This window comes from Triplophysa dalaica, chromosome 14 (assembly GCF_015846415.1).
Source record: "Triplophysa dalaica isolate WHDGS20190420 chromosome 14, ASM1584641v1, whole genome shotgun sequence".
NCBI lineage: Eukaryota > Metazoa > Chordata > Actinopteri > Cypriniformes > Nemacheilidae > Triplophysa > Triplophysa dalaica.
The window spans coordinates 8,629,505-8,917,862 of NC_079555.1; the positions used below are offsets into that span (position 1 = coordinate 8,629,505).

Consider the following 288,358-nt stretch of genomic DNA (forward strand, 5'->3'; position numbering starts at 1 on the left):
TTTGGTGAATTTGTTGTCAAATATTAAACTTTTTACTTTTTATTTGAACGCACTTTTCTAATGAACGGACTTTTATGTTATAAAAATCAGTCTCTTACCTACCGGCTTGTGTTGCAGTTTGCTTCATTTGCAGTTCATCCCTTCTACTTGTTGTCTACTTGAAGAGAGATGTAACCTTTTAAACATTTATAGTTAATATCCACAAGAGAACAATGAATGATTAGGCAAGTTGTTATTTTAGCCATGTATAATTATGATAATGTTAATATAGACAATCAGAGATTTATACACTATAGTTAACATAAGAATAAAGGATAGGATAGTTATAGTGGTTAGATTAAAGCAATTATTCTGTCTTTTTTCTGAAAGAACAACATTATTTTCTTATACAAGATGGGCAGAACACAAAACACTTCACAGTTCACATAACAAACCTCAAGTGTTATTTAATCTTGCCACAAGATGGTGCTATTCTTCAGGTAATGTCAGACTCCAAATACAAATTCATATGATGTTGCTCCTTTTTTATGTTTACTTGCTGTTCTTTTTGCCCAATCAAAATAATGCCTTTTAAAGACCTGACTTTTAGGAACACATACAATCACGTGTAGCTCTATGAGAAGCTGTCATTTAAAAAGCAATCACTTCACTATTGCTCTAATAGGGCAACATGGTGATATAATCCAGCGTAACATCTAATGCTCAAAGGAAATGCCACTGGATTTGTGTCACTGCGGTAGAGAAAGACTGGAAGAAAGCCATCAGTTATTGGAAAAGGGCACCAAGTATCTAATTCTATTATAGACATACAATAGACAAGCACAGTAGGGAAGTGTTTAAGACATACAGTGCTGTAATAGTTGGTAGAAAAAGAGAAACTGTCCATTTACTGTATTTTACACACGATCTGTATCTAAAACTGTGGAAGTCAGAGGAGGAGAGGAAGATATTGTAAGGTAGTCACACCTGCAGTCTTCTTGCATTGATCTAAACATCCGAGACATTACCTTGCTCACACAATAGATATACAGATTTTTTCATGCATCGTGCATAGTTTTACAGAGTTTTGTTAGCATGTAAAAATTTGTATGCATATGTATGATATGTTTCATACCGCACACAGATATACACACGATTGTCTGTATTCTTTATTACATGCAGTACTTGTACAGTGCTGTACAGTCTCTCACAGATGCCCTCATGTGTAGCATAAAATGATGGAGGTTTACTCATTCACGACAACATTTCACGTGATGCCTCACGGAATGTGGTTATAAATGATGGATAAAGGTTGTATCGCTCTGCTTCCCAGTAAACTGTGACTGATTTCTTCAATGGGAAATTGACTTTGTCACTCTATAATCTATGTTTGTTTTTTAGGTTTTCATAACAATACGCGAGGCAGATCAACAATATCAGCATGATTGATTGCTTGGCCTTCAAGGCTGTTTCTCTCTTATCCCTGCACTAACTCATTATTCATTCACACAGTATCACGTTCTTTCTTTAAATTTCTTCCTTCCCAGTCTCTCTCCCAACTCACTCTCTGTCCAAAAAGGTCAATATCATCTGTTAAATCCAAATATGCTGACTGCTGTGCATTATTTATCAGTATGAAGATAGAAACAGCTCTATTAAAAGCGGCTCTGACTCTTCCTCTCTCTCAATTATTCTTATGATAATCAGTCTTACCCTGTGGTGCTGTCAGGGCCGGAGGGCTTGAACAGGCAATACGGGCACTAAATTGGTCAGTTGTTTGAGTACCAAGTCCTGATTTAATTTGTTCAATAACATTACTTAGTGATAACATTGCATTTGTTCCTCTAGGTGGTAGAGGATTGCGCTGTGGCATCAACATAAATACTGTATCGAATGTATAGCTTGAATGTACTGTAAGTGGCTTTGGATAAAACCGTTTTCCCATTGCATAAATGTAATGAATCTTTTGGAGCTGTGAATGATTTTATGGGCCCACAGGTGCATGGGAGCGACAACCATTGAAGTGAAATTGATGGGACGCCCAGAGCAATAGAGAGTAATGTGACCTGAAATTACTAGCTACAGCCCTGTAAAACAGACACTCATTATTCTTTAACTTCAACTGTTCATTATGCATGAAGATTAGTTATTAATATACCCAAGTATTTAGTGGATTGCAAAAGAACATCAGACCCAGGACTTTTAATCTGACATCTCCAAATACATAGTTAATCCCAAATGATGTGTTTTGTAGGCCAACCCGGAGGTTAGTGCCGCGCTGGTTCCTTCGATGCAATTTTGGATGATCGCAAAATATAAGATCTGTGATTAACAAATGTTTCTAATGTTTATACGTTTTGTCTATCAAGATAATCTTTTCAAATGAACATTTGTTACTTTTGACGTTTAAATCATAGGTTTTAATACAATCGGATGAAGTAAAAAGCTAACATGAGGCTCGATATCAACGTCAGCACCGTTAAAGAGCCATCCCGTAAAATATATTACATTTAAATTCCCGCGAGATTGTGTTGGTTAAACTTTTAATAACAGCAAAGCGAAAGAAAATTTCCTGCATCATCTGTCAAATGAAAGACTTGAAATTCTAGACACATTTTCTTGCAGACTTGCTATTCTTGGTTCACGCTAATATTTCTCAACTTTAAAGGTAGTTCGGGTGGCTCCCCAGACAACAGAATCAAATTGAGATATAGTTGAGCTTTCAGACTTGAAGCATCTTCGGGTAGGAAACCTCTCTGCCCTGGATATGGTATCAGGCACTAATGGGACAAAGTCAAGGAGTTAAAGTGATTCAATAACTGAGTTTCATGGGAGCAAAATCTAATTTCTGAATGTGGCGCTGAAAACCGTGTCGTGTTCAAGGACCTCTGAGTGAAGGGAACGTTTTGTACGAGTTGAGGTATTCGTGGTGGGCAGTTTAAAGTGTGAAGAACAAAAGTTTGGTACATTTGTGCAGACTGGATTATATGAAAAAGAATGAAAAAATGTGAATTCAGAAAATGAATGATTGTAGATATATATGCATTTTCTTGAAAACTTAATTATGAAAAATCTTTAAAAGAAGTATATCTGTGTTTTTTATTGAAGCAAGGTTCTATTTGTTTTACTTGTTTATTTACTGTTATCTTCTGGCCAAATTGCTATGGATTCCATGAGTAACACATTGTCTGAGGCCTTTTTCTCCACTATGCACATCTTATTTCCGACTTATTAAAAGTGAATAATGTCTCAATGGACAGGCCATTAAACATGAAGCATATGTCACCCAAATTCACTATAACCCTTCAAATAGCTAATATCCAACATTCTGGGTGTATTTTTAGAATAGTTATTTGCAGCCCAGCCTCCTATTTCTGTTAATTAATGTAAATCTGGCCATATAAGATATATGAACAATCATCTCAACATCATCATTTGCTCCTTAAACCAGAAAATGTGGCACACGGTGATACCTTAAAGAGATAGTACACCCACAAATGAAAATTCTGTCATGAATTACTCTACCTCACGTTGTCTAAACCTGTATACATTTCTTTGTTGGTTGAACACAAAGAAAGATATTTGGAAGAGTGTTAGCAAGTCCAGAACACCAGAACAGACCGTTTTCTTAAATTCTTCAAAAAAATAAAAACATATACACTAAGTATTTCTGCTATGGTAGTTAATGGTGCCCCAGACATCTCAGTTGCTATGAAAGAAAACAAAAAAGGAAATGTATACAGGTTTGGCACAACGTGGGGCGAGTAATTCATAGCAGAATTTTTATTTTGCGTGAACTATCCCTTTAAATTACGAGGGCTTTGTTTTAAAATGTACATTATGGACACCATATACTGCATAAAAATACTTAGGAACTATAGGAAGTAGGCTAGTACCATTGGGATCATGACTGACTGTGTACTGTACTGTATGTTATCTTACATAACTGGTCATTGTTTGTCCATAATAACTACATGTGTAAAATGCAGGCATCACACTTCAATGTGTGCCAATGGTCTGCGTTTCTTTCCTTCTAACCAGGATCCATTTAACCCATCCCTCCTGCAGTGCCAATAGATTATTCATTACTGTTTTCCTAAGCGCGAAGCAATTGCAAGCACACAACTGCCTCCCGTGATTTCCACCGGGACTCTTCCAGGGACCATTCTTATCTCAGAAGGGAATTAAAATATGGCATGTAGTGAAAAATGAATCACAGCTTTGCAATAGCACAAACACACATAAACAACACACACACATTGAAAGAAAGTAACCCTCATCCTCTTGAAATCAGAGCTCCTCTGAACTATAGGTAACTGGTATGTTAAGACATCCATAAAAGCATAGACATTAACTGATGATATGCACTATGTTTAACATACACAAACTGAAAGCAGCAGGATCTGATCAGGACTGAAAAATTGGCCCGTAGGGAATTGTGGGGCCATCTGTGTTGGCAAGTATTGATTTAGGGTGTATAGTGACACCCAACATCGACCATTGGAAAACATAAAACTGACTTTGCTTTTAAATCATATTTTTTTGTCACAATTGGGTTTTGCGTATTTTGTAAATGCAGTTTTTTGCTGGTACTGCTTAAAATGGAGCAAAAATAATATATATAATATAATCACATAAAATATATATCATATAATTATATATAATTCAATCGTTCTAATGTATATCTATTCAATCTATATCATGCGCCCATGTCCACCCTCTTTATATAGCCTCAACCCATGTTTTCTCACATTTCATTGTATCAACTTCAACACATCAGATTGACCCTCCATTCATTTCAGATGAATCAATCACAGTGAAACGGACAAAGAGAGGGAGAAAGAGCCACAAAATGGAGGAACAGGAGAAAGAGAAACTAATATAATTTTTTTCTCTTTCTAGTTCTCTTCCGCTCGAAGAGAAAGAAATCCAGAAAGTAAACTAGATTTAACCCCTTGGGCAGAGTTTTAATAAGGGAGCGTGTGCTAGTTTTGCAGAGAGCTAGAACAGGCGATTTCAGGATTCCTGTGTGATAAATTACCTTTTTGTCTTCCTGAATTTAATAAGTGAATGTGGAGAAGGATTTTAAGAGCTATTATCTCCCGTGGCACTTTTTGCTAGTTGAGCAAAGAATTGCTGATGTAATATATCTGATTATAATTGAAAGTCATTTTTATTCTAAACATCAGATATGCTGTGCCCACAATTGAAAATGTTAGACAACAAAACCATCCGTCATACTCTATACTGTCAAAAAAGGGTCTTTGAACTTTGTTAATGGCATACATCTTTTAAGTCAAATAGATGAAATCTAAGCTGTCTGGGATATCTAATTATTCGTTTATTGACCACAGGCGCCATTAAGGGGAGAAATGGGAATACTTAATATGCTGCCAGTTACGCTGAGTCTGGTTTTGGGCGACGTCACATTCATATCTAGGTTGACATTAACAAACTGAAACGAAAAAAGCATGAAGCTAAAGATGACATGGAATTCAAAGCATGATCTGAGCAGATTTTAGACCGAGGATTCTTCAGAGGATTCTTAAGGTATCACCTGGCCCTTCCTATTGCAGTAATGTGACAGATCAGTACAGCTGCCAAGCGCAATGGAGACGGGCCGAGAAGTGAAGGGTGGAATGTGATCAAACAGCTCATCCTCCCCGAATCAATCAGACAGGCCTCTGATTAATGCAAGCAGTGTTATAGTCTGGCATAGTCTTAGGAGAGTGTGTGTGCTCGTGTGTGAGTGTAACATCTGCACAGAGGGCAACTGGCCCAGCAGATCTCTTACCTAAATCAAGCACAAACTGTCTGCTGCACTACGGGTGATTAATGTTCAGAGCATCACCACTGAAATGTGAATGTTTCAGGTTTGCTGTAAAATCATGCTGGATGAAATCATAAATATCAATATGCATTTTAATCATACACACTACACTGTAAAAGGTCTAATTTTACAGTTATAATTTTCTAAATACAGAATGTATTTTTAATATACAGTAAATGGGTATAAAATGATTGACATGAAAAACATGTCATTTTGCTTAAAAATTGTTATTTTGGAATATAAGAGAATATTATGAATTGTTTTACAGTGATATGTTTGGGCTCCATTTGTTTATGTGACCTGGTATGGATAAAAATAATAAATGCCCTTAAAATGCGGGTTTATTTCAACTCATGATTGTGTCAAAAACGGACAATTTTCCAGATGATTTTAAACCAGTGGTTGCACATTTTACTCAACCCTTAGTTTGCGTATGCTCCAAAACACTTAACTTTCTGACAGCTAGTTTGTTGCTGATCTTAGATTATTTACCTCCTCACAACATCTAATGAACAGTATTCCTATAATTATTTTATAAACATTTTAATTTCATCAGACAGCTTTCAACATTATAAGCATTTCATGGATTCATCTCAGAGAGCCTGTTAAAACAGACCTAAAGGAAAATGAAAAATAGAAAGCTTTCCTGCAATTAAAACGCCTACGTAAACACAACAAGCAATAAAACCACAGCGCATCCACATTAGTCTTTACACTGTTACTGGATTACTGTCAGAGCATTTATCATCAGCTCACCACAGAGTACACAGACAACATCAATAAGTATTCCAGCTGCCTTATTGCAACACAAACCTGGCCCAGAGTCCCATACATACAAAACGTGCTGCATTGACTTTCAAAAGATATCAGTTCAAGGTTTATGTACAGACTGCATGAATACTAAATAGTTTAATGCATACTTTAAGCACATACGCAGACTAACTAATGCCTTATAGCATAAAAACAATTGGACATGATAAGTTTTTAAAGCACTGCAGCGAGATTCAGTGTTTGGAGGTAATCTCTGTTTTACTAACTGAACGGCGGAGTTGTGTTTTCAAAGGCATCTGTAACCAATGAAATATTTATATCTAAAAGAGGTAGAGAAATGATATGATCACACACATGCAGCTGTAAAATGTAGCTTGCTAGTGAAAACAATGTGGTTTATGGACATAAACCAAGATGAAATCTAGGTGACTGTATTGACCAGCACCTTTTATTTACATTATGCTATATTGGTATTTAGCAAAGTTTTGTAGTCAGTTTCATGATGAGAAAGAAATATTTGGAAACAAAAGGCATTTAAAGCAAATAATGAATATACAGTCAACCATATAAAGACATTGCGAAATGAATTGACTTTATATTTTCTTGTAACTGGTTCTAGTTACAGCGTGAAAATAAGCAAATATATGGGAAAATCTGTGAAAACACACAAAAAAAACATTTTATACATGCGGTTCACATAATGCACATATCAAGCAAATTATAACCGTGTTCATATATAATCAAAGTGTTTAAGATAAGGGAGGCCTTAAATAATAAGCATTCTAGCAAGGATTGACATACACTTTAATCCGTACACATTAGCCCTTACTATGTTATACAGACTTTGACAAGATTCTTCTACATTCATTGGCTTTGACAACAGATTAGTGAGACTTTAAGCACATAAAAACACATGTCAGAACATTGCGAGACTGCCTCTGATGAGTCAGCAACAGCTGTCTGAAACATATTCATAAACAATATCTGATTACCAAATAAAAAGGATTTTGAGACGTACAGTAATAACAAGGTAATTCCCCCTCATTAAAGTTACTTTCCTTCTTTGACTAAATAAATGGCTTTTGCCCTCCCTATCAAGTTTACTGCATTGGTAAACATGATTGATTGCCAATTAAATCTAAAAATGAAACATAAATCACATTGACTTGAGAATCCGCTGAGCCGAGCAGAGCCGGCGTTGAGCGTGTAGATAATGAAAGCTGATCTAGGGAACAACTTCTGTACCCGCACGTTTACTTAACATGTTGTGTTTAGAAAAGTGACGTGCGCTCATATTATGACATCAGTCGTTCAATTTGCTCTCATTAGATGGTAATGAGTTCATGCTCCTAACTCTCATTAAATCGCACTTAAATGACAATAAATCTGGTTTATATATATATATATATATTTACTCCTTTAGATCTATGAAATAAGCTATTCTTTACAGCGTTCGGTCATATTTACAGTATATTAGCATCATTTAGTGATTTGAAGCTAGTAAATGTGTGTCATTACAAATACATATTTAATGAAAAAAAGGTTGCGATTTGGAATGTGTATGTGTAAAATAATAAACATTGTACTTATGGAACATCAAATGAACACCAGTTCCATGCTGATTCTGATAAGTACAAAAACACCTTGGAGCACAATACTGTGCTCTTTGTTAAACTTAATCAATGAACCTGTCATTAAGGTTTAAACCGTCACCCGAAGGCATTCAGACACACCTCTGATGAGCCTTTTCTCAAAAACGGCCTGTAGGTGCGTTGGTTTGCTTAGATTAACTTTTATTTGTAGTAATCCTTAAACATAATCCTCTCAGGGGTCTATAAAAGAAGATTACAGCACAGAGTGAGATAATGACATTTGTTGAGGGCTCTTTACATTGCTTTGTTACTCACGGCTGATGGTACTGCAGTGCACTCATTTATTCGTTCTCAGATGAGTGACAAATGTCTTGCTGTATTTTTTCTGGTCCTTTTTATTTTTGTTTTGAGATTTAAATTGTGCCTTCAAATGAATGTGTGGTTTTAATCTGAACTGACAAATTTAAACAACGGGGTAATATTGTGCACCTAAAACTTCTGAATACATCTGCCAAGCGTCCCCTGCGTGGAATTTACTTTCCTTTTGTTCAGAAGAGTTTGACTTGAAACCAAAAACATAATTATTCATGAAACATGTAAGTCACGTTTTTTCAATGTCCTGTACATTTGAACAGTGACGTGAGTCTTGTTGAGAAAGAAGAAACATGTAATTATATCCATGGCAACAGTAGTATAGATAAACAAAAAAGGGTCAAAAGGTTGAAATAGGGCAAACTATGGCTAGCGTGTCCCTTTAGCGACTCCTGATTGGTCTCATCCGGGCTTTGGGAATCAGAAGCGGATTGGCTACGACTAGAGCACATCTCGTATAGGTTTCCAGAAAACTGCATCTTTTTGGACTCTTGTCTCAGCGACTCCCACACTGCAGCAGCTTCTTCAGGGCAGCCGGCCATGGCCACATTTGCACAGTCATGAAAATCGTCCCAAGACCTGCAACAAATGAAATTTAAGGTTAATGTTCAGAATACCAGGGAGTGAGAATATGTGATTCAAATAAATCTGAAACCTAAATCATCTCTGCAGCCATTGTTTACTATGAACAACCAGTGTCTAGTTGTCTAAATTACATTTATGATAAGTCTAATTTACATACAAAGGATAAGTGATAAGACAAGAACTGCTTTAAAGTATTTAACACGTGGCATTGCAATATTTTAACATTTAACACTTGGTAATACTGGATTGCAGGTGGTTAGTATATAATAAGCATGTTTTTACATGGAAATAATGTAAACAGATGTGGAATAACTGTTTAAGATTTTCCCCTTTCAATTTTATTTTGAAATAAGAAACAACTGAGAATTAAATGCATGACTTGTGCACGGTTTCACAGAGAAGGTTAAGGACTAGTCCCAGACTAAAATGAAAGTTCGAGCTGTCTTAATGAAATATAAATTGCCTTGACATATGTTTAAATATGTAATTACAATTGTCTCAAGATGCACAGCAGTATTGTTTTTATCTATAAGGCATTTTAATCTAAATAATCTAATAATAATAAGCTAAATAATCTAATTTAACTAAGGCATATTGCTTAGGCTAAGTCTTGTCTACGAAACCAGGCCATGGTGTTTAAACCCATTTTAGGCGTGAATACGTGTTTTTCTGTGTCTTTGGTGTGTTATAAGTTGCCCATGCATCTATTACACACGTGAAATTGCAAAAATTAAAGTGTCGATAAAAAATTGCATTCAATCTAAAATCGAATGCTCACCCAGACCTGTCGGAAACGCCTTGTGTAACCACACCCCCACGAATCATTTTGTGGTGTGACTTGACTAAGACCGCCCAAATCTACACGCAAGTAAGGTGGCCGTAATTGTAAATCTCATTGTATCGTCACAGCCGCAGCCATGTCGTGGAGACGCAGTGTGTTTTCCTGCGAAAAGAAAGCATCTTTGTTCCTTTCAAAAGACGAGACAACTAAAAAACGATTGGTTACATTTTATGTACCAGAACAGTACAATCTGAATGTTCAAGTGAGTGCTGCGCATTTCACAGATGATTGCTTCATGAACCTGGGAGAGATCAAGGCCGGCTGTGCATGAAAGCTTTTCTTAAAAAGTGGGGCAGTTCCAACCATTACAACTTCACAACGACAGTCGTGTTTATAATGGGGTTCATTGTCTTTGTTGAGTTGCGACGAGACATGCCGTAACACTGGTTGATCCCTAACGAAAAATCTTTATAATGTAGTATATACAGGGTTAAACAGTAAGCGATAGTTTTTAACTATTTAACATATTATATTTTTTAAAAACCTTACCAATCCTTTACATCCTGCACAAGTTGCACGTTACATTTCCGTCACATGCTTGCAGTATTTAACCAATCACTATGCACTGGTTAACTGGCCAATCATAGCACACCTAGCTTTTCAGCGCGATGAGCTATGTAAAAAATCTGCACATTTCAGAGAGGCGGGGCAAGGAAGAGATAAAATCATACACGGTATGTGGAAAGTACAACGTTTTTTAACAATAAATAGTGTATACACATTGCATTACATCTAAAACAAACGATAATATTTGTTTAAGCCGTGTCATATGACTCCTTTAAAGTAAACTAATGTTAATTTTTTACAGAGCAAGTATTTTAGGATTTCCGATTTGAGGGAATTCCCAAATGTCAAATGAACCCGTCTCAAGTGCTAAAATACTGAGAACTGATATGGGCTGAAATCACATACTGTATCTGACAGCCATAACAAACGCACAGGGGCATTCTGCAAACTGCTAACTGCTAACAATACACTTTTGTGAATTCAAAGAGCACAAATACAAAATATGATGAAAATGTAAAACACAGGAATGGAAATATTTTCTCTTTGAAAAACAGTGCAGTGAAAGATGATGTGAAAATGTCCCAAAACTTACCCTCATGTCATTGCAAACCTATATGACCTTCTTCTACAGAACACAAAATAAGATATTCTGAAGAAAGACATTTCTCAAAATATCTTCATTGGTGTTTTACAAAGGGAAAGTGTCATTCAGGTTAGGAATGACGAGACTGAATAAATAAAAGTTTTTTTATCCCTCTAAATAATGATGCATTGCATGCAGTTCATAGAGCACGTATGTTCTTCAACAACAATGCATATGTTGTTCACAAATTCTTTCCACACAAATAAAACGACTTCAGGAAATGTCACGCCATGCATGATCTTTGCGTGACATCATCAGCCTGGAGGGAGACATCAAAGATCCCCTGACAGAAGATCACACAAACTTCTGGAGAAGCAGCATGTGACTGTGAACATACGTGTGTGCGTGCATACCTGCCTTTACGCATGTGTGTACGTGAGCACTGAGATCAGTGTCACGATTAATTGGTACCTTGAGGAATAGGGAAATATCCATGTTGAAGGAAACGTAGCCGTGTCCTCATTGGCTGAGTGTGTATGGTTTAAATGCTAAAGTGATGCTGTTGTCTTGCTCATGATTCATTCAGCAATTGGTGTAAACAGGTGATGTGTAACTGATCGAGCCTGACTTGAGGATAAACAAGAGGCTGTCCTCTAACAACACCATGCTGCTACACAATGAATACTTAAAGACTTCCTGCAGCTGCTGGCTGTGACAAAATATAAAGTCACATCATAGATGTATGATCTATAGAGTGCCAGACAGGAAGAGACAAATATGGAAAGGGAGAGAGAGAATGAGAGAGCCAGTCTTTAATTAAAATATTCACTCGAGCACAGAGAGGAGAAGAAAGATGAGTGAGAAGAGAACGAAGCGCAGAAAAGGGCAGGAGGGAAAGTCAGTAAATGAGATAAAATGAAACAAAGGAAGATAGGAAATGAATGAGGTGTCATGACAGTGAATTGTTATACTCTATATCACAGTGACATCCTATGACATCACAACAAAGCATGGATGGCAATGACTTTGAGGTGTGAACAATGTGTTTTATGCGAATATGTAGGTGGTGAATATATTGAGAAGTATATACTGTGTCATTCTTCCCATACCTTAAATTAACAAATATCTGCTGTCCTTCTGGAATCTTGAATCTCCAAATTTTAGTATCATTATTATTAATCATTCTTTATGTTTGTAACAGGGTTTTGCAAATATTTAACCAATTAAAAGTATAAACGATATGTGTAAGCGATTTGGACATACAAGATTTCGGAAAGACAATATTTTTGCTGTAATATAAGCAAACATTATATTGGTTTGCTATAAGGGTTTATAATTCAATTCTTTACTCAAATTACCAAAGTAATTTTGACATGTTTAATCATCGATTTACATTTTGATATTATAATATATTATTAAGGGTCAAGGCACGAAGTGGCGTAGACACCTATTGTATCCGTTAGTCTTCTTATTATACTGCTTCATCTTCTTCTGCCATGGACGTCTCTGGCAGCACATAGAACCGTACATGGGAAAGTTGTGAAATTTGGCACACACATAGAGGACAAATATGGATTCTCTTACCCAAACTCCATAGCACCCCCAAAAGTCCAAACTTCCACATATATATGTTTGCCTATATATATTTTCCAAAATTGACTCATGTCGATTCGAATGCACCATATGATGTCATTTTCCATCATTAAATAATCCCAGCCATTTTGAATTTTTTGAAAAAAACTACTTTTTCGAACTCCTCCTAGGCAGTTTTTATTGTATTCGAAGTGCATATCCCTATGTTTTTAAACTTGGTTTTCAAAATCTGATCTAATTGCTGCTTGCAGCTATATTTTTTGTTATGCTAGTTATTAAATCCAACAATGTGAAATGTTTTAGTGTGAGACAAACCAACTAATAACTTAAAGCATGACAGAATTAACAAAACTTCATGCGACAATGTATTGATGTTTCTGCTGCTGTTTTTCCACTTAAGATGGATCGTCCTGCAGGATAATGTCATTAAGAAACTCAGGGATATTACAAAGACTAATAGGATGGAAAGTGAAAGTGAGGACTAAGGAAAATCCAAAATCGATACCAATTAAAAACAATATTTCCATAAAGACACACAAATTGTGCAGGGCTGTGAGACTGGAGTTGAGACTGTTTTATTCTGTGTATTATGAGGACATAAAGACTCTGCATAGTGAAGATGACCTTGTGAATACAGTATACTATACATTCATGCATTTATGTGCCAAGGCTTTTTGTCTTACTTGCAAATGGAGTCAATCTCCTGCGTGTCCCCGTCTCTTTGAGCGCTGACAGTGAGACTGTCCCCCAAAGCAAGCAGACACTGGGCGAACCCTTTATAGATGGAGCTACACTTCCTGGTCGCTGCAGCAGAACATGGACTGGAGAAAAACACTAGAACAAACAGATAAAGAACTGTTGAATATGAAGATGAATAGACATGTGGAAGGAAAAAGATGCATATTTAGCTATTCAAAAATGTCAGACATTGAAAGCATTTCATCTAACCTTCTTTGATTCTTTATGCAAACCAATCAGTATAAAGAATACCAAAGTATTTACATATAACAGAATGTACATACACTCACCTAAAGGATTGTTAGGAACACCATGCTAATACTGTGTTTGTCAACAAGGTGCTGAAAGCATTCTTTAGAAATGTTGGCCCATATTGATAGGATAGCATCTTGCAGTTGATGGAGATTTGTGGGATGCACGAAGCACCCGTTCCACCACATCCCAAAGATGCTCTATTGGGTTGAGATCTGGTGACTGTGGGGGCCTTTTTAGTACAGTGAACTCATTGTCATGTTCAAGACACCAATTTGAAATGATTCGAGCTTTGTGACATGGTGCATTATCCTGCTGGAAATAGCCATCAGAGGATGGGTACATGGTGGTCATAAAGGGATGGACATGGTCAGAAACAATGCTCAGGTAGGCCGTGGCATTTAAACGATGCCCAATTGCTACTAAGGGGCCTAAAGTGGGCCAAGAAAACATCCCCCACACCATTACACCACCACCATAAATGCATTAATGAGAAATTGAACAGGTCTTCCTAGTAATCCTTTAGGTGAGTGTATTTCTGGTACATTACTGTATTTTTGCAAATATTCAGTTTCGTCATTCGTGAAACATCTACAGAAATATTTCAGGTCTTTCTTTTAAGCAAAATGTATTCAAGCTTTCAAATGTTGTATTTGCAGAAATGGTGAATTGGAGCGTAATGCACAAAACAACTTCGGAGATGCAACATAGCTCATTAAATGGAAGCCTTCCAGTCTAATTTATTTATTTCCAAAAGCTCAGATACAAATGATAATTCCCCATTTCACACTGATTTCCCAATCCATTGGCAAGGTTTTCCAGTAATCGAAAAGCAGAGGTGACATTGAATGGCTTTCTCTAAAGACAGCCAACAAAAGGCTTTAGTGTTTCTACAGTTGTGGGTTCTTGGCTATTGATAATGTTATAAAGAGGGTTCTAAGCTTCATTGTTAGAACTGAACCTTGAGAAAATAACAGAAAAAATTAAATAAGATTGAAAACGATAGAATATCTACAGTATAGCGATTCATCTGGTTCTCTTCTCAAGCAGCTGTCTCTCCATCTCCTGTTCTACATAGCTCATACCTATTGACATTAAACCTCAGATGGAAGTTACAGTGAACCCAAGTGAGATATGCAGGGGATCTTAATTGGGTCAGACAGCAAATCACCCGCACTCTCCAAAGTCCCATGAGGAAATGCATGATTAATATTTGATAGGCAAGAGTTTTCTCTCTCTTTCTCTCCCTGCTAGCTTTATTTCCACACTACTGCAAACCTATTGATTTCCAGCTATGTTTGTGCAGCGAGGTCTAAGGATTATTGGCTTCACTCATCGCCATCAACATTTAATGAAGATATGGAGCAGGAAAGAAAACCAAGTGCTTTGGGACACAAAGCATTTTTTCAGGATCACTAAGTCAAGTCAAGTAAAGAGAAATGAAAAAATTGCAAAAACTTTGATGATTGTTAACGGAAACCCTGTTTAACTGTTATTTAATATGGAAACCCCACAGCCTTATAATGATATGACTTATGCACCATTTAATTTAAGATACTGTATTTAAATCAAAGAGTTCATTTTATCATCCAGGGCCAGCATACTTAATTCTTAATAGAAACAAATGTATAGTACACTGCAATGTAAAGGATGAATGTTTTCATCCAAATGGCTTTGGATGAAAGCGTCTGCCAAAATGCATAAATGTAAATGTTAATATAATATAATATAAAGTCAATTTACCTCTTTAAGTAGCTATAAACAGAATAATATCTAAATGCAGTACATTTACGGTATCGCGTTAAGCCCCAATGTTGTAGCTATGTGTAATTTGACAGAAATTATTATGACAGAATTCATTGTTTATTAACAATATATTATTATTATTATTTATTGAAAGAAATACTACAAAATACATCGCTGTGTTCAGAGTTGTATAAAGACCTTACATAGTGAAGTTCTTTATTAGAATGAGCTATTTCTATCTACATTCACTGCAGGTCCCATGTTGTTTCTACAGTAATCCTAAACCTAAACCTAACCTAAACTGCTCTACAGAGTACATTTCATAAATATATTGTCTCCTTTCGGGAAAGAAGCAAAATAGTGACAACATTATAGTCATGTGAGTACCACTGTAGTGCTTCAAAAGGCAGGGTTGGAGTGAGCCATTGGTTGCAATTTGCAACCTTACCTCTAGATGCCACTAAAATCTCCACATTGTTCCTTTGAAGAATCAAGTAATCATGACTGAAAATTTGGGTTTCGGCTTATAAATTAAACCTTTCTTTTGGTTTGTTTACCTACAAAGTCCTACACATTAAAATGAAGTGCAATGAAATTTAAAATGATCAGATATAACGCTGTAAAGAATACCCATAATCCCTTGTGTCTGATTGTTTTGATTATGTATGTTTGGTCATAGAATAAAAACTGCTGGGTTGTTAAAAAAACTGATTTACGGGTGGTGTTTTACACTTAAACGAAAAACTGTGAAGCCACCATTCAGGTGATTTGTTTTTGCATTGATAAACCTGTTCAACATATCATAATTCCCCCATAATAATTAAATGACATGTCATAAATCTTGGATTCTGTATTGAGATTTTCAATATTTTTGGTGTCATAATATCATGAAGTAAATAAAATAAGCACAAAGTAAAGTCAATTTAACCATAAACGTAAATATACAAGTTTTGGGAATGAATTTACTCAATAAACGAAGTATAATTAAGTTTCAGTGCACATACAGACAACAAAAGTGAGCAGACTGAAAGAAGACCAGAAATCAAATCATCTAAAATAGTGATATCCTCTTCAGATGAAAATTTTCTCTAAATTTATAATTCTTGCCTTTCAAAAGAACTGAAGAGCTGTCTGCCTTAGTAATGTTATTACTGATCTATCTGAGTGCTGTCCACCCACATACAGCCTGATCTGGCCCAGCCATTCTGCTCAGCCAGCCGATGTGACCCAGGCTTCAGACACAGGGCTTGTTTGAACAACAGCATTCATTTTTAATCTGTGGTGCCAGATATCCATGGGGAGCCCACAAGGTTCCTTAGTAAATAAATAAATTATATAAAACAGGGGACTTTCTATGAGAGGGACCTGCAAAAAAAGGAAATCCAAAAGAAAGAAAACCCTATTTTCGAGCTTTAAGAAGTTGTTTTAGCACCTGTTCAAATCACTATAGATTTACAAGGCTAGTGTTCTGATGATTACACAATCTATGATGGAGCAATTTTACGTCATCATTCTAAAAAGCAAGTTATGAAACCTTGAAAAACGTCATAATAAATAATGTAGCGTTTTTAAGCCCCATGGACCACTTAGAGCAACACAGCTGCATAATCCCTTGTCTCTAGAGAGGCACAGACACGATAAGGTTTAAAAGGAAATGAAACTGCATGTCTCTCTCTTTTCTGTCTGTCTCTCAGGTTTGTAGGTCTTTGTAATGTATTTTAGTTATTACTGATTGCTTCCTGGCATTAAATCTATGTTAATTCGGACAGACACAGTCAAACTTTAAAGTGATAGTTCACCAAAAATAAAAAAATCTGTCATCATTTACTCACCCTCTTGTCATTTCAAACCTGTATGAATTTCTCTCTTCTGCAGAACAGAAAAGAAGATATTTTGAAGAATGTTGTTAACTGGCACCTATTCACTTGCATTGGTTTGTATCCATAAAATAGAAGTGAATGGGGGTGGCATTGTGCGGAAGAAAGAAAGTCATATAGCTGAGGGACAAGAGGATGAGTAAATGAAGACAGAATTTTTATTTTTGTGTGATGTTACACAATATGACCTCTGAAGCATAAAATGGGCAAGTAATGATGTAGGTGTTGGTCACATGCGTGCCCATTTCCTATTTATGAGAAAGAATAGGTAAGCTTTAGCCAGACCAGTGCAGTGCATTTGCTGCTGAGGTTTGCCACACCATCTCACCGTTTTCCCATGGGAAGCATATCAAAATAATAAAAAAACATTTTTATTTGTCAGTTTCCGGATTTACATAAACAAGCGTAGCGGTGAATATAAATATGTTGTGCAGACATGGAGGCACACTGACAAAGTGAATGTTTGCTAATTTTTGCTTGTTTAGCTAATGTCTAGTGAACTGTTCAAGACATAAAATGACAATATGCTCAATTACGAGATGATCAGCTAAATGAACAAATGGATGTGGCAAACTCAATAGGCAGAGATTGGTTGGTGAAAAACTGATGCGTAGGTTAGCAAGTACATGTTCATGGTTTGGAGTGCCTGAAAATGACTAAAACATTAAAAGGAATTACAAAAAAAGACAAAAAGAGCATTCGGGACCTGATTAAAGCGTCCGTAAAAAGGAAAATGTCTCAAAACATTTGCTGAACTCAGACAAGCCATATCAAGTGAAAGCTCGGGGAGAAACACAACACTGATACTTTGTGTGAATGTTAGACACATTATTGGGCAGAAGTCATTAAAACCACTCAGTGTCTGCAGGGAACAGAGCTCGATCAAAAGCACCAGGAGCATGACTCAAGGGAGAAACTTCATTATATTTATACATTCTGTATATAGCACAAGTGTCATGGCCATTCACTTTCTACACCACTTTTCAGCCATGTGGATAGGAAAAGCAGCGTATAAATCTTATTTTTAATAGCTAAAAATCATATTAAATATTATATTGTGGCTCGGTGGTTAGAGCATGGTGTTAGCAACGTCAAGGTCATGGGTTCAATCCCAGGGATTGTACATACTTAGAAGTAAAATGTATAGCATAATGCAATGCAAGTCGCTTTGGATAAAAGTTTATATTTTAAATGTAAATATAAGGTGCATTAATATTATGGTTTTTAATGATTAAAATATTTTAAGGTCCAGTTTGTCATTTTTTTTGGATGATCTATTGACAGAAATGCAATAACAATATACATAACAGTCTTCAGAGGTATGAATTTTTTTATTACCTAAGTGGCCATACACATTTTGCATCTAAAACCACGCCGGTTTCTGCTTTTTTCCAAAGCGATTGGGAGCTTGCACTCTCCTGGTGTCTGCCGTTGCTAAGCAACCATGGACCACGCTTGCCTTTAAGATGAGGAAGGACATATGCAAAATACCTTGCGATAACTCTGCTACTAGATTTAATTATGCTGTGATCATCTGCGTCTCCATTTTTGCTAAGCCACGTCGCTCTCTATTTGAGAGCTGTTGCAGCATGTCTACCTTTTAAATAAAAAAATTTGCAGGCAAAAAACGCAAAATGTGAATGGCCCCTACAAAGTCACTGGCGTTCCTAGCTTTGGTTGTCCTAGTGATAGTTTGAATTAACCCTCCAATAACTGAAGAGAGACGGATGAAGTGAGCTCCTCTGCTTTACTCCTGTCGGCAGTCGCTCATCATTTGCATAAAGTTGAAAAATTCTCAACTTCTGTCGCTTGACTCCCGTCACTGAACATGCCCACTTCCTGTTGCCGGCTCTCCATTGAAAAGATTGGGGTCACATTGCTCTGCCGCTGCTAGTCGGTGCCGCTCTGAACCGAGAACCAGAATGAACGCCGCAGCTCCCCTTGCAAACTTTATTCCATTCCATTCCATTTTCTACCGCTTATCCGAACTACCTCGGGTCACGGGGAGCCTGCGCCTATCTCAGGAGTCATCGGGCATCAAGGCAGGATACACCCTGGATGGAGTGCCAACCCATCGCAGGGCACACACACTCACTCATTAACTCATTTGCAAACTTTAAAATATATAATATTTTATAATGTATAATAAATATAATATACAGTATATTTAATTGTGGAGTTTTTCAACTCATCCCTACTGAAAAAAATCTTTTGAATAGCATGTTTAATTCATAATCTATAAATCTATTGATAGAAAAGTCTCTGTAATAAAATTTCAGCGGGCCACAAAAATCACATGCCATATGCTGCCCTCTGCAGTACATTCAAAGCTTCTCTCTGAACTCTTACTATGTTTAAAATCAGGGGCAGTGTGCGCATTGCTTCAAATTATTCTTGCACCGCTATGGCAACTTTTCCTATGGTAACTGTGGCCCTTTCTTGCGTAGCATTGTTAAGGGCAACAGGCTTACAAGCCTAGCGGTGACAACATAGCGTGCGAAAGGCAGGAGGCTCTATTCCCCCAGCAGACTCTGAAACAGAGCTACCAGCGAACAGCACAAAAACAAATTCTGATAATAAGCTCATGCCAGCAAAGTCCCCTTTCCGAGTGATTGGTTAACCTCTCCGGTTTTCCATTCACACCTTCCTTCCAGAACGCTGAATGGAGGGAGGATTGCGGGGGATGAGAACAAGCGTGTTCACCAGCTGTTAATTTCTTTTACAAGTTGTGGAAAGACTGTGTGTGATACAGATACGAGTGAACACTGTAAATTGAGACAGTGACATTATATTTAGAGAGCGGAAGGTATCCATTAGAAACTCAGAAGCAGACACAGACAAGAGGACGATATTAATCCTTCTTAATGAGGGAGAAAAATCATGTTCAACTCGACGTGACATAACCGGCAATAGAACTAGAAGGGCTATTCTAGCCCGGGTCGTCCTCCAGGTGAGGACGATTAATTGGAACAAAATAGAACTCACAAGAAAGTGGCAGACGGGTTTCCAGCTTGTTAGTTCAGACGTTTCATCTTATTGTTCAGTAGCTTCGAAAGAGAACAAGATATTTTCACCACCACAGCACCACAGCCAGCGTCATCCTGCGCTTTGTTTGGTTTAAAAGAAGCCGTGCAAACCAGCCGACCGGCATAAAAGAAATAGTTCTGCCTCATCCTTGCATGCTGGGAAAAATATTTATTTTGTATCGCTTAAAGGCCAACGGTGGGAAGAAAGATGTTGAAAGCAACCTTTCTAGGTTAAATTTAGTTTTAACGGATGTTTTTCTCACACACATGCCCTCAAATACTTGCGGAGATGTGAAGTGTGAACACACGAAATTCCCAGAACCCTTTCTGCAGTTTTGAAATCCCAGTGGCATTGGGGTTTCATTTGGAGACTAGACAAAATTGGCGGTGGGGATGAGGAATGCAAGCAGCCGACATATTTTCCCATCCCTAATGTGCTGAGTGCATTACTTTGAAACACTACCACAGCCAGATACCGCAATAACATTCACTCACACGTGCAGCAGTGTATCACTTTAAATGTGGAAGTGAGAGGAGTAACACGAGACCAAATGAGACGAGACATGCTTTTAATTGTAGCTATCTCTTCATTATCTCTCGCTTGGAACGGAGAGGATGAAAGGGTTCATTGGTTACATATGATAAAAATTAGACACTCAGACGCTTACAAGGACTGAAAGAGAGATATCACGGTTCCATTGCCATTCATTTGACAGCTGCTCTCTGTCCAGAACAAGGTCACAGATAAACCTACACAGATGGAGAAGCTCCTTCACTCAGACCTTCAGTTAACTGCTGTTTAAATTACATTCCCGTTTTGGCCTGCTGGATATAGGCTTAGTAGTAAAGAACCAATTAAAAATAATTTCCACGTCAAAAACAACTTTAATCTGTTAAACCATAGAAACTGCATTTAAGTTAACCTGACAAAGAACAGGGTCAGTAATAGAGAGGAAATAGAGAGGAAATTAATCAGTCTTCTTTTCTATCTACCAGGATACTTTACTTAAACAGATCGTGCTGTCCATGTATTTATAGTAAGTATCTTCAATAACTTTTGGGTATATGTTATGTAGTGTCTGTATCAAAGAAATCAGAAGTTTATTTTGTTTATTTAACAAGAGAGAGAGAGAACTAAGAATAATAGATTCATGCTAGATCAAAACCCTTTGACAGCCTTTTCCTTGGTCTCTATTGGGTCTAGTAACTGCACTCAAAAATCCCCCTAAAAGCTGCGACTAAACAATCCGGTAAATTATTTAATATTCCATAATCGAATCTTCTAACAAGAACTCTGGTTGTGATTAAACAAGGACATTTTCAAGCGATCAAAGGAATCTGTGGGGCACTAGGGTGTTGTGCCGTCCAGAAGCGAAACACTATCAGTGTAAAGCTGTTGAAAACATCGATCATGTTTAAATGAATGTTTGATGCTCTCACGCACATTTCAGGCAGATGTTGAAAAATTATGACTGTATTACCGCCGTGATTTGACTCGCCCTGTACTCCCACGTAACCCGTACGAGAAAATGATTACCAAGAGCCTTTTTGATCATATGCAAATGTTGTTTTTAAAACATACTTTCATCTGGCCATGTTCTAGTGAACTCAGCTTTAGTAACACTCAATACAGAAACCTCACTTGCTTTATTAATAAAGAGACTGAAATGCTTAAAGTGAAACACAGCAAAGTTTGCCAACTGTTATTTCTGCGCTGTATACATAGGATTAAAGAAAGCATTAAATAAACACACAGGGGATGATCTGTGAGAAGGGATAAGTGGTTCTCTATTACATTAGAAATAGAGCAGGGTTCCGGAAATAAAGACCCCATTCATTTTCTCTGTAGAGAAATTGATTTTGAACATTAAGGTATAAACGTTTTTAGACATGTCTACAGTATCATACGATTTAAGGTGTATGCCTTTGTATAGATCATAAACCAGTGTGATTTTGACTTAATTAAAACATTCATCTAGTTCGTGAATGAAGAACTAAACGCCCCATTGTCCTAAAGACAGCTCCACACACCAAAGAATGGCTTGTTAACAGAAATCCCATATAAAGAGGACTGATGTAGTAATTATTACACTATACCCTCTAGTTATACTATATCGATTGCTATCCTTCGTCTGTTATTTATTTCAAATGAAATGTTCAAATGGCCCTGCGATGGGTTGGCACTCCATCCAGGGTGTATCCTGCCTTGATGCCCGATGACTCCTGAGATAGGCACAGGCTCCCCGTGACCCGAGGTAGTTCGGATAAGCGGTAGAAAATGGAATGGAATGGAATGTTCAAATGTTGTGACTCCTTTTAGAAATGTTTGGTTATGTTCAAGGTTTACCATTCAGCCTTGCTTACTTGCTAAATCACCATTCAAAATTGTGTTTATATCAAACTTAAATTTCTTATCAAACTTTTTTTACTAGAGAATGTTTTGAAATCTCTATAGAGAAAATAAACAGGATATACACTTGGAATCAAAAAAGCTGAAATGTTACATGATGTGGTCGCATATTGTATATCTACATTCATATCATAACTTTGACCTTATAATTAATGTTCACATTTCATTACCGTAAAACGTTTTGCCTTTTCTATGAACTTTGAATGTTAAAAATAGAAAAGCTGAACTGTAAAAAGAAAAGAAAAACTTTATAAAGAGTGAATTTCAAAATGAGCCTGATAAACAGGGCTTTTAATGCTTGTTCTGAATGAGGTAGCAAGGCTTAGTACCAAAAGCCTGATACAGTCATAATATTTCAATGATATTTACCAGGAAGCAGCCAGGACACATGTTTTATTTTTCATTGAAATGTTATTCTCAGAAATAGGCTACCATTGAAGCTCTTTCAGTGGCCACTTGGCATTGGGATATAATTTGAACAATGGCTGAAAAAGCAATTATGCTATCTATCATCGGTACAATTTATTTTGTAGTGGCCAGTGCAGGATGCTTTTAGGATGATCAAAGAAACGCTTTTTTAGGATGAACAAAGAAAATGATGATAAACAATAAAAAAATGATAAGCATGTCAGAGCCAATAGCCTCGTGGGCAGCACTCTGACACTTTATGCATCTGTGGCTCTGGCACCTGAGTTTGAATCCTGGCTTGCAGTCATGTGCCAATCCCACACCCCTCAAACCACCCTACTCTCACCATTCAAATAAATCTGCACTGTCCTGTCAAATAAAGGCATAAAAGCCCAAAAATGTAACTTTAAATTTTTTTAAGGAAGGACCATTTGAGCTGATGATCAATGTAAATGGCACACCTACCAAAACTGCCAGAAACTGTCTGATGCTTTTCTTGTAGTATTTGAGTGTGATTTTTGTGACATAATATAAACATAGTCAAATCAAATAGTTTTCTTAATAACTACAGTAACTTAAATTTGTGCTAGCAACTGGTCTGATTTTTAAAAAAAATGATGCAGTAATAAGCCACGAGAACCCTGCATTACATTAATATATAGTTCTTTTCAACTGAATTAAAGACAAATCGAATTTGAATTAGACAATTCAATTAAAGCTAAACTAAAACTAAATCTGAAATACACAACTTAGACGGTAAACAAGTTTTGCAGACCTTACGACTTGTGAAAACACAAAAAGATTTGTGTTACATTGTACAGTATGTGCTGGGAGTGGACTAGATTCAGTTCAAGCTATTTTGAAGGGTTCATGCCTACAGAAGACAGAAGCATCTGATAAAATAGCTTTACATTATTTACAGTCAAAACTTAACAAGGGGAATCCGCAGTGCAACACCATGAAAAATTCATAGCATGAAATTTAAAAGGTTACATAAAAAACTGAACAAGTGTGAGTTGGTCTACTGTGTATTCGATCAACATTTGTTACTTTTTGTGGTCCTAACTGACCAGAGAGATTATGTTGTCCAAGTAAAAAAAGAGACCATTTCATAGACTTTTCCCCGAATTTACTAGAAAGGGTTGTGTTTAGATAAAATGGTTATTTATTTTTATTTATTTACTGGAACTACTTACAAGATTCTCCCATATTCAAACAAAAATACAGGTCAAAATAACAGAAAACATGCTCTGTTTTTTCAGACCTCAAATACTGCAACGCAAGAAGTTTGTATTCACTTTCAAGCAATACGGCAGTAATATTTGTACATTTATTTAGGAAAAGTAAAAAAATAATTTTAGGTGATAAACTGGATTTGTAATCACAGTTTTCGTTTGTATTTTCATGCTATCAGTCTCTCACATTGCTGTTGGCTGACTTTGTCACTCCTGACGTTTCATTTGGTTGAAATTCAACAGACACTGGACTTGAATGGCCACAATACATCTAGAAATGCTGATTAAATTTACATTTATGCATTTTGGCAGACGCTTTTATCCTATGCGACTTACATTGCATTTTACTACACATTTGTTACAAAGTATATGAAATCCCTGGGATCGAACCCATGACCTTGGCGTTGCTAACACCATGCTCTCACCACTGAGCTACAGGAAAGTTGAATGAAAAATTTCTAATGGTCTCTTCCTTCTTTCTACGTCTGTATACACCATCATGGTCCAGCATGTGCAAGTCAAGCAACTGGAAGTTAAATGGGAATGCTCTAGTAACCTCCTTGGGTTTCACACACTCTCATCCTGAGCACCGCAAATGGGAAACACTCTGAAGCATTTCAGTCATTTCCTGTAAATTAACATCTGTAAACATGACTGATATGCTTTTCAAATTCAGAACAAAGTGAATTTGGATACAAGATTTCTCAAAAGAGCTTCAACAGATGCTGACTTCCAAGAAGTAGATTTTGCTCTACAACAGTGAGAGAACTGTGCAGCTGAATATTCTGGCAAGGGGCCTATGTTGACCAAAAGCAGCACTCTTCCAAATACGTGGCCGTGAGAACACAGAGCATACCAGAGATGCAGGTTAAGACCCCGTTGAAACCATTTTCCATCCGGCAAATAAATGAGCTTCCTGCTAAGATCAATAGAGGCTCCTCTCAGCCCCCTCTGATGGAGAGTAAATGCGAGATTCATTGCACTGGACACTAACACAGTGACCCAGTCCTGCTCTAATGAGTTTTTATCGACTCCAACATTGAAGTTCCCAGCTGTAACTTATCAGGGTTAGTGCATGCTTCCAGGCATAGAGTTTGGTCCACGGCCAATTGCAGCACTGGGATCTCAAAAGTCTGCAACATCTCCAGTCTGTTTTGTAGTCTTTCCGTATCTTGATTAGTTCTATGGGGCTCCACTCGTGATCATCATGTTATACAAGAAAAAAATGTCAAATCGTGTACCTGTCGCTGCGCAGGTGGTTCAAAAGGTTAGCCATTGAAGGAGCAGTCAGTCAACTGCAATCAAACAGACCTGACAGCCACATCTATCTTTTCCTATGTCCACCTCCACAAGACCAATGAATAAGAAAAAAGAAACCAGAGGACTGCTTTATATCCTTCAAGCTGGATTACTCCATTACCATCAATAAAAAATGACTTTATTTACCAGTTTCATTTTAAAGGCTTCTTTATTGTATAAAGTGCAGAGGATGTGATGATCAAATTTGGCACGTTAGGCTTTAGTGTGCCCTGAGGGACTCGATGAGTCTTTGATGCAGACAGATTCAACCCACAGCATTTATCACCTGGGATATAGACTGCAGTGACCTTGAATATACAGTTAAAATCACCAATACTCCCCATACACTGCAGAATCTGTGTGCAATTCAGCTCGCTTTAATTACTTTGCAATTTGTGTCATTGTCCCACTCTCTGTCTCTCTCTCTCTCTCTCTCTCTCTCACAGAGAGAGAGCGGCACACAAATGCTCACACCAGTGAATCACTCAGGATTCATTAGTGCTTGAGGACACAAGTTCCTGTAACTTCAATAGAAGTAAGTCACTTTTCTCATGAATATTCATTGTCAGTGTCAGAGAGGGGTGGAGAGTCGAGGGAATGTCACGCCTCAGCTGCAGGTTCATTTTAAAGCGCTTATTTGGGAGCTAAAGCCATATATAGTCTATAATATAAGACTAGAGAGTGAGACGACACTCATAATGTCAATTTATGTCCTAATAAAAAATGAATTCTCAGAGAAGTCAAACAAAAATGCTCCTTAGCGGAAGTGTTTGCCCAACGTAAATGAACCATTCAGAAAATGTCACTGTTGCATAAGTAAACATTAACAGATTTGCAAGATGCTCGCCTGATCAACTTGGCAGCAAACATTAGTGGCCTAGTTTTCATTGAGTTTCACTATCCTTCCGTGAAGTCCCATCTACTCTTTTCAATGCGGCAAACCGTCTACAGAGCTCGCTTTAAATTTTCAAACCAAAGACGTCTGAATGTATAAGTGAGGCTGAATGAGAAGAAAAGGAGACAGAGGTTCAGAGGGTTTCTGACTCCAAAAGCGAAAAATTTAATATTCCTATTAAACTAAATCTTAAATTCACACCGCTCAGTGTGAGGTTTGTACACATGCATGAAAAAGGCCTTGTGATTTATATCAAATATATCCTATCAATATGACATTAAACAACAACTTGTTTGTTTTATTATATAGCCAATACATAATAGATGAAGACAGTGGTTTTAATTGTATGAGGTATTTTATCGCTAAAAATGTGATGCAACACAATACGAGCTAAAAGCAATTTGTCTGTCAATCATAGACATGCAACTCCTGCACAAGGTCACAATATTACAGGTTACATTTTTACATGTAGTTTTTCACCACTTCTGACTTGGACTTGCTTTGCTTCTACAATGCACCAAAAAGAGCATATCTGCTATAATTGTATTATGCAGTACTCTGACGTATTTTAACACCCATACACATGTATCTAGTAGTCAATTTTAAGTTTTCCTTAAGGTGGACGTGAACGGCACTCAAAACACAGATCACAAACAGTCTAAACAATACTTAAGTCAAATATTAAAGAAATAACTGTAACTGTACGCTTCTTGCAGGACATGCCAGGCAGAAAGTGATTGGTGCCTCTGATACTTTTTGTTTCTGAAGCAGACAGTATGACTACTGCACCTTGCGGTCTTAACAAAGATAATGGCTGTCCGCCATATAACAGTTGGCTGAAAGTGAAATTTCTTGGATGTTTAAAACGTGAATCATTTTATCATGCAACAAATCATTTCACATCAATATGCATTATAATAAAAGGGTCATATGACACGGCTTAAACGAATACTATCGTTTGTTTTAGATGTAATGCAATGTGTATACACAATTTAAGGTTAAAAAAGGTGAATTTTCCACATACCGTGCATGCTTGTATCTCCTCTTTGCCCCGCATCTCTGAAACACTTGGATTTTTACTAAACTCATCGCTCTGACAAACGAGGTGTGCTATAATTGGCCAGTTAACCAGTGCGTAGTGACTGGTCGTATAAAGCAAGCGTGTGACGGAAATGAAATGCCTCTTACCATATTTGGAACATCATTTTCCAAAGCAATTGTACTGACAGGTACGACCACCTTACTTGCATATACATTTGGGCGGTCTTAGTCAAGTCATACCCCGAAGTGAGGTAGATCTGTGGGGGTGTGGTTACAAGAGGTGTTCCAGCCAGGTCTGGACTAAGCATTCGCTTTTAGATAGAATGCATCTTTTGTTCAGACACTTCAATTTTGCAATTTTACGTGACTAATACTTGCATGGGCAACTTATAACTCACCAAAGACACAGAAAAACACGTATTTGCGCCATTCGACCCTTTTAAGACTGAATGGGCTACATTTATGATGGATGCATGTGCCTTATGAGATTTATTAGGCTACCAATTTTCATTAATGAATTGAATTCATGTTGGATGAATTGTTCACCACAAAACTATTAACATGTCCTTACAAAGTGTATTAAGTTAGTGTCCTAATTTAATGACCTCTATATTCTAGAATTAAAAAAGTCAGAAACCAGCAGTCTCAGTCCATTTCACAGCTAAAGCTTTGAAAAACTGCCTATGCTTTATAGGTCCAGTGTATGAAATTTAGCGGCATCTGGCTGTGAGGTTGTGAATTGCAACCAACGGCTCACTCCACAGCTCACGTTTCCCTTTCCAAGCACTGCTGTTGCTGACAAAGAACTTAGATGTCAATAACTTCTCATATTCCCATCATACTGATAATATGCATTCTGAATGCTTCTCTGGTATGAAACAGGATGTCTATCACTCTCCCCAAGAGCTGATGTGCAATCCTTTGGCTATAATATATCAATTTACATTTATTCCGTTGGAAGATGCTTTTATCCCTAAACAATTTACAGTGCACTCAATGTATACATTTCACAGGAATCGAAGCCGTGACCTTGGCGGGACGAACTCCTGAGAACATGTGAAAACATCTGACTCTCAGACAAAAAGCCACAAGACACTCCTCTTCATGTATATATATAACCATTTCCATGCTTGCTCGATGTCTCATCTCGTCTGCAGCAACTAAGGATGTCCGTGTACAGTAGCATTGTGACAGTAGAGCTAAAAATAGAAGTTCAGTCAGTTTGCAATTTCTACTATAGTCTCTCTAATATTTCACTTTTTGTTTTAAGATATATATTCTTGTAACTCCCAATAAACTATTCTTTTGTTTTATGTCAATTATATGAAGAGGTTTGGTTCCAAAATGAGATAACTCTGTTTTTAAAATGTTTCAAAAATCATGTTTTTTTATTATGTTATCATGTATTTTTTGAGTGAGTATGGCTTTAATCAAAGCAAACCAACTGCAGCTTGATTGATATTAATTTGAATGGACAATAAAAAAAAAAATATTTTGATTTTTGAAAAGAACCAAACTCTTCATATTAACCTAAAATATTGTTATCACAAATTCATTTTGTTACAATGTGTCAATACACTGATTTTATCCAATGTTTATATTTCATAGTTTTAAGAGGAATGATTGATTTTCTCACCATAAAAATAATCCCCACCCTCTGAATATCTTTCTCTACTTTCCACCTAAAGCTGGTGTGTGGTGAGCGCACTGGTACCATTATGCTGTGGCTGCCGTGGCATCATCCAGGTGGATGCTGCACACTGGTGGTGGTTGAGGAGAGACCCCCTCATATGATTTTAAAGCACTTTGGGTGTACAGCAATACAAATTGCTGCAATATAGACAGCCTGCAATATTGAACTTTTCCTACATACGTTTGTGGAGATGTGTTATGTGTGTTATATGTGGTGAGTTAGCTCATATTTTTTGTCATTTCAAATGAATGGGGAGTCTACCACTGGTGCAGTGCGTACAAGCTTGGACGGTATGTGAGTTGATCTGTTGTGATAGACATACATTATCTTAAGGTTTCTTTTGATGCTTTTCTGACAACCAGAATAAAAAAACTCCTGCCAGTCACTCCCTCTCTCTCTCTCTCTCTACAGTACTGTTGAATAAAGGCACTCTTTATCCGTATCCTTGTGTCACTATGAACAAATGCCAAATGATATTGAGGTCCCCAATGCTTACTGATGTTAATATACAGTATATGGATATTATACATAACTAACAAATAAAATAAAAACGATGCTATATAGCTACTTGTTACCCACGCCTATACGATGTGCGCATGCTCAGAAGTAATTTGCTTCATAGAAAATGCTCATCTGCTTTACTATGACCAAAACAAAATACATCAATAATATTTCAGCTTTGTTCAATTAGTTTAATTAACAGATACCAGTTATAATTCATAATTAATGAGTCTTCGGCATATTTGTCGTAATTTGCTCAGTAAACTAGAGTAAAACGGGTTATTCTCAAGAGAGAAAATGTGCGAGAAACAGATGCTTTTATTCATCACGCTCTCTTTCTCTCTCTATCTCACTATCGTTATGTTTGTTGTTTTTTTCGCACAGAGACTAAATCCTCAAGAGAAATAAAGTCACATCCACATTTGCATCGACTCCAGAGATGGAGAAACGTCAGCGGTACCCCGGCAACATCCAGAACTCCTCGAACCCTGAACTCAGCACTTCGGTCACCTCCACACTCACATACGCACAACCGTATCGATTAGTAAGCCAGCAGGTTTAGTTATCCTTCTAGAAAGCAACCATTGCACATTTCACGTGAATAAGCATAATCCGATAAAACAAACCCCCGTCTTTAATATCGCGTATCTCTCATCGCAGTTTTAAGAGAACAGAAAATGCAGCGATTTCACTCAGGTGTGCGTGAGAAACAGCGCAACCGCTTCATATCTACATCCATCCCTCGACGAGGAACGAAAGAAAATCAATTGAAACAATTTAGTAAACGTATTGCATCAACTTACGCAGATGTAAAGCAACAGGCAAGAGGAGACAGGCGTTGCAGATGAGATGTGTCATCCTGAACAGATCCAGACGAGGAGAAACTGAAGATAGTACAGATGTGTGTGTACAGTTAATAGAAAGTCAGTGCATCAGCTCGCATTGCGCTGGAGAGATGAATGATTCACTAGCGCTCGTATCTTGTAGTAAAGGGGGAGGAGGCTGCAGGTCGTGTGATGCTCAACAGAGATTTGTCTGAGGCAACTTTTCAGTATGCTCACACATCACTTACTCTTTCATTAACAAACACTGCACGACTACCATGATTAAATAATGCAAATGAATATTAATAGCATATTAGAATTCACTTATCTACTGTCTACATTTACATTTATGATTTTTGATGCTTAATGACAAGTTCTATTACTTAATATTATACGCTACACTTAACACTTTCAATGAACAATACTCCTACAGCATTTAATAAAGCGATAGTTTGTCGATAAACCTTTAGCCACCTTCATGACAGTTCAAACCTGAATGACACAAAAATCTATTTTTGGACCCCACTGGCTTTCCTAGAATGGACAAAACCACCAAGACATTTCTCAAAATAGCTCATGTTCCACAGAAAAGTCTCATATATTTTAAAGGACATGACAGTGCATACGTTATCTTAATCGTAGTACATTCATTTTATTAGTTTAACAATGAACTAACACTAACAATTGTCTTTGTATTAACTAGCATTATCAGACTAATAAATGTATAGAAATATGTCACTCATTGTTAGATACCAATGTAACTCATGTTATTTAACGAGAAGCTATTGTGTTACCTTTTTAATTTATATGAATGTGTATTATGAAACGATTATATAATATCTTCATTTGAACGGACGCACGCCTGTTGAAAACCAAAACACACAAAGTCTTAACTGAACATTAAACAATGTTTTCCTTTTTATTCCAAAACGTCTATGATGAAAGAAACATGTAAAATATACAACATATTTTGCCAGCATGAGGACCAAAAATTTAAACACAATGGGAAATGACAAACAATCTGAAATACAAACGCCTCGAAGGGAAAAAGGTTGCGTTGTATGTAAGCCTCAGACATTCAAGGCGAGTATTAGAACAGTAACCCTAAGAACTTCAGACGCGTCTAAAACAGCATCAATAACAATTTACCTTGCACTGCAATTAAATCCTTAAAACATTACCCATATTAGAGCTGTTCACATGTGCAAGAGGATGTTAACATTTCACCTGAAATAACATAAAACAACCTAATCAATCATGGGTCATCTTTGTGGGACACCATAGCATAAAAAAACTATAAAGCAGGTTTACAGAGCACTGAGGTCTGAATTTCAACAAACAGTGGGGTGTCGAGTTTGTAAAAAAAGTATTAACTAAGTTTGAATACATGGCTTTCACCAGTAGCATGCAAGCATGCTGAGTTTAATATATCCTTATTAGTGCCTTAGAATTACCATTAATTACACAGCAGGCTCATGTCTGTTACAAAGCATTTCTTACAATTGAGAATAAAGAAAGCTGACACCCTGTAAAAATGTCCTAATGCGCCTCCGAATGGCTATGGATATTTGTACAGAGCTCTAAATATAAAGACAAGAACTAATAATGTGTTCGCACAAACACAATCAACAGGGCCTACATATCGCCTTGAACCTTGAATAAAAGGCTGAAAAATAACACGGACCACTTTAGGTTCACAGCGCTTTTAGCAAATGATTATGTAACAGACATGTCCATTCCTAACTTTTTTACTTTGATTTTAGTGAAAGGAAATGTTAATTGAAAGATTTAGCACACACCAATGTGATTGCAGCCAATCTGGGACAGATTACCAATATCTGATACACAATAGTCTGATAAGGCACTTTTTTGTTCGTTTGCTATGTGAGGGCGTGATCAAATAATATCTCTCTGGGAAATACAGCTCTCTTCTAAACTCAAAAAGACCAGATCATATTTTGGGGGAACCGAGAAAGGAAAACATATTTCTTTATAAAAAGAAATCCGTGTTGCATTCGCCTTAGTGTAATTTCACAAACTGAACATCACAGCAGCAGCAGCATATAAAATTAGAAAGATACATAAATGCCTGCCCTCTGGAGACTTGTGGATGTACTGCAAGATGCAAACAGACAATCTGAAGCTTCTTTTAAAGAAATGCTAAATAATTACGTGAGCATTCCTCTCATTTCAAGTTCTTCAAAATATTTAACAGTTGACTGAAAAACAGTTTATTGAACAACAATCCAGAAGCTGAAATGAGAAGAACAAAAATCTGACTTTGAACTTGTGTATCATGTCCCAGCAGCATTACAATCTCAAACTATGAAAAAAAGAAAATCTCAACAAAAATGTAAGGAGCACTTCATATGCTCCAGTTTGCCAAACGATTACATTTCTTTGAGAAAATTGGCTGGGTGAATAGCCTATATATAACCTCAAGCCATAAAGAACAAGGGTTAATGCTCACAAGGTGATGATAATGTCTGTTTGAAGCATCCAATGGCAATTCAGCACAATAAACAGAAGGGCAGAAAAGACCAGACGATGAGATCATCTATATAACCAAACTTTGAGAATTCACATTCAGTTTTGTCATACTTGCTCCTGATGTTTTTAGGGATAAATGATGATTCATCTGTCAGAAAAAAAGTGGGCCGGGATGGGGAGATGTAGTCAAAACCAACATAAATATATATATATATCACATTTAAGTCCGAGTCTGGACTACAAGTCCCAACAGAGCTTCTGAGAGAGCCAATGAGCGGCAGAGCACAGAAAAGCAAGTGAACAGCTGTGTGGGGTGTGAGGTCATAATGAGAGTCAATGAGACTGCAGAACAGTGACTGAGGGGTTGTGGAGATTTCAGCTGCACCATCCGGAAAAAGTCGGTTCAGCACTGATCTCTATTGATTGACCAGACCCTGAAGCATCATCATGAGGCGACGAGCGCGCTTGCTCAGGGGACAGTTGGGGTCCTGCTGCAGGAACTGGAAGAGCTTCTGTCGTACCTGGGACAGCACTGCAGACATGTGGTCTCTAGTGACTGGATCCCCATGGTCCAGGTTCATCACGGCATCCTCCAGATAGCTACACATGAATGAGAAAGGAAAAAACATTTATGAAAGATTCATGCACCGATCTACGTCACTGTTAAATAACTGCTAACATCATCGCTGCCATCGTACAACCGTTTGCTTCATGATGCTGCATATATTTACATCTCGCATCTTATAGGCAGTTTTCAGATTTTATTAAACCTAAGGCAGAGTTTACATCATTTATGCTATCAAAGCGTTTTTTTAGGAAGACCGAGCATCTTTTAATCTCTCCGTTTTAGATCGGAAGTTTGCTTTGAAGCCAAATCTCATTACTATTGGAAGCACTTTGCGTTAAGGGTGAGAATCAGCAGGGACCAGACGATACGTTACTATATAGATATCTGGGTCATGATATGATGCAAGCACCTTCACACAGAATGATCCTCTCTGAATGATGGTCAATAATCATTTCCTCAAAAGTATTCATTTGAAAAACATGACTGCATCGATAGCAAGGATACTTTTTGTATTGTATTGTGAGGTAATACACTGCAATCCTTTGGAAAACGTATTTTTCGCCACCCCTACTGTGCGCAGAGCCTTATCTCTAACAATGTAATCATTTTAAAATTAAAACAGCATGAAACATGAGATCTTCCAGACATAAAAAGCACCCAATCCCATCTCTGGCCGGAAAACATTTGTTCCAGTCCCGTAACGCGGAGCTGATGTTTTTTGACAGCTGTACTAACAGAACGTGTTTGTTATTTCATTGAACTATTGCAGTGTAAAGCATTTCCATCTTCCCTCCAGGCTGCTTGGGCTTTATAGAGTCCAACGAGGATTAGTAAAACGCCACCTGTCTTGGAAAACTATCTGCGAAATCTCAAGTCTTTAAAACGAATAAGTACTGCGGTACGGTATGATATCACCGGAGACTAGAGCTACGTTCTGGAAAGAGGTCATCTTAATTACCTTACGAGCCATCATTAAATTTAAAGCTCTCGATTAAAATAGGAAGGAAATGTAATACAATGACCTTAATATCCCCAGGACTTTACGCCCTAGTCCTGTCCAGATGGCTAAGCTTTGATGCTTCATATCAGTTCGCTCTATTTCCACATGTGTAGGCCCTGTTCCAATTCACTTAATCCCATACTGCGGTTATCACGACTTTAATCTACCAGCCGTGAGAGACATTTGTTTCTCTTTGCGGGAAATCTTCTGCTCTTTCTTTCACAAATGAGTGAATTATTGAACTTATTCCCCTTAAAGGGACAGTTAAAGGGAATGTCTTTATTCTGATTAACGCAGAGAAAGATATTTGGAAAAATGCTTGTTACCAAACAGGTGTTGGCCACCGTTGACTAACATAGTAGGAAAAATGACAATGATTGTCAAAAGTGCTCCAGAACGGTTTGCTGTCCTACATTCTTCAAAATATCTTCTTTAGTGTTCAACAGAACAAAGAAATGTATAAAGCAATATTTATTCTATGGTTGTCAAGTACGGTTTGGTTACAAGCATTCTTCCAAATTTCTTTCTCTGTGTTCATCAGAAAAAAAAATTATACAGATTGAAACAACTTGAGGGTGAGAAAATAAGGACAGAATTTAAGCATGTGCCTTTCTCCCACCTGAACCCACAGAGGAGACAAAGACGCTTACAGATGGTAATGCATTTGCACATATGGGCAGTTTGAAACACTAGTACTTTAAAGTGTAATTCAGAGACAGGACTGGCAAATAGAGCAGTTTATAGCATTAAAGGGACTTGGCAGCACCCAAGCAGAGCATTCGTCTGTGATTCACGGGAGTTGGTCCCATTTCCCCAGTAGTGAAGTCTAATGCGACCCGCGCTGTAGAGGACTTTATTAACTGCAGCCCAATGCAGCACTGCCACAGAAGCAGGATGTCCCCTTCACACAAGGTCATCCACAGAGAAAGTAAAGACGCCGGCTTAAGTCCTTTGTTCTTTGATATTATACAGCTTTTTGCCCTTGATCAAGTTGTAATGCGGATTATAAATAAATACTTAAATGATCAATCATTTAAAGCGTAACGTGCGTGTGCATACTTATAAAAGCTCCTCGCACTGCGGGATGGGAGGTGGCTAAAGGAACAGCTTGTATGTAAAGGACATACAGATGAGATGATCACAATGAACTCACCTGATTTTAAGCTCCGTGCGCGTGCCCAGGTTAGTGGAGAGCTGCTGGATGAGGGACAGGAGGACAGCCTGATGGAGCGGACAGGGCTGCTGGCCGAACACCTGCTGAGAGTCGACGGTGTCGCACACATACAGCACCAGATTGAGGTCTGCTGCTGACAAAGCCTGTAGGAGAGATCAGAGAAGTGTTACGAGAAGACCTGGAGAGAACACTTCATGACGCAAGTTTCATGCAAGTTAGCGATCACCTGTTGGAAAGCTTCATTGAGTTGGCCCTGTTGCAATAACTGGAGAATGCTGGCCTGCTGGGCCTGGTAGTCCATGTGCGCAGTGGGTACGGGCGTTCCTGCAGCCGAGCGCATGGCCTGCATGATGCTGGAGGTGACTGCTGCCTGCTGTTCCTTCATGGCCTGGCTCACCTCACCTTTCACTATGCGCTGCACCTGAGTCAAGATGGAGTCCTGCAGACTGCAGAGAGGACATATTATTAGTACTCAAACTTGAACTCAAAACTGAATTCTACTTCCTGTGGGGTTGCAACATACGCCTGTTTGTGTATTTCTTAGCTCAAAACTGCTATGCATCAGCAAACACGACTGAATCAGGCTAACTGGGTAAATTAAAAGACAAACTTATTGCAAAATGAATCACCCTGCGGTTTAAACAAAGCAGTTTTGCCGCAGCAACTTTAATAAGTAGGTATAATATTGAATAGGGATGCAACAATACAGCTCACCCAAGGTTCAGTTCTGTTCTGATGGCTCGGCACATTAAACTGTATTTTCATTGTTCTTTGCTTATGTGACAGGAACAGTAAAACGTTGAGGATTGTTTTTCATTTTTTTCCTGCTATGGCGAGGGAAATGACATCGGACCGAATGGCGTCAGACCAGTTATATTAACTTACACTAATAACAGAAGCGTTAGATTTGCCTTGTTAAATTGGACACGAGTTGGATAATAAAACAAACAGATTCACCAGGAGTCATTTGCAAGCAGGACTTCAAAGGACAGTATATTCCACATACACACAATATCAATGTATTACACAGAACAGCTTTCAAAGTCGATGTTAAAGTTGTGGAAGCTGTAATTTGAACGTTGGTATTCTTAAAATGTGTGTAGCTGAAGTCTTAAGTCCAGCTGTAGGACTGTGATGAAAGTAGTTTGGCACGCAGATAACCAAAACACTACTTCAGCGGCTCTTCCTCTTCTCTAAGGAAGGCCTTGCCCCTTTTTTGGCGTATTCCTTTAGGTGGAGGTTATTAAAAGCACTCGGAATAGTGACATCATGTACCCGGGAAGTAGAGTGCTGTAGTCCGAGTCCAGCCCTTCCCTGTAGTCCTTGAAAAGCTAATTCTTTCAAAGACAATATCTCGATTGGCACTAAGCTTTGCGCTTTATTATTTTGCAGGTATTAATTATACTCTAACAGCAACATTACACACTTACTAAAGGATGAAAAATGGGATTGCAGGAAATGGGATCTTTAATACATTTAAAAATACATTTTGGGACTTTTGTGAATCCATTCAGAATGGTCCACATCTGCATCGCGATGCATCAAAGAATCAAAATTTTACCACACCCCTAGTAAAAATACATTCTTAACGTGTCAAATTCAGACTTTTATCTATCTCATCTCACAGACATACATGGCCAGTTCAGAGTGTAATTAATCGCAAAACCGCAATTCACTTACAAATATTGAACAATCGAGGTCGTACCAAACGGTTCAATATTATATTGAGAATTGTGGCATCCCTAATATTGAATTTACAGATTTGAGGGGAAGGGAAACAAAGAAGATTCATTGGCAGAAACTAAACCCAGGATTAAGCTGGGTACTGTGCATGCCGATCTATTTGTGAGGAAATTAATGCAAAGGCAAAATAAAAGCTTGCTCCGCATGAACTCATAGATCAATCGCACTCCATATGCCTGTAAGTTTTCTAAAAGTGAAAGAAAACGTTTGGAGCTTCCACTTTTATCGATTTACAGTAAATTTCAGATAAGCTTCGAGTCTTTTGAGTGGTGGCAAGACTTACTTTCCCACGGTCATGTGGAGCTGACGCTGAACGTCAGAGCACACGCTGGCCGTCACAGTGTTGGCCAGCTTGTCTTGGGAATTTTGGAGTGTGTCAATCATCTGCTGCAGCTGCCCAATCACAGGATCCCGTTGCTTCCTGTTTTTGATGTGGGTTTCCAGCTGCTGGATGTCTGTGGGGAATGCAGAGTAAATGAGATTTAGCCACAGCAACACATTGTAAAACACGGCAACAGAACGGCAGAACTCATTTGGCTTGTTGGACGTTATAAGACCCTTGTGTGCCGTTTGGCTCATCAACATTTGTTAGTTTATCGTGATGCTTCTTACAGTCATTGGTTCCCTGTTTGAAGCTGTCGTTAATTTGCTGAAACATGGACTGACAGCCTCTCTCAAACACAGGCAGGACGATGCTTAGGAAGGTCTCTTTGTAGGCTGCCTGGATAGGGCCCTGCATGGCCTCAGCGGCTGCACGGCCAAGAGCATCTGTAGTGTTCTGTGAACGGAATGACAGAACACAAAGAGTTACAGAAGTAGAGGAGGTGTAAGGAGGTTTTTACCTTTTCTGCGTTTCACAATGAAATATTAAGAAACTGGCACTGCTCTGTTTATATTATGTTTCTTCTAACAGTCTTTCTTTTAAACCTTAAGCCTTTTTGGGAAAACAATATTACATACTTCTGATAACGTTGTCAATAGTTTTAAGGCAAATTTGTTAAAAAATAGTTTATTCGAGCAGCTAGAAACATAAGGCACTGACCTTGGACTTGACAACTTTGGTGACATTTTCTTTCAATGCTCCTTCGACTGCAGTTAATTTGGCAGCAATGGTGCTGTTTAACTGACCAGTCACGGGTTCAAGAGTCTTCGATATGGCTGTATTAAAATGGCAAAATAAACTTGAAACTTAAATCAAGAACTGAAACTTTTTCATAGAAAACAGCAAAATCTTCCATGTTGTCTTTCATAGCTAAAAGAGTAACGTTTGCATGTGCGACACTCACTCAGTGGGATGGTCTTCTTCATTTCTTCCCGCACAACTTTGTCCAGCCGGTTGGTCAGACGTTCCATTCTTTTCTCTATTTCACCAGCTAGTTAAAGCCAACAACACACTGTTTGGGCTTGTTCATTACAATGTTTCATCATTGTTTACTGGTATTTTCAAAAAGATATGTTGCTATTATAAAACTAACAGTTCTGGCTGTTTGATGCTGATTGGTCAATAGATGTGTTTTATAAAAATAAGAATTATCTATAAAATATTACATAAAAATAAATTAGGTGTTATTGTTTTTTTTCATTATAAAACTTCATTGCTTCACTTCCTCATCATATTTAACCTGGCGGCGAGTTTTCCCCTAGTGTCAGGATACGTTCTTGGTCCTGTTGCGCCAGCATGGCATGCTCGATGTGAGCCATTATTGAGCTCTGTACAGCATCCATGTGACCGGTGACCCTCTGCAGCAGATCAAGCTGGTTCCGTCTGAGCTCCGCAATATCCCTCTGCTGGTTCCTCAGCATCTGCAATAGTTCGTCCTGCACCTCCACGCTCATCTGACGACACAACAGTCATCTCTTACTAAAGCTCAACAGGTCATGGGGGTGCTAGACCGACGTCAGCACAGTCTTAGTCAAAACACTGAACCACTGAGCTTGGCATGCTATTCATTGTTTAGATCTCCACCGACTTATGTTTAATACATGTGATGACTTAATATGCATTTGATACTCAGGCTCAGAGCTTTTTCTCCACAGAGGTTTTTATGCATTTTGATGGAGATAAGAAGCACATTCCGACTGTGATGCAAGAGATCAACAAGACTTACCTGGCTGTCAATCTGTCTCGACTGCGAGGATTCGCTGAATGTGGAAAGAACCAAACACGATTTAATCACATTTTGAGGATAAACAGCTTAGCGCACAATCCCACATCAAACATTTCACATATAAATACACATAATCCGAATATTTCTGAAGTTTCTGCATTGTGATCTCACCCCTCATCTTTCTTGCTCTTCCTCTTGAGTTTAGGCGAACTGCGAGGTGATGTCTTCCATTCCTTGACTGGAAGTCTGTGAGAGGCCCGGGTGCCACAGTTGCCAGAGGATGAGGCTAGACTGGCGACCTCATCATCGTGATCGCTGTCAATCAGAGCAGAAAGAGCATGTGTAATAATGGTAGAAAAAAGTGAGACTGTATGCAAAGTGTCTGGTGCAGCTATATGGTTTCAATTCAGTTCTAAAATTTGACAAAAATGTTGTTTCTTTAAGATCAAACCATCCTTTGAGGCTCATTGAAAACTTACTACTAAACCAAAACACATTGCTGAAAATTAAACATGACATAAAGGGGTTTAGAATACAGGTGATCCTTTACATTTTGTCACATACCTCTGTTCTGCACTTGCATCTTGACTGTCGTTCTGTGTCAGGTGATAAGTGTGTCTGTGATAGGGCGAAGAAATATGTCTGTCCTTTATCTCCTCCCTGGAGCTGAAATGAGACGGTCAAACACATAACTGTGACTACTTCTAGCTATAGTTTTAAGTCTAGACTTCTAAATCTGAAGTCATGAAAGGTTTAAAAAAAATCAAGTCGCTAATAAGTCACTGTGAGTCTCTAAATATAATGGTGCGGAATAAATGCCAATAATGTTCAAGATAACATGCTATCTCCTGTATTCTGTTACTCTGTTAAACACACTTAACATGGTCAACTTGTCAAAAAACGAGTTGAAGTATGACGTAGTATTTCTGTGCTCGAATCACTCCGCCATGGATTTCATAACATGGGTTCTTAGTCCCTTATTGGACAATTTTCCCTGAAAGAGCACGCCCGCTTTCGAGTGAAAGAGCATGCACACGCGTCAACAACCAAGTGTGAGAAAGAGCTTGTCAATCATCAATGACGCTTCACTCGGCTGACGGAAGTTTAGCCGTGTTTGTTTGCTCACAGCATTTGATTTATGAATGTTATATAAACTGTGGATATAACGCTGGATTTGGAGATCGTTTGAAACTGATAGATGGAACGGTCCCAGAGCTAAAAGATGCCGGACATGAACCGCACACAATAAGTCAAATTAAGTCATATGTCTGTGTTTTGTTGAAAATCGGCATGTATGTGCATTATGTAAACAACACAAACTTATAGTGAATTAATAAGATGATGTATTGTGTGCTCGTGCTGTAGTTCCACCCCCCTGCAAAGTAGCTCCTCACTGCAGAATGCGACATCCAGTGGGCAAGGTTGGATCGTGATCATAGACTGTATAAAATATTGAAGTAGTGTCAGTGACGTAACCCGTAGGTTTGTGAAGAGTAAAAATGAAGCCTTAAGTAGGCGGAGGCGCTCGTTGTTGCCATCTTGGCATCGTGTCATTGCGCATCACTCCCGGATAATCGAAAATGGGCAAAAAGGCGGGACGCGGTTAGAGCTGAGGCGCCTGGTTTGCTGAAACCACTTCTCACTCTAATTTGCAGAATTTTAAGGATTAATTTAATTAAACGGGTGAGTTATAAAAAAAGTTTTAGGCTGGTCTGGGTGAGCATTCGCTTTAAGATAGAATGCAGCTTTTTTTTCCGACACTTTAATATTTTATGTGTCTAATACATGCTTGGGTAACTTATAACACCCCAAAGACACAGAAAACGAAGTGTTCGTGCCTTATGACCCTTTAAAACGAGATTGGGAGAACCTATGTGTGTTACCTCATCTTTAAAAAGCATGTTTTTTCAAGTGACTCTTAGCTTTTTCAGAGCTTCACTATGAAATGTCATTATATAAGCTAAATGCTGTAAAATAATTTTAAGTTCCACATAAAATTGAACAGTATCAGTATCAGTAATAACAGAATTCTTCAATTTCTTGAACCATAAATGCTAGCTCAGAATACATAAAACCTCTCTACACAGTGCTGAAAGACAAGTAGACTCAAAACTTCCCAGAACAAAAATCAATTCAATCAAAGCTTTACATACATACGGGAACAGACTCTTACCAGTCTCCCAGCCCGTTGTCTCTCAGGCTGTTACGAGTCTCTCGTGTGATATCTGGTGCAGCAGGCCACGAGTGGTTCACAATGCTGTCCAAACAGGATCCTGCGACAGCAGCTGCCGCCGCTGCGTTCTCCTGCGACAGGGCGGTCTCCAACAGCGAAGGAGTGTTGTTGAGTCTTTGCTCTCCATCCATGGCAGCTGCACCCCGCTCTAGTGGACCATGGTCAGCGCCGCTACGGGCTCTCGGAGACAGCAAGTGGAGGACGGATGCAGCCGAGGCCATGCTGTCTGAATGCAGGGAGGGAATGGAGTCGAGCGGGTCAACGGAAGCCCCGGCCAGACCTCTCTGCAGGGTCTCGGAGGCAATCTCGGGGATGTCCTGGGACATGGCCGTAGAGGCCGAAGAGATGACGTCTGGAGACCGAGCTCTGGTCGGAGAGGCCTGGGGCACCACCATGGGATCTATACCCTGAAGGTCCAAGGAGGGGGGATTTGGATGAGAAACCTGTGGAGGGGAGGGGAAATAAGGGAGGGGAAGTATGTGAGAATAAGGAGCGGCTTCGCATAGAAGAGATGCCTCTCGAAGAAAGGATGGAGAGAGAACCAGTGGGGGAGAGATGCTCTAACAGGATTAAAATGGAGGGGTGGATAGAGGGTGCCAGATAAACAGGAATGGTTAAATTTCTTATAAGACTTTATTCACACTGCACTTCAGTTTGATTTGTTGTTTTCTACCAATATTTGGGATTCATTATAGAGACATTTCCCGTGGCATTCAAGGATCAGACACTACATGCAGTTTGCCACTGTATCAGTACCTGGATGTTGTCTGCGAGGCCTGAGATGAGGATGGAATTAGATCTTGGGCTACTTGCACTGGTGTTGAGAGTCAAGATGCTGCCACATTCCACAGACATTTTGGGACTCTGAGTCAGATCATCTCCACCCCTTCAAAAATAGAACAAAAGAGATGCATGAGTAGACACATTTTAAACCAGCACTCATTTCTAATTTCTATTTTACGCTAAACGCAAACTACATTTTTTGAATATTCAAGTCCTAGTCATGTAATAGCTTTTCCTAGCAGACTTCAACAGATGATGTGGTATCCCTCACCTTGGCCCGCTATCTGAACTGCTCATGGCTGAAACTATAGTTAGGCTGCTGGCGCTGCTACCAGGAGAGGTGGGCATCTGTCGTAAAAAAAGATCACGGATAAATTATTATAATTACTGGGAAGGGCAAGAGGCTAAAAGGAAATAGAGTGCAAAAAGCTTACTGAGGTGCTGGGGGTCATGAAGGCGTCCGGGGTCATGAGTTTGGGCATGGCTGATGGGGCCGGACTCATGAAGTCAGCTGGAGTTGGGAGAGGCAGAATCTTAGTCAAGTCATTCTGTGATCCACTATCACCAGACTCCTTATCAGAGCTCATGGCCTCCACATTCAGATCTGCCATGGGGTCGGAGAAACCTGGGACAAACATGGCAGAAATTTAAATATGGAAAAAGCATCATAGAGAAGTAGTAAATATATCATCTGTCTTCTCACCAAAGCCATCCTGAGGTTCAGGCATGTAGAGGGATGATGATGCTTCCTGGTTAGGCTGGAACCAGATCTGGACGTCCTGTAGTGATCTGCGGGCATAAGGGAGTGTTACAAGACACTATAGAATGAAGTGATTCTGAATGACAGTAAATCAAAACTGTGCTTAAAATCTAAATTACTTTGTGTGCACACAGTAGAGTTTAATCTGGATTCCAGATTTGGACTCTGAAGGTCCTTGGCTTCCTTCTGTTAACATAAACACAGTAGTTAAGAAAAAGATATAGAAGTAAACTGTATAACAAGACAACAAAAAAGGTGACGCTAGCATGAAATAAGTAAGGAATACTGACCTGTCGTCATGCTTTCACTTTCCTCATCCGGAGGAAGAACCTCAGTGTGGCGCAGTCGTGTGCGGGTGACATCCTGCACGCCAAAGCTAAGCACCGGGTGTGTAAGCAGAAACTCGGAAACCGCAGTGAAGCTTGCACGACCTTTTTCCTGATCCTGTAGCAGCTCCATTACGTACAACACCTAAATATTAAACACACAAAAGAACAACCAAACAAAAACTCTGTTACTAATACGGAGGTTCTCTAAAAAATAACACCAGCTACACACTGATAACACAGCTTCAACAAAAGCATTTAAAAAACAAAAAGCATGCTCTGCGTGGCATAGAGACTGTAAATTGAAGGATGTTTTGGAAAGACTATAAACCCAGTCTAGTAAATCGTAAATAATGATTCACTCTAGGCCGAACCCCCAACTGTTACTTAATTTGACTATTCTGAATCCATAGCTGTTGTTTCTTGTTATAATAGCACCACTGGCCCGACTTGAGAAAAACAATTTAGCAAAATGTCGGCAAGCCAACAGTGCATTTATTTTTCTGTCTCTTGCATCTTTTCCTGACGGTGGTGTAAAACTTTAGAAGTGAAGTATGAGATTTTGGAACCACACAGTGATTTTTGGAAAAATTTGCCACTGTTCCTGGTCACAAAAGCTCCAGATGAATTACTAAATGAATCTATTAAAGAAAAGGAAAGAAATAATTCTGACATGATTATATTGTAGTCAAGAGATATCAAGGTTGCTTCTCTAAAAGGATTGACAAGCCCTGGTAACTGTGTGTTTTTATTACATTCATTTTATTATTAAAAGGGCAGCAGTTAAAAAACATAAGTGACTGGGGGATCTGACCTTCCTCTGCACATCACTGAGAATGAGAAGCTCTGCAGACAGGTCCAAACTGGCCTTAAGGCTGGGTAGCACACCACTGTTGAATGGATCTGGAGAAAACCTGAAACAAACCAATTAAAAATGTCTATTATAGACACATAGCAACAGTGATAGTGTTATATTAACAATATAATAACAACAAATATGGCAAAAACAAAAACCTATTCCTGTTTTCTGTTTAAATGTACAGACCTGATGGTTTGCAAGCAGGTCCATGAAACTGTGCACCACATCTTCAGCTCCTGATTCTGATCAGCTCCAGTAATGAGGAAGCGCCAGAATGGAATGCTAAACACAACACAAATAAGTTCAAATACATGTCAAAATGGCACATTGACCAAGCTATGTAAATGCATTATAAAGCATTTTTTCACATATCCTATTGAATAAGAATTCTGACAAAAACTGAGCACTGGCTTTATGAAAAGAACCCAATACTCACTCTGGGTCTTGTTTCTTGTGGTTGTCACAAAATAGAAGGCAGGAAAGAGGCCGTCCATTATGTGGTTGCCATTCATGCAGGCATCTACAAGAAATGCAAGGCAAGCAAAAAATGGACTTGTAAGTAAAAATGAAGTAAAATTATTTGCAGAAAGGGAATCTGACTATACACCGTACACCTTAAAATATCTGTCTTCAACATATACCTGGGTTGGTTCTGTCCCTCAATGTAGATCTGCCAAAACTTTACATATCCATCATGACTCGCTGTGGCCAGGACGGTGCCGTCAGGGGACAACGCTCCCTCGCTAATGCGCTGTACAAGAACAACATTAAACATCATACTGCATAACTCAAGATGATTAGATTATAACATCAACTCTATTTCCCATTAAATTTACACAGAATTATGTACAGAAAGAGACTGGATAAAGTAAGGCTGGACTTACTGCTGCGTGTCCTCTGATGGTGATGAAACCCTCTTTCAGGTCTGTGGCATCCACAGGCCACGAGCTGTTATTGGATCTGAGGATTTCAAGATCCCAAACCTCTGCCTGCCGGTACGAAAAAAAATCGGGTTATCGGAATGAAAGGCATCTTATCAAGTAGCAATCTATGAACAATAGTGATAATAAAAATGTCACATTCTACAGAAAACATACTCTGTCTTCATGAAGCAGTGCTAGTGTCTGACACGTGTCCTCTGGGTTCTCATCGTTGTCCTCTGGGATGAAGGGACACCAGATCAGTCTGCGGTTGGAGTTCAGTGGAGTGTCCTCAGGCCTTCGGATGTGAACTATCACTTCATCTCTGAGAGACATCGACGTTAAGGAGAAACATCACAGTACACCTGCTCACTAGTGCATCACTCTACTATACTACACACTGAACCAGACGGAATAAAATATAGAGGGGTCAGACATAAGACCAACCTATAAGATTTTATCACCTAAAAAAGAATGGAATTCGGACAGCCCTTGCCAGTCAGTGTAATCTCAATGTTCTGGCACTGACTGAAACATGGATCTGTGAGTAAAAGCTACTCCATCGGCCCTCTTCACCAACTTCAACCACACTACTCATCCTTCTGAGCGTCAATCATCACTTATCCATCAAAGATACGTTGAGTTATCATCTATCGCCCACCAGGTCAAAAGGGAAACTTCTTAGAAGAGCTTGACACGCTGCTGCCCTCTATCCCTGAAGCCTGCACTCCACTAGCAGTGCTAGGCGACTTCAACAGCAACCTAGACAAACCACAAGCAGCCGACTTCTTAGCTCTCCTCGCCTCGTTTGACCTTCACAGGGCCAACACTCCTCCCACACATAGAGGAGGACAACAGCTAGTCTTGTTCTGAGTTGTTACTGCACTGTTAATACTATTCTAGTTACTACCCTGGATGTCTCTGACCATTTCTTTATGAAGTCCACTGATCTCACCAAGTATCAACATCTTAACTCCTTTGCTGCTGATATATCTGCACCCAAAACCAAGTACTTTCGAAAAAAATCCAAACTGCATCCAACACGTGTCAACTTTTCTCAAACTTCTCCTCTCTTCTCTGTCCCCTTCACATAGTGCAAATACCTTGCTGACTGATGATGACTTTTGCCAACTTCTTCACTAATAAAGTGGAGACCATCAGCAGGCAATTCTCTGCTCAACACATTCCTGATCTCTCCCTTACGTCTTGCTATCATCAACACCTTTCTTTCTCTCCCCTATCGGAGACTGACGTCTCTAATTCTCTATTCCACCCAGCCTACTACCTGTCCCCTCAACCCCAACCTTTCCCACCTCCTACACGCTCTCTCCATCTCTACTGCCTTAACTAGCACACATTAAAAACACCTCCATCACAACTGGTACTGTCCTCACCTCATGTAAACAAGCCCTAGTAACACCTTTACTCAAGAAACCAACACTCGACTCATCAGTGGTCAGAAACTACAGACCCACCTCACTCCGCCTTTCCTTTCCAAGGCCCTTGAATGGGTAGTTCTTAACAAAATTTCTGCCTATCTCTCATTGGACGACCTTCTGGACAGTCATTAATCCGGCTTCAAGAAAGGACATTCTACGGAGACTCCTCTCCTGTCTGTCGTCGAAAACCTAAGGCAGGCAAGGGCTAAATCCTTGTCATCTGTCCTTATTCTGCTTGATTTTAACGCTGCTTTTGACACTGTGAACCACTAGTTCCAGATCCTCCAAACTGGGCATTTCTGGAACTGCACTCAACTGGTTTGACTCTTATCTCACAGGCAGATCACTTAAGGTGTCCTGGAGAGGCGAGACATCCAGATCTCACCAGCTGACAACTGGAGTTCCTCAGGGATCAGTTCTTTCTCCTCTCCTCTTATCTAGATAAACCACCTCCCTGGGTCCAATTATTAAGGCAGATGGGTTCTCATACCATTTTTATGCAGATGATACACAATTTTATTTCTCTGCCAGCCTCCACCCGAACTGCAGCATCCTTCAGTTAAAAAAAACAGCTCAAAACATACCTGTTCCACATTTATTTGACTAACCAATAACTGTCTTTGTCTAGTGTATAAAAAATCTTATTGTTTAATCTCTTCCTTGCTTACTCCAGCTCTGATGAAAAAATAAGCTCTCCTACTTGTAAGTCGCTTTGGATAAAACGTCTTCCAAATGAATCAATGCATGTCAATGTAAGAAATTATAGAATTTTTTTCAAAAACTCATGTAAATTTAAGTTCACTGTTCATCACAATGCTTCAAATATTTTCTAATTTTGTACAAAACATGACAAATCATGCAAAGATTTTTTTTTTAAATTGCTGAAAAAAAGGATGCTCTATTTTGCTGTTGTGCATCGTGAGCTGCCAAATGAACATGTTTCCAGCCTCATCCACGCAGCCCAACAGGTTAGAATCCAGGTGGGCGAAGGCAAGGTCTGTGACTGCCCCAGTAAAGCCTTTGAGCAATAAGCGTTCAGTGGAACCCAGCCGCAGCACACGGATCATAGAATGGTTGTTGGCGCCTGGGATCAATCACAAAATATTTGAGAACACAATTCATTATGAAACTATTTAAATCTAGGGATGGGCATTATTCAATAATTACATATTTGAATATTTGACCTCATAAAAAACATTTGTTTATTTAAATAGTTTCACATCAAGCTTTTAATTATCTTTAAATATTCATAACGCATTAATATTCTATCCTGCATTTAGATTTTTTAATGTCGAAAAAAAATAGCAACGTTGGAAAAAAAGAAAAAATACATAAAAACTACATTTAAAACTATGTTTATTTTGTATTAATTGTTCTTTATTAGAAAGACAAGCATATATGTCTTAAGTTCCTCTGCCAGTTAACAAGCCGACAGCGGAGAAAACTCTCTGCTATTCTAACTCCCAGAAACAAAAGAAGAATATCTGACAAGAATATCTGGGTTTATTGTTAATAACGTTGCTAATAAAGTAAACAGGCTTGATACCTCCATGCCTGCCGTGAAGATCCTAAAAATTACCCTGCAATAAAGACAGTGCCATTGTAGTACTTGTTACCCTGTTTATTACGTGACCGTCATCTGAGGAAGATATTTACTACTCCTGCCAATCAGCACCGCATATAATATTGTTAATATAATATTCACGGTCAGTGTCTGTCTTGTTTAGCTTTGCATTGCACTTGCATCTAAAAATAAGGTATTTATTTCAGCTAAGGTAACTAAGGAATAGCTCGTTTTAAAACAAACCAAAAAAGGATCTGTGCAAATTTATTTACAGGCTGTAATTTGAAGGCAACAGCCCTTTTGAACTTCTTTGAAGGAAAATTCAGGCTTTTAGGTAATGAAAAATGTACCAGTCCTATACTGAGGCCAGATTCATTAGCATCAGTGGCAGTGAAATTTATTCAAGATATTGAAATTAGCATTACTTAATATATTTTTAACAAACAACCGCTTCGAACAAATTGTAGCAAAAACGAATTATTGTTAAACATTTAATACTACGTTGGTATTTTGTAAGTAATGTTAACAAATTCTGTGGCTCACCAGTTTGGAAACTTTTTAATATGGTGATGAGAGCCGAGCAAAACACGTGATCAGGGCATCCAGTGTGTAAACTTAAAATATTCAAACTAGCTTGGGATCTGAGTGTACAAAGATTTAGGAACACATACAAATTAGTTGCTATATATATTCTGTATATTATAAAATCATAACAGATAAATGCGAAGCAGTTTTAAATAAGACGTGACAACTCTAAGGTCTTCTGTAGTGGTACTTTAACCCTGTGGTGACACAGTTTTTATTCTTATAAAAAAATTGTATATTTGAATAGCAACTTTAATTTTCAAATAGTTATTGCGGATCGAATATTCAAACATTTGTGCACATCCCTATTTAAATCCTATCACTAAGTTATTCTACAAGTCAAAGAGAGACAAAAAGCAGATTATAACACATTTTTAACTCACCTCTGATGGCATAAGCCAAGTATGAATTGGACACAGCTATTAAATTGCCATAGTAGTACTTGTGCTCCCAGTCATATTTGGCCACTGGCTGAATTTTAACCTATAACAAACATACAGATAATAATCAGCATCAAAAACAGTTGGATTCCACTTCTTTCAAAATCTCTATTGCTATTCCTGTTTTCAATTACTGGATGAGGGAGCACAATATAATGAAAAATATGGTTTGAATGCATGAATGCATATCGCCATATGAAAAATACAAGATGACTTCTAAAATTCTACAATGTTTGGGGGTGATTTTGTCGGTAGGTGCATCTTCATGGAAAAAGTAATCCAGTGTTTCTTGTGGCTTATTGCTTTTCTACAATGTTTGGGGGTGATTTTGTAGGTAGGTGCATCTTCATGGAAAAGTAATCCATTGCTTCTTGGGGCATTTTGCATTTCTACAATGTTTGAGGGTGATTTTGTAGGTTGGTGCAACTTGATGGAAAAAGTAATCCAGTGCGTCTTGGGGCTTATTGCTTTATTACTTCCCAAAACAAAATTCTTTGATATTTCCAAAAACAATGGAATCCCTGAATCGCAAGAGAGAAAATGTTTTGCTCTTCACACACCTTGTTGCTACCACGTGCCTTACTGTCAATACTGGAATCATGACTGGACACAATTTCCACATTGTTTGCTCTGATGGAGACACAGGTGGACGCATCATCTCCGGAAAGGCAACTAGACAACAAAATAAGACTCAAAATAAGTATTTATTATTTCAAATAACTTATATCATATTTATGTTTAGACCACTTTAGATGTTTAATCATATCTTTTTGAAGACCATGTTCGAAAAATATCTACAACACATGAAATCACACTTTTGCATAACCACTGTCAGGATTGTTTAACTCTTTCTTTGCATAGTCTACAAAAGAATGTCAGTGTTTGGAAGCAGTACAAACATACATGGTCTGTGTGTCCTGTCCATTGAGCTTGTCTGAGTTGTGTGTCGGCTGCTCCCCCAGTGCTGTGTGTCCACTTGTTCCAATATGCTCAGTTCCAAAAACTCCATTCAACTCTCCATTGAAAGATGTTTTCCTCTGGCATATAACCAGAGAGGGCTCTGTAAAATCGTATGACCAATAAAATACAGGAAGCTAAAGCACAAAGAAGAAGTGTATTTGCGTTTGTGTGCTGCGATTTCATATCACACAACTATCTACAAAGCGTGAGACCTGTAAGAATGCTTTTAGAATAGATGTAACGTCATACTGTGTATAAAGAGATTTCTCTCTGTCATATTGACATATCAAATGGCTAAGCTTGTTACAACTTTGTTTTGAGTAAAAACACGCATCACGAACTCTCTCACCAAACCTCCTAAAAGATCACCGTTTGTTTTGTCGTTTTCGAGTCACTGTGACGGAATACATCATTTGGGACTTTTGAATAAGATATTTATTTATGTCGCAAAAATAACTTATACTTTCTATCTGTGCAGTGACATCACTGCTAACGCCAAAAAACGTTTAGCTCTAACATGCTAACGTTACTTTAACCATCAATTTTTCCCCTTTATATTTAACCACAACATTACATTACTACATGATGTATCTGACTAAGAAAATGTAATTTTTGAGCGAGTATGGTCAGGGGGAATTGCAAGTCCTGGCGCTGAAATCAGGCGCTGCGCAACATCATCGCGCCGCGGCCTAGCTGCTATCTTCCCCGGCAACTTACCGGCCGAATTAGCGGGAAGATCCAATTTTAAGATGTCCCTAAGGTGCTGGGTCGCTCCTTCTATGTCCATGTTAGAACTGGAAGCCATAACGTAGGGAAGGGGGATTGAACCTCTGGAAATAGCCTAAATCTCAATAGTTTATTTTATGTGTGAGCTTGCCCGTAAAGAAAAGCTTCCAATCTTCCCTCAACGTCCGTTGTGTTCCGCGCATTTCGTTCCGCCTCCTCCACTGGCAGGAATTCTAACGTTCCGGAACCAACGATTTGAGTTCAATGTTTATATCACAGGGTAACTCTATTGATATTAACTTTCTCTTTAGAGACATATAATACATCTAAAATAATTTTAATTATATTTTGTCTAGCATGTTTTGTCTCGTTCAGTTAGTTTATAAATCAGACAATTTGCCAGGTCATTGAACCAGATTTTGGTACCTTTGGCAGTGTGGGCAGGTGCCAAGTCCTGGTGGAAAAGGAAATCAGCATCTCCATAAAGCTTGAAAGCAGAAGGAAGCATGAAGTGCTCTTAAATGTCCTGGTAGATGGCCGCATTGACTGTGGACTTCAGAAAACACAGTGGACTAACACCAGCAGATGACATGGCAGCCCAAAGCATTACTGACTGTTTGTACACCTTACACCGGACTTCAAGCAACATGGATTCTGTGCCTCTCCACTATTACTCCAGACTCTGGGACCTTGATTTCCAAATGAAAAGTAAATTTCACTTTCATCTGAAAAGAGGACTTTAGTCCACTGTGCTTTCTGAAGGTTTTCATTATCTGTAAGCCATAATCATCAGAATTGTAAGAAATGAAGGCCTGAAATATTTCACTCTATGTGTAATGAATCTATATAATATATGGGTTTCATTTCCTGAAATGAGTGACAAAAATAATTAAACTTCTTCACAATATTTGTTTTTTTTTAGATGTACCAGTATTACCTGACGGCTTCAGCTGGATTCTTTCGGTCACTGCCAAGACGAACTCCATGCTGGCGGGTTGCAAACACTGAAGAAGATGCGCTTGACTTGTCGGAGGTGGGGCTGTGGAAATATTGTGTATTTCCTTCAGAAATGCACCAAATGTATGAATGAATTGTGAACGCGACACAGTTTAAGGGAAAGTAACCACAAAAGCAGCTTGGAGACGTTAAACAGGAGAAGAAGTGGATATACGGCCACTAATATAGATCTTATGAAGTGGGCGCATACCTTCACATTTAGTATTTTCTAGTCCTAAGCACGAAATATTTCTCCTTTAGTTTAAACATCTTGTGAAAACGAAGAGATCATCTCTCAAACTCAACTTTCTAATTTTACAAGCATCTTTGAAGTTACCACTTCTTATACTGATAATGCCAAGAGTTTCAATATATACCATACAGAAGGAAGACTTGTGCCACATTTACTTATAAGCTTCTACAGTTTCTCACATCCTATGAGGGAATTTTCAACGAAAAACATATACATTTTTGTCAATCTAAAACTCTTTTATCTTGTTGAAACTTGCTTTATTGATGTGGTGTCACCAGAGGAACTTTATGCACATATTCTTTTCAACAAGAGCATTAATCGAAAATTCTGCTCATTTTAAAGTTACACTAAACATGACAAGTCGAAAATAACCCTGCTTATTTATACTGCTACTCATAATGTTTGTCAAGCACCGCCCCACTTTTGCAGATGAGCAAACAGGTTTTAGTCAAATACAGCTGCTTTAAGACAAACTCGCTTCTTGCAAAAAGATGGGACTTATTTAGTAGAATCCAATATGAAGTGGTATCATGAACAGGCAAGCACAGAAAAGGCAGACGCACAACCAAACAGGGCGATGAACAAGATGATGACATGGTTAAGAAAATGTCAAAGGTTTTATTTTGTATCGTGGCTTTGAAATTATTGTCACAGATAGCAGTGAGCAGAAAGTGGGAAGCACACTGGTCTGAAGGGAGAAATTAGGGCGGTGTTCTTTGGATCACTAGAGCAACCTGACATCACATCGTATGGAGACTCCAATTTTAAGAGGGTCAAAAAAGACTTGAACTTCAATGAGCATATTCTAAAACCAAGCTGATAACACACTTTGTACTAAAGCAAAGACAGCAAGACGTCTGTTATCTCACAGTCAAAATGAGCAACTAAAATTGAAAATATCAAGGTTAGGCTAATATGTTTTTGTCCTGGTCAGGGCGTCCTCCGATATTCAAGATCCCCATCATCATGCAGGTTGGCGAAGGAAAAGGGTCAGTTTGATGGCCTCTTATCAAAGAAACGTCAGTTCTGTAGTGGAGGCAGTACTGCATATGCCTGTGATTGACTGCTGTAATCCGGTGCTGTTTGTCTTGAGGGCGATGAACGAAGGGCCGATTGGTAGGTTCAGGCATCAACAAGGCAGAACCCCATTCTTCCCCCACTTCCCTCCTGCCAGCCATGGGGTATTCAACTAAAATTGTGCAGCGCTAGACGGAACATGTCATTGGTGCAAACCCACGCATCATTAATGTTCTTCAGAATGAAGCTCTGATGGAATCCCATGATGGGGTCATCATCTGCCTACAAAAAAACACACACAAAGAACAGATTTAGACGAAGGTCCTAAAACCGGTGTGCAATAATCCTCTCATTTCATTACACACATGCCATTTACTGATGTGACTCTTGACTCTCAAAAAAGTACCACTTTATTCAACTTTTTTCTGTGGAGCATGATGCATGCAAGTTTGGGCTAAAGCTGGACACTTGTTATACCCAAGAAAGAGATCTAAGATGCCATTTGATTACTGTACCAGGGTTTCATGTGTTCTGCACAGTAGGATTGGTAAGCATTTTCCCTACTAGTGAACTTTTTCTTATTTTTAACAGCAACACTTTGATCAAAGTAGCTATGTCATGTACATTTACATACACGTACATTACAAGGTAATGGGATAACACTGAACTCAAAACAACAGTATAACATAACAGTTACTAAAGATGAGTCGTCCAAAACTTCAGAATTATACATTTGATAGTTTTAGTCTTTTGTTTATTACTAATATTGTCCCCACAAACAAAGATCCAGACGCCGTCACCCATCCATGCTTCATCGCATCTTCCATGTGCTACAGAAATTTCTAGTATTTTCTGACAGTGACAATTGGAAAATATTGTTTTAAATATGTGTTGTTTATAAAAAAAAAAAATGTATTTGCAATTTACCAATATATCGTAATGATATAAGCTCAAATTTTAATTGAGCCAAGTATAGACTAAAACATTGATTCTACATGAAAATAAATATTAGCACAATAATTAGCGCGGCAGAAAAATATAAAAAATGTGTTACACTGTGTGATCAATGACGATACTGCAAATGTAGTTGTTTATAGGGAAGACAGAGAGTTTAATGTTACAGTAAGTAATTCCACTGTAATATATGTGTGGAAAACAGTAAGGTAAGCGTGAGCCTTCTTGCGCTCAACAGTACAATGACCTAATAGGCACACGCAATTTATATTCAGCCTCACACACCAGGTAAACATGACACATCTGACACATCAAGTTGAATCTGCAAACACAGCTTAAAGCTGTTTGTACTGTGGGCATTCAGTGAGCATGTGAGCCCAAGCGGACTCTGGTCCTTACAAACATTAAGAGAACAAGGAAAGGCCATTTGACCATAAAGAGTCTTTAAACTCAAAGGTTGTGCAGGGCAAGCCTGAAGACTTCATTGGTGCCAACCCAGGCAGTGTTGAAATATTTCAACAGAAAGGTCTGATGGACACCCAGCACCTGGTCATCATCAGCCTGATAGACAAAAACACACACTACAACTTTCAAAACCTGCGCTTAGGAAAACTATTGCTATGCACTACCATCCGATATAAGGTGGAATAAAACGGCAATCATGAACGACTTTAACCTTTCCAGACTCATCAGACTACTACGAATATGCAAAAAGTGTTCACCTCACTGGCAAAATAATATGAAATGATTAGACTGGAAAAATGGGATCAAAATAAAATACTTACTTTTAGTTGGCCTACTACCATACTTAATATGCAGCTATCAGGGGTGGGCTGGTGATCTTGTGCTGTTATGCTGTGGCCTATTTTTGTGAAGGGCAGGCTCTGGGAAAAATAATTTCAGAAACACACAAATACTTTTACTGTTTAAATCATGTAATTTCATGTAATTTACATGCAGTAATTAAACACATGCTTCTGTTTAAGACAGTCAATGAAACAAAAATACACTTGCTGGCAAACCAGTGGCAGCTTACATCATGTCTACATCGGACACGACAGGCGCAACGTGACATGACAACCTGCTTGTTCTTAATGGGTTTGTCGTGTCGCACCGCACCCAATGTGGACAAAATAAAAAAATATTATGGGTTCTAATGCGTTTCTAATGTCTTTTGCCGTGTCAGTCGCTTGTGGTGTAGACACAGTGTTATTTTGCATAATGTATGGTAATGAAAACAGAAATATCAATTAAATGTCTGAATGACTTTGATCATGCAGCACCAGAATTGCAGGCTGTAGAGGACTATTGTCTCTCATTTACTTTTGCATTTATTATTTGCATTTGTCTGTTTGCATGGTCATTTGCATATTTATACCTCAAATAATGCACCTCTTTTATTTAATCAAATATTTTTTTGGGTTTCTACAGGCACTCGACTTTTACACTCAAGTGGCTTTTATTGTCGTTTCAACAATAAACAGTATAGTAAACAGTGGATCGGAACAAGGACCAAGGTGCTATACAAACATATGACAATCACAGACTACATAAAGTGAACATGTGCAAATCTATGCAAGTACAACATTAAGTGTTGAAAAAAAACATACATTTATTGCAAATGAGACACAAATAAACCACAGTACACAAGAGTGCAGATAAGTAGTGAAAAATTGTTAATGTAATAATACTACTGTACATGTAAACAACGTTCAATGAGGAACTAGCAGCATTGAGTGAATAGGGCAGTTATCGGCGCAAATGTGCAAACAGGTTGATACAGTGTATATTTGAATTTATTAATCAGCACACCCCCCCTCTCAAGATTGAATTTGTCAGATGCCATTTTAACGTATACTTACGGAGAGCTTTTCGACAATTGCTGCTTTTCCCTGGAATTGCTGACCCTCCCACGTAAGGCATGACGCATCAATCTAGGAAGAAGGACAGCATGTGACTTAGATGAAATAAAGATGCCAATATCAAGGCACTATAGAAATGCGGCCAGTCTCGACATATCAACAAGATGTATATAAGTCACACCTATCTGTCACATTCACTTCTGGGGAATTATGGCAATTCAGTTATTTAAAGGACCAGAACTGACACATTCACTCTATATTTTAATATATATTTGTTTGATGGATTTCCTCACCAAATATCCCACAGTGTACTAATTTTTTTAGTATTATTTCAAATAAAGCATATTTTCCTCCAACTGTTCCTTTAAAAATTAACAATGTATGAGCACTTCAGGCTCGTTTCTAAAGGTCCAGTATAGAGCCACATTTTCTGGCCTGAAAAGAATCCTCTGTTGAACACACGACAAAACTTGTTTGTTACTGGCCATCTACATGTAGCGTCACTCTGCAAGACATAAACCAGGGAATGGTTTGAACACTAAAATGACGGCAAGAAAGAACTATCCTGAACGAAAGGACTTCACACACTACTCACATATATTGATCCAAGTTGAGTCCTGTCTGTGTCAAACAGATGATAGTAATGTTGCACAAAGCTGGATCCTATTTGTTCCCATATCGGCTTGTCTCCCATTCTGATTCACCCTGCTACAGGCACTGGTAAAAGAGAATGACGCTTAATGTTCATGACAGAATGATGGCTGACAGCCATTGGAAAAGTACACTTAAAACACTTGTAGATAAAATCTGCAGGACATGTAATGTGTGAGCTTTCTGACAGCATATGCAAAGAGTAATATAACAAAGCACAAAGCTAAACGGCAAATAAGGTCGAACCTAGCTAGCAAACTCCTTATATTCTGCTTTGGAACTTGAGGAATCTAACACTCGTGTGCTCCACCCTTTCAAACACCCATATGCATTTGTCAGCAGCTTTGACCAGTTTATATATCGTGGAAAGGATTCTTTCAAACTTTAACACATCATTGCTGTATATTTTACTACGACAAAATACTGTTTCTTGCAGTCATATGAACGACAAGAATAAGTACGACTCATTCAAAGATAAAAAAACAGTGCATCCAATAATAAACTATAAAGTAAATCAGCTAACATGCTAATCATGGTGCCATGGTCTCTTATCCTAGATAGTTTATACGCAAGTCATACATTTATACAAATGAAAACACAGCATTAAGGTTATCGAATTCTGGTATATCATTACCCACAAAATGCAACATTTAAACAAGAAGGAAACTGGTGAAGTGAAGTTAGCATGCTAAGATTACTGGCTAGCTTCCATCGGCCTTGCTTTCTGATAGTGATTCATTTCAGCGTTAGCCGTAGACATGCTATCACTGACATGTCTGTCTACAACGAATTTACCGGCTAAAACCGTTAAGGAAAAGTTGTTGAAATACTTTGAAATATACATATAGATTTTGCGTGTGAATAATGACACCAAAAGCGCTGTCATTCGCTTCTAAAAATATCACAGAGCCATTTGAGCTGCGTGCAGACGCTAGACTCTCGCGCGGCCCGTAACGTTACACGCTCTTGTCCTGTCCTACAACATAGGCGTGTCCTGCTAGCGCTTCAGATTATTCTTAGCTTCTGTCCTCCTTTATTGCATAAAGTGGTTATAAAGTAGTTATATGCAACGGAGAAAGAACGTTAGCGATAATGTGTTATTCGAGGCCAGCGCCTTACCTCCGTGAGCCCTTAACCGAATCCCCGGTTCCAGTTATGGCGATTCCAGCGCGCGGTGAACAGAAGTTGAGCGGCCTCCTCGGAAAGAGCATGCGCAGTGCGTTTACACAAGGGTTTGAATGGTGCTAGTGGAAGTCTTTGACAGTCGTCAACAGATTGTGCGTGTAAACAGCTCCAAATCTAGAAATAGTGCTTCAAGCAGCAGGTGAATCCGAGAATAGTACGCTTCACGTGCTCACAACTATAATCCCACGGAAACGAGTATTTAAGCAATGATTCAGACATTTGCAACCTGTTCGAAATCAACATCAGTGACTACATGCGGTTTTTCAGTTTTATGTGTTATTTCTGTTTTTATTTATTTATTACAACGGGTCCTACAAAAGCAAGCAAGAAGTTTATTTAGTCCGTGTATAATCCGTGTATCATCTGATCATTTGATTATTCCATTTAATTTAACAAATTGAAAAAGAAAAAAATCTGTATGCACAAAAATGTAAAGAAAATAAGTTTTTCTTCTTATTTCAGCTTGAAACAGGAAATCCAATAAATAAATAAACCAAACGAAATAACCCTAATTACTGTTTTTTTAATTTTTGGATAATTTCCCATGGTCTTCTATGAGCGCACGCTTTGCGCATGCGCTTACCGGGATCGAGTGCATAGGAATTTCCGAAGATCTAAAATGAAAATGGACGCATTTGCATATGCTTCGTTTGTACTTTTCATTACTAACAAAAGAGTCACACTGAGAGAGGAGGACATGAGGGTGGAAAATATTTCTAAAATATAATATTGAACATGCCTATATTGTTCACATACAATATTTTCCAGACGTACAGTCGAGGTTTGTTAGTATTATTGCTTATAATATGTGACATTTAAGTGAAAAAATAGCTGGCTTGCTGCAGCAAAGGTGCAAATCTATAAATTACGGTTGTGATTTAGTAGTTAAATCGCTCAACGGAGTTCATCAGGATCCCCCACCTAAAACTACTGTCCTAGAGTCATTCATAAAAGATGTGTTGAAACTGAGATTTTATCAGATCTAGTAATTTGCACTATTACATTACATCAGTTTTAGCTCAATTAGCCAAGTAAACTGCCAAATGAGTGTAGTAATGTGAATATGTCTAGGGAATACATTCCATTGTGCAGATTTTGATATGATACTGATTTTAGGTAACATAATAATGTTGCAGTGTTCCCCAGAGAGCATGGCCTCTTTTCGGACATCTCGGGATATGTCATATTATTTATTAACATTTCATGAATATGAAACATGTACAGCTTGAGTGAAGCCATTGTAACTGATAACTGATCGATCGCGATATTCCTGAAGAGCTCTTGGCTATCAAGAGCTCAGTATCAGAAATCCGTGCGAAATTACAAAAAACATAAAAAACAGTAATTACATTCGTTATTTCGCTTTGGTTTATTTATTTATTGGATTTCCAATAAATTATTTCAAGCAGAAATAATAAGAAACTTTTTTTTTTTTTCCGTTTGTTATATTGAATGGAATAATCAAATGATCAGATGATACACGGACCTTATTTGTATTTACCACACATTGACTTAAAATGTAACATTCATAACCTAATGTCAAAAAACAATAAACGTGACAGATAAATAAATACAAATGTACAATTTATTTATATAAATCATTTTCCAGTAACCTGTAGGTAGACATTACAAATCATTGTAATAAAAAGACTAAGATAAGTGGGTTGTCTTTTCTTAATAAAAAAATCTATTATCTGTTAAAATATTCAAAAGGTTTTTAGTTAGGTTAAAATAATCTATAATCTTATAATGTAATAAAATGTTAGTCTTAATATGTCATTTATGTAATTATATAATGCATAATAGACTGCTATAAATACAACATAGTGTAAGAACATCAGTAGGTGTTTATTTTGTCCCTGCTCTTTTCACATCAGCCACTGAGAGACGCTGTAGCACAACCTCTGTGTTCACATCCAGATCTTGTAATTCCCACATCTTTGTCTGAAAAGCTACACTAAGGTTCCGGTCAAGTGATGCAGAATCCAGAGAGGGATCAATGGTTAAGAATGCAGTCCTTAGGTCCTCTGCATTCACCGTCCTATTTTGATGGCATAAAAAACAGGACAGAATTCAATTACTTTCACAATTGACTTTATAGCACTATAAACGGGATTATTTGAAAAAGTTATATGTAATTACTAGGATTTTGAAAACAGATCATTAACTCACCCTTTTCCCTCTAGATGTATCCTCAGCTCACTGACATATTGGAGTCTTTCATCAGTAGCCTGTTGTTTGAGTAGACTCAGGAATTCTTTATGCTTTCCATCTGTGTCCTGGATTGGGAACAACATCTATGCATCAGTTGGCAATCATTTTGTGTTTTTAGATAAAAATAATGCTGCTTAACTATGCATACTGTTCAATATTTAATGTTTTTTGGCTGAAGTATTCATCCCAAATTTTGGAACTGACCTCTGTAAAAAGTGTCTGATAAGCTATGCGTTCACCATTACTCTCTAGCTCTGAATGAGCCGCTGCCAACAGCTCCTGTATGGCCTGATCTGACTTCAAGGGGCAAGCTTTCCTCACTGCTTCACTAAAAATCAGCATACATTCCACATTAATGACACTTTATCTCAAACCATTATAGTACTACAATTATTGTGAAAGTATTTAAACCAGCGGCATCTCTGACATATTTTGTTTTTGCTCACCTAAATTCTGAAACAGTTAGTAATCCACATTCTTTTATGTCACTGTGAATTACAACCTTGAGCAAGTGAGACAGCAGCTGTGTCTGTCCATGGTAGAGGCTCTCATCCACCTGCCACCAACATTATCAACTATCATCAACAGATATCATACAGCACAATGTAATATAAAGTTAAAATCAAGTGATCTCATTCAAATGAGGTCATAGCTATAAGGCCCTTTTACCTACTGCAGTCCAATTAAATATAAAAAACTTGCAAAATCTAGACTTAGATGCTCAACACTGCTATAAACTTTTTTCACACGAGGCTCCTTTACAGCATTATATTTATATAGATTGGGCACAAACCTTCCCAGTCAGAATGTCATTAAAAAGACAAATGAGATCATCACTGAGATTGTTTTTGATGCTTTCAATTAAGCTGTAAGCCCACTGTCCTGCCTTCTCCTTAAATTGGTCCACAAGGTAGCTGTGCAGAAACACCTTCAGTTCTCGACATTCATCCTTCTACATTGAAGAAGAAAAGAAATATAATTATGAACACCAACGTAAGAATGTATTTTGCTGGCAAATCAAAGAAGATGAAGGTGTGGCATACCTTCTCATTCTCTGCAGTTTTCTCCCTCCAGATATCTTTTATAATATTGACCACATCAGCTTTTTTCAGTTTTAGATCCTTAAACGTCCCCTCGTAACGTAAATAAATGGGGACGTCATTGGAGAAGCCCTACAGAAACAATTGAGTTGAACTTACTAATGTTGATGCTATCTCAACAAGCATAAGGTAAAGCAGTATTTGTAAGTATAAATCATTTAAATGTTTAGACATTTAAATTGTTGTTGATTAAATGTTCTGAACCCTTACTAGTCCACTGAAGAAGTGGTCTGGGATCTGACTATTCAGTTCCTGCAGCAAGATCTCCAACTTCTTTTGGCTGGATTGCCTTTCAAAGAGTTCTGTGTAGCGCTCCTGACCCCCAAGTATGTCTTTAACATATAATATACAATATTACATCTGCTCATCTATGCTAAATAAATAAAAAAAAATGGCAAATGTAAGGTTCTTCAAAAAAAATAAGATACTGATACCTGAACATAGTTCCCAATTTGGTCTGGGAGTTGTAGCAGTGTGATTCTCATTTGAGCCATGTTGCTGCGAGGACTGATTAGAATTTACTGACTGTTGGTTACAAAAATGTTAAATAAACAGATGAATGCAAACCGCCTATTTGAGTTTATTATTATTATACTGTAAACCACCTGTTGGTGAACTTCAAGAAGTGTGTCATATTCTGTCTTCATCAGATCAAAGTCTGCCTGTAAGGTTTCCAGCTGCAATAAAGGTTTATATCAAATATTAATTGTAAGGTCTTTAATGTGTTAGCCTACATAATTAATTAAATGTAGAACAATCTCTCTGGTTATGTTCTTTGGGTAAGTTAAGAAAACTGGGTTTTTAGTGAATGTTGGAAATTGAAGTGAAAATGGAATCATAAAGTTATTTCTTTAACCTTCCTTAGAGTCTCCTCATGGAATCCATTCAGGCTCTCCCAGTCTCGACGAGGGACAACATCACTATATTCTGCTTGCAGTCGGTTAAGCTCAACCTGTGCTTTGGTAAGATCCTCTCTACACACTTGTAAAGCCATCTTCACCATCACAGGATCCTCAGCTTCCATATCTGGAGGAACAAGCAAAGCCTCCATCAAGCAAAGCTTGACTGCCTCAGAGCAAAGAAATGTACTACACCTCTTTTTCCTCACTACTTAACCTTCTCTACTTCCTTACTTTTTTGAGGGAATTCTTCGAAAACAAGGTTTTTGGCCATCAATGAATAATTAATTTTTCCTCTAGAATTATATCCAATGAAATAAATGCAAGACAAAATTCTAAAAAATTCCAACCTTTTCTAACCAGAGAAACTATTCAGGTTGTATTATAGGCCCTAGGTCGCTCTTGTCTTGACTACTGGTACTCGCTTCCAATGTATTAAATCAAACCTCTGCAGAATGCTCTAGTTTTAAACCTCATGTCTCATAATAGATGTTCACATGTTTGTAACTTGAGTAATCTTTGGATTAAAATGTAAATAATGAGGTTAACTTTAACAAATATTTGTTTCCTGTCCACATTTAATTGTTTAATGAATAATCGCTCTACCATTGCTATTCATTACCTTCCTTTTTGTCATCATCTTCAACATCTTGACTAGAGTGTATTGTGCTGATTTGAAGGATCAGCAGCTTTCGTGCATCACGTTCCTCCCTGTATAACTCATACTGGATGGCCAGGTCCTTTTTCAGATGATCAACCTGTTAAATGCATAAGATACAACACCACCTATGTTACACAGATACAAAGCAAGCTAGGCGTATCTGAATATTGCAAGGTAGCCAGATCTCCACAAACTTCAGATACACATTAGATACAATAACAGTAAAATCAGCTCCACCTGAATCTGCAGGGCAGACTGTTGCTCATTCATTCTCTCAATGATGCGCTGTAGACGCTGACACTCCTGCTTTAGAGCTCTAATCTCATCCCTCTCTTGTACCATTAGATCAAGAACCCTCTTCTCACATTGTTCTGAGACAAGCACTAGTTTTTCTCGCAGTGGTAGCAGATCCCTGATTTGTCCACGTTGGCTTGCTGGAGAAGACATTAACACTAATGACGCACGCCTAGTTCTATTTTCATTTGATTTTGTATGCCCTAAATGAGGAACATAACTTTCAATATTTTACTTCTGCAATGGATTATATCAGGGATGGTTTCGAAACATGAAATAAATAGTGAAAATTACAAGCAAAACTGAAACCTGTCTGTTAATGTAGCTACATCGAAAATAGAAGTTATTGTTTAGATGTTAAAGATCGGGGTTGAATGCAAAAAGGTTCCCTCTCACAAAATATATACATACCTAATGTGATGTCATACTCTTTTTTGATGGCAGAGAAAATAGGCTTGTATGTTTTGAACTCATCAACTAAATACCCAAAGACCTCCTGGTAAACCTTTATGACACAAGGAAATAAAGAGGCAGCATTACTTTGATTGTTAAAAAAGATAAGTACTTAACAATATAATAAATCGCAATAAGTGGGTTTGAACCTGAAGTCTGAGCTGTTGGATTTTTGGATCGTGTATGTCTAAACTTTCCAATTCCCTATTGAGATAGCATTCCAGGTGCTCCAAGAAACGAGGCCTGGTAAGAGATCTTAAATATATATTAAATATGCAGTTAGTAGAACCAAGACATATTTGTTCAGATCCAGAACACTTCAATGCTGCTGTATCTGATAATCTTTCATTATCATGACTTCTTATTATCTCAGTTTTTAAGCAAGGTAGCTTACCGTTATACAAATATTGCTAAAATGTTAAAACAGTTTATAAATACATTAGTTATCAATATACTGACTTGTTACTATTGACGTATACCATGTTTGGTTTAAAGGCAGCTAGTTTGGTGCACAGTACAACGTCAATTACAATTTAAAACAAACATATAGCTTGACCTTTCAGAATGTGACTGCGGTGGCATCTTAAATTCTTTGCGTACTGACATTTTGGATGATTTTTGATTGTGGTTATCTAAGCATATAACAGTAAACGTCTCATCGTCTGTTTAACTGAAGCTCGAACAGCATGGTATTGTTGTTGTTTGAGGGGTGGTTGCTATGGTATCATAGGACCCCAGAAAAGACCTCTCGTTTGTAGGTGTCCATAGCGCGCCGTTATGGAAAATAACGTAGCCGGTGGACTTCAAACTAAATATGTCATAAGGAATGGAGTGATATATGTAAATAGATATGAAAGGTATTTCTTAAATATTTTAAGTATTATATATCATAAATTGTTTTGTGGGAATTATCCGTGGTCTTTTTTTCTCTCTCGGCAATAAGTAATTGCCTGCTGCATTACGCCACAGAGGCTCTTGTTTTTCTAAACCCATCTGTTTTTTTAGACAGTAGAAATCCTCAAAGTTGCTCAACAAAAATGAAACAAAGTGTTGTTTAACTTGATCAGGTTAGAAGTGTGTAATTGTAGCCTGGCATCGACGTTGTGTCGCTGCTTATATACTGACATAACACATTTTGTTGAAGTTTTTATGCACGGAAAACAACTGGTTTCATTAAATATTGAATTAAATAACCTAATGTTTTTTCTGTATAGACATAATTGTCCACATGATTATTAAATATAATTGTTTCATAAGGCTTTCATGAAATCCGAGTGAAACAAATATATTTAATTACAACAAACGTGTATTGACGTGATGTTTCAGCACGCGTTTTATCAAATGACTGACTAATAAAAAGATAATTTTGGGATTCAATTGAGATAATAGTCGAAACCAAGCATATAGACTTTTGATCTGTCATAAAAACTACAAATCCTACAGCGCGTTTTAAACCCCTCTGCTCTTTCCGACGGCCTGGAATGTAATTATTTATGGGTCATGTAGTGAATGGCACTTCCCTCATGTCATCAGTGTGCACTGCGCAGGGCTTTGTGCTCAACTACAGTACCCACACGTCACAGTAGAGCGGCTGGTTATCCGGGGATATCTCACCGCTGCTGTTTCTCCTCAGACTAACGTTAGCGCTCTCTCCTTTTTAGCGGATTGGCACAACAGGGTAGGATTACTAGGAGGAATAAAAGCATTACCAAAAATGGCAGAGCTTGGAGCGGGGAGCCTGCTAACCGGAGATCCTGCTTTTAATTATCAAGAGCATGAGCTAAACGAGCGTTTGAAGCGGCTGTACCCGGCCGTGAATGAGGAAGAGACCCCCTTACCCCGATCGTGGAGCCCCAAGGATAAGTACAGCTACATCGGGCTCTCACAGAACAATCTGCGGGTGCATTACAAAGGTATACAGATGTGACACACGCTACATTGCCGAGCTGTCAGCTCCTAGGCCTTGACAATCCCGGTGATAATGGGGGTTGTGGTTAGCAGCACTCCACGATCTAGTTTGAGCTGCTTTTTTTCCGTACCCTTCGCTTTGTTGTTGTGCGGAAAGACGAACGTCCAAACGGCTTGACATTTAGCAAACAATGTCAGAATTCGGCTAGCGAGAATAGCTTAGGGTAAGTTACACGCACGGCTAGTGAGTCCATCGCGTCAGTCCTGCTTTTGGACACCTAACGTTACCTCTGCCTATCGCAATCCCGAGAACACAAATTGTTTTCGCTTTGCCAAGCGAACTCGCGCGAATCGGTGAATTAGTCGAGGCTGGCGGTAGCTAGCCACAGCAGAGCCATAAAGTCCAGCTAACCAGCTAACGTTACACCTTTATATTTCATTGCAAATCGCTTAGTTGACACCGCATTGCATAAGCGTATTTGTTATCCGCTATAGAGCTCGGATAAGGAATTTAGTGGCACGCGTCACACTATAAAGGGTTGGAAATGAACTTTTAATGGGTATTTTTCTTACTCTACGCAGCAACTTGCGTCTCTTCATGATATTTGTGTATTTTACGAATAAAACGCATCGCTCGTCGCACCGAATTCATTATCACAGTAAATCTGAATTCCGAAGCATTCGCTGTGTAAACAATCATGGCGTGACGGCGACCCAGCCAGTTGCGTCAGGGGGACTCTGAAGTAACCCAGCGCAGATACACGTTGTTGAACAACTGTGTACATGCTTGGAGCATGCACAGTAAAGCAGTCTTTTTTAAGAACCATCTCTAAGCACAATCCACATGCGTTCTCTGCAGCTTTTATAACAGTCAGCTCTTGTGAGGCTGTAAAGGCTGTATTGTGTTGTCAGAACAACACAGACCCCGGTTATGTTTCGTTTGGGCTCGCTGGTGAATGGTCACTTTGAAGGCTTATGATTACATTATGTCGTGTGTCCTGTTGTGTAATGCAGTGGGATGGTGACCGTTTGAGGGTCACTGTAGCTTTTTATACTACATCATGTGTTATTCCATCTTGACAGCTGTCAACTAGACAGTATGATTATCTCAGTGCTTATGGGACTTTAACGTTAATAGTGGTAGTTTAGTGAAACTTCGCAATGAACAATAGCACATTATTTGGGAAATGGTGTACAATGCTTTGTGTTGGTGGAAAATTGTACCTCATTTGCAAAGATCTTCTTTCAGGGTATGTTTACCACTGGTTATTGTGGTTGATGCTAGCTACGTGTTTTGTATTGAGAACTGTTTATGTTGGGAGTAAACGTTGAAAGGCTGATGTCATGATATTGTTATTTTCTTTATACGTTTGTGTAAGGAAGTGAGTTTTGTATTATCTTAATGCCATCAATACTAAATGGCTGTGATTAGATCTGGATGAAGGTAATGTTACTGTAATGTTTTCTTCTTTCAACTTTAGTAGAATGAATGTGCACATTTTGTTACAACATATTCAGTTTGTTTCTTCTTAGATCATAATCATTCTCTTATGATGATCCATTTAGTTATTTTTTTACCTCTGCCAAATTCAGTGTAAAGTCATGTTGAGCGATATACAATGTTTATGTCATGTTATCCTACATGTTCCTAAATCATGTCTTGATTTAGGAAGTTCTAGAAAAATTAGTCGGTCTTTGCATGATGAAACAAGGGGAAAATACACCAGAGGCCCATCCTCTGTCTGAGTTTTAAACGTGGACCTCTTTTCCCCTCTATCACTTTGACGGGGCTGTTGGGTCCTCAAAGGGATACTACACCCAAAAATAAGAACTCTTATCATTTATGCACCTGCATGTCATACAAAACTTGTAAGTGACTTCCGTCACACAAGAAGATATTCTGAGAAATGACAATCAGTCAATGGGGTCCGATGTTATTTAGTTGCCAAGGTTCTTCAAAATATCTTCATTTTAGTTTTGCTTAAGAAACTAAGAATTTCAGGTTTTGAATGACGCAAGGTTGAGTATTTTCATTTATACAAGGAAATAATGCAATCAAATAAATAAATGCAAATAGAAATCAGGTAATATTCCAAGATTCTTGCTTTAAAGGTGGTTTGGAGGACTGCTGTCAGTTTCCTGTAGCTGGCCGTTGCTTATACAAGGTTATTGTAAGGTTTGCCTACAAAGGGGTTTGGGCTGTCTGAGGAACCCGTCATGCATGATCACTCGGTGCGATGACCTCACTAGATTCCCCTAGTAGTTCTATGAACGTGTGAATCCTTCAGCATAAGTACGACATTTCCAATCTTCTCTTTCACTTTGTTCTCGCGTATCGTAGATTTGATATTATGGGTCTTAGCTGTAGCTTTGTACTACTGAGATTGTTCCCCTAATATTTTTTGACAAAGACTCTTAAAGTCCCCATGTTCTCAAAAATGACAATGTTTTTGGTGTAAGTAATAATATGTTAGCCCTAATGTGCTTCAAAACATTAGCAAAATTCACATTTTGTGAAGATATTAGTCAAATTTAGAGGCTCTTGCACCAATATGGTTGAGCAATTTTTTTGACATCATTCTGTACTTCAGTTTATCATTGGATTCCGAGGTGTGAAGTACTATCGGCTATTTTAAAAGGTGAAGGGGCCACTCTATATGCCCCACCCAATTTCCTGTTTCAGTGAAAATGACTTTTACCCGATAGCTTTACAATTCTGTGGGCCCAATGTTGTGTGTGATTTGTTATGGAAAAGAAAGAGTGTGTGGATAATGGTCTTTTTTTTCTCATTTCAATTCTTATTTTTGTTAGTAAGTGAAATGTAATGACTACACGAGTTTGACCATTTTGGTAGTAACTCATGAATCGGTCTGGATAACTTTTCCAACTTCAAATGGACAAAAACAGAAATAATGCAATGAAAAATAATATAACTTAGATGTGTATGATGTGTTGAGAACAAATGTATACATGACATCTTTGATGTAATCTTATTTTACCAAAAAAGTTTTGTGGATAAATGAATAGTTTACCCAAATATTTTCTTTGCCATTCCTATATTTTTGCCAAACCTATATATTTTTTTCTTCTGCAAAATACATATGATATTTTGAAGAATGTTTGCAACCAAAGAATATTGTCCCCCAATAATATTGACAGTGAAACCATTTCTCAAAATCTTTTGTGTTTCAAAGAAGAAAGAATCATATACAGTTATTTAACCACATGACGATTAATTAATAACTGTAGAATCTTTTGGGTGAACTTTCCCTATACCCTTAATACTACATAAATACACACGTATACATGGCTGCACAATATGACATACATGCTACCAAAAATTGGTCTGCGCTAACAATAAATTAGACAGTGTAGCATGCGTGCAATACTGTTTGGCAGGTGCATTAGACAGAGCCGCTTGTTTGTGTGAAGTGCGTTTGTCGTTGTGCTTGTTCGTGTATGAGGTTAACAAATGGTGCAGGTGCACCACTATTTATTTTTGCTTTTATTTAGTTTTGCGACTAAGCTACTGTCAAACACACTGTTACTCAAGCGTCTTCACAACAACCCGCCAAATAAAAGTCCACTTAATTTAAACATGATGATAAAACAATTAACTTGTGGTAAATTTATAAACTGTTGCTAATACTTTAATATACTTTAATATTTACTATGTAAGCTTCAGATATACTATAGTTCACAGGAATTTACTGCAGTTTACTCTAGTACATACTATATTATACAGTATTTCTATGGACAAATGTATTTACAACTGAATAGTAATACACTGAAAATACAGAACTCAAAAAAATTTAAAAGGAAAAAAACGAATTTGGGAAAAACTAAAAATGATCTGGCCCTACAATAAATGTCTGTTTTCAGTTACCTGCTTCTATTTATTAAAATGATAACGGACGTATACTTGTGCTACAACTGTTTGGCCTTTAAAACTCTGTAGCACTTGTGCTATGCAAAAAAAGCCCTGCATATACGTCCAGACAGGATAATGTTGCATTATAATTTTTTGCATATGAACATCTTTTAAATATAGGTTTCATATATGCAGTCATGTTTTCTTGACCAGGTGAAACAAGAATTATACATTTATTCACATTTTTAAGAGATTCACTCTGGTGTCACAGGGATAAGAGACGCTTTTATGCCCTAAAGGGTTAACCAAATTATTGGCTAGCCCAACACAAAAACAAGTAAAACACTAATAAATAAAGCTGTGCTATTGCAGAACATACCATGAAATAATGTCGTACACAGGATTACAGCAGCTCTGTATCATGCAGCAGCCCTGTGATTATGCACTGCAGAGGAGGACTGTGTACAAAAGCCATTTGTGTTTTGTGCATTAAGCATGTTCGAGAGAGAGAGAGACAAGGGGCTAAAGAAGACTAGAATCACCCATGCTTTTATCACACTTCTGGGCTCCTAGAATGGCATGGTCATAGCGTGATGTATAAATAGATTTGAGTGTGTGAGCAGGGGGCGGGGAGGACCATGTACACATATGTGCATTTGTGTGTGTATGAGTGAAGAGAGAGTCATGGATTTGCACTTACAGGGTCATCTCGTCTGCCTTTACTTTGGTTGTGTGAGCTGGGGATATAAATAGATCTATAATGTTATTGATTAATTGGCAGGCAAGCATGTTGTGGCTTGGTAGCAGGACTTGGGATGCTATAAATAAATGTGATTTATGTTATTGCTGTTATCTGAGATGATGATGATGAATGCAAATGCTTGTTATTCTTTATGGCTATAGGAATTAGTTAAAACATTTTGGACACAAAACCAATCCAAGTAAAAGAGTCCCGTCACTGTTTGGTTACCAACATTCTTCAAAATATCTTCTATTTGTGTTCTTAGTAAGAAAGAAAGTCATACAGGTTTGAAATGACTAGAGTTTTCATTTTTGGGTTTACTATCACTTTAAAGGCAGAGTTTGCCGGAAAAGGGAAAATAACCCCAAATTTCCTCATATCATCCCAGAACTTCCTTTCTTCATCTTAACAGAATCAGAGATATATTAAATTAAGTTAAATTAAATATTATTTTGGCTTTGTTAAACCATTGAATGGGTCCAAGGTTTTGAAGCTCTTAAAAGCACAACAATCCATCATACAATAAATCTCTGAAACTCGGGTAGGTAAATAAATGTTTTTTGTGCAAATATTATATTTGTGAGGGAAATCTATTAATATTTTAAACTTATTTAGCAACCATTACATATGTCGAATCTGACTGATTCTTGCGTGTCTCATAAACCATTCATCATGACGAAAAACACACACAGCGAGTCACAAGACCACAAAAAGCAATTTAGTTTGACTCTTAGTGTAGTATGTGTAGGTGAATTATGCACACATTGCAGACATCAGTCATGTTTAATTGTCATGTGACCTATATGTTCTTTGACCTATGACCTATCGCCAGAAGTAAAAGCTAACGTAAGGCTATAAACACTAAACAGACCACACCATGGTCACTCGATATCAACGTCACTACCACCAAGACGCTGACAATATTTTTTTTACTTTATTTAAAGCATGTTCCCTGATAAAAAATGACGTCGTAAATGAACCACCATCCATGTTTTTTGAGATTTGTGTAGATTTTTAAGTGTAAGGAGGTTTAACGTCCCAGACAACGTCTGTAGTTGCTTATAGCAACCGTTGTTTTAACCAGAAGTGCTAAAATGCTAAATCACTTTTGGTTTTTGAATACAAAAATATGTCATCCCTGCAGAACTCTATTAAGAGCTGTGAGAGTTCCTCAGGTGCCGTTAAAGGCAGTTTCATCAGACGCACGCGCCTAGCCTGAATTTATCTTCTGGACTGATTATGGGTCTGGCTAATAAGACAATTTATTTATTAATTTGTATAAATTTGAATTAATATTCATATTTCAATGTATGAAAGTCCCCGTGAACCAGAACTTGCGATCATTTTTACTTCCCTACTTTGATGCAATTCCAAGTGAAACGGAATTTTGAATGCAAAAAATAGTGTTTAAAAGTTTGAGCCACATAACATTTATAATAATTGTTGTTTCCGCTGAAACCATCTATAAAACCTAATCTCAATGAGTACATTCATCACTAACACTCGAAAAGAACAGCCCTCTCCACATTTGTACACTATTTTTAATTTATTAACTTCAATTTGGCAGCTCCTCAGTTCTCATACTGAGAAATCTCAGCAGAAGCAGTAGACCATCCGGGTATTTCTCGCGTACTTGCACATTGAGATTTTGGACATACTATGGATACTAATTTGACTAATGCAAGGTATGGAAGTATACGTTTATAGACGGGTTGGTGTCTCCCATCAGGTGGAACCACTGCATGTGTTGCTGCTGATTACTTGTGATCGGATCATCTGAGCTAGATTTTAATAGCAGATGTGAACAGGATATTGCTGCAAGAGAATGTCCCGTGCTTATTACACGCCTCTCTGAAACACTTGTTTCTGATTGGTCAGTCACATTATCCAACGACCCCATCTATTTCTAATATCTCAGAATTAGGTGCTATTCATCTAGACTATATGAGGCTGCTTTACAGGTAATTACGCCAGTGAGAGTTGCTGTTGTAGTGTCTGTACCCAGTCTCAGAGCTTTTATGGAAGCATTCTCCCGAGCCTTCCCCCTACCGTATGACCATATGTCATTGGCTGAACATGGTTGCCATATCTAACATAAATTGGCAGTCAGACACATTGATAACCACTAAGATTTTGGAGTTATCGCTGACAATCCTTTATATGCACCCTTAAAACTTTCCTGAAAACTTGTTATTTATGCAGACAGTCATTCATACCAGAGGCTGTGTTTGGTCAGTGACTCATTTCTCTTACTGTTTCCGTTCTGTTCACAGGCCACGGAAAAAACCATAAGGATGCAGCGTCTGTCCGGGCCACCCATCCCATCCCTGCCGCTTGTGGCATCTACTACTTTGAGGTGAAGATCGTGAGCAAAGGAAGAGATGGGTGAGTGTCGACAGCTTCTAGTTGAACATATATTTTAAACCACAATAAATATATGTAGTTCTTCTACTTGACCTATAGGGAATAAAGAAGACTCCTGTAGATTAAGAGGCTGTTTACACTAGACCGTTTTCAGTTTTTGAAAAAAATGTATGTGTTTTGGCAGCTCATTTACGCGACAACTGCGTTTTTGAGGACTGAAAACGCTAAGTTTGGTCTCAAAGTACAAGTTTTTGGAAACATTACCGTTTCTGTATAAACTCTGAAGGCGGCGTTTTCCAATAACAATGTCTTCATACACATGCATATTACGCGCTCAGTCTGTATTCACCAAACAATAATGGCGGCCTCCATGCTGCATGTTTGTAATGCATGACATTCTTATTATCATTTCTCCAGCAAAAGGTACATTTACTGCACCACTACGATAAGGAGACAAACTATAAACATGCATACACGCCAACAAAGTTTATTAAAAGTACTTTTACCTTAAAACAGGGTATGTGTATGTATGTATGCATGCACATAGCTTTTCTTTATAGCACAACAGCACCATCAACTGGCCTGGCATGCATAATAAAGCGTTTTTATTTTGTTTTCCTAGATCCGTGTAAATGGTACTCTTAAAGAGTTCAAAAAGAGTAAAATTCACCTTTGTTTTTTATCTCTGTGTTTGCAGGTATATGGGAATAGGACTGTCTGCCCAGGGGGTGAACATGAACAGACTGCCCGGTGAGTTTGCAATAGAGCGTTATGTTTGTGCTCGTATGTACACTAGGTGATGAGTTGTCTTCATGGGTCTTTGCATAAAGATGCACTTGTCCGGTTCCCAAACAAGTTCTTTTAAACTGGTTACTTTAGTTGAACTGCTTAAACCAGTACACCAGTTAACTGTCCGAAAAAAAACAATTCGAAAAATAATCTGATTTCCCATTATTACGTACTAGATGCGAACTCAATACTGGCTATTTGTTTTGTCTCATTTAGTTTAGCTCATAGAGTTGATTCAAAAAGGTACATGGAAAAATTAAACCACAGAAAAATCTAGTTCATTTTCTCAGTGATGTTGTCTTGCTAATGAAAAGGAAAGCCTCTTCAGAAAGCACTAGCTATTCCATTTTGATTGAAGATGCAGACAGACATTTATTTTTCTTTATAGTTTGAGCAGATCAATCATGTACAAGAAGACAAATAAATTGTTTATACCTTAATAATGGTATAAACATTACATTTCATTTAGGCTTCGACTGTATTTCTGACTTTAATTGCATTTCTGCATTCTGTTTTGTTGAATTTTTTCATTTCTTATACAATTTACAATCTATCACAGTCAGACTGTAATTGTGGTCTGAAACATGCCTCAACATCTTCTTAAAAGAAGAAAGATGCTGTTCTGTGACCTTGGAAACCCTTGAGACATCTCAAGGTTTTTCTTTCTGTAAATCTCACAAAATAAACATGCAATGTTTTTTTCCTCACAAAATGAAAGAGAGAGAAAGAAGAAGATCTAGACCTCATTCTTTCTCAATGTGTTTTAACTTCCAGAATATTCTGAGATCACAAAGACTTGAATAATTTATAAATGAATGCTAAAATGAATCCGATTTTAGCAGTTACCAGGGAGTGCGAAGCATCTATGGGACCAGATCATTTAAAGGTCCATTCAGTTATTTTATTCTCATTAAAAGGATTTTCCTCAACAACAAAAAAATGAACAGGGCGCACAAGTTCTATTAAGTTAACATTAATAAATTAAGTAAATCTTTGAAGAATATGCAAATTAGATTCAGTAGTGTACTTTCTTTGACATCCAGAAATCTTATGGATTCTATTCCTACAAGTTGAAATGTATAGTCAGACAAGAGCCTTACTGAAGGTCTTGAGTGTGGAAAAGGTATAGAGATCGTTTTGGGCACAGTTTGGGTCATTTCGTCCTCCATAACTTTTCTGACCTATAAAACGCATCCTTATTGTCTTTCTTACTGCACATGAGACTTTTCAAATATTTTGGAGTAATCTAGTGAATTCGGCATGTCCACGCTGACTATACCTTGTGTTCATTGACCCCTGTACTCTGTGCTGAAACCTCTATGTCAGAGTGCTTAGGAAAATAATGGAAATGTGAACTGGCTCATGGTTTTCCTATTGTCTCCGGAACTTGGCTCTTTACTGTTGTAATAGATGGAATATATTTTTGCTCGCATTTAGAAGTTTCCTCTAGAACTAATTCTCATGTATCTTTTAAAGCCCGGTGCTTAAAGTGGTTGGGAAGATGTAGTGCTGTGTTACATAGTAAAACTGTTTCAGTTGAAAGCAAGAACTACTGATCTCTTTTCGCACATTTTGCTAGTAGAGACCTTTGTACTGTGGCCGTAAAGTACCAAACAAAACAACAAATCGCAAAAGAAATAACAAATTTAAAAGCAAAATAAAGTCAGAAAACACTACGACAAATCAGTCAACCGGAAAAGGTATGTCTTTTGTTGGAATGGGATAGCTACTGCTGATTGGACGAAACTCCTGTCAATCAAGATATCCAGGACATAGAAATCATAATTTACTCACCCTCCAGTTGTTCCAAAGTTTTAATGAATTTCTTATTTCTGACGAATAAAAAGTAAGATATTTGGAAGAATGCTTGTAACAGTTCTAGTCAGCACTACTGACTACTATAGTACAAAAAATACAATGTAGTCACAAGTGCTTTCGTAAATTCTTCAAAATATTTTATTTTGTGTTCAACAGAACAAAGTAAGGTTTCTATTGTTGGTTACAAGCATTCTTCCAAATATCTTTCTATGTGTTTATCAGAACAAAGAAATGTATACAGAATTGGAACAACTTGAAAGTGAGTAGACGATGACAGCATTTTCATTTTTGGGTGAACTATCCCTTCAAGGCATGGTAAATAAAGTTTTTTTTAAGGATGTTGTCAACCAAACAACATTGTATAGACACAAAACCACATTTCTCAAAATATGTTATTTTATGTTCCATAGAAGAAAGAGTCATACAGATGTTAAACAACATAAATTATGACATTTTTATTTTAAGGTTAACTGTTTAATGTGACCTTGATATAACTTTATGAAAAGTTTAATAGACCTATGACAAAAGATTACCCTAGTGTACTCCAAATATATTAAGAGACTCTAAATTCTTCTAAATCAATCAAATCAGTTTTACAGACAAATGTGTCATCTATCGAGAATGTGTGATAGTGCTTTTCAAATGAAGCTTGTGTTGTCACGAAGCATGTCCGCATTTGTGTATGCATGCGTGCAATTTAAGTGTAATGGTTTTACGCGCACTGTTGACCTCCATGTCTCTGATCCTATACTGGAGCCATGCCCATTTAATTAGCATGAAGGGAACACTGAGCCTAGCTTAAGCCATAATAACCCTGCCTGCACGGCTCTACAGATTAAGTTTATACCAAACCGCTTCCCACACAACAAACCCCCGCCGCCCACACTTTCTCTTTCGTCACTGTTTGCATCTGTTCAGTTTGTCATTCAGAGAATTCAATTGTTTACTCTCTTTCAAAACCACATGATGACTGAAAAATTATTACAAATACCATTTGTTACCGTGTGCTAATCATATTTGTACTGGGCTGGACAGTGCGACATACAGTATATGTCGCACATGCTATGAAAAAAATCAGTCTGTGCCATGAATAAATTTAAAAGTGCAGTACGCGTGCGATAAAGTTTGCCATGTGCATTAGACAGAGCCGCTTGTTTGTGTGAAGTGCATTTGTCATTGTATGGAGGACAAAAAATGACTTGAGTATAAATAAATAAATGAAAAAATAAATACATGAATAAACGCAGAAATAAATAATTTAATAAATAAATACATGCAAAAAATAAATAGATAAATACATTCAGAAATGTATAAATAATAAATCAATAAATAAATGAATACATAAATGCGTAAAAATCTGTCAAAAATATTAACTTTGTACCAGTTTTGTACTACTAAATTAATTTCTGTATTTCTACATTTATTTAAGAATTTCTACATTTATTTTTGTATTTCTGCATTTATTTATTTATTTCTACATTTGTTTTTTTTCTGTTTCCGTATGTTAATAAGGTAGGCGGTTCATCTCAATGCAGGATATGTTGTTTGTACATAACGTCACGTTCCTGCATTTGAGTAGCGCGAATTGCAGATGGCGGCCATGAATTGTTTTCTTCTCTACATTGGAATTACACAAACTCAAAATGCTTCTTTTGCATTTAAAACGGAAGATAAATAAATATACGTATACTTAAACATCAAGAGGACAGCTGTGTATAACAAAAAAAATCCCATTGGATTGCAGGTCTAGGTTCAGCAACGTTGTGTGACCAAATGAGGTCAGCTGACTACCTGAATATACTGAATGACCAGGTTATTCCATTAATGTGTTTTTTCTTCCCTGATGGCACGGGCATATACCAAGATGACAATGCCAGGATTCATCAGGTTCAAATTGTGAAAGAGGGGTTGAGTGAGCATGAGACATAATTTTTTACCCCATTGAAAATCTTTGAGATGTGCTGGAGAAGACTTTGCGCAGCAGTCAGACTCTCCCATCATCAATACAAGATCTTGAATGCAAATCTGGACGGGAAAACCCCAGATTTTGTGTCTATGAAGCTGAGTCAGATTTGAGGGACGGTCAGTGATGTAGACCGGCTGGATCCTGCTTTTGCTGGTTTGTGGCATTGTGTGGCTTACTGGTGGTTTTAAAATTTACATGTCTCGGCCAGCTGTTCCCAAAGTGAACTACAGGACAGATTTACAATTTTTTGTGTTACCCTTAAAAAACTAAAAATATAATAATTGTGTATGATACGCTCCTTTATAATTTTGTAAATGCTGCAGTTTGTAACTTTTTTTTTGCAGTAAAATATCCCAAAACTGCTATGCCAGTGTTATATAATTTGTTCAGTTGAGTACTTGCAATATCTAAAATGATTCCAACTATTTTTAATTGTGAGGAAATTGTAATTTTAACCAGTGACACAGGCCGTGTCCGGCAGTCGCCTGTCAATGGTGTCATATCCGCGTTACCAAAGACACTAGATGGAAAGCCTGCAACCTTCAGTGGAATAAAGGAAAGGAGACTAGAGGCTGTTATATGATTGGCTGAGGTACCTTACGTGATTCGTGTAAGCCGTTATGCTTTCTCCAGACATAGCATCTTCCCAATAACACAGTCTATGGCGTTACCCTCAGTTTCCGCTTTTACTGCTGTAGAAACCATGAAAACTTAGTCTCGTGGACAAATGTGAAAGCATTAGTGCTAAAAGATGCCGGACATGAACTGCACGCGCTAAATCAAACTTAGTCATACGTCTCGGTTTTGTTGACAATCTGTGTGTACATGCATGATGTATAAAACATGAAGGGATTAAGGTGTTGCTTGCACGTGCTGTAGTTCCATCCCACTCTCCGGACTAGTCCCACCTTTAGCCGCTCGTGTTTTTCCGGAAATAATCTTACAGCTGTATCTCTCTTTTATAAATTTGATCAAACGAAAATATTCTTTGACGATTGGCAGAAACTGCCTGTGAAACGCAGCATGGGTGTCATGTATATATTTACTAGACATGCAGTAATCGTTTTTAGATCTAAATAGTAATCAATAAATTTTATGAATTACGTCTAACGCATCTAAATCATTATAATGAAATAAAATAATGTCATCAAACACAATATATAAAACTTTATTACTTTACATCATCCATAAACAAGATTTCTCATTCCCGTCTGATTGATTATTAGTGGTGGCGTTGAAGACGACAGTTCCCATTACTTCTCTCTCCTTCACAGCATCATCAAGCTACGCCGTTAATGTTGTTTTGAACATATCTGTTTTGAAAATGTGCACTCTTTTTTTTTTATACACACTGCACCTTTAATTCGATCAGTGAATTCACTTGATTTTCTACCACATATTCTTTTTTTGGACGATTGTAAGAATGGTGCTCATAATTTATGTAAAAAGCTTTGTGTTTTATGAGACTGTAGTCCAGATGGCGTATTACCAAACTATCAAATGATTGGGTCTGACTCATCCTGGGAGTAAATCAGTACAGAGGCAGAAACAAGATTGCTTTCCAAATGTCATATACACCCGCTGAAGTCCACAGATTTCTGTGAAATCTCTGTGTCATTCCCTACATTGTACACATCCATATTATATTTGTTTGTGCTGTCATCTATGATGTATAGTTAAAGGGATAGTTCACCCAAAAATACAAGCTTTTTCATCATTTGCTCAGCTTTATGTCATCCCGAACCTGTATGACTTTCGCTCTTCCGCAGAACAAAAAAGAAGATATTTTGAAGAATGTTGGTAACCAAACAACATTGACCCTCATTGACTTCCATTGTATTGACACAAAACCAGAGACATTTCTCAGAATTTTTTTTTTGTATTGAACTGAAGAAAGACTCATATGAGGGTGAATAAATGACCACATTTTTGGGTGAACTTTAACCTTGTTTAAATTCTTTCTTCAGGTTTCCCTTCGTTATCAATGCAGAATAGATTCTGCAGATTCTGTCTGGGAATTCTTTAAAGGAACATTTTCTTACTTAATTACTCTGTGTCTCCCTTTCATGTCAGGTTGGGACAAGCACTCCTATGGTTATCATGGTGACGACGGACACTCCTTTTGCTCCTCAGGGACTGGCCAACCGTATGGGCCAACCTTCACAACGGGTGATGTTATTGGCTGCTGCGTAAACCTTATCAATAACACATGCTTTTACACCAAGAATGGACACAGTTTAGGTAATGGTTATATTACTTTCATATTAGCTTGAGCACTGAATGATCGACTAAGTTTCTTGACTTGTTCTACATTGTAAACCTACTAGTTCTAGCTAATGGAGTTACTAGTACTACATCTCTGAATCATCATTACTAAGCAGCTCTGAATTTTTGTGTTCTTATAGGTGTGGCGTTCACAGATCTCCCGGTAAGTATATTATCTTTACTCTTAAAGAGACAGTGAGGTGCAGAATTCATAGAACACGGATCTAATTTATCTCTCTCTTTGTCCTTTTGTTGGTCTCATTACAGCCTAACCTGTACCCTACAGTAGGGCTACAGACACCAGGAGAGATAGTAGATGCTAATTTCGGCCAACAGCCTTTTGTGTTTGACATTGAAGACTACATGAGTGAATGGAGAGCTAAGATCCACAGCATGATCGCTCGGTTCCCTATCGGAGAAAGACTGGGAGACTGGCAGACAGTCCTACAGAAGTGAGCAGACAGAATTAAATATCGCTTTTACTTTATAATGTTCTTTGGTAAATTCCTGGAAAATAGTCAGGATATTAAATTCTGAAGGTACAATATTGAACAACACATGGACTTCTTGTGTGTGTATGCAATGAGGTTTGCATGCAATATGGGTGGTGCTATTTTTTTTTCTAGTTTCTGCTTTCCATGATAATCTTTGTTTTTGTTGCTGTTTACAGCATGGTGTCCAGCTACCTGGTGCATCATGGGTATTGTGCCACAGCGATGGCCTTTGCCAGAACCACAGAGACCATGATTCAAGAGGACCAAACCTCAATAAAAAACAGACAGAGTAAGACGTCTAGTTTCTTTTGTCTATGTCCCTGGTATTAAACAAAAACATGTTTCTTGAGCTTTGAAGAATTTATATTTAAATAATTGGTTCCTAGGTTCGTTATTTTGTGTTCCTTGAACGGTTATCAACATTGAATATTTAATGTTCACTTTGTCATTACCATAAATATTTTGGACTGGCTACAATGTGTTTGCTAAAGCTTGTTAAAAGCACAATTCATTAGAAGCCCTCAGAGGCATTCAATCTTGTTATATGTATCTTTTTTTCTCACAAAGAAAGGCAAAGCCTATTTGACTGGAAACAGGGTCATAATGTCAGGAATCTCATTTTCTTTGATCTATTAAGAAAAACAGAGTTCAGTGTACTACAAAAACATAATAAAACTTAACTAAAAATGTCCTCCTCAGATCAAAATGATTCATTGAATCAAAACTGCATGGAATTGCCTCGAACGATTGTTAACGCGTATTTCATGAGCATATCACTGTCCATTTTCAAGCAAACTTACCTTTCTTAACGGTTTGAACATCCCGTTTCAGTATGGATTTACATTTTACATTGAGAATTGACATTTTTGTGCAGTATGCGTTGAATGACGCACTTTAAAATAGTATTCAAGTGTACATGAGGTAAATTATACATACAAAGTAAAACATGCCCTCTTCTTAAGAAGTTAAATATTGTTTTGTAGTCTAGGCATTTCATTGGCACATCTCTTCTTTATTTTTCGCAGGAATACAGAAGCTCGTATTGGCAGGACGTGTTGGAGAAGCTATTGAGGCTACACAACAATTGTACCCTGGACTGCTAGAACAAAACCCAAATTTACTCTTCATGTTAAAGTGAGTTTTTTTACAAACATACATTGTATTGAGAGGTCTCAGTACATCACTGTGTGTGCATGTGTGCATGGAGTTTTTTCTACAGTGTGTGTGAAACACAAAAGGAAATGCTTAAAATTTCAGCAAGGTGCAGGTGTGTTCTGTCCCTTGGGCTCACTAAACCACAATGCAACAAAACATTCAGATCTGAGATAGTTTTGAGATTATCTATAGTACCCTTTAGCATTGCTAGATAATATTCTGAGGGAAATAAATACAATTTCATAAAACACATACATTCTATATAGAATACATTATACACCGTATTATTTCAAATCTTCCAAAAGATGTACATTGATGTTAAAGATGTTGCTCGTCTTCCAAAGGATGTTCATTAGCTATCTGTATAAATGATGAGTTTGGTTCCAAAATGAGATCTTACTTGTGCATTCCAATTACTAATCAAACTGCAGTTGGTTTGTTTTGATTTAATCCATAGTAACTAAAAAAACAGCTAACTTACACAATAAATCACAACAAAAACATGATAACATAAATAAAATTGAATTTATCTCATTTTGGAAGAAAACTCTTCAAATAATTGTGTGTAGGTTTTTATTCAGACTTTAGTATTTCATTGCTCTCTTAAAGTGCATATTGCAAGTTTGAGACCCCAGAGAGTAATTGTATTGAAAAATAGCATAGGAATTATATGTTCTTCATTAAAACATACTCATAAATACGCTAATGAGGCTTCTGGGGACGTTTTTTGAGAGAATTTTATTTTCCACATCTGAAAACCGCCAAAACCGGAAGTGACGTAACGATCAGGAATATGGTCGATGTAGACAATAGGAAAACAACGCATCACGTTGACAATGAGAGTTCGGAGAATGTTTATTCACGTTTGTATGATGGACCTCTGCCATACAATTATGAGCCTGCAGTGCGGACAAGAGAGCAGGGACAAAACGGGTAAAACATGTGATCACGATTTCCTGACGGGAAGGAGCAAGCTCTACAAATGCAATCATTTAACATGACGATGAAATTTTTTACTAGTTAACTAGTTAAAACAGACTCACTCACGACCGCTCCTACTGAGTACCAAGACACTCTGCAGTGATCAAAGGCAAAGTGCCGCACTCTTCTCCCTCTCGTGACGTCAAATGACACGATTTTCCCCCTTAAATTTTGAAAAAAATAAATAAATCCGGCATTAACTTTTCATATGGTATTTTTTATACAAGGTTATATATTCATTTAAAAAAAATCTACTTGCAATATGCACTTTAAGTGTGTGTCATTTAATATGACATGTACATGAGCAATCGGCATAAATAATACATAATGAATTCCAGCCCATGATATCTAAGCAACAGCAGTCTGAGGTGTTAAATGTTTATCTTATCACAATATTTGACAAAATAATCACAGTGTGACTCGGCCAAATTGTGCTGCTTTGGTTTCGTCTATCGCTGTGGAAAGAAGTCAGCTAACTCCTCTCTCTCTGTGATGGAGAACAGTTGAATGACAAGCGCACTGTTTAATGGCAATGGCAATGGCAATGGCAATTTATTTATATAGCACTATTTACTACAACCAGAGTTGACCAATGTGCTTTACAATACAATAACTAAAAACAACAGTAACACACAAGAGTAAAACAAGAATACATTTTGACATACACCAAAATAATCATAAACACGCTGTGCTTCAACCAGGATAAAACGCCTTATCGAACAGATAGGTTTTTAGTTTAGACTTAAAAATAGCCACAGATGATGCCATTCTAATAGGCACGGGCAAATCATTCCAGAGTCGTGGCGCAGCTGTAGCAAAAGCGCGATCACCCCTGCACTTCCGCCTCGTCTTGGGAATAAACAAAAGTCTCTGGTTAGAGGACCGAAGAGATCTGTTTACATTATGCTCAATCAATAAGTCAGAGATATATGGAGGAGCCATACCATTTAGTGACTTGTAGACAATAAGTAAAATTTTTATGGATCGCTGAGCCTGCAATGTCAGTCAGGAGGCATAATGGATAACAGAAACCTGGTTGGCAGGCAATTTAATTGATTGGCAGGTCTGAACTTGAGTGTTTATTGGTGAATGTTGGTGTCGGGTATCAGGTCTGAACAGTGATGTTGTTGTCCTCCCTCAGGTGTCGGCAGTTCGTGGAGATGGTGAACGGTACAGACAGTGAGGTACGGTGCTTTAGTGTTCGCTCTCCTAAATCCCAGGACAGCTACCCCGGCTCCCCCAACCTGAGCCCGCGGCACGGAGCTAGTACCAACACTCACTTGCACAACACAGGTAACGCACACTTTAGACACTGTGTAATATTCAAAACCAAATTTAAAACTAATGCAAGTTGTGTAGAACTTTGTGAAACACAGATCCCAAAGAACATCCTCTAAAACTCCGTGGGCTCAGATTTCCTGCTTCAAGAACACACTTGTAATAAGAAGTGAAACAGATGGTTTATTGAATCATTCGAACAGCAGTGGGCTGGATAATGTCGTTTCATAATTTAGCTGATAGACTTTCCACTCATAGCGTCTCTTTATAGTTCTTATGGTTGTCTCTCTCCTCGTGACTCAGGAGCAGACAGTCCCACATGCAGTAACGGGGTCACCCCTCCTAACAAAAATAAGAGTCACAACAAATACACAGGTGTAAGCTCCGCCTCCTCTTCTCCATCCTCCTCCCCGTCCTCCGTCAATTACTCAGAGTCAAACTCCACTGACTCCACCAAGTCGCAGCCCCACAGCGCCACCAGCAACCAGGAGACCAGGTCTGTGTATGTGATGTTGTTTATGTGATAATTATGTTTGTAATAAAACAAATGCAATCATTGAATAGGCTAAACAAAAAGTGTCTATAGAATTCACTTTGTTTCGTATGATGGAGGGCCAACTTTGCTTTTGGCTGTGAATTGACAGTGACAGTGAGATGGAGATTGAGGCAGAACACTACAGCAACGGCGTGGCAGACAGCTCGACTCGAATTATGAATGGAACATATAAACATCAGGAGATCCTGCAGGCGGATGACAGCAGCGTTGGCAATGGAGTAGCAGGTACAGAACTCGCTCGAATGTGATGAGATGTTTGAGAATTCTTCAGAAACTCAAACTGACTTATTTCGTGTTCTTTCTTCATTTTGGTGACTGGTTCCTTCTCTGCCGCTCTTTCATTTCCCCGTGAGAGCTTCTAAATTCAGCTCTTCTAAAATTAAGCCCATTAAATGATTTTTTTTGCTCTTCAAGGTTACAAAAATAGAGGATGATCTTGTCGTTTTTAATAGTAGCCTGACATCCACCGTGGAGTTAACTTGTTATGTTTTATGATTGTTTGGATGTTTGCATGTGTCTTTGTTTTGAAGCCATTCAACTTTGCTCATTTTTATCCATGCTGTTAGATCGAGGAGCTGGCATGACTTTAAATCACAGAATAAACAAACACAAACTCACGCACTCTTGGCAGTATTTATATCCCCAATGACTGTTTCACTGGCTCATTAAACATAACTGCTAATGTATAAAATAGAGCTAGGTGAGTTTAGCCAGCAAAATAAAAGGAAACATTTTTATCACAACATCTATGCGGGCAATTTGACAATGCGAGCATATTTGTGTGTGCTAGATGACGGCTGCAGCTCCAGACAGCTGTGTGGCGGAAACCAGGCAGCCACAGAGAGGATGATCCAGTTTGGCAGAGAACTTCAGGCCCTCAGCGAACAGCTCTGTCGCCAGTACGGCAAGAACGCCACTCACAAAAAGATGCTGCAGGTAGGAGAAGATGAGGGAAAGAAGTGGACCGAGTTCCCATTTGTATGGAAAACCTGAAATTAAATAGACAGTTCACCCAAAAATAAAAATTCTGTCATCATTTACTCACCCTAGAGTTGTTCCAATTCTGTATACATTTATTTGTTCTGATGAACACAAAGAAAGATATTTGGATGTATGCCTGTAACCAAACAGTTCTTGGCCACCATAGACTACCATAGTTATGAAAAATGACAATGGTAGTCAAAAGTGCCACAGAACTGCTTTCCTACATTCTTCAAAATATCTTCTTTTTTTACAATGGTAGTCAATGGTGGCCAAGAACTGGTGGCAAGGATTCTTCCAAATATCTTTCTTTTCTTTTTGGGTTTGTAAATGAAGACAGATTTTTCATTTTTGGCTGAACTGTCCCTTTAAGCTTAAATAACAATGACTATGTTTACATTCACCCTCATAATGGGATTATAATAGGATTTTGGCAATACTGTGATTCCACTTAACGTCATGTAAACGCAATCATTCATTTTGAATTTAAATAATGTGATAAAGCTCATAATCGCAGTAAGCATAATCTAAGTAACATATGTGGCGTACGCCGGCTTTAATAGCAATATGAAGGCACCTTAGAATTGTGAAGAAACAGCGCGAACGCCATGTGCGTACATCCCTGTTGCGGAGACCATTTCCATCACGTTTCTATATTCATCACGGCACCGGATAACCATAAAATAGGCCTACGTCCACATAGCGGTGTTTTGTGTTTGACGCGATTCACGCAAATATATATTAAAACTATAGCAAGTAACACACACCTACTTTACCCAAGAGAATCGGTTGTGCTCTGTATAATAGCATATAATCTAAGACTAAGACTAATAAAACTTCCATGTAAATGGGAGCAATGTCATTTAAACATGTTATTGCGATTAAGTCCTTACTCGGAATATTGGAAATAATCGCATTATTGATGCGTATGTAAATGTAGTCAATGTTAAGGAAACTATTCAGATCAAGTAGTTGACATTTATTTAGCAGAACAACATAATATAGAGAGCCATGTGATAAAGATTGTGACCACTTTCTTTATTAAATATTGCTGAAGTAGTCTGGCTGGACCTAATATTGTGTCTATCAAATGAGCAAACAAACACATCTTTCAACTTTTTGGAGAGTTTGTATTACTCCGACTCCTGTGCTGTGGTACTTTCTCCTGTTTGTCGCTGATGATAATAGACACATTGGAAATGTAAAGGTCATTAGCTCTGCGGGTAGCAGTACACTTGAAGCCTCTGTGCACGCTGGCATCTGTACATGTGTCTCTGTGTGTCTTAGGATGCATTCAGTCTGTTGGCGTATTCAGACCCCTGGAACTGCCCAGTGGGCCAGCAGTTGGACCCCATGCAGAGAGAGGCAATCTGCTCCGCTCTCAACAGTGCTATTCTGGGTAATGTTTTTTAAACACGTACCAAAATCCTGCAAACTTGTTTATCTTGGCATCAAATCTTTATGTGACCATATTAACAGAAGCTGGTAAATGGGGCTAACTAGGATGAAATCAATATTTTGATAATTCCTGTATGTTTAATAGTTGTCTTCTCTTCATTCAGAATCTCAGAATTTGCCCAAGCAGCCTCCTCTCATGCTGGCTCTGGGTCAGGCCACTGAGTGTGTGCAGCTGATGGCCAGGGTCCGCTCTGGGTCCTGCTCCTTCGCCAGAGTTGACAACTTTTTGCACTAGCCCTGGTCCCCAGGTGAGAGCACACTGCTATCTGCTGCTGATCTGACATTGTGTGATCTGTTTTACATTATTTATAGGCTGTCTAGGTCTTAGAAACGTTTAGGATAAAATGCATATACACTAGCGGTCAAACGTTTTAGAACACTTAATTGAAATGTTTCTTATTCGTCTCTTTTTTTGATCTGAACGTCCTTAAATGTCTAAAATTGGTTTTGTATAGGAGAAAGACAATTTTGTTTCAATACTGAATTTACATTTTATTTAATACACAAATGAGAAGATTGGAGTTTGGGTCCCTCGCCACAGGGAAGCGTCGGCTTGCTCACCGGGAGACTGCATTTATTATAGATAGTATTTATTAGAATGATCTTGCTTGTTCTATAGACACCATGCACTGTGCTGTGTTTTACCTTTTCTATGTTTTTCTGTTTTCCCTGGTTTCTCCTGTAAAGCTGCTTTGGAACAATGCACACTGTGAAAAGCGCTATATAAATAAAATTGAATTGAATTATTCGCTGAATATTGAAGGAGCACATAGAATAGATGCATCTCGGGTTGAAACCTCAAGAAGCTGTTTGATATAATGACGAGAAAACATTTCAGCAAATTCTAGGCAAAAGGTGACTACACTAATGATACTAAAATACGAAGGTGATGTATGTAATTTTTGGAGGATCTATTGACAGAAATGCAATATAAAATATAAACATGTTTTCAGAGGTGTATACTATAGACGTTATGTTTTTATTACCTTAGAATGAGCTATTTCTATCGAAATACACAATGTGCCCTTGCATGTTATTCGCCATATTGTTTCTATAGTAACCTTAAATGGACAAAATGCTCAGCAGAGCACGTTTTGTTAAAACATAATATCCTTCGGCAGAGACGTGAAAACGTGACATCATCTTATTGCTGTGTCAGTCACAATAATGCTTTGAAAGAATGGGGTGGAGTGAGCCGTTGGTTGCAATTCGCAACCTCACCACCAGATGCCGCTATTGTTTTTTTGTTTTTGTTTTACAACATACACAGTTCTTTTTGCTTCATTTCATAATTTCTATGAGTTTAGTATTATCGTATTTTTAAATCCGGAAATAAATAAGAAAATAAGTTGGATAGTTTGTCTAACATCAGCACCAATTCTAAAATTATAACTTATTTTATATCTGTCCACTAAAACCCATGCAAAATACAAATGTACCAGAGTACTATTGTAATAATTTAAGAAATCATACATCTTGAATGCTGACTTAACTTAATATTTTCCTCAGGCCATGTTCGGGACAGCTAAGAAGAGGACTTTCCAAGTGGTTGCTATGAGGAGAGCACGCGTTTGAATTGGTGTGTCGCTTGCCGTTTGCCAGAAGCAGCCGAGCAGAACGAATAGAAACATGAGAAGAGAGGCTTCTTTTTAATTTAGTATTATCAAATACAAATTGTGTGACACTATTTAAAGCGAATTAATTATTCTGTTTATCTAGTCATTTTTATTTTAGTTTATATTTTGTCAGTTTGTTGTGCTCATCATGAAACAAATCAACTTCCCAATTATTTTGTCAAGGGTGAATTCAGTGCATAGTATTTCATACCATATCGAGAACACTCATAATGGTAAGTTCCTACTGAATAAGAGCTACATCCTCGGGTTTCTCAGTCAGAGCTCAGGTATTTAAAAGAATGTTTTGTCTTCAAGAGTGCGATATTCGCAGAAACAGATGTTGCTTTACCAGACCATACTGTGGTTTTTAAAGCAGGTCCTTTTCTACGTACAAGCAAATTTAGTTTTGGGTCGACTCAACCGTATCCGCCCCTTTATGAAACTGATACTGCGCATAAGGGAGTTCCTGTGTTTATGTTGAAGGGTTGAGATGATGCATGGCTCCTGGCATCTCGCCTTTTAAGCTTCCTTACTATCTGAGACACCAGCACGAGATTCATTAGACACAATCACACAGTGACTACGCAAACTTGGGTCCAATGTAGGTGAATTATATTTCGAACTTTTCCCAAAATGATCTATTTTACTGATGTTTTATCATCTTTATCGCAGTAAGTATCATGCAAATAGTTTACTTTTTAAGTTATAGGTATATATGAAATTAACGTGATTTTCTGGTTTTTGTGGATGTACCAAATAAAAACAAACGTACATTAAGGTCAGTGGTTTGGTTACCGACATGAGGCTTGCGAGCTATCTTCTTATACTGCTTCTGTAAGTTTTATACCCGTGTGAATAGTTTCACTGTGTTGATAGCCCTGTTAGATTTCTGACCACAGGCTGACACCGTTTCAACATTTGTTATTGGTTGTTTCATTGGCTGTTACATGTTCTAGTTTCATTTCCATTGGATGCACTGTACTTCAAAGAAAGCATGTGGCGCATTACTGTATCCGTCTACCTCTCCTCTTCAGTAATGGAGGGGCAGAAAACTTGCAACATGCAAGAGATTTTGAATGACCTTTGGTTCCTCAGAAAACGCTAACAAAACGTGTATTTATTTAGTAATTAGAACATCTCCTTAAATCACAGTTGTCTTTGACCTACAACTTCACCGCAACCTCATATCAGTGCTGTTTTCTTTCTTGGCCCTTCTAAGTGTGATATTAACAATAGCTCAGGCACTTAATGCTAATTTTTATGTCTTTTTAGCAGCCTGTGTTTTCTTTTGGTTGTGGCGTCACTCCCCTCAACTCTTTTTTTCAAACAAATGGTCCATGAAGGAAGACTGTCCTGACAATCCCACACGTCGACCCAGCATTTCAGTCAGCCAGCGCGCCGTCGTGGTGTTGAATGTAGCTTAGCCGATTTTAGTCTAGTTTTATTTTTCACGTTTTGCTGCTGGCCGTTATGAGATTGTTTGTTACATTCCCTTACCTACACCTGCTTTCGTGAGTTCAGTTATACCTCATTTATTCTTTGGACTGTGCTGTCAAGCTTGTTGTATCATGTCAGGTCTTCAAATAGAAAGTCTGTGCAGTGCAGTAACTATATTGGTTGACCTGATGGTCTGGTAGGTCACAGAGGTCACGAGGTCCCACTTACATGCTCCTCAGTATCTAAAATAAACGCTTTCGTCTTTGGACCTACATTATAAAAATAATGCAAGGTTACAAACACAGACGGAACATTACGCCCCACCATTTATGTCTATTGACACAGCCTGATCCCCAGTATTGTTAGTCGCTGTATTGAAACATTTCACTTAAGTTGATCCAGCTGATCATTAAGTGGTGGTTTCTTGTTGCATGGGGACATCACGTGTACTTTTTCCTGTCGGAGTTTGATACAATATGGCAGAACAGCTCGTACACCTACTGACCTGTAAGTTTTAGATCTTGGGGCGGCTTTTTAATGCCAAATGTTTTGGAACTCGTCTTAGTCTAACTAAAATGTGTGTAATGTCATTTTAAAAATGATCCACCTTTAGAACTTAATACCGGCTTTAAATAGGGACCTGCGTACATATGCGGAAGGGACGAAAGTAGCTAAAATCCTTCTCATCGAGACGCAGTGATATTCCTGTCTCCAGTGACGTGGGGCGGGAGAGATGTAATGGATTACAGCAAGCTGTGCACAGTTTAATTTTATTATGATTTTAAGTTGATTTGAGTTTTATTTTAGCATTTGTGAAATGAGTTACCCTCTACTTAGCATGAACCTTTAAAACAACATAAAAAAGAAAAACAATAAAAATAAGAAAAAAGAGACATACCTATGTACTGGAAACATAATACAGAAATATTGTACTCATTTAATTTTGACAGAATTATTTTTATTAAAATACACATCCATGAGCAAAACGGTGTCTTGTCTTTTGTATCATTTTGGAGTTTTTTCTTTGCCTATCACTAAGTAAATAACACTTAATACAATTCATGGAAAATGCATCTGTGTCCTGCTGCATGTTTTAAAGTATGATACATGCACAGTATATACATTTAGCCGTGTGTGTGTTTATTAAAAAAAATCATTGTCATGTATCATGAAGGTCAAAACTCTATGAAACATAGCCACATTTTTATTATTAATTCAATGTAAAGTAATATTTACAGGAAAATGTTAAAATTAACAAAACAATGAAATGTAAATTATGCATAATTTTAAATAGAATAAGTGCACCGGATTGGTGGGATGAAGCATGTAGGTTATTAGTCTTTGAGGTTGTTTTCTTCAAGCACTGGACTGGATAACCCTGATTTTCTATTGAGCTTTTCTTTACCATGAACTGGTTTGAGAAGTTTGGATACTGAAATGCAGTGCTTAACAAATTTATTAGACCACCAATGTAAGGTTTGTGCCACATCTGACCTTACAGTATTGGTGATTACCAAAATATTTTTTTGTTTCATAATTTACCGTGTCACAAGAAAGGCTGGAAAATAGAAAGCCCTTTATTATTTTTCATTTAGATGCTCACACAACAACAATGCTAGCGAGAATGCAAATTGTTATCAAGTTCAAAAGAGGCCATGCTAAATATTTGTTATTTAATTTTTTAGACTAGTTTATTATTGAACTAAAAATGACCACTTCTTTTTGTTTTAGACATGTTTTAAGCAGGTTCCTAAAACATTTGTTTACTCTTTATTGTGACGGGTGATCTAATACATTCGTCAAGCACCGTACATTAATCTCTACATAGGCCGAACCATCTCTGGATATTCTGGAACAAGAATGTTAATTTAGGCATCATAACAATAACTTCAATAAGAACATCAAACATTTTACATTTAGTGTGTTAAAAATAAATTGTAGAAACAGATTTCAAGCCTTAACAACGAGACAAATAGCTATGCAATGTAACTACTGAAACACACCCTGACATTTTCTTCTGGCCAGGAATAAACATGTTCATGCTGAGGTAGACTGGTATGATATTTCTGTGCTAGCAATATGCTTAGATCTTAAATAGGAAGTTTAATATGCAGTTTGCCTTATTGGGCATAAACAAAATGTCTGAAGCCTGTAATGTCATAAACACAGAGAAAAGCATCTATACCTGAAATGACATGACACGCACCCGACAACAGAGGGCGCCAGTTCTCTATTCACAACGCTGTAAACAGATGCTGCCTTTACTTTAGGCCTTTCCTAGAAACGCTACATCATGTCAGTTATCTTTTAGGCAAAAGTAATAGTTTTGTGACCATACAATATAAGTCAATGGGGTCCAGTGTTGTTGGAACACCAATGTACTTCAAAATATCTTCTTTTGTGTTCTGCAGAAGAAAGTCATACAGGTTTAGAAAGAAATGAAAGTCAGTAAATGATGAAAGAAGTTTCATTTCGGGGAAACTATGCCATTGAAGTTGTGAGTATACCTCGGCAGTAATGACTTTATATTCGATTCATGCATTATGAAATGAAATATGAAACACAATTAGTGTAGTTTTCATAATTACAAAATTCTTTCAAAATTTGTCATTTTGGTTAAGAAACCAGACAAATAATTTTAAATACTTTTATTATCTTTATAGAACATTTTATAATCAGCATATAGCATTCACAGTATTGTACACCTCGACCCATCTGATTATAATAAAAACACGAACTTCTAAAGATTTGTTTTGTCCATGATACAGAGAAATAGAAACCTCCTCTCCAGAATTCTAATATACATACAAAAGTACAAGAATAAGAAAAATACTTTCCATATTTTACACGTATATAAAATGCTCTTTTTTATAAAAGGCCTCCTAGTATACAAAAGTCTCCATCATTTAATATTTCTATTTATACATATACATTGACATACACAAAAAAAATAATGCTCATGTGGTATTATTGGTGCTCCGATCGTGTGCTGTTCTGTGTTTAGATCAAAACATTGTCTGTTTACGTATGAGGGAATATGCATCACTTCACTTTGTCCGGAAGAAATTCCAGACCAGCACATCACTCTAGGTATACTATCACCAAATCAACAATAAAACAGAATTAAATTAAATATCACATCTCTCAAGAAGTCTGCTCATAATAATGTTGCTAAGAGTCGCTTGGTGTCAGTTTTACAGATGTTATGTCTAGACCGGTTTAAATAAACCATCTTGTTTTTTAGACTCAAGGTTACTTTGGCTTTTGCAGTAAAGAAACGCCTCTTTTGCTGATCGAGTTGAACCAGAAGACACATCGGAGCCCTCACCTTCAATCACAACCATCATATGACATGTACAGATTTGCTTCCTGATTATTTTCACTGGCCCCTACCTATTTAAATCTTCTTTAAAACTAAATAAATATATTAGTAACGTATTCACTTCATTTATGCTCAGAAATAGTTTTGCCTCAGCAGATCAGGACAGGACAAGTAAAAACCAAAAACAACGTCCTCCATCTAATGTGCATGGTTTGACAGACAGCCTTTGAAACCCTGGAAGTCCTGAGGCAGGTATCTCCACAGTCTAAACAAGCATTCACCTGGGAAACCTTTGCCTAAAGCAGGTTCTTCCATGCTGAGGTCTGTTAAACATTAAAGAAACAATATTTTGCTCGGAGTCTGACAGTGTCTACCTCAGTGCCATTTCTGTAATATTATACTGTAAAAATATGACTAAACACACACAAAAAAAAAACCCATAAAAGCCTCGCAGCTCAGGAGTGAATTGTGTGAAAAAGGTCCCAATGTGCAGAATTCTGGCCTTTCCAAACATGAAAGGAATTTCCTTTCTTTCTCACAGAAAAACAGAGTGCACACAGGAGAATTGGACAGAATGAGCCTATGAGAGGTCATGTTTCTCTACATTTAAACATATAGATTCCTATTTTTCTGGAGGGGAGCAAAACAAAGCGAGAAACGCATTAAATTAACATAAAAAGAGCTGTTTCTTAAAGGAATGGTTCAACCTTCAAGTCATTATTTACATGCCCTCCTGTCATTAAACCTATGAGATTTTCTCTCTTCTGCTATATTTTGAAGAATGTTGGTAACCAAAAACCGTTGGCCCCCATTGACTTCAATTGTATGGACACAAAGCCAATGCATGTCAATGTGAACCAAGGTTTTTTTTTGTCACCAACATTCTTCAAAATATCTTCTTTTGTGTTCTACGTAAGAAAGAAAGTCACACAGGTTTAAAATGACAACAGGGTGAGTGAATGATGCCAGAATTTTCCTTTTGAAGGAGACCTATTCCTCTAAAGCAGGAATTCAATTGCAACTGTGTGTGCCTTTTATGAAAATATTAGAAATGCAAATATCAAGGATGTGCCAACACGGTACGTACATTGGCATTTGAATAAATGCACCGTGACAGCCGAGAGGGAAATGTGGTTTCTGTGCCAAAGGCAGAGTGGTTTTAATGCTACACTTCATTCACCGTCTCAGGTTCTAGATACGGCCAGACATCAGAGATCAGAATGAATTGTGAGAAGATACCTAATAACACCACTTCAAAATCATTAAGTTGAACTTTGAGGCCTAGAGAAACCAGACTGAGTAGATATCAGTTTGAGGTTATATCAGCATCCATCATCATCACTATTAAAGTGAGAGGAATCAAAAAAGTATTGGTATCACTTTAACCAGGTGATGCCAGCCCCTCCCATCCTCGGAGATGTGCAAACGATAACATCAGGCATCCAGTAGTAGCTAGCGCACTTTATTCGCTGTGTTTGTGAGCAGACGGACATGTCCGTGAAGTCAGTGTGCGAGATGAATACGGTTGTCCGAACAAAGACTAAGGCGAGATAAGTGGAGAGCCGTAAGGCACTTCCATAATGTGAGTCACACAGCGGGATTGTTTTCTTGTTCATGGAGTGTATTATGAACAGTGTGTTTGGTGAAAGCAGTAGCAGAAAATAACTTAATAAAATATACATTTCCTTCATTTTTTTGTCAATGTGCATGAAGTCGCAATAATGCGTCCTACTCCTTCATGAACTCACAACGTAATAAAGTTTCCATCCTCTCGCATGCTTTCCTGGCTGCTGCTCATCTTGGTGGGGCTGCCGTTGTGTGTAGGCGTGGTGAGCGAGCTCAATGATGCCTTGCTGTCTGACAAAGAGCTGCTACTGGGCAAGGAAACACTTTGTGGGAGTGGCCTGTGCGTGAACACTCCTGATGACAGGGCGTTACCGTGGCTTCCGTTGCCATTAGTCAGACGGTGTGGCATGTAGGATCGCACATTGTCATTCTCTAAAATGAGATCGGTATCGTCATCGCTCTCTCCCTCAGCCACGCTGTTGCTGTATTGGCTAGCATTCTGCGAGGCGGGACTGGGGGCGGAGTCGTGGGAGAGGGCGGAGCCTACCGAGCCAACTGAACTGTTGCCCGCCGAGGTTTTACTCGCACGATGCATGATGTTGTTCCGTTGATTGACAGGTTTCACCGTAACTATCAAGTTGTGACTATTGGCGACCATCATGTCGGTGACTTGATCTAGTGATTTCCCTGCCACGTCGATACAGTTTACCTCCAGGATCTCATCGTTTACTCCCAGTAATCCCGTGCTGTCAGCCAGGCCGCCCTTTACGAGGCGTGAAATGAAGACACCTGGAACTTTCTCCACCCCTTGGGGAGTCACACGAATACTGACGCCATCGCGGATGTAGAAGCCAAGAGGTTTGTAGGTGCCTTGTTTGTGCAAACAGACGCGCAGATGAGTCTCAGGCAAGATGTCCACGTCTATGATGGACGAGATCTGACGGAAATCCTGCGGAAGGCCGATGAGCAGGCCCGCTTTGGATTTCGACTGCTGGGAATGACGCAGACCTGCTAAGCCCTTTTTTCTTCGCTGAAGAGAGCCTGTGGGGAAGGGTACGGCGTCATCTTCATCTATATAGGAAAGAGAGAGAGCGAGATGAGGCAACCATGTACATACAAAAACCATACAATTTCCATACAAGAAACTTATAAGTTGTAAGAACTTCTATGAAAATATCTATAAAAGTATATTTTATAAAAGTATATTTTATAAAAAGTATATGTAATATTATATATTCGAACTTATTCAAACTTAAACTATATTTTATATTTTGACTTATTTAAAAACAATCAATAAATATATATTTAATACTATATTATTTAATTTCTATTAAAAATATATAAAAATATATTTTATAAAACTATATTTACTATTGAATATTTTGACATCTATAAAAATTATGATAAATACATTTTAATATACTTTATTTAATAAAAAAACTTCAATTAAAATCTCTAAATATATTTTATAAAAATAAGTTTAATATACAATATTTGAACATTTTACTTTTAAAAAATATTTCTAGAACAATCTATAATTTTTTTACTTCTTTAATACATTTTAACATTTATATAAAAAAATCTATATTATATAATTTAACTTGTTTAAAGATCTATAGATATATTTTAATATAACATATTTTATGAGATAAAAATACTACTATAAAAATATATTTAATATATGTACAGTATATAAATATAATATCTCATAAACTTTTGATAATGTGCCATGTTATAAAATTACTTCTTCTTATAAGTGGTATTAAATATATACACCTCAGTTTGCTTAAACAGTTTTTAAGGTGCTACAGAAACAAAAATGACACTTTAAACCGGCTTTGATCTCCTTCCATCTAATTCCTTCAGTCATAAAAAGTGGACAGTGCCAGCCCCCACAACTCCACACAAACTCACAGTTTGTCCAGCAAATTCAAGGAGAGATTTAGTGCACATACTGCAGTTCACTGGCATAAAATACTGTTGCCCATTACTAAAAATGAATGCAGACTGATCTACAAAGAGCTTCGCTGTCTTCTACCATCTGTCAGTGACCTCATTTACACAACTAAAAATCATTTTTAGATCCATTATTTTCAATGTCCTCTGAACCGATCAGTATGATATTGAAGAATGTTTATACAAAGCATTTAAAATAGAAGAATAAAGGTCAACTGGAGTGGCATAAATGGATGGATGCACAAACAACGGCTATAATAAATCTGTCCAAGGCACTTGGAATAGGTCGAGGGTCACAAGACTGAATCAGATTAAAAGCAGATTTAATCAAAGCCTCTCTGCTAATACCTTATATTCACCGTACAAAACATCCAAAGAATCACAGCGTATGCATTTGATGGCAAAACAAGACTTGTTTTAACCGATAGACAGGAGAAACTGGATCTGAGATACTGGAATGTGGTGGGAGGTAATGTGTCAGTGGTGAAAGTGAATGTTTTTGGTTATTTTTAAACGGCAGCATGGGGTTTCGAGCTCAAGTCTTTTTGTGATCATGAGAGCACAGCCTGCTGGGAGTAGAAATATCAGGAAGTCATCAACACCTTTCCTCCAGTCTGCTGACTAACATTAAACTGCGGGTGTGTGATTAGATTTTGTGAAGTGTGCATTCTAAAGCCAAATAAGAAACACAGAAAGCAGGTGCTTGCCTGTCCAAAATGGCTGATTGGGTGTTTGCCACAAAGTTGATGTGTGGATGATAATATGTTCCGACAGATTTTACAATATCAAACAACATATTATTGATCTGAAACCATCTGTGCAGAGATCTCAAAGTAAGGGATTAAATTAATTCGACTGTAAGACTTCAAGTCCAGAATTCTTTGACTACAGATTAACAGCTCATATCTAATTAATCATCACCGGACACCAGGGGTCTGCTGGGTAATGAACTCTGACCCCTCTGCTCATATGGAGGGTCGCACACAGCGGATGATGACACAGGACAGCAGACAAAATGTAGCGCACATCAAAGCGTGTGTTTGTGTGACCTCCATATTTTATTGATATAAAAAAAAGTTATTTCAAAACCTAGTGTAGTGGAGTAGGTGGGGCGAGACCATGGTTCGAGACCGGTGAGTTATTGTTAATGAGCGCCAGCTGTGCGCGCACCGGTCTCGAATCACGTAGGAGATAGGGAGCATATAAGAGAATGAGAAACCGGACGGTCGAAGAGAGAGGGACCGGGCCCGAACATGTTTGTTTTTGTATTTATTGTTTTGTTCGCCGGCGGTCGGCATTGAGGGGCCGCCGTCTGTTATTACTTTATTAAATGTTTAAATGTCTTCCGGTTCCCGTCTCTTCCTTCCTTTTAATGAACCTTGTTACACCTAGATTGTTCGTTTGATCTCATTGGCTACAAATGGGTGTATATAAGCTTAATTTAGACTAAAAGCTTTTACATAGTATGCAAAAGTTGTACATTAGTACATTAGAGTACCTGGACCCCTACAGAGAGCAAGGCAGCTTTCATTATTATACCAGCTCAAGGCTGGAGATCAAGAGAGACGGGCCAGATGGGGTGTGTGAGAGTCAGACAGGCGGGTCAGAGATGAAGTTTGCCTCAGGGTCACATGTTAATGTCCCACATTCTTAATGTGTTAAAGACATATACAGTTCTAATGTTTGTGTGGTTGCGGGTGTGTACATGGGGTATCTTGTAAACACTATCCTAATTTGTGAAATGGAATGATGTATTGCTTCCAGATCAGAAGCTAATGCATTGAGCTCTCAAGACTGCTTAAGATATATCATCTCCGACCTCACCCACACACATATGTTCAAATAAACCCCTGTCCATACTGAGATTGAATCTCTTACAGCAACAGTCCATCTCAAACCATTAATCACTTAACCTGTGTGTCAAATAACCACACAATACAAGAAATCAAATGACCCCACTTATATCCAGTACGTTTCCACGGTAACCTCTCATTACTGCTGCAAAGCTGCCAGGTGACTGTTGTGAGGGATTTTTGGTTTGATTCGGTCAGATTGCGATGCATTTTTAACTCTGACTGACATTTGTAACAACGTTACTGAACCATTTATCAGATTACGCCAGTCTAAAAAAAATAGAAGATTGTATTACCAATACCTACATGCATTTCAGACAGTTAAAAAAATCTGTTTCAAGGAATTAAAAGAAATAACATTTTTATTGTGATTATTTATGCATTACGTAGTAAATATGAATTGTATTATATTAATTATAATTAATTATATCAAGTAGTTTTATAATGAAAAAAAAAAAATGTTTCATTGTCAACCAAGAATAAAAGAGATTGTTTATTCACCCAAATGTCATATTAAACGTGTATGACATTCTATTTTCAGTAGAACACAAAAGAAGATATTTTGATGAATGTCCGTAGCCATGTTGGTTCCATTATGGAAGTCAATTTGGACACAAAACCACTATTTTCTCAAAATATCTTTTGTGTTTCACAGATGAGATAGGTTTTGAATGAGATGAGGGAGTATAAATGGTGACAGAATTTTTATTTTGGGTAAACGATCCCTTTAACGGTTTAAAGAATTTAAATTAGAAGCGCTTCCTTCAGTAAAAACTTTGTCACTTATTCAGACTGATAACTTGTGAATTTATGGGTCTTTATGAATGATCCGTTAAAATAAATATTTTTGTTTGTGAATTACACCACATAACTGAAAGCAGCTTACGAAGATGCATCTTCCCATTCTTTTGTAGGAAAATGCCTTTTTATCTTATCAAATCCTACTGCAAACATCTCTGGTAAAACATTGTTTTAGTATAATTCAGAGCAAACATCTAGTCTAAACACGTGAAAGGTGCATGGCCAATCCAATATCTGACTGTAGCAGAAGTCTTTCACAAGCACATGAAAAATAAAATAAAATCATAAAAACGTCCAGGGGTCTAAGGCCCACGGGCACAGACTGAGCTGAGCTTTGTGAACATTGCTCTCTGGATTACAAAGACACAGAGAGACTTTAGAGATTTCCACTCCTCTCACAGCATACTCTTCTCAACATCTGTGTCTGGAGACTAGACCAATATTCAACTTGGGCACCATAGTCATGGAAATTATTGTGTTTCTTGTACTAATTTACTCATTCTTTTTTAAACATTTGTTTCTGCCAGAGTCAAGTCTACAATAACAACAAAAAGTCAAAAAAGTATTTCCCGTTTCACAAAATTTGATACTAAAATATCAAACCAAGTGACATCTGCAAAGAAATCTAAGGAAATTTGTGAAAAGTGAAAATTCACTTTCAATTAATGGCTCTTCCTAGCTTTGAGTTAAAGAATGTTGCTGTTTGAAGACGTTCAACAGACAAAAATAATTTGTATAGGTACACCTGGGATGACACAAGGGTGAGATAATTATTCAAATTTTCCTTTTTTCAACAAAACTTTTCTTATAACAAAGAGAACTAAATTCACTTGACTCCGTTATCATCTAACCAGCTGGTTTTTCGTGGATGTATAAAGTTATTCTGCTCTCGCATTTGTTTTTTATATGATAGACAACTTCAGAAAACAAGAACACTTCAACAAAACCTAATTTCTTGTCAGTCCGCGATCAGACTCATTACTCTCTCTCAGGTTCCTCAGTGAAGATTATTATTGTAGAACAGGATAGTTTATTGACTCAGTGACACAAGCTCCAGGCAGTGTGTTTTGTTAGTATAGGGTAGCTTATTTGCCCAGCGTTAACACCTAATAATGTGATGTTATGGCAAGGCTGGACAGCTTATTGACTGCGACCCTACACAGCACATGGGTGGGTTATTAGTGCAGTCATATATCATGAATGACTGTAAAGTCTCTCACCAGCAGGCAACATCTGCTGTGTGTTTGACTGTGCTCATGACATGATACTGGTCCTGTATCTAATATACACGATTTAACTGCTGTCAATCAATGACATTCCTCATTAGCTCAATGTGTGAATTCTGACATTATACTGCATACTATTGATATTTTAATTTGCTTAATGGGTAGTAATTGGTCAACTCATCAGAGTACTGGCGAACTTCATTGACCAATTTACATGGGGTCTGGTCTTCAAAAGCGTCCCTTCGGACAATGTTTTCTCTGTCAGTCTCTCTGTTGGCCGGAGACAGGTACAGAGCACAGGTGGACAAGCTTGTCAAGATGAATAAAACAGGATGACAGCTGAAGAGCAGCTGCTGTTGGCTAGAGAGAATCAGACACCTGATGCTGTTAGTTGGAAGCAGGTGACACGGCTACATCAGATGTGCGTTCACGCAGAACTTGTCTACCTTTTTCTGCCGAGTCTGGATCTCATTATTACCTTCATGGCCTAGCGGGAGATGTCTCTTATAGTTTTGGCCATAAAGAAATATATATTTTTTTTCTTATCGTACTGTATTGCAAATCAATATTTTCAAAATTACTTCCAATATCACATGTTACCATGTTATTATCTAGTATGAATTTAGGATATGAGCTTAGTTCTGCTTCTGATCCACTTCCTCTTTTTGTCCATCACTAAACAATTCAACAGCACATTTTATGGATCTGTTTGGGTGTGGCCGTCACCGCGGGTTTACACACTAACACGTGATGCGTGTGCTTGGTTCTGACTGTCTGACCTCATCCTCTATTACCACCATCTGGAGACTAACTCTCAGCCATATGGTGTTCACAGTAACGCCAATACTCAGCGACACTGTCAAATGTGAACAAGAGTTTAAGATCTGAAGACCTGAGACTGAACAATGAAAACTCACATTCTTGATGCTAATAGACACAATGTTTTGATACATACTTCTTTTCAGTCTTATAATGCAGGTGTAAATGGGGGGTGGTGTAAATGCTGTACATTTCTGTGTTTTTTGAGATTGTAATGCTTTTAATGTGTTTTAGTTCCATTGGGATTACATCATCGACTGATGAGAGCTGGAATTAATCCAAAATGATTCATAACAACATAAAAGCGTGCATATATCCTTCCGAAACCTCAAATTTCCACATTTCAATTTTCATTTCTTGCAATAAATCATTATTATTAGTCCCCCCTTTACGTCACTGGCTTTTGCAAATATCTAATCAATATAAAGTGCTTGTCAAATTTGACCACACAGTTTTTTAACTTTTTATTTATTCCAATTCTTGAAAAACAGCCAATTTGGACATACAAGGTTTCAGACAGACAGCAATAATATCTGACAGCTGTTTAAAAGTCTTAAGAGATGAATTAAAATACAAACTGATAAAAATGCACAATGTACCTTTAATGTACTGCAAGTCACTTTGGATAAAAGCGTCTGCAAAATGCATGAACGTAATATGAAATATTATATGAAAAAAAACACATTAAAAACATTAACTAACAGTTTACATCCAAGCCTTTTTATTTATTATTTTCTTAAAAAGGAACAATGCACATTACTTAACATATGCATTTAGATCCATTATGTAAATATGACAGATTCAGCTATACAGGCTCATTTTTATGGCAGGTTGATGGTTAAAAAAGGTCAATAAGTACATAAAGAATCTTTTAATATCAGATTCAGCAGACGTATTTTGTAAAGCAACTGCATTAATGTAAAATGGCCTCATGGTCACCTGGTGTTCACGTATCAGCATTTTACAAATGCATCAAACTTCACTCGCCCAATAAAACTGTTATCAGTTTTAAAAATATGGAACTGCATGCAAGCACACAGACACGGAATTTAAATTCCTTGCCAGAAACACCTGTTCAGAGATCAACCAGGTTTTGTTTTACGGCCACAAGTTTTGAAAATGGGATTGTAAGTTCTCGCACTTGAACAAAGCCTCCATCTACGTTAGCTTCCTCCCTGAATCAATGAGGAAATACAGGTTCTGCTTCCTAATTCTCCCCCTGTGACATCAATGCAAAATATTCTATACTACTCATTTGTTCACCTGTGTTCTCCTTATCATGTACGTTTAGATCATTTCTGTAGTTGTTTGCACTACTAAATGTCAGGCTAAATGTAAAGAAATTGTCTAAATGTCTTTGCGTTTTACACACACATTCTCATTTTGAGCATCATTTTTGTGCACAGCTTGCATACTGTATATTTATCTGAGACACATTTAGGCACATAGTACAAATAAAAGTAAGCCAGTGCAGTAGGCATGACCCATCAACCATTTTTCATAGCACTGGATTTCCAAAGCTCACTCACAAATGGAACTAATAATAACCTCAGAATGACAAAACATGCGTGCCTCGTGTAGGGAGTGGTGCGTAGAGCCAATATCAAAGACCAGGTCTAAGATTAGCCACAACCAGTTTAACAAGCGCACGGTTAAAATGGGAGCAATGTCATCCCAGTCACAGAGTCTCTTTTCATCTCTTTTTCCTTCCGAGCTCCAGAGTTTCTCTCTTCCTCTGTTATTCTCTACACAGTACTTTCCATTTCTATGGTTGTCATGGTGATTGGCAGTATGATACCGCACCTGTGGAGCAGACCAGTCTGCCCAACTCAAACCCACCTTTGTTCTTTGATTTGCTCTCCGATTGCTTTTGGCTGACAGGTCAGTCATCAATGGGTTACAAGGACAAAACATACACTGCGTCTACTGTAAAAATGAATCATTGGTAATTATTGATGTGTTTGTAAGTATCTGTAGTGTAATAGATGTACTTTAATAAAGTTTGGCTTTTTTAAAGCGGTAGTTCACCAAAAAAAGAAAGTTCTGTCATCATTTACTCACCCTCTTGTTATTTCAAACCTGTATGACTTTCTTCAGCAGATAGAAAATTGAAAATGGATGACCAAACAACATTGGCCCCTATTGACGTTCATTGTAGACACAAAACCACGGAGATATTTCTGAGCTTACCTTTTCATGGCAAAGTATCTTCTCGTGTCATTCCAAACCTGAAAGCCACACAGCTTTGGAATGACACAAGGGTGAAGAAATGAGGCAAAATTATTGGGTTACCTACAATGTCTGGGTCACAAACTTCAAGGCAATTTATTATCAAAAAATTCTGTCATTATTTACTCTGTTATTGTTGCTTTCTATGGAACCCCAGAATGAAGAAGTTTGAAGAAACTTCACATATCAATTGTTCTATAAAACAACAATGTATAGAGGTCACAGATGTAAAGTTGCAAAAAAGGAGTTTGTGACCTCAGAATATTGTAAATATAGCACAAGATATGTTTTTATGATGCTTCTATGACAGTATCTGCATCTTGAAAGCTGTGGTCACCAAATACTGGTCCATGTATGAAGATTGTAGTACATTGTTTCATGGTAAAATTATTTTGATTTTTGTAACTATTCCATAAAAGCCCATAAACAGGAAACAAAGACAATCTGATAACCGTGAAACAACAGAAAACCTAGGCCGCGACAGCTTTGTTAAAAAGTAAATCAATATGCCCCAATATCCTCCTCCCCCTCCATATCTTCCACACAGGAATTGAATGCTTTGGTGTTAGGATGATGTTTCAATATCATCCGTGATGTCAAAACAAAAACAGCATGCAAGGAGCATGTTACACCGACGTGCCATTCAGATCACCCTATGCACTATACATAGCATACTCATTGAGCACAGACAAGTGCAGGCATGAGAACACATACAAAACACAAACACGGGCCCGGGGGTGCAGAACAGCTGCTGAATACTGAGATCACTGTGCACAGACAGAATGGTCATGGCTGGAAACATGTTTCCCATTCTACCACTTCTATGTAACCCATTATAGCAAATGGGATGTACACCTGAATGTCACATACAATCTTCCTCAATTATTAGCCAAAACCACACTTTTATGTGCTAAAGTCTTTCAACCAAAATGGGAATATAGCCAGTTCTTTTCTCACAAGAGGCTTCTGCCTATACAGTAGATGTGGTTGGTTTCTAATGAGGCGCATAGTTTTTCTTCAATACCACCACTCACAAACACAGCCTCGCTGTACAACCCCTGAGACATGACAGCTACAAATAAAATCTCTTAGCTCTGGGGTCTTTCTTGAAGTGTCTTTTTATTAAGCCATGTGCTCTCAGTCAGCATGGGGAGAGAATCCATGGAGTTGAGAGATAGTTGAAAGGCCTCCTCTCCTTTAAAATGGGCTTCCTTGATATGTCAGCTCTGCGTTTGTTGCTGAGAAGAGTGCGGACAATCTTTACATGCACCAATCTACAACTGTTTAGACAAATGCTGAATGCTTTCACATTAGCACGTCACTTTGGATGAAAGTGTCTGCTGAATGTATTCATGTAAATGTCACTGCGTCCTCACTCATTCTCATCTCAATAAGCTGTGTTTATCCTAAAATGTTACGGATGTTAAACTAAAGTCTATTTAAAGGATGTATAGTGATGTCGCCCAACAAATATTTATAGAAATCCTATAAACTCTATTATTAACAAACCCACCCCATCAAGAAATAAAAATTGAATGTAATACGAGATTAGGTATGATTCCATAATGTGTTATAAGGTGTGCGCCGGTTTGTAATATATTGTACCTTATCTAAATTCTGTTGTACCTTAATCAAAATGTAGATTAAAATAACCCCAAATTTCATTAAAATGATGCTTCCCCCATCAAGGTTTTGTCAAACTGGTCCCCATCTGCCCAGCAAACACTCAATGCGATGAGCTCATGCTAAAAGCCAGATCAATCTGTCTCAATGCCCTGTTCAGACTCAGTCTAAAAGCCCTGGTCAGAGATATCCGGGTGGGGTCGGGATCTAATTAGGGACCTCTGATAATCCCACCAGCTCACGGGATACAAATTACAATACATCCTCACGTCCATCATTCAATGTACAAGCAGTCTGCTACATTTATATGAATCGCTTAGAATTCAAACCATATGTGTTTGTTTTAATTGTTTACATTGTGTTACTGTTATTACCACAAATTTAGAAAAGAGTATTTTTAAACCCCAATAAAAGTCAAGAATTAGATTTACAAAAGATCTTAATGTAGAACAATTGTTTCCATTGTTTTACTTTCCTTGATGCGCCGTAAAACACATACAAACGGTATGTAAGCAGTCTGCTACATGAATAAATGTTAAATGTTAATAAAGTCTGCATGTCTATAACAACTCTTCATGAGGGTGGACATTTCTGTTCACATACGCAGACAGACTTGCTTTGACGTATTGAAAAACACATTCCTAAGAACGTGTCTCGCCAGCTGATAGTTCCTGTTGTTTTGTTTCCCTTATTGAAAAAAAGTATTAACCATTATAAAATGATATCAAATACAACGCCAACATATGAACTGCATAAACTGCTGAATGTTTATCTCTTGTATAAATAAAAACAATTACTTGTAACAACCTTCCATATGAGGATATCCATACAATGGTCCCAAAAAGTATTTTGTATATTGCAGTCACACATATTGTGTTGTCTTTGCATTATAATTTAAATGTGCATTAAAACCAGAGGATATTTAAATGGGAATTGTGGTAAGTCTATAGTAGCAGAATACCAAGCATTAACGCTTGAAGCTAACATCGTGCTAAAGCCAGAAATCAAACACGGATTTATAAGAGAACGAGCTGACAACAACTAAATAAAGCCATTACAGCAAAAAAAAGACATTTCTCCCACAGAGAAGATGAAGCTGTAATCTACTGACAGCTCCCCCCTCATCCAAACACTGCCCGGCTGCCACAGCAATAAGCCCCCCTCTGTAAACGTACCCCCACCTTTCAAATTAAACAGTTCCACACTTTAAATCCAGAATGCAGCAGGGTTTTGAGGTACTGGGGGAAATTGGTACAAGGATTGGGAAGGGGGACTAATCTAAAACCCTTTAAACAGAAAATTAGGCATATCAGTCTCGGCCACAAATAGCACATATTTCATTTTCTCAAACTTGCACGCATAGTTGAACACGAGACTCAAAGCTTGTGTGGAGTCTGTGGACAACAAAGAAACACTTATCTACACAAAGATGTAAAATCCTTAAAAGTGTGTGGATAAAGTGAATGGGACCAGGTACAATCTGGAGCATCTCTACACAGAAAACTGTCTAAGCAGATACACGACAGAATTTAAGATTTTACCAAGCACCTTGCTTGAGAATTTTTTTTACAGATAACATCATCTAAGCAATAGTCAGACTGTCTATTATGTCATTTGATTTTACAGGAAACTGATAAAGTGTCAAACTACCTTAACAATTCCTGAAAGTCATAATAAAAAAAATGTGTTTTTTTCACATTCCAAGTCCCTTTTGTTGGTAAGTAGTGCAAACTGATATTTCTGAAGGCAGCTTCTTGGCTTACTACCAATAATGCACTTCAGCCTCTGATGTTTGGCTCGGACAGATACGTCTGCTCTTCAAAGGCAGTGTCTGGTGAATGAGTGTGTTGCTCTTCAACGTATTGTTTGAAAATGCTGCTGTGTTTTGGTCTTGTTATTGTACATGCTATGTTATGTAACTTATTTGTTTTATACTCATTACTCATATGCATCCCCATTCACATATAAATGGCAGTATTGGTTATAAGAACAAATACCCAGAGCCAATTACAGTAACAATTCTGTTAATTCGTGTCTTTGCTGATTCATCACCGAAGGGCGTGTAAAAGGTTTGCCTGCACAAAACTGAACAGATATGAAGTTTCTCATTACGCCATTACAACAGTATGTACACGTAATGAGGTCCATCTGTTATGCAAATTAGGATTATGTAAACAAAAGGATTATTTCCGTCTCTTTCCCACATAAACTATTATCATAAAAGGTTTAACCTCCTTTGTACATTTTGTCTTTTATTTTCCTCTCTCTTTGTTTTATATTGCCACATAGTGGAAATGATGTCTGAATAACCATATTCCATAAATCACACAAGAGGCAACCCAACACACACACAACGATTCCCTCCCTGAAACAACTAACATATTTGAAAACAACTCACCTTGCCTAGTTCAATTCCTGTTGTAATCCACCTGCCTTTGCACTGCATTCCTCACATTTGATGTTTTCATCCAAGCGTTCATTACCAACCAACACAGGGACACTTGTGCACCAGCATGTACGTGTGTGCACGTATGTGACAACTTCCTCAAATGAGGATCAAGACAACAAGCATCTATCTTTAGACTTTTTCCAACATAAATTCCAAGGCTCTAATGCTAATACTTAAGAGATCATATCATGCCATTGAGGGGCAAGAGTACACTAAACTACAGTAGCCCATAATTGCAATTGCTTCAGATACTAAATTTTTATTCACATAGTTTAACACGAAATGAAATTTTAATCCGATTTAATCTCTTGCTAAATGAAATCTTTCCGCTTTTAAATTACGACAGGCCTTTAAAACTCAGAACAATGGCGCTCAGTTCCTTTCGCAGTGGATTAGAACAGGTGGCGTAAACAAACAGAACAAAGAAATGAGGAAGAAATATTTGACATCGCGAAAAACATTCGTAATGGCATTTTCTCAAAGCTGCGGTTCAGATTCAGCATTGATAAACTCACTGGGATATGACATTAAGGATGATTAAGAAACAGGAGGTGGTGAAAATGATAAAGGAGCATATATACACACGACGAGAGAAACCGAGAGAACGAAAGAGAGCGAGAGATGAGGGTGTGGGCTCCATCACTCCTCTGCACAGCTATCAGACTCAGCACCTCGGGGCTGGCATTGTGCCAGAACAGCCATGAAACCGAGATGGGCCTGACTGGCACCATCTAATGCTGCCGCCCACCTCTCATAACATCTCATCACGGCCCATAACTGTCCTTGTGCACAACATCACAGTGCCGAGGTGATTTTATACTCCCTCTGGAATAAAATAACGCTAACGTCATATGCCAGCAAAAAAGGATCCGTTTCGCAGTCCTACATGGACATATCCGCTGTGCTACATTGATTTCTCCCTGTGCATGATGAATACATTTGCACCAGAAGACTGTATCTAATCACAACACATTAATCTTCGGTGTCCAAGGCCTGACCTGACCTTGCGAACTTGGATGCTAAAGCTAATATGTGTCATATCTGCAATGCAAGAGGCATCACATGAAATTTCAAACGCAATCTGTCCTCCACTGTTTGGACAAACAGCAGTTCCAAAATTTGGTGATAAAATCTTCAATCTGATAATCTCTTTGTGTCATAGATGCAGTTTAGCATTTTACCTCTCTTTTGAATGATAATCCGAAGCAGCGGATTGGCCGAGGACAGTGCTTTGTGGAAGTTGTCATCGTTGTTGATCGGAAGTAGATCTCCGTGGATGTCGGCATACCCCAGTAGCACATCCACACCGGGGATCCGATGGATGGTCTGCAGCAGCTGGTAGAATTCCTGGAAGTCTCCGGCTCCGTTTCTCTTCAGAGCAAACCGTCTGTACTCTGCCTCAAACTGAAGCACAACCACAATCACATTACACATACATGACAGAACATAACACAGGCTGTTAATGCACAGTACACGGTTATATAGATCAATCATGACATTCCCAGATTACAACCTGGTAAAAAAAATGTATCTCGGTTTAAAAATCAAATCAAGATGTTTGGGAATAGTATTTTGGATTGTCGTGTTCGGTCGGCTCGGCTGAAATGGGAAAAAGCGATGTCGAGCAATTTCACTGGTTCCTGCTGCTGTATAGGCTTCTGATGTGCACTTGGTGCTTTACAAAAGCCATTAAGGTGAAAAAAGAGCAGCAAGGAACAAGGAAATGGTCAATCTAATCAAGTACTTCAGATAAGGAGATGAGAACAGTGGCATTAAAAAGCCGAGCCTCTCCAGGCCACATACACAGAGTGGATGGGGAATTCATCTCAAGGGCTCTTGTCACGGCTAAGCATACTGGTCAAATTTGGTGAGATTTATGAGAAAGAATTCTATTAGGCCAATGACTTCCTCTCCATAGTTAATGATGAAGAGTTATGAACTGGAAACGGAGAATATAACTAAAAATCAACAGAGAGAGGACATATTGTACAGTATTTAAATAAGGAGTTCACTAGGTCTCCATTGACTGTCATGGGCAACTTGTGTGTTTGTCAATACATCAAATGACCCCATTGAGCTTTTATTCTATAATATTCTGTACTTATTTTCCTAAAATAAGTCAGAAGCAGGGTCAAAAAAAGTTAATTTGAGATGTTATGTGCGATCAACACAGTCGCATAGGCCATCACGAACAATCATACCTTTCATACTTTACCCATGATAACATGAGCTGCTTAGAAAATTACATCACCTCAACTCAAACCTTAAACCACTTGTTCTCTCAAAATGCCATTGCAATGAATCAGTGATGAATGGAGACAGAACCCTATCAAAAGCAGGAGCGAAAGAGATGCGAACAATTTCTTCCAATTTCCTCTCAGGAAGAGAAGAGTGTCACTAAACACTATGCACTCCCTGTAATGAAAACCAGAACATCACGCAGGAAAGCTGAAGCGATTAAATTAACCGGTTCGGGCAATAATAACAAAAAAAGACACAACCGCTCAGCATTCGGCTCCTACTGTGGTCCAAAGTTTCATTGGAGTCTAACTAGATTTCGTTTTTCTTCTCTTTCGCACTCACAGATTTACTGCCTTCCTAATATTTTTCAACATAAAACACATCCTGCTCTCTTTGGCGGATTGTGGATGATGTTTTTCCAGCTAGTACACACTGCAAGGGCACACTGACAACTCCAATACAACACTCAGTAGATCAGTAAATGCAGCAAATGTCTTAAAACATAAAAGACTGGGAAAATGATGGTTTTGTTAAAGTTAAAGTTTAGTAACCACGGTTCTTGGCATCTTGAGTACTATTGTTTTACAACCAATACTGTCATGGTTGAACTGTAATGATGTAGTAAAACAATGGTACATTTGTGGTTGCTATGGTTATACTTCAAATAATTATGATTTCTGAAGTAAAATTGTGCTATAATATTCGTAAGGAGCTTGTTTGTTGGGGTGGCTATCAGATGTTAATACACAAAGCGTTCTCCTCCCATAAATGAGGTTTGTTTACGCACATATGTAAAAACTGAGATGTATTTATTGCTATGACATTTTAACTGTCAAATACCGTTAATGCAGGCGAAGCGTAACGCTCAACCCAAAACAAAGTCCTGTATTCTGGCAACACATCATAGACCAGCGCGTAAATCTAATACACAACTCAGTTAATATGATTCAAGTCTCTCAAATGAATCTTTATGATCTGATTATACCAGTACTGCGGGATTTGGCTCTTTGTTATTGGTAAGGAGCATGTAAATGACCCACAGGCCCCAATCGCCTCATTGCGCACGTCTGTATTTTGTACCGTACCTCACGCTGCACCAGAAGCGCACATCACATCGCACAAACCGGACACAGAAACCAGCCGTGGTCCTAACTGTGCACCAGACATACGCCTCCGAGTCTGACACAAACAAATCTACCATCAGCACCATCAGCGTTTCTCTCTATGGGTGGATTAGTACACAAACACCCGCATTGATGCCCCGGATACCGCACGGAAAATGCGCCGCGCGTTTACGCGCACTCCTGTGGAGCGCTGCGTAAACACCAGTGTTTACATACGCACGCTGTCAAACGCAATATTCACGGGGTTGACTTACTTTGCTCTTCACCTCGACCACACTCTCCTCGTTTTTCAGCGGCGTCCTCTGATGATGCCGTGACATGTTTGCGGTGTATTCCCACGAGCGGTATCACGCGAGAGCGCCCCTACGTACGCGAGTAAGCGGCCGGTGTATCAGTCGATCGTTTGCGCAGCATGAGGAGGCTGACGGACGCAAACCGCAATACTGCTTCCCAACCACGGACTGATTTGTTAGAGCCGTTCTCCCGGTTGTGGGCGGGACCAGGTGCTTTCAATGACACTGACGTCAGACGGCCCCGCCCCTAGGATGCGTGGGGGGGTTCTGCGTAATGTTACATGTAATACCGATGTTGCTTTGACCTCCTGTTGGGTGGGATGTGAGAATGATATGAATAAACGACAATATCAGATGATGTCATGACCCAGTACTGGAAAATACAAGTTCGGGAACATTCCTGTGAAAGTGTGGAGAACAGGAAACCGAAACATGTTTGTTTTGCGGTTGCTTCCCAACTTTGTGATGTTTTTGTCTCTGCTGGGCTGCTGTAGAAGGGTTATCTCTCTCCCAGGTGTAAATCTGTCCACATGTGATGTTTCTCATGATATTGTTGCACGTTTTCTTAGTGACTCTTATATCTGCGTTTATTTCAATGAATGATTTAATAGGAGACCTGCTATAATCAATACCATTACGCATGGGATTCTGGGGTGAACGAACCTTATGCAGGGTGCTGAAAACGTCTTTGAAGTACTAAAAGACAAACTGCACCTCAAATTGACAATTCTACATTTGGTCTAGGCTACTTATCCTTGTATTGTTCTTATTTTTATAGGGCACTAAAGGAAGGGATATCTATTTTTAAGGGGGTTGAACTTTTTGTGTTGTGTGAAAGAAAGTCCCAGTAATTGGCAAAACAGGATGGTGAGAAAAGAATGAAATACTTTTAGCAATCCTTTGAGTGTAATGTTAACAGGTTCCCAAAATAACCCTGGATAGAAAAACTGCTAACATAGTCCCATTTGAGTACAAAATATGACATCTACTTACTACATGTTTGATTTGTTTCTATTTTATGTTTTTTGGGGCGTTTCTGTCATTTACTGCCGTGTGATGACCACTGGTTTTCATTAAGCTTTTCATTTGTTTTCCTTGTTGTCTGTCCAGTTTTTCAGCCCTGCTCAACCTCTTTATGGGCCTCAGTCCAGCTCATATGATGATAGAAAGCAGAAGAATGCAGGAATGTGGAGGGAGATGATAATCCTGCACTCTTACAAGTTGCTCATCACAACAGTGAGTACTTTGATCCACTCTGCATCTGGTGCGGGACCAACGTTTTCCTGGAATATTAAGAAAAACAGTATTTGAATGCATGCCTCTTTTTTTTTTTTCAAGTAATGGTGACACAGCCGACCCATAAATTACTTTCAAAATTGGGTTGATCTCACTGTTTGGTTTGATTTTTCCACCTAGAATTTGGTTTAAAATGTAAAACTTTAAAAGTTGAAGACATTAAAACGACTTTGTTTTTTTAATGACCTCATATCTGACCAAGTTCTCGCCTGACTGCATTGATAAAAAAGTATTTAACCTGTCAAACCAGATGTTTGTTAGATAAGTAGCCACTGAGCTGTCGGTCTGGTCACTCAGAATGTATAGCCTGAAAAACAGAAACTGGAACAGAATGTTTAAGTTGTCATCATGACTCACTGGTTTTATATCATCACAGGAAGTGACATCACTGCAGGACAGGGGGACTTGGATGTAGCGCCCATCCATATTGCTGCCACCAATTGCTGAAGTCATCTGGTGAACCTGGTGTTCTTGTGACATAGACACACGCAAGCAGATGGGGCTGTTTTGTGCCTCTGAGCTCTTACTATATAAATACATTCACATTTTTTTGGTATATCTAAAACTTTATGTATTTATCATGCAGAGCTGTGTGCATTTAATTAAATTGCCTTGTAAAAGAAAGAAACATGTTTATAACTGCTTAGGTGATGAATGCTTAAGAATGTGAGCTATTCAAAACAGCTCTGGTTAGTACAAGCTGATAAGATATGAAATACTCCCATCACTGGTCTTTCTTGGACCTCATTTAACAAGGAAAAAAATCGGCGAAACTCCATTTGAATTATCAGGAATCCATTGAAGTGGTGTCATCTTGACCTGAGCACACATTACTTTTCGGGGGAAATATCATGCTGTGGAAGTTGACTTCCTTAGTTTACCTGATATATTGAGTTTCTGTCAATACAATCTGTCAGTGTCAATGGTTATTTTCTAATCTTACCCTGCATTCACATGCTCTCGGAAATTCAATACTTTCCACTTCAACCCGGAAATATTTTATGGAACGGTGCTCTTTTAATGTTTGCAGATACTTGTTTTAATGCTACTAAATACTTTAAATGTTACTAAATCCAGATGTTACCTCTGGGTTGAAGTGGGAATTATTGAAATTCAGAGAGCACTTGAAGGCAGCATTAAAGTGTACAAATGACACCTATTTTAAGACTAAGAGTAAAACATTGCTTTAAGGTGGTTTAGAAAAGTGACATTGTGACAATAGTAAATGGAATCCTCTTAACAGGACAGATCTCGTACACCCCGTCTTATTGTCTTGAACAGGTGCTCCTACCTCAACCGTGTCGGCTGAATGTCAAACATGCCAACCATACCTGTCTGGAATTACAACAATTTCTCTATTCTCTACCCACACGTTAATTTGTTAACTTCGGATATTTATATCCCATTGTACCTTGTTGACGTACCTTTGAGGATTCACACAAAAGAGCATTGAAATAATAGCACCAAAAATGGCAATCTAGACATGCGAAAAACACATTGTGTATTATCAGTAGTCACTAAAATGATTCTGTTGTGGATCATATATTGTAATATCATTAATCCACACTTTAATTTATATCAATAGTTATATTTTTCTAAACAATAATAAATGAACTTCCTGAGTACAGGTGACAAGTTACAATTCTCATGATTGTATGTTGATTTGATCAGTATTGGAAAATGTTCATCAATTATTTATTTATTCAGATCACCAATAAAACATGAGAACATGTAGTCTTGCAGAGGACTGAAAATGGCCCAGTCAATATAGACGAGCATTCATTAATGTTTGACGAGAAACACGACTGGTGATATTTTTAAAACTTGATAAAAAACAGGTAAACTCATTACTGTTACGCTGCAATGCACCATTGAAGAGATCTTATCTTTAAAAGCACCGTACGGGTTTTGAGGGAAGAGATGTGGAATTTTTGTGGGTTTTGGAGGGGTGTATGTGTGTGAGGAATGCTGCCAGACTAGTCGGTACACTCACCTTTGAAGACTGTGCATTCCCCTGGTTCTTCTACATCCCTCAGCAGGTTACCAGACCCAAGCCGTCAGTCTCTCAGCTGCCTACCCGGAATTCCACTGGCTTTAGCTTTAAGACAAAGAATTCTTGAAATGATATGATTGGCCTTTGACTTGTCACACAACATGGGCCGTGGCAAATATGAGTGTGTAGTTTCAATGCATAAATGTAAATGACAGTGCCCTATCTAGTGTCTTGTGGATATGGCTGGTTTTAGGGGAATCTAGATGCGGGTGTCAACCTGTGCATGACCTGTGGACATGCTGGAACAACTTTCCCTTCTATAGGAAAAGTCTTCTTTGTGACTATTTTCACACATCAGACACAACACTAAAGTTGTCTAGCATGTTTTTCGTAGTCCTTTCAGCGACTGGCAGGATTGTAGTTGGTATGATTGAGGTAAATGAATATTGGCCTCAGGCCTCCCTTCTGAAATTGGAGAGCTCAAGCGGGAATGCGAGACGTCACCTGGTCACCATGGTTACATGTCTGTATCAGCTCTTTGTCCTAGTTTGATAAGAAAGGCTGTTTAGTGTTCCTCTCTGTGTGCATGTATTTGTGAAAAGGTATGAGAGCAAGAAACATGTATTAATTATTTAAAACCAGTACTTTAAGTTAATATGTAACGGAAAATTACTGTGCAGATGTCTCTAGTACTTTTTTGACCGCCAGTATGTTTGGCAACAATGTGGTCATCATCTGTGTATATTTAATCGAGTGCTTCCAGACAGCTTCGTTTACGAAACAACCCTGCTGGCAAAAGTAAGTAAAGTATGCCACTTAGTGGCCAAAATGTATAATTATTTTATACCTCTGTGTTATGTCTACCTTCACGCAGTAGGCTATTTGCAGAGGCTTTCAGAATCCAGATCAATTTACAAGCATGTGAAAAAATATATAAATACAATAAATTCATGAAAAACATCTTTAACTATGTAACTCTTTTGAAAATAAAATACATTTTTGCATCGCCACAAATTATTCAAACCATTAAGTTCTGAGGTTAAGAAAAGCAGACAGATTTTTTCATTCCGCTCCACTTAACAGAGTTACCGTGAAATTACATATAAGCATGTTTTGGAAGTAGTAGATTGTATTCAACATAAAGCTTTTGGTTGTTCTTATACTGAAAAGGGCTTTGTGGACTCAGGGAGGGATTCATTAAGTTGTAGCACTCAGTAAACATTTACAAAAACGTCACAGAGATAAAATATCTGTTACACCCTTTATTTCTCCTGAGACCCAAGGAAAACAGTTTTGTGAAATTTGTTTGTTTTCATTATGTTATTTGATGGAGATGGAAAATAAATGTCCACTATAATAGTGTAGCCTACATTGAACTTATTCATGGTGTACATCCAAACATAATTTTTATGAAATATATAACAGAATTATTTGATAAACTATTTTAATTTGTATCTGATTTTATCTAATTTTCATAAGAAGTGTTTTAATGGTAATAAAAATTGGCAACATTTTATTTAACAGAAATATTTCATATAAATATTCATATAACATTTATTTTGTTCACTTCTGATGCCTGATTAACGGTGTCCATAAGTGTACATATGAAATCAACGTGTTGTAGTCAAGACCACCAAAACCGAGACCACAGGGTGCCGGGACCAAGACTTTGAGGGGCCAAGACCAAGGCAGGCCGAGACAGAGTCGAGACCAGCAATACCAAAATTCATTCAAAAGATCCACAAAACACAAAAAAGTATAATAAAATAATAATAGAAGTAACTTGGGTTATTTATTGTGCATAAATGTATGTGTAGGATGTTTTTTATCACACACCTTTGTAACATATTAAAAATTGTGCAGGTAGAAATTACAATAACTAAAAAAAAAAAGGTAAATACCCAAGTTAAATTGTGTATAAAACTTAAGTCACTTATTAACTCAAGGTCTATTGAATAAGTATACAAAATAAATATCACATCAGATATTATAAAATAAAAAACAAGATCTTATACAAGTATTACTTTTTTGCAGTCACATCTCGGATACTTTGGATCTTTGTGTGTTTTCATTTTGATGACAGAATTCTTTAAAACAACCCCCCATTCTTCTCTTACAAGCAATAAGAGTAACAAAAGTAACAGAATAATTAAATACGGAAAAGTGGTGAATGCTTTCAAAACCAGAAGTTTTACATCCAATCACATGAATAATGTTAACACATAAATCAGACAATGCTCCAGCAATTTAGTGTAATTCCCACAGTTGTGGTCTTGATCGGTCTTGAAATTAAATCCCATTAAGTCTGAGACCAAGACAAGACCGAGTCCAAAGAGAGTCGAGACCAAGACAAGACCAAAACCATCAAAAAAAATTCTTGAGACCTGTCTCGAGACCAAGACCGTCCTTGAGTACCACAACACTAGTCCTGTTTGGTGACAGAAATTCGTATTTGGATTTTCTTAAAACCCATAACAATTTAATTAATAAAAAAATAAATATAGATTTCGTTGATTTCATTGCAAAATATTACCATTTTAAGAGTGTTTCTAAAAAGAGAAAGAACAAAAACTTCAAGTATAATTCTAAAATTTGAATGATACATTTTTAATATTGTTATTTCATAAGTACATGCATGCTTGTGTACTATTTGCTATAAAAATGATGGGATCACAGTATTTACTCTTGTTACAAGTCATTGTGACATTAAAACTTGTTGGTCAACACAGCTGTTATTTGTGCTGTAAAAAAAGAGTGCATTGTTATACATATTTCTGACGTAGATCTATATCTATACCACTTATAGTGTAAATTTAACACATTCATTTTTTTATTATTCAATAATGTGTCAAATAATGTTTAGTCAATAAGTACAATTATTTAAAACTTTAATAAAAAAGAGAACAGACTCTCAAATAAGACCTTTAGTTCTCTTGTGCGGTTGGCATGTCTAACTTCCCTATGTTTAACACATATTTTCTCATCTTTGTCAGATCCTTGTCTGCGGTATGTCTGAAAAAATGTTTTTTGTGTGTAGTAATTAAAACATCTTTAGTGTAAGTGTGTGTAATCAACTAATCAACTTGACATAATTTTTTATGGTTTTTCCATCAGTCAAACAATTTTCCTGCATGAAAAGTAAAATAAGTTCCTGAATCTAATGGTCATTTGTTTTTCCTCTGTTAAACTCACACTGTCCAAACAAGCTCACTGAAGTTCCTCCATAACTTCAAACTTTAAAATGATCGTCTAAAAAGGGAAGCTCAGAAAAGCAGCTGGCATGACATTTCTTTCCAATGCACTGTATAGTAGAATATGTTAACAGAATTTTTTTCTCATTTGTAAGCTGCATTGCTCATTTGTAAGAAACTTTCGATAAAAACTCTGCCAACACATACATTTTTGTATTATTCAATAATGTGTCAAATAATGTTTAGTCAATTAGTACAATTATTTAAAACTTTAATAAAAAACAGAACAGACTTTTGGTTCTCTTGTGTGGTTGGCATCTCTAACTTCCTTATGTTTAACACATACTTTCACATCTTTGTCAGATCCTTGTCTGCGGTATGTCTGAAAAAAGCATGAATATGTAAAAGTAATGCACATTTTTCCCCTACATCTAAAAGATGCGTTGTAGGCTGGGAGGGAAGTTGTGGCACAGTAAACATTCACAGACCTTCACTAAAAAATGCTGGCAATATTGGGTTGAAAATTGAACCATGGCCCTTTAAACAGAAAAAAAACGTAATCCGTTAACATTAAATAAACTTGATATTTCCTGGGAGACATGGGGCCCGTTTCAGAAAGGTGGTTTAATGAAAACTCTGAGTATATTATCCCTGAAATGAGGGAAACTCTGGGTTTTTCGTTTCAGAATGCGAAGCATGTCATACCCGAGAAAACGGGGTAACTCAAGCCTGTTTCTAAAGGAGATAACAGTAACATTAGTAACTTACTCTGTGAACCTAACCTGGTCGGGAGCAGGTTTTCTTTGGTAAACACAGTTTATTTCCATCTCCTCCTCTTTTTGTGGTGTAACTCATTCATTCATTCTTTCATTAATAAAGTCATCCTTTGCACACATTATGATCATACAGACACCATCTCAGTGACTTACAGTATATGTCATATGTGCTTTTATAGATGATTCATGAAGAGGCTGCATTAATTCATAGGGATGCACTTTGATTTCAGGAGAGCAATTTAGGACCCAAGTGGAGTTTTGTCATTTCCCTGTGCATTTTTATTAAAACAGTACCAGTTTTCTTTACAGGGAATTAGATATATCTAAATATATCTCATCCATCCTTACATTAATAACATCATCCATGTATTACATCAGAGCATAATTTTCTTTCTTAAATTGAACTAATTCAAATCAGCTGTTCTGAAACCAAAAACTCAAAGTGTCTCATTTTTATGTAAACCAATTCTGAGTTCAAGGTTTAACCTAGAGTTGGTTGAACCTCCTTATTGAAACGGCCCCTGGTCATGGTACGAATAACAAATCAATTGCCGTGTAAACAAACAGATTTAAAATGTTTTACACTCTAAAAAGACCTCTGAACAATGTTAGTCCAGAAAAAATGTGATCATTAACAATAATTACTGCTTAGCAGCATTAATAAAAGCTCAAGAATTCCATACTCGTCGATTTGGCCCATATTTGGGTTGGCAACTGTAACCCAACAGCGCTGGGCAGGGCCGGATTACCATAAGTGCTAGGTGGAGCTGAAGCCCCAGGGTCCGAGAAGGGTCTGGCTGCAGCCTATCAACTTGCACTCTCTGACTTGCATGCTCAGACACCTTCGCTTCCTGTGACGTCACTTGCAGTTGACACCCCCACTCTTCACGCTGCTTGCATTTTGCATGCGTAGCACAAGCACGTGTTGAATTGAAGAAATTTCACATGACTGCTGTAAATTGTAATGGTTTGTCCATGTGTGATAGAATATTATATCCAGTAAATGTTGTGGGTCTATGCATGAAAGAGTTTGTATAGGTGAACTAGCCAACCATAGTGTCTGTCCGTCACTCGTTTTAAAAATGTAAACTAAACTAGCTAATTATATGGCTTATATATGTTTAAACCATTGGATAGTGTACTATCCCTGTTGAATTATTTGTGGTGAAAATAAGTTTGTGGAAGTGCTTGATGGTGTTGATTTGATATAAACTTACTGACGCAAGTTACATTCAAAAGGTTTCAGTAAGATTCGTTAGTTAACAAAAACTGTAACTGTTTGTCTACAGAATTTGTTATTTTCGTTTACATTCAATAAAACATTTTTAAATTTAAAAGTTGTATTTGTTAAGTTAATATGGACAATAAACAGCTGTGTTTTTATTAACTAACGTTAACAAATAAAAAATGTATGTATATATTGGTCTCATCGTTTTCTTCTTGCAGATGCACCATTCAATAATACCAAGATAATATGACAATTGGCCAGTAACATGTAAGATCCCAAATGAAGTGCAAAAGCAAAATATGAGTCAATGTAGCACATGGGGATTTAGAAAGGCAAATTAGAATGAATTTCATATGTGTACAGAAATATTTAATAATATGAAACTGGAAGGAAATATAGAGGAAAACTAGATGAACCAGGGAGAGAGGAGAAGGTTATAGTAACAGTAATGAAATCAGTGTTTTTATAGCAAAACAATTTCGGATCTAAAGATCCACGTAATCAAAAACTTGGTATAGGGGTATACGTTGCGTACGTTACATTTAAGAACTAGAGATAAACTGTCAGTAAATTCCTCAGAATTAATTGTTATAATAGTAGGGTTACAGTGGGTTGAACAGGTTAAGGTAAGCAGAAATGTAATTTGCTCAGACTCTGCAACAGCTCTTAAAAGTATAATGTCTACAAAAACAGATATAGAAGATTGGTGGAAATATATACATTATGGTACAGAATAAAGGCAGAGGGTATCACAGTGCACTTTTGATGGATTTCAGCTTATATCAGGATTGAAGTGAATGAAAAAGCTGATAAATTAGCTGATAAGAAGGCATTACAGAAAGAGTTGATCAAGGTACATTTGGGGAGAAAAGAAGCTAAAAAAGTAATTAATAGGGAGTTTAAAGGTACATGGCAGGAAAGGTGAGATAATAGCAGTAAAGGGAGATGGTTTTATAATTTTGGGGGAAAAAGTAGGAAAAAGGCAAATTTATGGGAGATGTAGAAGGAAGAAGTAACAATGACCAGGCTCAGATTAGGACACAGGTTTAAATTCTACACTTGCGACCGTAGGGAAGGATGAAATGGTAGTTGTGAAGAGTGTAATGTTTTAGAAATAGTGGAGCAGGTTTTGTTTAAATGTAATAGGTATGAAGAAGCGCGAAATAGTCTTTAAAGTAATGGTAAATATAGACTGGTGAGAGGACATTTCAGGCAAGGGACTGAGTGATTATCCGATATATAGGGAACTGTTAACCTTTTTAAAAATAAAAGGATTAGAGGATAGGATATGGGGTCTGAGGAATGGGATGCTTCTTTTTATCCTGGTGGTTGAGGAGCCTATGAGGAAGATGGGTTCTTATACAATATACATATGTGTACCCACATGGAAAGAACCTATATGAGGATATATGCACATATATGAAAACCTATATGCAGTATGTATGCACATATATGCTCATATATATGCTGCATATATGCGTATATATGCCACATATAGGCAAAATTGAGGTGCATATATATGCATATATGTACGCATATATGTACACATATATGTACGCCTATATGTACATATAATATAGGAAACCTGCCAATTTTATATATGTCACATATATTAAAAACCTATATCAAAACCTATATTAAAACCTATATGTTTATATAGGTTTTTTCCGTGTGTGTATACGTCATCATAAATAAAAGTTCAATTTTTCAACGTATTTTTCAATTTTGTAGCTTTACAGAAATTACACTTTAATGTGTAAATAAAGAAAAAAAAATATGAAATTAAACAGGAAAATTACTCAAATTAATATTGTTATGAAACCTCGTGAATATGACGATAGTATCATCAGCATCATTCAAGTTCACTCGCGCATCAGTACGATTTAAAATAACGGGCGCAACGGTCAGTCGCACACTTTGCTTATTTACCGGCATCAGAAGAGTTCGTCTTTCACCTTTCAGTGAGTGAGACAAACCTGTTTAATGTAGAGATGCAAGTGCAAAGTGAAGAAACACCTGTCAATGAGTCCCGTTGGATAATACACCCACTGAGTCGCACCAGGTAACCAGAATAATCTCATTTTATTAATAAAACACAATCACAATTAACCAAAATCTTTAACCGTGTTTCTGGGAAGAGTGTTATTAATAAATAACAGGTCAGGGTACCAAAAATATGTATTAATGCACATTTTATGAGGTAAAATCACGAAAGGCCTTCATTCCTTCACTGGAAAAAATGGGCCCTGGGCTATTTGTTGCTGGGCGGTTGCAGCGCGGTGACGCGCATTCTCTTGGTGCTGCGGTGACTGCTGTGTTTTATATATTGTGATAAATTCATGAGCAAAAATTCACTTGTGATATCACACATGACAGAAATATTTGTTGTAGTCTGCGCTTATGACGGAAAATGTGAAAACAAAATCACCTTTGTAAAGGAAATTAACTGTGGTGAAAAAAATCGCCTTTTGAATAATTGTTTATGTCCATGTGGTGATTTTAATACGCTTAAAGATAAACCAAATGCAAATTCAATATTTTAATCCATGGTCAAGCACGTTAACAGATTTCAGGCATATATATTTAAGGATGGTGCATAGACTCCACTGAAACGATCACTGGTGTTTGTAATTGTAATCAAATGAAGCATGTTGGCTATACAGTAATCAATACAAATGTTACATTTATGTTATTTTAATGCAGGAATAAATTATTTTTACAGGAAAAAACTTTTACACATGTTATTTTAATGCTTATAGAAAAGTTTTAAATGATACAATTATTGAATGCAGTAAGTGAATTAGCTCTCCAATATACAATAGATTTTGTATTTCAAAGCCTTCTTTTATTTGCAGATATGTCTACCTCCTCTTCATGGTAATCCTTACAGTTGTCAATTTGGTTACAATCCCCATGGACATGGCTTTTGCTCAGGATATCTATGGAACAGCACACAAGTTTTGGATATCTTTTAATGTAATTTCAGACGTATTCTTTTGTATAGACATCTTCGTAAACTTCCGGCTGGGATTCTTCAATGAGGATAATCAGGTAAGTGTGTTGTAAAAATTTCTTCAGAGACACTAAATTAAAACTAAACCTTTACAGTAAACATATTCCTGATGAACAGAACAAGTCTTCTCATCTTTAAAACTGCCAATCAGGCATTTTCACATTTGAATAAGCAATCCACTTATAATTGATGACAACATTGCAAATATGATTATATTACTCAGATTTTTTTTCTTCTTTTCTTATATTTCATATTTTCCAAGACAATTTAATTCTTAAATCAAGATACACTTTAATTATTTAATGGGACCTCAGAGCAATGTAGAACTTAGCTGCACCAGTCGGAACTAAACTTTGATGTCTATACTGTTATATTTATATATTTTTCCGTCCAGATGCCCATTGTTGATCCTCAGTTGATCAAGAATGAATATCTAAGATCTTGGCTTGTTCCAGACCTGCTGGCTGCATTTCCGGCAGACGTCTGCATTGTAATTGTGGTGAGTTTGCTTATTCAGCCCTATAAACATCAGTCAAATTGATTATGTCAACTGTGTTATATCAACTTACGATAAAAGCATGTTTGATTTGATTCAGGAAAACTATCACTTTGACACGAGCTCGCTGATGGCCTCAAAGTTTCTGAGGATCCTCATGTTTGCGAGGATTTTGAGCATGATACGTCTTATCCGTGTGCGGAAGCTCACCAGGTTTTTCAGGCAACTTGAAAGTGTAAGGAAGAGCCAGTTTCTTGCATGCAAAAGTGGACATTTTTTGTTGTTCTATGGTGACTGATTTTAATGGTTGCATGGTTATTTCGTACATGCTTGTAGGTTTCATATATCCGGCTCGCAGCACTCAGAAGGCCCTTTAAATCCATGTGTGTAATTCTGCCGCTTTTTCTTATTACCCACTGGAACGCCTGCATCCAGTTTTACATATGTGCGCTGTGTGAATTTCCACCTGATAGCTGGGTCATTAAAGAACACCTCCTGGTACAACTCAACTCGCTTTTTTACTGACTGTGTAGATATTTAACATGGTGAGAAGTCATGTGAATTTAATGCCTGATTTGCTCTTTTTTTGTCACATTACGCAGAATGCCTCAATTGGAGTGAAGTACTCCTCTTCTTTCGTTAGGGCATTCTCTCAAATGACCCAGACACCATATGGATTTTTTGACCATGCGAAACGTATGTCACACTTCAAACATTTATGCATTTGAAAAACTTAAATTGAGATGCTTGCATATAGCTGAACTCAGGGCTTTGACAAAATCCTTAACTCTAAAATTGACTTTAACCTTTTGAAAGAAAGCAACTTTTTTTGCGTCGGCATGCAGCACTGAAAAACACTGTTAAGAAAGTTGTAATAATCAAGTTTGCATTAATGTGGTTCTGATTTGTAGGTCCTGAAGAACAGTGGACCGCCGTCTTAAGTATTCTGATCGGCTGGTGGATCTTAATTAAAATTGTTGCTTTGAAGACAGCAGCATTTGCAGCTAAAAAGGCGACCGTAGAAGAGGTGATCTTTTGCAACATTTGCTAATTTTTTATAAATAAACTGAAGGTACGTCAGATAATGTCATGCCATATTTGATGTGTTACATCTGTAGCTGAAAAACTTTGAGCATCTGCCCAAGGCTTTGCGCGAGCGTGCCATTGCAGGCTACAGATGGCAACAGAAGAAGAGCTCTCTTGGCCTCGTGCAAGAATCACTAAAGAAGGTCTGTCAAAGTTGAGAAATGTTTTAATTATTGTAAAATGTGAACTGATGTGTGAAGTTATGCCACTTTTTAGTTGCTTCTTGTTTTTATTATAGAGATTCAAATCCCAAATGTTGTCACTGACCAATCAAAATGAAATGTTCCAGAAAGCCGTGTGATAAATGTGTATATCTTCTAAAAGTTTATTTTCTCTATCTGTAGGATTAAATTAGCATATTCATAAACTAACAGACATTTCTTGTTTCAACTTGTAGGATGTTATGAAAGCCCTGTACCCAAAGGTGACAAATGTACGCATCTTTGCTAGCGGCAATGTAAAGTTGAGCGAGGCCGTTCTAATGATGCTGGAGTACGAAATCTTCCAGGCAGGCGACATCATCTTCCATCTGAAAGGTCCAGCTGACAGGATTTTCTTTATTGAGGATGGACGGGTACTCGAGGAGACCACGTTCTTCCAGCGAGAGCTCTCATGTGGAGATTTCTTTGGAGGTGGTGTATGTGAAACTTGCTGCACTTTGATTCAGTTTGAGGAGTCGTCTCAAGACCTACAGACACTCGCATTATATCTTCAATTTTACCAAAAACTTCCACTTTTTGACAATCCCAGTGATTTAAATAAGGAAAATAGTTATTAAATTAATTACATGCTAGTAAGTGTGAAAGAATACATCCAAATTCTGACAACACGAAAAACAACCAATCTTTTTTTATTTAAATATATATATATACCTCCAGTCTACTTCTTATGTTGACTTACTGACAGATAGGATAGGACTAAGTATGTTTGGCGTATACTTGTTGCTTTTATCTTTTGATAGAGATATACTCTATAAATGTGTTATGAAGTATTTGGCTTGTAGTTAAGTTTTGTAGCAAATACAGGTTGAATTTAGATTTTTCTCCTACTTTTGATTTCTCCTTTACGTCTTTGCAGAGATCTGCTTGCTCTTGGGAGCACAGCAGCCTGTTCAAGTCCGTGCCTTAAGTTCCTGCACACTTTTTTCCCTGTCTGTGGACAAGCTGCAGGAGCTTGAGAAGAGCTTTCCAGATGTGCTGAACGATCTGCGGGAAGTGGCTTATCAGCACCTTACAGATATCGAGCGTAAGGAGCCTTTTTCAAAGCAGCTAGACGGGGTGTAAAAACAGTGGAGTGACTATAATTTTTTTTTATAAAAAAGTCTGTCTAGAGTGATGTTTACTTTAAGCAATGTTCAAAACAAAGCTCAGAAGTATGTTATGTGTGCTTTGACTCTCTGCTTAATTGTTGTGTTTGTGTGCTTTACAGAAGGTGCTGCGGAAGGTGACGAAGAAGATCTAGTGTGAAGAAGATCAAATTCTTTGTCATTTATATTTGGGTGGATAGGTGGATTAGTTTGTGGTATGTAGGAAATGTAGAAAGCCACCAAACTTCTGTGTACACTGTTTATATTTCTTATATTTATATTTACTTATATTTATAACAAAAAATATATAATATTTATTAATCTATTGAATGTTTATAAAATATTATATACTCTCATACATTTATGTGCTGTCATACTTAAATATCACATATCTAGGCCCACATCCGTACATGTGCGGGACTATATTTTACAGATAAGAAACACACTCTGAATTTTTTGGCTTCATTGGTTCTAATTGATAATAGTGAAAACTTACAGAGACATTTAGTGGTTTGCCCTTTAGGGTTTAAGTCACAGTGTTGGACGTTTTAAAATGTAAGGCAGTGTTTTTCCTCTCTTTTAATTTGACATCTTTTGAAGATGAAAATACTTTTGCCAAACTCAGATACGTTTCTGGCAGGTTCTGTTTGTCTGGAAATAAGAGATGGTTCCAACAAGCTGATATATTTATTTTGTAATGCAGCAGAGGTTGGACAGAAATTTGTGGGATCAAAAAATCCACCCGCACACAAACCCTATTTACTATGGTATCAATATCTGTTTCGGGTAGTTGTTTTATAATGAGCAGCACTAAACTACAGGTGCAAATGGGTCCAAAATTTTCACAAAAACACCAACCAGATTTAGTTGAGAAATACGTATTTCATATGAAGTATAAATGCTTATCCATGTGCATGTTGATCAGATTAGCTGTGATTGATCTTAATATCAACCTTTACATGAAACGAGTGACTGATCTTTTAACAGCTTTATACAGTGTTGTTATTCAGCCTGTATGGGTTTTTCAACAATTCAACAATGTACAGTTGTAACTGTGTTCATAGCAATGTTAAATTACTTAGCAACATAAGGTCAACATTAAACACAAATCACAACTGAAAATGTATGTTTTAAACTGAAGAGGCTGCAGAAAGAAAGCTAGTCATGAAGACATCAGGTTCTACATTTAGGTATTTGGCAGATGCTTTTATCGAAAGCGAATTACATTGCATTATCCTATACATTTGTTTCTAAATTCGTGCAGTCCCCTTGGATCGAATCCCGTCCCTTGGCGTTGTCCTATACATTTATACATAGGTATCTGCAATCCCCTGGGATTGATCCCACAACTTTACGTTGTTAACGTAGTGCTCTTACCACTGAGTTACTGGTAAAATAATATATTACTTATTCTACTAGAAACCTTACTAAATAGACGAACCTGGAGGTAATATTTCAGCCAGTTTTAGTTACATCATATATAATTTTAAACAAAACTTTTTAGACAATCAAGAACCTGTATTTGGTAAACTCAACATACCTTTTGACTATTATCATACTCCCCTAATGCCTATCACAGGGTGATGATCTTGATGCAGGTCCTCAGGTTTGTGATTCACAGAATAATTTAGGTATGGTTATATAATTCATCAATTGTATTGATTGCAATAAAATCACGAATGGAATATTTTGACTGCCATTGTTTTTTTCCTACTATTTCCCTGGGGGTTGAGATCTGTTCTGTGATGAGTATTATTCCAAATATCTTTCACTGTGTTCATCAAAACAGAAATGTATACACATTTGGAACCACTTGAAGGTGAGTAAATGATGAAAGAATTGTCCTTTTTGGGTGAGGTATCCCTTTAACAGAGGTCATCAGAAGTGAATTGATGCATTTGTTTAAGATAAAATATCCATATTGAGAGCTCTATTGATGTTGATTCCTAACTTCCGGGTACCCGAGGTTTGTTTTTGACGGTGACGAAAGCTCCCGTACAGAGCAGATGGTCTCCAATTGGAACAAAACGAAAAACGTGGTGTTGGTCACACGCCTGCGTCATTTGCCGGAAAAACAAGCCTCTGGTTCAGGTGCATTCGAGAGATGACGGAAGCTAGACATCAACGTTAATAGCGCTGTCAAGATGGATATGTTTTAAACAAACACATGCATTCACTTCAGACGACCTTTGTTAAGACCACGGTATACAAAATATACCTTTAAAACTTGCCATTGTAGAGATACACCATAACGTAGACTTTCCAATAAACATTTGTTATATAATCGGACAAACCGAGTTCCCCACAAGATTGATTTAACTTAGGCTTACAGGTTTTGAACAACACGGGGGTCAATAAATAAGTTATTACCACACAAAATTTTATTTTTTTGGGACAATGATTTATTTACAAAAAAAGCAGGATCATTTCATTTATAGAAATTAATAGTCATACATACATTCATTTTAATTAAAATGGTTTACTTCATTGTATCAACTTGATTGTATCAACTACATGGATTTTACTGATGATAAAAATACGAAGCAAGAATATTAACTAACTGTCAGCTATGCTATTCACGCTGTTGTGATTTAGGAATCGATAAAACTCTGTTTTTAGATTTGACATGGGCACACACGAAACTCATATCCACTATGTGCATTGTGTTATTCAGAAATGTTGAATATGCTAGGAAAGCGTAAACATGAATCCGTGTTTTCTGTCATATATATGATATGGTATCTGTTATAATATGTGTTGTAATGTTGTAATTATAGTTACATGTCATTATTTAGGCTATCATAAACTGTCAAGTTTTAACAAGAATTATTGCATTGCGTTGTCATAACGAAATATATTTCAACACTTTCGACAGATGTAAGCAGATGAGATGATGATCACACGAGAAGGGCACAGTACAGTATTTACATTCTACACAAGCAGAGAGGCACTTGTTACACGCTCATAATTTAGGGAAAAAAGTCAATCGCAGAGCTGAACGAGGTGGAGAAACAAAGCTGAAGGGAAAGCTGGAGTAAAGCTCAGTTTATGGGGTCCCCATAATACTTTTTTTGGTGGGGGTGGGGGATAGTCTCGCAATATACAATTTATACAAAATACACAATATATTTGATCACATTCATAACTATACTATTTTTTGAAAACAGGCTTACATTAAAGAACAGGAAAGCGGTGCTTTCATTTTCACTCTCGCTGTGCTGTGTTGTCATTCGCTGATCAGTCTGCGCAGCACCGCTTGAAGTCGATAACACCTGGTGTCCCATTGTTGTTATTTGGAACTGGAGCTGCCGGTTTTAATTGTTCTGTATTTCATATGTTGATAGGCCACCCGAGCATTGTGCAATAGATACTTCTGTTTGTGATGCATTCATTTGTCATGACGTAAATGCAACCGTTTATGTATATTTACTCTTCTGTATACACTTCTTAATATGCATATATGTTGTTATTTGATATTTCTATATAAAACAGAAGCTGTGTTGTTCAGCTTTACAGAGCACAGAGACAGATAGGCTACATATAAATCTACAAAACCTGGTTTATTGCATTAAGTAAGAAAATGCCCTGCATTAAAAGTTTTTATTCATGAATAGCTGGCTTATTAGAAAAAAAGCAATAACGTGATTAAGTAATTAATATTGAATTTTATCAAAACATACATTTAAAAATTGATCCGTCATGTTTACGTAAATATCAGCCATACATGACACTCATCCCTTCCGTTCTGTGATTGGGCGTTCGCAAGGATTCCTGGGTAGGGGACTTCAGTGGAGTCTGCATTGTCCGTCCCGGAAAACACGATTTGTTCCGCGCATGCGCGAAAGTGCGTCTACTTCCGGTAATTCCCATTTTCACGACAGTCGACTCGATGCGTTCTAATTGGCGCCACTTCCTGTTATGTTAGATGTTTTACGACAGTCTGTTAGTGGCGATGTTGGAGAGTACAAAAATGGTTGACAGCGCTATGGATTCGTTTGTGTTTTTTAAAGTCCTTCAGAGCGTCGTTAGGTTGACTGAGTGGGTGGGTGGGGTTTGGGTGGTTGTTTGGAATAACCAAATGTGTAAATAAATGTAATAAATACATAAATAACTTTTTCTGTGTGTTTCTTAAATGCAGACATTTGTTAAAATATTAGAAAAGTAAGGTCAATGCCCTGTTCCTTAATCAGCAATTTAAGTAAATGAAAAGATGTTTGATTGTGTGACTGAGAGAGGCTGGGTGGGAGGTTGAGATTTAGAGAATGACTAAAGAAAATAAGGAACAAATGTAAAAATAAATTGGATGAATTCTGAAAATCCTGCTTGTCAAGGGCAACCATGTAAGGATTTCAATAATCTAATTAGGTTATCAATTTGTGCCACGTATTAACCTTGACATATTTTGCCAAAAAAAAGGTTTTAAGAGAATCACTAATTAACATATTCATTTTAAGTTTTATAGTTTTTCTATAAATAAAGAAGTATTTTTATATATAAAAATCAGTTTCTCACTCCTGACATATAATATTTTGTCATATTGTATTTTCTTGGAATCAAAAAATATAATAAAAAGAAACATAAAGATTATTAGAGAAAAACTACTTTTCACTCTTTACAGGATTCCTTGTGTATCCCTCCGTACGTTTCACCAAACCATTATCATTTGTAATATGTTTGATGTCTTTTGATGTTAATTGCTCTTTTTTTATACAGAGTTTATTTTAAAAAATATTTCCGGTATGGACAAACAACTTTTTTTATTAAAACTGCCGTAAATTGTTTCAAACAGAAGTAGACGGAGTTTCACGCATGCTCGGAACAAATCGTGTTTGCCGTAAATTATTTCGGCCGGAAGTAGACGCACTTTCGCGCATGCGCGGAACAAATCGTGTTTCCGGGACGGATCGGGTAGCGACATGCGTCAATGCGGGCTTTGCTGGAGATTGCATCGAGGGAACATAGGAGGCGCTCGCGAGCCCTTTAAAGACAAATGGTACACCCTACGGACTCGTACATGAAGGGCGCCATTTGGGACAGGGCCGATGTCCTGCGCTTAGCGGTCTTTAGACGTGGGACGGGGCGTTTCCAATTTAAAGAGACATGACAACTAGCCCGTAAACAAACTTAATATAAATCATTGTAAATAATTTATTCACGAAATTTCCATATCCATTGCATGAATTTAATCACACTTGTCATTATCATTTTTCCTCAAATAAAAATATCTAAGGTTGATAATTGACACAAGACGCTGACCTAACCAGTGCACGAATCGAAGGGGATCTGGGGTAATCCGGGACCCACAGGAAACATTAGGGCCCCCCGAAAGAAAAAAATGTCTTCTGGGGGTCCCGGATTCCCCTAGCCCCCCTTCAATTCGAGCACCGGTTAGGTCAGCGTCTTGTGTCAACTATGTGAACCTCAGGCACATTAAATACTATTTTTATAAATAATTAATTTATAAATGTATAAATAAGAAATTATAAAAAAATAAGAATGCCAATCACACATCGACGCAAGAGCGCGCGCGCACATCCCACACATCCGCTTGCTGCTGAGCGCATGGATTCGCGTGCGGCATGAATCCTCTCAGATTCTCCGCTTTTTTTTTATTGGCAAGGGAAAATACAAAGAAGTACATATTTAGAATTCAATTATGAAAATAGTAACAGTAAATTACAAGTAAATAGGTTGGAAAAAAAAAAAATAACAACAAAAAAAGTTAAATAATTATTCAGTAAAAAAATAAGCATAGGTCTAAAGTTTTATGTGCTTTATTATTTTTAGAGTATGAAAGAGCCTGAATGTACTGTTATGCTTCATTTTTAAAAGCAATAAATAAAGGCTTTTGATAAGAAAATTTGCATCGATGGATATGAAATTTAGCAAGTAACAGTAGAAGTTTTGACTATAAAATATTCATTCTTTTTTGTATTACTTAATGCAAAGAAACCAAACAATATATCTTTAAACAACAGATAAAAAATCAAAAGCAAATGATGACTAATGCATTTACAACAATCAACCCCAAAAAGTTGTGTATAAGGACAACCCCAAAAGAGATGAAGTGCAGTCTCATTAGGAGCACCACAAAAAGAGCAACTTGTGTCTTTATCTTTGAAAAAAAGGTAAGTATGCTTTGGCTGGGTAAAATCTATGTAATAATTTAAATGATATCAAAGAGTTAAAGGGATAGTTCAGCCAACTACTCCAATTTGACGTTTATTTACACATCCTCAGGACATCCGAGATGTAGGTGACATTTTTTCTTGAGTAGAACCATAAAGAAGATTGTTCGGTAAATCAGCAGCCCTCTCTGCTTAATACAATGGGAGTCTATGGGGTCCACCTTTCTAAGAGTTCCTAAAGCACATTATTCCGAAAAACGGCTCCTGGTGACATGTTGACATTTCGTGAAGTGAATCGTTTGATATTTTCATAAAACTGAACGTCATTTTTAATCATATTAGCCATAATGTGCAGCCTCTGCACACAATCGCAATCTTCTTCTTGTAGTATTTGGTGGTGGATGGCATTCCAGCGTCTGGTACGTTTAGCGCCACCTGCAGAAAGAGAGGGTTGAGGTTGTACAGTATGGCTAATATTGTTAAAAATGACGTTCAAATTTATGAAAATATCGAGCGAGTCACTTCACAAAACGTCAACATGTCGCCAGGAGCCGCTTTTTGGAATTATGTGCTTTGGAACTCTTAAGAACGGCGGACCCCATATACTCCCATTATATGAAGCAGAGAAGGCTGAGGATTCACCAAACAATCTTAGATGCCTTACATAGTCACCTACATCTTGGATGGCCTGAGGGTGAGTAAAAAAATGGGAAATTTGAGTTCATGGCTGAACTACCCCTTTAAGAGACTGATTACTCAATAACAACCATTTACACCCACACGTCATGCATACACACTTACATACATGCACATGCATTCCATTAGAGATAGGGTGTAGTGGCAGAGACTGAGTCTCTGGCTGACAATGGCATGTAGAATATGTCACAGTGTTCTTGTGACTGGATCAAACCGAGGAATTGGACTTGAGTTTGTTCGCCAGTTGGTTGATTCACCTTTGGGTCCAGTTAAAATATTTGCCGGTTGTAGAGACCCAGATGGACCAAGAGCACAGGTAAGAAACAAAGAATGTCAAACATGTTTTCAAGTTTTCATGTTTCATTCTGTTTACAGTAAAGTTTTATTTGAATTTGATGTATTTTATATGCCCACAAAATGATGTGATAAATGTCAATGCGATAGATGTTACTGGCATCGGTGAAAGAGATCGTATTGACCATTGTGAAACTTTAAATGTTTTAGTTTTACATAGCAAACACAGATGACTCACTGTCACCGTGCCCAACCAGTTGGACAACTCTGCCATTACTGTTCCTGTATTGTAGATTAATGCTGGGTTATGTCACAGAGATGTGTCTGTAAAATGTGTCATTCAGTAATTGTTTTTTACATTCATACAACCTTCTGAGAAGCATTTCCAATCTGTTTCAGGAACTCCATGAACTAGCTCAGAAGCACCAAGATGTGATCACAGTTGTCAAACTTGGTGAGAAATTCACAACCAAACCAAATAGTTTATGAATTTCCTATATAAGTAAATTATCACTTATTCGATACAGAACTGTGTGAATATCCTTTTGTTTTGTGATGTCATGGTCTTTTAGTAAAGAAATTTTCTTTAGACATTGGTAGTTCGGCTAGTATTAAAGAGGCCGCAAAGCTGGTGGAAAATGAGGTCCAGGACAAAGGCTTGAATCTGATCATCAACAATGCGGGTGTGAATATACCAGGATCACTAGCAGACACGGAAAAAAGTACGATGGTCGACGTGTATACAACTAATGTTGTCGGACCCATGATCGTCGCAAAGGTGAGTACATCGTCAAAGACCCTATTTACATTCAAAGCTCTTACTTTATATTTATTATATATTTGCAAAATCCAGAGACAAACATAAAGGGTGACTCACAATAATGATTCATGTAAAAATCTATTTAAATCATAAAATATGGAGATACACAGTCTCTGAATGACAGCAGTGTTGTATATGTAAATATATTTCTTTCAATGACAACATTTCTTTTTCAGGATTTCCGTGCTCTCCTATGTAAGGCTGCAGCTCAATTTTCTCATCAAACAATTATGTCTTGCAAAAGATCGGCAATCATCAATGTCTCCACGCTGCTGTCTTCCATCACCATTTGCCCTGAAAATTTCTCCCTTGCGCCAATGTACCCCTACCGAGTTAGCAAGGTACCCCTGCTCTCTTACTTGCGGATATTTCTTCTACAGTCCCATTTCAAACTACAGTCTTATTGAATTCCTTCATCTCACCCCAGGCTGCACTGAACATGTTAACACGCTGCTTGGCAGAGGATTTAAAAAATGATGGCATACTTGTTATGGCCCTCCATCCAGGATGGGTTCAAACAGAGATGGGAGGTTCAGAGGTAAAACCTGATGCAAAACCTGTCCTTTAAAGTTTCCTTTTTGCTTGTTTTCACACTTCCCTTTTGGCTTACTTTCACTGGCATCATCACATTTGTCATTTTCTCATGGCACCCTCAGGCTCCACTTACAGCAGCTGAAAGTGTCAAAGGCATGCTGGAAGTCATCGCAAACCTCACAGAGAAAGAAACTGGAACTCTTTTAGATTGGAAAGGCAATAGCATCCCATGGTGATTACTCAACTTGTGTGTCAGTTGTGTTATGTTTAACATACTTTCACATTGTTGTCTGGAGCTGTCTTATATCTGAGGCATATCTTCCTGCTACAAATAACATTTTATACTATACACGATGTAATATGATCACAGAAGTCTGTAATATAGTAATGCTGAATGTGTATTGCATTTGTAGTCGTCACATTAAACTGTGTGTTATGTAAAATATAAAAAAAACTTTATAAAAACAAATTTGTTTCACCATCATTTATATTTGTGTTACAGAATGCACACACTACAATGTCATTATTATGATAAAAGATGCAAAAAGGAATGCGAAAAAAAATAAAGCAGGATAAGGTGAAAATGGAGGCACTAATAACCATAAGAAACCACCAGAGACCATTAAAGTGTCCATTAAAATTCCAAAACAATTGCCATTATTACCCTTATAACCCATTAGAATTTAGTTAGGAATTATAGATGGGGTGGAGATTAATATATTTGTTTGACAGGAATTCCTGTTGTCCCATGTTATCCCAATGTAGGTCCAGGTAAACATCTTACTTGGCAAAATCACAGTGATTTTTTTTATTTTGTAATTGATTGACATATTAAATATGCTTTTTTTTTCTTATTATATAGTTGTGTAGAGTAGACTACAATAAAGGAGCTGAATTTACAACATAGTTTTTCCAACTCAGGCGGACAATTAAGCAAGTAAAGAGCACCCTCTAGCGTACAGCATCACATATTCATTGCATCTTAAAAGCAAAGCTTCCGCTTGCTTGTTATCGGTAAGCATGTGGACACAAAAGTTTAAGGTACGTCATGGTTTGTCGAGCATAAAATCTCAAAATGAGCTATTTTAACTCTTCATCTGACTTAATTCGTACTTCTGCCAAGAAAGCGCATTATATAATAACAAAGAAACAAAGGTCGATATAAGTAACTTGTCTAGTTCAAATGTCCCAAACACAGTGGCCCATCCCGTTTCATTGTTCTGTTTAAAAGGGTAATCTTGTGAAAAAACGTCAATGTCAAAAAGTGTGTGTGTCTATTAATGTCAGATTTATTAAAAATGTAACAAAACAATAAAATCGTTCGTTTTCTTGATTTATTCGACCAAAATCAATCAAGCTGACAAAGGAATCAATGATTACTTGTGGTGATTCATTGACTGGGTCGTTTCATGTCATGTTGAGGAGAGAACTGGCTGGTGTGCCCTGTTGATTTTTCATTAAATATTAGCTGCTTCGTAAGGTACTCCCACTTGCCCTGTAAAAAAAAAACACGGACAAGAGGGTTTAGTTTATTTCAAACTAGTCGAAAGTAAAAGAGGTGGGCAGGAGCAGACGCGTATGGACTGCGAGGGTGGTGCGCGTTGTCCACGCTTTTTTAATTAACAATACACGCGCGCCACTTTATTACCTTTTCTCACGTTCACGTTTGTTTCTCCACACGGTGAGTCGCTTGGACATACGAATACTCATAAGGTAGGAATTCCTAGTGAATAAACTATAGCAATTAGAAAGCAATTTATTTATTTTAAACGTATTTTATGATGTATGTTTTGGCATGCCTCAGATTTGTTTGACGTATCTCATTCTGACGTAACTCCTGTGGTTCTGGGGAGTGTTTCTCTTTTCTTATCGTTTATCATCACTCGTTTGGTACCAGGGAGAGTTTTGCGCCAGCCTGTGATGTTCCCAATATTCCCCATCTATCACTTCCAGAATCAAACAGTTGTCATGGAAACCGAGAGTTTGCTTGCTTATAGTAACAAGTATTTGTGGTGAAAATGAAAAAAGATACAAGTGATCACGTTTGTGTTTTAAAGTGAAGACAAAATTGGCAAATGTTGTTTTTCACATTGTGCATGTGAAATAAAGTAGTTGCTTGCTTGTCTTAATAAGTGTTTTAATATTGCAATAGCCTGTTCTTAATACCCTGGATTGGTTTATAGGTTTCTATGGTTTATCAATATAATCATACATTTTTACTTCATTGGATGCCATTGAAGTCAAAAGGCTAACTAGAAAAATATTTTTTTTATCATAGTGTGTGGAAGGCATATTTGTGTAAAGTTATCCTACATGAGTATTTACTTCCTTGAGCATTAGATGTAGTTAAGGGGGTTATGTTACACTGGTATGTCACAGTATCTCTCTTGAAAGTGTTTTGCACATACGCATTCCAGAACTTGTGATTTGTGAAAACAGTGGTTGCTGTCTTCTGGCACCTTTCAACACGTCTCTTCTGCTTCGGTTCACCGTTTTTTTCTTTGTTTGTTCATTGGCTCCTTATTAACCATTAAGTAATTTCAACAATTTAAGTCATTAAGAGATCATTGAATATTTACTGATGTTTAAAATGCGCAGAGCAAAAAGCAGCTCTACCCCTCTATCTGTACAGAATGAGGTGGGTCTGGTGTGTTTGTTCAGAGGGCTCCTCCTCATACAAAAGTCAGTGATTGTGCAAGTACATTGACAATAAACACAGAAGCTCAAGTGTAATTGAAATGTAAGAATTTATTGGTTCTTAACTTAGCTAACACAAAATATGCTCAACTATAAACCTTTAATGCTCAAAGTTGCTTGCAATGTTTTGTCTGTCAAATGTGTTTATGTAAATGTGTAAGAATGACAGCCTTCCACGTGCAAGACGATATTGTATATATTGTCAATTTAGATGAGAAAAGAAAGTAACATGATATATTTCATGTGCTTCATTTAGTGTAATGTAGAGTGTACAGTAATACGGTTCACTGTTTAGTTGATACATTTAAGTCATTAGAAACAAGGGAGGTAAACAGATTTAATGTTATACCTTCTCTTCTCTGAACAGGAGGAAGTCATTTAGCCCTGGGGTATTTGCTTTTTATGTAAAATCTCCCCCACCCCCACTCAAACACACACCTATACATATCTATATGACTTTTTTGCTTTAACGTTATAGGATACATTTTTTCAAGGCTGCAGCTGAACCTTTAAACAGCCTTTTACTGTAGAGTTTGGGATACCTTTGTCTGCGGACTTGTCACTTTGTCAGCTGTTCTAGGAGATCTTCTCTTTGACCTCGGTCTAGTAATGGTCAGCAGAAAACAAACAGCAGTGAAGGGGAAAAACAGGAAAGTGACACATTACATGTAGATTACTAGGACCAGAGCTGTGTTTAACTCTCTAAAACTAAAGAAATGTTATATTCCGCTTCCATTTGTTTTTCTCACGCTTTTATTTCCTCCTCCACGATGTTTGTTGACTTTGATACACATACACTCTGCTTTTGATCTCAGTCCATTCATTCCATATGCTAACAATAATGTGTAGTGCGTGAATCCCTTTAAACATGCTTTAAAGTGATAGTTCTCCCAAAAATGCTAATTCTGTCATCATTTACTCACCTTCTTGTCTTTTCAAACCTTTATAACTTTCTTTCTTCAGCAGAACCCCAAAGGAAGATATTTTGAAGAAACTCTGTAACCGAATAGCACTAGCCCCACATTCACTATATGAACAGGGGGTGCAGTATACAACATTTTTCAAAATATCTTCTTTTGTGTTCTGCATAAGAAAGAAAGTCATACTGGTTTGAAATGACGTAAGGGTGACTAAATGATGACAGAATTTTTATTTTACGGTATCAAGTATCACCTTAAGTTTTGTGTGCATTTTAGGGTTAAATTTGACATCATGGGTCTAGAATGTCTAAAAGTATTGACCACATTTGTAAACGGTAATGTGCAGTAAAATATCCTAGTAGTTTTAAACACATTTGTAAAAAAATATATTTTGCTATTTATTTTGTTTATTTCATGTGTAAAGTTATTTATTATGTTTTGTGTCTTATACGTGCCGTTTACTAGAATATTTTCCATACAGGACCAAAGGGAACAACAGTTTACATGTTTTAAACATTGTACTAAAAAACACCTTTGGAAGACCTTCATATAAATTTGAGTATGCCCATAAATGCTTCTGGGATGTAAAAAAATATCTTATAAATAAATCACGTAAAAAAGTGTCTTGGGAGTAGGTAATGCAGAGATATCGACTGGTTCTTCAGTAAGGAACGAATTAGTGTCCATGCTTTGACCCATAGTATCATTTAAACACTTTGAGGTTATACATTCATAGTAAGAACCATTAAAACCAACCATATAAAAAGGAATATTGCCATATACATTTGTGAGAAAAGTTGGCCGGAAAATCCCCATTGTGCGAGGCAGATAGAGGGATGGCTGTCGGTGGTTACAGGAGGAAGTGTTTATTGGTACAGATGTGCAGGGTGCCGAGCTTCTTCCTTCCACATCAATGGCCGAACACACTTCGTGTCGCAATTTGAGCCTTTATGGTTTTAAAGAACAAACCAGAAAGTGATTGCGATAGGTTGTCTCTAGTCTGATCAAGCATGCAGTGACAGCATTATTTGGCACTGAACCTGATCTGTTAACCCTTTAAGGTCAGTCAGTGGCTTCACCAATATAGCAACATACTGTGAGACTGTTTCTCAGAGATAAAAATATCCCACACAGTCATTTGTTTTTGCCCTTGTTTACCAAGTCTGAAGTTATTTTGTTCCATACAGTGTTTCAACTCTGACTTTGATATACGACACGTGACAGAATTGAACTTTGGAGTGATGAGCGGAATACAATGACAGGAAACGTTTGGTCATTTTTCCCTCTGACCCACACTGTTTATAAATGTCTGCATTGGCCTGAGGCTTCCTGATAAAAGGGCAGGTCGGAATCGGATAATGACTAAATACTGCCGCTTAAATTGACTTGAAAATAACGAGTAGCCCTTTTTAAACCATGTTAAAGAACGAAAACACCACCAAATGGAATTATTAATGGAGAATTATTATTTCAGACAAATAAACTGTACATTTGTCCTATGGCGTGAAAGCCAAAATATAGAAAACAAACTGTTATTTCTATTATTCATATTTAAATTAATAGTATAAAATACCATAAGAGAGATTTATTTGAATTGTTTTTTGCTGTCACGTTTTTTACTTTTTCAACTACCCATGTATCAAAATAGCCAAAACGGTTTAGATGTAAAGTTATAGACAAGCGCACTGACAATGATTGATGTGAATGTATAAAATGGTCTGAAAAATGGTGATAATCGTGTAGATCATGTTGTCCAGTGGAGGGCAGTGTTGGCTCTGGTTTATCTGGATAGTTATTTCCATTATAGGGAGGGGTCATGAGTCTCATGATTGTCAAATGGTTTTATTTGTTTTTCATATTCATGCTATTCGGGTCCATTTCTTTGTTGTTTAGTTAAAAACAACTACAGGAAACTGGGAAAGAAAAACATTCACAGAATGTGCGTGCGTTTCTTCTTTGCATTTAACCAGATCTGAAACATTATCCGGTCTAGTTTTTACATTTTTACTTATATTTACAAATAACGTTTGTCAGTATGTCTGTTCTGTTATTCCTCCTGTGTCTCTGTCAGTGCGGTATGTCACATTACCAGGCATGTGGGGTCCTTTTGCAAAGCTCAGCTGTTTATGGGTGTGGCGTAAGTGGAAAGAGCAACAATCAGGATAAAATGCATCTATGGTAAATGAAAACAACTACATCAACACAACACCTGCAAAACACAGCTATCATAATGAAAGCTTTGTGGAAGAGAATGAGACATGCTATTGTGGGAAGAGAAAGATAACATTCATATCTGTCTCTCTTTCTCTCACTTTAGTGGAGGATATTACTTTGTAGGTGTAAATATGTATGTCACATACATACAACAGTTACCCCTCTCCCAGTCTAGAAATAATGATCAATGTAAAATTGAGCAATCTTTAAAAATATTTTTCGTGTTATGAATAGAAACATTCTGTACCATAGTCAAATTATGCGTCAGTTTTATAATTTAATAGATGTAAAAGTCAAGTTAAACTGGCTCTTAAAATGTGCACTCTTTGTCATAAGTGTAGACCTACTGCATCTGTAATTTGTTTTGGCAGCTTCTTTCCTCACATGACTGCCATTGCAGTCAGAGAAATGATAAACATTGGCTTCATAGAGCATTGTAGCTCAGAGTTAAAAGGAAACGCCTCATCAGAAATGGTCCCAGAAAAAGACACATTACAAATTTGTTCTTTGTTTTGCCTCCTGTTTAGCGTTTACCACAAAACTACATTATTTGGAGCCATTTCAGGGGGTGATGGGTTTCTAAATGCAGAGCGAAGGAGGATAAATAAACTGAATATGCAGAGTGTCTGTCTGGACGTTCAGTTCTCTTTTCTTTCTCTGCAGAATGAATTCAAACAAGTGGCTCAGCTCATGCGAAAAGAAACAATGTGCATGAGCTCATTGCCAGCCATGATCTTGCATACTCAATGCAGACTTTGCATCTACTTTTCACTTTCTCTTTCATTTTAGCCCCCCACCCCCTCATTCATTACCATCACTTTTCTCGGGATAACAGACACTCTGCGGTTTCACTACTGTGAATAGGAGCATTAAAATAAGATCGAGGGAGAAACCTTTTGTTGGAGTTTAATTACCGGTCTTGGATCAGGACCACGCTCCACATGCTTGGGTTTGGGGCGCTGGCTGCGCTCCACACGCCCACCGCAGGCCCGCTGTCAGTGTCCAATTCTAGGCAGAAGTTTCCTTGTTTTTACTGAGTGATTGGGAGTCTGAATAAGGTGTATTGTGAAATGAATGGTGATGTGTTTGATATTAGGAGGGGCATTGTCTTCCTAGGGAGAATTTTAGTGGAAAAAAATTGGAACGTGTGTAAATACGCTATGACTAGAGAATACCAGTGCTAACAAATAACATCACTGACAAGCATCTTTAAAGGGACAGTTCACCCAAAAATTAAAATTATGTGATCATTTACTCACCCTTAAGTTGTTCCCAACATGTTGTAATTTCTATGTTCTGTTGAACACAAAAGAAGATATTTGAAAGAATGTTTGTAACCAAACAGGTCTTGGGCACTATTGACTACCATAGTAGAAGTTTTCCCCACTATGGTAGTCAAAAGTGCCCCAGAACTGTTTTGAAACAAACATTCTTTCAAATATCAATCTTTGTGTTCGGCAGAAAAACAAACTTTATACAGGTTTGGAACAACTTGAGTGTGAGTAAATGCTGATGGAATTTTAATTTTGGGGTAAACTGTCCCTTTAACTTTATGTACCAGGAGATACAACTCTCGAGTTTATGTGCTAACTATGTCCTTACAATCGGGGTCACACGAGATGCCATCACTCACATTTCCTCTCTGCCTGCTGAGCAGCATGACCAGCGGAAGCGACCAATCAGCAGAATATTATGGCCTGGTCTGCAGGGTACCACCCTGCTTTAATCTAAAAGGAATTTAGCTGGAACGACAGATTAAGTAGGCTGAGGGGTCAAAGATCCACCCCCTGGGTCTGGTGTCCTGCCTTAAGGTCTCAGGGGTGGTGGGGGCTGGAGGTTCAGTGTTTCATAGAACGTACAAACTAAAATAAACTGGGTTGCGCAACCTGCACATTGGCTCTGTGTAAGTGACGGAGAAGTTTTGAAGGGAAATTTGGTTGGAATGGTCTAGTCTTTAAGGAATGCTTCAGCCCAAGATATTTTTGAATCCTTCACCCTCATGTCACTCCAAACTTTAATGATTTAGTTTATTCTGCAGAACACAAAAGAAGATATTTTGAAGAATGGTGGTAACCAAACAACGTTCCCCTCAAACGACTTTATGGACATAAAACCACTGAGACGTTCCTCAAAATATCTTCTTTTGTGGTAAATAGAAGACAGAGAAAGGTTTTGAATGACATGAAGGCAAATAAATATAGCTATTTTTGGTGATGTAGTGATATAGTGATGGACTATTGGGTTAGCCTTGTCCACAGGACTTCTATCTTCAAAGGTCAATAGAGACAGTATTTGCTGGGCCCTAGAGAATAGAGTCATAAAAACAGACAGTAGATATTAGCATTCCATAATGCTCCTCTAGGGCCAATTTTAGTAATCTCTGAGACCTTTATCTCATATGTCCATTTTAGTAACAGGATTTTCTTTTCTGGTTGGACACTTACTCTATTGCCAATATAATATCACATCATATCTGTGTAAAAGCATGGCGAGTGTACAAACAGACTCATCTAGTCATGAAATGAGGTCTTCCGAGATGACCGACCCAAATAGACTCCCATGCCACACGGTACAAATTTACTACACAGTTTCCATTTCTAGCAATCAAAATGTGATTTCTGTGCTGGCTAATATGAAGTGTGATTTGTTGGTGTGCTTGTTATGTGTGATATGTGTGCAAGTTATGAAATGCAAGAGCACCAGATGGAGCGAAACAGGTGGCGTTTACAGTGTGTGTGTGTTGGTTAGCATGCATTTCTCTTTTGCGTGGGTCAGGAAGTTATGGTGAGTGAGTGGGTGGGCGGGCATTAAGGGTAGTTGACAAATGCTGCAAAGACTTTTATGTATCTGCCTTTGAATGACTGTCGTTTACTATTCCAAAAATCATTTTGGCACAATGAGAGAAAGTCAGAAAGATGGTTTGGAAAAAGTGAATGTGAAGTCATTTTCTGAGGTTTCTTTCATGGCCATTTCAATAACCTTTCAAGCGTAAAATAAAATTATTTATTTTTCTCTTCATGTTTTTAGTTTCAGTGAACGGATGTGTTTTCTGGCCTTTTGGAAGCACTTGGTGAGCTGTGGTGGTAAAAAATAAACTCATTACCCCCATTCCCAAAACTCCTCCCACAAACATAAACTCACAGTCCTAGCCTTAGGCAGGAATACATAGCCAACCAAATGAGAGGGTATGCATGGTAAGGGAAAGAGAATCTTGTTTATAAATATATTTTTATATCCTCCAGTGGCACGCCCTTGTTAGATTAGAAAAATGCTTGTTTTGCATTATCAGAGAATAAATAGCTTGTTAATCGACATCATCACACCGTCTTGAATGTTGCGCCATCTTGAGAGGAGGGCTGCTAGTGCGTTCAAAACAGTGTTTTGATTTTCTTATTTGATTAGGAAATATTACTATGGTAGGTAATAGCAATACGCAGAGCCGTTCAGGAAAAGCCCGTTGTTCTTTTGATTTCTCCTTATATCAAACAAAACAAGTAACTGTACATATTTGAACAATAATAGCAGTATAGTTTATTCATCCCAAGTGCAACATAGGGTGTGACGTCAGCTTCATATTCTCTATACCATTGCAACATCCAAAAAATGTATTTGGGAAGCCAATAAAATAAGAGGTAGAACAGGAATTATGACAGAAAGTGACGATCAAGTACTGCCTCAACTTAAAACTGTGGACGTTCCCACAGGGAGTCTGACAGGCAGGTTGCATGCTCATGGGTTCAGAGGTCAATGAGCATGGAGGTGGAGATGGGACAGGGGTTTGGGTTCTAGGATTGGCATAAAAACAACAGCAAGTAACCATTATGATGCTAAACACTGATATGACCAGTACATCAACACAGGAAGAGGAGGAGCATGTGTGAAAACATGCTTTATAAAAAAATTGTTGAACAAGGATTTTGGAGTTGTCTCAATATCAAAATTACGATTCCTTTATCATTTATTCACACCTTGGTCATTGCAAACCACTTTCATCCTCATTTCATTCCAGTTATAAACATGAAAAATTGATGACTGAATATAGATTTTTATGTCACACACACAAGTGTTCTTGTGTAAGACGCAGACCATTAAAGTCAATCTGATGAGGAGCTCTCACACGTTTTGTTCTGTCAGCACATGGCCTGGATTTCACTTTGCATTCTGTAGCGTAAGTACATCATTTAGGTCCTATGATTTAGCCCTGGGCTGTGGGTACATTGTGGTGCACTCTCCCGGGCTAACCCACAGTGGGGGTAAATAGATGTGGGGGTGCGTGCTGCAGTGATTTAAAGAAGGAAATTTAGAATGGACGAGATAATGGCTGGATGGGTTTGAATAGGGGGCAAAAGGGAGGGGTAAAGACAGGGTTATGGGCAGACTCCATTGATCTTTCTCTTCAGGATCTGGGCATATCTTTTGCTGGCAGGTGGCCACGTTCACCCTTTTCAAACACATGACATCATTTTGGCGTTGCCGCAGCAACAACTCTGCAAGCCTATGAGATCAGTCACAAATCCTCTGGGGCTTGATGGTGACTTTAGCTACAACACGTGTCGCATCTTCAGTATTTCAGCTCTTGGATAGATCTTTTGGGTTGACTTATGTACAGTACAAAGCCATGTGCAGTACTCTACCCATGTCCTTTAAAGGGATAGTTCAAGCAAAGATAAAAGTTCTTATATCAACCTGACTTCAATCGTATGGACATGAAACCATTAAGACATTTCTTAAAATATCTTCTTTTGTGTTCCACAAGTCATACATGTTTTGAATGACATTGTGATGAATGATGCTCAAATCTTTCTCTTTAAGGTAATGTGTGTGCCGGTAGCATTGTCAAACACATTTCTTATAAACCCCAATTTGACAATATGATGACAGACAGTATTAAACTGAACTCACATGACTCTAAACATAACTTTTTTAATTCAAAAATCTTCTGAATAATGGCAGCTCTTGGTTTGCTGAGGTAGACTAGATTCCTAGTGTCACTGGCTGTGCCAGTGGTTTAAACATTGCCCTTAAGTATATCCTAGACCCAGAATAATCACTATTTCTAATTCTCTGTCCTTGCACAGTTTCTATCTACTCAACTCAACTTTATTTATATAGCGCTTTTTACAATTTTCATTCAGCTGTTCATGAGACATATTGACTACAAGTAAAACAACTAAATTCATGTATCTGCATCTATAGCCTGTTGTTCTGCCACAGCATTGTAGCCTAAAACTTAACCCATAGCTGTATTGCTCATTGATGCTACACAATGTTGGGCTATAAACAGGTTTTTGTAGTTTTATAATGACAATTCTGATCTCTTAGTTACATGTTCAATTACAATATACACTTTGCACATTGCTCTGCGTGCTTCAGTCAGAATGATGACTTATATTTGTTGTATGACGTCTCAGGTGTGCATCCACAGCCCCAAGCATCTTTTTCCTGTTGGTGGTGATGATGCTGTCGAAGATGGGGGTGTAATTCAAATATATGGGTTTCACTGAATGAGTCCAGGAAAATCTTTGTCCCTCCCATTGTCCCTTCCCCCTCTGTTTGGAATGCGTGAATGAAGTGTATTTAAAAGTCTTACGTGGGTGTGTAGTGTACAGTTAATATATACAGATGTCATAAATCCCTTCTCTTACCTGATACTGGCCTATAATGTCCTTACCTTGCCTAGTCACCCCATCCCCCTTATATGAAATAGGGATCGGCTTTTCTCGATACTCCACGCGGGCCACCGGGGTGTGAAGTGGGCACGCTGGGGATGGACGTCTTTTCATTTGCATGAGTTTTGTCCACACCCCTTGCGAGATAACGACAGGACCAAGCCTACAGCCTTGCCTTCAGAGGGAGAAAGTGACACACGGCTCGCGTCTGCACGATATATCGAGGATACTTTGCGCTACATTGCGCGTTGTTTCGCGGGGAAATCATTTACGTTCATTTCCTTTGAAAGTATCAGCTCGCTTGCGGATTGACTCGGATTTGGATTTAGACATCGATGAGACCAACCCCGGCGACAGACATGTATGTACTTTCATTGCTTATTCAATCATTTTAATGACGTGCTCGTCCTATATACAAACCTTTATTGACTACATGGGTTGTTATTTTAATCGTTGCGTGGGTAGAAACCGCAAGTGTTTGCACAGCGGAATATACATTGAAGAGCAAAGTATGATGCCAGTACAAAATGACTGCGTTTGCTTAATTGAAGATACTTGACAAGGCTCAATGCATAGTCCCTGTAATGTTGGCAATTCATATTTTTCTGTGCCTTGCAAATCAATGTGATAGACTTGCTCAGAGCCCTTGGCATGGAGGGGACGGGAGTGAGCTCAGTCTTGGGGTTTGATGACAAAGAAAGCTTTGTTTGCTGTTTGTGTCTAAGAGATTTGACAGAAGAATGGCGTTATCTCGGATGTTAATACTGAAGAACACATAGCGGAAAGTGCTCGTATTTGGTTCAAGCAAACGTAGTTGGTAAAGTCAGACCCGTGTGGCGGGAGCAGATGTGTTTGGGTTCTCCTCTAGATAGGATATGTTGTATATCTAGACCTCAGCACTTTGTGTTATTGCTTGGATGCCTTTCTTTTCTCCATTCCCATCCTTGCTTATGGCTACTCTGTTGCTTTAGTTTAGAGAATATCCCATGGAGCTAATCCTCCACAGCCTAATCCCTCAGATTGTTTCCTATGGAAGGGAATGCAGGCTCTGGTAACATAGCCTTTGAAGTAGATATTCAATCTAAATATTAAGGTGGAACTGATGAGTGTAAAAAAATAAGCATTTTGATGTGAAATGGCAAATGTATACTGTGATATGATATGTACTGTCAGTTGATCACATGAGAGAGGAGCCTACCCACAGAATAAACCCACCGGGACCATTTTAGACGGTCTGAGGAGCTTGTCCTACATTCAGATCCTTTTTTTGTGTCGGAAGCAAAAGAATTCTCAAAATATCCTCATTCTTTCAATCTTAGTGTCACTTCATTGCTATGCTGCGAATATTGTGACAAACCTTGAGGCAGCTGCACCAGCAGTTGTACTTTCTGGCTGTGGGAACACTTTCGGAAATCTAACAGGCTTGTGAACGCCATGGGACACACAATCTGTCCTTTGTGCCGAGTTGGACCGACACGAAGGAGCCTAATTTAGGTAATGATTTGATCAACAAAAAACACGCAATTGATAAGCAAACGTGTGTGCTGGCAGTCAGGCCGTCTTTGTTGTTTGTAAGATGTTTTAAAAGAGGCAGAGTTACTTTTTGGAGGGCGTATTGACAGACATTCAATACAATATACATAACTGTGTGTGCAGAGATGTATTAAGACCTTACTTGATAAAAGGTTATGTTTTTATTACCTTAGAACGGTGGTCACCAACCTTTTTGAGTCCGTGATCCCAGATGAGGTGAAAACACCAATTCAAAAACCAGTTGAAGGACTTTAATTCACGAATGACAGTATGACATTAAGTCGAGGTTAAGGATCAGTTTAGAAAGAACCAAGTTATTTAGGAAACTACTTTAAAAAGATTTGTTATTTATGATGCATTTATTTGGTTTATTTTTATTAAGTAAATAACGTATGTAGATGGAAATTATAAAAATAGGCCCTAATAATAACAACAACGCCAGTCATTCATTTTAAATCATTAATCTATTTACTTTTAGCCATCTAATAATGTCTTGGTAATAATTATCTGTTTCACAAAATACCTAAAAGTCGGACAATGTATGAAATGGGCTATCATATTAGGCTAATTGAAAACATAAATAGGATGTCAGCAGGGACGTCATCTATCGCATGAGATAGTACTGAAAACTTTGCTGTTTACTATCACTGACAGACCCGAGGATCATTCACAATTACAACTTTATGAATGAGAGTTACGCCACTGCATGCGCGAGTCATTTTGAGTGTGATCACAGACATCAGAAACACAGAAGAGCGATCATGTGCAGTCGCGCATCACACTGAATTAATGATAACGGTGACGCAGGGGCATCATTATTTACACAGCCATGAAAAGATTAATGCAGAACTTAAAAACATAATACCACCGAATGAAGAGAAAGAGAGATGCGCTTGCTGTTGGTTGCAGTTCTCAACCTCACCGGTAGATGCGTTCGTATACTGGACCTTTAAAGAAACAGTCGCTGCAGTTTTCAATCCAATTTGATTGTGATTAATTTTAATGTTAATATTTACTTTTGCAATGTTTTAATATTGCTAGTTTGCTTATTCACATCAGTCATTCTTATGGTTGCTCATCCAAACGGTCTCAAATGTGTAATATGATTCTGGAGATAACTTGTTGATAGAACTTAAACCTAGCGTAAAGGGATAGTTGACCCAAAAACCTTTTGTCATCATTTATTCTCTTTTATTGTCTTTAAGTATATCTTTAACTGTTATGCTTGTCTTAGTCTGTTTAAGCTGCTTTCCCAACCGGGCCAGGCTAAAACCAGGGTCGTGTAAGATGTTATTTCAGTATTGTAGCTAGGCGATGGGTAGAAACCAATGCACATGCATTTTTTCCTTCCCCTTTCTATCTACACACCCTCTCCGATTATTTTCTTTTTCATTTCCTTTCCCCAAAGAAATGCACGTCCTCCCCGCAGAGGAAAAATTGTCTGACCGTTCTGAAAATAGGCACACCTTTAGCACCATTCGACTTTTACTGGCTAAAATGAATGAATCATCACACCAACTATAATTTGAATGCTGCCGCTGGCTTTATTTCAGAGCTTAATGACCTAACTTGCTCTTCGAGACAACACACAGAACCCATACAAATACTAAAGGCTGTTCATTTTAAGTGCACACAATCTGGTACTTGTGCTACATTTTGTGTTGCGGTTATATTGTGTGTTTCTGTTTCTCAGAAATGGCTGTAGTTTAGCTTCCAGCATCTTTATAACCTTTTATCTTTTATAATGCTTTCCCTTCCACATAGGAAAAGCATATAATGCATTAGTTTTTCTTCCTGTTGGTCACACCTCTAGTTTCAGAGGAAGCACATATTGAAATGAGTATCTGGAGCTGTGTAGGAGGTTGGAGAGGATTCTTTGCTCTTCTGCACTTGGTCATCATACTATACTCTGAAAGCAGTAAATGGTAACGTGACTTTCCTGAATGATGGATGGTCCTCTTATATTCACACATACCTTTTAATAATTGCACAATTCTCCTAAGCTGGCTCCTACGGCAGTGGTTTCTGGAGACTTAAATATCTCACTTTTGTAGGATCTTTACATAGACTAATAATACACTCTGTCCTCTATGTTTAGACACACAACACTTGCACACAAGGCCCCCACTGTAGTTTGTGTAGCATGTTATTAGCAACGGTTCATTTGTCCGATTGCAGTGTGTTTCCACAGTAGGTGGTATACATTTTAACACAGATCGTTTTATCAGACTCGCCTCTGCTCTGAGCAGCTACGAAGTTTAGCGAAATTTCCAAACAAGTTCTGTCTGAAGGTCTGATCTACATGCTTAGCAAAACACTTTTACTGTTTTTGTAGTAATGCCATTTATTCTAAAAAGTTCAGATGTTGATATGAAATCGTTGCATATACAATCAGTCAATATTCACAACTCTGTAAATCCCACAACTTTGTGCAGACATGATGAACTTTGTGCAGACATGATGAACTTTGTGCAGACATGATGACTGACAGTTCAGCAAGCTAGTCAAATGTGAATCCTGTAACTGCACTGTTTATTAAAATTATTTGCTTGAGTGATTCAAACCAATTGTTCAAGAGTTCACCAGTGTGACTTATTCATTCAAATAACTGGATCATAGGAGTTATTTGTTTGTTAATCATACAACAGTGCTTAAGATAGCAAACGGTTTGCTCTGTTTGAGAAAAGCCAGCTTTGTAAAGACAGCCTGGGGCTTGTCCTCTGGCTGTGTGACTTCAGTTGTCAGTTATCTGGTGGATAAACAGGAAGCTGCTAACACTACAGAGCTTCGGAATTGAGAAGTATAACAGTATTGAAGAATACTTAGCAATGCAGTTAAACACAAACACTTTAACAAACACATGTAGCATAGACACATTAAAAGTGAACAATTTGATTGACAAAGGTATTCTTGAGTGTGAAACTACACTTTTCATTTGCTTCCTTTTCCCTCTTAAACACTGTTATCTTGAATTGTGGAGTGGGGCGGTTACCATGCAGTGCCGCGCATTCTTGCCAAAAGAGATTTTTGAGGATGGTTTTGTCATTAAATCTTAATCTCTCTCTCTCGTTCTCCACCTCTTTCAGAGCATCCACCCATTCGTCTCTCTCTAGCATGCCTTCCTTATAGCATAACTCTGTTTGCCGAGTGTGGATTGGCTGACCACCCACACACGCAAAACGAGTCTGTTTTCTGACTGAGTAGGCAAACGAATTCCCAACCTCTCCAAGTATGGGACTCTTGATGATGATGTCATTGGGAAGCAGAGACAAACATCTCTATATTTTTTAGAATAGGTTACTATTAAGTTTTGTTTGTGGAAAATAAAATTGTAGTTATATCTACAAACCAACATTTGACTCCAAATTAACTGTTACGGAGTAATTCGTTTGTTTGAGAATTTGATAAAAAGGATTTTTGGAAAATAGACCTCTACAAAGCATCAATAACGGTTAAGTTCTTTTAATTAAATGTAAAATAATAAACAATGAAATAATCATATAAATCCATATAAATATAAATTAAATATAAAATATATTTTTTTATTGTTAACCAGAAGTTAACTTCCAGTCAGGCGTGTGTGTCCGATGAAGCCGTGTGTTCGGCACCTGAAAATATTCTGTAAAAGTGAAATGGGCAAATACATTTTACCAAACACGACGTGTGATATGATCAAGCAGCAACTAGCGTAGAGAGAACCACGCTTTATTAATGCAGCAAACATGGCAGCAGTTTGTGGAGCATTTCAAAAGTGTCAGAGAAAGATACAGCACAGAACTTGCCGTGCCGGAATAAATCTCTGAACGAAAGCGTCCTCACCGGTAACTTGTGTACTTCAGACTGGAGCAGGTGGTCTGACAGGAGCCACGCTGTTCACTACATCCTTTGACATCATACAGTGGTTGCGTGCACACAACTCCATGTACTAAACAACTTTTCAAAGTATGTTCTGTGCATCCCGGCCACGAGTGCACCTTCTGTGAGAACAGTTAGCTTTTGTTGGCGGAGTTTGGAGGAGAGACATGAACTGAAATGGTTGTCAGTCAGAATTGCTTGCATGGATGATTTTTTTCATTTTGCAATATGTAGCCTATTACAGTTTCCGTTTATTCATATTTTTAGCTTATGATGTTGGATGACACTTTTTAATGACGTCCTTTGTTGTAGGGGTACAGAATACTGTGCATTCTTTTAGCAGTCAGTCATAGGCCTAATATATGCTATTCAAGAAGAGAGAGCTTTTTTTGTTTTCATTTAGCCTACTTGTTTTGCTCAACTTTATTTCAAGTTATGTTGTATTATATTAAAAAGCAAGACAAATCATAAAATGAATTTTGACCATTCAGTTTATGCAATAGTGAAAAAATTGGCTAATTTAAAAATAAGCTATGTTCGGTATTCTGACTTCGGCCAAATGTTTCATTTTTATTTGGCTCCGGCCAAGAATTTTCATTTCGGTGCATCCCTATAGAAAAGCTGCATGAATTTCTCATAGTCAATTTTGGTGAATCTTGTGTGAATGCTCACATGAAACCCATTGAATCACACTTGAAACATGTGATGACATGGCATCTGATGTCCACCCGTATTTTTTTGGCAAATTTGTTAATTCTGATATGTAGGCCCAAGAGAGACGTGTAGTTTGATTTACTGGAATTGTTTTTGATTTCAGGAAAAAACTTTGCAGGTTAATAAGTCACCTGTTGCTTCATGCTCATCAAATGGTTGTAGTCACACCTTTGAAAAACTTTGTGGGCTGTTACATAATGTAAGAACATTTAGCAACATCTAGATATTTCACAAAGAAAATGTGCCATGCCATTCAAATAAACGGCTTACATTTGTATCTACATCGATTGATAAGCAAAATGTGTTTCCAAGGTACTTTGCAAATTTAACTTACAAAGTTGCCATCGCTTGCGTTTAAGCTGATTGTCATTATAGGGTTGCCATAGCGGCATATGTTGAACCTCATCTCCAACATGCATCAAAGTTCAGTGCATGTCAGAAATGCATAGCTGAGCTGTATTTGGCCCAGTGTGCCATGTAATTCCTGGGTAGGCTGTGCATTATAGTACGGCGTGTATTTCTGGAGTGTATCATTATGCTCCGAGTGAGAGAAGTGTTATTATTCTGTCAGGACAGGACAGAAGGAGCATCTGCTCTGGGTGACTCACTCGCTTCCAAGAAACATTCACACACCGGCTCCACAGATAAACCAAAGCCACCACAAGAACACACCTATCATAATAGGCAAACACGTATATGCGGTTGTCATTTTGTCTGTTTTGTTTGGCAAACACCCAGAAGTGTAACGTTTTCAAAAGCAGAACATTGTATATGTATTGTCAATTGTTGTGACTGATCACTTACACCTTGTCAGTCTGCTCTCTGAGTTAATCTGCTTACACCAGCCTACTTTACAGACAACTGTGTCAACTGTCACAAACATACAGTCCAAATATAATGCCTACATGACGGGCAGACCTTCACAGCTATAGATATATAGATACATTTGTATAAATCTTTTGATGGAAGAAGACATCGACCTGCTGAACGGTCTGCGCTGTTTCTCTTGTTGACACACAGACCCAAATATGGTAGGAACAAGACGCACAGAGTTGCTGTTAAATTCAGAACACGCTAGTGTGTCTTCATGCATAATTATCCCGCTTGTTGTTCTCACAGTGACCTGCAGAACCTCAAGAAAAGGTCACAACAGCTAAGGATTTTAGAAACCCCTGTGGACCTGATGCCGAGGATGGGAATATGTGTATGTATTCAGAAAACATGGAATGCTGCTGATCTGTGGGTCAGACATTATATATTCAGAACAGACTTTTGCTCGTTATGTGTCATACAGAACAATATATTGTCTAGCTAGTTATATGAGTTTATAGCTCTGCTAGGTCTCACATGGGTTTAAACTAACAGGAAGTGAAGGTCTGATCCCCTGTTTCTCCAAGCTTGCTCTTAGAGTCCGTAGGCATTAAAATGAATACTTTACTGTTTATGGAATGAGTCCAGGGAGACAAAAATAACCCCCTCGAACGCTACATGTGTGTCTGTATCCGCACATGTCATAATCTGTTTTGAACCCTGATATCCTTGGAGAAGATCAGACACTTGAAGACCACTCGAATCCCATTACGTGCTTATAGCTTACAACTCTTAATGGGAGTTAGTGTATGGGAACGTAATGGTCATTCATTTTATATAGTGCAAAAGATGGATATTAATAGCTTTACTCCAAAACATCTAAAAACATTTAAAATTACTTGACACAACATGACACCCAAGCCTTGCATAGTCATTCATTCTTATAACCTCTTTGTATTGATTGAGAGTCTACATGGACTGTTTGTATTTAAGACATTAATTTTGTCAATAAGTTGACAATGAAGTGAATTGCATAAAAAGGTTAAAAATGATAATTTTTAGGTTGAAATGTTGTTTGTCTTTTGTCAACTTCTTCTGGTATCTCTAGATATCCTCCCTTCCCGTTCAGAAAATTCCTGGAGCTAAGGTCATTTGAAATTAGGGTTACAATGGTTTACATTATAGACATTTAACAAATGTGTAAACATATCAAGTAGTTTGGCTTAATCTGCTAAAAATTGTGCGCACATTAAATCAAGGCTGTATAGTGTATTTAGTAAAGACATTGACTCACTATACTTCCAAAGTATAGAGTGATCCAGTGACCTATAAGCCTCTTACGATCCAACCGGGAATAAACTGAAAGTCTTGAATTCATGGGTGGAAAAACTTGCCTGTGCAGCTGGGGCGATTGACATCAGAATACTTTTAATATTCAACAAATGTTGTGCAGATATAAACTGTAAAGGAAGAATGATGTATAGCTTTTTGATTCTTGTGCAGATGCATGTGGGCTATGTGGGGAAAAGGATCATCTGTAACGTGGGAATTTTTCCGAAACTAAACCTCGAAAGATGAATCTTTATTTTCTGTCATGTGTGGGAGAGTGTTTCTTCAGTACCAGTGTGAAAATAACTACGTTCTCAACCCAGATATAGGCAGCAGAACAGATGCAAAAGGATTATAAAGTAATTGAGCTTCTAAGGAACTATGGGGTAGGGGAGTCATTCATGACAGAAGAGTACCCCTTTAATTGTTTGAGAAGAAATGCAAGTCCTCCTCAGACAGTGCATGTAGGAACTTTTTGGCCTGTTGTTATACATCCATCCATCAGCAGGCAAGTCAGCAGTGGCGATAAGTCCTCTTGTTCAGAATGCAGAGTCAGGCGAACAACAGCATGCCTCCATTATAAACCACAACAACTCTTAAAATGGGCAATAAATGAAGAATTATATTCCTCCTCTGCCTCCTTCACTTCCTCTCTCACTTGAGGTTATCATGTAAAGGCAGGCCAAGCGCTGGATGAAGTTTGAAGGAATTTGAGGTGAACTCCTTTAATAAGTGAGACCTCTACTAAACTCGAAGGTCAAATTGTAATCCTGTGTTTGTGTGTGTGTGTGGATAACAGGGATATTCCACCTGCTGTTCATTTATATTGGTCCAGATGTCTCAGGCTGTGACTCATTGTAGGATCATTGTAAGCACCTTTGGGACATGAATTCATAGACTAAACATCTGGCAATACCTTATGGTACCATACTTACTGTAAACCACAATGTCATTAGTTATTTGATAGTGTCCACTAGTACCTGTATTCCAGTGACATCTTTGGTTTTTAGTTGGACATGAAACATTGTCTTGTATAAATGAATATTTAGTGGCGCTATTATATTCATATCTGTTTTTAATACTCACATGCTAGATGACAGAAGAATTAGTCTAATGACATGATCTTTATGGCAAATAAAATGTACATTCAGATCACTGTGCTATGATGTTGCTCGATTTTATATTGTCACCCCAGATACATCATGAATTTATTGTTTAACTCTCATGTATTATGTATGTGAAATTGTTTTGTATGCTTGTTTGCAGTGTTCTTATCTGAGATCATGCTATAATGGTTGGACGAACATTGAAACCGACAGGCTGTGCGACAGCTTCAAAGCAGTTTTTATGTTAGTGCTGAGTGTGCGTCTTTGTGTGGCGCTGACAGAGTCCTCTACAGGTTACTTATCACCACGGCAACTTCTTCTGAACTATAACCACAACCAATCTTTTCCTCCTTAGCAACTGCTGCCGGTCCAATCAGACACTGTATTCAAACTGTATAGATCTTCTGTGTGATACGAATCCGTTTACGTGGTTTGTTTCTGGGTTTGTCTAGAGGAAATGTAGATAAAAGATGTTTGGGTGTAGTAGTAAAACGTGTGAAGATGTGTTTGTCATCAAAATATACGTTTATCTTGGAAACCTATGAATGCCATACAAATGTTCATATTCGAGGTGTCATACATGATAGTTAAAATATAAATCAACTTTTAACACTCTACGTAACATGAATGATTGACAACAATAATGACTGTAGCGATGCGAACACAGGCTTCTGATGCTACAGTGAAAGATGGATTTGAGTTTAACATCATATTCGAAGCTCTGACAATGTTGTGGAGTCTAAGCTTACATCACAAAAACCAGTCATACGAGCTGCCTGTCTCGAGCACTTCCCTTTACTCATATTCTCACTTTAACATCTAAGGCATGTTTGTTTTGACTTGTCATTTTAGCCATTTAATAATATGTTGCTGTCTGATGTTGTCTTGCGTTGATCGTCATGCGTTTGCCAAGTACTAGTGGAAGCCACTGCATATCTTAAAATCTGAAATAGTTGGTTACAGGATGATGTCAAAAGTGTTGTCCTCTGGGGATATTTGCACAAAACATTAGGTTTAAGGTACAAAATGGAGGAACTGATAAACTTGGTTAAAGGGTTACGCCCGTTTCACACCTCACGCTGAGCAGATTGTCCTTTCACACAAGCGGCACCGTGCACTGCCTGGGTACCACAGTACAACAATGCAATTTCGCATTATGTTACGTAATAGATCAATGAGCAAAATATCTTCCAGAACTTCATTAAAGCGCTTTTTAAGTAGATTGCATAACTATGATTTGTAATATCCGCCTGTTTAATGCTTGTTTAGATCCACGTAGTACAAGTTATCAAAGCCTTTGTGCTTTGAAGGTTATGAAGTCACTAAAGGGTTAACTCACCATAGGAGAGAGTGACCGACTTGTGATGCGATCACTTTACTCTCATACATTCGCAATATAAGCATATAGTGAGAAAAATTCAGATAAAAGATATATTTTTAAACATTACTAAATGTAATAACGTGACGTCTTTGGAATAATAAAGGCGGAAGTCAACTGCAAGAGTGGTGCAGCACCCGGAGTGCACACCTCACGCGCAAGCATAGCGAAGCATATAGAAGCATTAGAGAAAGAGAGAAATTCGAATACATTCAGCCCTGTTGGACTAAACTGCAAGATAAACAGAATACATTTTAGGATGGTCTTTCTCTGCATCTGCTCCGTGCAGTGAGTGAGCGGCAGGGAGAAACTGCGCATTCTATACTGCAGCTGACTTGTCAGTAAGTGCAAAACACTGTTTAGACTTAAGAACATGAACATACTTCTGTAAATATTCACAGTTTGTTAGCCAGACGGACGCGCTGGGTGCTCTGCAAGGCACTAATACACTAATATTGCTAAAATAGCTGCTCTTTTAATGTATGTGTATGATGATTTTGTTAGACGATGTGACAATGCGTGGAAGTGACTGTCGTTTAACATACAGTGCTAATGAGTCACGTTTAATTACTGTTATGCAGACTTGTTTTAATATCTGACAGCAGAATACATCAATGATGATGACCTTACTGGACACTCAGTTGTATTAAAAAACAATATGTGACAGTTCTAAGAGCAGAAGCCAAAGTACCAACACTAGTCTGACTCAAACCTGACGCTATGACATCTTACATCTTAAAAATGCTAATTAGTACATCAAGAATCGATTCAAACTCGAGCCGTGACCCTAAGAATCGATTCTGAATCAAATCGTAAGGGACCAAACGATTACCACCCCTAATATTTATGTAGTTTTATATGTTTTTCCAGAAGGTTATAATGACAGTGGGGTTCAGAGAATACACTGACAGGGTAATGCGATCGTTTGCTACTCATTCATATGCAATTTTTGCACCGCAAATAGAGATATACGTGTTTTATAAATCATTTAAATGTGCTGTTGTGTACTTTGCAACGAAATGATCGTTGCACTGCTGCTTACGTGCCGCTTTTGCTCTGTGATATGCGGTATGAATTCTCTCATCTGTTAACATGTGCGCCGAACAAAATGTGGTGCTCACGCGTACGATGTGAAACGGGCATTAGTTCAACCAAACATGAACATTCTCTCATTATTTACGCACCCTCATGCCATTCATTTACAATAACATTTAGTCATTTAGCAGACGCTTTTTTCCAAACAGACTTACAAAGAGTTTAGGGAGCAATAAGCGATATGTCATACAGGAGCAATAACACAATAGGTGCCAATACAAAGTTACTGGTTTCAACAAAAGCTAGACCACTACCTGTTGAGCGAAAGAGAGATGGTTGTCTGTATGGTTTTCTTTTTTATGCAGAACACTAAAGAGGATATTTTGAAGAAAGTCGGTAACCCTTAACGTTGGCCTCCATTGACTTCCATTATATGGATACAAATCACTGAGACAGTGTTTTTTTTTTTTGTAGATAGAATTGAGGACTCATGTTTGAGGAGTCAGTCATGCTGTCTAATTCTGTATCATTTTACGTAAATTTACCCTGATTTTTGGGAATTTGGCAAATTCAAAATTAGTCACTGTAGTCTTATTGTTGTCTTGAAACTTTGGCCATCATATGCCAATTATAAATAATGTGGGGCCATTTTACTGTTAAGACCTACATGGAATTTCCAAACTGAAAGTCATTTTTGATGGAGCCCAAGCAGCAAAAACAAATCTAGTAGATAGTGATCTGATTTACGGTATGGTGCACGTCTTCAGGAAGAAGGGAAATTTCCCTGAAGTTTGACTAAACACTCATGGGAATAATTTTGAAACCAGGGCACATATTGTGCTTTGAAATATAGGATGGAGTGGAATGTGTCCCACATGAATAATAAAAGAAGTTTTGAGAATTATATGAATGGAATTCTATAATTTCTAGATACTATAGAGTTTATGAACCGTACTTTAGCAAATATTAAATACAATAATATTTAATATAGTTGATTAATTTACTATATTTAAAATTACACAATACTATGCATAAGTCACATACATCTAGGATGGCATGAGGGTGAAGTGAATTTGAGGTGAACTATTCGGTCAAAAGTTTATTTAAAAAAACAAGCTCTAGTAAAGTAAATGTAATAATAATATCAGAGTTATGCGATTTGGGTTTGAAAATGATTTTGATCATTCAAGTTTTGCTATTTTTGTCATGGCAGCCATATTTGTAGTCATTATTTATAGCTGGAAAGCTTATAACTTCTGGAGCGACTCTGAACTGTTTATCATTAAGAAACAAAGCACAAAACCATTGCTGGAATGGGAGCGGCAGGAAGTGTGTGATGTCAGACCGGGAAGTAAACGGGAAACAGAAGGAGGGGAGGAGTGGGCTGCTAGCAAGGGTGACGGCCTTCCCATTTCCTGGCAGCCTCTCTTTCTCTCTCCACCAGCGCTATGAGAACACGATTAGAAGATGAGGACTCGCTGAAGGCCACCACAGCTGGAACTGTGATTTATTTCTATCTCAAGAGTTTCTTATATATCTGGAATACGTCTTGTTTTATTCTGCATTTTTAGAAGACGAAACTGCCAATCATGTACTGTGGATATGGAGGTACTCCATAACTCTTAAACTTCTGAGAGAGTGTCAGGCATGGATGTATAAACGGCAGGTTTTCAAGATAGATGACCATTGATTTTGTCATAGTTAGAAGGCTCTATTTTTTCAGGATGGGTATGAATGCTGGTACTTGGGTTGTTGAGGGTTGGCAGTGTGGGTATGTGTAGGTGTGCTGTGATGTTTTCAGGTCTGTTGTGACTGGAATAATGTTCAAAGAATTGTCTTGTTGTTTTATTGTAGAATAATGCCGAAATGCTTTTCTACTGTTCTGGCTTGGCTACATTTTGTATGCACTCTCCAAGGTTGCTAACAATCGTAGTTAAAGTACACAAGAAAAACATGCTACTGTTTGGTGCCAGTCAGCATACCGCCGCTCGTCAAATTTACAATGAGACATTTGATATAGGCACTTTGTCTCGCTAATGTTGGCAGATGTAGTTAAGCGAAAGTAAATAGAAAAGATACTTAATACAGTTCCTCACACCAAGAGTTGTGCTTGTTTTACAGGCTGTAGGAATGACAGTGCTTCAGAGGGTTTTGTTTCATTCCAACACCGTTTTATTTTTTATTTTTATGTTTTGTCGTCTAATCCCTGTCCTCCTGGGACATTTGTTGTGTTATGGTTCTTTGTCAGGTACTGGATAATGAGTGAGAGTCAAAGCGTGTTTACTTAGGTCTAAGGTTCAGCTTGGCACCTCTGGGTCATCTTGAACAAACACGCAGGGAGGTCAGAAAGTTTAACTTTTCGCCCCAGGGCTATTGGTCTGGTTTACTTGATGGTCTGGTTTTGATGCAGACGCAGTAAACTGTCATTCAGATGATCCTCACCGTTTCAGACCACAGGCCAGGCGAAACTTTTAAGGAACTTCATCAGAGCGTTGAAAGTATTGAGTTATTAAAGATATGTCTGAAATTGAGGTAATCCTAAAGAGATTTGCAATAAGAAGGGGGGAGAAGGGAAACAGCGCAGGTTTTTTGTTTCAACCTGTGGCTCAGCTAATGAAAGGAAGGATACACCATGTGGGGTAAATGTTAAGTGCTCAGGGATTTAAAAAAAATCACATGACTATTATTCACTCTCGTGGTGTTTGTCTGTCACATCCTGGTATTGAAGAAAGGTTTGTGCAGCTATTTGGAATACTTGATTCTGATTGGTCGGTTGCAATGTTGTGTGATGTCCCCTGATTACAAACACTAAATCTGACACCATACTACTCATCCAGGTACTTCGAGTCATCTTGCCATATACTACTTATGTTTAATGCATGACTTACTAATTTTTTTGTCACGCCTTGTTTAAATGAGCAAATAAAATATTTTAAATAATATCAATATTTCTGTAGTTCACTTGTGTGGCAAGTAGCCGTGTAGTTAGTGGGATAAGTACATCCCACTGGTTGTTATCACAAAAAAAACTTCAATGCGATACCAGACTCATCCCTTGTCTGGGTTCATTTTGTGAGAACAACGGGCTGGATGCATATTATTCATTATCGATCATCCAGTATCTGTGGTCATTATTTCTAGTGTCACTTTCAGTATAATTTGTATTATAAATATCTCATTATGTGTGTATATATTTTTTCTATTAATGTATAGCTATACAATAGTCATTGGCCACCATTCTCTCTAGATATTGGCATTGAATTTTGAAAAAGCTGTGTTGGTTTATTAAAGAGTAACTATTAAAATGTCCTTGAAATTAGATGAGGTGTGTAATGTTACTGTGTGTGAATATAAGCAGTGTGCCAAATTGTAAAGCCTGAGAAAGTATTTCCTAATATCTTTCTCTCTATCCTTAAGAAAAAATAAATGTACATGGATTTGGAACATTTGAGGGTGAGCAAATTTTTGGGTGGACTGTCCCTTTAATGCAGTTATTTAAATCCAAGTATTCTATACCAGTCGACCACAGCTCATATCTTCTTATATCTCATTACTCAGCTTTGTTTTGTTGTCTCCTAAGTAGGGGTCAGGTTACGAGGGCAGGGTGTCAAGTGGGATCAGAAAGGTGCAGGATTGACCCCAGACGTCACGCTGTGCTGTTTTGGGAATCGGTTCTTTCTCTATGCTTGTTCCCAGAGAGGTTATTTTGGACACCACTTTAGGTCTTTCCCCTCGCACTGTTTCGTTCTCCGATTGTGTTTGTTTGATGGACACCAGGCCCTGGTAATCTCTGATATGAATGGAATGTGTATGAGAGCAAGAGGCTACTGGCTCCAACATAATGGATGTCCTGTCATGACAAACCATGAGTGAGAAAGCACTAGAAAGCTTGCTTTTATGTTACAGGTGCTCTCCCCAAAAACACTCCAGCCGTGTTAACTGTGAAAAGTACGCATTTGTTAAAATGGAGCCTGGTAAATCATCGCATCAATTCGGGTTGGTGAGAGAGAGTGAGTTTGAGGGTGTTTATGTTGGATTGTAGTTGGACCGTGCTGGGCGGGGGTGGAGAGCTCCCAGGTGCTTTGTTTGTTCTGGAATAATCCAGGAATAAAGTCAGAACACCAGAGCAGTGGAGTTAGTGTGATGCCCAAACGTCAGGAGACCATAGGCTCAATAGGTGTGATTGTCTGTCAAACAAACAATTGACATGAAGTATACATAATATTTCATAAGTTTTGTCCTTCGTTTCTGTTTGATAGTTGGAAACCCAGCACAGAGTTGGAAGAATTGCACTTTGATGTTGGAATCTGTTTGAAAATTCAGCACTTCCAAGGAATTTTAAGGCGTTTTTAATCTAAGTAGTTTACATGTAAGCCATGGTGAGACCGAATGGGTTGTTTACCCTGTTTACCTGGTGACACACAGGAAGAAGGAGGTCCGTCAGAAGGTTTGCATGACTGTTTTTTTGCATATAGTGTTGTTATTTTTTGTTTGTGAGATCATTGAGGGTAATAATTCTGCTTGGTTTCCAGTGCGTGTTCTCATGATGTCAGTTGATGTGAAGATTGTTGCAAACAAAACCGATTTGACACGGTCTATCACATTGTGCTATGTAATGCATTTGTTCAAAGTTACAAAGTGGCATTCAGCGGCCATGTTTGCAATGCCTCTGGGCAGTTATTTTAGTCATGCAAGACTTAATTCCTATCTACTTGAATGGGGGAGACAGATGTTTCTAATATTTCATGAATTAAACAACGTATTTCCAACTGTACACTCAAATTGTACTAAAACAGTCTTTATCTATTGGCGCTTTTTACTGCAAGGCGGGGCTACTTTCGATAGAGCAGCGATAATAAGCATTGCATTTTCCTCTATTCATAGTTATAGCAGTGGCGTATGGTGTCTATATCCATTATATTATATTTGTAGAAACTTTGTGGGTTGTTTATAGTCACCAAAGCATTAAAGACGAACATTTTTGACATCATTTAATCAGTCTTGTCATCTCAAACCTGTATGACTTTTTTCTTCTGCAGAACAGAAAAGAAGATATTTTGAAGAATGTTGATAACCCTTACCGAACAGTTGTGGCACCCGTTCAATTCTATAGTACGGACAAAAAACCAGTGCAAGTGAATAGGTGCCGTCACTGTTTGGTTAACAACATTCTTTAAAATATTAAAGTAAATAATGACAGAATTTTCATTTTTGGGGTAAACTATCATCTTAATACTGAATGCAAATGATGTGCGGTTACCATCTCAGGTTTTTAAGGTGCATATTGTGTTATGGAATATTTAAAAACAGGGATCATCCAGTCCTATTTACTGTATAATGTATTATTCTTTTGAGTTGTTTTAGGTTTGAATCCATTATGTTTGGAAGGGGAAAATAGGTTTTCTGTGATACAAAATTGCTCATAAACAATTATACTGATATGAGATTCAGCAATGTCAAGAGTAGGGATGTTGAAACTGAAATGACACTGAAAACAACAGTCGATTACATTAAAATGAAAATCATTTGACATTTTGTGTAATATTTTCAAGTTTAATTTAAAAACTAAGAAATGACAACGTGAAAGACGAATTGTGGGGGTGTTTTGAAGGAATAGCACACAGAATAAAACTGAGATTAAAATGTCTCAGTTTCTAGTTTCACAAAACTTTTGAATTTCTTTGATTATAATGTTTATCACAAAAACCCCCGCTTGAACGCGATCGCTTAGCAATGTTAACCTTCCAGAGTTTGCAGATTCCTCAAATGGAATTATTGTTCACAAAGATGGAGCCAACTTTCATCTGATCATTTCCTCAACTAGAACATGTCAAATAATCTTTACATCATAATCACTCGAGTGTTTAGCCTATGTATGCTCTATAAATTAGCTAATATGGCCAGTTTATTAGCTGCTTTTTCATTCGCTCTCGCAAGATCAAATGCATTCTACTGCAGCCTACTAGTGCTAGTTCCTGTACTTTTTGTACATTGCTTTCCATTCGCCTTTTTGGGTTTACACACATTGCTTTGCTTTATAAAAAAACATGATATAATTTATGCTCTCTTATCTTGTTTGTTGATTGAAGGGCTGTGCAATATACAGAAATATTGCAATATGCATATCGCAATGGTTTGCAATAAATTAGCTATTTAATTCTTCGAAAAGTTCTGTATGGTCAAAGTTTAAGGTCGATGGGGATAGAAGTATCTATCTGGCAAGCGAATGTTAGTTGGGAAATAAATGCGTGCGAATTCTAGCGTGCATGTACTCTGGCGCAAATCAATCAACAATCCGGGTAGCAAAGCTTTCATAGCAGGCAAAGATGAGCCATCCCGAGACATCCCCAGCTGCTGCCGACGATTTAGTACCTAAACGAAGAAGCACCTCAAAGATATGACAGTGTTTTTCAGCAATCTTTCAGAAGTTGTAGTGATGCTTTCTTTTTCCTAAAATAATGTGAAACATAAGTTGGTTATATATTGGTTATATATGTCACGTGCTGTTGCCATGGTGAATCGTGCTATCTTCACTCAAAGAAGAGTTTTCACTGAAACTCAGAGTAGCGATTTTCTGAGTAAATCTACTCCGAGTTCAGATTTAAACTCGGTGTTGGTTGAACTTCCTTATTGAAACAGGCCCCAGTCTAGCAAGCCGCTAACTTGTTTTGAGCAGACACTTATTTATGGACCACAATTATTCGCAACAACTTAACATCATTTGCTAACATGATTTCTCGTTCCCGTCTGATTGATGGCCATTGGAGTTAAAGACAGAAGGTCCCATCATTACATGCTCCTTCACAGTGTCACCAAGCTACGGCATTGTTGTTGTTTTGATTTTGCGCCCTGTAGCTTTTTTTATACAAACTGCACCTTTAAATATTTTAAGTTTCATGATTTCAGTGTAATTACTTAAATTTAGTTTAATTACATTTGATTACTAAAATTGTATGTACTCCTAAGAAACAGAATTAAAGAAAAAAATCATAGTTAGGAGAAAATAAAATGGATTTTATAGCTAAAATGATCCAGGCAGGGTTGACTCATAAGCAGATGCAGAAATATTACTGATCATAACGTAAGGAAAGTCTAACACATGTGGCTGTTTTATTGCACATCCCTTGTCAAGAGAGAGGTGGGACATATCTACAGATGGTTAGCTGCAGACGTTATTTTTCTGTCTTGTCTCCACAGACTTTGGAATATCCTGCGGGAAATGAAAAAATTCCAGTTCCCTCTGCATTGAACTGATTCCCCTCCTCCATGCTTGGCTCGCATTAGCATGGAGTTTTTTCTTTCACATCAGCATCAACATTCACTAACCGTGTTTACACACATTACTGTGTGTGTGATGTTCAGACAAACAAGGAGAGAATACTTAAATAATTGCAACTGAAATGCTTCTAAAAAAGTTATAATCCTTGCCTTCGTTCAAGAATTGTATTTTACATAGTTGGTTTCAGTAAATTATTTACTTCATTTACTTCAAAGAATTTAACATTGTAAGCGTTCTGCTACAGATATTTTACTCTGAATTACATTTTCACTCACGTTTTAGCCTTTAAATGAATTGCATGTAGCTACTTTGGTCAGTCCAGTTCCTAAGAAGATCTGTTAGTTTCAAACACCTTTTGCTATTATAAAATGAGGCTCTTTACAAAGTGTACAAGTTAGGCCTGGGTCATTTCCTGTTTCCTCTCTTTAGTTTAAAAATAAACTCCAGCTTCCTTCCTCGATCCAGTCATGCATTGCTGTATCCATGGACCTGCCCATCTCTGTTGAGAGAAACACTCAAGTAATGACCATCTAAGTCAGGGTCATCTTGATGACTAAAACTTGTGCTGACGTGTCACGGCCGAACTGATCTCATGGACAGAAATATGCTGGTTCCCACCTCAGAACTGCACCGTAGTATAATTCTTTGTAATGTGACTTCAAAGCAGCTTTTGATTTAGACGGTTTTGCTTGCTTTCTGAGGTAAGATTAAATCACCCTTAATTCAATTTATAAGGAAAAGAGTTTCCAGCCTGCCCTTACAGAGCCATGGTGATTATGAATGAACCTGCAGACAGTATTGGTATAACACTTTGCTTTAACAAAAATAGCATGAATAAAACAAGTCAGAGATTTTTATTTGATTAAGGCATTGAATATTTTTACTGTTACTGTACTGCAGGACTTATTTCATGTTAAGGAATTTGCTGCTATCTTTCCTGTTCACTTATGACCTCATCAGACTGAGAATAGTAAATGTGACTTTCATTTGTTTGTGGCCATCTTTGTTATTCTAGACTAGATATAGTCTCTGGTCTAATTTTGTTTGGGTCCTGTATCTTTTCTGATTTGGTCCATTTGCTTTCTGTCCTGGCATGATTGGTGTGGTGTTATGTTATCTTCACTATCCTGTCCTCCCACGCGGTGTCCACGGAGTGTTTTTGTAGCTGTGATGTCTGATAGGGTCATGACAGGGTCTGTGATAGGAGACCTCACTGATTTTTTTTACAAGGAACATCTTGTGTAGACTTTTATCTGTGCCGGAAGACATGATAACTTTCTCTCCCTTCTGGTAATGATAACACGGGATGGACAGTAAAATTGAACCATTTGTGCTCTGGTTGTCTTTGTTGTTATTATAGATGGGCATCTGTCTAATGTGGCTCTTCTCTGTTTACATCACAGTATTTTAGATTTATGCATTTTCTTCATGTCTGCAGTGTCCTCAGACTGTAACCTCAATCTATGGCAGGACTGGAAGGAAGCCATTTCATGCATGCACGTTGCTAGGCAATATGGAGATATTATCAGCTTTGGTGTGAGGGAATATATTTTCTGACAGTTTCCATGTTATGATTTTTGCTAACAACTCAACTGGTTGGTTTTCACATTTAAAAGTTATTCTCGGTTTTTATACCCCTTTGTCCTCTTCTTAAAGGCGCAGTTCTTGATTCACAGCGGCCACTAGCGTTGTATTATAGAATCGCTCTGTCCAAACACTACGGTGGCTACCACAGTGCAAAAAGATGTCATTCTCATGTTAACTTAGGGAAGAGATTTTGCAGGCAAGACTCTAGAAAGAGCGATGTCTTATGTATTACATAAAATAAAAGGTTTGTGGATTTTAAGTTTAAAAAGAAGGATAAAAGTCAGGCAGAAGCTAGGAACTGCGTTAATGTTATTAAAGGATTCCAGCAAAGACGTGTTAGGACCCGTGGTACTAAGGCTTTTAGCAGATAAACTCAGATATCTTTGGAGATACTTTCCAGTAGAGAGACGTTGGAGAGAAAGATCATCTAAAAATGTGCCCCCAAGGAAGTTGCTTTGATTCGGATCAGTATGTGAGTAACATACTAACATACAAAGATATGTTGTTGTTGTAATATTAGTATTGGCAGTGTGACGGAGCGGTTTTGAGCATTTTTGTGTATCTGGAAATGCTTTATTATTGTATTATTGTATATTTATTATTGTCCAGATAACGTTACTTGAGAGCGAGATCGCGTTGGAGCTGAAACTGGAGAGCCAGCGAGAGGGCGTATTTCTCTTTTACTCAATGATGAATAAACTTTCAGTTAACATGCGTTTGGAACTGGAGAGGGCGATCTGTACGGATCACCAATCGTCCCGCGATCTGTTTCACCTCAATACCGCAGCAGAGAGGAAGAGGAATCGCGCATTGTAGAGATGTTTGTCCGTTTACTGCTGCTGAACAAAACATAGGGGCGAAATCAATGTATGTAGGGCTGCTCTGCATGTAGATATAATCAGCTTATTCTAAGGTATAACAAACATAATGGTTCATTACATAAAGTCTTTATACACCTCGCAATAGTTTTGAATAATATATTGCTTTTCCGTCAATAGATCCTCCTAAAACGCTGCATTGTTCCTTTTTAATGGATAGTTCTCTCAAAAAAGAAGATTCTTTCTTCCTTTACTCATCCTCATGTCATGTCAAACTTGTGTGTCTTTGTTTTCTTCTCAAGAATACAAAAGAAGATATTTTAAAGAATGTTGGTTACCAAATAACACTGACCCCCATTGACCTCCATTGTATGGACACAAAACCCACTAAGACATTGTTCAAAATATCTTTTTGATGACAAAGTCATATACAGGTTTTAAAATTACATGATGTGAATAAAAAATATTTTTGTCAAAACTAAATAAACATAAACATTTTACGTAAACATGGTTGTGATCTTATAGTATGACATCACATTTTGATCATGCATGATTTCTGTTTCTGTGCAGGGAGTCCCTCCAGAGCTGTGTCTACCATGTCCCTGTCTGTGCGCCCTACCCGCAGGGTGCTCAACAGATCCATCACTAGAAGCAAGTCCTTCGCCGGAGTCAACTCCCACGATAAGTCTTACAGGTATGTAGAATATTTTTACTTAATGAGTAGCTTTGTCTTTTATTCAAGAAAAAATCTGAATGTTATGAAGGATATATTTTCTGAAGTCTTGATATTTTATGCAAAAATACATTCATCTTGTTAGTTTAAAAATGACTAAATAATAGTTAGTTAAAATTATAATTTATGTAGTGCATCCAAACATGAAATTGCCTTCATAAAGAAATTAATATTTTCATGAACAAATGCATGCAAATGAAACAAATGCATAAATAATGTACAGTGGTGTAAAAAAGTATTTGCCCCTTCCTGATTTTTTTTTGTGCATATTTTTCATGCTTTAATGATCCAGACCATCAAACAAATTTTTATATTACACAACGAAAATCAGAGTAAATACAAAATGCAGATTTAAAATGAAGGTTTTATTTATTAAGGGAAATAACAATCCAAACATTTCTGACCCTATTTTAAAAAGTAATTGCCTCCTAAACCTAATAACTAGTTGTGCCACCCTTGGCGGCAACAACTGCAAACAAAGCGTTTGGGATAGATCGCAATGAGTCTTTTACATCGCTGTTGAGGAATTTTGGCCCACTCTTCTTTGCAGAATTGTTTTAAATTCAGCCGCATTGGAGGGTCTTCGAGCATGAACAGCCTTTTTAAGGTCATGCCACAGCATTTCAATTGGTTTTAAGTCCGGACTTTGACTAGGCCACTCCAACACCTTTTTAGGATTTTCTAGTAGAGCGCGGAATTCATGGTTCCATCAATTATGGACAGTCATCCAGGTCCTGATGCTGCAAAGCTGGCCCAGACCCTCACACTACCTCCACCATGTTTGACTGTTGTATGATGTTCTTTTTGTGAATACTGTGTTAGTTTACGCCAGGTGTAACGGGACGCACACCCTCCAAAAATGTATACCTTTGTCTCATCAGCCCACAGAATACTTGCCCAACAGTTTTTGGCTTATCACTTTTCCATGCTTCCTCCGTTTGTGGATAATGGCGCTCACTGTGGTTCGCTGGAGTCCCAAAACCTTTAGAAATGGCTTTGTATCCCTTTCTAGACTGAAACATTTAAATTACTTTGTTTCTCATCTGTTCTTGAATTTCTTTAGATCGCAGCATGATGTGTTGCTATTTGAGATCTTTTAGACCATTTCAGTTTGTCAGACAGGTTCTACTTAAGTGATTTCTTGATTCAACAGGTCTGGCAGTAAATAGGCTTGAGTGTGGCTTGTGAAATCTAACTCAGTTATTCAATTCATCACAGTTAATTCATGATTTACATAGGGGGCAATTACTATTTCACATAAGATCAAAGTTGTTTGGAAAGTTTTTTCCCTTAGTCATTAAAACCATAATTTAAAAACTGCTTTTTGTATTTACTCTGGTTTTCATGAGTAATACATTTTTTGGTTGATGATCTGAATAATTTAAGCATGACAAAAAAAAAAAAAAATCCGGAAGGGGCAAAAACTTTTTCACACTAATGTACATCAGAACCAATAGACTTAAACATAACTACAAACGGCACACAAGAATATTAATGCATGGACACACCAGCACATACACGCATATTTCCCCATTCAGTTATAGCCAAAGGCAGTTCACATCTATAAAGGGAAGTCATAGCTGACAGGATGTCCTGCAGACCCAGCAAATCATTTCCTCATAGCTGCAGGAAAGTGGACATTTGTTATGGACTACAAAAAGGCTTCGTTCTAACAAAATGGGGGGTGTATTTTAGGGAAAATCTGGATGTTGTAGCCAGTATATTTTGCACTCCGATTTTAAGGATACATTATTTTCTAATTCTTTGTCTGTGTAATAAAAGAAACTTAGATTTTCACTTCCTTTTTTATAAGTGTATGCGTGTGTGTTGTTTACTGAAGGTAAGTATGTGGCATCGTGTTAATTTTTCAAAAGGGAAGAGTGGCTCTTGAATGCTGACTCTTCTGGTTCATGTCATTTGCCTCATTCGAAACCATGTAAAGCTCTCTGAAACAGAACATAGACCGACAGCATGAACGAAGAGCACTAAGAGGACAACTGAGAAAACCGATTTAGAGCACCGGAGACCGAATGAAAGGGAGGTTCACGGGTGTTTTAAACGACATGCATTGAAGAACATAGTAAAACTGTTACTGTATATTTAGCTTTACAAGATTTTGATTTGTGATGTAGCTTAGTTGGTTATGCCTTATGCTAGCAATGCAAAGATCATGGGTCTATAACAAAAACTAAATGTAGAGCTTGAATTGAATTGTAATTCACTTTGGATAAAAGCATCTGCCAAATGCATAAATGTTAACGCACTTCGCTTTTATATCTGTTATATTGTGCTCTCTGTCATCTTGTGATGATCGAATGAATTAGCAAGAGTGCTATTTTAAAACACTATTGATTTAGATGTTTATGTTTCCCCAGCCTGTCTTAATATCTTATTGCATTATAGATTGCGTCTCATATTTAAAGGTTAAGTGTTTTAAGTCCACCATACTTTGTTGTGTATTCACTTAGGATGAAGTATTTTCACATTCATGAAAGGGGAAGTGTGTCATGTATACTAAAGTTTTATGCGTTCATGTGTATCTCAGGCCTCTCTCAGTATTCAGCACCCCGGCGTGCGTGAGGAAGAGCCCCTCCAGAGGAAGCAGAATGTTCACGCTGTCCACTAAATCACCTCCTCCAAAGGTGCCTCAGCCCGAGAGGCTGGATGAAGTATACGAGGCCCTAAAGAGAGGACTGCAGTATGTACACTCGTATAAACACCCACACAGTGTAAATATGCACACAGACATTACAGATCCTTTAAACACATAATACAGTTTGTTATTAGTAACACACACAGCAGAGCTATTATAGATTTGCCTTCACAGTTCATTAGTCACTAATAGCCATCTAGAAACTGTAGTCTGATTTATGCAACGCTTTTACAGATCCTACCTGCATGTCCATCAGATGGAGCTTGACAGTCTGAACAGACAAATGAAGGAATCCAAAAGAAACTCACGCTTGGTAAGTGTAAAGTACAGGGAAAGTTCATCGCTATAGTGTACAAGGGCCGGGACGAATGTTTTGATAGGTGGGCCGATATCATAGAGAACCTTAGTGGGCCTTTCTGTCAGCATGGTCCAGGACAACATTCCTGGTCAAGTGTCAATAAAAATGTCCCTCTAAATAGATGAATACATACAAAACAGGTCGACCTTGAAGAATTGTGTTTGCTTTGAGTGACGTTGAAACAGTGAACTTAACCCAAAGATATTTGTGTAGATTTAGAGGTGAGGACTTTCATGGTACAAAGCATTTTAATTTAGCCTTGTTTGAATATTAATGACGTCTTTTCTGTTGTTTCGCCACAGGGGTTTTTGTATGAACTTGACAAGGTGAGTGGAAGCTTCTTTGGTTGCAATTTTGTGCAATAACAACTCTCGTTTCAATCTGTCTTTGGTGGTGATAAAATAATCATGTTTATAAATGTAATTTTGTGTTCCAACAGCAAGTAAAAGTGATTGAGAGATTTATGAGACGGCTGGAGTTCCACCTCAGTAAGGTAAGCCTGCTGTTAAACTGAAATATGCAAATCTTGTGACTATGCAAATATTTGATGGTTGGTGATGTTTGTATCAAATGGTATAACCCCAGAAAAACAAATGCTTTTTTTATATTCAGTACATTTTACAGGGATGTTCGAGAACCTGTTTAAAAATAAGACTCATTTTTATCTTTGACATGACACTACGTCATGTGATATTTATGTGTTTATTTGTGTTACCCATATTGCTGTGAACCAGAAAGGGAGTGATTTGTGCGTGTGCACAACACATCGTCAAACTTTTGTGAGTTTGTGTGTGTCTGTGTGTGCACTGGTTCCATCGTCAAAAAAAACCTCAGCAGCTCTGTTCTTGTTCAAACGTCACTGTGTTAGTGACTGCTCTTGGCCCGGTAGCTCTGATAACAGCACTCTGTGCGCTTGTGTTTATGCGTTTGTTCACGTACGTCTCTGGACGCTAACTTTTATAATATATGCTCATCTGTAGGATGTACATCAACCCCTAAACCTCTTTACACAGCACACACACAAAGTCACATCTCCCCTGAACACACACAAGAACACACAGCAGGGGACACGGGTCACAGGGAAAAGACGGCTCCTGGGGCTTCTTGCATTCCTGACTCGTTTGGGGAGCGTTTAAACCCTTCGCTGGACCAGTTGGAGTCTATACTAACAGCCTAAACTAAACCAAGCCAGCTGCAATACAGGAAGAGACCTTTTTCTGTCCTCCTTTTCCTCCATAGCCTTATTTTATGTGTTATGAGGGTTGGTTTAACACAACAGGCGGCCTGCTAGCGTTTGTAGGGTGAGATATGTTGGGTATCTATGTTATGGATTTTATGGGAGTGGGGGAAGTAAAAATGCCAAACAGCCTCGATGTTAAATGGTTTCCCTTCAAAATTAAACTTCTGTTGTTTTTTTACATAACCCTGTAGTGTTTCCAACTAGTTTTACTTACCGTGATACGCAGAAAGAGAAAGTATAAAGACCGCTAATGCTATTTTTATATATTCAAAATAAACGATGACTCGTATGAGTCTGTCTCTCAAGGCAGCTTTGCTGAGGTGTCATTTCAACACTCAACTTTTATATGCTTTATAGTAATGTTGACATTTAGATATTGGTTATGACCTACAATAACAGTGAATGAGAGGCTTGTTGTTATCAGTTTTGTATAGCGGTTTGAGGCCGTGTCACAACTCTGTGAAACTTATGACTGTCCTGCTGACTCTCTGCCAGTATGCTGGAACATGCTTACTGAACAACTCCTAACCACCTCCAGATGGACAGAGAGAGGAATATTTTCCTTCTCTCTCTCTCTTTGTGTCTTTCTTTGCTTCATTCTTGACTTTTTGAGTCAATACGCATATCTCATTGTGTATATGTGTACAGCTGGTATAATTCTTCAGTCTTCCTCCCGAAACCTGACATAGACTTACTTATCTAGATGTCCAAATAGTTATGTCCAAATAATAAGACATTTTGAATAATTTTTAAGTAAAGCTATCCAGTAGCTAAGTGTTAAGAGCATTGCGTTAACAACGCAAGGTCATGGGCTCGATCCCAGGGCATTGCACATAGGCTACTTTGAAATAAAAAAATTAGGATATTGCAATGTAAGTCGCCAAATGCATAAATGTAAATGTAAAGCTAATTCAATACAAATTCACAGGTGGGAAATACCTCAGGTATTTTACTCAACATAAAAACTGTAGGTAACTGTACTTTGTATACAACTATTATACTTTTAATTGACTACATTTTCATAATTGCATTTATTTTTGCATTTTTTACTTTTAGTGCTTAAGTACATAAAAATCTACTCTAAATTTTTTACTCAAGTAAAATTTGGACACAAGTATTAAATATGAAAAAACGACATGAATTTATCTTTCCTGTAGCTCAGTGGTAAGAGAGCTAACAACGCCAAGGTCGTGGGTTCGATCCCAGGGGATTGCAACAAATGTATGGGATAATGTAATGCAAGTCGCTTTGGATAAAATATTCTTTGACCATTTGGAGTATGTATGGACACGCATACAGAGAGAAGTTTTGTTTAAAGTTAACCTATAAAATGTCATTCTTGCTGATATTGTCCGCTGTATATCGCATTAATAATGTGAGGCTGCAATTTCATAAATCCTCTTCTGCTAAACTTTACTTCAGTGAATTGGGCTTTTATACTGTTTGTATTCATTCGTGCTTGTTTGCAATGGATCTCTGAAATCTGAAATACAGAACTCGTGCAGTGAATAGCAGTTTGTCTAAAAAACTTGCAATGTGTTATACTCTGAACATCTGCCTAAACATTTATATTTATCCAAGCTAGACAGCAGTCTGGCAGTAGATGTTTGCATTATGAGAGGATTTAACCGTTTCCTGTCTCATTACCGACTAACAGATCTGCAGACCTGCTCAAGGTGCTGCGGGTAGATCAATAAAATCTAAATGACTTATATTGGATACAATGAGGCCCAGCAGGAAGTACTTTAAGAAATAAACGACTAACAACAAGAAGTTGTGGTTTGTGTGTCTGTGTGTGGAGTTGATTTAACAGGTCAATGTCACCATCTGGATGTTTACTGAAGTGTGGCTACCTCATTAAATCATAAAAATACCGAATGCTATGTACAACATTCCTTATCAACGCACATCAATATTACACATTTGTAATATAGCTCATTGATTTTAATAAACATTCTGCTGTTATGTGCGTGTGTGCAGATCGATGAGCTGTATGAGGCCTACTGTATGCAACGCAGACTCAGAGACGGAGCCAATAAGATGGTGAAAGCTTACACGGCCTCTCCAGGCAGCAGAGAGGCTCGAGAGAGTCTGTCTGAAGCTAACAAGAGCTTTAAAGAGTACACCGAGGTAAGAGGGCTGGACGTTAGAGAACAAGAGGAAGAAGAAATATCGTTACTGTGTCAGTAAAGACAATAAGATGAAAGGAAAACAGTGGAGATGGAGTTAGAGAGGTTATTGATTGTATGATATTGTCGGGGTCTGAGGGCTGATTATTGTTTAGGTCACATGATCTTTATGTCCAGACAGATGGATACAGAGCCCGACTCGACTCATTTGATATGCTTTTGGAAATAATGCTGGCAGGCAATTTGATTAAGATAGGATGTCTTTTCCCAGTCAAGTGCTTTTCATTAACCTAATGGGCACAGCAAGACTCACATTTGTTTACGAGAAGTCTCCATGAATTCACGCCTGCCACATTACTGTATTTTCATACTGTATATGTATTTACTCACTGTTTCTCTCTTTATCTCTCTTCAGAATATGTGCATGTTGGAGAGTGAGTTGGAGAACCAGCTGGGGGAGTTTCATGTCAAAATGAAGGGTAAGACAGAACTGGCCTTAATTCTTTCTTGGGCATCTGGGACGTCTTTATCAACCAGATTTATAATAGTTTACTCAAGGGGGCTGGGGTCGTACCACCTCCCTACCTACATTGCTAATTTTGACTATATATTCCCAACCTGCTTTAATTTGTGAGGCAAAAAAGACCCACTGAAGTGTCTTGAAATGCACAAATTGTACAACGTGTAATTGTCTCTGAAACTAGAAGTTAGTGTGGACATATTAAGTGGATCCACCCACTTTAAAATTGTAAGCAGCGTTTTTGTTTACCTCACAGCCTGGAGTTGTAAATGCTTGGGAGCAAAATGGGCTATATGCACGTGTTACTTGCGCGTTTCTTGGGAAGAACTCATCAGTTTTCGTTTGGGGAGACTTAAAGCAGAGTCTGTAGATCATGTACATTGCGGCACACCGTTCTACCGTATTTGAATGGTACAACGACATGTAAACTTATCAATGTATCATTTCAAATACGATAAAACAGCACTTCTAAATAGCATCTGCTAAATGTAACTATTTATTCTTTTGTTAAACGCGGAAGTCACTAGTGCATAGAGCCAATTGTTCCTAGATATATGTATGGCTAAAATATTAATACCAAAAGCCAAATAAATGTAATTTGATTTCATGGGGACACTTGTCTTTGTTTCAGGGTTGGCGGGATTTGCCCGGCTTTGTGCAGGAGATCAGTATGAGGTGAGATGTTTGTGCTGTGTTCTTTTATCATCACTATTCCCAATTTGATGATCCAGTGAATTCCTGATGGTTAAAATCAAATTCCTGTCCTTTTTGCTCATTAAATTATCTATTTTTTTTCACATTATGCTGCATTTTGATGCTGTCCTTCTAAAACCTTGTATCTCCATATTTTGTGATTTAAATTTTTTGCCATAAATAATTATTATTATTCACCCTTTATTTGTCACTGGGTTTTGCACATATTTAACCAATAAAAAGTATTAAAAAGTCAACTTTGACAACACAGTATTTAATCATTTCAATGATTTTGTTTTTGCTATGTAATGAAAAACATAGTTTTTGGACATCCAAAGTTTCTTGAGGACAGTGACGTAGTGTTGGTTTAATATAGTGGTTCAGATCCAATTAGTAGTGACCCGTGATCTATAACCATTGTGCCCATTACCAAGTTTTGGATTAAAGTGTCGGCATAAAAGTGTTTGCTAAATGACCCAACCGAGAATATAAGGCACCACATTAGCACTGCTCTCCACACCAGCTCTGTGCAGTAAAGAACAGATTTGAGGAGGCGAAGGAAATAAAGAGGGGCGAGTACTAATGTGTCAGCCCCGCCTCCACCTGTTTAACAAGCAAGAGCTTCGGAGTGACAATGCAGTGAGTCAGCACAGTCTGCTCCGCAAGAGCCCACAGAGATGTTACAGAAGGGAAAGGATGAAAGAAAAAAGCAGCCAAAGACTCGAGTTAATATAAATGAGAGAGTGGGCGAAAGAGATTTATTTATTATTTCGGCCCATCTGTTATTCTTTGTTCTTTAACTTTGCTGTTCAAAAACACACAAAGCCATGTTTTTCTTACCCTTCTCCATCTCAATAAGCTAAGAGTCAGTTTAATGTTGTTTCAGAGCTTGACTTATGATGTTTTATCACTTTGATTTAGTGCTTAAGATATTGGTACAGGGTAAGGCATGAATGTTAACATGCTCACTGTCTCGTTCCTCCACAGATCTTTATGAAGTATGGCCGCCAGCGGTGGAAACTGCGGGGTCGGATTGAGATCAATAGCAAGCAAGTGTGGGACAGTGAGGAGATGGTCTTCCTCCCCCTCATCACGGAGTTCCTGTCTATAAAGGTTGTTCTTGTGTAAATATACAGTCACATTTAATGTGTTTTGTCTCCTTTCTCACACACACACACAGGCAATCACTCTCTGTCTCCATTCTGTCAGTCAGGTCCATGTGAAATATTAATCCACATAACAGCAGTGAAGAAGAGCAGCTGGACTTTGACTTGTTTTTCTATCCTGTCGGTTCTGACATACAGCTGCAAGGGAAAGGGTGGGAGTACAGTGTAGCGAAGACGGCAGGAGAGAGAGAGTGGGGGGTGGTTTACAGAACAGAGACATTAACAGAAAGAGAGAGACACTCCAGGGGAGGAGTGAGGAAAATGTTGGTCAAAAATATATCGGATGAGTCTGAGAAATTGGTCTTTTCCCTTAGACTCAAAATAGAGTGGAACAGGATGTTAAAAGGAACAGTTCACTCACCCCAAAAAAATCTGTCTTAATTTCCTTATGTTGTTCCAGATCTGTATAAATGTATTTACTCTGATGAAAACAGAGAAAGATATTTGGAAGAATGCTAAACAGATCTTGGCCACCATTGACTACCATTGTACACAAAAATTATTTGAACACAAAAGACGATATTTTAAAGAAGGTAGAAAAATTAAGTGTGGTTGGGTGCAGTTTTGTTTATTAGACCATGAAAGACATGAAACTAACACAGTGTAAAGGATAAATTGAAACAGAAAATGGACAAATTCACACTCGAAGATAAAATAACATTTTACATCCTCCTTTTTTTTGGTCACACTTCAGTATAGGGGGTAATTCTCGCTATTCACAAACCATTAACTACAACTTTTTCAAAATAAAGTCTTAACTTGTTGCTCATTATTAGTTAGTAAGGTAGTTGTTGGGTTTAGGTATTGGGTAGGATTAGGGATGTAGAATAAGGTCATGCAGAATATGTGCTTTATAAGTACTAATAAACAGCCAATATGCCAATAATAGTTATACTAGTAACAACTAGTTAATAGTGAGAAATGCCCCCTATACCGAAGGGTAACCTTTTTTAGAATTTTTATTTTAAATTTTCACTTTTATTGAAAAATATTACATACGCCATTTCATACTGTCACTGCCTTTGCGAGTATTCGTTGAGTATTTTCAAATTTATATAAGAAGTGATTCCTGATGTTGGCAGTAACTCATGACATTATGTCGATCAATAGAGATAATGAGGACTGACTGAGTATTTTCGATGTTGTTGTCAAGGTGACAGAGCTGAAGAGTCTGGCCAATCACGTGGTGGTGGGCAGTGTCTCATGTGAGACTAAGGACCTGTTCGCTGCCATGCCACAAACAGTGGCTGTGGATATCAATGACCTGGGCACAATCAAACTCAGTCTAGAAGTCTCCTGGAAGTAAGTATAGCCCCGGGGACTGTTTTTAGGGGACGTACACCAAATGCATCTTTAAATATGAAAATGTGTTTGAAAGTATTTTAAATGCAGCATTTCAATTTTTCTTTGTAGTCCATTTGACAAAGATGACCAGTCATCCTCGGCTAGCACAGTGAACAAGGCCCCTTCTGTCAATAAGCGTTTTTCTACGTACAATCAGAGTCCTCCAGACACACCTTCTCTACGAGAGCAGGCCTTCTACGTAAGTCCGGCCTCCATTTCATTGCATAGATCTCTTTTTAAATATCTCTTGACTTCCTGTTTTATAACTGCACTTTGCTTCTGAGATTTGTCGGTGTTTAATGTGATCTGAATGGATTCAAACGAAGCTTTTGGGCTAAGTGCATCTGACTCTAATGTCAATATGCCACTTGTCTCTCTTTTCTAATGGAGAGCTCGCAGTTCTCCAGACCCATAAGATTTCATTTAGAGCATTTAGCTTCACGTAGATTTGACAGCTATTGTTTCTCAGAAGTATTTTGATCCTGGGTCATGGAAACATATAACTCCATTGAACATCAGCCGTAGAATTAGTCTGCCAGCAGTCAAGCATATGTTCAGTTGACAGTCAGTTCTCACACGCAAACTCCCCCAACTACGTGCAGACGGCTCCGCAGAGCATGATGTCCAAACAACGCTGGTCCTTACTGGATTTGTTCCGGGATACGCTGACAGAGAAACTGACTCAGAGCTGCTCCTGTAGCGACGTCACCTCGGTTCGTTTTGGCTGCTCTCTGCCTTCCAGCAATGTAAGTGCGGCCCGTAGCGCTAGCGTGTCTGTAGTCATATAGCTTTAGTTAGTAGTAAGTAGCTGGATGTAATGTTGTGACCCCTGCTGGCCATGAGCGACAGAAAGCACGAAAAAACAGGTTTGAATGCTTTTATCATAGTTAGCAGTGTCCCGGCTCTCTTAGATTTTGGAAATTATAGTTGTAGTAATTTTGTGTCCTAGTGTGTAGTTATCAGTTGTTATGTCATGTAATTACATCGAATTTCTGTGCATGTTGTCTGAATGTGAGAGACATCTTCAGGAATACTTGAAGCGATTGGTGTTGTTGTTTTGAAGGGGGGTCACATTTGTCCAGCGTTGGCAGAGAGCGGCTGCCGCAGAAGTTAATTAAAGGGAATGTGTTGCTCTCTGGGCCTGACGCCAGTCTGCTCTCTGCTGTATTGATGCTCTGTGTCAGAAGATACATGGCTAATGCTGAGTGACAGAGAACACACTCTTGCCATCATACTGGGCTGCCCTCGTCTCCTAACTTATCTGCTGTCTGGTTACAGTCCTTCGTCTCTAGTGCAGTAATAAATTATGACGTTTAAAGGAATAGTTAACGTGGAAATGAAAATTCGCTCATAATTTACTCGACCTCATTCCTTCATATACATGACGACAACTTGAGTCTAACATGTTGTTTAAATAAAAATAAATGTTACTTTATTGAAACATACAGTATAGACCACTTTGCAAAATGTAAACACTAGTCCAGAAGCACTTCAAACTATTACATGTATAGGCAAATCTGAATAATATTTGCTTAACCTTTTAATTTGGTTATAAATGTTGTGTTGTTGCATTTTGTTGAAACGTTTCTGTGGTGTTAAAAACTAAAACAGGAAGTTCTTCGGGAACAGCTTTGTTTACGTCTTTGAAAGTGGTCTACAAGTCATACAAATGTTAAATACCAGAAAAAAGCACATACATAGATTGTGTCTCATGTCTCTGTTTATATATTATAATTTATACAAAGCCCCAAAAAACATTGAGGTTAGAAGTTATTGACATTGAATATTTGAATTTCACAAAAAAAAACTGAAAGTATTTTATTTTTCGTTGTACTTGTTGGATTTCAGAAGACCTATTTATGTGTTTTTGGAGCATCAACATTTTATGACATTTTTTTGTATATAGTTTGGTTTTTGTATATAGTGATTTTAAAAACGTCTGTTTTAGTAGAAATGAAGTCATGGGATGGCAACAGTGTGAGTCCATGATTTCAACAAACTATTCTTTCAAGGATTCACCATTTATCACACTGGATAAAACGTTTATTATTTAATATTTAAAGGTCCAGTGTATGATATTAAGTAGCATCTAATATTAAGGTTGTGAATTGCCACCAATGGCTCACTCCACCCCTCCCTTTTGAAGCACCAAGTAGGGTGACAAAGAACTAAGATGTCATCACGTTTTCGCTTCTTTGCCAAAGGAGATAAAGTATTTTCGAAACGTGTTCTCGAGAGCAGTTTGTCCATTTAGGGCTACTGTAGAAACAACATGGCGTATTCCATGCAAGTGGAACCGCGGTGTATGTAGATAGAAATACCTCATTCTAAAGTAATAAAAAACAAAACGCTTCATTATGTACACCTCTGAACACATAGTTATGTATATTATATTGCATTTTTGTCAATCGATCCTCCAAAAAACTACACACTGGTCCTTTAAATATTCACTGTAACACATTTACAACTCATGATGTGCTTTTCATTGTCCTCAGCTGGTGTCATTGTACATAATGATAAATGAAAGGGAACAACCCATGGAGTTGCTTCTGTTTTCCTAAATTGTGAAAGGCAGAAGTCTGCAACAATTTTTTTTTTTTTAATGTATAAATTAAATAAATGTTGCTGCTTTAGTTCAGTGCATTAGAAAGCATACACCCGAGAGAACCTTGACTGTCTACATTCCTGTAATCTCATTCTTCTCATCTAAATCCTACAGAACATGTTGAGGAGACAGGAAGAGATGGAGAATGGAACTGCATGGTCAAACTCCTCGGAATCCTCAGACGATTCCTCCAGTCCTCAGCTGTCGGTCGGAATGCGGCACGCAAATAAGAATTTAGTTCAGCCTGAGGTACAAACCGCTCCTCCGGCCATCGAAATCTCCTTTGCCCCCCGTGAATCAGCAACATCCACTCCCACCCGCCTGGCCAATCAGAAGGAGGAGGATGAGGAGGAGGATGAAGAGGATCTTAAGAAACCAGAAGCTACAATAATAGCTGCCACCATTGCTCCAGTGAAACAGGAAGTGCCCAATGGCCATCCCCGGTATTCTCGCTCTCTCAGTCACATCAGTGAGAACAGTGTGGATGGTGTTATAATAGACAGATTGTCTGGGGAATCCTTGGAGACCACAGAGGTGACCTCGATAGCCCCCTCAGTATCAAAAATTGACGACGCCATGGATGTTCCACACAGGGCAGAACCGTGTTGTGTTGTACCAGAGACTCGTGAGCCATCCTGCACTGCTGAACTACAGAACTGTACAGAAAGTAGCTCATGCAAAGAGCAGCAAGACCTTCCGGCAGAAACCAAGACCTGTGGCTCAACTGCATCGGAAAAAACTAACGCAGAGCCCAGGTCTAGACCCAGCTCTGTCTCTTATACATGTGGCGAAAAAGACTCTTCCCCTTGTGCTTTGTCACGGCGGGTGGACAGTGAAGCTAGCAGGACTGATTCTTCGGCACAGAACCATGAGCCGTGCCTTGCAAAGACAGAAAATAACAATCTGATAGTTGAGACGTCGTCTTCTATAACAGACAATAAACCCACAGACAGTTTGGAAGCCCAGTCGTCAGAAAGCTGTCTGGAGGAGGCCCTTAGTGCTGTTATGTCCTCCCTCGATGATTACAGAGGCCAGTTCCCAGAACTGCAGGTCTTAGAACAAGAACTGAAACTATTGGAAAAGGCGCTTACAGTAAGTGTTAAAATATGTTAATAACTGTGGATTTATTTAAATGTATGCACATGCACAGGGATGTCTCTTGTGATTTGTGATAATGCTTTATTGTTTCAGGTTTGATATGTTGATTACTATCTTTGAGCACCATTTTAACATTTAATGCTGTTCACAGATGCATGGTGATTAAAAACTTGACATTAGGCTCTGCCCTTCCCAGCATGCAGCAGGGATTCATGGAGTGAGGGTGTAGCTTTTCCTGCTTGACTAAGATGTTAGCTTTGTAAAATGTTTTGGGTGAAAGGTCTTTGGGTGTTTCTCTTCTGCATATCCATGACCCGCGATAACCATCAAAGCTTCAGATCCCGGTCCGTTGTTTGAGATTTTGCTCCATTAAATGTAAAACAATAGAATTCAAAAGACTTGTTCTGGTGTCTGTAAAGGGTGGGTTTTTCAGTACACGTTAGCTTACTCATAGAATAAACAAGGGATGGATTTTTTTTACCAGGGCTGACCTTACAGAGAAAATTGTCCTTACAATGGAAGTCAATGGAGGCCAATGTTGTTTGGTTACCAACGTTCTTCAAAATATCTTATTTTGGGTTCTGCAGAAGAATAACTAGTCATACAGGTTTGGTTTGATAAATAATTGTAATTTTTGGGTAAATTGTCCCGTTAAAATTGTTTAAAGTCCCTGGAACAGGATGTTGCGATCGTTTTTACTTCTGTATTCTGACACGAGTGAAAAGGAATTTCAAAGGAGAAAATTAAACTGGCAGCAGTCTGACAGTTGAAGGGGAGGAGTTAGCTGATGCTCCGCCCAAGCCGTCTAATTGTCATTTGAGATGGATCGTCATTTCAGGGCGGAAGTGAATTTTCAGATTTTACCTGAAGAGTTTGAGGGTACATGAATTTTATAAAGAAAATGACCCACATTGATAAACTATTTACTATAAACACTTTAATATTTGAAGAAAAAAGAATTGTCATTTTTTAATTTCACTGTGACTTTAAGATCTCAAATTGTAGTATCATATTATTATATTATATTTAGTTTGAATTGAGAGAAAGGTCATGTGTATTACAGCAATTTTACATTGGGAACAAAGTGTTACCTTGCAACTAGCAGGAGCATCATTTCAAGGCTTAAAAGCTTTATTGACCAATATGCATTCAGAACCCTGAGGCTGTCTTAAATGTTGTCTAGATTTTACACATTGAGCTTTGATTTTTTTTTTTAACTTTGATTAACATTGATTTTAATATTCCAATGAAGGTACAAAATCGCAGTCGTTCATCCAGCGTCAGTTTGACAGTCGAGACTGCGCTTGGAAGCTTCGACTTCCTTAATACGTCAGACCTGGATGAAGAGGAAGAGGAGGATGGTGAGAGACTGATTGTGACAGACAGGTTAGAACTTGAGAAGCATCTCTTCTTTCTGCTGTCATGTGATACATTACTTATGGCCTAATAATGTGTTACACTACTGCCACCTAGTGCTTAGAAAGTCAACTGTTACTTTGAGTAGCTTAAATTATCTTTTAACTTCATCTTTGTTCGGGACTACCTCTGTCCTTTTTTGTAATATGATTTATCAGTATTTCCCTTCTTTTATCTGACACATGTTTGTGTGTTGTGATGGATACAGCGCCGATGAGCGTCTCACAGCTGTGGAGGGTGAAGCGGAGGATGAGGGCTGCGAGGCGCCAAGTTGGGACACTCCCTCTACTCCTCTAAGCACAGGCTGCCCGGCTCTAGATCACACCCTGCTGGTTCATCTGCAGAACTGCAGCTCACAGATGCTGGTCAGTTTTTATAGTCTTATTGTGTCCTTAAGAGTGATTGCAAACAATAATGTGGTAGCACCATGCCGAAGTTGATGCTATTTGAATGTTATACTGTTGAATGCTATTTGATGGTATACCGTTATTTCATTCTAATAATTGTGTTTTGATTTATACCATGAGACCGAATGATTATGATTATTATAAAGTCATAACTATGTTTATAGTGTGTTAACATCTTTTGTAATACCATGGCTGTTTGTTGTAATTGTGTTTCTATTTCCCATTCTTCCACTCATTTCTTACACGATGACTCATCTTTGTTGAACTCTTTCCATTTATGCTTTGTGTGTTATTATGAACAGAGGTTAGGCACGTTCGGGCCTCTGCGCTGTGGGGAGATGTACGCTCTCGATCATCTTCTCAGGGAAGCACGTGTCCTTGAGCTCATACGATGGGTTGTAAAGGACTCAAAAAGCGGGGACAGCCAACCAGAGGAGGGTAAGACTTGCTGGATTTGGATGAATTTGTCTGCATTCTTTATTTTTTTATTATTAATTTATATACTTTTTTTGATCTATCGTGTGTGATATAAGTGTATACCGTATATCTCATTTATTTATCCAGAATTTCAAAGAATCACGTATATTTAACAAATACTCTCTTTATATTTAACACTTACTCTCTTTGTATCTTGGATCAGTTCTTCCTCAGTTAGATCAATGTCAAGGGGCTGTGTTGCTATGGCGGCAGTGCACGGATGGCTGCAGTGTTTACAGCACATCCACAGAGACCTTTATACAGGCACTCAGCAAAACTTACGCCAGCAAACTGCCAGAGAGAGGAGCTGGCTTTTCAGATACAGGTAAATATGTTTGTGTGTGTGCACCTTTGTTAAGTTACTGTCACTATAAATACATTTTGTATATCAATATACATTACATTTTCAACTGTAACATCTTTTAAAAAAATGACTAATCAGACCTCAGAGAGCTGGCTCACAGACCATCCACAGTTTCTTTGTTTTGCTGATGTTATTGCTTCTGTTGTTGCTTTGGCTAAAAATGTTTGCTAAAAGACCGATAAATGTAATGATGATTTAATAACCATCTTTTAAACAAAACTTAGCAAAATTGACAAAATTGGCTTTATATACAAATATATCATTTAAGTTGTACTAAAAACTTTATTTGGAAAGAATTTAAGGAGGCCTGGCATGCAAAAACATACATGCAACACATGCAAGCTTACTAAAAGTGGCTATAAAATGTTACTACACAATTGGATTAACAATTATTAATATACAAAAAAAAATTACTGTCCCTGTAGGTTTTATTTCCTGCAAGCTTTTGCTTCTTTGCATTTTTGTGTATTAAAACTAAATCAATATTCCCTTGTATGCGCAGCAGATTTGTCCATTTTGTGCCATACAGCTTATATTTTGATGTATTTCTCTAACCTAAGGGGCCATTAATACGCAAATCTTGTACAAATATGCCTCCCCGGACATCCCAAAATCAAAATGCTGTTTTGATTCAATAAATGCTTGGAAAATCTAGGTATCAATTATTTTGTAAAGGTTAATAGTATTACATTTTAGAACAAGGCATCTGATTAACCGGCTCTTTAAAGACGTTATGAAATCAAAATTGAAAAACATTTTGTAGTGTTTTTTTATAAGTGACTTATCTGTGCACTTTGTTTTTTATTCATGTGACCTCATAATTTTTAATCAAAAACCTTGACCCAACCCCCTCTAAACGACTTTTCATCACTTCCTGTCACGAGGAATGGAGCGAGGGCAAGTTTTTTATGCATGGCAGGGTGCCGTTGGGGAATAATCCTCCACGATTTACTACAATCTTCCATTCAAATCTGCCTCCATTATGTTAGCAACTTCCAACGATCCAATGAATTCTCATTGTAGGAAATCAAGTCCTCCCCTACATTTTCTCTTATTTCCGAAACCGTTTCACTCTAAAATACGTCACGATACAGAAAAGCATCAGATCGTTACTTCCTACTTTAAGCAAATCTACAATTAGGAGCATATCTCCTGACATGTAGTCAAAGATCTGGCTGCCTGAGTGCAAATTCTCAGTTTTAACTTGGACCAAAATCTCTAAAATGACTAGGTGATGACAGTGAACTTTGTGTGTGTTAGTATTTCTACGTCTGGTGGAGCGAGTCCTTGAAAGGAAGTTGCCCAAGCGTGGAGGAGGTGCGGCCAGAGAGACCATCACACTCTTTCAGTTCTGGAGCTACCTGGAAGCGGAGGGAGTGAATGACCTGGACACACACATTCCTGAGCTTGCTGAAGAAGGTACTTTGAGTTTAACATAAAGAGGCATTCACACTCAGTCGCAGCTTTACGTCATGTGCATTTCAGGTGTTTTGGAGCTTGGAAAAGAGTAAAACGAGAATTGTTTTTTAGACTCATTATGTATGTAAATGGCCTACACCATTTAATCCTCCCTTATGTAACACAAGCACTCAATAGCAAGAGTGATTGTGCAGCACATGGAGCATTATCGACCCCTCCCATCCTAACGTCTCTACTATCACCCCACCTCACCCCTATCTCATTGTGGTTTCTGCAAATATTTTTTCCACTCCTCCCCCCTTTCACGTACTCACTCCAGTGTATCGGTTTCATGCGTGTTAACAAAATGTTTCTCTCTTCCAGTTTGGCTTGTTCAATGCCTGCAGTCTGGAGATCAGGATGTTCTGGTGAAGTCCTTGAAGAAGCCTCCAGAATGCAGTCTGAAGAGGGAGGGCCTGCGAGCAGTCAGTCTGCTGCTGAGAGACCCAAGGGGAAAAGTGTGCAGTGCAGCCAGCTCCTTGCTGCGCAGTCTAGCTGACCAAACCCGTCACAGGGAGAGGGTAAGAAGCATGGTTGCCTGAGTGTGATCTGTCTTTAAATGCTTTGTTATGCACAAAGTATCTTGATGTAATCCACTCAATCTCTTTTACTCTTCTGTCCCAGGCACTGGTGAGCTGTTTAGAGCTCTTGGAGGATGAGAGAAAGGAGACGCGTCTGTGTGGATGTAAAGCACTTGCATGTCTGAAGGTCAGTGCCTGCATATTTCTGAACATCCCTCCCCAACAACGATTCGATTAGCCCCGTCCTGTGCTCCATGACACATCATTGCTCATGTCAGATGAGTTTTTAGATCTACGTTTCAATGACATCAAAGCCGGCTGGTGTTGCTCGAATATACTTCTGTAATCTGAGTGAGAATCAGATTAATACAGCATTACACCTCAGAGTAAAATGTCTGTGTTTGTACATCACAGGCAAAAGAGAGCATTGAGCAGCTGGTGTATCTGTGCAGGACAGATAAGGAGGATGTGAGAGATGCTGCCAAACAAGCTCTGCTTGTGCTAGGTAAGCAATGGCATAAACAACAGGAAAACTAGGAATTTTATGTAATGTAAAAACATTATGCAAGAAGTATTTTACTGAGGTCCCAAAGTATGTGGGAACTCGTTCATTCAATTGTTTAATTCTGATAAAATTATACAAATCCTTTCCTAGAAAAGTTATAATTGCTTTTGTTAAAATACTTTTATTAGATGTATTAGAAATGCAATGGATACCGGGTGGTACATAAGGCCACATGTTTATCTTATTTTGAAGCTAAACTTTCATTTACAAATTAGTCTGAATGATTATTTTTATCTTAAAGTATTTATAAACAACTGATTAATGATGGAAAACGTTTCCATGTTTTTAACAAAAGGTTTCAAGGGACATTGTATCTAATTTCTGCTTTATTCATAATATTCACAGGTGATGAGGGGAAAATTGCCCATCGGCACATTGAGTCGTCCCAAGATGGAATGTCCCGCCTTTTTACGCCTGGCAGTATGGCCAGTACAGCATTCTAACACAATCAACTGCGAGACTCATCCGAAAAATCAACTTGCGTCTCAGTATACTCACTGTCATGACCATGCCAATTACAAACTATTTAATGCACACTTAAAAACTATCAAGAGTACAAATATTTACTGTACATGTGCAGTTATAAATGACAAATCAGTGATCACACTCTCAAGGAGAGTGCCAACAGTGTCATGACGTGGACAGATACAATCAGTAAACGAGAGGATTTGTATGGCCGGTATGTTATTATTTTTAGGACGACCTAAGATGAACTACTGTAAAGTGATATAGTAAGATGCAAACACTCTTAAAAGAAAAGGTTCTATATAGAACCCCAAATAACCTTTTTTCTAAGAGTGCAGTGAGTGTGGGAAGGGGTTACTAAAGAATGTTTTGCTGCCTTATTATTTGGCCCAATGGTGTTGCCTTCATGAAAGCTAGGCCCTGATCAGCAATACAAATGGTGTCCGTATTGACAGGGATGGAAAATTAAAGTGTTCTTTTCACTTTATTGACACAAGTAGGCAGAAGCTGATTGATCACTTTGTAAAGAGTGCTTATGAGTGTGTACATATTGTCTGGAGAATGTATGTTGGTAGTAGGGGGTCACACCTGAGAACATAGGATTGAGATTTTGGAAAGAATTTCCTTAATCCCAACATATCATAGGGACCTTGTTGCCATTTAAAGTGTAAGAGTGCCATCATTCCATGTCATGCTTTATTGGTGCAAATTATATATCTATATTCCATTGGAAGTGTAAATGTTTCGTGTTTAAGTTTAAATGTTAAAATACTCAATAGCAAAAGCATCTGTTTTGAATCACAATGCACCTCCTTAGATCTAAACCACTGATAATCTCTGCTGTAAAAGTGGTGACTTTTTTCTTTTTATTATTATTTCTGAAGAATGTCACTATTATTAGGAATGAAAGATGTACAATGGTGAAGTTTTGCCTTTTTTTTTCAATCGTTTCAGACAAATTCTCCATGCTTTTGATATTTTGCCATGCTTAACTCCGAGCATTTCCACAGTGCTGCTAGACAGTAAGGTTCTGGATTGGAACCAGAGATGGTTAATTTTTACATAACATAATTTTTAGCTTTTTTCCACACTTACATGACAAAGAACGCCTCTTCAGTGTATAAGTGCCTCAATTTAGTATGGGGAGCAAGAGTGAGATAGATATTATTTAAAACTCAAGACTGTGGTTTAGGACTACAAACTGCAGAACAGATTTAAATATATTTTCATTATTATCTACGGATTGTGCAGCATTAAAGATGTGAGTTACTTTTTATTTCTCTAAATATGTATATTGTCTGACAAGGATTATTGCTGACGTCAACTGTAAAGGAACTATATTAAATGATGAACACTAAAACGTGGCTGTTGTTTTATTCACATATTTAGTCATGAATTTAAAAAAAAACGTTACATAAATACATTTTAAGTATGGCATATTTACGTCACGTACTTTACGTGTATGCACACAACACCCAGACATATAGACTGCAACCATAAACCAATAAATCGTCCATTTATCACGAAAAATATTATATTGCACAACTGCGTGTATATCTTAAACTTTTCGTTTATCCTATTAAGTGATTTATGTCCACTTGGACCATTAAAACGCAACATATTTAAATATCTTAATATAAAAACGTAGAACATATGACGACGCACTCCTAAAAAAACATTACACATCCGTAATTCAAAAGTAGCGCCCCACCCGGCCAATCCGCACAGTGCTTCTGTTTACAGCCCTCCCCCTCGCCACCGCCCCCCTTCAAGACGCGCATGCGCAACAGCCGCTCAAGGCCGCCATTTTGTGCGGAGCCTACTCTGCAAAAGCGGGAGAGGATTAAAACCGTCGGAGGTGAAGGACGCAGTTTTACTCCGTCTCGTACTGAAGGAAGAACAAACCCTGAGCTTTCTGTCGAATTCAACGCGAGGATAAATCACCAAACGCAGGTAAAATAGCACTACTTTTCCAAAAGGGGGGAGTTTGCAGGAGCTTTAATCGGCCTCTAGGTGTCACGATGGGGCTCCCAGTCCAGGCGGCTGGCGGGGGGTGTTTGTCTCCCTCTATCGTTATCGAAAATTTAGCAAAAAACATTTATAACCCAGAAGTTCAGGCTTCTGCCCGACTATTAAGCACTATTGAACCTATATCATACAGCCTTTCGCCCATATGACCTATTTTAGCGCTAGGATGTTTGTTTCAATCTTTAGGCCAGGCGTCCATTTTCTGTTTCTTCTCTTTGTTTCCTGTCTTTAGGAACCCGCCGTTTCTGCACGCGCACTTAGCCAACCAGCTAATAAGCACTTCAAACTTAACCAATTTTCAGTCGTACAACACACAAACAGCCTAAACAAGCATTTAAATGTACACGCAACATATTCGTGTAATTTAAAGTCGTGAAATGTATGAAGTTTTGACATATCGTCGTGTTCGCGCCCCTCCTCGCGCAATTAAACTAAAATACAAATATTTGGTCGGTTCAGCAAAAATAAAGTCCCGTTACTGAGGCCTCCTGTGCCGATAGTTCTTCCAATCCCTCCGAAAATGCAGCTGACATCCGAAATTACGTTAAATACCAAGTTTGTGATGATGTAACGTTAGCATTAGTTCCGTTCCTGCTAGCGTATTGCGCAGATTCAAATCAAACGAGGAAGATGCCATTGCTAAATTACACCGATGGCCCTTTTCGATAGATTAGACTATTTTACGCGCCCGGACCTGAGCACGTACCGGGGATTTATTGCCCGTATCGCAGCTCAATCGCCGCAGTTGTCGTTCTCCGCCCGCTCTTATTGAAAGACTAACCTCAAGCAACAAACGACTGAAGGGATAAAAACCGAGAGAGCTCCCTCTACAACCCGGCTGGTAGTGGTACAAAAACACGATTAACCATCTCAGAATGCCCTCTTGCTGTGGAAAATAATAAGCATGTTTAGGACGTGTGGAGGTAGGGATAGTGGACATGTGGGTTTAATACGTTGGTAGCGAATGGTCGTTGCAAAGGCGACCGATCATGCTGTCTAGTGAGGAAGTACTGTTAGAAGTGAGTCGGGGAGATGATGTTGGCGCCCGATCAAGAGTTCATGAACGTGGTTTGGTATAACGTTAAACCAAAGACGCGCTAAAAGTTTGGTTGAGGTTGTATTAGTTTTAGAAACGTTACTGCAGCGAGATTTACTCCATTTTGTCAACATGCTTATATTTTGTAAACAACCGCCCTTGGCTTTTATAATTATTTGACGAATTGCATTTATAAAATGACATGTCAATATTTTTTTTAAACATCAGCATCAATCATAAAACGAATAAACACTCTATTATCTGACCAGTATCTGTGAAATTATATACACTTTTATTGATTTATTTCCCTAAGCCAGATTGATTGTCTGATTTATTTGCACCCCAACAGGTTGAACTAGTTAGTAAGAGTTGAGACAGGTAGCTCATTCATCGGAGGCAGAAAGTGGTGGAGGCACAGGGGTAGAGATATGATGTTTTCCTGTTGGGTCCAGGTAATCTCACAGCATCCTGTGCAAACACAAAAAAAGTCAATGGAGGTGTCAACTAACTTGTTTTAATTGACATGCTTGATGTGCATGTAGACAGAGTTCACATCACAGTCAGGGAGGATCATTTTAAAACGGTTCGTTTGGTGCTAAGTTCCAAGTTTTTTATTATTTTAGGTAATACCCATGGAAGGGGGATCGATTGAGGCAGTGGTGGAAGAGGCAGGGGATGCTTTCAAGGCAAAAGAATGTAAGACATACCAAAGGCGACGAGAGGATGAAGAGGTGGGAGCTGAACTGCTGCAGCCTGCTGAGTTGGAGCAAGCCCAGGCTGAAGCAGATGCTGAAGTGGAGGCCCAACAGCAACTGGTTGAAGGTGTAGTGAATGTCAACAGCATGATGGTGATGGAGTCCCTGGACCCTGCCTTGCTTCAGATGAAGACAGAAGTTCTGGAGGCTGCTGTCGGAGGACCAGTTGGTGTGGCCGGTTCTGCCCATGAAGCCACTGTCACAACTGTGGACGATACTCAGATCATCACCCTACAGGTGGTAAACATGGAAGAGCAGCAGTTGGGGTTAGGAGAGCTGCAGCTGGTGCAGGTGCCTGTTTCTGCTGTGCCTGTCACCACAGCCACTGTGGAAGAGCTACAGGGGACACTGGTGGATGCGACTGCCATGCCTAAAGATGGAGAGCCGGTCATCTGTCACACCCTGCCGTTGCCTGAGGGGTTTCAGGTTGGTCATAATAACTAGTACTCGGTTTGGATTTGTGAATTAGGCCGTAAGAAACTTGGACTGTGATCAGATCCTTGTAAGTCTAAATTTGTTAATTTCTCCTAAAGGTGGTCAAGGTGGGTGCAAACGGAGAGGTGGAGACTGTGGAGCAGGATGAGCTCCAGGCCCAAGAAGAGCAGCCTCAACAGCAGGTGGAGGAGGAGATGACTGAAGCCCAAGCTGATGACCCCACATGGGCCAAAGATCCAGACTATGCACCCCCTGTCAAAAAGATCAAGAAGGCAAAGAAAAGCAAACTGCGCTACAACACAGAGGGAGATAAGGACATGGATGTGTCTGTTTATGACTTTGAGGAGGAGCAGCAGGAAGGACTGCTCTCTGAGGTCAATGCTGAGAAAGTTGTAGGCAACATGAAACCACCCAAACCAACTAAAATCAAGAAGAAGGGTGAGAACTTTTGACACATACTGGGATGTTACATGCACTTAATACCAATCGAGTAAGTTTCACGGTTATGAGAATCACAATTCTATTTTGTGTACAGGTGTCAAAAAGACATTCCAGTGTGAGCTGTGTAGTTACACTTGCCCACGACGCTCCAATCTGGACCGCCACATGAAGAGCCACACGGATGAGAGGCCTCACAAGTGCCATCTGTGTGGGCGAGCCTTTAGAACCGTCACCTTGCTTAGGAACCATCTCAACACCCATACAGGTACATCATTTCCAGTACATATGCTTTACAGTTTGATGTTCTGTAAAGAGAATTATATATACAATATATGTAATGAGAAATTCATCCAGGTTCTTGAATTTTTTTTAAATATATAAATGTTGTTTTTGACAGGCACCAGACCACATAAGTGCACTGACTGTGATATGGCCTTTGTCACCAGTGGAGAGCTGGTGCGACACAGACGCTACAAGCACACGCACGAGAAACCATTCAAGTGCTCCATGTGTGACTATGCCAGTGTGGAGGTTTGTTTGAGCGTCACGTTGTCCTTTTCCAAAAAGTGTTGTTGTAGTTTACGTAAATTGATCCTGAATCTTGATATTGCAGGTTAGCAAGCTGAAGCGTCACATTCGCTCACACACCGGAGAGCGTCCCTTCCAGTGCAGCCTGTGCAGTTACGCCAGCAGAGATACCTATAAGCTGAAGAGGCACATGAGGACCCACTCAGGTCAGCAGCACAGACTTTACTCTACCCCACTCTTTCTATCTAGTGCATCATTTCCCTAACTGACTTCAGTATTCCTGGTGGTTCTAGGAGAGAAGCCCTATGAGTGCTACATCTGTCATGCACGTTTCACCCAGAGTGGTACCATGAAGATGCACATCCTGCAGAAGCACACAGAGAACGTGGCTAAGTTTCACTGCCCCCACTGTGATACAGTTATTGCTCGCAAGAGTGATCTCGGTAAGACTCTATTGTTACAGCTTGCGTTTACAAAATGTGGTTGTAATGGAGATTCTTTCTTTTGCTTAATTAATTTATTCAGTTGAATTTAAGGGTGACGCAATTTACTGCTATCTTTTCAGGTGTACATCTCCGTAAGCAGCATTCCTACATTGAGCAAGGCAGGAAGTGCCGTTACTGCGACGCAGTGTTTCATGAGCGATATGCCCTCATCCAGCATCAGAAATCACACAAAAATGAGAAACGTTTCAAGTGTGACCAGTGTGACTATGCATGCCGTCAGGTTTGTGAATAAAATCTTGTTTGATTACTGAATACTGGATCTGTATATATTTAAAGGCCTCAAATACAACCGTTTCCTAAGTTTTGTGTACCCTTTGCTAACAGGAGCGTCACATGATCATGCATAAACGCACCCATACCGGGGAGAAGCCATACGCGTGTAACCAATGTGATAAGACCTTTAGGCAGAAACAGCTCCTGGACATGCACTTTAGGCGCTACCATGACCCCAACTTTGTACCAACGTCCTTCGTATGCACAAAGTGTGGCAAGACTTTCACTCGCAGGGTATGATGAGGTCATGGAAGTGTTGATGTTTAAAAGTACCTCTGGATGCATTGAAGATTATCTAATGAAATGTATATGTGATTGGTTGGCAGAATACCATGGCCAGGCATGCAGATAACTGCACTGGGATGGAATCTGCTGATGGAGAAAATGGAACCCCACCCAAGAGAGGTCGTGTTGGCAGAAAGAGGAAGATGCGGTCTAGAAAGGATGACGACGAAGATGACAGCGGTGAGTGCCCGTGTTTCAGCAAAACTGAGTTTTTATTCTGGTTTATATATGAACTTCTCAGTTATTCTTAGTTGTTTTAACAATTGGGTTTTTAAAATGGGTTTGATTGTTTATGAATGATGCTAAATGTGAATTAATTCCAGATGAGCATGGAGAGCCTGATCTGGATGACATTGATGAAGAGGATGAGGATGAAGAGATTCTTGAAGATGATGAGGATGAACACATGGATGTGGAACAGGCTCCACCCACCGTTCCCATCCCTGCCCCAGCTGAACCTCCTGTCAAGAGGAAACGGGGCAGACCCCCCAAGAATGCACCCAAGGTTTCTCCTGCCACGCCTAGTCCAAAAACCACTGCAGGTATGCATTGTCGCATATGATAACGTGATTTACTTGATCTGTTTTCAAATACATTTATTAATTGACATTTTCTGCGTCTAGCTACCGCTGCCATAATCCAAGTGGAGGATGAAAGCACAGGGGCCATTGAGAACATCATTGTGAAAAAGGAGCCTGAAGGCATTGATGCAGTTCCTGAACCCGCCCAGCCGGTGGTGGAGGAGGTAGAGGCAGTCGAGGCTGGTGTAGAAACAGTGCAGATAGCCGTCCCTGAAGCTGCACCTAACGGTGACCTCACACCTGAAATGATCCTTAGCATGATGGACCGGTGATCTGGGGATATATCTCCACACACAGGCTGATCACAAAAACGCTTGCAGATATACACATCCCTGTATGTGTCCCATAACTATATACACGCTTGCATCTCTTTTCTCACCTCTTTCAATACCATGCTTCTTTTTCTTTTGTATCCTCATGTTTATACACAGATGTCAAAGCAAATTTTCTAAGACTTCATGTTGTTCTCCTGTTTACTATAAAACCCAACTAAGTTCTTACATTTTGTCTTTCATAACATTTATACACATGAGGATTTCAAAACTGTGCATGGAAATGCATTTTCCTGTCATAGCATAGTTCCGCTGCTGAGCTGTGTGTACTTTGTGGGGTGAGAGTGGGAATGCACGGCATCTCGAGACTTAACATGGTGTGCTACATGCATATAGACTTCTTTTCCCAGCTAACCTGATGTGTTTGTTTTTCCTAATCAGATGTTGCTATGGCAGTACTGAGAAACAATATCATTTTGTGCCTGGTCAAACCTTGATATCTAGAATTGCCGTCACTGCTGTAGAAACGGGTCATTTTGACCCAACGGTCCAAGAAAATCCTTTCAATGTTTGACATTTTACGATGACGTTAATTCACTGTTTGTTCCTCGTGCTCCTTCATTGGTCACAGGTGATGATGTTAGAGAGAGTAGAAATGTAGCCATCTGATTATCAAGCCAGGGACATCCATCCATTCACATGTCTAAAACAGTCGAGAAAGATGTACAAAAAAAGGTAATCTTGGCTAGTCTTGCTTGTAAATAACTTTTATTTTTTGTTTTATTATGAACATTTTAATCTTTTCTAGCGATTTGATGACCGGAATGCTAAGGCAATGGATTTTAACAGTAGTTGTTTAAAAAATTGCCATGCCACTGACGGCTTTCAAATTACTAACTGGGAAAAATGAGAGGCTGAGGAATTATGTAGGCTGCATACACCCCTTTTCTTTTGCTCCTTCTGTAGCTTAAATCTTGGATTTCAATCTTGCTTGTCTGGGAGGGATTGCTTAATGATAAAGCTAAAGTTTTGTCGCCATTTTAAGGTGACAAAATTCCAAATTTATGAATTGGCCTCAGTGTTGGATTTTGTAAAAGGAAGAAAACTGACAACTGGGGAAATACAACAATGTGCATGTCTCATAAATCACTTGGAAACTGTTGTGATGTGGTTGTGTTTCCTACAACCAGCCCTGCATATTAAACCATGTCCTGAAATTTGATCCAAGTATGATTATATTTCGTAGGATACTGAAAATGAAAAAGATGTCTTGCGGTTTACAATAAGTTTATCAGACCACCTCTAATTTAAGTAGATTAATATGGGTGTTTGAGGAAGATATTTTGATACAACCTGTTTCTAGAAGGGGAAGTTTGGATGGGATATTTGTAAAAAAGTTTGTCACTTGTTAAAGCAATGTCCTTTTAATTTCTGATCTCTTTTTTGCTTTTCTCCTTCGAATAATGTTTTCCTCCAACATGTAATTGCATTTAAATCGCTTTCTTTTTGTAAGCTCTTAAAATTCTAGGTTAATATGCATTTTGTTTTTTTACCTAGCTGTACTGTGTGAATTTTACAATGATCAGAAAACCAACCTTATAAAGACATTTATTATGGCTGAGTGGGGCATAGAGGGCAGATGAAGAAAGATTGTGTGGGGTATGTATTGCTGTACAGCTAAATAAAAAATATTGTCCTATGTCATTGTTTGTTTTTGCTTTTTTCACATATTCATGCATGCATACATGCATATATACAGGGGTGTAAAAAAGTATTTGTTACCTACAGATTTGAAGTTTTTTGGCATATTTGTCATGCTTCAATGATCCAGATCATCAAACAATTTGTAATATTTCACAAAGAAAACCAGAGTAAATACTAAATGCAGTTTTCAAAAGATTTTATATAGGGAAATAACCATCCAAACATTTCTGACCCTTTGTGAAAAAGTAATTGCCCCCTAAACATAATAACTATTTGTGCCACCCTTGGCGGCAGCAACTGCAATCAAGCATTGCAAAAGCTCGCAACGAGTCTTTCACATCGCTTTGAAGGAATTTTTGCCCACTCTTCAATGCAGAATTGTTTAAATTCGGCCACATTGGAGGGTCTTCGCGTATGAAAAGCCTTTTCAAGGTCATGTCACAGGATTTCATTTGGATTTAAGTCCGGACTTTGACTAGGCCACTCCAAAACCTTCATTTAGATTTTTTTCAGCCATTCAGAGGTGCAATGGCTGTTGTGTTTTGGATAATTGTCTTGCTGCATAACCCTAATGAGTTTAATCTTGAGTTTACAAACCGATGACCGGACATTCTCTTTTAGAGTTTTCTGGTAGAGCACAGAATTCATGGTTCCATCAATTCTCATCAGTCCACAGAATATTTGCACAAAAGTTTTGGGAATCAAGATGTTTTTTAGCAAATGTGAGACGAGCTTTTGTGTTCTTTTTGGTCAGCAGTGGTTTTCACCCTTGGAACTCTCCCATGGTTGCCAGTATTCTTTCTTATTGTAGAATCATGAACACTGACCTTGAACAACTGAAGCAAGAGAGGCCTGCAGTTTGTTAGATGTTGTTCTGGGATCTTTTATGTCCTCCTGGACAAGTCGTTGTTGAGCTTTTTGGGTAATTTGGTAGGCCAGCCACTCCTGGTATGGTTTACTGCTGTTCCATTTTTTCTCCATTGGTGGATACTGTGGTTGCCAGAGCCCCAAAGCCTTAAAAATGGCTTTGTAACGTTTGGATTGTTTTGTCTCTTAATTAATAAAACCATCATTTAAAAACTGCATTTTCTATTTACTCTGGTTTTTTTTGAGTAACATAAAAATTAGTTTGATGATCTGAATCATTTAAGCATGACAAATATGCAAAAAACTAAAAATCCGGAAGGGGGCAAATACTTTTTCACACCACTGTATATATACACTCACCTAAAGGCTTATTAGGAACACCTGTTCAATTTCTCATTAATGCAATCATGGTGGTGGTGTAATGGTGTGGGGGATGTTTTCTTGGCACACTTTAGGCCCCTTAGTGCCAATTGGGCATCGTTTAAATGCCACGGCCTACCTGAGCATTGTTTCTGACCATGTCCATCCCTTTATGACCACCATGTACCCATCCTCTGAAGGCTACTTCCAGCAGGATAATGCACCATGTCACAAAGCTCGAATCATTCAAATTGGTTTCTTGAACATGACAATGAGTTCACTGTACTAAAAAGGCCCCCACAGTCACCAGATCTCAACCCAATAGAGCATCTTTGGGATGTGGTGGAACGGGAGCTTCGTGCATCCCACAAATCTCCATCAACTGCAAGATGCTATCCTATCAATATGGGCCAACATTTCTAAAGAATGCTTTCAGCACCTTGTTGAATCAATGCCACGTAGAATTAAGGCAGTTTTGAATGCAAAAGGGGGTCAAACACAGTATTAGTATGGTGTTCCTTATAATCCTTCAGGTGAGTGTATTTATACCCTTTAGGTGAGTGTATTTAAAGTCACCCACTCTAATATTTCTTTGGACCTCCTTCAGCTGTGATTACGGCACGCATTCGCTATGGAATCGTTTTTGCACTTTTTCCCAAGAACTTCTATTGATGATGGGAAAGTCAGACCGCTGCGGAAAGTCTTCTCCAGCATATCGCAAAGATTCTCAATGGGGTCAAAGTGTGGACTCTTATGGCCAATCCATGTGTGAAAATTATGTTCTCATGCTCCCTGAACCCCTCTTTCACAATTTTAGCCCGATGAATCCTGCCATTGTCGTCTTGAAATTGCCCCGTGCCATCAGGGAAGAAAAAACTCAATCAAATATCCTGTTCATTCATTATATTCAGGTAGTCAGGTGACCTCATTCTTTGGGCACACAACGTTGCTGAACCTAGACATCCAATCAAATGGGAGGCTCTCATCTATTTGCTTAGTCAAATCCAGGTGGTGACTTTTTTGACGGCCATTTGACTTTCAACTTTGATCATTTTGATTAGTTCAGCATGAAAAAAGTCCTTTGTAGTGCAACTGAACCAAAGAATCAACTATGGGTGGCAATGCACTTTTCAAAGATCTTCTGGATAAAGTTGTGAAGAGATACAAGTCAGGAGATGGATACAAAAATATTTCCAAGGCTTTCAGCCTAGAAGCACAGTGAAGTCTATTATCAAGAAGTGGAAGGAGTTTGGTACAACACAAGACCCTCCCTGGATCAGGGCGTCACTAGAAACTGGATGATAGAGCCTGGAGGAAACTGTTCACAGAGGCAAGAGGCCCACATCAACACAAGCAGTTGCAGGAATTTATGACAAAGAGTGGTCATTTTGTGCATGTGACTGACAACAATATCACACATTCTCAACAAATCTGGTTTCTATGGGAGGGTTGCAAGAGAAAGGCCACATGCAGTCACAACTGAGTTTTGGCCAAACAAACCTTGAAGATTCTATAGCCACATGGAAAAAGGTGTTACGGTCGAATGAGACTAAAATTTAATCATGGGACCTCAACACAAAATGATATGTCTGGTGGAAATCCAATACAGCTAACCATCCAAAAAACATGATTCCTACCGTAAAGCATGGATGTGGTAATATCCTGTTATGGGGTGTTTCTCTGCATCTGGGACTGGAGAATTTCTTAGGATAGTGGGTAAGATGGATGGTGCAAAATACCATCAAATTCTTGAGAAAAAACCCCATTGAAAATCTGTGGAATGACTTGAAGACTTCAGTCAAAAAAAGGGTCACCATCAAATTTAACTGACCTTTTGCAGATCTGCAAGAAGAGTGGGCAAAAGATGTGCAAAGTTAGTAGAGACATATCCCAACAGACTAAAGGCTGTAATTTAAGCAAAAGGTGGTTCAACAAAAACTGACACATATTTCGAACTCATTTTTTCTGACATGTTGGTCTTTCTCTTGGATGGTATAAGTTGCACTGAGTAAACCATGTCCATCCTCATTTCAAGCTGCAAAGCAACAAATTTGGTTATTTTGAAGGGGGGGATTCTTTCCTTGATGCTTACATTGCACAATGGTAAATATACACTGTGATTTGAAAAACAACTACTGATGCCATTTTAATAGGCCGGTCAGGTAAATCAGTTTATTTTGAATTAAAGCCAAGCCGCTATTAAAATGGAAAAGATATGGTAAAAAGAACTTGCCAGTTATCTTAAATGTGTTGTATCAATATAAATATTGAGTTAATTTAAGTTAATGTTCTTCTGCTGTGTATTGTAGTTGAAGTTGCTGATAAAAACAGTTGATTTGTTTAAACCTTAATGTTTAGGGTTTCCAGTTTCAAGTAAACAATTTTCCATCAAAAGAAGATAAAGACTACACTCTTAAAAATAAAGGTGCTCAAAGGGTTCTTCACAGCAATTCCATAGAAGAACCGTTTTTGGTTCCACAAAGAACCATTCAGTCAAAGGATATTTAAAGAACCATCTCTTTTTTTACATTTTATAATCTGAAGAACCATTTTTCACCACAAAGAAACAGATAGGTTAAGGTTCTTTATGGAACAGATAGATAAAGGTTCTTTATGGAACCATTTAGACAAACACTCTTGTTACGTGAGCACTTATAATGGGATTTCAAATTTTTATTTTATATGTTTTTAAGCTGTAACATGGTGACTTTTGCAGTGTATATGCCTATTTCTGGTTAAAAGCAACATAATAAAATAATTTGCTAACACTGTAATTTTTGCCTTTGTGTTGGAGTTACTCTGTGAAACCTTTTATTTGTGTGAAACCGCCTGTCATAGGATGCTGTTCATGTTGTTCAGGTGTCACATCCTGTCTCAGACCTGTACTCTCAAACTGTGGTTTTCCCCATGTGCATGAATCATAAAGCAGCAGGATGTATGTACGAGTGTGTCACTTACGGTTGTGAGATTTGCTGGCGATTTCCTAGCCTGTTGCCACCAGCAGACATAATGGCAGCACAAACAGAAGTTCCCTTTTGTCTTAAAGGTATGGAGAATTTTACAACATACTACTGAAATACAGATAAATAACCTAATTTGTTTTATCCTGAGATGCTCAGATAACTTTTTTTTGCATCTTACAGTAAACAGTTCAAAACTCAGGATCAAACCTTTCTTTGTTTGCGATTTTCTTTATACATATGTTATATGCTGATTAAATATTTGTTTTACAGAGAGCATAACCAAGTACCTGAAGCCACTAAGGGTTAAATTCATGGGTTTGGTGCATCTCAACCAGTGCAAAGGAAGAACAGAGAGCCGAGTGTTGGTACGCCAATCTCAACCCTCATACACATTTTGTAATACGTATTTCACAGTGCAGAATTTTTTGTGAGTTGTAATGCATAACAGCATTAAAAAAAGGACCACATTTAAAATGTGGGATTACAAATGAATCTCTGTATTATAATCTCTAGTCGTTTTACAAATTATAGTCAAATATTCTTGCCTCAATTGAAACTAATTTAAACATTTTAACATCATGTTGGAATTACCTGAATGATCAGGGCCTGATAAATTTGAACTACTTTAATACAAAAACTCTTGGGGCCAGTTGCATAAACATCTACTAAATATAGATTTAACAACTAGTCACAATGACTAGCAATTTGTGAAGACTATTCTGATTTAATCTAGACTGATTTCCCCGTTTAAAGAAGTTATGTTAGATGACTTGTAAGACTTGTAGGACTAGTCTAAGCAGTTTGTGCAACCTGCCCCTGGTCTCACACGCAAATACGTCATTGTTTCAATGCTTTTGTGTGTTGCTGTATTTTTATTTATCTATTCGTTTATTTATGGCACAGCATAGATCACAATTTTCAAATCAATTTGCTCAGCTATAAACTGAAAGCCCTGCGCAAGCAGATTTGATAATGAAGCTGAAATTAAGTCGGCACATTGTCATTTGTACATCTTCCAGCAGATGGCGCTTGACCCACATATACATTTCATATTTACAAAATCTTTTCCTGTTTTTGTTTATGACAGGCGATGTCTCAATGGCGGGCTCATTTATTCTACAGCAAGCATCCAGTTAAGGTGGGAAACATTATTATTTGATTCTGTATTACAGCACATATGTTTAATACAAGGGGGATGGCTGTCACTCATTCTAACAAGAGGACTTCTTTTATGTATTAATAGGTGATCGATGCTACTGTTTGCCACACACACATTTTTCGAATGTTTTTGTTCACACCTGTCTGATGACGTGATCGATCTTACAGCAGAGATGTAGATTCAGAGGGTCATATACAAGTGTCTGACATTTTAAGCGTAAATATAAAAACTTGAATGACGTTGCATTACATACCAGAATTTGAGAAAATGGGAAACGAAAGTATAACGGACACTTTCAAACATAACATTTTATTAACAGTTGATAAAGCTTTAAACAAAGTCCAAATTAACTTTGCTAACTTTCCCGTCGCTAGACCTGTTCGAATATTTTATAAATGCAGCCATAGCAGGTGTGATGACGTACACCTGTATGACACCTGTACGTCACCTGTGGGATCTTTGAGTAGGCTATACATTAATCGACTCAAGTTTAATGTTGTTTAAAAGCAATTTTAAGACAAAAATGAAAGTGAAGTTCTCGGTATGAATGTTAACAATTAAATAAAAAACAATTCATTGATATTTATGAATACAATTTATTAAACACACCAGTTGATGGATTAATTAAATTAACTTAATTGCTCGAAAAATGAAAGGAAAACTAATTAATAATATTCCTGATCAATTTTTTTGAATATGTTTCTTGCATTGATTTAATTGTAGCTTGAAAGGATAATTCATCCAAAAATGAAAATTCTTTCATCATTTGTTCATCCTCATGTCATTCCAAACCTGTATTACTTTCTTTCTTCTGTAGAACACAAAACAATACATTTTGATGAACATCTGTAACCTAAAAGCTTGACTTATAGTGTATTGGTACAAAACAACGGAGACATTTATCAAAGTATCTTCTTTTGTGCTGCTCATAAGAAAGAATCTTACAGGTATTGAGTGCAGGCTGAATAAATGTTTATCAGATTTTTCCATAGAAAGTGTCCAAAGGATAATCTACTGTTATAATATCAACAACCTGGAAATTACAATGTTAAACATATATGAAGAATGTTAGTACATTCTTCCACCCAAATAGTCTGAGAGCCAAAAACCTGCAACTAACCTTGAAGCAGTGCATTTAACCCATGTCGTGAAAATATGCTGCCGACAAAACAAACAGTAGATTACGAACAGGAAAGTCAGTAGGTCACGTCCAGTATTAACTCACAGTGCTGTGGGGTGAAATATTTCTTAGTATAAACACTTTTGAATATGTTTTAAACGCCTACATGAAAAAACATCTGATCTGTGAAATCCTAATGAATGAAAAGACAACTCCAACTGAGAGCTCATGTACATGCTTCAATGATAATATGCGATTGTACATTGCAAAAGCATTGTTTGGCTATTTGTACCGTGCACGCGTTTAAACATTGAATGTGTGTAGTACTAGTTTCTGGGGAAAACACTTGTTTCAAAGTTCAGCTTCTGTGTATGAGTTTCAGCCTCTCCTACACCCTCCTTCTCTTTTTTGCTAGCTTGTGAGTCATTGGGTTTCCAGTTTTATTTACGGCATATGCATGTCAAAGTGTTTGTGCTGTTTATGACGGTCAGTGTCTTTGCACAGGTTGAGAGCTCCTTCAGTTATCTAGAGATCTATGCAATTATCATTGAGAGTATTGAACAGGTAAGAGATTTTTCATTTCACTTTTCTTCTGTATAATGTTACATTTATGTAACATAAGGTTTACGGTTGAGATCACCTGATCTGTACAAGTGATATTTAATCGGTTATTAGTCTCAAATGCTTTTAATAGCAAATGAAGATGTACAGCAGTGTATCACTTAACAAAGATACTCAGATGAGACAACCGTGCAGATTGTCTTCATTCCTCTTTTCCCTTTAATGTGTGTGTCAGGTGGTTATTGAGACAGACAGGCAGATCTACTCTCTCAACCTGATGTCTGTGCGAGAACTGGAAGCCGTGGTCACTCAAGTCACTGCTTCACTTAAGAAGATCTTCCCTGATTCATCTCCAGGGTCAGTGAGTGATCATCACAGCCGATCAGACAGAAGGCATTACCTTCAACACATTTGATTTAGAATTTACTTCATTTAACTAGTCTGTCATAAAGAAAAAGTGGGTGATGGTTTCTTTTAATACATTTTTCATAAATGTTTTGGTTGCTTACAACATAAGATCTTTACAACTTTGACTCATTTCTGCTGGGAAATCTTAACAGATTTAGCTGCCCACAAACGGAACACATCTGACCTTTATAGAAGTCACTATCTAATAATGTGTGGCGTCAACATGCATACGAGAGTAGGGATCGTTTTAACACTCAAATGTAATATTGGTTATAACTTAATACACTCACCCCTTATGGAGGAAGATCCGGCTTATCCAAAATAATATAAAATATGTTTTAAAAATATTATTTGACCTACATTCAAAATATATTTTGAGTTCTGATGTCTATTGTTTGTAATTAGGAATTAACAGTAAATTAATCACATATTTAGTCATACATTTTAAAAGTAGTTTTTACTTCATGCATCATAGTTGTATATTTATATTTTCTCAAAATGCAATGTTGAGTATTTTGTTTTTCTAGTTTGCTGTACCTGATCTGATTAGGTGTAATTGACTACTTATGTGTCAAACATGTTTAAGGCAAAATTTTAAAGATTTAGGCTAAACCTTTTATTAAAGGGATAGTTCACCCAAAAATGAAAATTCTGTCATCATTTACTCACTCTCAGGTTGTTCCAAACCTGTATAAATGTATTCTGCTGAACACAAGTAAATATATTTGGAAGAATATCAGTAACCAAACTCATCTCATCCCCCATTACTGCCGTAGTAGGGAAAAAAATACTATGGGAGAAAGTGGGGGGTGAGATTTGTTTGGTTACTGACATTCTTCCAAATATCTTTATTTGTGTTTGGCAGAACATAGAAATGTATACAGCTTTGGAACAATCTGAGGAAAAGTTAATGATTACCATTTTTGGTTGAACAATCTCCTTAATAAATGAGCAACGTTCGAAACCCCTTACTGTCCATCGTCATTCACAACATCTTTCTTTTCTTTTAGGAAGCTATTAAAGAAAATCCCCCCCGACCTACAAGAGCGTCTGAGTAGTCTTGCTTCCAGAGTAGAACAACACATAAATGGAGCGGTTGGACCATGTGGTCAGATCATTATGTCATCACTGCAAACAATTTCATGTCGATATTATTATAAGATTAGATTAGATTAGCATTTTTTCCTTCCTCTATGGTCCTCCACAGGAGGTTTCTCAGACACGTACGCAGCATTGTGTGACTTCAATGAATTCGCATGTTGTGAGGAAGTTCAGTGGGTCTGTAATATTCACCACTAACCATTAGTTCATTAGTTTGTTAATGATTTTTTTTTTTATGAATATTGCTTTTCTTGATTTTAGGATGTTGACAATATTTACCATGTTCAAAACTGTCGGGTATTTAACATCCTAGACTTCAGTCATTTAGACAACAGGTAGGCCAAACACCTTTTCACAGGAGTTACATTTTATCTTATGATTTGTAGTAAATAAATGTAATATAATATAATTTATTCACTTTTTCCACAGAGACTTGGCTTTAGCTTTAGGCGCCTTGTCTTTCAACCAGTGGTTCACCAAGATATGCAGCAAGGACTTCAAACTGGTAAATACTATTATGGAAAATATTTAGTGAGAGGGAAATTTTATTTTGGGAAATTAAGATACATCAACAGAATTTGAATCCATGTTTCTACAGCCTTGTCTCATTACAGTGAGCTGTTTATGCATGAGATTTTAGACTGTCATGGCTATGGAAAGGTCAGATATGTGCCAGTTGCCGGATAATAAATGGCTTCTGTTGTTCTGAGCATGAGGCATGACAACAACACAAGACACACTCAAGGGCTTCTTAAATCTTCTCAGTGTGATATTTCTCATTAAACATAGAGACGAATTAGAGAAAGGTAGAACGATGAATTGTAAATGAAGCCACTTTCTCCAGTCAAAGACAAACTGGAGAGCTGGAAGTTTTGCTTTGCCTGACCATCAGTGTGCCTCTCTCAAACTATAGATGGATATTAAATGTCATTTTTTAATTTGATATCATGCAGCCAGTATAACACTTCAGGATTATACACTGATCCTTGTGAAAGAACAGATCTAGTGGATGTAGTAAAAGAGAGTCAAAACAAGCACCATCATGGAACTGATAATAAAGGAGGCTCCTGTGTGTTAACCAGTAAAAAAAGAGGAACATAGTGATAACCAGGAGAACTCACTGTAAACAGGAAATACACATACAGTACAAACTGACGGAAACAAATTTAAACTGAAGATCCTGCACTGACTAATTTCTAAACTTAAAGGTCCAACGTGTTATTTTTTTGGAGGATCTATTGACAGAAATGCAGTATAATATACATAACTATGTGTTCAGAGCTGTAAAAAGACCTTAAATAATGAAGCTTTAAGTTTTTATTAAATTAGAATGAGCCATTTCTATCTACATACACCAGGGGTCCCCTTGAATGAAATTTGCTTTATGGTTTCTACAGTAGCTCTAAACGGAAAAACTACTACAGAGCATGTCATAAATACATTATCTCCTTCGGCAAAGACGTGAAAATGTGCAACATCTTAGTCGTGGGTCAGCCACTAGATCCCACTGAATTTCATATACTAGACATTTAAATTTGAACTTAATCCAATAAATTTCATTCAGCTTTAATTTTCCTTTCCTCATTTGCTGATATTTTTGCTTGTGTAAACTGACTTTTGAATTTGAATGTGGGGATAAAACAGTAAAACAAGAAAATAAAAACAAGACAACAGTAGCTATAGTATACCTGGCAGATTTTCTTCCCCTCTCAAATGTGATTTTTCTTCTCTTTGTTCCCCAGACACCTGATGTTCAGGATCAGGTCCTCTACATGGTCACCAGGTCCAGCGCTCTGGAAGAAGTTAGTCTGGAAGCCAGTGGTCTTAGAATGTGAGTTTACTCGAGAATGAGACAATCCAAGATTTAATACATTCCATAAATAATTGACATGTTGTTACACTTTTTCTTGTGGTATTTCATTTCAATCCTGCTGCAGGGATTTTGCTGTTAAGCTGTCCAACGCTCTTCTGGAAAATTCTGCCTCGGCCATCCATATCATCAACCTGTCTGTCAATGCGATAGAGGACAAAGGTGCCATATATACTTTCTCCTCTGGGATGTCAGGTCTTTGTACACATTTAAACATCTTATACAGAAACTGTATCTTTGTGTCCATGTGGTCAGGTGTGATGGCTCTCAGTCAAAGCTTGGGCAAAATGCCCCGTGGCCTCAGTCAGCTGTACCTTTCAAAGGTCTCCCTTGCTCCGAGAGGTACGGTATTCACATCTTATCCACTTTTTAAAGCATAAAGCTTTATTAAAACTGTCGGAGCCGTTTTGAGCCTTCACATCAAAACGCATGTTGGAACAAAAATGGCGGTAATTCATGATTTCTTTGGAATACAAACTTATGGTTGGTCTCGTTTGAAAAAATTAAAGTAGCTGATTATTGCTAAAAAAAATATCACACACAGAAAAAATTAAAGGTATGTTGTTAGGTTTTTGTAAAAAATAAATTGAAAAAGTTTATGGTTTTCTTTGATTAAAAAATACATTTAAAAAATAAGGGTCGCAAAAGGATAACAAAAAATCTAGCAACACTCTTTATAAAAATAGATTATTCAAAAAACTCAAAAGAAATCTGTATTCTGAATTAGACCCTTCCAATGATATACAGTACAGTTTGTCATGATTCAATTAGAAATTACATGCACAATATTGACGCAAACTTAGGTGTCCCGTATACGGAACGGCTGACAGTTATCAGGCTACGACAGACTGCTGTGATTCATGGCTATAAGAAGTAAATAAATGTGTACATATCCTTGAAAGAATGTGCTAGTATCACTATCACAAGGCAAAGGTTTTGTAAATGTTTGGCAGGGCGTTGCTAATAAGTTACATTACTACTAAGAGGAGACAACATTTTAGCTCAGTCGAAATAAATATCTTGGGAATTTTATTGTTCCTCCTTTCGCTGTAGGTCTGGGCTGTCTGGTTCAGGTTCTCCGGCAGAGCTCAACTCTTTTCAAAACTCTGACCCACCTGGACCTGAGTGGAAACACTGGTTGCTTGGCAACAGAGGAGGCTGTGGTGAGTAGGGCCGGTCACATTCAAACTATGTTTCAGTCCATTAACTATTTGCGTTTGTTCTCATTATACATTTGAACCGGTGGATGTTAGAGTCCAGATGGTGTTGAATAAACCAGTGTCCTTGAGAATAAATGGTGAATGTAGAGATGAATTCAATGCACCTGCAATTCCTTTAAGCCTTAAATAACTGATACGCAGCCTGAATTGTTTGCTTGTCTATCTTATAGAATCTCTTTAAATTCCTGTCTGCTCCTAATGCTGTTTCACATCTGAATCTCAGCTGCACGGAGTGTCCACTTGACACGGTGAGTCACTTTGCAGGATTCCTCTTTTAGGCTTCTACAGAACTGCATTGCATCTTTTTGAGGGATTGCTCTATTTTTAGTATAAAATGAATCAGTGAGTCGTATGTTAAATGCTGACAAAAACATTATATGCATTCACATTTTGTCCGTGTGAAATGAATTGATTTGTTTATATTATTGTCTGTTGTTATCTAGCTCTTTGTATCTCTTTCCATTGGCTGCTGCACTACTCTAAGCTACCTCAACCTCTCCAGAAACACGTTTTCTCATAGGTGAGTTCTCCAAACTTATCACAAATTATAAGCGTCTACAAACAAAAGCATGTACGTACTGATATGTATGGCTGTTTTAGGAAAGTACGAGAGGTCACACGCAGTGTAAAGGATTTCTTTAGCAAGAGCAATATGTTGAAATACGTGGGACTGTCTGGCACTAAACTACCCCCAGATGCTCTCAGGTGCGGCCTTTATGCTTATTAGCATGTAAAGATACATGTATTTGCTATAAGCTCAAATGCAGACCTTAAAAGATCTTAAGCATATCTTGGTTTATTGGTTTAATTAGTTTTGTGTGTTTCTGAAGATTGTTACTACAGGGTCTGGCCACTAACACTCATCTATCTGAGCTGGAACTTGACATCAGCTCCTGTGAGGTACACACACAATCAAACGTTACGTTTTATATTGACATCTTCTTTTTTATTGAACGATTGGATTTTTGTTACATTTTAATTATACATTTTAACTACATAGGACAATTACTCAAAATTTGACATTTTCATATCTTAAACAAGACTTTTAGTTCCTTTACGTAAGTTATGTAGTGGAGACATTTTACACACACAATGACAGACTAACACGACCACACACACACATCCAGATAGGGCCATGTGTAAATGTTTGTTTTTTGTGTGTGTGACTTTGTGTAGCTGAGGTCGGCTGGAGCTCAGATGATTCAGGAACACATCTTCGAGGCCAAGTCCATTTGCAGTCTGGATATGTCTGACAATGGTGCAGTCACTTATTTTGCTCGGTTCTGTCGCTGCCATCCTCTATCAGTGTCTCTTTATATTTTTCTCTTTCTACCTGTCAGATCTGTTATATTGCTGTCATTTTCACAGAGAGCTGACCTCTCTTTACCTCTCTTTACCTCTCTTTACCTCTCTCTCTCTCTCTCTCTCACTCCACTCACTCTCTCTCTCTCTCTCTCTCTCACTCTGTAACAGTAACAGGGTCAGATCACACAGTGTAACAAATTGTTGTTTCGACTGACCTTTTTATAGTTCTTGGACAATTCTGTGGTGCTTAATAATGTGGTGATATTCATTTTTATAGATTTTTGTGAGTACCGTTGATGAAAAAAAAAAAGATTTTCGTATGCAGCATGTTAAACTTCATAAAGAAACAGCAAAAACTCAAGTGAAACTGGCGTAGTCTGTTTGTAACTAGTTTTACAGAATATTAATAGATTTTATATAAGGATATTTAAATGAGCAACTTTCCGTTTGCTTTTAAAGATAAAATCTCCTTAAAAATATTGGCCCCTGGGACTAGATGGAATTAGGCGATGTTGTTTTATAGCAAAGGAGGAAACAAAAACACATGCATTGTTATATTTGCAACATGAGGAGAAAAAATTCAGCCCAACATTCAGAATATAACCCACTGGACCGCTGCATGGCTATCACACCTGTCTGAACACATGCCCAAACACACACATAATAGAAAAACTATCGCCAGTATGAAATAAATAAGAGAGACATTTGAATAAGGAGATTTTAATTTTCTCTCTGTCCCTGCAGGTTTTGAGAGCAATATGGTTACTTTAATTCTCTCCCTTGGTCGCAGTCAATCTATTCGACATCTGTCAATCGGACGCAACTTTGCCCTGAAGTCAAGGTGAAATATTAATTCTGTTCAATGTTTAGATTTTAAAGCTGATGTGTGTGGTTTTTGTATAAAAAATACCATTTAATTCCCTAATTTAATATGCAAATCTCATCTTAAACAAAGTTAATAGATATTATCGAGATTCGCCACTGCCATTACAATGAATGGGGTGGAATGCAACGTTCACTAAGGTTTAATTAACTTCCAGACTTTGAAATAAATAAACCTGTTTAAAAAAATTTTTTGTACATTTCCACTTGAAAATATTTTGCCTTTCGACTAGTGGCACATAAATTACACACTTTTTTTTTAAATAATTGTATTTCATTTTTTATTCAAATCATCCACCTTTCAGTCGATCTCTCTGGATTACTCTCTCCACCTCTTCCTCTCTTTCTTCTCCTGCTTTCATTTATATTCCTGTGGCTTGTTCTTCTTTTCTCAGAGCTCTTACCGATGTATTACACCGCCTCGTACAGCTAATTCAGGAGGAGGATTGTGTGAGTAGATCATTTGTAATAAACAGACACACTACACACGCCCCCCACACACACACATTTCCCATTTTTCCATTAGATCTCCCAAATAGCCTCCGTATTATTGCAAAACAGCATCTTCCCCGGTTCCCCAATGATCTCAATATCAACCTACAGAGCACAGATCTCATTTAAAACTATGACGCGAAGAGCTGCTGTTTATGTCCTACAGTATAACACCTATAGGTTGTGAGTTTAATGTGTTTGTCTGAGTGTGTGTCTGTAATACTAGAACCAAACAATAAAGAGAGGAAGTCCACAGAGACGCTCTCCCTTTCAGTCCCTCCAGCAAGTCTGGAGTTTTAATTACCCAGAATCCCTCTCCATCAAGACACACCCGGGCTCAGTAATTACACATGCAGCTCACAGACAGCACACATTAAAATCCACTCTCAACTTTATGTAACTTCATCCACATGACAGTGAGTATTTATGCTCGCCGATGCGTCGGCCTCCTGCAACCCTGATATTCAGTACAAACAGTGTTTGATAGAAATCTTAATTAACCAACACAACTACATGAAATTAAATTAACTCTATACCAGAAATCAGTGCAAACTGAACACATAATTTTGTGTAAAATGTTGTGATATTTTATTGTCTCATATCCGGTGTGGTCGGTGCACATGTAACAGCAATTCTCTCTTTCACTCTCTAGCCATTGGAGTCTCTTTCTGTATGTGACTCCAAGTTAAAAACTGGCACCACCATCCTCATAAACAGCCTGGGGAGCAACGTCAACCTGTCCAAGATTGACATCAGTGGAAACAGTATAGGTGACATGGGCGCAAAGATGCTGTCAAAGGCCCTTATGATCAACACCAATCTAAAGTAATTGTTATAAACATGATGACCGCTGTTTGGATATTTGTGACCCTGTCTTTAAAATCCAGACTAAAGTCTAATCATTTTTATTTTGAGATTAGAAGCATCAAAGTTTGATTTCAGTTTCATGATTTCAGTTTTTGACACGGCGTTAATATATCGAAGCTTTTTCGCAGAATGTTCTTTACATAATGCAGAATGATTTTATGTAGAAAACAGTGAATCACACAAAAAAATGACTTTAGTCCGGCTTCCACAAGCAGGGTCACATTGCCTTCCGATATTCCAGAAAGTGATGTGTATCACAAATTCCTAAAATCAACAGTGTTGTTTATTCCTAAAGGTTTGTTGACATTTTGCTTTACTGTCTGACACAGAACACTGGTTTGGGACAGAAACAATGTGACTGCAGCAGGGTTTACGGATGTGGCCAACGCCATAGAAAAGTATGACCGCCTTTTGAGAATCTCATACTTTCTAGGAACAAAGAAATGTGTGTGGCCTGTTTATGTCTGTTCGTATGTTGCAACAGGAACACAACACTACAGAACATGTCGATCCCAACGAGTGACGTTTTACAAGCCTATCGAAACAACCCTGAGAAAACAGAAGAGGCTCTGCAGAAGGTTAGTGCAAAACGTAAATAGCACTGGTCCAGAAGCACTTTCAGCTTCCATTTTTTTATTTTTAAACGCTCTGTAGGTTGTATTTTGTTCTGGCATTTGTGTGGTATTAAAAACTAAAACAGGAAATGTTTATGGACGCCCTCTTGTAAAATTGTCTATAGATAACATAAACAAGAGGAGATGATTTGAAACAGACTTTGTCTTTGTGTGTTTAGATTCAGACTTGTTTAAGCAGGAACAATCGGAGACGTTCTGACACGGGTGAGGAAATGTGTCATCTGCAACACGAACTCAAGACCACACGTTCTGAACAGGTTTGACTTTGGAATAACTGGCAAAATACCGCTGTGTTATTACTGTGTATAGAACAATATGAAAGATTCAATTCTAGGCTGTATGCTAATGGTCTGTGTCCACCGGCCGACGTGTTTTTTCAATTGTTTTCAACGGAAACGCAGCGCTTTTAAAAAAGCCATCAGTTTTTTTCACGCACAGCGCTGGTGCTATGCGTTTTTCCCACGATCTGCGCCGGCATTCGACCGGGCGCCCAGAGTTGAATGTGCCTCGGTGTATCCATATCAAATATATAATTTCAGATCATTATAAAAATGTGTCTTTCTCTATGTGTTTAGTTGGTACAGGATCTCTGTAAAAAACTACAGGACAGTGTACATCCTCTAACCTGCTACAATATACAAGAGGTGCAGTCGGACATACTGTTTGCAGAGGAAACGCTTCAGCATGCAAAAGAAGCCGTTAATGTACGAGCTCACACATCTTCTTGATCAACATGATCACTAGATTCTCAATGAGCGTGGGTGTTCAGGGGATTTTGACATTGTGGGCCTACTTTTCTCTCAGTCTTTTGCAGGGCTATATGAACTAGGAAGGGAGCCCTCTAGTGGTGACATGCTGAAACATATTCTCGTTGACACCACTAAAGCCCTCAGGGGTGAGATCACTGAGGAAATCCAGGTAAAGTTGAAACACGTTCAACCCCCATAAATAAAAATTCTGTCATCATTTGTTCACCCTCATGCAGTTTATGAATCTTGATTCTGTGAAACACATTTTGAGAAATGTCGCAGAGGTTTTGTGTCCATACGCTGTCCGTATATCACAATATCTTATTTTGTGTTCTGCAAAGAAAGTCATACTTAGGTTGATTAAATTATGAAATAACTTTTATTTTTAAATAAACTATCCGTGTAATTGAAGTTCATTGGCATTAAGAATCACATTTTCTTGTGGTGTGCAGGAATTGGCAACGGGAGTGCTGCAGTCTGCGCAGTCGACCTGCCCCAGAGTCGTGCAGAGGACAAGTGTCAGTGAGCACCTGGCAGATTGTGTGGGCAAGAAGATACGCCAGGCAGCAAACTTTATTCAGAACACAATGCAGGAGGCAGAGAACAGCATCAGAAACAAACTCAGGTGGAACATACGTTACTATAAACATGCATGTGTTTGAGTTTTTGTTGTGTTTGTACATTCAAAGTGCACTTGTGCTTTTAAGACAGTTTTTCCCTATTTCTTCCTAATTCTGCTATATGTTAAAAATCATGTACACTTACATAAGAAAAAGAATGAAGTTGCCTCAAAAGTGGCACCTATGGTTGTGTTCCCGAAGGCAACCATGTTGAGATCACATGACCAACCAAATACTACTTCCTTCTTCTCTTGAACATGCCTCTTTTTAGACACTTCCACTTAACAAATAATAAATTATAGTAATAAAATATACCAGGAAATACTTAAAGGGACAGTTCCCCCAAAAATACAATGGTAGTCAAAAGTTCCCAGAATTGTATACTTTCCTACATTCTTCAAAATATTTTTGAACAAAGAAATGAATAAAAGCATTTTTTTTCTACTATGGTAGTCAATGGTGGCCAAGATCATTTGGGTTAAAAGCATTCTTCCAAATATCTTTCTATGTTTTCATCAGAATAAAGAAATTTATATAGATTTGGAACAACTTCAGGGTGAGTAAAGGAAGACAGAATTTTTATTTTTGTGTGAACTTCTCCTTTAATTTATATGACAAAAGAGTTTGCTTTTGTATAATGTGATGAACAGTATATGTCAGTTTAGGTCAAGTTCATTGTCATATTGACCAAATCATCTTTAACATACCGAGTACACCTTTACAAAGCTATGTATTTCCATTTATGCATTTGGCAGACGATTTTATCCAAAGCGACTTACATTGCATTATACCACACAGTTGTTTTAGAGAATGTGCAATCCCTGGGATCGAACTCATGAACTGGCCTTTGCTATCACCATATGCTCCAACCACTAAGCTACAGGACAGTTACAGAAAATCTGAAATTATGATTAATTAAATCCCAAGTAATAGTTTTTATCTCTGCATCTCTCTCACAGTGAACTGAAACTGTCTGTCAGCATCTCTCTGGTGGAAAGTATAATTGATGTAGTTTTTCAGGATCTGTCAGTGGCTCAGGAAAAGCTAGTGAGTGTTTTCACTTATGAATTTATATATTGAGTAAACGAAATCTGTGTGATGTGTAACATATATCTTGCTTGCTTTCAGGACAAGCACATGAGGGAGTTTTCTCAGTATACCAATATGAAGACCAATGTTCCTCAGCTCAGAGTGATGGAGCATGAATTTCCTACCGATGATGTGAGGCCAAAGCCCCACTGCTTAGATCACACATATTTAGGGTTATTTTCATTAACTCGCAGTTTACACGTAACAATCCGTGAATTATATTTATAAATTATATATTAAACCAATAAGCCACTCAAGGGCATTTGTTGCAGTGAATTTTAAAAATCAATTTAACACATAGCCTTGTGCGCCTCTTTTCTTTTTTTCATTTACATTATTCATTGTAACTATTACTTACACTATTTTCAGTTTACAAATAAAAGGTAATTTCATATTTCAGCCAACAATAAGCCATATTTAAAAGGCAACAACAGCACATATGATCCCAATGTTAATTTCTCAATAATGATACAAAACTGAATAGAATTCTGCAAGATAAATAATATAAATACATCTCTTATCTGCAAAAATAATATAATTTATTTGTGGTTGCCATGCTATTTTTCCAAAGCACTTAGTAAGAACCATTTTATTTTTTTCTCAAATCTTTCTCGAAACATTTTCACTTTGGTCACACATTTTAATTTACATTCAGAATTATTGAATATGTGTAATTTTGCACATTTAAAACCCAGTTGTATGGTCATCAAAAGAAAAGTGTATTAAATTGACATGTATTTTTTCCTGATAATATAATTTAGCCTATCGCTTCTTTTCATGTTTCAGAAAATCTGTTCTGTTTTAATGGTTAATGAACATTTGATTTCTATCATATGTACAGCTGTGCATTAAGACGATTTTTTCTCTCCATGTCCCCAGTACGTCCCAGTCATCTGCAGGACCAGTTTCCACTCCCGCAGCATCCGTCCTTCCCCTTCCATCAAAAGTAAGTCCCCTGTTGACAGTAAGAAGAGCTTCTTGCTTTTTTCCGTCTGTCAACTGCCGCATCTCTGCTTTTGCCCTCCTATATCCAATCTGATTGGATGTAACTTACACGGTTCACATGGCCGCTTGTTATTGTAAAGACGATTGGTTGTAACAAACCCCAGCCAGCAGACACAACAGCTGTTGAGGTCAGAGGTCATGTTCAGGTCTGATTAATTATGCACTCATCAATGATGTCACAACTCCTGGGTTAGAGGGTTGTCAACGCTCTTATCTGAGCGACAATCAGGATGTTTAAACATTAAACCAAGTGTAAATCTTTGTCAGTGTGTCTGAATTGATGTCATATTTACATTCATTCATTTCCAATGAATTTGGAAATTCTGACCTACATTCTTTCCCCATCTACTCTCCAGTTCACTCTGAAGTAAAATGTGTTTTGTGTTACGTGCTGACTTAAACATCAAAAAAATGAATGTCACATCTTGCGCAATCGTGTGAGATTGTTTGATGAAGTATACATCAGTGTTAGTGTGTACTTCAGAACGTGCCTTCTTGTCTGAGCTCGGGATCCCCTCTCTTGGGATTTCCCCTCCCTGTCTAATTGCTAGTGTCTCTGTGCAGTGTGTAAGGGGGTGGGGGGGGGGTTGCGAGGTTTAACTATGTCTGGAGACTGAATATAATCAGCTGTATATGTCATACTGCAGGCAGCAGCTAACTGGAGCACAGCCACGTTACTCTCACAACACTGAGCCCTTCGGACACAGGGAGGGGTCCCACCCGCTTACAACCATCCTCCTCTTCCTCTGCTCTTTTGTGTATACCAGTCCTGCTATTGCTGATCTCTTTTCATTTCTTCATCATTATAGTTAGTTTGTAAATTAAGTGTGCTGGATGAATCTCATTAAACAGGCCAGAGTTTGTAGTACAAACAGGAAATAAAACAGCATATTGGCAATAATCGTAATATTAAAAACCTGGATTATTGATATTGTGTTAATACAACGCATGCAATATCGTAAATAATAAAAAATGAAAGTAACTGTTTGACACTCCATCATACTATGTGGCAGTTTTGCACCAATTTAACGTTTGGTCTTAATATTTGGAAGACGGGTTACAGTTCTTGGCCACCATTGACCACCATAATTCCTTTGTTTAGTTGAACACACAAAATATTATTTTGAATATGTATCTCACATTTGAATAATATTTTGAAGAATGTAGGTAAACAGTTCTAGGTCACTTTTGACTACCATTGTCATTTTTCATACTAAATTCAATAAATAACAGAAATGCATAATTGAATGGCAAGTGTCTTTAAAGGGCTAGTTCATCCAAAAACACCGTACTTTATTCACCTTTATGTCTTTCTAAACCTGTATGACTTTATTTTTTCTGCAGAACACAAAAGAAGATATTCTGAAGGATGTTGGTAACTAAGCAACATTGGCCAACATTGACTTCCATTGTTCGAACACAAAACCAATTCCTCAACATATCTTCCTTTGTGTTTGACAAAAGATAACATGAGGCTGAAAGGATGATGACACTATTTGTTTTTTGGGGGTTAAAACTATCCCGTTAATGTTCATCAAAATAATATGTCAACAAAAGATACAATGTCCCTAAAATGGCGAAATAGGAACTGTCCCTTTTTTCGTCAGAGTCACCCCAAGACCACGTCATGTGCAGATATTGAACCTGCAGTGATCATCATTCCAGGATTTATCTTCCTCTTCCCGTTTCCTATTCTTTTTTGCCTCCAACCATTCATTCCTTCATCTCTCTTATCATCTGACGCATATAAGCACATCCATCCCTCTATCTCTCTGACCGCCTTTGTATATTTCCTCCTCTCTCCATTCCAATTGTACATATATGTATAAATATACAGGATTCATTCCCATCGTCTCTCACTATCTCTCTCGTTTATCCCTTATTTCCTCTCTCTCCCTCTGCAGGTCTGTTAGATTTGGAAGGGGAACAGCAGGCGCGTGCAGCCGCGCATCCCCAGCAGGAGGTGGAGGAGAGAGTGGGAGGGGGAGGGCTTCAGGTCTCCGTGGTAGGAGCGAAGGAGAGGAGGCGGGCCCTGTCGTTGTCGTTGGCGACGGGGCCGTCAATCAAAGCAGCAGGCTATCTGAAGCCAGTAAGCCCCGCCTACTCGGGGAGAGAGGCGGATGCCGTTGCCGCTCCCGCTGCTGCTGCTGCCGCTCTTAGCAACAGAGAGCTCCGGCGCTCGGAGCCTGCACTTCCTCAGCCCCCTATGGACCTGCCCATCGATGGCCACACATTGAGGCACTACACGCGCTCCAGGCCCCGACCCAACCGCCAGAACAAACAGCCTCCCAGCAAGTCGCAGGTAAGATGGGCGACAGGAATCCAAATCTGAGAACCAGGAATAAAGGAGTGGGCAAGAAGGGATGCGGCTGAGAGCGGGCTGAGAAGGGGAGAAAGAGAGACGGGGATGTGGCTGGGGATGGGGCTGTTGATGGGGAAATCTGGAGAGGGAGGGATGGATGGAGAGAGAGCCGGAGGTTGCCGTCTGATGGCGGAGCTCAGGTTGATTCATCCGCAGCAACTCGAGCAGTGTCAGTAGCTCTCAGCATCTCCAGGGTCTCTCCTCAATTTTCTCAGTCTCTCCATCCTTATGTTTTGAGCTTTATCTGGCTTCCGATGACCTGATATGTAGTGAGAGATGTTCAGAATGAGGGTGCTGTTGGGGTGGGTTGAGAATTTTTGGGGTGTGTATCCTTCATTGCCTTTTTTGAAGGCTGTGTGTTTGTGATGCTCAGCTGGGCGGTGTATGTGTGTGTGTGTGTGTACTGTCAAAACAGGCGGAAATTTTCTGTCCACTGGTTATAGACGTTATTTTTTTTGCTTGGTGTGACCGCTGTAGCATTTTAATTATTAATGCTTTTAGATCAAGAAGGGTCTCTCTCTTTTTCTCTCCTTGTCTCTCCTGCGCTCCCTCTCTTTCCTTCATCAGGAACGGAGGATCCCTCTATTGGTAGCATTCCAGTGTCTTGTGCGAGTGGGATCGAAATCTATTTATTCACCAGCTGTAACTGTGTGTGTGTGCGGATGAACACCTCCATTCTTGTCAACGACCTGCCGTCTCCGTATTTTCCTTAAAAATCAAACTGACCGTGTGTGTTGTCTTTGAAACATAAAAACAACCCATCTTTATGTTACACCCGAGACGTTTTAACGCTGTGTGAATGAGATGTTCGGGTTAGTGTCTGACAGTCGGTGTTGTTCTGCTGCTGATGCTGCAATGGCTGCGTGCGGTTGCGCTGGCACACGCGCGTCTCCTGCGTTTCCTGACGTGCCTGTGGAGTCGCTGTCTGTGTTCCTGCTATGAAATATTCCATCCTCGCTGCGATTTCTTCATTACGTGTGTTGGAGAGAAGGAATTATCTCATATCTGCGTGTAGCGGTAACACTTGCCGTGAATGGTCACTTGGTAAATTGTTGCCATAGTGACGGGTTCAGAATTGTAGCTGCTCACACAAATGCCTTTACCCTATCGTGTGTCTAGTGTGCGTGTGGTGTGTTTATTGATGACTCTATTATGAGGTTGTTTATTTGTCTATATGCCTGTGTTTGAGGGGGATGCCGTTGTGGCTTCTCAATTGGAATTCATTGTGTTTCTGGTCATTTAACGTGGTTGTCTGGTGTTGTTTTTTCATTGGTATGTTGCATTTACCTTATGATTGGTGTTAGGCGATAATTATGCCATCGTACTTTTTAAATGTATGACCTGTATGAAGTAATTTACCACAGCTTTACAAGCATTATCATCACGCAATATACATCTGCTTTGGTTTACTTGCGTAAACATAAATCTTGTGCATGATTACATTAGTCAGGCCCATTAGTCATTTGGGGTTTGTAAATAATAGGATTTCCTGTGCGATTTCCTGACCTTTGAGGTCATTCAGTAGACGTCTATGTGACTGTCCTGTTATGCGAAGACTGTTTCCGTGTTGTCATGACTACCTGTTGGCAGGTACCAGTCACTGTTGACAGCTATTAAAGTTTTTATCTTCACACAATCAATGCATCCTATACCGATGCATTCACTGATAACATCTTCACATACAGCGTATCCATGGTGACAGGTGTGTATGTGTGTGCTGTGTGTGAATGTCTCTCTTGAGGGACAGTGGAGGGGTTTGTGATTTTAGCATTGTCAAAGGGATAGTTCACCTGAAAAAAAAAATTGGTCATCATTTACATCAAATTCTCTTGTCATTTCAAACATGTGTGACTTTCTTTCTTTTCGTTATCGTGTGTGTTTGTGTATGTGCTTCTGAGGTCATTGTGCAGTCAGGCAGGGCAGCTTTTTCAGAACAGACTCTCTGGAGAGTTTGGCGCCACTGTTATCACAGAGATCGCATGAAAATGCTTTTGTCATTTCCTGAGATCACCTGAATGGTATGAGTGTACTGTGTTGTATTTATTGTATCTTCATGATTTGTTGGCAATGGTGTGTGTCCATATTGTCAGATGGTGATACTCCTTGGCTGGTGAAAATCCAATGACAGGTGGTGCCTCCAGGAGAAACCGTGCGAAGTGAGATGATGACATGATGGTCTAGTGTGTGTGTGTGTGTGTGTGTGTGTACCCTTTTCTATATGTAAGGTCCTCTATGGTATAGCCCAGTGTTTTCCAACCTTTTTAGCTTTTTAAGCATTTTTATATCTAGTTTAATTGGCTATCATTGTGATGATTCACCTTTAAACTGAAAATATTTGTGAGTTAAGACATATGAGCTAATTTGACTTTTACATGTATTAGCATTTCTGGGGAGAATCACAGAAAATCTCCACTGAGAAAGACCTTATATCAATTAAGCTTATGAATTAAATCTAGATTTGATGTTTAAAAAAATATAATAACCTGTAAATCAAACATTTTTCATCATTTAAACACCCTTATGTCATTCGAAACCCGATTAATTTTCTTTCATCCGCAGAACACAAAAGAAGATACTTTTAAGAATGTTGGTAACCAAAAAACAGTGGACCTAATTGACTTTCATTGTTTGGACATAAGTACTGTATTACCAACACATCCCATGGGAAAGAGGGCCCAACCACTGGGTTCTGTGATTTTGTGATGACCCTTAATTTATTCCCTGATCTCCTTCTTTATTTATTGTCTCCCATAATTTATTAAAAGGAAAGCAAATGCCTGCTCCTTACATCCTAAACTGAAAAGGATAATCCAGAATTTGACTTTCTGTTATATGAGCAGTCCCTTAGTTTATATTCTGAATTTGAATCGCTGTACATTTGTGGAACATTTTGAGACTATTTCTCAATAGCTCAGTTCTTATTCCAACTACAATAAAATTCTTCTGTAACTGTTCCAGAAAACTTCATTATACCAGATTGAGTCACTCTTAGATGCAGTACTGACTAACTTCGAGCTTGCAGTTTCTCAGTTAAAAGGGAAGAAGCTTGGTTCATGTTTACAGGTAAAATGTCTATCAGTATAAACAAGCTCATCTCCCTTACAGTCTAACAAGCGCCCAAACTCTAAATCAAGCAAACCATCCCAGCTAATACCAATATACTAGCTTAGTCTTTTTTAAGATGTGTTTTAAAAGGTTTACAGCCAGGCCAATATATAGACAGAGGCCTGCCTGTTTGATGCGGTATCAAAATGACACCTTAAGACAGGCCTGTTCCAGCACATATCATAACACTGGTCTCAGTTCAGAGTTTAACCCATATGTAAGCCGTCCTGTCTCAGACACTGGATCTGGTGTGAGAAAGAACACTGTGTTCACTCTCTTGCTCATCATCTCTCTTTATCCACTGAATTTAAAGGGGAACCGTCAATGAAAATCCACCACAGTATACACTAAGCCATGAGTCATGACATGTGAGTCCGACATCTTTTTATCGGTGTCAGCTTCCTTCTCTAGCAATTGATCCCTGAACAGCCTCCTAGTCTCATATCAGCCTAACACAATTTAAAGGCCTATGCCTGTTTATGGCTTCATGTGGAGCAGTATACACCCTTGACATTTTTGTAAATTAAACAAACCCAGCAGGCCGAGTGAACACAAAAGATTTTTCTTCTCATTGGTATGTAATTATGTGGGTGAATATGATTGTGTGTTGTTGAGATGTGTCTGAAACACCTCACGACGTGGCACCTTCCCTGCTTCTCTTTTTGAAGATGGAGAGATGAGTGCTTTGCCTTCTCATTGGCCGAGAGGTGCTAAATAATTTATAATCCGTTCCTCATGCGGTGTGCAGCGGCTCATTTGCATATGGTTGCTATAGTTCTGCAGTGGTCTCTCTCTCTTTCTGTCTTTCTCTCCTTCTAATCCTGCAGTACCCAAACTGCCCGAAGGCCTCACAATCTGTGTAGCAGCAGGAAACAGGCAAAACACACAGACCGGGCACCCTGTGTTTTTGAGTGTGTACAGTGTGCTTTGAACTGTGAGATACTAATCCGGCATTGTCGTAAAGATGACGTCAAATCAAAGTTTAGTCTTACTTTCTTATAACTTGTTTATGGGTCTGTTGTGGAATTAATGGATTTTAATTAGATTTTATTAATTGCTTCACCTCTGAAATGACTGTACTTTAAGATGCATGCCCCTCTGTCATCCAGCCACCACCTCAAATTCATTTTTGATTAATAATATCAAGTGACTCCTGATTTTATATCAGAAATTTACATTTGCATTTATGCATTTGGTGGATGCTTTTCCAAAGCGATTTACAATTCATTTAAAGGAACAGTTCACCCATAAATGAAAAGTCTGTCTTTATTTGCTCACCCCTTAAATTGTTACAAATCTGTTTACATTTCTTTGTTCTAATGAACACAGAGAAAAATATTTGGAAGAATGCTTGTAACCAAACAGTTCTTGGCCACTTTTATCACAATGTGATGAAATTTCATTAAAACTCAAATGATTTTGCAAATAATTTTGTTGAAGGACGGGCATATCTGACAATAGATGACCTCCATATCTGCTGTTGTGGACTATTACTGTAGCTACATGACAGATACACAACTGATGAGCAATCATACTCTCATTCTGTGTGTGTGTGTGTGTGTGTGTGTGTGTGTGTGTGTGTGTGCATGCGATGACATTGTATCTATCGGGCGTAATTGTATTAGGTGTTGGGGGAACAGACAGAGAAATTGAGTTTTTGGCTCTCTAGTGGCAGAGCATAGGCAGATGTGCTTGAAGACAGATCCATGGCAAACAGGTCTGCCCTTACAACCCCGAGTCCCTGAAATGTGTATTTTTCTATGGATCAGCCTTATGTTGTACTTATGCAAATTGTATTAAACATACTGTACAGCTCAACTATTTATTCCTTTAGGACACAATAAAGCATGAAGTCTCATGAAGGTTTTATTGAGCGAATGACCTTGTGTTTGTTTGTATGTGTGTGCAGGAACAGCCGGCTGAGAGCGAGAATGAGGCCAATGAGAACATTGGGAGGGTTGATGAAGGTGTAGAAGAGTTCTTCACTAAAAAGATCATCTCTGATGACCCCCTGTGAGTACACAACAACACAAACAAATATACAGTGAATGCCTGAAAAGACGTTTATTTTTGTTATGACTGTATGAATGCGTTTCTTCATTTTCTTTAGCAGTTTCAGTTTTTTATATTGTTTTAATGCTTTTAAAACATTTTTTTGATAAGCATGTAATAAGTCAAAACTAATATAAAGCTGATTTTAATTTAATAGGTGGAATGTACAGAGCTGTATAGTGATTTTTAATAAATGTTTAACATGAAGCTTGTTAAGGTCTAAAATGCAAATAATGTACTGTGCATCAAAACCTAAAACATTTTATATAATTTTTGTATTATAAGGTCATGAGACATGTATTTTTTACAATACATTAGTTTGTAGTTTTCATTTACCTAGAACACAATTCTTGTAACCACAGAAAATATAATTTTCTTAACTCCTGATCTTGTTAACAATGAAATGTTCTTGCTGGTTGTCAAAAGACATTTCCCATCATTCCTCTCCTCTCCCCGTGTTCAGAAAGCACCAGAGGGAGGAGCCCCTCATTAAAGCACAACCTGCAGAGCCCACGTGTGTCACCACAACCGCCCGTCCCACCACCTCCACTACAACCCCCATCCCCACCACAGCCCCCTCCAAAAACATTAAGAAGAAATTTGGTGACTTTTTCGCCTTTAAGAAAGTCCGTGCGGGCCGAGGGGCCAAGGGCGAGGGCGGCCCCGAGGGCAAGGTCAAAAAGACTTCCATAGCTGATCTCATCCGACCTCTGCGGGAGGCGGCGCGTGCGGAGAAAGAGCGGGAAAAGGAGAGGGAAAGAGAAAAAGAGAGGGAACGGGAGAGAGAGAAAGAGAAGGAGAGAGAGAAAGAAAAATTGGAAGAGGAGAATGATGTCAAGGCAGTCACAGCCACCCCTACCGTTCTCACCATCACGGATTCCACACCAGCTGTCAATAAGGACAAAATGTCACCCAGGGCTCCTTCACCTGTTCCCACACTTGCTCTGACCCCACCTGCATCCACTCCCACACCTCCCGCATCCTCCCCAGGCCAAACCGAAGAGGTCCCAGCACTGCCTCCTGCTGCACCCTCCATCCCCGCCAAAACCCCCAGCCCAGTCCCAATTGTGTCACCCTCAGAACGAGAGAAAAGCAGGAGCCTAGAGAAGAGCCGCACCCCAGATGGAGAGAGGAGGCCCAAACCCATCCGTCGATCGCTTAGAGAAGGAAAATCACAGTCTCTAATTTTGCTCTCAGATGTCTTGCCGGAGCAGGACGGGACAGCCACGCATGCCAAGGTAAGTAAGCAACGGTGCTGGGTTCAGATTGATTTACATGATGTGAAGTAAATGAACGTCACATTTACACCGATGATGTGGATTGAACAGTCATTTTGATATTGATCGGCATTATGTTGGCCGTGTGCCATGATCTCAAGATAGTGTTATCAGCAAGTGTTATATAGTGTTTGAGATTGGCATAAAGATGTTTTAGTTATAATAGAAACGAGAAAATACTGTGGCAGTGCCATGGAGATAGTCATGGTACTACTGTGGTACAGCCACATAAAAAACATTAAGAGACCATTCAAAATTTCCATTTAATCAATATTTCTAGATGTATTGTGCCCATTTCAGTCCAGTGTCTGTTGAATTTCAACAAAATAAAAAAAGTCATCCAACAATAATGTGAAAGCCTGAGAGAATGCAAAGAATCAAATTAGGCTAATTCGATCATATATTAATATTAAACTGATCATAAAATACATGTTAAAACATAAGAATTGTATTGTTGTTGAAACATGAATATGATGAACTTGATTTCTTTTGGTATTCTAGATATGAAATTATGACACCTTTTTGTTATTTGAGCTTTATTTTAATAAAAGCAAGTTGTAATTTGGGAGAAATGTTGTCACTCCCTTCCAGAATGAAACAAAAGCAAAATTTTACCTCAATAAGTTTATTTAAATATGATTAGTAAATGTGATTTTTTTTATTATAACTTAATTCTTTCTTCAGGTGTATATATCATGGTTAGGGCTGTCAGATGATTAATCGAGATGTCGGTGTACTGTGCATATTAATTTTATATTTATAAAAACATACACACACATCAAAATGAATAAAAAATGATATATGATTTAAGTTATTGATAAATATAAATAAATAGTATTTCCTTAATATGTACTGTACACACAAATGTGTGCATTTATAAATATAAAATTAAAATGCACAATACACAGACATTTTATCTGAACATAAACTTTTATTCTCGATGGGCGATTAATTGTTTGACAGGACTCATCTTGATCTAAATGTTTAGTATATTCAAAGAACACTATGGAAATAATTGTGCTTTTGGTTACTGCTATAGCAGTATCATCTCTTGTAGATGTTATTTCCATTTCTTTTACAGCATTGTTTTTCTGGCGACTGAGGTGTTTTTGCGCAGTAGATTCTGTAAGAAAGGTGTCAGGAACATCGAAGTGCAATAATGGGAAACATGAATTTCAGCGCTTGCTGAAAATAATATTTTCTCTGTGATTTACTAGAAGCACACACAGTATAAAACTGTTGGAACAATATGCTGGTATTGTTCTTTTTGCATCATGTTTCGTAATGTGATTTCTAAAGCCTAATGCTAAAGGCAGTATTAGAGTAAATTGTTTGCCCTCTGTTTGCTATTATATTTCATATTCCAAAAACCCTTCTCTTGGCCCAAAAGTACTCTAAGAGGTTTATTTTTATAGGTTTATATTGACTGTTTCCTGTCTGTCTGAGATGAATTACTAAAAGGTGTTCAACATGTTCCAAGAATAAATATTGATTTGGAAGGCTTTTCTTGTGCTATAAAACTGTCCTGAGAGGCTCTTGTTGCTCTGATGACTCTTTAGAAACACACATCAGAGAGCTCGTCCAGCTTTGAGCAGAGACTCCATGTCATGCTTCACCGCATGGGCGTCACCAAAACATCTCCTACTGACTCCAAACAGAACCAGGTCGGTGTGTGGTTATTTTCTTGTATAAAAGATACTGATTTGGACACTTGGCTTTGTTTTAACTGTTCTCCAGTTTTTATTGTGAATATTTTTTTGAATATTAGAGCTCATAGAGCTTAGCCTTGAAGACTGTTTAAAATTCATTAATGGCTGTAAATAATTCACCATCATAAGATGTGATGCTCCGTAAGTAGCTCATATGAAGCGAATGCACCTTTCCATTGTAATATTTGTCCACATGGTTTAAAACCTAAAGCTTAAATTTGCAACAACAGAATTATCGCTGATGTTTTACATGAGAAAGGTGCATGTATATTAGGGATTATACACTTTCTTGAGAAGGCATCTGAATTAAAGCTGTGTTATCCTACAGAGTAAGGATGAAGAGCTGAGGAAAGCCAACTCTGAGGGTAAGACTCATTTCTCATCTGTCTCTGTGCTGGGATCTGTATTAGTAATGTTGTGTCAGCAGATGGTTGTGTTGACAGTGGTGATCTCATGGGTTTTTGCTGTAGAGTTTCAGGCGTGATGGACTGTGAGCGGTACTTTTATTGGGGATAAGTTTTTGGTTTTGGGTTTCATAATATAGTGCAACCAAGTTCGGTTTGCAAAGTCCGCAGAACTTTATTCATTACATTTACGCCTTTATGCCTTTATACATTTTGCTTTAACCAAATTGATTTTCATCAGTATTGCATAAACCCCCAAATCTGTGCTCTTTACCAATTTAGCTACATGGACTTTAAAATGGTAAAATAACATGTATGTATGTATAAAGTATTCAAGTTATTTTGGGGCTACTGCTTTATATCATATAGCTAGGGTTTGAATTATGGCCTAATTGTTTCGCAATAGTCTTTGTCAAAACTCCTTAATTGAGAAGCTATTGCTATAGTTATGCTATAGAACATAACTGCAATTGACTTCAATAGACCACAAATTTAACATTAAAGTTCCTAAAATATTTACGTTATGGATAATATTAACAGTACAGAAAGCAAAAAAGTATACAACTAGGCAAATATATTAAAAAAAAACTACAAATCTGCTGTAAGCCAAACTGATATTATCTCAATAACTCTATCATTTTTCTTCAAGTTTAATATCTGAAAATGTGCGTCATTACTTCCTCCTCTTTAATTAACACATGTTTGAGACTTAATAGAGCTTTGTCTTCTTAATATTTTAAAAGTAAATATTCACTTAAGACTTGATGACAACACATAACAGAACTTAAATGAACGCTTTAACAATAAGGCGAAATGCTTAATGACAGCCTTAAGGTTTCTTAAGGGAACCATTTTTTTTTCTTGTAACCAGTGTTTTATTAAATATACCCTGTAACTGAACTTCATGGTTTTCATGCATCCCAGAACAGACCTTTGCTTCTAATAATGACAGTACTGTGTGCACCTTTCTTTTGTATGTTGGTTTGAATAAAACCATCAGCTGAATAAATAAAGGCAAGTTACAGTTGCATGCTAGTGCATTTGAGCTCAAATCTACAATTCATTCTGTATGTCTTTATGGTAATGAAAGTTATTGGAACATGTTATTTATTTTTTAAATCAGTCTCCACTACCTGCCAAGATTAAAACAAACCAACAGCAAGAATACCTCTGAGCACTTTGTTAATAATTTAAATGCAATTTCATTACCGTCTGCAGGGTTCTGCCATAAGAGCCATTTCCCTAAGCTAGTTACAATGTTTTTGTTCGTATGTATAAGCAAAGCTCAGCATGTATTTAACGTTGATGTGCAGTTTTTTTTGCGTGAGTCTATTAATTTATTTCCTTGACTTGCTTACTTTTTAGGGGCGATACTTGACAAACCCGTGCCACCGGCCACATTTATCAAACCTCGCACAATGTCCACCTCATCAGGTAATAAAGGAGTCACCAGAACTCAGCAATTCTCATTGTACTAAATTCTTAAATTCCTTCAGAATGAAATTCCAATGCGATTCAACGTTTTCTCCAGACACCAGGCGACCAACCCGTGTAAGCCAGAGTGCTCAGGACTTTCACCGTCCAGAAAGGCCAGTCCCCCCAGAGCGTCCTATAGGCCCGCTGCCTCCTAAACCGCTCCTAAAGCCCATCCTACTTCCCGCTAGTGAGACAGCCCGGACAACCACACCAACTCCCAAGCTGCCCAGCCCCTCTCAGGACGAGGAACCGGAGACCATTTCGCTCTCCCATGCCCAAGAATATGAACCCCCGAGCCCATCTCCCCGCAAAGAGATGCCACCGGCACCCTCGCCCCGGAGGATTCTCAGCACGGACATCCGAGAGCGTGCAGAGAGAGCACAATCTGTCTCTGAAGGTTTGATTTACTGTCAGACATTCTGGCCTCGGATAGCCAGTTTTTACTAAATACTCGATTTAATTGAATGGCAGCTTGACTCGTGGGCTTGTTTCTTTCTCTCTCTGTCTTGCTCTTTGTGTCTAGAACACACGCACGCACAGCCTTCATGATACGCATCACTGTCTAAACAAATTTGTAATACTAGAGTAGGGCCACATAATGACTCAACCAGTGTATGTGTTCATTCAGCACTTCCCTCAATGGCGAGTTTTCATGCTCTCAGTATCAGTGTCCTCTTATTGGGCTCGGCCAATGGCAATTCGTTTACCGCCGTCCCATCAGTGATGTAATTCAATGCTTGCGAGTCGGATGCAGCAAACAGGCTCTGATGAAACAGTATTCATTTGTTGAGTGTTTCCCCAAATACTCTTTGCATCTCTGCCACTTTGTATCGCCAAATGTAATCTTAGTGCAATAACCACAACACTGAGAATGAGAATATTGCGAAATGTGATAAGCTGAACATTCCTTAGGGGTGTCGTGTGTTGCTTATGCGTGTCAGCATTTTCTGTGGAAAGCGAGAGGTCCTGCTTTTCTTGCTTGGTACCTACCATCCTATTTTCTTTGTCTATATTTACTGTCCTATCTAGGGAAGGGAATAAAACAGCTCATAATGTAAAATTTAAAGGGACAGTTCACCCAAAAATACTGTCATTGTTTACTCACCCTCAAGATGTTCCAAACCTGTATCAATTTCTTTGTTCTGATGAACACAGAGAAAGATGTTTAGAAGAATGCCAGTAACCAAACAGTTCTTGGCCACCATTGTTTTCTCTCCTACATTCTACAAAATATCTTCTTTTGTGTTCAACAGAACAAAGAAGTTTATTAAGAAATCTTTCCTACTTTCCAAAATTTTCATTCTGAACTGTTCCTTTAAAATTCCACTGTGATGTATTCTGGTTCATTGTTTTGCGTGTTGATATCTTTCTTAAAAATGAACACAACCTTTGCTCGTCTCACAGAGACCCTCCCTATGCCACGGCCTCGGATGAAGCCCTCTCCTCAGCGTCGCGCCGTATCTGTTCATGAAGATTCTCTCCTCCAGCACGCGGCCATGCTTGACCCTGAGGGTGAGCATCACGCACCTCTGACATCACCAAGCTTTTCATCTGAATATCGCTGCTGTTCTTCTGAAATCATGTATCTCCATAGGACGTGATTTTTTTTATTGGCATAAATCAACATTATTAGTCACCTTTTATGTTTGTCTCTGGGCTCTGCAGATATCTAACCAATAAAAATGATTTTGTCATTTAAAAAGTAAAGAGGACAACGACGATATATGGAAAGCTTTCCACTCAAAATTCTTATGCCAGTTATTTTACACAAGTAAACTTTTAAGCCCTAATGTAATTTAATTTTCAATAATGGATGTTTGTATCGTGGCTTCTCTCAGAGCTAAAGGCAGCATTGCCAAGACGACAGAGGTCACCAGGGCAGAGACTTGTGAACCTGGGGGAACTGACGCCCTGCTCAGAGGATTTACCAGAGGTTGAGGAAGGTGAGTGGAGGAAAAGATTAGTGCAATGAGCTATAAGATAAAGTCAGAAAATGTGTGTGTGTGTGCTTGTGTTAAGAGACCGACTGACAGAAAGATCTGTTATTAAAAAGTTGAAAGTTATTAAAAGTCTTGCATAACATGAAACACTTACAATATCTGTTATTTGAATATGAATCTTTTGTAGATTGCATAAACTGTTCCTGAGAATAAGATTTCTATCAATAATACTTTTCACTGCACTTTAGTCTTATAAAGGCATTACCCTAACCCCGGGTGACTCCTAACCAACACTGAATCACCCTATATTACATTCAAAGTCAACAAAAATGTCCCATGTAACATTACACATTTCAGACTCCAAATGAGTGTAATTTCCACTCTTTCATAAGACATCTTGCTTATGTGCCCATCATGCATTTTTGTCACAGTCAAATCAGTGAACAGAGAAGTGAGCACTGGACAGACTGATGAGACGGACAGCACAACTGTCACAGACAGCCAATCAGAGCAAAGCCCATCCGGGCCCAGGGAGGAAGTGACCATCCAGGGGAAGGGGGAGACGGTCTCAGATCAGCACACAACACAGGGAGAAACATCAGACCAAAGAACTGAATCCCCCTCACCTGTGACACAAGCGGACTGACCCTGCGCAAATCTATTTTCTATCATGTGTACCTTTGCCTTGCACGCCAGATTATGTACAAAAGAATGGATTATGAAGAAATGCATTTTAAAAGAGTAAATCGATACATATACTTGTTAATAATTATTAAAAAGTGAATTCTGTTGTGTCATTATGAGTCCTGCCTGTTTTCTGTTGCCTCACACAACTTTGGAAATGAGAAACTGACACTTGAGTTATCTACATTAAAACTGTAAAAAAATCTGAGGGAATGAATACCGGGCTGCTAGCTAACACCAATAAGTGTTTGACACTTGACTTATAATTTTATTTTATTAAGTGGCACAAATATTTTGAAGACCACAGTATTTTGTCAATCACGCACAATAGCACCCCTACCTGGCTAAACTATTATTTACCCAGCACCCATTACATTTCTGCATGTTTTGACTGCACATTTTTTATCTACATTTCACATTATACAACACACTGTATTTAAGCACTTTAAATATTTAACATCTTTGAATTATGTTTGCACAGCAATAATATTAAACCCAGTTTTAGGTAACATTAATACTGTATATCTATCTAAATATATCAATGTTTTAAAAATGCATTAGGTTCAGTCCTATACCAATGTTCTTCGTTTTAATACCAATGTTCTTCATTTTAATATCAATGCGCAGGTCTTTGGTTTGCAGAAAATCCCACATGATTTGAGTCATAACTCTGCATGTGTGTTTCTACGCCCTGGTAACACCTCACTATTCCTTTCACTACACAGCAAGTGGCGGTTGCGCAGATTTGGCTGGTGAATGTTAATAGAACGCAGGAGAGCCATCTGTGGGTGTATATGTGCTGGGGAAGCAGAACTAAACCAGCCCTGAATGTGCCACGAGTAAAACACTCAATATGTGTAAACCCGAACAGCATTAATGCTTACTTCATTGCTCAGTTTCCCAGTCACTGTATTCCCTCAAAACTGCTATGAAAAACGTCCTTAAGCCAAAACAAACATTCATGCTAGAGAAAGTATAACAAAGGGGTGTTATAATCCAAACCAATTTATTTCATGAAAATACTAGTAAGCAATTGGCACTTTTTGCACAGTAAGATAATTAAACCTGGCCTGCAAAAACGGAAAGTATTGGTGTTTAAGAGGTGTTTGTAGAAGACCATACAATCAAAGACAAACAACAAAAACAATGAGCAGTCACTTTACCCCAAATAACTGAAATTTAGAAAAATAAATCCATCTGTGCAATTGAGAGACCATAGGCTTTGGGGAATAAAGCATTGCATTTTGTGGGTCCCAACAGCATCACCAATAAAGTAGCTCCAGAGGACTTTGTTCATAAAAGTTTCTGATTCTCATTAGCCCACACCACACAAGCTTTGACCAAAACACCCACAATTCAAGAACTTCCTGAGGCCTTATACGTCTACAAATGGCGAAACTACACAAATTATAGTTGAATTTCTTCAAAACCAGATTAATCTCTTATAATGATAAAGACTCCACTGTGAGTTCAAAATATAAATCTTCATGTCAGCTGTTTATATAATGCCTTGAATCTAACATTTTTAAACAAGAACCATTCACATAAGTGAGAATGATTTCTTAATTAGCATCTTATTTTATATATTTATGTACATATACTTTGTTTCTGACTCCTATATTCATTATAATATTTTTCAGTCTGCCCTTTAATGATTTCATAGTTTAATTTAAGTTCCGTATTACATTTCTCTAAAGGACTTTTGTCAATTAGTAAATTCCAGTAGTCAAACTTCACAAAGCTTGATGTTAACATTTCTTTGGTGAAGGTGTGATTTTGTTACTGTTAAAATCTGAAATACTGTAGTTACAGCTAAAATCTCATTTACATTCACATATCAGGCAAGAGGTGAGACTGCCATACATTTAGGAAAATTAACCATGGTTTTACTATAGGTCAGTAAAAGTGTGGTGACCATGTTTTTGCCAGATTGATTATCATTTATATGACCATTTACAACAAATATCACGGTGAAACTATGGTTCCTATAGTTCGAAAATAGTACATTTGTGGTTTCTATGGTTTTACTTGTATATCAATATGATACTATAGTTATTGAAGTAAAGCTATGGTTCATTTTCATAAGGGCATTTAGAAAAATATGGGCAAGTTAAGAGTCAAAGCAATATTACATCTCTCATATATATATATATATATATATATATATATATATATACAGAAAAAACTATATGAAGGTCAAATCCCATTTCAAAATAACTTTGATCACAATTACGTATTAAAAACGCAACAAAAAGCCACTTAACAAAGTACACTTTAGCAAAGAATTCTTATGCTGTGAAGAAATTACATAATCAACATACATGTACCCCCATGTGCGTTTTACTGTAATCTAAAACATGCCCACAACCAGGGGCAGAAAAACAGTGTAACAGAAAACAAATGTTAAGCCTTTGGCCTAAAAGATTAATATAATCAGTGCAAAGAGAATGCAGGTTTTGTTTTGTTTCCCCTCTAGTGAAACTTAACGGAAAGTTGGAATGGACTTAAATATGTACAGAGTAAAACTATTAAAATTACACCGAAATATGCCAGTCAACACTGAATCACCCAAACATGTATAAAGACATAGAATTTAGTGTTATGAAAGATTTAAAGAGTCTAACAAAACAGGAATTGTCGGATCATCGATAAAATAAATTAAAAAATGTGCAAGGTGATGCAAGGCTAACTCTGAAAATATTTCTTTTTTTTTTCAATAAATGTACAATTTGACTCATCACAGCACACTCATACACCCATTTGAAACAAATAGCTTTGTTCTGTATAAAAGGAAACAAGCAGTTGGGAGTGTAGGGACAGTAAGGCCTCCATGTTTTGCATATAATACCCAAGTTATTCCTCAAGATGGCAGCCTGGTGTGCCAGTGTCTTAATGCTACAGTGTAGCCAGAATTCTGAGGAAAGAAATTATAAAAACAAACAAAGACTGTCCCACTCCATACACCAAGGCCTCCAAAGAGTACATCCTCTTTCCAGCCGCCTTATAGACTCCTGCTATGGCTGCACCTGTAAAAAACATATGGAGCGTTGGGAGTTTGTTCACTTTCAATCTTAAAAGCTGACTGTCTGCATTGACTTTACATAGTATAAAGTTGCTAAACAGATAAACTTGTCAAATAAAAATAAACTTACTCGTAAGAACCCCTCCAAACAGTGGACCTATGATGCCCATGAGCAGGATGGCGATGGGGAAAATTCGTGCCATCTTATGTCTCCGGAGCGTTGCAATAGCCAAGAGGGCAGCGGGCAGGTGGAACACCAATGAGGACACAACAGCCCACAGGAACACACCATACCACATCTCTGCCAAAAAAGAGAATTAAGATTAGCCAGCAGTCCATCAACCTTTCCACCTATCACATGAGTGGATGAAATAAGATTGATTTCATTTTGGGGTCATGTAGACTAATTTTAAACATTAAAGTAAAGTAAAACATGAAAGGGTGTGTGTTGCCGTGATTGTTATTAACTTAAACAGACCCATCCTTAGTAAATGAGGCTCTCTACCTCTACTGTACCTGATCACAATATAATTTGAGCAAACACCGGTAAACATAGCTAACGTTAGGCATGCTAACACATTAGCGTTAGTTGCTAACACATCAACAGTTCAAAAGCTTGTCGTCCAGTCGTTGCACAGCAAAACACACAGTACGACTACGTTGCATTATAACAATAGATTAGTTTGTAATGTTGTGTGATCTTTGGCATGGCGTGTAACGTTAATTTCTCACCGGAGAAGTCGCAGAGAGACGTGTCGTTCCCGCAGGTGGTGGCATTTTTCCTAGGCACCAAATTTAAACTGAAAATCTGTTCGACGAATTCGACCTCCACTTTATGGTCGTCCTTCATTTCTCATCGGATCAATACTGCGATCGAGCGTGGAAAAAAGTGTCACTCACATCTGATAAACGGCATAAGAAACGACACGGGAGGGTTTGTTTTTAGCACTGATGCTCATCAAATTATTCCACTTTAACCGCGATGAATCCTGTTAATTCTTATTGAAATAAAACCACCACTAATCCACGCGTGTTATATATCTCAGTTAAATAAAACCAACGACAATTTAAACGACAAGAACTGTGTGCAATTTCAGATTAACATTGTGCGATTTGCGAAAGGCTTGTGGGCGTAGCATGTGACGTTTGTCCCTTTGCGTTTTCCGTATGGTTGATTTGTAGCACATATGGATAGAAATAAACGCTGTGAATGCCGAGCAGTTCGTTTTTACGTATCATATAAAACCATGTTGGAAAGCTCCTAACGCATTTGCACGCTAGCTATCCGGAGAACCGCCGTTTTATGCTTCTGGTTTTCGGCGTCAGATTTAGCTGCTGTTTCAACACAACACTAATATAAATATGAATTATTCAGATTACGACTCGGATGATTATGCCTCAAATGAGGATGAAGATTATGTGCCATCCGGTGAGAGCTCTTAGCAATACAAGTTAGCATTGGCAATGTGCAAAGATGCTAAGAGGTTGCTAATTACGGCTATACTATAGTCAAAGTAATTTATTTATTTATTTATACATCCCAATGTGTAAACATTTAAACTAACTGAAAATATTTTTTCAGTGCCAAAAATGTATTTATATATATATTAGAAGGATAATAGGTTTAATAAAGAATTCGATTTCGGGGTCCTTATTTATGCTAACATTTTCTCATTGTAATAAAAATGTTTATTTTATTTTTTATTTTATGAGTCAGATGATAATCTGAGTGAAGATGACATAAATGAATGTGAGAAAGAAGATGGTCTGGAGGGTGAAGCACATGATGGGCAGCAGTCTGAACATGCGAAGAAGAAAAAGAAGAATAGCAAAGGTGGAATTCCTATGAGGTAAGATATTTATGGCGTTTAACTAAACAGCTTAATTTTACTGCAAAATTCCAATACATTATTTTCTCACTTGCTGTTTTTTAAACGAAGAAAAAGAAAGAAAGGATGTCTCAAAATTGAAGACAGTGAGGGAAGTGCAGTAGACCAGCAGGGAAATGAAGATGAGATAAAAGAAGATTATGTAGTAAAATCAACAGAGAAGACTGAAGAAAAGCAGAAGAAGAAATCAGATGATCTTTGGGCAAGCTTTCTGAGTGAGGTTGGACCTCGACCGAAAACATCAGTGTCTCCAAGTGCAGACTCTCAACAGGTAAAGAAAATGCTCAAAATATGTTGACATTTCATCATATTTTCATATGTGACCAATTCAGTGCTAATAATTTATATTCTGTTGCTGCGTTTTTATTTATCGCATCGACAAACTGTTCATTTTGAACTAGGGCTGTCAAAGTTATTTAGGGGTTTCAAAAGATTTTTACTACACGATTATTGTGGACAAAAGACTTCACAATAATAATATTATTGCAATATCTATAGATTATTCTTAAAAGGAAATAAGTGATGTTAAAATCGTGAAATTCATCTTTTTTAGGCCGTTTTGTGTTTTCTCTCTTTCATTTTTTGAGTTATTTACGATACTATAATTTGTGTAGAATTAACAAAATGCTTATTTTTGTATCACTGTTGTGGTCAATACCGTTATGTTGTGACACCGCCCCTGTTTTGAACAGTTCTGTTCATCTCTCATACAGAATAAAAACAGAGTTTTTTGTTCATGTTATGTTGTTAATACCATAGACTGTAAATCTTTCTTTGGGATAATGTTATCATCGTTTTTGGTTTGTGGTTCAGTGTTTTTTTTACATTTCCAAGTCTCTCAATCGTTCCTTTCTTCGTTAAACTACCAGCCTTTTTGATTGTCAGTTAGATTAATGTGCACACATTGCTTGTATTTCTCATAGTCCACATCCACAGCCAAAACAGATCAGCCCAGTAAACCCTCCACAGGGTCTGAGCAGCAGGGGGATAAACCAAAAGAAACCACAAAGATCACCATTACCAAGGTGTTTGATTTTGCTGGGGAAGATGTGCGGTGAGTTAATCTTGCTTTTGTCATTTTTTTCACATTACCACCAGATGGCAGCAAATATTAATTTATACACTATGGAGCGGGATTTTCTAAGAAAGCAGCAGTGATTCCTCTAAATGCACTATTTTAAAAATCTGTAAAGCTATACATTGTATTGCATTATAATATTTATATCTTCATGTTCATAATTAAATTAAATTCCGCCTTTTACGATGTAGTTAGTCATTTTACAAATCTATGAAAGATTATCGGACTCAAGCATTCAGACATGCAATTGATTTCAAGTATGCAGAAAGTTAATTGATCTATATAAAGATCTGTTTTGTATTTCAATACATGTTATATGTTTATATTTACCATCTCAATGTACCACAGAGTTTCTAAAGAAGTGGATATAAATTCACGGGAGGCCAAGAGCTTTTTGAAGACAGAGGAGACATCACAGGAGAACAGTGAACAGCAGCCCATATCCTCTGAACCAACGCCCTCTTTCGGATCCAGGTACCACCCCACACCCTCTACCCTGCATTTCTCTGTTCAGTCTTTTGCAGTGTATGTGAAAGATCATATACAACCATTGCGCCAGTTAATTAATGAATCAAAGTGTTTTCTAATGGTTTGGTTTAATGTTTCACTGATACAGATGTGTGTAAGTTGTTAAAGCCCGACTGTAATTAGTTCTTTGTTATTGATGTTGTTATATTACAGTAATTAGGTGTCATCTCCATAGTTGTCATTGGTGCTGGTAAATAGATAAAGACATCTGTGTCACTGTGTTCAGAGCTAGGGGCGATGTGAGACATGTCATTGATCTTTGACAGCTATGATAGCGAGCCTTTGATAATTTAATTCCATCTGTGCCTTTCGGGAAAACTAGCGATAGCACGAATATCCTTCAACTTCAGTGCGCACAGATGTGCGTGTCATATTCCCCCCAGTTCTGGAGAAATAAAAAATTGCATTTATGGGTCTTTTAGGGTCTCTTTAGAGTTCATGTTTGTCTCTGTAATGGAGAGGTTGTCATTGTTTTGATCTGCCTTTGGCTTCTTCCTCATATCCATGGGTTTCATTTCAGACCGCCTTCCCTGTGCACTGAGATTGTGAATGTTTGCTAAAGAGGAAGTCATAATTTTCCTGTACCGGATATACAGTAAGGGTGTGTGCTCGAACAGCAGGAAAGAAGTTTGAACCCCACCCCTCTCATCCCTTTATCGTCCAAACAACACTTTTTTTTATATCATACATTAAAATATGCTACTCACAGTGTGCTGCTGCTAAGCTATGCATGTCTGGTTTTCATTCCAGTGGCTTTGACAGCGCTCGCGTTTGTCGCTTTAAAGTCTCTGTGACTTTAAACCAGGTCTCTTTATATTCCAGTGGGTGTTATTCTTGAGCACAGCAGGGCTCTCGCTTAAACTTTGCACAAGAAAAAATGAGCGCATAAAACATACCTGTCTTCATATTCTCTCCTTACTTTTCCCCTTTAGGCCATTTTTGTGTGATTTGAGGTCGGAGGGCTTGAGTCAGCACTCTGGGTCATATGAAGCCCTCTCTTTCTCTCACACACATATAGTTTCTCTCTGTTTCTTCACTTAACAGTGTCATACTGTGCCTCATTGCAGAACTGCTGACGATGGTTAAACACGCTGTTTCCATACACATGTACATCTGACTGTGTTTCTTCTTTGGGAGAAAGATTGGCAAACATACTGTGATGATACAGAGATTTTATCTGTTAGTGTGTATAATTTATTTTACAAACATGTTTGTTATCAGCTTGTGTAATGAATAATGTGTACAATAAACTCTCAAATGCATTAGTGTAATAGCACATAAACTCAACTATTAAAGTGATAGTTCATCCAAAAATGATGTCATCATTTACTCCTGTTTGACTTCTTCAAAACACAAGAGAATATATTTTGAAGAACTTTGGGAATCCAATAACGGGGGCACCCATTCACTTCTATTGTATAGACACAAAAACAAAGCAAGTCAATGGGTATCGCCTTTGTTCGGTTACCAACATTTTTGACATATCTTCTTTCGTGTCCTGCAGAAGAATGAAAGTCATACAGGTTAAAATAACCGGAAGGGGAGCAAATTATATTTGGGTGAACTATCCCTTTAACATTTTAGTTGTCAACTGCATTTATGATCACATTTGATTGGTTTTATAGCTGGTAGCAGTCAGCAAAAAGCTCTTTTGTTGATTTTTTTTTGTATTTCCATCCTGAACACACACACACACACTTCACCTGGCGTGTCCATCTGTTGATTTTACCCAACAGCCCATTTATGCATGAGCAGGGTCCAAAATTAACACTCGCCATGTGCCAAATATGAGTCGAAATTGGCATGGGCAACTAAATAAAATGTAGTGACTTCCCAGTTGGATAGTATCTTCATTAGGAATGGGAAAATTCCTTGGTTTAAATCAAATTGTAAAAATGATATCTTAGAGGCAGGGTTTAATTAAATAATATAGTTGTCATGTCGATACAAATATATGATTTAAAAACATAGCATAATATTTTATATTTACAGTCACAGGCAGAAAGTACATTTTTTTAACCTGTGTGTGAGTTTGCATGCATGTGTAAAGGATAACCGATGACATCATTTGTGCGGACCCCACAGACAGATGAAACCTGCACAGAGTAGAGCAGTGTTGTGTAATTTTGTGTCGTCTAAGTGGTATCGATCTGTGAAGCGGCTAGATTTACTGTTGCTTGATCTTAACTGCACCGATGGCCTGATTGATCGTCTGGTGTCTCTGTGGTCTTATCACACAACCTGACTGACACTGAGCTCCATCTTAAGATACACACACATCTGTTCACACACCTCACGCGAGGTAGTGTCCTCATCTGAGCCTCTTTCTCTTACAAAAGACTTGCTATCTTTTCCACGTCGATTACACAAACGCGCTCATGGAGAGAAATTGAGAGGAAGTCTGCCCTCCGTTTTCCTGTTTCTGTTCCGCTTGGCTTTGGTTCAGCTTGCTGTAAGCGAGTAAGTAGCAGTGGTTCTGGGAAACCTGTGTGTATGTGCTTTAAACTAATGATTTCCACATGTCACAGCTCTGCTTTTCTAATTATAGAGCCTCGTCTCCAGGGCCCTAAAAATAGGGCTTCGCTCCCTCCGTTAAAACAGAGCAGTCACACACCTCACGCTGTGTCTGAGGCTCAGGTCAGGCCGTTGTGTGTGTCTGTGTGTGTGTGTGTACACGCATTCTTTAGTTCAGAAAGGGCAAAAGAGACGCTATTTGTTTGGGAGTTCACTTACAGCATACATTTTTGCTGTTCTTTTATTGTTCGTAAATGAAGTAATTTTGGTTTTAGTTGAAAACATGCATTTTTATGGGTGGAGTTAGCCTGTAGGAATTCTTATTACCTTCAATGTGAAAATTTTAGTGACATCTAGTGGCGAGGTTGCGAATTGCAACCAACAGCTCACTCCCCCTCCCTTTCGAAGCACTATGGCAGCTGACAGTGGACAAACATGTCGTCACGTCCTTCTTTGCCAAAGTACATAACGTATTTATGAAGCACCCTCTGTAGTTGCCTCTGTCAATAGATAGTCCTAAATATTACATACTGCACCTTTAAGACAAGAAGAAGAATGTTATTCATGACTTCACGTGCTAAACACTGCCTAAAGAGAAGTGTTCGAGTTCAAAAGCGAGAACTTTTAACCTCGTCCAGCTGTTTATTCTTTCCTGGCATCTGGTCCTTGATGTTACGCATAGGTCTGCATTGTGTATTGTGAGTATTAGAGAGTAATAGACCGCAACAGTGTGCCTGGAAGTAAACATCACATTTGTTTCTCCCATAGGGAATTGTTTTTTAAGCAATTACATTGAACTTTTAAAGACGGCTTTGAGGTTGTTAATGATGGAATTTGCCTCTGTTGAAGTCGGAGTTATAATGTAACTGTACTTTACAAAAGGGTTAACACAGTTACGGTTTAAGAACTACATTATTTATAGTGCTGCAAAAGAATGGTCCAACCAATCAAACTACACCAAAGACCTCTGTAGAGACTGCCCACTTTTTTTAAGGATTGAGTATTAAGATTTAATGGTTTGGTTTTTGTATCAGACCACTTCAGTAATAAATTGTTTTAAATCCCTATAAAACAATGAATGTGAAAATACATGAATCTTTTGTGTGTTTTGAGTGTTTTCCGTCCAGCTCTTTAGCCTCTGTGATGACGTCACTAAGAGCATGTGAACTTCCACTGGTTGTGATATTACTATGAGGATGTTTCATTAGCACACCTGAAATATCATGTTGCTTGTCTCCTCACAGCTGGATACAGTGTTAGCCAGTCTTCATACTAATGAATTCATGTTAACTGAAGTGATGGTTCAATATAATGACTCCTACTACTGGACACTGCACAGATTTGTGCGCTCTATCTCCCAGTTTATGTTTCTGACAAAACCAGGCCACTCCTCGCTCCCTTCTGGCATCTAAAATTGTGCTGTGGCCTGAAAGCGAGCAGGGCGCACGGTTTCCTCTGTATGCCAGTCTAAATGTGTGCTTCTGCCAAAACAAATGCAAATTGTCCCATGTGGCTTTTGTGCTGAACGCGTGATAGCAGACAGAAATCTTATGAGGACTTTATCAACACACTGACTGCCTGCACAGGCATCCAGTTGGTGTACATTTAAAACTTTATAGTTGAAGAATTCGCCCAAATTTGAACATTTTGTCATTGCTTATGTTCTTCCAGTTTTGATTCTCACAAAAAGCTATTGTATGGTTTCAGAAAACTTGGATTCATATATTAATTAATAGTTATTTGTTTTTCAATCCAGATGTGTTCCGTGAAAGAGTGAAATATTGAAAGACTTTTAATGTTTGATTGAACAATCTCCTTGAAGTTTTTGAACCGCAGACGTGACCTACAATCTTAATCTACAAATTTAAGCTGTGAATGCAGAACGACGCATGACATTTTAAAAGTGTTTGCATTAATATTCGAAGCAGTGCTGAAAGTTCTCTTTTTTTGGGAATTCACCACAGACACTTTTAAAACGTCAAATCAGCCCTTGCTGTTTAGACACTCCACCACCCCTGTTTCTCTGAGTCTCCTCAGCGCTCCATCAGCCTCTATTCAGCCTGTCAAAGAGACACAACTAGACCACTTCAGTCCTCGTCTTCAAACACCAGGGTTTGCGAAGGCTCCTCTGCTTGTGACAGGAAGCGCATTTCCGTCCTCATGGACGCGCAGCTGTGGAGGCGGTGAATAGTCTGCATGTTATAGAGGGAAGTGGGGTGATGTTCTTCAGTCGGATATTGTAAGAACAGATGGGAAAAGTCAAGCCTCTTATGTTTGGGGACACTCCAGACCTTTCCAAAGAGTCTCTCTGTTTCACTGCCCTGCCAGTTTCTCTTGATACACAAAGAGAAAACCCTTTCAGGAAGGAAATTAGCTCTGTTAGACTCAAAATGGCTGGAAGTGATTATGGTAACTCACTCCTATCGGTTATGCAGATATAATGCGACCGTACTTAGCTAAGGGAAGCTTTACGGATTTGTGTATCAGCTTCCATAACGGCCTTCTCTCAAAGTATGCCGATATAAAGTTGTTTGAATTAATTGAATGCGGACTGAAGCAATATGGGCTGGGGAAAGATGAAAATGGAGAGCAGAGAGCATGTAATGGCTCTCAGGATGGGAAATGTGCTGACAGTTAGTGACTGGGATGATTGAAAGGTGAACAAAGTGTGACAGCCCAGTGCTCTTCAAGCGGACACAGACGAGTGACAACTACGCACACACACATTACGGACTTAATAAGAAATTGTTGTTGTGTCATAACTGTATTTGTAGATTTGAAAAGTGGTGCTTGGTTAGATACACAGTAGTAGCCTTGAAGAGCACACCCATAAACCTCCAAGTTTCCATCTGATGGCCGTCCTAAAGCACACAGCAGAATTTCTTTTAGCAGCATCTAGTGGTGAGGTTACGAATTGCAACCAACGGCTCACTCCAGCCCTCCCATTCGTAGTACAACTGTGGGTGACACAGGGCTATGATGTCGTCACATTTTTCCTTCTTTGCCGAAGGAGATTACATATTTACGAAACGCACTCTGTAGAGCAGTTTGTACGCTTAACGCTACTGTAGAAAAAACATGGTAAATTCCGGTGTATGTAGCCTAGATAAAAATAGTTAATTCTAAGGGTATGAAAACATAACGTTTCATTATATAAGGTCTTTATAAACCTCTGAACACATAGTAATGTATATCCAAAAAATGAAACGCAGCACCTTTAATCAAAGTTTTACTCTTTGCATTGTTTTCTATTGCATTTGTCATTTTCTTTATCTGTTTGCTTTTTTCTGAAAATCTGTGTGCACTTTTGTAACTTTCTAGGTTTATTAGAAAACATCGTTACTGTAGGACCATGCAGACTGATTATTTTGCATAAGAAGTGTGTGAGGCTGCTGCTAAAGTAAATGGCTGTCGTCTTCAGAATCCCCAGATCAGTGTGTTTTGTTTAAACCGTGGCCCTGCATTTCCTATTTTCCAGTTTTATGGTGTCTGTTCCACGTCTTGTCTGAGTCACCAGTACTATAATGTATACACATGACAAGACACACAGAGTAGAAAGACCTTTTTCCAAAGGCCTGAGGCACAATAGTGGTCATGTGTGCATAAACTCTCTGAAACCTACAAAGTTCCACACATGTTTTTCAGACAGTTACCTCAGCAATTTAAAAACATCCAAATACAAAACTTGTGTGTGTGTTGGGGATATAGGGTTTTATCTCCACAAATGCCATCTTGCATCTTTTCCCTGTTGAGCTGTGTTGAATTGTTTGGGTGTAAACACTTTGTCCATCTGTGCTGAAAATATCTGCATTCTTTTGTTAGAGGACAAGTGGAGGACCGGAGAGGGTTTGTGATGAGGACATACTGTCCGTAGTATTTGTTACCACAGAGAATGGTAATCCTAGTTTGCATGTTTAACCATTTACTAGTAATTCTTGGCATTATGGGTCAGGTGTCGAGCGTTCTGTAAACTGTTTGTAAACCCTGGCGAAACATTTCTTAGTATCGTAATAGAATAGTTTATAGCATTGATTGGGTAAACAGATGGACCTGTTAAATATCCTCATGTGTGTTTGTGTCAATGACTGACAAAAATCACAGATTAGGGACTTTTTTAGTGTGTCCAGGTGGCTGATCACAGGGTCCAGGAGCCCCGAGTGTTAAAGGTATTTGAACTCTTGGTCTTAACGCTGCAGGTGTCTTTATGTACGTTCATCAGTCATCTAAGAGCAGGTGGCAACGTATTGTTCTCGGGATGTAAATCTGTCATTTATCCTATTAGCGGTGGAAAACCTCAAAGCTTCATATTCCAAATTGGACAAGTCTTTTGAAGATCAAACAAAAGGAAAGTATAGGATTTGAAATGAAGGGGGGTGGATAGGTCAGGTAGGATATCATATTTAAAATGAAAACACACTTAACCAGAAGGAGGGAACCTGAGGTGACCGGCAACCTTTTTTTTATATGACCTTGCAAATGATAATGTGCAGTTTACATTAAAGTTGCATGTGTTGAATGTTGGTTCTTTTTACAAGTTAGTCAATTTATTGGCTTAAATCGTGCATAGAATCATTTATAATATTTCTTGGACTGGAGCATAACATTTATGAGTGATACTATTTGTCTTTGTGTTATTTATTGAGCAGGAATATCAAATAAGCACCGAGTTTCATTCATTTGGCAGTTAACATTCTGAAATAGAGTAACTATATACTTTTCTTGCACAAAACTATAATAGTCTTCAAACAAATATAATGGGAAAACCGCTCACAGCGGGCCATTTGAAGTCTGGAAGTAACTGTCTGGAAATGTTTTGTTAAATGCTGTGAATTTGTTACAAATGTGCTGCTTTGATCACTGTTGTAGCGCTGCTTTAAACTGAATCAATTATGACGCGAAACGCCTCTGAAAGGAATTTAGTGCTCTTACAGTCACAAAGGCAGACATTAAAAACACTTGAGATGATTTGGCACTAAATAAATCTTTAAAGCACCACTGGTAAAATAAATAAAGCTTTAAATAGCTCTGAAAATTAAATATTTTGCGGTATTGGATTGTTGTCTTTTGGAATTGAGCTGTTTTTCTATTTTAACATAAAATTAGCTTTAAGCCGTGCAAACATGAAGAAACGTGTTATGGATCTTACGTCAAGCATTATTGTTTGATCTAAATCAGTTAGATAATGTGTTACTTAATAAATAAATAAAATAAGTTTTAGTTCATGTTATTAAATCGGTGGCATATCTTTCCGATCCCGATGTCTGGAGATTTGGTTTTACTTGCTCCTAAAATCATTTTTTAATTCTCATTTAACACTTGGCGAGTGGTGTTTTTTTTAACCCCTTGTGTCGTAGTGTTTTGTTTTTGTGTACACTGTATATGCTTAAAAAGAACACTGCAAAAATGTGTTGTTGTCTTACTTTTAGTTATAATCAAATAACTAAAAAGCCTAACAAGCTTTTTTAACTTTGTTTCACAACTTGATTATTGATGAATTGTTGTCACTCATGACAAGTATAAATGCATCAACATAATTTAAAGTGTTTTGAGTTCAAGTAATGTTAAACCAGGTCAAAACTAATCAAAGATTTTTTTACACTGTATGCAACTTCCCTTGTCTGTCTAAATGACTCCATCAGCATTTTTAGGGGTGTTATGTAAGTCGGCGACCCATCCTCTGGCTGTTTCTCCAGCTTTGGCTTGTCAGAAAGAATGTGGGTCATGAGCCTGTTCTGTCCTGAGAATGGGGTTTCATAGTGCTTGTGCTGCTGGTTTATAGCTCCGCTGCACAGGTCTACCGCTGCACTCACTCGTAAATAACTGCAAATAACTAGGCCAGCGTCCGCCTCTCAGGAAAGAACAAACCATCAAATGAGTCTGAGCATCCAGGCTACAGAGATGATCTAGATCAAACATCCAGGGTCAGCCGGCGTCCATCTCCCATGATGCCCTGTTATGTCCTCTCTTATGATGTCACAAAGACTATAATTACAAAGAGTGGATATAGGGCGACTTGTCAGCTAAATATGAGACGATGCATAGTTTACGAGCCTCTTGCTGAACTTAGATGACATAAACCGATATAATAAGGTGCAGGAATTCACTTCCTGCCTTGGATAGAGCGAGAATAAGATGTTTCAGGGGTTCTCCTCCCCCTTCACAGAACGCCTGAACATAGTGGCTCTGTGTGTGCCATTAGCTGAGACACTAACAAGATTTTGGTCATGGGGGAAGTCTGACTGCTGATAAACACAACAACTGGTTGAGGATATCATGGCTTATTATTCTGCTCTCTGGATTGTGTCATGCAACCCCACATTATGGTTGTCTACAGTTTGAATTATTATTATTATCATGAACACAAATTTGGGCACTAGCAAAGGCTCCACTAAATATTAGGACACCAAGTAGTTTGCTCTATGATTATAAGTTTGTGGATTATAAAAACATTAATTTACAGTGTTGCTGTATAATACACTATTGTGCATGTAACTATGTTGTAGCTTTTAAAAGGTTCATAGTATGTTCATACTCTTACTGCTATTCAGACAACAATGGAAAAATGTAATAAAGCACAACATTTGTATTCAGTAAAGAAAGGCTCAAAATGCTTACAGTATACATGGTCATGCTTTAAATTTTCAGAACAAAAAATCTGATATTGCTGGAGTCTTTTACCACATTTCTTCCTCTGTAGCTACTCTAATACTTTTATCTGTTGGGCACAGCAGGGATTAAAGATAATTGCAAACAAAATCTCTTTTACAGATAGGCAAAATAATAGATTTACACAACACTTATCTTATCTGCTCTAAAAATGGCCTGCTTACTGAACCGTGTACTTTTTACAGATCTAAGAAGCTGATTCTGTTTAAAGTTTGTTAAAGTGGTTCAACACAAAACAGGTGTCTATATTTTAATGTACCTCATTTAATTTGCTTGTGAAGTGTGTATCTGTTACATCATTAGCATCCTCTCTCTTTGAAAACTGTGGGTGAGGCCGGTAACATCCGGCCGTATACTACACAGTCACCTTGGCTCTGTGTTTAACATTCTGCCCCATCTTTTTACTCTTGAGTTTGCGCCGTGCCTAGTGTTCCTCACTCTTATCTATACTGTCACATGGCACACGGGATTGACTATAAGTTAAACCCTGATTGTATATTGATTCCCTGACAGGATAGGTTTAAACCGTCTTCCTCTTTATGTGTGTGTATATATACTGCTTCTGTTGACTAAGCTGTTAAGCTGTAGGTAACACTATTTTACAACCGTTCCTGTATTCCTTTGTTGGTGTTTTAATCGGTCCACAGACCACATTGAATCGGTGTAATGCAGCCACCGGAGGATTCTGTAGTGTGGCAACTTTTATGAAAGTAAAGCCGTTTTGGATGTTATATGTCAAAATATGGACGGTTCTTAAAGTCTTACTGGCGCGAGCCATCAATACTGTAATCATATTTTCTCAGATATGATGGTATAATCAAATTGGTTTGTGAATGCAGTTATTACAGTGAGAATATGATTAAAATATTGGCTTTGCTATTATAGATTTTTATGTTATGCTGTCTTTTGTACCTCTGTATTATTGGTGTTTCTTTGGGGAGGAGTTGTCTGGGCAGATGGTGGTCTGCTCCCGTGGAACAGCTGGCACAAAGCTGTGTGTAATCATGGGCTACATGTGACATGTACAGATGTGTTTGTGTAGATGCACATATGTAAATCTGACTGCTTTCAAAGTCCCTCCTACTTTTTAAATACACACATAGTATTTTCTGGTGGCATTTGTATCCCCATGAGTTTTAGGGATAGTTCACCCAAAAGCGTATATTCTTTCTTTTGTCCTTTATTCAGCCTTACGTCTTTCACTTTTTTTCTGCAGAAAACAAAAGAAGATATTTGAAAGAATGTTGGTGTAACAACAGTGTGTGGGTCCCTATTGACTTCCATTCTATGGACACAGGACCACGAAGACAATTTTCAAAATATCTTCTTTTGTTTCCACAAAGGGAACCTGAATATATATTTAAAATCCATCTTCCATTCTGCTTTTTTTCCTCAACTCCATCATTCATTCTTTCCCTTCTCCTTTTTCAATAAAGTGTTGACAGCATAAGCACAGATGGCAGATGCATTTTCAAAGACCTTTGGACGTTAGCCTTGTGTGTCTGTTTGTATGTTGCCTCTTTTTATTTGTATTTACGCTTGTATAAGTCATGCTAAATCGACTTTATTACAGTGAGGTAATTGTAACTTGCAGTTCATTAAGAAATGAATGAAGTCTTTTTTTCCCTGCAGTGAAGTAATACAGTTTCACAGCATTCATTTTACTTTTCGTTGAAGCGAGACGAAGCATTAAAATCAAAATTTATTAGAAGAATTTTTATTGACGTGATGCTCTGTTTGGGTTATTTTTTGTATTCAAATTCTGTATGACATTCGCTGCTGCATTCTGCCATTTTCCATTCCTCAAACATTCATACCTTTGTCCTGAAAACGATTGTTCTTATCACCTGTACACAACAATTTTCCTTCTCGTTCCTCATGGCAGACTATCACTTAAGACTCGACTGAGCATGAAACCATCTGTCCTTAGGCACCCCATAATGCACCCCAAGGTCCTACTGTCGCCCCCTCTATTCCCCCTGCAGACCCTCACTCCACTCAGAACCCATGTATGAGGGGGAGCCCCTGGTCTGGAGTCTTGCCTCCTCCATTCCACAGATCGTTTAACATTTCATTACACCAGCCAAGCGCAACCTCTGTGTTAAGATGACTTTGGTATCGGTCAAACTGTGCATCTATTTTTTTTTACAGCTGCATATTGCAGGAGATGCAGATGTTCTCAGATTTCAAATTTCTCAGTTCTTATTTGTAGCTAACTAATATGTGATAAAATATATTTTTAAACTGTCTAAAGGTTGTGGTTATGACAAATGTAAAAAAAGTAAACACTTGTTTAAATTGCAGAAATGTTATAATCAGTTATTGTCAGTATGTCCCGTCCTTTTACATTCATTTATTTGTAAGCCTTTGTGAATTGTTTTTATGCGGACAAACAAACACACAAAGTATAACATTGTAATCATAAACTAAAACATTTATTATGTTAATGTTTTCTGCCTGAATGGCAACCAAATGGTTTAAAAATTGTTGTGAATAAAATGTTTTACTGTTACTCGGCTGATACTCAAATACAGTGGAAAAAATTTTGTTTGGCTGGATTATTTCTCTTTTGGTTCTTCATCCTGCGTTTTTCTTAACAAATATTGTCATCCGTATTATCCGTTTCCAAAAAGACTAAATTCCACCTCAAATGTTACTGGAGACTTTTGTCTCTTAAAAACACACGTGAATCCCTTTTTGGTTAAATCGTTTATTTATAATGTGACAGACCTGACCCAAGATGACTTTTATGATGTTGATGTTTTTCCCTCTAGTGTGAAGAGGCCAGCAGGCGTGGGCAGCATCCTAAATCGCATAGGGTCCAAAAAGCAGAAGATGAGCACTTTGGAGAAGTCTAAGATGGACTGGGATGCCTTTAAATCAGAAGAGGGCATTGCAGACGAGCTGGCCATCCATAATCGAGGCAAAGAAGGGTATGTTCCAGCCTCATTAGTGACCCAGACAAACACATCATATCATATTATCTCCCATTAGTGTCTCGCACTTGCTTTAGAGGTTTTCATCAGACCTGAATAAACATCATTAAGTGTACCAAGTGCTTAAAGCAGCAGCCTGCTGGATTTTTTTATTTCAGCACATTTTTGATTATACGTTCGAAATGGATCATTAAATTCACCGAACAGTGAAATTAATGTGTATGTGGTCAAATCATATGCTTTACGAACATTTGATAAACGCAAAGCATATGGTTTGACCAGAAATTTGTAGATTTTCAACAGGAATCTACAAATTTCCGTAGATTTAAAACATGCAAGTCAACTTATTTTACACGTCCCTTATGTATTGCTTTGTCTAGAGTACTGCTGTACTATGCTGTCCGGTCAATTTTGAGACGCTCCCTTACTAGACCTGTTTAGAATCAGTGTCTGAAAGACTCGCTGATTATATCCCTCTTTACAAAGGGCAGACATTTAAATGAAGAGGTCTCTAAGACCAGACCGAGAAGAACCCCTCCAGACTGATTTGGGTTCAGTCTGTTGCTCACTGCGGCAGATAAATGCAGTGGGAGCTTAGCCAATAGCACTTCATTTAAAGCGCTTATCTTGGCCTTGATGGCTATCTTGTAGCAGGAGGTCAGGCAGAGGAAAACAACTTCAGCTTCACTCAGAAAGTGATACTGCAAATCTGAACTGAGCAGAAACCACGGTCATTAACAGTTTCATCTCGTGTTTACTTTTGGAAATAATGGACGTTCAGTATGCAATGTTGACTTCCCACTTTTATTGAAGTAAATTGATCTTGGTTCAAGCTTAACACTATTTTTATATTCAGATTATAAATGCTAATTAATATGTGGTATAGTTTAAGTAAGGGATAATGTACAGGCAACCGGTTGTTATCGTGAAATATTCGCTTATTTAGCGATGACAGCCGGCGGCTTGTACATAATCCCGCTTATTACACAGCTACTTGCCACATGAGAAAAAACTGCACATTAAATGTGAACTTTAAATATTTGATTAGCTATTTTTTACCGAATGCAGACCTTATGCAAGGAAAAGACGTTTACTTTCGGTTTTAAAGTAAGAAATGTTGTTCAAATGCACGAACAGGCAAATTGGTTTAATCATTTGTAAATATAATGTCATATATGTTATTAATAGACATGTTTATAATTACTTTTTGTGTAATATTAAACTGCCCCTCTCAAAATGAATGGCAGCATCCGGGTTACAGGGTGTTATTAGTTTTGAGCGGTTGTTATTTGAAAATAACAACCCTCGGAATGTCACGACTGGCCAATCGGAATCAAGCATTCAAATGAGCCGTCTAATTAGTTAAAATAACACATTTTTATTGAAGGGCTACTGATGGAGCTGTGGGGTGTGGAAGAACTGCTTTCGAGAACCGAACACTACCATTCTGCCTATAGATGTTTTTGTGATAACATCTAGTATGTTTTAGAGGCTTTTGAACTACTGTTGTAAGCACACTAAACCTGCTGTTCTAAGCACTTCACAGATTCGCTTTTACTCTGTATTTATCTTCATAGTTTGTGTGCGCCTTATCGACCAATCAGAAGCGTGTGGGCAGACACCTGCAGTGTAAGGCCATATACTCAACACCCACATATCTCCTACACACTCACACGCATGGAGAACTTAAACTCTCCATTGTGAACAAAACATCGGATAGAGCCCCAAGTACCTGTTCGACAGAAAAACAGCCCGTCACCTAGCCTCCTGGCTCACCTTCTCAATTTAGAGTTCCTCCATAATAATAATAGGATAGAAACTCATTTTATAAAAGCAAATTAGAGATGGTATTCTAATCCTATTTTCCCTGGGATTAAGTAATGTGATTTTCGAGAGAAGTTTTGCGTTTAATTATAAACTGAGAGCGGAGATCAATACAGGAGGATCTTCCTTAAATATAAGGAATGTTTAATACCTAACTCTGAAAACCTAAAAGATTTGCTAAAAGTTAAACCTAAAAGTTTAAGTACTTCTTGAGATTAACGGGAGTGCATTGTCAGGGACTATACACTTTATAGAGGCTTTCAGTACATAGGGAGCTAATTTCTCGCTCGGTAGGATGCACAAAACCAGCATGTCCGTAAGGGTGCCGCCGCAACCCGAAATAGACGGTCTTATCTGGCAAATTACAACATTATGTTACAAATTATTGTGTTTAAGTGATTGAAAATAAAGTCTATAGATTAAGTATACTTACCCTGTCAGGATTGACCTTAGTACCAGTAATCTACAGATCAGTTTTTAGACTTCAAGAGCAAAAGAATTAAACCAGACCATAATTTAAAACTGCGCACACATAGTTTACATGTCTGCTCTACAATCACAATTAGATTTTTTTCATGGCAGTGAGTTTTGGTGGAGGTTAAATATTTTGGCAGGGAAGTGGTCGTTTCTGTGTTGGCCTTTTTTGAACGTGTTCTGATTGGTTGGTTTCTAAAGGTGAATAAATGGGGGTCTCTGTGGTTGCGTGCCACAGCTGCTGTGATTCTGGGTTATCTGGGTAGTACATGGGGTTTGTTGTTTACTTGCTCTCCTTTGGTTTCCAAATCCCCTGTCGCCGTAGTTACCCAGACTACATAGGTGCTCCGAGCCGGCATTCCTCTGGGGAAAAGTAATGCCACAATTTTGCGCCGTTACACTAGTCCCAGGATGCATTTGTCGTAAACAGGAGACGGGAGATGAGGGAGGAGCACAAACCTAGAGTATTGTCCTTAGGGGATGGTAATGCAGAATGACATCATCTCTGCATCTCATGTCTATTCTGTTTAACTCCCTCTCTAGACATTGCTAAAACAAATCCAACTGCATGTTCAGCACAGAGCTAAGCTTCATCGCCATGTGGATGAAGAGAGCTGTGTTTGTTCTCCAGCAGAAGGTTGTAGAGAGTGGAAATGTTACTAAATTAAAATCCTGGCCTGGGGCTTTAAAAATAAAGCTCTGCGAAAGACTAAATTATGGTCTGCCACTGTTTCCATATTTCGGTATCGTTGAGAGGCATGTGGTTTAGGAGAGGAGCTGCTGAAGGGTGTGGAGGACGTGTAGACCAGAGATGCTAGCTGGAATAGAAGACTGGTGTGACATGTACTATATGCTCACAGGACTCTCAGGGCTGTTTTCAGTGTGATGATGATACTTGAGTTTTACATGTTTATTTTTTGTGGAATGATGTAAATGCAGACCGATCTGTCAGAGCTCTCCTCCAGTCCCAGGAGGTAAACGGTTGATTGTATTTCGAAGCTTCCAGTGCATCCCGGGATTGAGAAACTGGGGAAAGTGCCTCCCTGCTCGGATTTAGGTTGAGCCATGAGACAGATTGTGCTCTTCAAACGCTTGGTTAGTAGAGTAGGAAGCACAAGGTTTCTGTCAGTTTCTATTGAATTAAGTGAACCCAAAGACTGAACAATGTCACAATGTGAGAATTTTTTTAAATTATGAAATTCAAGGGTTCAATGTATTGAATGAATTGATATTTAAGTGATAGTTGACCCAAAAATGAAAATTTGGTCATCATTTGCTCACCCTCTTGTCATTTCAAACCTGTATAACTTTCTTCTGCAGATCAAAAATGAAGATATTGAAGAATGTTGGTAACCTGACATTGGCGATGCCCATCAACTTCTATAGTCCAGACCTTAACACCATTGAGAATTATTAAGGATGTGCTGGAGAAGACTTTGGGCAGCCGTCTGCCTCAAATGTTATCAATACAAGATCTTGGCGAGAAATTTATGCAATTCTTGATAGTATTAAATGTTGTCAAATATTGCAAAAGCTTATCGAAACGATGCCACAGCCAATGCGTGCCGTAATCAAATATTAGAGTGTGTGACTTTTTTTGGATGGGCAGTGAATCTTCTTTTTTGTTCTGCAAAAGAAAAAAAAATCAGGTTTGAAATGACAAGAGCGTGTGTGAATTATGAAAGAATTTTCATTATTGGGTGAACTCCTCTTTTAAAGTCACCAGTTACGATGATGCCATAGACTAACTATTTTTGGTTTGCCAAAGTAACCATTTTTTCAAAGGTTCTTAAAGGAATCCTTTAAAATTCCTTTCTCACCTTTTTATAATCTAAATAACCTTTTTTGTGAATCAGGTTTTTATGGAACCACACAGCCAAAACATTGTTAAGGACCCTAAGACTGCACCGCCACAAACAAAAACATGTCAGGGAGGTAAAAAAAATTCAACACCTATAAAATGTTTCTGGTTAGGGCTGCTCTATTATGAAAAAAAATCCTAATCACGATCATTATGGCCAATATTGATATCACAAATATTTAACATTGTTCACTCACTGACCTGAAACAACATTAAAAATAAATAACTTGCCTTTTTAATTTAATTCGATTGAAAATCAAACACAAATGTGTTCTGTATATTTCTGAAAAATGGAATGCAGCACAATAATCACCTTGATTATTTAGTTTTTGTAATAGTTTAAATTTGATGATTACGATAAATTACAATTAACTGCACAGCCCTACTTTTGTTGTAAATCTTAAAATGACCTAAAAATGACCCAACTATACTCACTGTGTTTCATTCGGTTGGATTTTGCGTCAGGTTGTGTTTGTATGTATGTGCTTGTTTTCTCACAGAGAGATCCCATTAGGACTTCAAAAAAGACAGAGGCAATCAGTTTTTGCTCTCTGTCTGTCTTTTCATCATTGACCGCGGCGTAATTTGATATCTAATAAAATCTTCAGTCTCTGTTCTGTAGCCTCAGATGGCACCTGCTCTTCAGGTTTTGTTTGTGTGCACATTGCTCTCGGCAACAAATCATTTAGACTTCATATAAAGCTTTCTGTATGAGATGCCCTACTGCTGGTCATCAGCCAGCTTTCCTTACCTGAACCCAGATTGTTGCTATTACGATAAAAACCACAGACATCAGATGATGTCAACCTGAAAGGGTTATTACATTTCCACTTTTAGCTTGTGTACCAGCAAGTCTTTATAATGACAATGGACAGCAAGACTGAATACATGGACCTCTGAAGCTCATGATAAATCGTACGGATCTTCTTTATGCAGGTTCGGAATCGCAGTTGAAAAATAAATGTTTAAAGAGACAAGAATGTGTGTGAAATCACTCGAGAACCTTGAAAGGGGTGACATTTGCAAACACCCCGCAGTCCCGCTTGCTGTTGTCATGCTGTTTTCAAGACACAGAGGAAAAATTGCATTAATAGAACTGGAGAAAGCTTTGGAATAGGGAATGGGAGACGTGACGTGCTGTAACACCGACTGCATGCATAGAATATCATTCTTATGCTATTGAACTCACTCAGACACACAAAAATGTGTAAGACTCAGTGTTTGTTTCATTGCCATTCTTTCCCAGTGATTGTTTGTCTGTGCTCATATATACAATGGTGCTTTCTTGAAGACGCCACAGAATGTTTTGTATTCTTTTATAAGTGCACATTACCCAGCATCCTATCTGTCCCTGCTGTGTGCCGTGGCTGTCCTAGTTTTGAAAACGTCACTAGTTTTCGTTTGTTTTTTTCTTTCTGCAATGTAGTTTTTATTTGTCAGATTCATAACACTCCCACTTTGATTCTAGTTTAAAAAATAGTGTTACTTGCTAGTTTTCCTTATTGTAACACAACCTTGCTCTACGATGTGTTTCTGCAGATACGTGGAGAGAAAGAACTTCCTGGAGCGAGTTGACCACAGGCAGTTTGAGCTGGAGAAGAATGTGCGTCTGAGCAACATGAAGCAATGACAACAGGAGAGAGAAGATTCACAGATCCATTTCAACACAGACTGCCTCACCTTGTTCTGCATACATGCTCGGTTTCTTTAGTCATATAAACTGAATTCCTCCTGGCATAATGAGACAAAAAGCTGCTCTGCCATAACAATCTCTTGGACATTTTGATCAAACAACATTCGTATCTTCTCTTTTTTACTTTCTGTGGACCTGAGAAACCCTCATCATCTGTCATTGATAATGACGTGATTTCAGCTGTGTACATTTGGCTTTCTTCCTAGGTCCTCATCTATGTGGTATTCATTAGTTCTTTTTCAATATAAAAATATGTTTATGTTTTCCTTTCTTCTGTCCCATCTGAACATTGACAGAGGGTAACATTAATGTGCATGGATGTGTTGAAAGCATCATGGAGGCTTAAAGAGAGAGTTCACCCAAAAATGAAAATGATGTCATTGTTTTCTCACCCTCTGGTCATTTCAAACCTGTATGACTTTCTACTGCAGAACACGAAAGACGATATTTGAGCACAAATGTTTGTAACCAAACAGTGGTGGTACCCATTTACTTTTTGGAGTCAATGGGTTTTGCTGGTGTTCAGGTTACCAACATTCTTCAAAATATCTTCTTTTCTGTGTCATACCGGTTTGAAATGATAAGAGGGTGAATAAATAATAACAGAATTTTCCTTTTTGGGTTAACCATCCCTTACACCTAAACATATTACATTTTGCGGCTCCAGCGCTCACTTGATCCAAAAACCATCAGGGATTTGTCATTGTGATGCTGTCTAAACGGAAGCATTCTTGGATATTGTTTATTTGATGGTAACAGGGAAGGGTGACTTTGTTTTATTTTATCGTGTATACTTACTACTGTACGTCTGGATAGTTTATTTTGTTAAGACTTGTGGTATGATAATTACCCCTCCGTTATTTTAAACAATGTGTTTCAATGTTTGACTGAAATAAATCAACTAATTGGTTTGAATACTTTCTTTTTAAATGAGCTGTGTCAGGCTGTTAATTACTTTGACAGGCTAATTAATGGCTCCACCTCATCCCTAATGGTTGACTCGCGTACCCTCGTCCCTTTATTTCAGCTTGCACCCCTTAATGCCTTTCCCACCACTACACTTTACCAGACACCATTGTCTGACCTTTGAATACCATGTGAAGCAGGGTTTTTAAAACTTGTCCAGATGATTTGTTCAGAAGTGATTTGAAAACCCCCGATCCTAATGAGTTTCAAAATAATAATGTACAAAATGTTTTACAATATGTTTAATATTAACTCATATTTAAAAAGTTGTTTATATGTGAAGTATGTTTATACAGCCGCAGAAAAAAATTAAGAGTCTGTTTAAAAATTATTTTTAGTTTTTCAGAAATTGTCATTTGTTTAATTCCGTAAACGACGAACAATATTTTCCCCAAAATTAAACAAAAATTATTTTTTGCATTCGCATTTATTTGCAGAAAAGCTGGAGAAACAGGTAAAGGGATGCTCATTTTTTCCAGATTTCAAATACTGCAAAGAAAACAAGTTCATATTCTTTTTTAAGCAATACAATAGTAATATTTGTAAATGTATTTAGTAAAAGTTAAAAAAGTATTTATTTATGTGAAGACCTCGATTTTTTTATAACAGTTTTCATGTGTCTTGTCATGCTGTCAGTCTTTCACATTGCTGTAGGATGACTTTATCACTCCTGAGGTTTGATTGTGTTGAAATCCAACAGACACTGAACCGGAATGGCCACAATACATCTAGGAATGCTGATAAAGGAAATTTGGAATTCTCTTAATTTTTTACATGGCTGTGTGTTTAATATTGAAATGCTTGATTAAAATATTGTGATACATGATACATGCAAATATATTGACAAGGAACAGTAATGCTGTCAACAATGTTTGCTGCATAGTTTGATGTATATCTGTAACTAATTTGCAGCGCAGGTTTTTGATGTGTAAATCTGTGCTTTGTGTCTTTATAGCAGGGGCGATTGTGGGAACATGTTCATCCTTTCACTTGAAGATAATAGTCAACGTGTTTACATTATTCAATCTTCCCTCTATCTGTGTATGGGCCTCTTCAGACAAAACTTATTTTACTGTAATTTCCATCTTTGCACATTTTTTTAAATGACTGGCCTTCACAGAAGTCCCCTGCCACTCTGCGGCAAACCTGTCTTCTGCTTAAAACGGAGATGGGTAGGTGTGCTCTGTTCCAGTGTTTGCCTGCATCGGTGCTGTGTGGGCATCAGCTTCTGCAGGTGGGAATTTGAATAGCACTGGTATAATTCCCTCACTTAATCGATGTTCCCAACTCTGTGTTTTGTGGTTTCTTGACCATTGAGCAGAACGTTCTCACACCATTGCACCAAGCTGCCTTTCTAGAAACAAACAAATAGATGCACCAGCACATGAGTTTATATACTGGACATAGCAACAGTTGTAGATATTACTATACAGATTGAACATTTATATCTAGATATTTCATTCTTACAGATTTTTTACAGAACCTTTTAAGCACATTAAGTATAAGTACTGTTACTGTATGCACAATGTAAAGCATCTTGCATTTCACCTTTTTAGAGTGGAGGTGGACACAAGGATTGTGGGATTATGCAGATCTGCTCTTCTTCATTCATGTCCTTTCCCTTCCACTCAAAGTCAATGGTAAGTGTGTGATATTGAGTCGAGAGAAGCCTGTCGTCCTCATCTTTATTCAAATGCACCTGTCCTCTCCTGATTTTACTTTCTCTCTTGGGTCTGAGCACTGCTGTTTCCTCCCTAAATAATGTCCTCATCCCTCGCTTTCCATCTCCCCCACTTTCATCTTGCATTACACTTATACATGTTGATGACACGACTGTGATTTTCCATCCACTCTCTTTTCGGCAACTGTCTCCTTGCCATTATCATTAACTTTGACTTCTACTTCAAAGACTTTTTCATTTGTTCTTGCATTTTACCATCTTTCCTTTTTTGTGAATGATTGGATCTGTTTCTTCAATGGTTTCGGTGCGATATCTAAAATTTGTTTAGATGTGTTATTATTTAGACATGCGGCACTTCATTTGAGGAATGCAGTGTGTATAAATTTGTGGTTCTCATCGGGGGGCCATAGGGGACCCCAGCTGACTTCCAAGAGGGCCTCAAGATGTCTAATATAAATCAAATAAAAAACAATATATATCGTTCTTTTTGGGCTTTTTTGTTGATAAACATTTGTCAAGCACTAAAATATTTCATTGTTTAGAAATGTTGAGTTTTTGTGAGTAGGAGGGGGGCCTTTGAATATTTCTGAATACAATGGGGGGTCCTTGGTGTCAAAACGGTTGAGAACCCCTGGTATAAAATACTGTCATTGCATGCAAAAAGCAAAGAAAAACTGCTGTCAGAACCCACTTATCCAAACCTGCTATAGAGATGTAGACATTTAGCCTTGTATGTAAAAAGCGATGTAAAAAGATCTTTATAGAGACAGGCCTTAGGTGTCCGCTCAGAATTCCTGTAGTATATATAGCGCAAACTTCACCTCCAGGCATGTGTATCTGTCTGTCACCAAGTGCGTGACTTCAAACAGGGGCAGAAACATTAAAAATAGATGGTGCTGTTGAGAGGACAATTATAAACAATCACTCTGATGAGAACCTAAAATAACAGATGGCTAAAATGTTCTAGATGCCTCTTACCTCCATGTCGCCATAGTTAAGGACACTTTAGAACTCTGATGGGCATTTACAATCCCATGCGTTCGCTGCTTTAAAATGCCTTCCTTCTACATTTGCAATGGTAAGCTCACTGTATATGGTTTACAAGGTTGGCAGGACATGCTGCTGATAAAACACTATTTTATAGCAAATTTAAAATAGCCCTTGTATGCTTATTTTTAAGGCAGCGTTTATGGCTTTAGTCCAGTCGGGCAAATTCTGATCTTTAATGGCAGACTAGTTTAGCCAGGCCTTCTATCCTAATTTTATCCCACTCAGCATTGATGTTGGCAGATGAAGGGAAAGAGTGCCATGGCACCAATTTAACACCCATCTGAAGATAAGAAAAAGACCTTTGACTTTCCTTACGCAGCTGCCCCTCTATAATTAATAGCCGTACACAGTTCTCATGCCAGAGCTGACTGCAGGGGCACTGGGAATGATGCCGCTTGTAAACTAACTGTTCCGGTCATCACACATTTCAGGCTGCCAAATACTGCACTGTTCGTTTTGGAGATAAGAATCTGAGTTAGTGAGAAATGCTTTTGTTTTTGTTGTTAAATTGCAATTTATCACAACACAATCAACGATTTGTCTGTTTGTGAAGGCTAAATCTTCATTAAGAATGCACTCCTATAGTATAACAACATCCCCTATCGTATTTAAAATGCCAAATATTTATGTTTCAGCATCTTTTGGTAGAAACACCATTAATAATGAAGATCGGCCAAAATTGACAGTGTTTGCAACCAGTGTAAGCAGTTTCATCATGTTAATTGCGAATTGCTACATGTGTGAAGTGGTCAGTAGAGGTATTCCCATTTCTTCAAGCTTTTTTGAAATCGTATGTACAGGATGCCAAAAACTGGATATCAGTATCTTGTAGAACAATAGTTTTAGGTCAAAACTATGAATAACCTTTATAATATAAGGCAGCAATTCCCTGTCAGAGGGTATTTGGAAGGATTTACTAAAATCAATAAAACAAGGAAACAATAGATAGAGGCATATTCACATTTAACCCACAGTGGTGTGGGTTTAAAACAGGTTTAATAAAATTGTGTGAGCAGTTTGGCAGATCCAGAGTTATATAGAGAAATGAAAAATGGTTGCAGGATTGGAAACAATACTTTAAGAAATAGAACAACAGGCAATATGCTGTTAATAGCTTATAAGTGCATGGTGAATAATACTAGACGTGCCCTGTTTTTCCACATACAGCATACAGCAGACTATCCCTTTAAATGAAACTGATGATTCCATCATAGAGAGAGAGAGAGAGAGAGAGAGAGAGCGAGCGAGCGAGCGTTGAAGTGTCACCACCGCAATACAGACGAACGGAAGACAGGTCGTTCTCCTCCACGGGAAAAAGCTCGTGAAGCAGCGCTTTAAAACGAGCCCAGCAGCTTAATGAAGGCTAACGTCAGATCCCCGGCAAAGGCGGACTGAAACTGGGCTCTTTAAACCCATTGCGCAGCGTTTCTTGACCGTATCCATCAGAAACATTTACGTCAAACTTCTCACCAGACCGAGACCTCACTATAGATATCATGGAATAGAGGGACGTCGAGAGAAGACAGGCAACAAAAATTGACGTTTTCTCCTGAAAAACGGTAGAGCGAAAGAAACTGGTCCGTATAAAATCACCATCGAGCTCTGTAGTGGATTGAAAGCAGGGGCTGAACATGTCTGTACCGGTAAGTTAGCACCAACGTTAACTGGTTCGATAAACCGCGGTGTACAAAAAGTTAACTGTTTGGCATAAATGCAATGTATTTGGTGAACAAATGTTGGATATAAACTAGTCTTAGTAGTGTGTTATATGTATGTTAAGCACACCCGTGGTCGTTTTATACTAATCGTGTGTCATGTTTTGTCAGATTTGATTCGAGATTAGTTTTACAACAAATGTCGTTAAACGGCGTGGTGTTGCTCAAATGAGATGGTTGTAAATTTGTGGTTACCATGGTTTTGTACCCTGTAGTTTCTCAAACTGCATATTGGTTTAGAGACGCACTTGGTTATAGCAACTCGAGACGTGAAACTGAATTTTGTTTACTTTAATGCCACCTCGGACATCACATTAGCTGTGTCTCAAAACCTATAAGTACCTGTCAGCAGCATTTGGGCATCGTAGGGGCGTTCCCGTGGTGCCCGAAATTCTGCACGCGACACCAGTGCCCAAAAATGCTGTCTGTAAGTCTCAATGGGTTTCGAAACGGCCCTGAACTCCAGTCCACGAACTCATGCTGAAGGTTGTGTGCTGTTTAGCACCAGAAATTAAGAGACAAATAGGCTTCAGAAGTAAATGCAGAATTGTAACATTATCCAGAGGTGCAGTTTAATGTTAGGGTGAAAGAATAATGTGTTAACACTCTTAAATAAGTTAGAAGATGGTGTTGTGCTTTTTGGACTCTTATCTTAATGAGGAGAGATTTTTTTTTTCACAATGTACCTGTTTCTTCCAAAACCAGCCCAAGTCAGAGTTGAGTCTCAACCTGTGAGACCTGCTGCGTCTGGTCTGGCATCTCATTTCAACACTCCGTAACAGGATTTAACGTTTTGTTCTTGCTGGCTGAAATTAGGTGGAAAATCTGTGGATTTCAAAACAGAGCTGTGGAGGTAGATGACGCTCACAGACAACATAGCAGATCCTTGTGGGAGGAATGTGGTTAATTTGAATGTCTTGGCAGTTTTCCCATAGAATTCCCAAGTGCAGTTTTAGAGGTGCCATCTTAATGATGTAGTAGTAGAAGTGATATTTGCATTTGGTCATATGAGTAAGAAGAAACATTTTGGAAGTCGATTTCTGTGATGTCCATGTCCAACTCTTGGCTAGGTAACACTCAGGCAATGACAAAGAATTGCATTAGTTCAGACTCCACGTCATACCGGCATTTACGTCTCGCACCATATTCAACAATCAGAAGCCAGATTGCTGTGTTCTTGCCTGGGGCGATCAAGCTTGTTCACAACAGCTGTTTCACAACGCAGATGAGAATCTTGTTCGCTCCTCTCGTTCATCTCCGTGCAACTGGTATGATTCGGTTTACCTGAGACCAACAGATGTCAACTAGAAAGCAAAAGCTAACGAATCCAATAGTAAACTCGTCTATTGTCCCAACTGCATCCTGTTTCCATCAGGCACGCTTAGTGGGTAACCTGCATGGACAAAAGAATTGGCTCCCTCCTTGCTTTATTTATCTTTCCATTCTATTATTGACTTTAAGTGGATATGAAATTCAAAACTGACCCCATTCATTTTCTTAATGTATGTCTCGTTCTTATTAAACAATGTTTACCGGTGCCAGTTATTAATGCTTTTCTTCAGAATTTTTAATGTAATAAATTAAATAAACTGTAAAAATTGTTAAACGTATAATTTTTTTTCCCTTCATTGATGACATTTATAAGCTTTCTGGTATGTCTCCATTCATCCTGATATCAAAGCTAACGTTTTTTTTGTTTGTAGACAATGCCCCTCTGTTTCTTTTTCTCTATTAATTATCCTACATCCTATATCCAAAAATTGTGTTTTTTTGCAAACAAACAGTTGCTAGGAACAGAATACTGTCATATAAATGATGCTCTGATACCCACTTTAAAAGCGTTCACCGCCTGCCCGTCACCTGAAATGCGTTTAAACAGCTTTTAAACAAATATTTGTAGATTATCAGCCACTGATCCTTTTTCAGTCTGGATGTGCCGGGATGGATCTCCATTTATATGCACATGAATTCTGTATGCCGGTATGAATGCATGCATACATCCTTCAATGCATAAATTCATAAGTTCTACACATGCTCGGCTTCATACATATTGATGACTTGTAATGTTTAGCTGTTAACGTCATTTGTCCTAGCTTTAGATCTTTATCGCGTCCCCTGGTTCGCTCCCAGAGAGCGTGCAATGCTTTGGCAGCGAGCATGCACTTATTCCCCACCGCTGTCCTTCGGTCTCTGCACCGTTCCACCGCAAGAGGTTAAACCAGACCCCGATGGGGAACGAGTTCGCTGGTCGTTGCTAGATAACTCTCAGACGCCTGACATTTGGTGCTTGTCATAGATGATACTTCACATACATATTTATACTGTTGGCTGAGGTGAGTCTGTGCATTTCAATCATCCGGTAGAGACTTTTTGCTATTTGTGTGGGTTGCCCTGGCAACTAGAGGCCACCAGACTGCCACGTCTCCCACTTGACGACTTTCATTGGCAGAGAAACTCGTAGGAAACAGACAGAGATAGCTGATGATATCGTGTAATGCTTCACATACCTTGCACCGGCAAACACGGGCTCGAAAAAGCTGTTCTCACTGAACTTTTGCTGGCGTAGTTAATAAAAGATTTCATAACATGAGATCATGAAAATTACATTTCATGCAATGTGTAATGTTGCCGTGTTTGAAAGTAAGCAGTCCGCCAAGTTGTAAATCCAAAGGTGAATGAATTGGCTTGAAAAAAAGGGAGTCGACTGAATTACGCAAAAAAATCGTCCCTTGTACGATTCGCGAACCGCTGCGGATTTACGCCTCTACATATAGTCCACGCCTACATTTTGCTACGACTTCCTGCGAAAACTTCACTCTTCTCACCCAAACACTGTAGCTCGTGAGCCTCATTCGCGGTAGACCAATAAAAGCAGACTAGACCATCTGACCAATCACATCAGACTAGGCTAGCGGAAAGGAGGATATTAGACAGATGAATCGCGGAACAAATCATTTGATAGTCAGTCAACAAGAAAGTTAAGAATAACTAACTTTTATTAAAGAAATAATAGTGTTTTTACACCTTCTATGTACATAAACTTGTCATTGGATACTCCATAAACCAAAGTAGGACCTTGAAAATCCGTAGTTATGTACTCTTTAACTTATTTATTTACAGCTACACATTAATGTTCTGAACTTGGTCATCCCTAGCGTGAAGATGCATCTTTATGTGTTTTTAGTTATTAGGGATGACTGTTACTTGCTTACGAACACACACCGGAGGCATCTTAATCCAGCAACCAGCTGACATGCTCATTTGTTTATCGCTGAGAGTTTACATATTTATGCATAAACAGCTGCAGGTGTGTGTATCATGAATGGGAATGTAAATAATAATGTCACTATCCCCTCAGGAGTCTTTTGACAAGTAACTTTGCAATGCAATGTATGTATAAAGTAATATAAATATTCTGCGCTCGTCTTAAAGGGATAGTTCACCCAAAATAAAAATTATTTCATAATTTATAAACCTCAGCCTGTTTAGGACTCTCTGTTCTGTGGAACACTAATGCATTTATTTGTCTTTTGTATCCATACAGTGGAAGTCAATGGGCGCCAATGTTGTATGCTTACCAATGTTCTTCAAAATATCTTTTGTGTTCTGCATAAGAAAGTCATACAGAATGACATGAGGTTGTGTAAATCACACATTTGCACACATTTTTGCTGTCACTTTCAGTTTATTTGTGATTTCCATACAGCATTGAGAGGTTTGTGACAAGGATCAGATCCTTGAAACATAAGATTGTGCAGAATAACACATGGGTTCTCTGGGGATCGAACCTATGACCTTGGTGTTGCTCATGTAGTGTTTTACTAGTTGAGATGCAGAACCAAAAGGAATTCAAGTGTAAATTAGGAGAAATATGAATGTGTTTACACTGGTGAAAAATGAAACGCAGTGTGAGTTTGGACACGGCTCACATTCTTGTACTGATCTCAATCAATCACCAGATGCCACTGTGTTTGTAAGTGTGTATGTGCATGTATATAGTCGTGTGACGGTATGAGAGGGGTGCAGGGGGAGTGAAGGAAAATCTCTTGCTGATATAGTGTGGGAAAAGAATGCAGCGTGTGGAATTTGCGGTTTTGCGCGCTGTGAATATGTGCAAGTCTGTGGGCAAGCAAACAAGCAGATCTCTCAGATAAAATGCTCATTTTCTCTGAAAATAACTTGAAACACTGCCAGCTTATCTGTCCTTCCAAGTTTCATCTCTTGATCGGTTGCACACGGTTCTTCAGCTTTTGTTACTGTGAAGGTTCACGTGCTTCCTTAAGTTTTCTCTTTATTTCCAATGCAGTGCAAGTCATGTGCAGTCAGACGGACATTTTTGGCCAGTTTTTGTTCTGTCTTGCATCCTGCCAAATTGTTGAGTTTTTACGCAAGCGTTCCATCTATTGGGATCTATCTAGCTCAGGGGTATTCAATTAAACTTCCAATAGGTCCGGTCTTTGTATTTTCTTCTAAACGAAGGTACGGACAATATGTTTTTTGAGAATAATCAAATATTTAACCAATTTGACCCAGTTGGATGTAATTTACATTTACATTTACTAATTTAGCAGACGCTTTTATCCAAAGCGTCTTACAGGTGGGGTAACCAATGGAAGCAATTGGGACAACATAAGGACAACAAAAGCATAAGTGCGATCAAAAAAGAAGACTGGTCTCTTTAATGTATTAAAGATATTATATTTTATCAGTATAAAGACATTAGAGGATATAGCGGCAAAAGATCAATTACATAAATGTGCCAGAGTGCGTGTGTGATGTGATTCTCTATTGTCCCTATTGAAGGAACGCAGAAAAGGTTGAGGATTACTGGTCTAGCTGCAACAGGGTTCCCATTTCTGCATAACAAAATCAGCCCAAAGACCAATCAAAATGAGGCCAACGTTCCCAGCCTAAATACCGAAACTCAAACTATGCTATCGTAATTTATATTTTCCGGGGCACTGTTACCCATTTTACATAATTTCGTAATCACTGTGGTATTCATAAACGCATTCTGTTTTCATAAATACAATTATTTTACTTTAAAAATGACCATTCATGAACAAAATCCTTCCACCTTTAACCTAAGAAATAAGAAACAACTCTTAGCAACAGTTTAAAATTAGAGGACTTGGCAACCATTATCTGCAATAATGCTTATGCAAATACAACAAAAAAGGCTCTGGTCAGGGTCAGGATAACCGTTTTAAAATGCGTTATTTGGTGCATTTCTTCTTATGCGTATCTTGTTCAGCGGAGCGCTTTGTGTTATTCTTGCAGCAGTAGGGGACATACTCCTAGTGAAATTCAAGTAGGCCCCATCTGATTTTAAAAGCTAGTGTCGTTTTACTCACCCTGCCGTTGTCTGCATTGGAAAAAACGCTCTCATCCCCCCATCCCCACCTCAACCTCATGGGACCTGTGAGAGTCAGGTAAACACATCCCCTGTAAACAAGTTACAACCCCCCCCCCCACTTGACCCCAGTGTGTTACGCATTTAATCTGTAACATTTGGTTTTCTGTGTCAGCTGAGTAGAGCAGGTCTCTCCCGCGTGCCCCTACAAGTGTTCCCTAATGTTGCTGTTTAAATCATGGGTCTATGTGGCTCAGCTACACTGTTGTTAATGAAACGAAGGCTTTTTCACCATATGATGTTGTGAACTCTGCGTAACCTGCTCTTTTGTTTCATAGCTCTGTAAATCTCCGCCATCAGCATTGGAAGGGGGAGGGAGGAATACGTGCACATGTCTGCTGATGGAGATTATGTGGATGTGTAAAACATCGCGTATCTTGTTTTCATATTTTGAATGTGATTGTGTTTGGAAACTAAGAGAAATGGTGTTTTGTGCATATGCGATGGCCGCTGAAATCGGATGTGGATCCACATTATAATGCATCTGTGAGAAAGTGAGAGAGTGAGTTTGATCGTTGTGTGCAATGCATCTGTGGTTTTGCCAAAGCTTATGCCAAATCTTCCCATCATCATTGTTGTAAATCAGCTGTCTGATGTGTGACGTGGATTTATAAATGGTGCTTCATCGATGACACATGGTCGTCTCATGAATCATGTTTGGGCAGATTGAGGTAAAGGGAAGGCAACTGTACTTATCAGTGAGTGAACCTGAAAGAGACAGTTACTGTAGCCATCAACCTAAACCCAGTCTTACCTAAGGCCATACAGTCCAGATAAAACAAACCTTGCCCAGCCCTACTGTATTCTCGGTCAACTCATATAAACCCAACTAATTTAGTTTAGCTCAGTCCAGTCTCGCTCAGTTAAGCTAAGCATCCAGTCTGCATGCAGCGAATTGATCGCCATCTGAAATGCAGAGCTTGGCAGTGATGACTGATGAAGTGAAAGGGTCAGACCAACAGAAGGAGCCTGGAGAGAGGGGGATGGTGGAGAAAAAGAGAAATCAGACTAGATTTTCAAGATTCAAGTATGAAGAGCTCTGTCATATAAAAGTGGAGAGCGTGGAAAGCGATGGGAGAAATGCAGAATGTCAATGAGGAGGGAGGGAGTTAAGGACACCGAAAATGAAGAACAAAACCACAAGTGGTCCAAGAAAAGATAACAGCAAGCACAGGGGGAGAGAAATGGAAATTTGTGGAAGAGGAAACAGAAAGTGATGTAAACATCCGAGAAGGAAGGTGGAGATGGGGTCAGTGGTCAAAAGACAAAAGAGAACATTACAGAAGATGCTGCAGGGTGCATCCATGCTAAGAAGAGCCTGCTTCTGTATTTGTTCACTTTATCAAACCGAACCAACAGTAACCTGAGCTGTATCTTCTCAGACTGTCTCTTTCACTGAGACACATTGACCAAACCTCCTCCAGCCGTGTGTGTGTGTTGCAATGAATTAGTTGTTTGTCCTGTCCTCTAGAACCACATCGCAGAGCATGAGCATGACATCATCAGCATCCATCCGCGTTTTAATGAACCTCCTCGTCTGGATGCTCATTAGGGACGTGTTAAAGTGAAGCACCTTAATCAGCCAGCCACAGCCGTGCGTGTGTCAGTGTACGAGTATCCACGTGAAATATGATATGATATTTTGCACATGGGAACTCTCAATGCTAATGAGGATGCCTGAGTGAGTGCGTGGCATTGACGTGTACATGTGTGTCTTATTTGATGTTCATAAACCGCAGTGCAGCAATATGAAGAGGCTTTAATCTTTGGTGGAAGTCCTGCTAATCCGTGTGAAGGTTACCTCTGCTCTCTACGTTACATTTGCTAAATTAAAGTGGCGTTTCTTATAATGTACGCTTTGGAATTGCAGAACTCCATTTCATAATTGACGGATAAGACAGATTAATCAACTTCTTACTGTAATAACTAAATTGCAGGTTTCCGGGCACAATCCCGGGTCATCGGTCTTCGGTGGCATGCAAATGGGTGTGCGGTGTTTGCATACCACACGGGGCTTGCTGGTATTATAATCAGCTTCCCTTTGATAAACAGCAATGAATAATTAATGTAATTTATTTTACTCAGGGTTGAAATAGATTGGGGGTGGGGGTTCCGTGCCCTTTCTGATTTTGCCTGACCTCCATCATCACCTACGCACCCATATGTGCACATCGTAGCCTGGTCTTCCTCAAGGAAGTATCTCATTGAAAGTCATTGCAGATGTGTTGCTGCTCCTCCTGTTGACCTTTCCAATGGTGGAAAGTTGTGAGGTGTGATTGGGGATTTAGAGAGAGAGAGAGAGAGAGAGAGAGAGAGAGAGAGATTGAGTCATGGGAAATGAGGGATAGCGAGTCATAAAGAGAGATGTTTTGAAGTGGGCGACCGCATTTCACACAGCTGCTATGATGTGACCTTTCAACAGACCATTGTCCCTCTCCTTCATCAATGCAGCGGGCTGGAGTGAAGCCGCATCAGCGACAGGGTGACGCTAACCCAGTGTTGCATCTCCCATTTTCCGCTAGAGCTGCAACCTTTACACAGCTAGTTTGCTTTTTAATGCCAGTTCCAGAAACGAATGGTGCTCGCTAAAGATAATGAAAGATTGCTGGAACCCTGCTCTAAAAAGTCATTTATGGATAACAAAGAAGCTTGATGTGAAAGAAAATTGATTTGGAAGATTGGCTTTCGATCTAACCGGATTTCGTAGCTCCCGGTGTCAAAAAGTCGCCAGCAGTTCATTCACAAAGACAACCTCAAAAAACATCATGGTCTTGTTTTTGATCATTCACTTCCTCCACAATCTGTTATCCTTTTCATTAGGGGTGTCTGGTATTAACAATAATCTTGAAATCGCTGCTGTCCTTCTGAAACATTGAATCTCAATTTTTCTTGATTTCAGTTTGTGTGAGTCGTTATTATTAGTAACCCTTTATGTTTGTCACTGTGATTTGCAAATATCTAACCAATAAAACGTATTTAAAAGTGCTTGTCAACTTTGACAACCAGTATTTAATCATTTAAAAAGTAAAATGTTAAATTTCCTGAAAAACAGCGAGTTTGGACATCCAAGGTTTGGGAAGTAAAGCGGCATTATTAAAAAACACAATTATTGATATCAGGGTATTTCTACAAATACTTCAATAAGTAAACATACATTTATATAAATTATTTATTATTTAAAAAGTTGCCTTAAGAGCAACAATGATAACAAACTCCCTCAACTTTCCTACTCTTTGTGTGTGAACCATTGTCCAAAAAAGAGGAAACTAAATAAATAAAATAAAAGATGTATTTGATTGATATTGAACAGTTTGGGCCTCAATAACCGTGTAGTCTTGATTATATTTATAAACATATGTATATGCTTATCTTGTTCTTCAACATGGTCTTGTGTGTCTGTGTGTGTGTTGGTTTCAGTAGGGGAGCAGCTATTAGACTGTTTATGTGCTATAAGAATATGTACCTCCTGTAGTCCACTCAGAATTCTGTATAACAATCTCAGCACGATCTCTGGAATGCTTCCAGACAGCCACGGCAAACTCATCAGTAAACATTACAGTGCCACAGCTGGCTTTCTATGCAGCTGTAGACGCTGGACATTCATATTAATATTTACATATTATTTCCTGATCGAAAACCTTGCTGGGCTTCCGTTTGCGTGTTATTAACAGCTTTTTCTTCTAGCAGGTAGGTGTTTTGAGCAGACTTTAAAATCCTGGTCTTTTATGCTTCAATATGTAAGATGAATCTCTTTGACAAGCCTCTTTGAGTTGGTTACTTAGGTGATGGGTAGTGTGGTCATGCTCTGTTGATCAAATTGAGCTTCGGCACAGGTGGACGGTGGGTCTTGCTATGCACTGAAGCAGGGAAATGATGGGTTTCGGGTGGAGGCAGCATTTATCAAGGTCTTTAATTTATGTAGCAGGTGGAGGACACGTGTTCATCCATGTGGCTCGTGGGTCAGTGCTGGTTTTGGCAACAAATGAAGGTAACCAACCTTGTGGCCTTGTTCTGTACTGACAAAAATTTTGTCATCTGGGCTTCCTACCTGTGTTCTTTCTGGTGTTGGAATTTAGCGATGGATGGGGACTCCTTAGGTTTCAGAGGCCTGGAGATCTGCTGTGCCCCACTGTAAAATGGGGCAAAACGCAGATTATTTCAGGAGCTAACCGTTAACAAATGTTATTATACATAATATTTTTATAATGTACAATTGAAAGCTCTTTACTTTTCTGTGTATATAACAATGTTAGTTTAATGTTGTGTTTTGGTTTTACACTTGAAAGTGTTGCAAAATTAAGGATTCTTAGCAGGATTTCCTAATTTTTTTGGACCAGGAAATCATGTTTATTTTCATTTTGGTACCTTTTTAACCTGGTAGCATTATTAAAGCATAAGAAGCTTATTTGAAACTGTGGGTCATTGACTCCGTCTAGTCAGGTGGTTTGAAACGGTTGTGCACAATGTGCAGTAGAGGGAAAATATGCAAGAGAGAATATTAACATGCGTATTTTGGACAGTTGATGGACAGGGGGACCAGTCTAAAGTGTTCATTGAGTCCGGGAGAAAGCTCCCGATCGTGCCCTGCGCCCCGTGCCCTGTTGACTGGGCAGGTAATCTGCTCAACTGCCATGTGAATTAGGTTTGAACTGAGAGGGCAAGCAATTTACTGCTCATTCACAGACCATTCCTCAGTTTATGAGAAAAAAGAGGGGGAAGGGGCTGAGGGCGATAAAGAGGAAAAGAATGGATTAGATAGAAATAGAGTAAAAGAGAGAGAATGAGATGAGAAAGGAGATAAGAGAGAATGGGTTTGAGAAAGAAAGGATTTATGGAAGGGATATTGCGAAGCAGTATACTGTATGTGACAGAAAGCTTTGGGATCTGTATGTGTGAGATAGGGAAAGATCGTCAAAATGTGAATGATGTACTAAATAAATGCTTTAAAACGACCTAAGATGGTTACTGGACTTTGCTGGTTTAAACTGGTCTAGTTGGCATTCGGGTGGTTAGTAATGTTTACTCTCAATAAACAACACCAGTGGGACCAGGCTGGAAAACCTGCAAACCAGATTAGGACTGTTTAAGCGCTTTTTCCACAACAGGAACAATGCTTTGTTGATATGATGGTTGAACCACCTGTTAGGGTTTCAAGATTCCCAATGATTTTCCAGTATTCCGTTTCATACACTAAACTGCTCTTTGCCCCTTTGAGTGGAAAAACAACCTTTTAGTCATCCTTGACATTTCCTCACAAACATACTTACTGAGCATTGAACATCGCAAGTAAGGATAAATAATATAGTGGTTCTTTGCCTAGATTTGTTTTAGAGCTGTTTTGCAGACTTTTGGACCGCCACGCTGGAATGTGGGCTTCCTTTCCTCTCGTTCAGTTTCTCTCTCCCCCTCCATACCTTTATAGATCAGGTCCAAGAGCTCTGGGCCTCAGCCGTGCCTGGAAACTCCCAGCAGCCAAAATAAGTCTGAGCTCGACTGGTGTCATGTCAACATCTACTGTGCAATATACACAGGCACCCCCACAGTCCATCCTTTCATTATTTCAAGAGCCCGTAATGCCACACTCTTCGGAGCTCAGGAGAGCTATTGTGTCATGGAACAGTTTCGCTTTCACATGTCAGCTTTCCAGCTCTTGTCGACTGATTTTTTGTGAGGAAAAGCTCTGTGACATTTTAGCTGCAAGGAACATTATCTTTCCAGATATTACATAAATTATGCAACTGTCAATGGTGGAAATGATAATGTTAAAGTGGCAGTGGCTACCTTTACTGGCAACACATTTAAAGAGGATAATCTGGAAAATATATAAGGAATACCTGGAGGAAGTTGTTTACATTATTTGGGCTGAGGGCATTTCTGAAAAAGTCTTATCAGTGAGTAAAAACAAGATCAGTTAGCAAGGCTTGTCCTCGACTATGACCTTGTTAGATGTCCAGATAAGTACACTGTTTTTATGGAGCACACACACCGATTGTGTTCTTGTGTTAAAAACATGTTCCATATAAATATCACCTTTGCCTCAGAGAGTCATTGCTGAAATAAATACCCCTTTTGTCCTTGAGGAATGGTAGAAGAGATATTTTTACTCTGTGCATGTGGCAGAGTTACCTGAGCCTGGCATGTGTACACTTCCATAGTTAAACACGGTCATGTGCCAGCCTGCGTTTGTTTTTTGTCATCGTTTACCATAGATGGCCACATGTCTCTGCAAACCGTTTAGAGTTTGGCTCGTGCCGCTGTGCTGTCATGAAGCTTTATAATTCACTGCATAATAAACTGCATCTCTGTATCTGTAATGTGCTGGATATGGATGCCGCATACTCGGATATTTGTATCAATATAATCACATCGTAGAAAACATTGCTGTCAGATTGATTAGATACAGTGTCTAGCACGCTTACAGGATATCTGAGAGAGTTGTTCTAGTGTTTGAAATCTTCCTCAAGGAGGAGAGAGGAATTGAGAGCTTCAAACCAAATGTAATTACACAACAGATTAACCTTTCATTACCTTCACCTGATTTATAAGCAGGACTGGAATATGGAATGTATTTTCAGCCTCTTTTCTAGACTAAATTTGATGTTTTATCATCTTTTTAGGTCTCAACCGGAGATACGTTTTTAAAGGAATAGTTCACCTTAAACATGAATATTCTGTCATTGTGTTCATGCCCACTTGTCATGAATAGCTTTTTCTTCTGCACAACACAAAAGAAGATATTTTGAAAAATGTTGATAACTGAAAAACAGCGGTAACCATTGACTTGCATTGGTTTTGTGTCCATACAATAGATGACCAGTAGGACCAACGGTTTTTGGTTACCAACATTTTTCAAAATATCTTCTTCACACACACAGGTTTAAAGATGACAACAGGGATAGTAAATTATGACAGAATTTTTATTTTGAAGGTGAACTATTCCTTTAAAAACGTATCTCAGGGTTTTCTTTTTTATGTAAGAAATGTCAAACATTTACCCTAAACTTTGTTTAAATATAATAAAATACTGCATGGTTGAACAGGGGGGATGTTTGCCAGAAGTATTGAGAATTAAACCAGATTTTTTACAAGCTTAGGGGTCAGTACTGTGAAGTGGTACTCTTATCTTCTTCATCCTTGTGGGAAGTCTAAGTGTAGTTTTATTTTTACTATTGGCCAGTTTTTCTCCTGTATTTGGCAAGCGGCCCATCCCACCAGCTGAACATGGCCTTTGAACTGCGTTAGCCGACTGATTGGTGTGTTTAATGTCTGTTTGATGGCAGATTGATGTTGTGCTTTACGTGTGACTGATGTGTTTGTCTGTAAAGGTGCTAGGGCTTACGCACACACACTCTTGCCGTTGACACACTGATGGATCTGAGGGAGGCATCAGGTGGGAAGAGGTATTGTTCTGGTGTGTCCTGCGTGTTTCCTTTTCTATGTCGCTGAGCTGGCCATTTTACAACCTGTCGTTTGTGTGTGTGTGATGAAATAAATGGATTGTAAATATTTATTGAGGATGGATGCAGCAGAAGGCTCAGGATCGTTGTATGTGTTGCAAACCTATTATCACTCTTGATAGTCTCTCAATGCTACAGAGACCCTCAAAGAAGCTTGAAAATCACTAATGTTAGTGAGGAAGTAGCCGTTTTGTTATATCTATACATATCTGTAAGTATTTTAACATATAGTTTATTTTTAGGTGAACTATATCTTTAAGTGTTACGTAATGTAATGTTGTTTGTTTTATGTGATGGCTGTCATTTGGTCATTATCTTTTCTTTCTTTGCGCCCATCAAATCTGGGTCTACATAAGAGGAAATAACCACCCCTCGTCATATAGTACAACCTTCTCGTGACATCATTACTGATCATGATTATTGTCATTCGTCCAACCTAAATCGTAAGATGAACCCCGTATCTGAGCTTTTCAGCTGGCTTGCAGAACATCTGCCCATCTACTGACTCCCTGGCCTGATGAAGGATTTTATCTCATTCTCAAGAAAGGACTCAGACAGACCTGAGACAGTTGCGCAAAACTTCGATTTTCTGGGACAAGGCCCACAGGGAAATCTTCCTCTGCTGGATTACTGCACATAGGTCGTCCATCGCTCATCTGTTGACAAAGCAGAAAACAGCAGTGCAGAACAAACACAAACATTGGCATGATGACCTACCCTGAGATACCCTGAGAAGTGATGCATTCTCTTAAAGCTTAGGGGAAATAGCACTTCATTTTAGCTGGATAAGCCATCTGAAACCAAATTTCACAAAAAATATGTGGCAGAAATTTCTCCAGATTCCTTCTGGGTCAGCTTGTAGTTCTATGGAGGTTAAAGTGCTCCCTAAGAAGGTAGTTGCCTATGTGTGGAGAGGTGACACAGCAGATTACTAAATCTTTTCGTTGCAAAACAATGACTTTCAACATTGATTTACTCTGGGACAGGTTGTAGTACAAGAGATGTACTTGTTGCAAAGGAGGGTTGGTTCAGGTCTCTCTGATAGCAAAGATTTCTGCAGCGGAAGTCTAAGGAACAAAACTTGATGATGGGAGTTCCCTTATCATCCTCTCGGCATCTCTCAGAAGTCCTGCGAGGATTCAGCAGCAGGGTACTGGGCATACTCACTCAACTCTGTGCTTTAGATCAGGAAATGCATCATTATTTTGTATAGACTGGCTGCTCTTTTTTTACAATGAATGGCCAGAGGACAAACAAGGCTTTGTCAATAAGTTTAAAGTTGGATTTTACCCAGAATATTCCTTTTACTTTAACACACCTAACAACAGTGCATTGAATAATTTGTTGCTCTAAAGTTTCTGATTTAGATGTCTTCAGTGATTCCTGTTTAAATAATCAGACTTATGTCAATATTTTTGGTCTGAAAGTATGCGCATTCCCTAAGCAATAGCATTAAATGATTCAGTGCTCTGCACTCATAAATTACAAGTACTGTTTTGTGTTTTTAAAGTTGTGATGAACGGTAATTTCTGAGCGTTGGCTCTTTTCATCGCTCCATGAGCCTTGAATTTCCATCACACCGGGTAGGGATGTTGTGGTATTGCCCCCTGTAGAAATGCATCAGGACGGAAGTCTGCTTTCCTAATAGTAAAATGTCAGGAGAGAGAAATTTCTTCAAAGGGGGAAATTATTCGCTTGTGTTTATGAATGTCTCTGTGCACGTGTTTGTGTGTGCCCCTACTCAACCCTATAAATCCATTATACAAATGTAGGTCATTTTGGTGTGAAGTTGTCCCGTGTGCCATGACATGTTTTTCACGCTCCGCCCCAGAGCCAAACAAAAATAACATGTAAACACATATCCACGCATCAAATGAAAGAAGCAGCTTTGCACGGGGTGAGCTGTAGTTTCGACAGTTCTTTCTTTCATCTATTTCATGATTGCCCATCATGGAAAGCAATGAGACTGAGATAGCAGTCCGTGTGGAAGAGCTTTGATTGGGTTTCTTATGATTGTGGTCACACCATCCAGACAGTTTTTCTACTTGAGTGGATTTGGGATAAAACGGAGCTATTGGGTCTCGACTGCCATTTTGCTCAGTGTAGCATGTCTGCATATAGATTTGAGATTATAGGGTGAAATTTACCTTGATGTGTGTGAGATCACTTTGTGGCCCAAGAAAAGTTATAAGTTCTTAAAAAGCAGGTGCTGTGTGTAATTATTTGGAGGATCTATTGACAGAAACGCAACATAAATACATAACCGTGTGTTCAGAGGTGTATGAAGACCTTACATAATGAAGTGTTATGTTGTTATTACCTTAGAATGAGCTATTTCTATCTACATACATAAAATTTGAAGAGTGTTTCATAAAGAAGTCATCTTCTTCAGCAAAGAAGCGAAAACGTGCTAGATGCGGCAAAGTCTCTACATTTCTCCATTAAGACTGTGAATGACCTCTAAATCACCTTGGGCCAGTGTGTGAAAAAATAGCGAAAAATTCGAATTTTTGTTTGTTGCAGTCAAAAAGTTGATACATTTTAAGTTCCCCGAGACTTAAAGTACGCCATTAATGTCTACTGGTGAAACTGGTCTCTTTCTCTCTCCGCCCGCTATGTTTTTTTTCTCTTGCCCACTCAAGTGTCCTCATCCGTCCATCACACCAGCAAAATCAAAGTTGTTGTTTATAGGATGAGTGGTCTGACCGTAGGTCTGTTATTCACACCAGAGTGCAAAAACACACACATTTCTTGTCTATGTTATGTTGTTTCATTGTCCCACTACAAATCTACTCAAGAGAACACTAATGGCAATTTTAGATAGGATTATTTATCTTCCTGAATGCAGAAGAACAAGTATGTCACTGAAATCTGTGATTATGCTTCCCACAAAACAAACAACCTGACAACACTGTGCATTATATAGCGATACATAGAAACTTGTGCTGTGCAACAAAGAGTGACACTAGACAGGTCAGAACAAGCAAACTGTCAAAGAAATTTGGCCGTAGGCAGTACATTCCTGGAGTTTATCTTTATTCTCATTTTGCAGTGCCCGGTTTGTGCTGTTATTTCTAGTTTGATTCTCTGGAGGTAGGCGGTCATCGTGTATGAATGGAAGTGTGTTTATGTATGTGTGAGATTGACAGGAACATCGCGTCCATTGAGGATGCCCAGTTCAGGAAATCCTGCCATGGAAACGTCTGAGCTTACAGCACACAGTGACGTCTGACGGCTGCGATCACAATAGCAGATAAAATATCTTCATAACTAGAACTGAAATTTGACTAGTTGATCGTACGTAAGAAAGCTCGTAATAATTCATCAATAATTTGAAAACTGGAGGTTTGGTGAAACATCTCGTTTGCCTGTGTAAGTGTCTTGCAAGCTATGTTTTCAAAGTAGCTATATCCCACTGCTGGTTGTGTGTAGGTGATGACTGTAATCGCTCAAGGGGGATGGAGTGCAGCCTTTCAGCGTGACATGACTGGCCGATAGAAGTCTGGACGGGGTGAATAGAATCCTAATGAAATTCTGTCCGTTGAGTCTCAGTGTTTGCTCCACACTCACTGATTCGTAAGTTGTACAACCAGTGATTTTTCATGTTATGCGCTTTACAACCGAGCAGCGTTTTTTTGTGGGGGGAGGATTGGAGCTTGCGCTAAGCCACAGCTTGCACGTGATGCGAGCCGACCATTTGCTCTGCATCCATGTGCTGATTGAAACACGGTGGGAATACAAGCTTTATGTGTCATAATGCTGTGTGTAAAGGAAATAGACTGCTGGCTGTGTGTTTGCGTTCGTGGGAAGGGTTTTAGTGCTTTAGTTTGAGTGCATCCAGCTCTCTCTCACTCTCGCTCTCTCGCTCTCTCGTTTGTCAGCGGAGTGTCCACAGCCATTCAAAGTGATGGATGGAGGGTTGGTCTCCCTTAAAGCTGACTGGAGGTGACCTTCAAATTGTCACTGGACAAACCCTCAGGAATAACCCACCCCTTTTTACTCACTCTCTTACACACACAAAAACACACACACGCACACACACACACACACACACACACACACCATAGCAGCTGTGCACAAGAGGCATGGCCGTAGCCAGCTATGAGGTCACCGAGGTCCGGACCTCGGTCATTTTTTTATATTCAAAAATAAAATGTCAAGCTCTCTGAATGATTATTTTGGCATTTAAATCACCCCATATCATATGAGTGTTTGCAATTCATCATGTTGCTGCGAGAAGCTAGCGCAGTGAACGGGGCTTGAGAGCGCGTTGAGTGAGAGCGCGGGTATGCCTCCATTTATTGCCAGATGCACCTATTATACGTGTTTTTTTACTCGTTTTTCCAATTTATTGTGACACTTTGGGAGTCTTGGGACGTTTATAAAGTGTAAAGTTGAACGTTAGTGTTAGTGATATATTAATCTTATTCACAAAACACAAGCTTTGAACTTATTTCGGATATCTTTTTCTTTCTTTTTGAAATTGCTTGTTTTTCATAGCAATATCTGGCAACATTGTACATTAATAAAAAAAAAGCTTACAGACAAACTGTAACTTAATTGCTGACAGGAAGATACCACCATTGGTAAGACAAACGCAGTGATCATCGTTAATATCTGAAAGAAATGATTAACACCAACAAAAACAATAGCATAATACAAATATGTTTGTTACAGAATGAAATAGGCTATGCCATTGCCAAATAACGTTACTGACCAGCAGGATGACGTCTCATGCTCTTTAGTTAACCTTAAGTCATCAAAAAACATAAATTAAAGCAGTGTTTTCAACTGGTGGGTCGCAAAAACGTTTTGAGTGGGTTGCGGAGTGTGCATTCAAAGAAACAACAAACGTAATTCTGTTTTTTTCTGACGCTAGACTTTTATTTTGACAGACGTGCGTGAAAGCGGTTGACTATCAAAAACGCTTTTTCCTCATTCAGTATTTACGGTCAAATGAGATGTTGTCAAGTTTTATATCGGTGTCATTATTCTAACGTTTTTATAACTTGTTATAAAATAAAAATTCCCTCACCTAAAAAAAAACGAACTTTCCAGTCCTGTCAGTCATAGGCTACTGTGCTCGTTGCGCGCAAATTTACCATGGTAACAGACCTTAACCCTCAAAATGCTACTTTATTTTCACTGTGTTTTTGTAATGTATTTCTAAATGACTGTGGTCTCGTCACACATACCAACTATTAACAAAAACTATTTTGGAACTGCTACCTTACCTAAGGTTACTTATACGGTACCTCATATTCATACAGTGTATCTATCTATCTACTTATATATATATATATATATATATATATATATATATATATATATAAATGACTGAACTTAAATATACGAGCTTGATAAAAATGACCACTCTAGAAGAAATTTTCAGATGGCACACATATATATATATACACACACACACACACACGTCTGTGAAATGTAAAACATTATTTTGAATAAAAAAACTTTCGCAATCATCAACATGCCTGTCTATTTTGAAATTTAGGAGTGCATTTGTGGGTGTTATTATAGCACAATTCTTAACACCTTACTTTGGACCTCACTAATTTTCAAACCCTGGTTACGGCCTTGACAAGAGGTGATCGACATGGAGTCTAAATCAGTGTTACCCCAATTCTGTAAGTGATGCCATTATTCCTAATGCACACACACAAATACAACTTCCCATTGGCCATCTGGTGTCTGGGTCAGCTTTTTTTTGGCCCTTGTAAGGTTTTTAAAAAGGTTTCTCTGGTGCTTTGAATGTTTAAGCATGTAAAGAACAATTCACCCAAAAATGAAAATTCTGCTTCATTTACTCACCCTTAAATTGTCCCAAATCTGTATAAATGTCTTTGTTCTGATGAACACCGAGAAAGATATTTGAAAGAATGCTTGCAACCAAACAGTTATTGGCCATCTTTGACTACCATAGTAGAAAAACTGCTTTATACATTTCATTGTTCTGTTGAAAACTAAAGAAGATATTTTGAAGAATGTAGGAAAGCAAACAGTTCTGGTGCACCAATGTAGTTTTTTCCAACTATGGTAGTCAGTGTTTGGTCCAAACATATCTTCATCAGAACAAAGAAATGTATACAGATTTGGAACAACTTGAGAGTGAGTAAATGATGACAGAATTTGCCCCTTTAAAATGTGATTGCTAGCTGCTTGATCAATGACCCTTGACGTTCCCCCTTCCATTGTGAATATTGTCTAAGCGCTTAGAAAGTAATAGCACACCTCTACTCAACAAGCTGTATGATTTGAGATTGTTCACATATATTGAGCGGAACCCTAAATGTAAATGTTAGCAATGATAAATGGTTTTGCAAGCTCTATTAGTCACAAATACCTATCCATACTGATCACCCGTGATCAAAAGGTTGGTACGAGGCACTTTATATTACACTTAAGAGAGGTTTGAATACAGATATCACACATTCTGGTTCTTTCTTTGAATGATGTAACATAGCTGTTATTAGTATGATTTAAGTAGGCCTGCTTTGCTAATTAGCCTACTCCACTTCTGCATGTAAAAAAAGCTCTTCTTGTCTCTGAGGAAACACTGTTCCTGTTTTTTTTCCGCCGTTCCAAGCATGCAAAGTGATGCTCATTCCAGCTGACGTGTGCGAGATCGTCGGTTTCGATCAAGATGACTGTCTGTATATTTGTGTATTTTTAAATTTGTTGTGGGTTTATGTTTGTTGTTGAATGAGCTGCTTGTGCCTGTTGGAAGAGCTTGTCTCCGAGTGAGTAGAACAAATAGCCAAACGGTCTCTATGTTGTCAGCTTTCATGTCCTGGAGTAGTGACTCTCTCTCAATCTGTGTGCGTTTGTTTGGACGTTTGTGCGAAGGCTGACAGCAACACATAGACACAATGTCCCATGGCACTATCTCTTATGTATTTCCCCAACTCACTGAGAAGAACTCATTGCCCTGTAGCTGAGGTCTCACAGGAAGTGCCACAGTCAGAGCGGACAAGTCAGATTTCTGACCTCAGTGTTATTGATAAGACATCAGGGTTTTATAAGACAGCAGTAATTGGATCAACTGTGTAGAAAATAAACCTTCATAGAATGGCTTCTCGGTGTGGCTTTAAATAGCAGATCAAATATTGGGTGTTTTTACTCATATGTGACCCTGTCTGTGAAATTCAGGTTTAAGTATCACAACCTTATTATGAGATGAGAATCATCATAGTAGTCATTGCCATAAAATGGCAAAATAGGTCAAATGTGTTTAGCAGAGTACTCAAATTTGTATTAATAATACTAAAATTACTATATTACTATAATACTAATTTTGCCTGCCGAATTTAATGATTTACTTTTGTTATTTTGCTGTAGTGTAGTTGACTTCCTAAACATTGATTTTAATTTTCTAACTCGGTCAATATAGACATTTCAAATGTATATTTTTGCAGAATTTTCAGAATTTTTAGAAAACCTCAAGTTACTGTTTTCACAGACAGGGTCACATATCTGGGCTAAATTTATATTCTGAATTGAGTTTTTTAGCTAAATACATTGAGAAAGGAGATAAAAAGACAGTATACATTTATTTGAAAATAATCTAGGCACATTTTAGGTGGTCGTTTTGGTCACTCTTTAGAATAGGGGCCAATTCTCACTATTTACTAACTATTAACTACAACTTGTGCTTCAATAAACTCCTCATTACTGCTTTTAAGGTAGTTTTTATGTTTAGTTATTGGGTAGGATTAAGGGACGCACAATAAGGCATTCGTATGTGCTTTATAAATACTAATATACAACCAATATGCATGGTAGTAAGCAACTAGTTAATTATGAATTTATGAACCTTAATATAAAGCCTAACCGTTATTTTTTGTTTTTAAGCAGCAATATAATTATAAAATAGCGTGAGAATAGTACTTTATTGTGAGGAAAAATATTACAGTACGCTGAAACAGGCTTTCCATCTTCTCGCCTGTTTTACACCTTTCTTCCTCTGGATGTTAATTGGAATGGGCTTAAATGTATAGCATGCCATCAGAGGAGGGTGGCCATGCAGTGCTGAGTAGGCATGTTTACCGGCCTGTTTATGCCAACTTGAACATCCATTTATTTCACCAGGAAGTATAGCACTTCTCTCAAGGGGCCTTTTCCATCAGCTCTCTGCAGCCTATAAAGTACTTTAAAACATTATCATCTGAAAATGAAAAGCATTGCTATGAAACGCCAAATAAGGGTGTTGGAAGGGGGGAAGAATTGTGTGTGTGGCATAGATAAACGTTGGGTTAGTGTGAGTGATGAGCGGGTCAGAGGTCTGTACGGATGCAGGATCAGCGCTGTGTGTTACTTGTGACCCGAGCTGATGGATGGCGGCTGGAGAATGTGGAGCGCAACGCTTTGAGTCTCTTATCGGAGAGACCGGACAAACACGATCCTTCTCCTTTGCCTTCTGTGTCGCTCTCCTCCACGCTGTCCTTTTGGGCTGGTAACCATGGAAACATAACCCTAAGGACAGTGCCAATGTGAGTGAGTGTGTGGGAACATGGCAGTAAGAGTGCTAACAGTAATGGGGCATTCCATTCAAAACCGGATGTGGGCTATTTATATCTAAAGGGACAGTTCACCCAAAATAACATTTCTCTCATTTTTTCAGCCTCATTTTGCTCCAAACCCATCATGGAATCAGCAGCGAGCTGATGACTGGAATGAGACTGAAAATTCCAACACGTCTGCATTTTTATCCTCCCTGAGTCGAAAGACAATCCTTTGTGATCTTGCTTCCATTAGAATTTGGAAACAGTGTCTCTGGTGCTCTTTAAAGTACATGTACCATATGACAGATTATAAAACATCAGAATAATTTGTCTTGAATCTGCCTCTCCTGAGCTCACGATCTCTTCATGCTTTTAGCTGTGTTTTTTCTCTTCCTCTTCATCCTTCCCACAGTCTTGTCGTCTTCCTCCCGTTTTCTCTGGTGACAGGTTGGATGAAGCGTGCCACATGCTGATGATGCGTGAGCTTGGCCTCAGGCTGGTGACATCATCAGTGGGACAGGATAGTGTTGGTGTGCATTTGATGTTGGACGTCAGGGACATGCTTGGACTCTTTGAGCGTTTAGGCCTCTGGCAGTGTGGGGGAGAAGGAAATATACAATGTTCTGGATGCAATAAGAGCAGATCACCGGTCCTTTTCTGTAGTTTTGTTCCTGAGGGCAAGCTTATAAAAGCACTTGATACTCTTAGGTTCACTTTATAAACCTGAAGCCACATAAATACAAGAGGAAAGATGTTTAAACACTGAAACCGGTCTAGTGCTTGGACACACTGTTCTTTATTGACATTTGCATCTTTATTGTTATTACTAGTATTGTCTACGTTTTAGAATAGTGTTTTATCTTCATCAAAACAAAATGGGGTAACACTTTACAAACTGCAACTTTACAAAGTTGTATGAGTTTTAGTTCTGCATTAACTAACATGAACCAACAATGAGCAATTTAGTTTTTTCCGATTTAACTTATTTCAAGCTTGAGAGATTTAAGTAAGGAGCATCAATTCATGAGAAACCATTTAGTGAAGTGTGTCTAGACATTTGACATGTACGTCACATGGGACATCCACTGAGCCTGGAAGTTTCTGACAGCTAGCTGTTATCATACAGAGATGAGTTAATTTAGCATGATTCTAATATGCATGTTATCTGTCATCTGTCTGGTCACATTGTTTTGGGTCGGTGTTGAACAGAGAGGGGGAGTAGAAAGAACGTGCAGCTGTGTCAACAACGGGTTGGTTCAAAGCCACGACGCGTGTTTTACCTGTGTGGGCAGGAGCAGGTTTGGACCATCGCCCTGTTTCCACGGTGACACCAATCAGAAAAGAGAGGCTAGTGGAGGCACGAAAACATATAAGGCACAGGCACCCTGAGAAGCATACATATTTCTATAAGTGATAATGACTACAGGCTCTATATCCAGTACAGTAGTTGAAAAAATATATACTATGAACTGATAAAATATATACCTTGAATTCTACTGGTAGTCGCTTTTGCCTAAAAACATTTGCCTAAATGTAAAATGACACGCAGACCTGTATTTTCCAAGTACAAGAACCAGAGCAGGAAAAAAACATTTGAATGTGGAATGTGTAGCATTTACTCATGGAAACAAGCAGCAGATATTAGACTGAGTGAAGCTTGCTTCCAGTGAGCCAGTAAACAGGATCCAACAGGTCAGGAATGAGCCACGGAGGCGGGGAAGCCTCAGAGTGCAGCCTCGCACGCGCGTGCACATGGACACACGCTGAATATATTTACATACGAATGCAGTTTTACATGATTGCCCGGCAGTAGATGATTTGATTCAAAACAAGTTTTAAAGCGTTGCATGTCACATTGAGCAAGTTTTGTAGAATTATTCTAGCATATAAATACACATTAATTTGATAATATTTCCTTAAACATGACTTTTCAACACACCTTTTTAGTTTACTTATATGTGTAACAGTTTACAAAACACATAGAGTAAAACATTTACATGGTAGAACTGTATCTTCTAGTGGAGGGATTGTAATAAAGATTTTCTTTAAACAGAAATAATAAAAATACATTTCTATCCTTAATATTATCCTTTGTTGAAAGCAATAGGTTGCTAGGGGTGTGGTATATTGTGTATGTAATGTAACATCAGCCACAACTATACAGAAAAAATAAGAGACCATTTCAAATTTTCATGTAATCAGTATTTCTAGATGTATTATGTATGCCATTCCAGTCTAGTGTCTGTTGAATTTCAACAAAATCAAATAAAACATAGTAAAAACGGAAAATGGTCTTTAAAATGGTCTCTTAATCCTGTATATTACATAATAGTACAAGATCTTGAATATTTTTTTATATGAGAGACATAAAGTACACACACTGCATAGTCTTGAGCCTAAGACAAATTATGTTGTTGTGTGTTGTTGGTGTGCTCTCTGAAGCACACAGCGTGTCAGATCAGACTTGATGTGTTGTTAAGCCTTGTGGCTGTCTCATCACCTCCCCTCCCCTTTCAGGTGTTCTGTAAAATGTTTGACTGCCTGCAGGGAGCTTCTGCTGAGGTAGGTACAGCAACAATAGCACGTCCCAGCATGGAGTGGAGTATGGATTGAAAGATAAAGAGCGGTGGTTTCTGATTGCACGGCTGATTGTGAAAATATCTAACAGCTTGGATGTACTTGGCTGGTGTGAATCAGTTTAGTTTGTTTGCAGTTTTCTTGTGGAGTGTGTTCAGTTTTTTTGTGGAACCTTGAAGTTAAAGTTAAAAGGATTAATAAAAGGTGAAAAGTATCATTATTTACACTTCCATGGCCTTTTTAGATAGACTGTCCCTTTATGTACAGGTGATGTGTTCTGATCAATCAACACTCCAAAATAATTTCTCTGCCTCTTCTTTCTTCATCTTGCCCTCTGATATCTCCTAACTTTCCATTTCTGGCTCTTGCTTTCTTTCTCTCTCTGTTTATGCCCCGTTACCTCTCTAATCGAAGCCCCGACTGTGAGGAAACGCCCTCTCTAAATGAAACCGAAATTAGAAGCCCATCAGCAAGGGCATTCTTCATTCCTTAAACAGATCTTTATTCTCCATGAAGCTGTAATGTGCTTTCACACTGTCAGCAGCTGGGAGTGTGTGTGTGGAGTTGGCAAGATTAAATCTGAATTATATTAAACAGCAGGTGATGAGAAGCATGAATATGAATTGCCTGTGTGTGTAAGTGTGTGCCAAAAGGACATTCAACCGGACATATTTTCCACGCTTTTCAGATCAGTACAGTTCATCATGATCTCTCTCTTGCTAATCTTTGATAGATAGCATCTAGAAGACTGAAACGCTCATCCACAAAACCTGCAAGTCTTCTGGAGCATCACCTGCTTCCTCCAGAGCCGCCGGTAAGGACTAATGTTGGGGCAGCTGTGGCGCCCCCTACTGGCTGGTGAATGCAGTATATTGGCCGTAACACTCACTTAATAACACGCCCCCCAATCGTGTCTACATGATCAGTGCACATCCCAGCATGAGCTCATGTCAAAACAGGGTGTGAAGGCAGTGTGAAACATGTTTATTTGGCCTCTTTTATTTTTACACCGAAGCTTCGGCGCCTCTCAAGGTCGTAAGGAGGCATAGCTGTAATAAATTGGAGACTGGAGTGGGTGTGTGTGTGTGGCATGCTTTGGCACCAACCAGAAAGACATGTTTGTTTTTCTCTCAACACTTATTTAACCACCAGCTCAGTGGGTCAGTAATGAGTTATTAGCTGCCGGTCAGGCCTTTATTACTAGTGTTCCAGGCGGCATTAGAGCAAGAAGTGTTGGGCCTGAGATGATCTCTGAGTACCCATAAGACATTAATGGCACGCAAAGCATCTCTGAACTGCAAAGATGCTGATCTGCTCGTTAAAGAGCATTATATCTACATCCTGACACACATACCCCCCACACACTTTAGAGCAGAGATTTCCACCCAGGGGTTTGTGTACCCCAAGGGGCACTTAGAGAGATTTCAATTTGTTTAAACCTATTAAACAGACATTATGGCATTAGGGCTGTCAGTGGATTAAAACAAATTATTAATGGAACTAATTGTGAATCATTTTAGGCTTTGTTTTTTCATTTCCTGGTTGAAAGAAAAAAATTAATTATGGATTAATGATGATATCGGTAATATTCATGATGGGTAAATGATGTTTACAATACGTTTGGCAGACTCGTATGAAAAGATGCTTCGAGTGCATTCATTGAATACTGAAGTTAGTTGGTTTAGGGCTGCATTGTAAACGCAAGGAATATTTTTGCCTCCCAAGATAAGTGTGGCGAACAAAAAAATCGGATAAAATCAGATTGTTCGTTCTCGTGGCAGAGTGTACGGATTGTAGCGGGCTTTGAAATATGGTGTGGTAATCGGATGTAAAGTGTCATAATATGTCAAATAAAAATGTGTACAAATGTGGTTATCAATTATGATTACAATTTCGAGCTAAAAAAATTAGATTATTGTTTTTACCCACACTTTAAAATTGAGCCAGTTTAACCATTTAGATGCAACAAGTCAATAAAAAAATCAGTTGGAGAAGTGTCAATAATGATGGGAACCAGCTCCGTGTGACCTCTCACCCCTGCCCAATGATGTCATCAACATAGAACAAGAAGGACCCTGTCATCCAACAATTATATTTTTCTCTTGCAAAATGGCTTGCTTGGCCGTTATAATGCCTGGTATTTGCATTGCATTTGACTTTTTTACACACTTGCCCCTTTACTCCCCCTCCCCTAGTTACATTCCAGAATCCTTGATAAATGGGTGTTGTATTTCAGCAGTGTGCTCGGGGGTCAATGACCCCATGCTGCACTGTACTTGAGCTAGGGTAAAATATGTGCCCCCAGGGGGTGGCTGGGAAAAGGGGTCAGGGCGCACGACCCTGGCACTGCCCTGACCCACCGACAATACCGCACTCTTTGAGACCCAGACATCAAGATGTTCCAAAAACATTCGTCTTTGCGAGTGCTCCCCCTTCACCTCATATGGGCTGAAGGAGGTATGTTAGATTATATAATTGGATGGAGAGAAATCCACATGGCCTTGTGCTCATTGTTCAGTCTCTCACTCAGATCAATATGATGTTTGTCTGTGGGTCAGTGGAGCTAATCATTTCTTCTGACCCTACTAAACTCTATAAGCATTGCTGTATAGCGAGACTGATGGCTGTTCATGTAGAACATGATTGTACTGATGGGTTTAGAAGTATGAAATCTGTATTGCTGTTAAACTAAATCTTCAAAGACATTTGTCATTACTTTGAACCTTGATTCACGTTCCTTGAATTGCAATCCAGGCATATTATATCAACTTAACTCCTTCCAGCCTCAACTGGTTGTGCTATATGTGTGTTGTGTGATGGTGTAGTGTTTTAAAACCAAAAGATTGTGGATTCAAATCCTGCTTGGCGCTCTGATTGCATATTTTAGCGGGACTGTCTCTTTAAAAAGTCTGATGTAAAATGGCTTTGGATAATAGCATCAGTTGAATGACTAGCAATTACCCGATATGGGTTTTTCAATGGACAATGTAATAACTAGAGAGTCAATAGCTGTAGTAATGATCATATGTAGTGGCCCCAAAGTACTTGGACACTTTAGCTACACTTTAATCTTTAAAATTCTGGGCCGTAAATTGGAGATTTGAGAGAATGCTGTAGTAAAGTGTAAGTGCAAGGAAAGCAATACTCTCAGTTAAAGGAGCAATATGGAGATTTTTGCTACATCTAGCAGTGAGGTTGCGAATTGCAACCAACGGCTCACTCCACCACTCATGCCTCCCTTTCGAAGCACTACTGTTGTTGACACAGAACTTAGATGTTGTCACGTCTCACTTCTTTGCCCAAAGAGATAACATATTTACGAAACACGCTCTGTAGAGCAGTTTGTCCGTTTAGGGCCACTGTAGAAACAACATGGCGAAATCCATGCAAGGGGACCCACGCTGTATGTAGATAGAAATAGCTCATTCTAAAGTAAGAAAACCATAACGCTTCATTATGTTAGGTCTTAATACACATCTGAAGACATGAAGTTATGTATATTATATTATAATTCTGTCAATAGATCCTCAAAAAATGACACATTGGACCTTTAAGTAACCTGACACTGCTGTATCAGACCTCATAACTGAACTTTGACCTTTGCCCCTTCATCTCAAGCTATTTTCATTATTAGTTTTCTATTATTATTTGTTGCCCTGGTGTCTGCCTGCCAAACAATTTTTCCTCTGAAAATACAAGAAATAAAAAATGTATGCACACAAGAGTGATAGCTTTTGCCAAACATTATGTCACCCCCGTGCACCTCGATATATCTTGCAAATCTATATTTGACAGTAAATAGTGGCATGCAGGCTAATCAGATGAAATTAGGCAGGAGTCAGACTATGGAGAGACTGGTAATGACATTACATTAGATGGCAGTTACTGATGGCCTGTCAGGTCTGCCTGTGGTGGGCTTATCTCAACATTTCTCCAAGACCACCGTTTATTACCTTATCCACACACCTGGGACCCAGAACATGGGACTTTGGTTCTCACATTCCCAGCTTCTTTTTAAGGCCACAGTGTGAGTTTTCAGCACTATTCGGTATAGATTATCCTGAGAAGGTTTCAATGATTTATGTTTTACAATGTGTAAATTTCAGTAAAAATTTGCTACTGTTTTTTTAACTCCGAGTCCTATGAGAAATTGAATACCGTCTGAACAACTGTGCACGATAAAAAGAAAATAGCAGAAAAATGTTCCATGTCTATTTCGACCTTCATTGAATACTGTAAGCAAAGCTAAATTTGTCATTGTGCTGCCTAGTGCACTTTTATTGTGGACCTTTTTGCCACTGTGTAAAATAACAGTTTAAGAAATGTTTTATTTTAAACATTAATTTTAGTTTTATTTTGTCTA

The 288,358-nt window shown here is 38.2% G+C and overlaps 14 protein-coding genes across 27 annotated transcripts in view; 8 read left to right on the forward strand and 6 right to left on the reverse strand.

The window, feature by feature from the left end:
* Positions 1 to 7,151: 7,151 nt before the first annotated feature.
* nrn1la (neuritin 1-like a) lies at positions 7,152 to 30,715 on the reverse strand. The gene is made up of 3 exons (XM_056766478.1): positions 30,578 to 30,715; positions 13,337 to 13,487; positions 7,152 to 9,123 (listed from the first exon to the last, which is right to left on the reverse strand). The coding sequence occupies exons 1-3, from the start codon at positions 30,630 to 30,632 to the stop codon at positions 8,844 to 8,846; spliced, it is 486 nt and encodes a 161-aa protein (XP_056622456.1). The 5' UTR covers positions 30,633 to 30,715; the 3' UTR covers positions 7,152 to 8,843.
* A 777-nt stretch (positions 30,716 to 31,492) lies between these two features.
* On the reverse strand, positions 31,493 to 51,460 carry edc4 (enhancer of mRNA decapping 4). 4 transcript variants are annotated; one of them, XM_056766337.1, is made up of 29 exons: positions 51,268 to 51,460; positions 50,494 to 50,650; positions 50,151 to 50,262; positions 49,534 to 49,633; positions 47,899 to 48,085; positions 45,740 to 45,887; positions 45,527 to 45,631; positions 45,284 to 45,393; positions 45,079 to 45,162; positions 44,829 to 44,924; positions 44,598 to 44,697; positions 43,748 to 43,928; positions 43,577 to 43,643; positions 43,401 to 43,486; positions 43,132 to 43,322; positions 42,969 to 43,045; positions 42,671 to 42,800; positions 41,855 to 42,357; positions 40,246 to 40,347; positions 39,853 to 39,996; positions 39,682 to 39,715; positions 39,229 to 39,409; positions 38,860 to 38,934; positions 38,616 to 38,731; positions 38,186 to 38,351; positions 37,857 to 38,028; positions 36,057 to 36,276; positions 35,810 to 35,973; positions 31,493 to 33,688 (listed from the first exon to the last, which is right to left on the reverse strand). In XM_056766337.1, the coding sequence occupies exons 1-29, from the start codon at positions 51,353 to 51,355 to the stop codon at positions 33,505 to 33,507; spliced, it is 4,080 nt and encodes a 1,359-aa protein (XP_056622315.1). In that variant the 5' UTR covers positions 51,356 to 51,460; the 3' UTR covers positions 31,493 to 33,504. The 4 variants fall into 4 exon arrangements, with proteins under 4 accessions (XP_056622315.1, XP_056622314.1, XP_056622313.1 ...); XM_056766336.1 differs by having other exon boundaries at positions 38,860 to 38,946; positions 39,196 to 39,409; XM_056766335.1 differs by having other exon boundaries at positions 41,855 to 42,474.
* Positions 51,461 to 53,123: 1,663 nt separating this feature from the next.
* On the reverse strand, positions 53,124 to 58,280 carry nutf2 (nuclear transport factor 2). 3 transcript variants are annotated; one of them, XM_056766816.1, is made up of 5 exons: positions 58,129 to 58,280; positions 56,954 to 57,075; positions 56,359 to 56,430; positions 55,282 to 55,380; positions 53,124 to 53,824 (listed from the first exon to the last, which is right to left on the reverse strand). In XM_056766816.1, the coding sequence occupies exons 2-5, from the start codon at positions 57,050 to 57,052 to the stop codon at positions 53,711 to 53,713; spliced, it is 384 nt and encodes a 127-aa protein (XP_056622794.1). In that variant the 5' UTR covers positions 57,053 to 57,075; positions 58,129 to 58,280; the 3' UTR covers positions 53,124 to 53,710. The 3 variants fall into 3 exon arrangements, with proteins under 3 accessions (XP_056622794.1, XP_056622795.1, XP_056622796.1); XM_056766817.1 differs by lacking the exon at positions 58,129 to 58,280 and adding an exon at positions 57,644 to 57,953; XM_056766818.1 differs by lacking the exon at positions 53,124 to 53,824 and adding an exon at positions 53,835 to 55,057.
* Positions 58,281 to 59,675: 1,395 nt separating this feature from the next.
* tsnaxip1 (translin-associated factor X interacting protein 1) lies at positions 59,676 to 65,264 on the reverse strand. Of its 4 annotated transcripts, none has more exons than XM_056765896.1 (15): positions 64,420 to 65,264; positions 63,965 to 64,058; positions 63,774 to 63,867; positions 63,306 to 63,502; positions 63,030 to 63,165; positions 62,365 to 62,534; positions 62,114 to 62,185; positions 61,943 to 62,033; positions 61,719 to 61,840; positions 61,452 to 61,580; positions 61,202 to 61,360; positions 60,855 to 60,964; positions 60,613 to 60,736; positions 60,367 to 60,473; positions 59,676 to 60,235 (listed from the first exon to the last, which is right to left on the reverse strand). In XM_056765896.1, coding segments are annotated over exons 1-15 (1,800 nt in total). In that variant the 5' UTR covers positions 64,422 to 65,264; the 3' UTR covers positions 59,676 to 60,042. The 4 variants fall into 4 exon arrangements, with proteins under 4 accessions (XP_056621874.1, XP_056621872.1, XP_056621871.1 ...); XM_056765894.1 differs by having other exon boundaries at positions 64,372 to 65,264; XM_056765893.1 differs by having other exon boundaries at positions 63,965 to 64,070; positions 64,372 to 65,264.
* A 133-nt stretch (positions 65,265 to 65,397) lies between these two features.
* Positions 65,398 to 90,474, forward strand: ranbp10 (RAN binding protein 10). The gene is made up of 15 exons (XM_056765897.1): positions 65,398 to 65,728; positions 72,610 to 72,721; positions 73,398 to 73,450; positions 79,347 to 79,514; positions 79,679 to 79,701; positions 79,806 to 79,990; positions 80,209 to 80,321; positions 81,058 to 81,166; positions 83,310 to 83,461; positions 83,750 to 83,942; positions 84,091 to 84,227; positions 84,793 to 84,938; positions 86,271 to 86,382; positions 86,546 to 86,689; positions 87,951 to 90,474. Exons 1-14 carry the CDS (start codon positions 65,530 to 65,532, stop codon positions 86,674 to 86,676), a joined length of 1,833 nt encoding a protein of 610 aa, XP_056621875.1. The 5' UTR covers positions 65,398 to 65,529; the 3' UTR covers positions 86,677 to 86,689; positions 87,951 to 90,474.
* A 1,653-nt stretch (positions 90,475 to 92,127) lies between these two features.
* pard6a (par-6 family cell polarity regulator alpha) lies at positions 92,128 to 111,181 on the reverse strand. The gene is made up of 3 exons (XM_056766395.1): positions 110,958 to 111,181; positions 108,520 to 108,742; positions 92,128 to 95,453 (listed from the first exon to the last, which is right to left on the reverse strand). Exons 1-3 carry the CDS (start codon positions 111,021 to 111,023, stop codon positions 94,561 to 94,563), a joined length of 1,182 nt encoding a protein of 393 aa, XP_056622373.1. The 5' UTR covers positions 111,024 to 111,181; the 3' UTR covers positions 92,128 to 94,560.
* Positions 111,182 to 115,066: 3,885 nt separating this feature from the next.
* LOC130435732 (potassium/sodium hyperpolarization-activated cyclic nucleotide-gated channel 1) lies at positions 115,067 to 125,737 on the forward strand. Its single transcript, XM_056766542.1, has 12 exons — positions 115,067 to 115,083; positions 122,336 to 122,357; positions 122,467 to 122,531; positions 122,888 to 122,992; positions 123,090 to 123,224; positions 123,326 to 123,487; positions 123,592 to 123,685; positions 123,901 to 124,016; positions 124,108 to 124,218; positions 124,473 to 124,707; positions 125,153 to 125,320; positions 125,504 to 125,737. The coding sequence occupies exons 4-12, from the start codon at positions 122,888 to 122,890 to the stop codon at positions 125,539 to 125,541; spliced, it is 1,164 nt and encodes a 387-aa protein (XP_056622520.1). The 5' UTR covers positions 115,067 to 115,083; positions 122,336 to 122,357; positions 122,467 to 122,531; the 3' UTR covers positions 125,542 to 125,737.
* A 6,514-nt stretch (positions 125,738 to 132,251) lies between these two features.
* On the forward strand, positions 132,252 to 134,322 carry zgc:158868 (uncharacterized protein LOC791147 homolog). The gene is made up of 6 exons (XM_056766473.1): positions 132,252 to 132,521; positions 132,899 to 132,953; positions 133,090 to 133,277; positions 133,496 to 133,660; positions 133,747 to 133,857; positions 133,976 to 134,322. The coding sequence occupies exons 1-6, from the start codon at positions 132,375 to 132,377 to the stop codon at positions 134,087 to 134,089; spliced, it is 780 nt and encodes a 259-aa protein (XP_056622451.1). The 5' UTR covers positions 132,252 to 132,374; the 3' UTR covers positions 134,090 to 134,322.
* A 1,085-nt stretch (positions 134,323 to 135,407) lies between these two features.
* On the forward strand, positions 135,408 to 188,369 carry ripor1 (RHO family interacting cell polarization regulator 1). Of its 5 annotated transcripts, none has more exons than XM_056766034.1 (22): positions 135,408 to 135,566; positions 167,368 to 167,491; positions 170,076 to 170,228; positions 170,418 to 170,496; positions 170,844 to 170,867; positions 170,981 to 171,034; positions 173,762 to 173,911; positions 174,326 to 174,389; positions 175,062 to 175,105; positions 176,111 to 176,236; positions 177,443 to 177,591; positions 177,703 to 177,832; positions 180,353 to 181,330; positions 182,589 to 182,722; positions 182,961 to 183,117; positions 183,462 to 183,597; positions 183,800 to 183,961; positions 185,261 to 185,419; positions 185,783 to 185,979; positions 186,083 to 186,166; positions 186,394 to 186,484; positions 186,890 to 188,369. In XM_056766034.1, the coding sequence occupies exons 2-22, from the start codon at positions 167,394 to 167,396 to the stop codon at positions 186,985 to 186,987; spliced, it is 3,267 nt and encodes a 1,088-aa protein (XP_056622012.1). In that variant the 5' UTR covers positions 135,408 to 135,566; positions 167,368 to 167,393; the 3' UTR covers positions 186,988 to 188,369. The 5 variants fall into 5 exon arrangements, with proteins under 5 accessions (XP_056622012.1, XP_056622013.1, XP_056622011.1 ...); XM_056766035.1 differs by having other exon boundaries at positions 135,412 to 135,534; XM_056766033.1 differs by lacking the exon at positions 135,408 to 135,566 and adding an exon at positions 145,509 to 145,714.
* Positions 188,370 to 188,773: 404 nt separating this feature from the next.
* ctcf (CCCTC-binding factor (zinc finger protein)) lies at positions 188,774 to 195,848 on the forward strand. Of its 2 annotated transcripts, XM_056766371.1 has the most exons (13): positions 188,827 to 188,962; positions 190,423 to 190,525; positions 190,697 to 191,254; positions 191,362 to 191,701; positions 191,799 to 191,969; positions 192,102 to 192,235; positions 192,318 to 192,438; positions 192,526 to 192,675; positions 192,798 to 192,958; positions 193,063 to 193,245; positions 193,338 to 193,476; positions 193,620 to 193,838; positions 193,920 to 195,848. In XM_056766371.1, exons 2-13 carry the CDS (start codon positions 190,502 to 190,504, stop codon positions 194,147 to 194,149), a joined length of 2,430 nt encoding a protein of 809 aa, XP_056622349.1. In that variant the 5' UTR covers positions 188,827 to 188,962; positions 190,423 to 190,501; the 3' UTR covers positions 194,150 to 195,848. The 2 variants fall into 2 exon arrangements, with proteins under 2 accessions (XP_056622348.1, XP_056622349.1); XM_056766370.1 differs by lacking the exon at positions 190,423 to 190,525 and having other exon boundaries at positions 188,774 to 188,962.
* A 4,103-nt stretch (positions 195,849 to 199,951) lies between these two features.
* carmil2 (capping protein regulator and myosin 1 linker 2) lies at positions 199,952 to 230,241 on the forward strand. Its single transcript, XM_056766455.1, has 40 exons — positions 199,952 to 200,126; positions 200,314 to 200,408; positions 201,131 to 201,181; positions 202,827 to 202,886; positions 203,119 to 203,240; positions 204,302 to 204,399; positions 204,499 to 204,569; positions 204,654 to 204,727; positions 204,822 to 204,897; positions 206,135 to 206,223; positions 206,330 to 206,424; positions 206,518 to 206,604; positions 207,316 to 207,425; positions 207,653 to 207,730; positions 207,926 to 208,002; positions 208,083 to 208,187; positions 208,313 to 208,382; positions 208,659 to 208,740; positions 209,532 to 209,628; positions 210,065 to 210,119; positions 210,814 to 210,986; positions 211,358 to 211,426; positions 211,513 to 211,606; positions 211,822 to 211,920; positions 212,239 to 212,367; positions 212,468 to 212,581; positions 212,865 to 213,037; positions 213,992 to 214,079; positions 214,161 to 214,253; positions 215,001 to 215,067; positions 217,031 to 217,428; positions 222,503 to 222,606; positions 223,109 to 223,883; positions 225,482 to 225,586; positions 225,960 to 225,996; positions 227,401 to 227,469; positions 227,567 to 227,908; positions 228,916 to 229,023; positions 229,350 to 229,454; positions 229,883 to 230,241. The coding sequence occupies exons 1-40, from the start codon at positions 199,988 to 199,990 to the stop codon at positions 230,095 to 230,097; spliced, it is 5,088 nt and encodes a 1,695-aa protein (XP_056622433.1). The 5' UTR covers positions 199,952 to 199,987; the 3' UTR covers positions 230,098 to 230,241.
* Positions 230,242 to 231,124: 883 nt separating this feature from the next.
* Positions 231,125 to 234,294, reverse strand: tmem170a (transmembrane protein 170A). The gene is made up of 3 exons (XM_056766731.1): positions 233,890 to 234,294; positions 233,288 to 233,458; positions 231,125 to 233,161 (listed from the first exon to the last, which is right to left on the reverse strand). The coding sequence occupies exons 1-3, from the start codon at positions 234,005 to 234,007 to the stop codon at positions 233,031 to 233,033; spliced, it is 420 nt and encodes a 139-aa protein (XP_056622709.1). The 5' UTR covers positions 234,008 to 234,294; the 3' UTR covers positions 231,125 to 233,030.
* A 101-nt stretch (positions 234,295 to 234,395) lies between these two features.
* cfdp1 (craniofacial development protein 1) lies at positions 234,396 to 255,550 on the forward strand. The gene is made up of 7 exons (XM_056766730.1): positions 234,396 to 234,586; positions 234,875 to 235,007; positions 235,098 to 235,317; positions 235,970 to 236,100; positions 236,473 to 236,598; positions 248,607 to 248,765; positions 254,467 to 255,550. Exons 1-7 carry the CDS (start codon positions 234,520 to 234,522, stop codon positions 254,555 to 254,557), a joined length of 927 nt encoding a protein of 308 aa, XP_056622708.1. The 5' UTR covers positions 234,396 to 234,519; the 3' UTR covers positions 254,558 to 255,550.
* A 4,022-nt stretch (positions 255,551 to 259,572) lies between these two features.
* Positions 259,573 to 288,358, forward strand: part of bcar1 (BCAR1 scaffold protein, Cas family member) — a 66,483-nt gene continuing 37,697 nt past the window's right edge. The window contains exon 1 of the mRNA XM_056766112.1: positions 259,573 to 259,960. Coding sequence (XP_056622090.1) covers positions 259,949 to 259,960 — 12 coding nt within the window. The 5' untranslated portion in view covers positions 259,573 to 259,948. The remainder of the gene's footprint in view (positions 259,961 to 288,358) is intronic.

What these genes read in the sequence shown, in the direction of transcription:
- ranbp10 (XM_056765897.1), top strand. Translation starts at nt 65,530, where the DNA reads ATGGCAGAGCTTGGAGCGGGGAGCCTGCTAACCGGAGATCCTGCTTTT. An exon ending in CAAGAATGGACACAGTTTAG is followed by an intron (nt 79,515 to 79,678) that starts GTAATGGTTATA and finishes GTGTTCTTATAG; the next exon opens with GTGTGGCGTTCACAGATCTC. An exon ending in ACCAGCAACCAGGAGACCAG is followed by an intron (nt 83,943 to 84,090) that starts GTCTGTGTATGT and finishes GTGAATTGACAG; the next exon opens with TGACAGTGAGATGGAGATTG.
- cfdp1 (XM_056766730.1), top strand. Translation starts at nt 234,520, where the DNA reads ATGAATTATTCAGATTACGACTCGGATGATTATGCCTCAAATGAGGAT. An exon ending in AAAGGTGGAATTCCTATGAG is followed by an intron (nt 235,008 to 235,097) that starts GTAAGATATTTA and finishes TTTTAAACGAAG; the next exon opens with AAAAAGAAAGAAAGGATGTC. An exon ending in CATAATCGAGGCAAAGAAGG is followed by an intron (nt 248,766 to 254,466) that starts GTATGTTCCAGC and finishes GTGTTTCTGCAG; the next exon opens with ATACGTGGAGAGAAAGAACT.
- ripor1 (XM_056766031.1), top strand. Translation starts at nt 161,503, where the DNA reads ATGGGTTGTTTACCCTGTTTACCTGGTGACACACAGGAAGAAGGAGGT. An exon ending in TCCCACGATAAGTCTTACAG is followed by an intron (nt 167,492 to 170,075) that starts GTATGTAGAATA and finishes TGTGTATCTCAG; the next exon opens with GCCTCTCTCAGTATTCAGCA. An exon ending in AGACTGATTGTGACAGACAG is followed by an intron (nt 182,723 to 182,960) that starts GTTAGAACTTGA and finishes TGATGGATACAG; the next exon opens with CGCCGATGAGCGTCTCACAG.
- zgc:158868 (XM_056766473.1), top strand. Translation starts at nt 132,375, where the DNA reads ATGGCATGTAGAATATGTCACAGTGTTCTTGTGACTGGATCAAACCGA. An exon ending in GACCCATGATCGTCGCAAAG is followed by an intron (nt 133,278 to 133,495) that starts GTGAGTACATCG and finishes TTTCTTTTTCAG; the next exon opens with GATTTCCGTGCTCTCCTATG. An exon ending in CAGAGATGGGAGGTTCAGAG is followed by an intron (nt 133,858 to 133,975) that starts GTAAAACCTGAT and finishes TGGCACCCTCAG; the next exon opens with GCTCCACTTACAGCAGCTGA.
- pard6a (XM_056766395.1), bottom strand. Translation starts at nt 111,023, where the DNA reads ATGTCACGGCATCATCAGAGGACGCCGCTGAAAAACGAGGAGAGTGTG. An exon ending in TGGTCGAGGTGAAGAGCAAA is followed by an intron (nt 108,743 to 110,957) that starts GTAAGTCAACCC and finishes GTTGTGCTTCAG; the next exon opens with TTTGAGGCAGAGTACAGACG. An exon ending in GATTATCATTCAAAAGAGAG is followed by an intron (nt 95,454 to 108,519) that starts GTAAAATGCTAA and finishes TTTCCTATATAG; the next exon opens with ATGAAGATGACGCCGTACCC.
- LOC130435732 (XM_056766542.1), top strand. Translation starts at nt 122,888, where the DNA reads ATGCCCATTGTTGATCCTCAGTTGATCAAGAATGAATATCTAAGATCT. An exon ending in ATTTTTTGACCATGCGAAAC is followed by an intron (nt 123,686 to 123,900) that starts GTATGTCACACT and finishes TCTGATTTGTAG; the next exon opens with GTCCTGAAGAACAGTGGACC. An exon ending in GCACCTTACAGATATCGAGC is followed by an intron (nt 125,321 to 125,503) that starts GTAAGGAGCCTT and finishes TGTGCTTTACAG; the next exon opens with AAGGTGCTGCGGAAGGTGAC.
- nutf2 (XM_056766816.1), bottom strand. Translation starts at nt 57,052, where the DNA reads ATGGGAGACAAGCCGATATGGGAACAAATAGGATCCAGCTTTGTGCAA. An exon ending in CAATTGTCGAAAAGCTCTCC is followed by an intron (nt 55,381 to 56,358) that starts GTAAGTATACGT and finishes TATTTTTCCCAG; the next exon opens with AGCCTGCCCTTCACAAAAAT. An exon ending in TGGTAGTAGGCCAACTAAAA is followed by an intron (nt 53,825 to 55,281) that starts GTAAGTATTTTA and finishes GTTTTTTTGTAG; the next exon opens with GCAGATGATGACCCCATCAT.
- tsnaxip1 (XM_056765893.1), bottom strand. Translation starts at nt 64,421, where the DNA reads ATGTCAGTACGCAAAGAATTTAAGATGCCACCGCAGTCACATTCTGAA. An exon ending in ACCACTTCTTCAGTGGACTA is followed by an intron (nt 61,581 to 61,718) that starts GTAAGGGTTCAG and finishes TTGTTTCTGTAG; the next exon opens with GGCTTCTCCAATGACGTCCC. An exon ending in ATGACATTCTGACTGGGAAG is followed by an intron (nt 60,965 to 61,201) that starts GTTTGTGCCCAA and finishes TGTTGGTGGCAG; the next exon opens with GTGGATGAGAGCCTCTACCA.
- carmil2 (XM_056766455.1), top strand. Translation starts at nt 199,988, where the DNA reads ATGTGCATGAATCATAAAGCAGCAGGATGTATGTACGAGTGTGTCACT. An exon ending in GAAGCCAGTGGTCTTAGAAT is followed by an intron (nt 206,224 to 206,329) that starts GTGAGTTTACTC and finishes ATCCTGCTGCAG; the next exon opens with GGATTTTGCTGTTAAGCTGT. An exon ending in AGAAACACGTTTTCTCATAG is followed by an intron (nt 208,003 to 208,082) that starts GTGAGTTCTCCA and finishes TGGCTGTTTTAG; the next exon opens with GAAAGTACGAGAGGTCACAC.
- ctcf (XM_056766370.1), top strand. Translation starts at nt 188,789, where the DNA reads ATGCGCAACAGCCGCTCAAGGCCGCCATTTTGTGCGGAGCCTACTCTG. An exon ending in GGATAAATCACCAAACGCAG is followed by an intron (nt 188,963 to 190,696) that starts GTAAAATAGCAC and finishes TTATTATTTTAG; the next exon opens with GTAATACCCATGGAAGGGGG. An exon ending in TGACGACGAAGATGACAGCG is followed by an intron (nt 193,477 to 193,619) that starts GTGAGTGCCCGT and finishes AATTAATTCCAG; the next exon opens with ATGAGCATGGAGAGCCTGAT.
- edc4 (XM_056766334.1), bottom strand. Translation starts at nt 51,355, where the DNA reads ATGGCTTCCAGTTCTAACATGGACATAGAAGGAGCGACCCAGCACCTT. An exon ending in CCATCAGAGGACACGCAGCA is followed by an intron (nt 45,394 to 45,526) that starts GTAAGTCCAGCC and finishes GTTCTTGTACAG; the next exon opens with CGCATTAGCGAGGGAGCGTT. An exon ending in AGTTCAGATAGCGGGCCAAG is followed by an intron (nt 42,801 to 42,968) that starts GTGAGGGATACC and finishes CTATTTTTGAAG; the next exon opens with GGGTGGAGATGATCTGACTC.
- nrn1la (XM_056766478.1), bottom strand. Translation starts at nt 30,632, where the DNA reads ATGACACATCTCATCTGCAACGCCTGTCTCCTCTTGCCTGTTGCTTTA. An exon ending in GCCTGTTGCTTTACATCTGC is followed by an intron (nt 13,488 to 30,577) that starts GTAAGTTGATGC and finishes TGTTTGTTCTAG; the next exon opens with TGTTTTTCTCCAGTCCATGT. An exon ending in GAGATTGACTCCATTTGCAA is followed by an intron (nt 9,124 to 13,336) that starts GTAAGACAAAAA and finishes CATTTGTTGCAG; the next exon opens with GTCTTGGGACGATTTTCATG.
- tmem170a (XM_056766731.1), bottom strand. Translation starts at nt 234,007, where the DNA reads ATGAAGGACGACCATAAAGTGGAGGTCGAATTCGTCGAACAGATTTTC. An exon ending in GTCTCTCTGCGACTTCTCCG is followed by an intron (nt 233,459 to 233,889) that starts GTGAGAAATTAA and finishes CTTTTTTGGCAG; the next exon opens with AGATGTGGTATGGTGTGTTC. An exon ending in GTTTGGAGGGGTTCTTACGA is followed by an intron (nt 233,162 to 233,287) that starts GTAAGTTTATTT and finishes TGTTTTTTACAG; the next exon opens with GTGCAGCCATAGCAGGAGTC.